The sequence below is a fragment of the Sceloporus undulatus genome, chromosome 4 (assembly GCF_019175285.1).
Source record: "Sceloporus undulatus isolate JIND9_A2432 ecotype Alabama chromosome 4, SceUnd_v1.1, whole genome shotgun sequence".
Taxonomy (NCBI): domain Eukaryota; kingdom Metazoa; phylum Chordata; class Lepidosauria; order Squamata; family Phrynosomatidae; genus Sceloporus; species Sceloporus undulatus.
Genome location: NC_056525.1, coordinates 46557831 through 46846188, shown reverse-complemented (window position 1 = coordinate 46846188; position 288358 = coordinate 46557831). Strand labels below are relative to the sequence as shown.

General features: G+C 41.2%; 4 protein-coding genes across 4 annotated transcripts in view; 1 reads left to right on the top strand and 3 right to left on the bottom strand.

The window, feature by feature from the left end:
* Positions 1–386, bottom strand: part of PHLDA3 (pleckstrin homology like domain family A member 3) — a 6266-nt gene extending 5880 nt beyond the window's left edge. The window contains exon 1 of the mRNA XM_042464280.1: positions 1–386. This exon is cut by the window's left edge and continues 71 nt beyond it. Coding sequence (XP_042320214.1) covers positions 1–386 — 386 coding nt within the window.
* Positions 387–20745: 20359 nt separating this feature from the next.
* On the bottom strand, positions 20746–58614 carry CSRP1 (cysteine and glycine rich protein 1). The gene is made up of 6 exons (XM_042465392.1): positions 58445–58614; positions 34293–34405; positions 26980–27148; positions 26309–26438; positions 25366–25459; positions 20746–22518 (listed from the first exon to the last, which is right to left on the bottom strand). Exons 2-6 carry the CDS (start codon positions 34402–34404, stop codon positions 22442–22444), a joined length of 582 nt encoding a protein of 193 aa, XP_042321326.1. The 5' UTR covers position 34405; positions 58445–58614; the 3' UTR covers positions 20746–22441.
* Positions 58615–70789: 12175 nt separating this feature from the next.
* On the top strand, positions 70790–255701 carry PPP1R12B (protein phosphatase 1 regulatory subunit 12B). The gene is given in 28 exon segments (XM_042461553.1): positions 70790–71236; positions 110525–110663; positions 116715–116749; positions 116751–116774; positions 116776–116823; positions 121991–122003; positions 128812–128971; positions 131829–131973; positions 142265–142339; positions 145723–145799; positions 146684–146826; positions 151237–151349; positions 156483–156683; positions 157336–157418; positions 160975–161100; positions 164372–164554; positions 165300–165484; positions 175863–175954; positions 177383–177580; positions 184823–184997; positions 185572–185684; positions 186626–186667; positions 231607–231623; positions 233095–233242; positions 234788–234892; positions 235153–235206; positions 237801–237851; positions 249507–255701. Coding segments are annotated over 28 exon segments (3120 nt in total). The 5' UTR covers positions 70790–70948; the 3' UTR covers positions 249594–255701.
* Positions 255702–266993: 11292 nt separating this feature from the next.
* SYT2 (synaptotagmin 2) overlaps positions 266994–288358 on the bottom strand; it is a 23023-nt gene continuing 1658 nt past the window's right edge. The window contains exons 2-8 of the mRNA XM_042461405.1: positions 287597–287757; positions 280233–280361; positions 276982–277149; positions 275259–275426; positions 273829–273946; positions 272089–272222; positions 266994–269826 (exon numbers count right to left, since the gene is read on the bottom strand). Of these exons, the coding sequence (XP_042317339.1) occupies positions 269620–269826; positions 272089–272222; positions 273829–273946; positions 275259–275426; positions 276982–277149; positions 280233–280361; positions 287597–287757 (1085 nt within the window). The 3' untranslated portion in view covers positions 266994–269619. The remainder of the gene's footprint in view (positions 269827–272088; positions 272223–273828; positions 273947–275258; positions 275427–276981; positions 277150–280232; positions 280362–287596; positions 287758–288358) is intronic.

Below are 288358 nucleotides of genomic sequence, written 5' to 3'. Positions count from 1 at the left end.
TGGAGCGCCTGCTGGTTCTGGAAGCGGGCCAGGGCCAGGGCGATCTCGGCGTTCCAGGGGGGCTGCTCCTCTCGGGGGCATCGGAAGTCGATCTCCTGGCCCTCGCGGGTGACCAGGGTGAAGTAGACGTGGCGCCGCCTGCCCTCCACGCACTCCACGCCCCGCAGGCGCCCGAAGGACAGCTCCTTGTAGCCCCCGAGGCTCCAGCAGCAGCAGCAGCAGCAGGAGGAGGAGGAGTCCCCCGGACGGCGCCCGGGAGCCAAGAGGCGCAGCCCCCGCTCGCTCAGCAGGCACCGCTTGCGCTTCCAGCGCTGCAGCAGGCCCCCGCTCCGCTTCTCCAGCAGACCCTCGCGCAGCACCCGCTCCCCAGGCCCCCCGCACGCCATGCTCCCCGCCGCCTCTGCCCCGACACGCCCGCCTCGCCTGGCCTCGCCCCGGCGGCCATGCCCGCCTCCCAGGAGAGGATGGCAGAACTCCAGCCACTGCCCCGAAACGTCAGTCCGTGCTCCTCCTGGGCCATCCGCGAAGGAGGACGACGAGCCTGGGCCCGCCTTGACCAGATGTCAGAACCACAAAAGGGGGCAAGGCACCACCAAATGGAGGACCTTTCAGGACAAATGGAGGACATGGCCAAAAAACAGCTCCAAACACTTCATAGAAATATACATTCATGCTCAAAATGGCCCCCCCCCCCCCCCAAAAAAATTAGTTATTTTGAATGCCGCCACGAGCTCCTCAGTCTCCACTTATTTTGAGGACCTAAACTCGGGTGGGTTTGCAGCCCTCCAAATGTCGGACTGTAGTTCCCAGCATTCCCCACCACTGGCTGTGTTAACTAGATCTGCTGGAGTTGGAGCCCTCGGAGCAATGCATCATTTCTATCCTGGTCTAACTGTACATGGCTGATGTTATGGCTAGCAGCCGCAGAAGATTGTTACTGTGATCAAAGAAAAGGAGGCTGAGGAAGAGGTGCATAGTCCTTTCCCCAGAGGCAGCACACAGGCCAAGCAGGAGGGCACTCCGCTCACTCTTGCTACCGGAGCATTTTTTTCCTCTTACAATCAGTTTTCATCCTCCTGTTTTCCATCCTGGAGAGGACCTGCATCTTTTCTCTCTTAGGAGAAAACTGCTTTATTTGGGGGGGGGGGGAGAGGGGTCTGGAAAGGAAAATGACATTCCTCTTCTCTCCTCCCTTCCCAGTATTTCTTTTGCTTGCAGTTTGCAGCCACTTTTTCCCATTGTGGTTTTGGTGGAAGAGTTTGTATGTATACCCCTCACCTGACACACACACACACACACACTTGCAATTTAGGATGATAGGCTTGAGGCAATATTATGTTTGTACTTAATTCTACCTCTGCAAAGCACATGACTTTTAGTAATGGGAATGAAACAAAGAAGTGTGTCTTCTGATAGCTTATTAGTAAAATCTTAATAAACTGTGAAGTCAAAGGCTTTCATGGCCGGCATCCATAGTTTTTTGTGGGTTTGTGGGTTTGGGTGCATCCTGACATGGTAGTTGTTGGCATGGTCCAGGACTTCACTGTTTTCAAACAGTATTTTATGCCCAGGATGGTTTGTGGCATGCTCTGCTGATGATGATTTTTCTGGCTGTCCCAGTCTGCAGTGTCTCTCGTGTTCCTTGATTCTTGTTTGCACACTGCGTTTGGTGGTCCCTATGTAGACTAGTAGACCCAGAGAAGACAAGCAGCCCACCCAAAGGGAAGGTATTTTTTACCATCATCAAAGGAGTCACAGACAAATAGGCAAAGTGGTGAGAAGCACAACCTTCAAATGGTTTACAAACCGACGAAGAAAATCCAGCAAATGCTTCGCTCAGCCAAGGACCAGAGAGACCCTCTCACAGCCGCAGGAGTTAACTGCATACCATGCAGCTGTGGACAAGTCTACATAGGGACCACCAAACGCGTGTGCAAACAAGAATCAAGGAACACGAGAGACACTGCAGACTGGGTCAGCCAGAAAAATCAACCGTAGCAGAACATGCCACAAAGCATCCTGGGCATAAAATACAGTTTAAAAACACTGAAGTTCTGGACCATGCCAACCACTACCATGTCAGGATGCACAGGGAAGCCATTGAAATCCACAAACGCCTGGACAATTTCATCAGGAAAGAGGAAACCCTTAAAGTAAGCAAGGTTTGGCTACCAGTCATGAAAAATAGCAAGAGGAAGACTCAAGAAATGCAAATGAGAAATCTCCCAGGGTCAGGGGTTTCCCAGCAGACAATGAGCACTAATCAAGCAGACACTCATCCTCCTTTGCAGACCCTCCCACCCTGAGGGCTGCCATTAGCAACAGAACAATACACTTGCAAATCACTCCTGCCTTCCCAGGTCACACAGTGTGTGTGTGTGTGTATGTATATATACACACACACACACACACACACACTCAACTCCTTTCCTGGCAAGCATTCTCTGAAGATGCCAGCCACCGATGCCGGCAAAACATCAGGAAGAAACTTCTGGAACATGGCCACATAGGCTGAAAAACCCACAAAAACCTCTTAGTAAACTGTTGCTTCTAAATACAGATGTGGCGTGCAAAATACCTTTGGAGCATTCTGCAATATATACTTTTCTAAGAGAGAGGTGGAAACCAGGATACAAATTTAGGAAGCATGGGTTAATACTTTCTCAGAAATTCATGAATATTGGATAGAGTAAGGAAGATGAATACTTAAGCCCAAGGATGGTCATTTTGGATGCAACACTGAATTGGCCCATAATAATGAAAATTATTGCTCTTCCCCAAATCAGACGGTCCATCTAATCCCTCCAGGTGCCAGGAGCTTAAAATGAAATGGCTCCTACCTTCTGGGTACTACCATAAATCTGCCTTACAGAATGCCAACCTGGGTGAACCAACCCAGACTTCCAATGAGATAAAACACTCTATCTACTCTTCAACTGGAAAGCTGGCCATTCCAGATTACCCAGTGAGAAAATTTATGTTCAGACTTAAATGTCATGTGATTTAAGTCTCATGTATTAAAAAAATATAATTTGCCCCCCCCCCCCCCCCCAGTGTTTAAAATAGTAAATACATATTTTCTCTGGGGCAAAGTTGTCAAGGAAAGAAAACAACAGCAGTCCAACATTTAAATAGAATCATAGAATTATAGAGTTGGAAGAGACCGCAAGGGTCATCCAGTCCAACTCCCTGCCATGCAGGAACTCTCAATCAAAGCATCCCCAGGAGATGGCCATCCAGCCTCTGTTTAAAGACCTCTTAGGAAGGAGACTCCAGTACACTCCGAGGGAGTTTGCTGAGCCATTGCTGAACACCCTTTGGGTTTGACCAGTCAACCAGTTATAAATCCAAATGTAACAGTTGCCTTGTCTAGCCCACATTTTGCAAGCTTGTTTACAAGAATGTCATGGGAAACCTTAGTTTAAAATTATAGATTGTGACAAATAAGAATATTAAAAGGAAATAGAAAATGGGTTCATTGTGTTCCTAATACTAGCTGAAAGCTATGAAGAAAGTTCCACTGAACTTAGTAAAATTATGTCTGTGTAAACATATCAGAACCGCTCTGCATTCAGTCCATAGCATTGCCAGTGGCAGCTAATGCCCTTCATACCTGTGCAGTGAATATATGATGGATTTTTGTTTGAAGTTTAAAGTGGCTCTTGAGGTGTCAAACTGTATCCCTGTAATAGATTCAGCACCTTAGACAGTTCCTTTAACATTTGGAGAAAAACTGGAGCAGATTCACTCTCCCACTGAAAAAGAAGACACCAACTGCCAGTAAGCTATGCTGTTCCTGAATTACATCTCCATATATGTGTATTTCATATAAACAGCATATTGCAATTCCTCTGATTGCTGAATTGCTTGACTTACCAGTTTTGTTTGCAGTTCAATTGGTAAAGCTTTGTCAGGCGCACAGGTCTAGGAAGAAAGCTAGTTTAAGTGAGAGGTATTCCTTGTGCATACAAATGAATCTTTCTAGTACTGTAATGTTCCTTTTTAGAAAATCTTTTTCTATGTCATGAAATGAGGAAAGTGTTTGGAAAACTGCTTAAGCATGGAGAAAACCCAAACCTCTATGATGGGGAGGACAGGTACAGATATGCCAAATTATGGGGATGAAGCAAGGAATAATTGAGGGCATTAACATTGTAGTAAAGACAGGGACACCATCAAGTGCTGAGGTAATGGAATTCCAGTATTACTCTGCAGTTTTGACGAAATCCTAAATGCATGGCACTCAGTGGGGCTTCATACTGTGAATTAATTTTGGGGCGGTGTAGAGGGAAAACAAATTGTGCTAAGCGAACCAGGGATTTTAAATAATGATTTATAAACTATTTTCAGGTATCTGAGATATGTGGCTCTCCAGATGTTAGTGGATTGCAACTCCCATCAGTCATAGCTAACATAGCCAATGGCGAGGAACCAGCTTGGTTTTTAAAAAAAATATTTCTATTTTTACATGTAACCAAACATCCCCACAATAGTCACAATCAATATCATCAAAGGACATTAACTAAAAACTAAAAACCATACATACATACTAAATTCATCTTCTTATCACATGCATTACACTATCTTCATAACACTACACCATAAATGTAGTGTCAGATCTTTAACACTCGATCTACATTCCTTTTGTTTTCTTCATCTCTTTATAACCTTACACTTTATCATCATTTAATCCAAAAAACAATAATTATTATTTTTATCATGCTACATTTGTCAGGAAACCTATTGCAATTCCCCATTTTCCTTTTAAGACATCTATTGCCAATTCCCATTCTTAATAAAACATTTTTGAATAAATTAGTTTTCTTTAACTGTGTTATCTTGTTTCTATTGCTTCATATAATTTAAAATTTTTCTCTTTTCTTGGGATATCTTTTTGCTTTGATTTTGGAGCAAAGGCAATTCTAGCTATATAATAAAACAGTACTTTGCTAAACTTCCCCTCTAATTTTTCTTCATAAATGCCCAATAGATAACATTCTGGCATTTTTGTATCTTAATACCCAAAATATTATTTATTATATCATTTATTCTCTTCAAGTACATTTATTTAGGAAGTGACATGTCCAGCAACAGTTGCAAAAGGTTCCTAGAGCTTCTCTATGCTTCCAACACTTATTGTCTATATGTGTGTGTGTGTGTGTGTGTATTAAAAATATCTGGACTTAGGTACTATATTTTATAGTAGTTTTCTCTTAGATGTTGAGAAACTGTATATTTGATTCCTTTGGTTCATGTTCTTTCCCATTGCAGTAGCTGTATTGGATGTCCTATATTCTTGGCCCAGTTAATAATCATGGAGTCTTTAATCACCTCTTCTTCTATCTCTATTTTCAGAAAGATTTTATTTTAAAATTATATATTAAAAAAATTTGATTCCTTATACAGTATCTTTTTGAATTTTGTTCTTATCCTTGAAGCCCTTAATTTTTTCATCCATTTTAAATCTTTCATAGATTTGCCTATACAGGTACCATTGCCTCTTTATCCCTTCTCTGTCTAGTTCTTCTTGGGGATTAATTATAAATTTCCCCTCGTGATTCTTCAAGATAACCTCATATGTAAGCCAGTTCTGTTCTGTTAAATCTTCCTGTGAAAAGAGTCTTGTGGAAAGATCCAAAGGGGTTTCCTTCCTATATTTCTTCCAGGTTCTCAGCAATGTCTTCCTAACACTATGATTATTAATTAATTTATTTTATCCTTTTTGCATCCTAGATAGGCATGCCGAGCATAACTAGGATTCTCTTCTTCTAATACTCTTCTATCTTCTAATTCTACCTGTTACTTTATCCATGTGACGCACCATGTATCAAAATAAAGTTTCAATTTTGGCACTCCCAAACCTCCCCTTTTTCTTCCATCTTGCAGTGTCTTTAGCCTTACTTCAGTTTCTTTCCCTTCCATATACATTTATGCCAAGCTTTAAAGAGGCTTCTGGTGTAATTATAGAGATCATTGGGACAAAAACAAGATTCTAGGTAACACTGACATCTTAATAGCTGAAATGCTGCCAAAGAGTGAAAGTTTTTTTCTATTCCAATTTTCCAAATCCTAATTTGACTACAATTTCTTATGATTATTTTCATAAAGTTTTGATGTTTTCTTTGTAATTGTCACTCCTAAATTTTTAAATTCATTTTCTATTTTAATTCCAGCTTTCTTGTAAAGTTCTTGTTCTTTTTTCTTCACTAGATTTTTTTTTAGTAATTATTGCCAATTTCTCCTTGTTTATTTTTCATTCTGATACTTCTCCAAATTAATTCAGTAATTTAATCAGCATTTCCAAATTATCTGTTGGGTTTGCCAAGATGAACAAATCAACCACATGTAAATTTATACTGGGATTTGTTGAATTTCATCCCTTGAATATAATGGGCCCTCGATATCCACAGATTCAACCATCTATGGCTTGAAAATATCCAAACAAAATATAATTCAGTAATTATATGGATTTCGGTAATTACAATCTGTCCTGGAACCAAACCTCAGAGGATCCCAAGGACCCACTGTAAGTTTGTCTTCTTTTATATTTTTAACCAACATTTCCATGATCAGTAATGGTGACAGTGATAGCCTTGTCTGGTTCCTTTTGGATATGAATGGCTTTTGTTTTTTCTCCATTAAGAATAATATGTGTTTTCTGATTACTGTCAGTTTTTCTTATCCAGTTAACAAAGTTTTGACCAGCATTTAATTTCTTAAGAATTTCAAACAGCATCTGCCATTTTACATTATTAAAAGCTTTTTCTAACTCTATAAATATTAGACCCTAGTACATGCCGCGCACATACTTTTGGCCCATGCGGAATGGGCCAAAGGTAAAAGTAAAAGTATTCCCCATTGACAAGGTTGTCAAGTCATGTCTGACCATGGGGAGCGGTGCTCATCCCTATTACTAAGGAGTTTATCAAACGGGACGGGAGGCTCTCAATTTCGAAAGAGAAGATAGCAAGGTCATTTCGAAAATTCACGCAATTACATGATTAATAAATAATAAAATAATAATAATAAAATCTTTATTTATATCCCACCCTTCCAAAAAGATCAGGGCGGCTTACAAAATGCAACAAGTGCAAACAGATACAGGTTTAAAAACATATAACATCAACAATACATAGTCTAAAAACAATAAAAAGCCCCATTAGCCCATCCTCATGGCCACGGAAGAGGAGGGAGGCCCACAGGATATTTAGTCGGGGAATGCCTGCTTGAATAGGAAGGTTTTGAGGTCCTTCCTAAATTGGGCCAGGGTGATGGATGAGCGGAGCTCCGTGGGCAGCGTATTCCAAAGGGCTGGGGCAGCTGTGGAAAAGGCCCTTCTAGAAGTAGAAGCTAACCTAGCCCCAGGCACCTTCAGCATGCCCAGATGTTCTGAGGGTGCGAGGCGGATTGTACGGGGAGAGGCGGTCCTTTAGGAATCCTGGGCCCAAGCCATTTAGGGCTTTATAGGTAATAACCAACACCTTATATTGAGCTCGGAAGCGAATGGGCAGCCAGTGGAGATCTTTAAGCACAGGTGTTATGTGGCTGGTCCTGGGTACGCCAGTGACCAGCCGGGCTGCCATATTCTGTACCATTTGAAGCTTCCGAGTTTGGTATAAGGGTTGCCCCATGTAGAGTACATTGCAGAAGTCCAATCTCGAAGTTACCAGAGCATGTACAACAGTTTCTAGGTCCCTCCGGTCCAGGTATGGGCGCAGCTGGCGGATCAGCCGAAGCTGGTAACAAGTGCTCTTGACCGTCGCATTCACCTGAGCAGTCAGGTGGAGTGACGAGTCAAGAAGCACCCCCAGACTGCGCACGGAGTCCTTCACAGGGAGCGTGACCCCGTTCAGGACAGGTGGAACCACCGCCATTCCTGGACCGGGGGAACCTATCACTAGTACCTCCGTTTTCTCTGGATTTAGTTTGAGTCGGTTTTCCCTCATCCAGCCCATTACTGACTCCAGACAGGCCACGAGAGGAGAGACGCCATCCCCAGTCACTGCATCAGTCGGAGACATAGAGAAAATGATTTGGGTGTCATCAGCGTACTGATAACCCCGCGCCCCATGTCTCCGGATGATCTCTCCCAGCGGTTTCATGTAAATGTTAAATAGCATGGGAGACAGATTACTTATCACACCTTAAATTCGCTGTAATGGCCTCCCCAAAATCGACCCAGATTCTGTGCAAAGTAAGCCATCACATCAGTGGGTTCTTAATTGCGAACTGGCACCCTTGCAAATGCTCAGTGAGACTCCAGATGACTGGAGCATAGCACGTTTAGGCGAGTGAGAGAGAGGAACCAAGGAACCCCACAATTTACAAAAGACTTTAGGGGGGGCAGGAAGAATGGTTGAAAGAACATGGTCTATTCACATTAAAATGAACATACATTCACTCTTGTCACGTTAAAACGTGAATATAATGGTTATCCAATAGTTCCGGGTCCATGCCTCTTAATTAGCAGGCAACAGCTCCCCCTCAGCAATGCTGAAGGACAAGCGGAAACAAAATTGAAGCAGAATTGCAGCGTGGCTTCATGGGAACCCCTCCCTTCCGGATTTTGGGGGAGGGGGGAACCAGAACCGAAGGAGACATGTACATCACACCAAACAACAGTGCATTGAGTGCGAAGTTGCCTAAGAACAGGATTTGTGACTTCTAGTTCACTAAATTTACTTAATTGTGGATTGACACGTGATTGTGTTCAGAGTGCGTTCAGACTGCCAGCGATTGCGTGTGGTAACCTTTCACACAATAACGTGAATATGCATGATTCCGTTCAGGAAAACACTGGATTATACTTCCAATTTCAGTCGTGTGATACTGTCCTAAGTCAAAGAGTCAGTGTTGTTAAGAGACTACTCTATGATCATGTGGCCAGCATGACTGCACAGTTTACCTTCCCTCCAGAGTGGTACCTATTTATCTACTTGCATTTGCAAGCTTTCTAACTGCTAGGTTGGCAGAAGCTAGGACCAATGATGGAAACTCACCCCATCATGCGGCAGCTGGGCCTCGAACTTCCAACCTGCCAGTCTTGCAATCAACAGAGTCTGTGTCTTAACCATTTGAGCCACCGCAACCCACGTATCATACCTTTGGTATAATACCTGTATGAACCCAATCAAAAGGTCACAAAATGTGTGCATGCTTCTGAAATCATCATATCTCTTTATTAGGCAAGATTTTACAAAAGGAAAATCTGTAGTATGGAATAGGAAAGGAACAGCCTCAGTCCTGAGCTAGTGAGGTTGAGTGCTGGACTTGGACTTCAGGAGAGCAGGGTACAAATCCCCACTTGGTCATGAAAATCAGCTGGATGCGCTTGGTAAAGTCATGCTTTCTTAGGCAATAGCAAATGTCATTTGAATAAATCTTACCAAGAAATCCCTATGATAAGGTCAGAGAAAATCAAAATTGATTTGAGGACACATAACAACAAGTCTCAGTCTTGGATTGGAAGAGGGAAGGGAATGCTGTAGACATTCAAATGTGGCTCAAATAGTGATATGATAATTTTAGGGTTCACGTGGAGTAGTTCCTAGGAATGACAGGAGCAAAAAAGCCAGAAAGGTTTGGTTATCTTAAAAATACTAAGAACCAACTGAATGGAGACCATGCAGACAGTATGAGGTTTATCACACGGGGCTTTTTGCAGCTCAGATCCAGGGTGACTCCTGGTTCAGCTATGCAAATCCATGTAGTAACGTGAATGTTTCATCACACCTGGTTGCCCTTCCGAATCGAGGGGGAATCAAATCCAAGGCAAGTCACATGATGCGGATTCACGCAAAGCAGAGTGAGTGCAAATTGTATTACCACACCGGTGCATACCATAAAGATTCAGAGATTTGAATTGGGACCCTTGCACATGGTCAGTGGGGGTCTGAACGCTATCCTCCTTCTCTGCCCCCTCCTTAGCTGTCATCCTTCATCAGGCTGAAGGAGCAGTCAGGGGATGATGGGATAGATCGCAGGGGGTCACTGGAGCCAGGATCAGGCTGAAGGAGCAGTCAAGGGGTGATGGGATAGGTCGCAAGGGGTCACTGGAGCCAGGATCAGGCTCAAGAAGCAGGCAGGGGATGATGGGATAGGTCACAGGGGGTCACTGGAGCCAGGATCGGACTGAAGGAGCAGTCGGGGTGGTGGGATAGGTCGCAGGGGGTCACTGGGGCCAGGATCGGGCTGAAGGAGCAGGTAGGGAATGATGGGATAGGTTGCAGGGGGTCACTGGGGCCAGGATCAGGCTGAAGGAGCAGGCAGGGGATGATGGGATAGGTCTCAGGAGGTTATTGGGACCAGGATTGGGCTGAAGGAGCAGCCAGGGGATGATGGGATAGGTCACAGGGTGGCAGAGAGGACAAGATGGGGATGCAGGAGCAGTCAGGGGATGATGGGATAGGTTGCAGGGGTTCACTGGGGCCAGGATCGGACTGAAATAGCAGTCAGGGAATGATGGGATAGGTCACAGGGTGGCAGAGAGGACAAGATAGGGATGCAGGAGCAGTCAGGGGATGATGGGATAGGTCGCAGGGGTTCACTGGAGCCAGGATCGGGCTCAAGGAGCAGGCAGGGGATGATGGGATAGGTCACAGGGGGTCACTGGAGTCAGGATTGGACTGAAGGAGCAGTCGGGGGATGATGGGATAGGTCGCAGGGAGGCACGGAGGCCAGGATTAGGCTCAAGGAGCAGGCAGGGGATGATGGGATAGATCACATGGGGTCACTGGGGCCAGGATTGGGCTGAGGGAGCAGCTAGTGGATGATAGGATAGGTTGTAGGGGGTTACTGGGGCCAGGATCGGACTGAAGAAGCAGCCAGGGGATGATGGGATAGGTTGCAGGGGTTAGTGGGGCCAGGATCAGACTAAAGAAGCAGGTAGGGGATGATGGGATAGGTCTCAGGGTGGCAGAGAGGACAAGATGGGGATGCAGGAGCAGTCAGGGGATGATGGGATGGGTGGCAGAGAGGACGAGATGGGGTGAAGGAGGAGGAGGAGGATGAAGGAGCGGGACGCAGGGGGCCAAGGGGGGGCGACATCGGAGTGATCTTCCACACCAGACAATTTGAAGTGAAATCGAAGTGAGCTTGAAAGCGATTTCTGTGAATTCACTTTTTTTCCAATTTCACCAAAATGAGGGGTCACTTTGGAAACACTGCAGAAGTGCCACGGAAGGAGTGCCCCCAGAAAGAAATCTCGTCTGATAACACATTCACGTTATGATGTTAATCCGCATCGTTGGACCCGCAGTCACCTTGGATCTGAGCTGCAAAATCTCCAAAAAGGTCCGTGTGATAAATACCTATGACTTCTCCTCACTCCCCCCCACACACACCTTTTCTAACATCTTGCCTAATTAAGGGTTATGGAAACTTCAAAGCGTTGCTACAGATTTTTATGTCCTTTTAGCTGGATCAATAAAGGTACAACATAAATGTGGATCTGTAAATTATTTTTAATGGATAGCATGGATTGTCAAGGTAGAATTTCTCCTTTTGCTTCCACCATTAATTCATTTCTGATTGTGCTGCTGAGGAAATCATTTGTTTTTCAAGAAGGAACTTTGGCTCTTTAACTTAAGGAAGATCTGGAGGCAGGCCACAGCTACAGAACCTGGAAAACAGGCAAATCTTGCAAATGCCTCTAAGAAGAACCAACTGAGACTCCTGGGGAAATTTAGCTGGAGAAACAGTGAGTCAGAGTATGTATGCTTTCTATAATAAAAGGGCGTTAATGTTATGGTTGTCATATTATTGCTAATCTAGAAACTGGCTGAGTATTTTAAAGAAAGAAAGACAAGATTAAATTTTAGAATATAAAATAGATGCAAATTGTTATTCCTGCACTCTGAAGTTATTATAGAGCTCCAGCAATTTACCTTGGCTCCACCTGTGCAGCTGGGGTAAAAACTGGATGGTCAATTAGTTCTGGTTGCTTTAATTGTGGGATTGCTTTAATGCCAACAATTATTACTGTGTTGTTTCTTCAGTCTGGAGAGAATTTCATTTGTGTCTGCTGTACATAGGGTTATACTGTCTTGGAAGATTCAGTTTTACAGTTGAGTCATACTTGTGGATTCAGCCCTGAACTTGGATGCACAGGTTACCAGTGCCAGGAGTGTTTTTGCACAGCTGAGGCTAGTGTGCCAACTGTACCTATTTGTAGTGGTGTCTAATCTGGCGAGGCTGATGCCTGTTGCATGTTGCTTGGGATATTGTAACTAGTGTGTTGTAGTGGTTTGAGTGTTGGGCTATGACTCTGGAGACCATGAAGCTCACTGGGTGAGTTTAGGCAAGTTACAAGCTGTCAGTCTCAGGGGAAGGCAATGGCAAAACTTATCTGAACAAAACTTGTCAAGCGAGCCCCATGACAGGTTCCCCTTAGAGTCGCCTTAAGTTGGAAATGACTTAAAGGCACACAACAACAAAATTTGCACTACATGGCAATTCAAATATATTTTGAAACTTAAGCTGGTCCTGAATGTAGTGCTGGTTCTGACTTCTGGTTATAAAACCCTTTGTCCAGGATGAAGGATTATATTAGCCCATAGGAGCCTGGCCAGCCTTTGAGGGTTTCAGGGAAGTCTCTTTTCTAGGTTCCCACCACTTTCAGGGAACATATGCTGGTTGGAAACGTATTTGAATGGCATCTTAGTAATTGCTTCTGGACTCTGGAGCACCCTGCTAAATGAGTTTCACTTATCTTTATATCGGAAACTATCTTATTATTCAAACAAACTATTAGCAATTGTGCCAGGTTGCTATAGCAGAAGAGGCTTTTGACTGGCTGAATACAATTTCCTTCTTTATGGATGTTTTAAAATTGCATATTTGATGTTGTTAGCTACTTTGAGTCATTTTGGGGGGGAGAAAAGTGGGGTGCAGATCTCATGAGCATACAAATATACATTCACACTTGCAGGACAATTAGTTGCCCAAGAACAAAGAACTCTGCTGTGAATAGCATTTGAGGCGTGCTGTGAAGACCCAATTTTCCTTCATCTTTTCAGATCCCAAAGTAGAAAAACATGGATTGTGAAAGACCCCTTCCTGAGTCTGTAGGGAGCAACTGCTAATCAAAGTAATTAACAGTTGACCAGACAGAGAAAGAAGTGATTTGGAATAAAGCAGTTTTATATCTTAAAATAGGTAGGACAGCTTCAGAAGGAGTTGAAACCCACCATAGCTGAAACATGGGAACAGAATATATGCAAATAACAGTAAAATAGGAACCGGAGGGAAGAGCAAATGGGCTCAAAGTAAAGACTGTGAGAAGAACTGTGTAAGCAGGTCAACTAAAGGAAGACTACAGAAAGCCACAATGCTTAAACCTTATAAATGATGTGTGATAGAAGTACAGAGTTGGGAAAATGTTGTTGCCATGAGAGACATGAATAAGCAAGGGAGATTTGGAAGCTGAAGGGATCTAAGAGAGCTTAACATGTACAAAATCAAGCCCCTAGAATAATTTTGTAAGAGTTGCATTGTGGTGTAAATCCCAGTAAATGCATCTTCTTCAGTCATTTCAGGACCTAAGTGGGAAAAGCTCTTCATTCTTTTATGCATTGTTGAAAATGTTCAGGTTTTCTTGCTGATTCTCAATCTGGAAACAGCAATATTTAAGAGGCCAATACAGTGATCGCGAACCTTTTAGAGACTGAGTGCCCAAACTCAGTGGCAGTCCTGCACCAGGTGCCAACCAGTGCTGGGAGAGGCTTCCTGGGAGGGCAGGACTTCTGGAGGTGGGACTTCTAGACAAAAAAAATGTAAAGAAATAATGGAGGACCTGACCAAATAAAAGCTCAAAACAAAAACAAAACAAAGCCACTCATATAAATTTTAAAACCATCCATCCCAGCCTTGCTCAAAATGGAGGACCTCTTGGATCCCTCCTGGGTAAGACAGATCCTGAAAAAGATGAGGACCAAGTCTGGTCACCCTGAGCTACAAACACCCACATACCCACAACCCTTTCCAGGATGGAAAGTTGCCTGGTTCACCAGGCAGTTCTCCTCCGTGCACATGCTCCGCTCTCCTTCTCTCTCGCTCCTTCTGGCCTCTGTAGCATGCCCTCAGAGAGGGCTTTGTGTGCCCTCTCTGGCACATGTGCTTTTAGATTTGCTGCCATGGGCCAACACATCTGTCCTACAAGTACAAACTGTTTAGAACAGACTTGCTCATCACACAGAAGAGGTAAATCCAGATTGAAGTCAGTGCAAATTAAGCCAGGTGTCCCATTCTAGACCTGAGTCTTCCAAAAAAAAAATCTGCCTAAATGTAGTACCTTACATTTCTCTCTTGTTGAAATTCATTTTGTTAGTTTTGACCTAACTCTCTAATCCTAATCATTTTGAATTCTGATCCTGTTCCCCCATGATTGATTAGCTACCCCTCCTAATCAATTCATATTGAATTATAGTTGGCCACATAGAACCTGAAAGAGGTACACTGGCATCACTGAAAAATGATGCCTAAAGACAGAAATAGCCCTGGCATCCACCCCTTTCTCCTTATAGGCCATACCCAAAAAGCACTGCAATTTACGGCCATAGTTATATTTAGAGGCAGGCTGAAAATAGGTCAGAGATCAATTTAAGAGGAAAAGCTAGAATGGAACTGGGAGTCATTCAGCCTTCCAGATGTTGTTGGGGTCCAGTTCCCAGCATTCATCTCTGTAGCCTATGCTGCTGAGAGCTGCAAACCAGCAGGTCTGAAGGGCAACATGATTCCCATCTCTAGAAAGAAACAGGAAATGTGGCATGAGAGATACAGTACAGAGAAAAATTGCTAGCAAATAAAAAACAAAGTAGCTATAACAAAGTTTTTAAAACTATAAAAAATGGTTTTAAAAAGTGTGATACCTGCATTAGGATCATGAGATGTTATAAAATGACCACTTATGTGCCACTTTCTTAACTTTTTAATAGTCGCAAAAATTGCTTAAGTCTGATAGAAATATCAGGGGACTTTACAGAAGACTTTGAGCACTAGCTCAAAACAAGCTATCTATGATGAGACACTCATATACAATTTGGCATGGTTAAACTTAGTATCCTTCTAAAATCTTTCTAATATGCATTTTACCTAGCTACCTCCTTGTCCAAAAGGAATGGACCACAGGCATGCCTAGGAATGATAGCGCAGAGCCACCTTGTGAGAATAATGTGGAATTGTCCAAAACTAATTTTAAAAAGAACTTTGAGGACATAGGAGCTGTACAAACAGCCCTGAAGGGGCGGCCTCCAGCTGCCCCTTCTTTAGCTGGATCAGGGCTGTGGCAACCTCATGCTTCGGCCCTGATCCAGCCATTCAAGGGCGCAAAAAGGAGCCGCAAAAAGCTCGAAAGGGCACCATAGCTATGGCGGTGTGGCTATATTGTGCTCCTTCAGCGCACCATGATGCCACACACCGTCTAGAGTGGCATGTGCCATCAGGGCACCCAGGGGGCAGAGTTGGGCTTGCGTCAGTCATCAGGACACTACACCCCAACTCTGCCCCCAGGCCGGCCTTTCACGCTGGTTTGGACACGTCCATAGTGTATTTTTCTATATTAGCAATATTAGTTCAAGACAGAAGCTTCTGAGCTTAATCACCACTTGCATCCTCTCTCACACCTTCATTGTGATTTCTAAATAGTTTTATCAAGTATAATTTTAGTTCAAAGAGACCTAAGGTAGCTCACAATTGCAAGTCAACAACACAATAACATTGAGAACCGAAAAGCGAGTTAAAGAATCAGAGCAAATTAATTCAGCATGGTAATAAACGCTTTATTCCTATCTGTGTATTTGGCCTCTGGATTTCATTAACTTCTGTCTGTTGAATGGACTCATTGTCACACAGCTCAGGATATGCAGGGTTTGCATTACTCATTAGTTAGAGCAGTAGTTCTCAACCTTCCTAATGCCATGACCCTTAATACAGTTTCTCATGTTGTGGTGACCCCCAACCATACAATTATTTTCATTGCTGCATGCAAATATATGTTTTCTAATGGTCTTAGGCGACTCCTGTGAAAGGGTTGTTCGACCCCCAAAGGGGTCCCAACCCACAGGTTGGGAACTACTGAGTTAGAGTGATAGTGCTGCAAATAATTGGGCAGCAAATAATGAAGGATGGCAGTGTTGGAGGACAGAGTTGTGTGTCCCGTGCCCCATAAGCCTCCTTCCCTAAAGTTGAAGATAAGAACAGAACTCAAAAGGACTTTAATAAACTACAAAATTTAGAGTGAAACTAAGAGGATAAAATTCAACAGAGACAAATGCAAACTTCTACATTTAGGCCACAAAAACTAAACACACAGTTATTGGATGCGGGATTTTTGGCTAAGCTTACCAGAAGTATATATAAAAAGGGATTATTATTTATCATCATATGGCCCAGCAGTGTGATACTGCAGCAAAGAAGGAAAATATTTAGCCTACATTAGCAGAACCATAGTTTTCAAGTCAAGGGAAATAATACTATATGCTGTGCTTGTCAGGCTTCATCTGGAGTACTGCATTCAGTTCTACATGCCTCATTTTAAGAAGTATATAGACAAGTTGGAACAGGTTCAGAAAAGGGCAAGAAGAATGATAAGAGATATGGAGAACAAAACTGATGAGGAAAGGTTGAGGAAAGGTTGAGGGAGTTGAACATGTTTAGTCTAGTGAAGAGAAGACCAAGGAGTGACATGTTTGTATAAATACCTCACAAGCAGGAGGGTGCAGATTTCTTTTCTTCTGCCCCAGAGGGTAGGGCCAGGTCTAGTGGTTTCAAGTTACAGAAAGGTAGATTTTGATTGAACATTAAAAGAAACTTCTTGATGGTAAGTGGTTCAGCATTGAACCATTTGCCTGGTGGTGTATCTTTCTTTACATGTCTTCAGAAAAGAAGCTGGGCAGTTACCTGCTAAGAAGGCTTTCCTGAGAAGACCCTTCCAACTCTGTAATTCTTTGATTCTGGAAAGGTTCAGATGCCAAACTGGTGAGCTTGTACATGTGGGGTGTGTGTGAGGGGGGGGGGACTTACTCTTTGCCTCAGGCAGCAGTGTCTTGAGCTGACCAAATTCTCTTCTCAGACTTCTGGGATTCCATGAATTCCTTTTCTTTCTGTGCCTTTCCATTTCATTGGATTTTCAGACCATTTATCCCTACAATTTGCAGAAGAAAAAAAGATCCTTCCATGGATGTTTAAGACTAAAAGTGTAGAATCTTCACTTCTAAGAAGACTGGTTTTATGTCTTCTTAGACATAAGAAGTTAATGTTGGATATTATGAACTGTTCAACAGCCAAACATTATATCAGAAGGTAATGGAGCTCTTCATTTGAAGTCTTTAAAACAGAGTGTGAATGACCATTTGTAAAGGTTGTTTAACTGTAGGTTCCTCACTGGTAGTAGTTGAATGAGATGATGTTGAGCTCCTTTGCAATTTCACAGTTCTGTAGCATTTAGAAGCTTTATACAGTGCAGTAAAATATAGGATTGCTCAGAAGCAAGCCACATTGATGTCATTGAGACTTAACACAATGTTAATGTATGTAGGGGATTGCAATTTCAGTCTCATTGTTGGTAAGAAAGCCCATTCAGAATTAAGCTTCAAGACGGATCCATTTCATGCAATTCAGATGTCAGGACCATATGTGCAAAAGCCTAATTGCAACAGCTGTCTCTTCTCTGAGAATTAAAAATAAGTGCTGTGGGCATGCACTTCAGCCAGAAAATGTGTCTGGGAGAGTGAGGGGAGGCAGGACTTTGCTAATGAGGCAGAACGTCACCAATATGGGATAGGTGTAAAAAGAACAGGATGACAAAACAGAAAAAGAAATAACATGAGGTCACTTATATTTAAATTGTTCCCTTTATCACACAAAGGAAAAGATAGTGCTGGTACTACATCATGTGAATTGAAAATTTATATGCCAGAAGATCAGTATACGATCAGGCACAGATACTGTAACTTTTGCCTCCTTCGGATTCCTCCTGTCTCTCCATTACAAATTATCTGATGTCATTAGTGAGTATGGCACATCATGTGAATTGAAAATTTATATGCCAGAAGATCAGTATACGATCAGGCACAGATACTGTAACTTTTGCCTCCTTTGGATTCCTCCTGTCTCTCCATTACAAATTATCTGACGTCATTAGTGAGTATGGCAACAAAGATTGGTTTCCAGTTAGCCCCTTATATTGAACAAATCTGGCCTAGAGAAGTAATCAAAAGACTGTTGCAAGTAAGCAGAATTTGGACACCCAAACAATGACTTGCCAATATAGGCTTGGGTGTAATATTTGAGACCGCCCATGAATTGAGACCAGGGATATAATAGAAGGTGGGGCCCATTGGGCCCAACCTGCCAATAGGGGGCAGACCTAAGCTATTTAAGCCGCCTTGCCCCTTCATTGGCCTCTTTTGCAAGATTACATCCCGCCCTCAGGGCAGTATGGAAATGTTCAGTCGCTTCGGGGCCAGGTAGAAATTTTCTCCCCTTTTCCCGGGGTTTTTTGTCTACCTCATACTGTTTCTAGGGATGGATAATTGGCTTAGGACAGGATGTTAAATAGGTTTCCCCAGGCCTAAATGGGGATGGGGGAACAATCGGTGTACACCCAGGCACCCCATTGAGGTGAAAGGTCTGGATCGGGGCAGCCTTTACATGGCAAGGGTCATGGAGGCTGCTCGTGAAACAGCCTTTGGGGAAGTTATGGGGGTTTTGCCCTCTCTTACAAACTCGTGGGGGTTTGGGAGAGCCTGCCTCATGTCTACCTCCCTATGACTGGCTGAGGATACAATCCAAGGATTCGGTTGCCCTCAGAGTCTGGTGTTTTCACCCTATGGAAGGCTGAAGAGGTAGTCTAGGTAAAGACACCTGGCTCCAGCTGAACCCACATCAGGATTTCACCCTCAGTTAAAGTCTCAAAAGTTTACAGTTATCAGTTTGGGTTTAAGTAAGTTTTAGGTCTAATAAAGGCCCTTTTATTTACATCCAATTTATGTGTCTGGTCTCTTTATTTCATGGTGGGCGATCAATGACTAAACACAACTTGAAGCAATCTTTGGGAATCTTTCTTTTGTAGACTACTTATCTTCAACCTGCCCCCCCCCCCCAAAAAAAAACCCCGGTTGTAATCCAATGAATAAGTTTACCAAGTTCTGTTTGAAGTACCTATCATTCTTCATAACACACTGGTGGTTTGCTATTTCTGCCAGCATAAGGTCAGGAGAATTAAGGCTGATATAAATTTTCTTCCCCCAAATGGAAATAACAAATCTGACACACTTCATAGCTTTATATTGCTAAATACTAGGAGTCCCAATAAGCCTGCAGTGAACTGTTAGATTCGTAATGTTCAGAACACTACCAGCAGAGGTCAGCAGATATTTTGCATACTCAGATAGTAGATAGAACAAGATCAAGAGTATGATCTTGTAATGATTGTTTATCTGCACAGAGGTTTCTCTCATTCCCACTTCAGCACTCCAACATGAAATCAGGACATTTCATGCAGTGAAGTAATCCCTCCCCAAAAACTTGGTTGTGAGAAACCCTTGCCACCATGGAAACTGAATAAATGGAAGGTATGGACAGGGCTGACGGAGAGCTGGTGTGTAGTAGTGGTTTGAGTATTGGACTGTGAGTCTGGAAACCAGGGTTTGATCCATAGCTTGGCCATGAAACCTACTTATGTTTCTGACTTATCATGACCCTAAGGCAACTCTTATCATAGGGTTTTTTTGGCAATATTTGTTCAGAGGTTTGCCACTGCTTTCCCCTAAGGCTGAGAGCATGTGACTTGCTCAAGGTCACTACCTCAATATTTTCAGGTTTGAGAGCAGTTTTTAAAAGCCCATTGCTTACCAAAGGAAAGCGTGGAAATACACGTTTAGAAGAAAGTAGCATGAGGGAGAAGGTATAGACTGTTATGTCACTGTGTTCTGAATGTAAACAACCAGATATAGTTTTGGACAGCTAGAAGATTCTCTGTTCTTGGTGGAGCTGTATGTGGGGAGACTGGATCACAAGCTACAAGAATGCCAGCTCCATGAGAATAAGCTCACCTTATGCAAATATGTATCAGAAAGCTAAAGAAAGCTGGAAATGCCCCCTTTTAGTTTCCAACTGGTATAGGCAGAGAAACTGAATCACCATTGACCTACAGCATTCACAGCTGTAAGGTTTCTCTTCTTGGCAGATGTCAAATATTCAGTGAAATGATGTTTAAACTCCCTCAATGGCACAATCAGATTTTATTAGATTTTCCAGGTAGAATTCGCTCCATAAACTCAGATGTATAGAATACATAATTTCCTGCAGGTTAAACTGGGGAGATTAAAGATCTCTCTGATCCTGCACTACTCTTGCCTTGGGATCCTGAGCAGGGATGGGCAATTTGCAAACCACAGTTGTTTTTTCAGCAGCCCTCTGCAAATGATCAGTTCAGACCTCTGGCAAGAGCTATCTGGTGCTGTTCCAGAACAATCTGTTGAGTAAGAAGGGGGAGAAGGTTGGAGAGAAAAACAGAAGGCAGATGGCATAATGAGAGGGGAAAGGCTTTGGCCTGGGTACTTTGGTCTCAAGACCTATTGGCCAGTGACTTCAACCCTGCTTATTGCTGGAAAGCATCTACTGACAGATTGCCTCCAAGGGAATTCTGTTCTCACCCCAAAAGATTTCCCAACTTTCTTCTAGAGAGTACAAATACACAGGTTTACAACTGGTACTTTTAGATTATTACCAAATCAGACACATGTATTCCTTTGGACTGCTTTATTAATGCATAGAAAATTTCTATGAACACAGCTCTTCTATGTAATAAAACTGTAAAAATGTTACTACTACACTTTCTCACATGCTCATTAACAGGTTTGTATAGAGCAAGAAAATTTAATGTAATTTCATTCTAATCACCTACAAACAAGACTAAAACATTGCTCAGGCTGTATCCTAAAGGAAGGGTTGTGGACATTTAGCTATATTGGTGTAAGATTGATCCTATTAAACTGGTAAATATAAACTCTAATTTCCCAGTTAAAATGCTCAAAACCCACTGAAAACTCATAATTGGAACTCTTAGCTTCACAAAAGCAAGTAAGAGTGTCAACTTTATTTTCTGTGTTTGGATGTCTATGAAACTTACCACTTCAGTGGTTTAAGAGAAGGATTCAAATCCAGTTTACAAATGGTACACTGGCTTCTTTACATAAATACAGAATCATCTGGCCCTCCCTATGTTGTTAAGATGCAGTTCCTATCATTCATTACTATTAGCTATCTTGTTAAGGGCTCCTAGCACTTAACAGTCTAACAACACATGGATGGCCATATTTTACCGCTCCTCCATTAAGAACCTGCTTGAAGTGCTCTAAATATGGTGGATCCTGTTTGAATGCTTGGTTTGGAAAAAGGTTTGGCTCTCTCTGGTAGAAATAGGACTTCTCTGGAATTTCTTATACTGTATTAAAACATCTAAGGGGGAGAAAGACTAAGAAGCTAAAAGAATCTCATCCAATTCTTTCTTTATTCAATAGGGAACTGATACTGAGTGGGTTGACAAGAAGCTGTAGCAGCACGCTGGACTTTCAGACCTTCTGCTTTCACTCGCCTCTGTTGCTGTACATACCAAAATTAATGAAAGATGGAGTCAAGGAAAATTGTTGCATCTTTTAGGAACGATAGAAGTGCTGACCAGTAACACTGGATCACCCAGCTATGTATCAACCTCTGAAAGCTTATATGTATACAATGCAATTATATGTAAATATATGAAAAGATGCCTGAATCAGTGGTCAGTGCTGAATATATTAAAGTACGAGCAATTCTACTGATAATGAAAAATCTGTTTGAATTTAGGTGAACTAAGACATTGGTCCATAATCCCTTTTAAAAACTAGGAATGTGATTTATTTACACACTGTACATGCATACAGATTCCTTCTCCTTCCTCTTTACAGCCTGTATGTCTCAGTAGATTCCATCTCTTTGTACTTGTAATCAATTCACAATCACTTTGCTATTTTGTACACCATTTGTTGGTAAGATTTTATATCACAATGTATGACCTATTTTCATAAAAATAACTTAGCAGATTCAGGGTAGAAGTGCTGGAGAAAATAGTGTTTCAGTGTATACAGAGATGAGTATGGTCTCTGCTGTAGTTTCAATTATGGCTGAAAGCATGTGTGTATTAATAGAGGCCATTATGTTAATGTGAGCCTTGGCATGTTATCCATAGCAAATACATGGGATTTTTAGTGTCTTTATGGACCTCTAGAATAGGGCCATGGTTGGCTGCCCAGCTAGCAAGCGATACACCAGCAAGCATCAGATTTGTTACTGTATTATTAATACTTTTACAAGAATTGGTGAAGTGGTCTTTTTCTTTATGAGGATCAGCTGGATGAGCTCAAAATTGGCACTGAATGTTGGAAAGGAGACCTCAAAGAATGCTTCACTGGGAATGGACCAGTGCTCCAGCTCCTTGCCCAAAGCCAAAGCCCTTGGGTCCAAAGTTCTTGGCGTAGCAGCCTGCAGCAAAAGATAGGAAAAGAAAAACCATTAGCAATTACTGTAACTCAAGGAAGAAAAGTTATCTACAGTTTTGATCTAGAAGAGAATCAAAAACAGTAAAGCAAATTGTACAGGCTCAGACAGAGCTTCTGAAAGTTATTTTTGGACTACAAATCCCATAATCCCTAGGTATCATGGCTGCTGGTCATGCTGGCTAAAGGGTTCTAGGATCTGTAATCCATAAAAGAACTTTTCCAAACTGTGGTATCAGATAGTAATAATGTTACATCAAGGTCAGGCTTCTTGTTTCAGGTCACATGCTGAGTCAAAGGCAATTCCCCTACCCCAATATTTTCTTTTTCCAAAATTGAGCAATAGAGGCTGCAATCTGCATCATTTAGCTTTGTGAGAGAATGATTTAGTTGAAAATGCACCAGAGGCAAAATGATAAAAAGCTTCTTCCCACTCCTACTGCCCTGTTCTCTGTGTCTGCATTTTGTAACAACAAATAACAACAAAGATCATTGTCGGGGGGGGGAGGGGAACTACATGGAGCAGAGCTTCAAGTGTGATTTTGCTGTCAGCATGTCTGGTGAAAAGCAGATATGAAAACAGTTTACAAGCAGACAATTATCATTAGAAATAATCTGTATTTAGGCAACAAACTGAAGCAATTGAAGAAGGGTGGGGAGGAATCTAGGTTCTCTACTTGCAGCTGTACAGAATTCTTAAATTAATGTTCATCAAATAATGAAAACATATTTTGCAATAATCTTTCAGATCTTATTTTTCAGGCTACAGCTCCTATTTTCATATCTCATATCTGGAGATAGCATGTTTGTGAGAGATCGAAGTTCTTTCAGGTACCCTAGATCAGATTCCCAGGAGAAAAGGAATGTTTTCCCCAAGGCATGTGGACATCCAGGTAAACAAAACCAGCACATCTAAATAGTTCCTTTTTCCCCCTAAGTAGTCAGCATTTCCTCTGGAAACATGTGACAAAAGACCTCTTTGCACCTAAAGCATTAAGCCATTCTCTCTGCCTACCCCTGCTGTTTCCCAAGCCAAACTTCCCCATCCATCTATCTTGGGACTATCCCAATCCAATCACTGTTTTTGTCACACTAAAATTAAAACCATCAACCAGTCCAGAATATCTCATTGTTGATTTCTGGGAAAACACATTCAGTCTTTGTTATTTGATCAGACCATTGCTTGCTGTTAGTTTCAAGGTATGAATATGGTTTCAAAATCTAACCTGTGTGCACACAGCTGCCACACACACACCCTCTTTGTGTATGTTCTGTGTTGTCCTCAGACCTCCCAGCCTGAGCCACTCCAGCTTTCCATGGTTTTCTCATTGGACAGGCAATTATAACCTCACTGCAAACCTCTGAAAACTCAGCTATCTCCTTTCCATATTTCCATTTTGGTTAGCTCTGTATGTTGTATCTGAATTGCTAACTTGTGTATCTGATTGCATTCTACATTTTTTCTAAACAAAACCTTCTTAATTCACCTAAGACTTGGAGTCTTCCTCTGTTAGTACTGGTACAAATAGGTGCAAACTGTGCAAAGGTTACCAAGTAATGGTCACCCAAGTATATGCTAATTTATGCAACATTTGAAGTAATGCTGACTGTGGGGTCCGCCTAGTCCCCCCACCTGTTTGGTTAACACTCTGCAACTTGAAACATGTGCCCATAACCTATCAATTATAGCTAAACCAATGAAAGCAGTACAATCAGAACTTTGATCCTTATGGAAAAATGGAAATATTTCTGGCATTTCTGGCCATTGGTGATCATTTTATAAGTCTTAACAGAACTTATAAGTTACCTTTAGGACTACAACTCACAGAATCTCCAACCAGCATGGCTACTGGCCATGCCCACTGTGAGATTCTTGGAGTTGTAGTACAAAAAGTAATATTTTCAAACTGCAATTGCATGTTTTAAGCCATTTGTTCAAAACCATTTGGAGAAAGATACAACACTATGTTAAGAACCATGTGGTGCAGTGATTTGAATGTTGGACTACAACTCTGGAGATCAGAGTTCAAATCCCTGCTTGACCATGGAAACCCACTGGGTAACCTTGGGCAAATCATACTCTCAGCCTCAGAGAAAGGCAAAGGTGACCCCCCTCTGAACAAAAATGGCCAAGAAAACCCTGTGATAGGTTCACCTCAGGGTCATCATAAGTCAGAAATGACTTGAAGGCATACCCCTCCCCACCAACAACACACTGTGTACCATATTTTATGGTGTATAAGATGACTTTTTAACCCTTTTAAATCATGTCAAAAGTTGGGGGTCGTCTTATATGCCGGGTTAAGCCTGGCCACAATGGCCGCAAGAGAGCCCAGCAGCCCAGTGTGTTTGCTGCTGGCTTCCTCCCACTTCCAGGCCTCCATAGGCCCCTTGAAGCCAGTGCACACACAGCCAGTTGCCGCCATCCCAGGCCTTCAGAGGCCCCTGAAGCCAGTGCATGCATGGCCGGCTGCTGCCTTCCCAGGCCTCCAGAGGCCCCTCAAGCTGGCACATGTGGGCACCAGGCCCCCTTAACTCAGCCTATAGTAGGCTTTGCAGACCTCGGCATGTAGGTGCTAGCCCCTCCCAACGGGTTGAAGTTTAAAAGGTTTTTTAAAAATTTTTATGTGGTATATGTTGGAAGAGGGGTAATCTTATATGGTGAGTATATACCAAACTCTATATTTTAACTGGAAAAGTTGGGGAGTCGTCTTATACGCCCAGTCGTCTTATACACAGGAAAATATAGTATTTAACTGACAAAGCAACTGAAACCATCATACGCCACTAACCGCCCAGCATAAATGAGACATTCTCAAATAGCTCTTCTTACCTTTACAGTAGATTTCACCATCCTTATCTGCCAAAGTAGTGGACTCTAGGCCTTTGCCACACTTTGCACATCGGAAACAGGATTTGTGCCATGACTGAGGACAACACAGGAGACAGATTATGAGAACCCAGCAAAAAGGGACACAAGGGTCTCTGACATGACATTATTCTCAGGTACATAGTTTTATTAGGACAGAATTCTCAATGGCAATACATAAAACCAGCAGCACAATACATAAAACCAGCAGTTCCCAAAACTAATCTGTATAGTACTGTAATAATCCAAATAGGAGTATTCCCCTCTCAGAAAAGAAGAGTTTAATAAGTGAGTCTGCACATATTCACTGAACTGAGAAAATTTCCTCTTAGTGTAGAAAAAAAAATCTATGGATAAATTACAATGGCATGTGCCAATCACAAATGGTTACTTTCAGGTTTTGGCATTTTAATGTTCACTTACACTGAGCTGAAAATTAAGTAGCTCTTTCAATATTGTTGGGCCACAGCTTCCAACATAAACACCCAGGGATAGCATTTTTAGTACTCATATTAAATGAATTAGCCCTTCTCTATGAAAGATTGTGTCACACTGCTTATTCATATGGGTATTCTGCTAATCTGACATAAGGCAAGGTGTTAAAGCTTTTTTAAAGTACCAGTTGTGGCACAACCATAACTTCCAGGTAACACAACTAGCATAAACTATAATGTATGACAACTGTGTACTTAGAATCATAGAATCATAGAGTTGGAAGAGACCGCAAGGGCCATCCAGTCCAACTCCCTGCCATGCAGGAACTCTCAATCAAAGCATCTCGACAGTTATTTACACAAATTTGCAACTGTCTCCAGTCACATCTATGGTTTTTACTTTACTTCCAAATCAACATATGACCAAAACTCCAAACTCTAGTTATTGCTCTCTGCCAACAACAGGTTCTTACCTTTCCAGCTCCAACCACCTTCTCAGCAGCATACACAGCCTGCCCACAGCGGGGACAACCATCAGCACCTCCCACCTTCTGCGCCATCTTGGAAGCATTGGGGTTATTGGTGGGCTGATGGGGCTGAGGCCTGTGGAGTTCAGAAAAGAAAAAAGTCACTCAGTTGTAGGGTATTACTCCCAGGATCATCCAGTGGCCAGGGTAAGTGGCTGCTGGTGGTAGGGTTCTGGGAATTATAGTCCAAAAATATATTTTCCAAGCACGAATGCAGTGGAAAATTAGAAAACCAACGCAGGTTGTGGTGATGGAAGGAATGGAGGAGAAAAAAGTTGCCCCATCAGTATTTTAGGGACAGATAAGTTTGATGAAGTATCTGTACACACTCCTGAGAATAACTCCAGAAGAGATACAAACTAGCAATTTCCTGTTAAAATAGCATAGCCCTTCCACCTAAATATAAATCAAAGACTATGTGTACTAGTGTTCATTAAAATATTTTAGAATTACAGAGGATTCCAAACTCTGCTGCTTTGGCAGGCTGTGAAATCACAGAGATGTGTGTATGATGGTGCTAAGGGAAAAGCACCTAAACACACAGGAGATACAATTCTTGACTGCTACAAACAGCATATTTTCATTTGCTTTCTAGAGACACATTGAATCAAACTCACCCTTCATGTTTGATCCCCAGTCCTTCTCCTTTGTCCATACTCAAAGTCCCAGCTCCCTGTCCAAAGCCATAGCCTTTGGGTCCATACTTTTTCCCATAGCATGATTTGCAGTAGATCTCTTCTCCATGCACTGCCACTGTGGTGCTGTCCAAGTTCTTTTTACAAACCACTGCAAAAATTGGAGGTTGGGGGGAGGAAACCACAAATCAGAAACTTACGTATTTGACCTGGTTTCTAGAACTGGTAACTTGAGAAGTTTTTCGGGGAAGTAATTCAATGTAATATATAGTTTAAGATGAAACTAGATATGATGTGGAACAGCTGTAGCTAAGTGATGTCTGCCCTCTAGATGTTTTGGACTACATAATCCCTAGTCATTGGTATGCTGGCTGGACTTTATGGGACTTGTCTCAGGTGGCTGACTGTCATCTTCTTTGGGTTGTTTCTACGACAATAACAACAAAAAAAGCTCTGCAAAGTGGCTTTGAGGCTACAGTTCTTGGGAGGAAAATCATTTCTTCTCCCATACCATTTTCATAAATATCTTACCCCACAGGGTTAATGGAAGCCTGTTCACGGTGGGAGATTTGATTAGGGAAATAACAAAGGAAGAAAACAGTGCCACAACTCAGTCTTCAAAAAAGAACCATGGAGGTGAGGTGGGGTGTTAACTTATTAAAGAAAAATAATTCTATGGAAGAAACCTATCATGGTTCTTCTGTGCCATATCTAGTTAAAATAACTAGTCTTGATGCTCTCTTCTCTCCTCATACATTGTATTATATAGATCAGTAGTGAAGAATTCTTATTAATTTATTAATTATTAACTTTCTCCCAAAATGGGAGCCAAAATGGCTTACAGCATAAGTTAAAACAAAATACAAATAAAGCAATTTTATTTAATTTATTTAATTTTATTTAATTTGGCCTCTGAGGGAGAGAGAAGGCTGGCCCAGTTCCATCAGGGCTAGCCTGAAGAAGAAGAGCCCTCCCTCCGGTCCATCTGCCTTGGTCCAGGCCTCAGAGGGAAAGAAGAATGCTGGACCTGATTCCTTCCCCCCCTCACCATTCCCTTCTCCTTTTGTGTCATGTCTTTTAGATTGTAAGCCTGTGGGCAGGGAACTGTCTGTTATCCCCTCAATTGTAAACCGCTCGGATTCCCAGTGATTGGGCGGTATATAAATAAAACCTATTATTATTATTATTATTATTATTATTATTAATTTGTAGTACAAGTGTAGAAAAGAGAAAAGAATGAAAAATAAGCAGTTCTATTAAAAACACAAAAAATGTTACAACAGTTTAAAAAGCATTTAAAATATAACAACGGAGATTAAAAAACAACCCATAGGTCTAACAACCTAGTAACAACCAAAACCTTGCCTAAATAAACAGCACTTTGCCTTCTGGCAGAGATAGAGCAAGGAGGGAGCTAAACTAGATTCCAGTGGGAGAAAGTTCCATGGTCTGGGAGCAGCCACTGAGAAGGCTAATCCTCATGTCCACACTAAACATGCCTGTGATGGGGGTAGGGCCAAGAGAAAGGCCTCTTATAAAAATCTTAAAACTCAGGTAGGTTCTTAAGGGAGATACAATCTGTCAGATAGTCTGGACCTTAGTTGTACAGAGCTTTATAGGTGAGAGCTAGGACTGTGAACTGTGCCCAGAAGCAGACTGGTAGCCAGTCAAGATTTTGCAACATGGGATGTATATATGCTAACTGCAACTAGCCTAGTCTAGATGCACCATTTTTCAGCCATACAGTTTCAAATGCAGCCCTATGGAGAGTGTGTTACTATAATTGAATCAGAATGTAATCAAAGCCTCTGTCTCTGTGGACATTGCTGGGAATGGGCACAGGTGGTACACTACTTTTAACTGTGTAAATGCACTCCTGGCAACTGATAAATCTTGCCCATCCAGGCTCAGGGTTGAGGCCAGGAGTGTATGCAAGCCAAGAACCTGGGATTTCAGGAGTGTAACCTCATCCAACATAGAATAAATCTCTATTCCCTGATTTGCATCTCTTGTCTGGATTAAACTTCAATTTGTCCACCTTAATCCAGTCCATTACTGACCAGAGACACTAATTTAGTACAGCTCCTTTGAAATTTGATGGGAAGGACAGATAGAGTTCAGTGTCATCCTCATATTGGTGACACCAAATACCAAAACTCCGGACAATCTCTCCCAGTGGTTTCATGCACATATTGAATAGCATGAGGAACAAAACTGAGTCCTGTGGGACACCACAGTTCAATGATGATGGTGTGAAACAGGAATCTCTCAGCACCAGAACATATTATTTTCTGTTTAAAAAAAAAACACTTTTTCCTGTGCAAAAATACCACAAGCAATTTTTTCACAGAATAAATCTTGCAATGGAAATAGACTGAGAACTGAACAATTTTCAAAGATTTTCTCACATTGGGAAGGAAATTGCTAAAATTATTTGTTGCTTCCTTCAAGGACAATAGTGAAGAATTACATCCCTACTCATTACAGCCAGAACCTTGCCTTACTGACTTTTGCTGTTCTTCTCTCTATACCCATTCTGCCCGTTTCCCTCTGGCTGCTTTTATAAGGCAAGGAGGGCATGGTTCTAACATGCATATGGTGACTCTCCCCTCTTCTGTACACATAGTCAAGCTGTACAAACTGAAATGTGTCCAATAACAAATGACAAGTAAGAGCCAACATTACATCTATACAACCTGCATAAACTACAGAATCTAAGTGGGAGATGAAGTGTGAGTTTTTGCCTGCAAAATGTTGCACATGGCTCTCCAACTACCATGCCAATGGCTGTGCTGGCTAAGGCTCATTAGAGCTTCAGTCCAACAACACACTCACATGTTCCTCACTTTACACAAGGAAAGGAAGGCCAACATGCTCCCCCCCACCCCAGTTTAGACAATGAAATGAAGGATTTCAGCAAGACTATGGGTGACGCCTGGGTATGTCACACACTCTCAGCCTCAGAGGATAGCAATAGCAAACATCCTCTGAATAAACTTGCCAAGAAAACCCTGTGATAGGTTCACCTTAGGGTTGCTATCAGTTGGAAATGACTTGAAGGCATACAACAACAACAACAATCAGACTACAACAAAAACAAGTTTCATAGAGGAATATGTAAAGGAAAGTCCATATTGATCCATTTGCCTATCAGGTACAATACTCTGTACTACATAAAAATTCAGTGTCTTTACAACCTGAGTCAGGCTTCAGATTATCTAATTTGCTTCCAGACTTCCATGCATAAAACCATGTTGCAGTATAAGAAGTAAAGGAGAGGAGGAAGTGAAATATCTCCATAATTAAGATAATGCACTTGATCACCATCAGACATGAACTTTAGAGGAGATTTAGGGTCCACTTGAAATCTGGAGACTTGTGAAGGAAAAATAGCAATTCCTGTCAAATCATCTAAAAAAGTTGTTTTTGGTTGGCGAAACCCTGAATTATCTGGTCACTGGCACCATCACTATCATATTCTTCCATATACACAGTAACTAGAATATCATTCACCCCAGTGTCAGTTATTAACCCTTGCTTTGGATTCATTATTCAAAGAACTGCAGAAGCTGAGGAAGAAAGAAAGATGGCAAGAAGGATGGAGGAAGGTAAAGTGCTGAGACTAATTACAGTACTTAACTAGCCAAGAGGAGCAGCCTAGTAATAAACTGCTTCCACTTTCAAAGGAATTAGATCTTTATGTCCAACAGTATTCTTAAGGGAGAAACCTTGTTGTCACTGCCAACAACAATCAGCTTGCCTAAAATAAATGGTCTTACTCACAAAGAATGCAGAAACAAAACCAAACATTCCCCAAAGAATGCCACAGTAGCATCAGTAGCTGCAGCTTCTATACCTCACTACTAAATATGGCACTCCAGAACTGGATTCTCCATTCTCATTACCAAATATGGTGCTTTTCTTTCCCAACTGGCTTTGGATGAGAGAAGTTACAGGAGAAAGAGGAGGAGGAGCAAGCACCAGATGTGCAACCATGAAAGGAGGATTGTTAGGAAACTCCTTCCTAGCAAAAATAGCTCAGGCTTATGTAACTGGCTTGGAATGGAGTCCTGTGCTTGCCTGGCACAGATGTCCTACAAATCAATATAATTTTAGGCATAACTGTTTCAGTGTCTTAATTGGACTATTAGGCAAGCACACAACTATCTTCATCTGTTATTATCAGAAATACTTTATTTTGTTTTTACATATGCCAAAACAAAGGAAAGGCATTAACATGTAAAACAAGAAAATATACCTTGCTGGTCCCAAAATAATACTGAATGCTAAAAATGAGATTCAGGTTCTGACCTCTTTGTAGAAAAATAAATTGCTTTAACATCCTCTGCCACTGATTAGGACAGGAAGGCAACACAGGGCCTCAATTGCAGGAAACAGAAGCATAAATAAGTAGTGAGTTTGAGTTACATTAATACAAACAGCAGATTTGCCCTGAAATGTGTGGACACCCTAAACAGCTGCACTCAGCAAAACAAAACAAAATTCTCACACCAAATCTTGACCTTTTGAACTTTTCTGAGCTCATAGATATGGAATCTCCATATCAAAACATTAGAGCTAAAGCTTGATCTCAAAATAATGGATTAGCATTTTAATAAGGAATTTAGTAATGGTGTTTCAAAGACTTGCACAAACAGCTAGATGAATCATTTATTTTTGACGAAGAGGGCAAGGCTAAAATGATAGGAAGACACAAGGACACTTAGAAAAATAAAATATAAAATGCTGATTTGCAGCCATTTGATGCTTGCTATTATTTATTTCATTATTTTATCTTACAGTGCCATGCATTTTAACTAGAAAAATATTGTAAAAAATTACATAATTAAATGACATGAAAGTCCTACACTTCACACTGGTAGTGTGGGTTTGTAATACTGCTCATTATTTGTGGACTGGCAGCTTTCCTGTGTAGTCTTTGGCTCCCTCTGTCATATATAGTGTAATCTTTTATTCTGCTGCTTTCTGAGCCTGAAAACACTGCTCTTAGGGGCAGAAGATATTTCCATGGTATAAGGGACTTTAAAAATACATATTTCAATGTTTGTACCTTATTGTAGTTAATTTATCATGCTTGGTTGTTCAGGTATGTCTCTATCCACACTGGCTCACTTTAATGTAAGAATAAAACCCCTATCCTCAGATTATACAGTAGCCCTACAGGTACCCCCCCCCAAAAAAAAACTTCCATCAATCCTTTCCTGTTTAGCCAATGACCATGGGATTTGAACCCCAGAAAACAGCTATATCAGTGGTTCCCAAATGGTGGTGGTGGAGGGACCCACAGGGTGTGCGTGACAGTTGCTCAATGGAGATGGGCGACTTGGAGGCTTTGGTCCCTCTTCCTCCTCCTCTTCCCAATACTTTTTATGTGTAAAATATAAATGAATATACATGAATGTGCAAATGAAAGTACCCACACTAAATTAGTTTTATTCATATACTATGTCAAGGGTGTGTGTGTGTGTGGGGGGGGGGGGTTGGGATGTCCACATGTAGATGTAAAGAGGGTCCCAAGGGTAAAAAGTTTGAGTACTACTGATTTAGATCATAGTTGCTCATGTCTGTTATAAAGCAGGAACACACAGATAACAACAGCTAAGGTTGTCCTGGTCATGTTCTCTTTGTTCCTTAGGTACTGATTGAGTAGTTAATGTGAACACAAGTACTATAGTTGAGTACAAATTAAAAGCTTGGAATGCACTAAGATGGCAATATAACTTACTTTCAGTTTTATGTCTGCACTAAAACCCATGAAGCAACAAAACAGCTGATGCTTTGATGTAGATTTTCCATTAACGAAAGAAGTTCCTTCAGTGCTTTGAGAAATTGGCAGACCACCACAAGCCATCAGGTTTTTTTCTTCTCATTAACTTTGGTTTTAGCTTATTTAAAACAAAAGGAAGCTTAATATATATGCGTACTTGTGGTACTTCTGCCTTGAGAATTGCATGTATAGGCACTACAGAATATAAGACACAAGAGATCAACAGAACTGTATTGTATAAACAAAGCGACTATACCTGTATACTACTGCTGTTTGAAAGAACAATTGTGATACAGGTATGTGTGCTAGCTAAGCATATTATAAAAGCACATGATGCTAGCAGAAAGTCTGACAATTAAAGGAGATCTGGGAATGTATGAATCTATTAGAACCCTGAAGTTATGCTACACATTTGTTATGACATAGTCTTTTATAGACTAGATGCCACTTCATCACACAGATGAATATTATTATAAATTGTAGATAGATAACCAATTTGCACACAAAATCTATGCATCAACATTGTTGTAACTACCTTCATTTAACTTTAACACAATTGTTGTTGGTTTTATTTATTTTCTATATGAAAATATTTATTTTCCTCCTATAGCAAAAGATTTCCAGATGGTATACAATAAAATCACTTTCATAGAATCATAGAATCACAGAATCGTAGAATTGGAAGAGACCACAAGGGCCATCCAGTCCAACCCCCAACTTCAAAATAACAGAAAGTTATTTAAAATGTGAAAAACAATGAGCAGTTTAAAATCATGTACATGAACACAAGGGATAAAATCATTAGATCCCAAAAGCTTTATTTTGGGCATTGGAATTAAGCTGGCAATAATCAAGCCTGCAAGGACATTCATGGTGCCATGGGGTATTCCATAGCAATGGTGCCACAACAGAGAAGGGCTTCTTTGGTTGTACTTTAATTTCTCTCTTTCATCACATCCTCAACCTCCACAATGTGAAATTTAGGAAAGACTTTGTGCATATTATAGCAAAATAAATGTGTTGGTTTTAAGGTGGCAAAAGATTCTGCTGTTTTTTCCTCTGGCAATAGACACAAATGTTATGCATATTTAAAGGCTACGAAAATGAGTTGTTATCTATACAAGATACAAATTAAATTTATTAGTGTGGATAGCATCATTGATTAAGAGCTCAGAAATCATACAACCTATGACTTCTAGAATCTTGATATTTCAAGGATTTTGGAAGGTAGACTATAACTTTGGATATATATCTTTCTTTCAAAAGAGCTGTAAAATCTCAGATAATTCCAAAATCTTTCAAGGACACTGTGCCCAGCAAAAACTTCTACAAGTCTTTTCTCAGAGTCTCTTTTTGTCGCTTTTATCAAATGACTTTGCAGGAAGGCAGGAGCTAAGCCAAATTTTATCTTGTTCTCCACAATAGCACCTGCAGAAATATCAGGTTTTATTTACCAAGCTGGCAAGAGTGAGTTAACCAAGGATTATTTGCATGCTGCTATACTCACTGCACAAGAAGCATGATTTGTGGAAACTGTTGCCTTCACACTGCACCTCCTCAGCAAAGTACACCGTTTTCTGGCATACACCACATTTCTTTCCTCCGCCCCAATTTGGCATCCTGTAAGGAAGATAAATGGAACAAATGTAATTGCCAAAAGACAAACTAAGACTAGATGGGGGAAAGAAATTACGCTGAATTTATGTACCAATTGCAATACATACATAAAGTACTTGTTAAAAGGCCATTAGTCATCTTACAATAGTTTGGGGAAACATAAAACTTTTCATGTCTTTATTGATTAAATGCAAACTTGTATGTTAAAGGTTTGGTATTTTGAGACTAACAGTTTACACTTAAGTTGTGAAAATACCATTGGCCCTCATTCCTTCTATATTGTTTTGTTTTCTTGTGCCTCTTTATTCCTGTACTGTTCTGTGTACATTTGCAGCACACACATGCCAAAATCAGCACAGGAATATGAAGAGGATATAATGACATCTCACAACTTATTTCATTAGAAATGTCTTAGTGAAATGCCTAAGTAAAGTATTGTTTTGTTGCCTGGATTCTGGGGAGAGGACACACTAAAAAGGCATTTGGCATGGGTTTGTCACTAGGTTGGCTAACTCTTTGAACTTAAATTACTCTCACTCATTTTGTGTCATTTAACATTTCAGGAATGCAACCTGCCATGACTGAAGCCAAGAAAAAGGCCAGTTATTCTACAGAAATCTTATTCACATAAAATGCTTGGCATACGTTGGACCAAAATGATTCCCAGATTATGGTTAACAATAATCTCATCTAGTCACAATGAATCAGAGGTACACAACCAGTGAATTGTATCTGGCCCTCATTCCCACACCCACTATTAGTCCCAGGATCCAGACTGAGGTCACAGAGGATGATCTGTTTAGCTGCTAACAGGAAAAACACATGCTTATCTATAGCCAAGGGCTGTTCTTTGTATCTATGAAAGTTGTTTGACTAAGGCTTGCATCTGAATAAGCATACATAAAATTAAGCTGTGAAATGTGGTCCCCAAACTTGTTGTACTAGGGCTCACTTTTGAACAGACATGCTAGAATTTGCAGTATAGATGCATATTTCTTAAGCCTTTCGAATAGATGGTAGAAAACTCAAAGCACAAGTCCTTTCAGTGCTAGTGATCATCGATGGATGATGGAATGCATAGCTCCTCTCTACTGACATATACCTAAGGAAGCAAGGTGGACAATCCATAGACCCCAAGTAGTACCACTTGTTCCTCTGAAAGGGATGGAGGGAAGGAGGGAGTGATGGTGGAAGGAAAGAGAGGGCCCGTACAGACAGGCCAAAATAAAGCTGCTTCGGGTCACTTTGGATGTATGCTATTTAAATGATGCATGCATCCTAAGTGTCCAAAAGCCACGCTCCAGTCCTTAGGACTGGAGTGTGGCTCTGACACGGCTTTTGACACAGCTTCCAGACTCTTAGGACGCATGCATCATTTAAACATTATACCTCCAAAGTGACCCAAAGCAGCTTTATTTTGGCATGTCTGTATGGGGCCAGAATTCATAAACTGGGCCTCTATCTAGAATCCCAGCTCACTCATTTTAAGCAAGAAAGCATAAACCATAATGTTAGTACATTTTTGGCAAAACAAAAGAGACCATCTCTCTGCTTTTTCCATCACTTGGAAAATAAAATAGCTTGTTCTGAACTTCTTATTTTTGCTAACAAAGGGGCTTGACAGACCACCCTGAAAGGGTAGGCTGGAAGCACCCGTTTTTGCCCCTGAGGGATGCCGCAGTAGCCAAACCGTACGGCATCCCGCCACACAAAAAAGAGGGTTCCCGTGGTGTATGCCATGAGTGCGCCATTGGTGCACTGTCATGCATCGATGACACAAGTGCAGTGCTGCGGCATGCGGATGTGCCACCACGCTTGCACCATCATGGTGGCGCCCATTTGGATGGGAGGCTGCCATGATGGCTGCGCCGCTGCATGCTAGGGCTCGGGAGCATGCGGATACTCCACACTTCCAAGCCCCAATTTTGGCCCCAGGCCACCACAAAATTGCAGACTCTACCAGGCCAAAGCAAATGAGTGAAATATATATTCACTTTTTAGGCTTCCTTTAATGTAAGATCTTCAGAAACAGACACAACATTGTAATCTTCCTGAGTCATATCCTGTAATTTCTAGTCAAAAGATTGATAGAAGCAAATACACAATCTAAGGGCCCGAACAGATAGGCCAAAAATAAAGCTGCTTTGGATCACTTTGGAGGTATGCTATTTAAATGATGCATGCATCCTAAGAGGCCAAAAGCTGCACCATGGCTTTAGCACGGCTTCCGGCCTCTTAGGACTCATGCATCATTTAAATAGTATACCTCCAAAGTGACCTGAAGTAGTGTAAAGTCGAAGGCTTTCAAGGCCGGCATCCATAGTTTTTTGTGGGTTTTTCGGGCTATGTGGCCATGTTCCAGAAAAGTTTCTGGCTGTATTCCTGAACCATCTGAACAACATCCACTCCAGGCAGCAGTTTTGCAGTCAGAGGGATCCTCTCATTAAATAAATATTTACTTCTGTTATCTGTTTCAACATAGTCTTTTGCCCATGACATCCTGCAAACCAACCTTCTGTGTTCTCCAGCCCTCCCTCTCAGCCAGCTCATTCCAGCTTGAGGAATGCTTAGATTGCCTTAAAAGGAGATGTGGCTCAGACTTTTCATTTCCTTCTGCTAGAAAAGGAGCCCAGTAAGCTGTGCAGGAAAGAGACCAGCCTGGACTTTCATAAAAGGGAATGTTGCTAAATGACAACTTATTTCAGAAGTACAACAGCTGTGACTATGAACATATAAAGAATCAACCCAACTGCTGCAGGTAGCAAAGACAGGACCCTTGGTGGCCAGGTCAGCAAAGAAGGGAAGAGATCATTTCAGCAGGTGCAGTTTCTGTCATGAAAACCTGCACCTCCAATATATCCTGTTTGGGACTCAGTAGGGGTTTCTTGTTGAATAATAATGTCCATCATTTCCCACAGTGCCTTGCAGAAGTATTCACACACACACCTTTGACACTGCTGCATTTTGTTATGTTACAAATTAGAATGGAAATGGATTTAACTGTCATTGTTACCACCTGATATACACCTGATAGAAACAAAATACAGTTGCCCCATTGGCATGTACATATTCAAGCCCCATTAGCTTGAATAGGGGGTGCGTTCCTGTGAGTGGTTGCAGGCTAGGGACATAGATTTCAAGTCCGTGGAAATGGAGGGGTGACTGTACTCAGCATTGTGAAGATATAAAATAATTGTATTACTGTGGCACAGATGTTATGTAAACAAAAACAAATTGGTTGTATATGTAGTCATCCTATTTGCTGTAATATGCCTAAACAAGCTCTGATGCAACCCACTGACTTCAGAAGTCACATAAATAGTTGAACCACGTCTACCTGGGTGCAACTGCAGTGCCACATGATTTCTAGATTTGTAGCATGTCCACCAAAACTCTGTTACCAGGAAATGAGGACATTAATCAGAGAAGCATCCACCTGCAACTCTTGTGGGATGTTTCTCTTCTTGCCTACAGAAGTGGAGAACTTCACATGCACCAAGTGCAAGTTGGTAGCACTCTTGGAGGAGAAAGTGCAGCAGCTGGAGTCCAGAGTAGCTACGCTTCAACATATTAGGGAACAAGAGGATTTCCTGGACACAATAGAACTAAACATCTTGGATGAGTACCACGCAGAGGAAGATGCTAGGGTGGAAGAGATCACTTGCCAAACAGAGGAGGCAGACAGCTGGAGGAATGTCACAAAGAGAAGTAAGTCAAGAAGGAATTGTTCGGGGAGCTTGCAGCTAGAGAATCGATTCGAAGCGCTTTCTCTTATCAAGGAGGATGAAGAAGAGCAGCATGGACAGACTTCAGGGAGAGAGCAGGGGAGCCTGAGAGTCCCACCCGAGGGAACAGTCGCTGCTAAGCCTCGGAGGAGGCGTGTGGTCGTAGTGGGGGACTCCTTGCTGAGGGGTACAGAAGCAGTGATTTGTAGGCCTGACAAGATGTCTCGAGAGGTGTGTTGTCTTCCAGGTGCAAAGATCCGTGATGTGACAGAGAGGCTGACAAGACTGGTCAAGCCTACTGACAAATACCCCTTCCTTTTGGTCCACATGGGAACTAATGATACTGCAAGACACAGCATTCAGAACATCAAAAGGGATTACGAGGTGCTTGGTAGGAAGCTGAAAGGAATGGATGTACAGGTTGTCATCTCGTCTCTTCTGCCAGTTGAAGGGCATGGTCCTGGAAGGGAGAGGAAAATAGCAGATGTGAACAACTGGCTTCGCAGATGGTGCCGCCGAGAAGGATTTGGATTCTTCAATCATGGGCTGCGGTTCCATGAGGAGGGACTTCTTGCAACAGACAGGTTGCATCTCACGCCAGTTGGAAGAAATGTTTTTGCCAACAGTCTCAAGAACTTGATCAGGAGAGCTTTAAACTGAGTTCCGAGGGGAAGGGAGACAATATTAAGGAAGGCGAAAGGGATGGCGAAAATAGTCAAACTGACATAGAGGAAACAAGGCAAACAGTGCAAGGACCCAACAGTGGGAGGCAAAAAAACTTGCACAGGCAGCAAGTAAAAGGGAACCATGGTCTGCGATGTCTCTACACTAATGCACAGAGCATGGGAAATAAACAAGATGAACTCGAACTCCTACTACAACAAAGCAAATATGATATAATAGGCATCACTGAAACCTGGTGGGATGAGTCTCATGATTGGAATGTGGAAATAGAGGGGTATAACCTTATTAAGAGAAATAGGCCAAATAAGAAAGGAGGAGGAATAGCACTATATGTCAGAGATATTTACACCAGTGAAGAGATCCTGGACATCAATCATGGAAGCCAGGTGGAGAGCATCTGGATAAGAATCAAAGGGGAGGGAAACAACAAGGATGTTACGGTGGGAGTCTACTACAGACTCCCAAGTCAGACTGAGGAATTGGATGATATCTTTCTAGAACAGATGACCACACAGTCAGAAAAGAGAGATGTAGTAGTGATGGGCGACTTCAACTATCCTGATATTTGCTGGAAGTCAAACTCAGCAAAATCCTCAAGGCCTAGCAAATTCCTCACTTGCCTGGAAGACAATTTCATGGTCCAAAAGGTGGAAGAGGCAACAAGGGGGTCAACTATTTTAGATCTGATCCTAACCAACAAGGATGACTTGGTTAATGGGGTGCAAGTGGTGGGATCCTTAGGTGGAAGTGACCATGTTCTCCTGGAGTTTGTAATACAGTGGAAAGGAGAAGCCAGGCATAGTCAGACACGTATCCTAGACTTTAGGAGAGCGGATTTCAGTAAACTTAGAGGAATATTGAGGGCGATTCCATGGTCAAAAATACTAAAAGATAAAGGAGTTCAGGACGGATGGGAGTTTCTCAAAAGAGAGATACTGAAGGCACAATTTCAAACAGTTCCAGTGAGAAAGAAAAACGGGAGGTGTCTCAAGAAACCAGGATGGATGACTAAGGAACTTTCAACCGAGTTAAGTTTGAAACGGAACATGTATAAGAAATGGAAAAAGGGGGAAATCACAAAAAAGGAATTCAAAGAAATAGCAGACATGTGTAGGGGTAAAGTCAGAAAAGCTAAAGCACAGAATGAACTCAGGCTTGATAGAGAGGTTAAGAACAATAAAAAGGGCTTTTTTGGATATGTCCGCAGCAAAAGGAAGAAGAAGGAAACGGCAGGGCCACTGCGTGGAGAAGATGGCAGAATGCTAACAGAAGACAGAGAAAAGGCAGAATTACTCAACACCTTCTTTGCCTCAGTCTTCTCAGAAAAGGCAAAGGGTGCTCAACCTGAGGATAATGGAGCAGAGGACAGAATAGGGGAATTTCAGCACAGAATAAGTAAAGAGATAGTAGAGGAACACCTTATTAATCTAAATGAATTTAAGTCTCCGGGACCAGATGAACTCCATCCAAGGGTATTAAAAGAACTGGCAAATGTAATATCGGAGCCATTGGCAATAATCTTTGAAAACTCCTGCAAAACAGGAGAGATCCCAGCAGACTGGCGGAGGGCAAACGTTGTCCCCATCTTCAAAAAGGGGAAAAAAGAGGATCCCAACAATTATTGTCCAGTTAGTCTGACATCAATACTAGGAAAGATTCTGGAGCAGATCATGAAACAGAGAGTCTGTGAACATCTAGAAGGCAATGCCATAATCACAAAAAGTCAACATGGGTTTCAGAGAAACAAGTCATGCCAGACAAACCTAATCTCTTTCTTTGATAAAATTACCAGCTTGGTAGATGAAGGGAATGCTGTGGATATAGTATATCTTGATTTCAGTAAGGCCTTTGACAAGGTTTCCCATGACATACTTGCAAACAAGCTTGTAAAATGTGGGCTAGACAAAGGAACTGTTACATGGATCTGTAATTGGTTGACCGGCTGAACCCAAAGGGTGCTCAACAATGGCTCCTTTTCATCCTGGAGAGAAGTGACCAGTGGGGTCCCACAGGGCTCTGTCCTGGGCCCAGTGCTATTCAACATCTTTATCAATGATCTGGATGACAGAATTGGGAGCATATTTATCAAATTTGCAGATGACACCAAATTAGGGGGAATAGCTAATACCCCAGAGGACAGGATCAAGATTCAAAATGACCTGAATAGACTAGAAAGCTGGGCCAAAGCTAACAAAATGAAATTCAACACGGAGAAATGTAAGGTATTGCACTTAGGGCGGAAAAATAAAATGCACAGATATAGGATGGGTGACACCTGGCTGAATGAAACTACGTGTCCAAGTAGACCACAAGTTGAACATGAGTGAACAGTGTGATGCGGCAGCTAAAAAGGCCAATGCTATTTTAGGCTACATCAATAGAAGTATAGTGTCTAGATCAAGAGAAGTAATAGTCCAACTGTATTCTGCTCTGGTCAGGCCCCACCTCGAATATTGTGTCCAGTTCTGGGCGCCACAATTCAGAAAAGACATTGAGAAACTGGAGCGTGTCCAAAGGAGGGCGACAAAAATGGTGAAGGGTCTGGAAACCATGCCCTATGAGGAAGGACTTAGGGAGCTGGGGATGTTTAGCCTGGAGAAAAGAAGGTTAAGAGGTGATATGATAGCCCTGTTTAAATATTTGAAAGGATGTCATATTGAAGAGGGAGCAAGCTTGTTTTCTGCTGCTCCAGAGAACAGGACCCGGAACAATGGATGCAAGCTACAGGAAAAGAGATTCCACCTGAACATTAGGAGGAACTTCCTGACAGTAAGGGCTGTTCGACAGTGGAATGCACTTCCTCGGAAGGTGATAGAGTCTCCTTCCTTGGAGGTCTTTAAACAAAGGCTATCTGTCGGGGATGCTTTGATTGAGAGTTCCTGCATGGCAGGGGATTGGACTGGATGGCCCTTGTGGTCTCTTCCAACTCTACGATTCTATGATTCTATGAAGAAGTCAACGATAGCTCTAAAGTAGCTGGAGAGCTCTGCAGCTGAAATGGGAAAAACTATCCATGGAACAACTATCACCTGAATATTTCACAAGCTAGGATTAATGGAAGAATATGAGAGGAAAGGTATTGCTGAAACAAACCTATCAAATGCCATCTGGGTTTTGCAAAAAGCCATGTGGGAAACACAACAAATGTGTGGACAAAGATCTGATGAGACCAAAACCTTTTGGTCTTTCTGTAAAACTCCATGTAGTGCAAACAGCCTTCATTGCCCTGAGGGTTCCATATCCACAGTGAAACATGATGGTGGCAGCATCATGTTGTGGGGATGCTTTTCCAATGCAGGAAGAGGGTTGAGGGAAAGATGGATGGAGCCAGACTATAAGGGACCTGAGGCTGGAGCAGAGGTTCACCTTCTGGATTGCCATCTGTCAGGGGTGCCTTGATTGTGAACTCCTGCATGGCAAAGGGTTGTACATGATGACTCTTAAGGTCTCCTCCAACTCATTAAGTCTATGATTCTGATTCCATCAGAATAATGACCCTAAATACACAAGAAAAGCAACATTGAGTCATCTAAAAACAAAGAACTGGATTGTCTTGCCATGGCTCAGTCAAAGCTCAGTCTGATTGAGAATCTGTGGCAATAAAATGTGGAAAAGGGAAAGGGGCGTGGGTGGATACTTCTTCAAAGCATTCAGTTCTGCATGTTTACTTGCTTGCTTGTGTATGTGCTTGGAGAAAGTGCCTGTGCTGTGATAGACTGTGACAGAGCTTCTGACACAAAAATCAAGAAAGTCTGCTTCATGTATTCACCATCACTAACCATGGAGAGATGATAAACCAAAGAATGTGCATGTCTGTGATGGGCAAGCACAAAACAGCACACTACAAGTTGAGGCAAAGTTCAGAAGCTTACTTATCCCAGCTTAAACTGGAACAGCTCATCATACAGTTGACCCAGGGCCAACTACTTTCTCTGTCTATTCAACAAATAATTAGGGAAATCACAAAAAGGCAGTACTGTAGAACTTACTTTGAATTTAAAGCAAACACTGCCACCTGCCTACCAGGCAGTTTCCATCACTGTCAGTTCACTGTGTAATATTTTGGGATGTTTAAATTTAGTTCAAACTCTTGACCTGTCACTGAAGAGGCTTGACCACATACTAAATCCAGCATGATGTCAACAAAAATTTTGTTTATATCTAGAAAGATAGACACAATTTAATATTATTATTAAATATGATGATAAAAATAATATGTGGAGGTCAAACACCACTATTTTAGTGGGAAGCCCCATATCTGCAAGATGGAAGCCTGGTGGATGCTACACTAGCATAATAATAGTGGTTGTGTTTTCCAGAAATTGCATAAACGTGGTCCCAAGTGCAGTTAAGCAAACAATAATCATAGCACTCTCTCTCACTCACTCACCTTTGAGTGGATGAATGGGGAGCTAATCAACCATACCCTTGTACAATGGGTAAGCATAGGGCCTTGGCAACTGTTGAACAATTGGCTATTCTGCTGTGGAATCCAGTGTAAACATGGTGGCTTGTATTCATACTATGTTAACAGTGAAGGATCTTATCCTTAGATATCTTGTCTAGCCCCTTGAACCTGGGCAGGATATCTAATCAAATAGCTTTACAGTATTTGTATCTGGCTAACCTCATTTCCTGATCTTCATGGTGTTTTGATTTTATTTGCAGCTATTTTATTAGTAGGTAAAACTCAATCTTTGGGATACAGTGGCTTAGTGGTTAAGATGACAGTTCTGATGATCATAAGGTCAGAAGTATGGCAGTTCAAGGCCCAAGTGCTGCGTGACGGAGTGAGCACCCATTACTAGTCCCAGTTTCTGCCAACCTAGCAATTTGAAAGCATGTAAAAGTGCAAGTAGATAAATAGGTACCACTTCAGTGGAAAGGTAAAAGCATTCTGTGCAGTCATGCTGACCAAATAACTACTGGAGTTGTCTTCGGACAACGTTGGCTCCTCAGCTTAGTAACAGAGATGAGCACCACTCTCTACAGTCGGTTATGTAGACATTCATGTCAAAGGGAAACCTTTACCTTCAGAAGTCAAAGTCCTCATTAGTACTGAATCAGATTTCCTTCATAGGGAAAAGAGGTCAAATTAATCATAAAGCTCCATGTCAGTGGATGTTAAGAATTTTTTATCATGGAACGTGTTGAGAATCATATGAACATTATGGACTATCTATCCAGAAAAATGTACTTAAACCAATTTTGAAACCAACAGGGAGGAAACTGAAGGAAAAAACATAATTTGACTTCTGTTTCATGGTCTCCCTATACCACACATTAAGAATCTTTGTTCTATATGCTTGCAAGTTACTAATCAGAATAATTTTTTAAAAAAATAGGCACATTAAGCTGTTCCATACATTTGGGCCATAATTCTCTCTTCTGAGTGACAACTGCTTTCTAGGATCTCATACAATGGTCTCATACCACTCACATGTCACTTTCAAAAGGAACATAATTACCTCCTTGTTACACCCCAAAATAACGCATTACAGGTGATTTGGTTATTTGTAACACCTTACTGGAAAGCACAGATTGACCGTTACTAGCCAAAATAGTAACTGATAATTCTATGAGTGGCTGACAAAAGTTGTAGTCCAATACATCCACAGCACACCAGTTTGGGGAAGACTGGGTTAATAAATGATCATGATTTGGATCCAGACTTAGTAATGCTTAGAAGAGACCCATTAAAATTAATGATGCAACTTAGTCATGACTGAGAGCCTCGACAGACTGGCATCAAAGGCCAGCATCAGGGCAGAGTGGGGGCATTGGGATCCACACAATGTATGCCTCGACTCTGCCCCCATGCCAGCATGATGCCACATGCCCCACCACATGGTGGGTGGCATCATGGCGCTCCTCTGACACTGCGTCCAGATGATGCAGTGCCAAAGGAGCACCAAAAAGCACAGCACCAGAAGCTATGGCACCCTTTCCACAGTGCAAAATGGAGTTGCTTTTTTCTCTACGCAGTCAGGAGAGTGTTTCTTTTTCTCTTGAACCAAGCAGAAAGAATCCTGGATGATTGATTGCTGTTAAACAAACAGAGTCCTTCCCCCACCCGGGCTGTCTGCCGCTGTCTGGGGAGTCAAGGGTGAAACCAAACGCTGAAGCAAAAAGCTTCAATCAGAGTTCCTCTTGCTGTGTGCACACAAACACACACTGAAGGAGCCTCCAAGTTTTACCCTCAACATATCCACGGGTCATGGCAAAATCCGTAATTTTGGCCCCAAAACTTGCCCTCGACTTATACATGCTGAAAGCATGCAACAACTATAGGTTATGGGTAGGGTTGCCATATCCCGCTGGGGGGGGACTTTCCCAGTTTGGGGCGGGTCCGCACGGTCCCGCCCCCGGTTTGCCCCGCCCCCTGGGAGTCCCCCCCCTCGACGATGCCAGGGCAGGAAGGAGCCTCGCCTCAGCGAGGCTCGTTCCCTGCTTGGCCTCGTCCGCTGGCGACGGAGGCGGCCCGACAGGGGAAAAGGGCTTCACCTCAGCGAGGCCCTTTCCCCCTGCCTTGCCGCCTCCTCCACCGGCCAGGGAGGCGGCCTGATGCGGGAAAAGGGTCTCACCTCAGCGAGGCCCCTTTTCCCTGCCTTGCCGCCTCCTCCGCCGGCCAGGGAGGTGGCCAGGCTTGGGAAAGAGCCTTTCCTCTTCTTTCTCCTCCTCCTATTCTTCTGCCTCCTCTCCTCCTCCTCTTCTTCCTCCTCCTCTTCTTCTTACTCTCCTCCTCCTCCTCCCCTTCTTCTTCATCTTCTTCTTCTTACTCTCCTCCTCCTCCTCCCCTTCTTCTTCATCTTGTTCCTCCTCCTCCTCTTCTTCTCCACCTCTTCTTCTCCACTTCATCCTTCCCCTCTTCCTCCCCTTTTTCTTCCTCTATACTTCTCTTCTTCCTCCTCCTCCTTTTCCCCTCTTCCTCCTCTTCTGGTTTTTGGCCAGAAAGGTAAGCACATTTCTGCCATCTGTCTAGGAATAATGCCTAATGTCCTCCATTTTGATCATGCCTAAGAAACATGCATTTATATGAATTTTTTTTTAGAAATATCAAATTTTTTTGCGTGTCCTCCATTTTAAAAAAAATGTGTCCTACATTTGAACATTTTGTCCTACATTTGTCCCGGTTTGGAGGTCCTGACTTATGGCAACCCTAGTTATGGGTCACCCAATCAAGGTCCCATTCAGGCTGACATGGATGGATTTTTCACCTATTTTAGTGCAGCTGTAAAGAAAACATGCAGAATTTATTAATAACAGTATAGACTAGCAAATGATGTGTATATGTTCTGAATTACTGAGAACAAATATAATGGTGTTCTCTTAAATATGACATGCATACATATTCTCTAATACATCCAGATCTTTCCTTAGTTTATTAACTATTCTGCAGATCAACAAGTCCTCTACCAGATGACTGCTGCTGAGCAGTATCCATGACCAATCTGTATCTCTTTTGGTTCTAGTAAAGGCCACAGAAGAAATACAGAAATTCTACATAAACAATGAGGAAATTGAAATAGTAAAAGATTTCCATAACTAGGATCAAACACTGATGAGAATGGAGACTGCAGTCAGGAAATCAGAAGAAGACTAGGAATGAAAAGAAACTTGACAAGATCCTAAAATGTAAATATGTACAAATGAACAGTAAAGTAAGACTTGTTCAAGCCATTGTATTCTCCATCATCATGTATAGATGCAAACGCTGGACAATGAAAAAAGTGGATAGGAAGAGTATCAACGCATTTGAGATGTACTGAAAAAGAGTGCTGGGGATATTGTGAACAGCCAAAAACACAAACAAATGCGCCTTTGAACAGATCAAGTCTGAATTCTCCTTGGAAGCCAAAATGATCAAATTGAGACTGCTGTACTTTGGCCACATCACGAGAAGGTATGACTCATTAGAAAAGATAATAGTGCTAGGAAAGGTTGAGGGAAGTAGAAAGAGAGGAAGGCCTTCCACCATATGGATAGATTCAATCAGAGTGGTCATGGGACAAATTTGCAGGAACTATGCAAAACAGTGGGGGGTAGGCGGTCTTGGAGATGTCTCATCCAGAGGGTCACCATGAGTCTGGGTCAACTCAAGAGCAGCTAACAACAACAACAAACTAATTATTTCAGGCAGAGAAAGGAGGCAGGCAGGAGGCAGGCAAGCAAGCAGTGAATTACAAAACCACTATGATATATTGGGGCCCCTAGTTTTGGAATGCTGTTAATGGTTCTAGTGAAGCATTAATGGTTCTGCAGCCTTATATCTGGCAAATCAGGATGACACAGTGATTCACTTAAGCCAAAATCCTTTTGAGTTCCAGCTAGCTGCTGAAACTACTTTCTCTCAAATTGAAGAACTTTGTCTACTTTAAAATTACTGTATGTAAATATTTCCAGTTACATAGTTATTCATTATAATAATAATAATAATTTGTTTTATTTATATACCGCTATTCCAAAGATCATAGCGGTGAACAGCAAGTAAACTAATTAGCAAGTAAGCTAATTTGCCCCCAACAGTCTGGGTACTCATTTTAGCGACCTCGGAAGGATGCAAGCCTGAGTCGAGCTTGGGCCCTTTTGCTGGTCTTGAACTCGCAACCTTGTGGTTTCGAGTGAATGGCTGCAGTACAGGCATTTACCCACTGCACCACCAGGGCTCCATTATTCATTATGTTAGTATCAGTTTCATGTTCATCTTTCTGAAAACTGGTAGCCACAGAACAGGGAAACACAGAACAAGGATAACTAGGGATGCCATATCCCGGCGGCCCCCGGGACAAACCCGCTTTTGGGGGGCCCTGCCTACCCCAGCCCGGTTCCCCCCCAATTGGGGCCTTTGTCCCGGGCCCAGCCTCCGGAACGGGTGCGCTCATGCGGCCATTACCACGGCCGCTAACGCGGCTGGCCGGCCACCCACCTCCTCCTCCATGGCTGCACGGCGCCGCCCTCCACCTCCACCGCTCCTCCTCCACCTCCCCCCAGCGCAGCTGCTGCGCAGCTCGCAGCACTTGCCTGGGCCATGGCCGGCAGCAGCGCACGCTCGCCCCTTTTGCGCGCTCGTGCGCAGGGCTTAAGGGGCTGTGCTCGCCTCCTAAGCCTTCTGGCCAATGGCAGACGAGCAGGGGCTGGCCTAGATTCCAGCCCCAGTCTGCCATTGGCCAGTGTCAGGAGCCTTGGAGGAGGAGGCGGAGGCAAAGGAGGAGGAAGAGGAGGCAAAGGAGGCGGAGGCGGCGGCAAAGGAGTAAGAGGAGGAGGAGGAGGAGGCAAAGGAGGAGGATAGGCCTCTGGGCCAGGGGCAGGGAAAAGTTTTTCTTTTATTTTTAAATATATACAACCCAGCCTTGGTTTTTTATTTTATTTTATTTTTGTTATTAAATAACAAAGTGTCCTCCATTTTGACCATGTCTAAGAAACATGCATTTATATTAACGTTTTTTTAAAAATCATTATTTTTTGGCGTGTCCTCCATTTAAAAAAATGTGTCCTACATTTGTCCCTGTTTGGAGCTCCTGACTTATGGCAACCCTAAGGGTAACTGAATCTATCAAGATGCACAGTGAGCAGTGGTTAAACTTACAGCAAACTGTTAATTGGAAAGAGTATTTGCAACAGATGGGCCACCCAGGCATATGTTTTTGCCATATGGACCAGAGAAGGGATTTTCCTGGGAAGGTTGGTAGAATGTGAAAGAAGACCAGAAAATAATTTCCCCAAGTGCTTATGGCAGCAATTCTTTTAAATACCTTGTCAGCTACAACCCAGCAGTCACCTCATTCTTTATATGACTTGAGTCTGGGCAAAATAGAAGAGATATGTGGCAATCATTTTGAAAGAGCAACATTTGGGGCTTATCTGCAAAACAGATTATCTCATTCCATTTGCATGTTTTGTTTGAATCTCCCAATATCTCCTACTTTTTGTGACAAAAAACCTTCAAAAAGGGGATTACAATACAAATAAAATTTGTGTCAATTGTGCCTATTCCTTGAAACTACAGATTTGGCCTCGGTGGTACATGCCTTGGTTACATCCCATTTTGAACTACCATAACACACTGTACTTGGGGCTGCCTTTAAAGTTCAGAAACCATAACTGGTCCAAAGAGCTGCAGCCAGATTGTAGATCTTAGGGCGCAGGCTAGCTCACATAGCCTGGACCTGAGCCATATAGGGTTTTATAGGTCATAACCAGCATTTTGAATTGTGTCCAGAAACCAACTGGCAGCCAGTGGAACTGTTTCAACAGGGGTATTGTGTGGGCTCTGTAACCTGCCCCTGTTAACAAGCTTGTAAAACAGAATGTTTTTAAAGGACCAGCTTGGGGGTGTTGTATCGTTTTAAGTGTTTTAAACAATTTTATCTTTTTTTAATTTTTAATTTTTATTCTTTGAATAAGCAATCTATTTTAATATTGTAACAATTTAATTCTGTTTTAATGTATCACTTTTCTATGTTTTTAATTGCATTATTCTTTTAATGTTGTGAGTCGCTGTGTGTTCCAATTCGGATTAATATACATAACTCAGGAGGGACAACTAGCTGTGGATGGGAGGAAATTCTCTCTCTCTCTCTCTCTCTCTCTCTCTCTCTCTCTCACACACACACACACACACACACACACAGAGTGTCAGTTAGACAGGCACAGACACTGCACTAATGAAAAATAAAGGTAAAACACAACTTCTGGTCACTTCCAGTTTTGTTTTTTGTCCAATTTTGGTTTGTCGTTGTTATTCCTCTTAATGGAGCTGTTGGGACTTTGGTGGTGGATTTGGGGGAGTGTGAAAAAGAGATTGGGGCTGCATCCAGTCCTTGGGCTGAACTTTCCTCATGCCTGGTACAATTTATACACAATGAATAGTCAGTTGAAAAGCCAAGGTAACAACTCATAATTAAAAACAAAGCAATCAATTATATAAAATGTTTTCCAAAACAGTGTCTTCACAGAAAGCTTACAAACAAGAACAGAGCTTAGCAAATACATGGAGTCAACACTGAGAAGGCCATCTCTGGTTCCTATCAACTGGAGCTATGAGATCTAGTTAATTTGTAATTGAAATCAGTCTAGTAATCTACACTGTAGCTTTTACATTACATTCTGTCAAACATATGCAGGCTCCTCATCATGAGTTGTTGTGTACACACAAGCAAAATCTTGCTAGTCTCAGGATCCTCAGGAAGGGCTTTCACTCAGACTGTGGCCACCACAGGTCCAGCTGGTGAGGACATGGGAGACAGCCTTCTCAGTGGCAGCTCCCAGCCAGAGGAATTTGCTGGCATCGAAGGCCAGGCTGAACCTCTCTCTGGTGGGATACAGACCACCCAAAAAGGGTTTGCTGCGCGAGGGAGCTGGACAAACCGCGCAGCTCACTCGCGCAGCAAAAAGAACCAGCAAAAAGCGGGCTCTTTCTGCAGCGCGGTTGTGACACCGCAAGGTGCCAATGGCACACTTGCGGCATCACAAGGGTGCCGAGACGTGCGGACGCTAAGCATCCATCACTTCAAAATGGCGGCACCCGTATGTCTGAAAGCGCCACCCCTTGCACGTCACGACGATGCCAGCAAATTCCTCTGGCTGATTAACTTCAAATCTTAGGATTCCAAAGGGAGTCAAAGAAGAATGATAGTACTATAATCAAGTAGTGTGAATGGGTCCTGGGTCAACTGAAAAAGCTGGTCTTGTCTTGTTGGGGCCTGAAATTTGTGTCTTGTTCCTTCTCAAATGTTGAGATGCTACAAGTCAAATGATTACTTTTGATAGCAGTGATGAGGTCAAGAATTTCAGTCATGAAAATTGGAGTGTGGTCTGTTAACCCTGCTCTTCTAAAACTGTAGTTATAATCTGAATTGAATGTAGCTGACATTACTTCTTTTTAAAATATGAGGAATATTATTCTAGCTTGGCCCTAAATGTAAACAATAGCATTACAAGGTCAGCTCTCATCCATGTGGTCCAGGATGGGGAAAAGGATGCAGTGGTAGAAGTTTTTTGCATCATGTGATGGTTCATTATACCAGGCAATGGAGCTGAACCAAGACACATTTCCCTTCCTCCCTTGAAATCTAAAGTAGGGAAACTTGTTCTTCTCCATTCAGTCTAATGTTGTTGTTGTGGGCTTTCAAGTAATTTCTGACTTATGGCGTCCCCAAGGGTCAAACCTATCAAGTGTAGCCCTTGCCTTCCTCTGAGGTTGAGAGAGTATATACCACCATTAAATTACATGCATTTAAACATTAATTGTTTGATGTGGGCCTTGAGTGCACTAAAGACCTAGGGGCTAAACAAACTGCCCCTTTGGAGTGTCCTGCTGCCACCCCTTTCACCGCTGGATCGGGGCCACGGCAACTAATGCCACGGCCCTGATGTGGCCTTTCCCCAATGCTAAAAGGAATGGCAAAATGCTGCTCCTTTTTTGTGCCAGGGAAAAGGCGCCTTTGCTGCCACAACAGTACTTTTCGGCGCTCATTTTGGTGCTATGGTGGGGTACAGACCACCAAAAAGAGGCGCCTCCTTGGTGCCTCTCTCTGCTGCACAGGAGCGCTGCAACAAACAAATTGCACGGCACTGCTACACAGCAAAGAAGGAGCTCCCAAAAGCGGGTCCTTTTTGCAGTGCCGCAAAGCGCCAAAGACGGTGTGGTTACGTCACAGCTGCACAGTGCTGTTTGGAGGCAGCGCAGGTGCGAGGTAATCATTATGTGCGCCATATGTATGGCGCTGCGCAACTGCATCGCATGCATGACGTGCTAGGGTTGCGGGGCATGTGCACGCACCACCCCAAGGCAACCCTAGCACGTCATGGACGCACCGCAAAGGGCCCATCTGGACAGGGCCCAAGTCATTTGGATGCAGCGCCAAAGGAGCACCATGACGCTGCCACTATGCGGTCGGTAGGAGAGTGTGACAGTGGCTTCAGGGGATGCCACGCCCCCATTCTGCCCTAAGGCCAGCGTTTAACGCCGGTCTGTACAGCCTCTTAAAGCGCAACTAAAACCATCTTCAACTTGGCAGTGACAGGACTAGTTAAACTAGCAACATAAACACAGAAGGGAAAAACTCATGAGATTATTATTGATTAAGAGTTGAAGAGGGTGGCACATTACATAGCACTACAGAAAAACAGAGAGCCAGTGTGGTGCAGTGGTTCAAGTGTTGGACTCAATGGGAGACTAGGGTTTGAAAGCCATGGAAACCTATTGGGTGATGTTGGGCAAGTCACACTGTCTCAGCCTCAGAGAAAGGCAAACCCATTCTCAACAAATCATGCCCCCCCCTACAAAAGCCCAGTAGTAGGGTCTCCATAAGTCAGAAATGATTGTAAGACACACAAAAACAACAACATTCCAGTCTACAATAAAGTTAGGTCATTGGGTTTAACCCAGTTTACCCCATTAATGTTAATGAGATTCAGGATGGGTGGTCCAAAACACCCTGCAGAAATAATCTAGGTTGAGACCACTTTAACTGCCCTGGCTCAATGCTAGGGAATCCTGGGAATTGTAGTTTATTGTGGCACCAGAGGTCCCTGACAGAGGAGGCTAAATGTCTCACAAACCTACAGTTCCCAGGAATCCCTTGCATTGAGCCAGAGCAGTTCAAGTGGCCTCAAACTGGATTATTTCTGTAGTGCACTTTGGACGCTTGGAAGCAAGCTGAAAATGAAGACTAAATCATTTATCTCAAGGAAAGGAGAAACCCCAGGGTTTCACAACTGCATCTCTTAAAGAAGTGCTCAACCTCCTTTAAATGTAAATTACAACAAAAGAGACAACTATGATGCAACAAGGCTAAGTCACAGACGTGACCTGGGGTGAAAAAGGAAAGGGAAATGCCCTCAAAGCATATTTATTGGCAGTGCTGTAGTAGAACCCAAGCACACAGGACTGAAGTACTGGGCAGTTGTTAATTAGCAGAAAGAATGAAGTCATTTCTCATTCCATCACCACCCTCCTTTCAGGTTTGGCAATTCCCTTCTAAAGTTAGCTGCACAATCCTCACAGTTGAAGGTGGGGAAGAAGATAGATTTTTTCCAGTAATGATTCATCACTGTGAGCTATTCTTTTGGTAAGGTAAAGTAAAATTTTGGGTGGGTGTGGCTTGGCTCTGAACTAATAATTCAGACCCATAAATTTAACAAATTACCCGTTCTTGGTAGGGATGAAAGGTGACAGAATTGGTTTGCTGACTATGAGATACAGGGCCCTTTAGCATTATGTGTTTTGTGCCTCAAGTCTGGAAACCTATGTCCTATCAGGAGTGACTTAGGGAGCTGGAGAAAAGAAGGTTAAGAGGTGATATGATAGCCCTGTTAAAATATTTGAATTGGTGTCATATTGAGAAGGGAGCAAGCTTGTTTTCTCTGCTCCAGAGAATAGGACCTGGAGCAAAGGACTGAAACTACAGGAAAAGCGATTCCACCTAAACATTAGAAGTAAGGGTGCCATTTTGGCAGTTGCACCATGATGATGCACCTGCGGCACAGTGCCCAAATGATGCAGCACCAAAGGGACGTCATCATGGTGTGCCTATGATGCCCCTTTTCACAGCTTCTTTTTGCTCCCTTCAGGGACTGGCTCAGTGCCACTGCATGTGATTGTCATGGCAAAAAGGTGCAGCTGCATGCCATCCATCTCTATAGCCCCTAATTTTCTAAGAGTAAGAGCTGTTCAACAATGGAACACACTTCCTTGGAGTGTGGTGGAGTCTCCTTCTTTGGAAGTTTTTAAACAGAAGCTGGATGGTCATCTGTCGGGAGCGTTTTCATTGTGTATTCCTGTATGGCAGGGGGTTGGTGTAGATGGCACTTGGGGTCTCTTCCAACTCTATGATTCTAAGTCCTTCTGTCTTATGGCAATCTTAAGACAAACCTATCACAGGGTTTTCTTGGTATGTTTCTTCAGAGGAGGTTTGCCACTGCCATCCTCTGAGGTGATGGCTCACCCTTTAGCTGCCATGAAAAAATGTAGTTTTTAGCTTAGGGTAGAGTATTTAGGGTATTTAGAAGTCTTTGCCATATACTTATAGTGCCTTCCTACTCAGTAGGTGCTCCTTTCAGCCAGTGCCTCACCTCAGTTTTGCCAGTGTGCTTGCCTGTCAAACACTGCTCATGCCCAGGTGTGGGACAGCTCTGTTGGGAGCCTTCAGGACTGAGCTGATGCACCCAACCAAGAGGACTCCATCTTTGGATGCCTAGCCCTGGCAGATTCCTGTTGTGGCTGAGAACAGCCCTTGATGTTACTGACACTTTTGGGCCATATGTGGAAGTGGAGTGAGCAAGGCTAATGTGGACTGCTAGGATCTTCCAGTTTCAGAGGTAGCTGCCTGAAAGCCATATTTCAGACTTGAACCCAGATCCCACACTTGTTGTTGTGTGTCTTCAAGTCATTTCTGACTTATGGCAACCCTGTTATGGAGCTTTCTTGGCAAGTTTCTTCAGATGTCATTGCCAATCTCTGAGGCTGAGAAAGTGTAACTTGCCAAAGGTCACCCAGTGGGTTTCCATGGTTGAGCCAGGATTTGAACCCTGGTCTCCAGAGTCATAGTCCAGGGCTCAAATCACTACACCACACTGGTACTTATGCTAGGTACACACAAGTGTAATAAGCCAGCATGGATGACGACCCTATGTGAATTAAACACCAGAAGAGCAAATCAAGATATCTCATGTAAAAGCATGTAAATTATCATCAATTATTTCACTTTAACTGCCATGGCAACATTCTTTGATTCTTGGGATTTGAAGTTAAGGAAGGGATATTTAGAATTCTCAGCCAGAGAGCCCTAGTGTTTCACCAAGCTACAAATGCCAGGAATCCATAAGTTGTTGCCATGGCAGTTAAAGTGAAATCATATTACTATCACTGTACTGTGAAAAGGCCATAGTGTTTTTCTCTAGTATGAGAAAAAGACCCTCCTAGAATATCCAATTTGAAGATATGTCGTGTATCTTTTCACATACTCTGGTCTTTTCAACCAAGTTCAAACATGGTAGCCATTGCACTGTTTTTTAAAAAATTATCCTTGGACACTCTCATGACAAGCCCTGGCACTTCAAAATTTTTCAGTACTCATTAGGACATAGCTTGAGCAGCTCTAAGGAAGTAAAATGGAAGGTAATTAGGATCTTGTATCACACCTCTTTAGAGTGGTGAAGGAGGAGGAGAAGAGGTAGTAGTAGTTGTACTAGTAGGCGTATGAATAATCTGTATTGACAATGTGTGCCTGGTACATTCTAATATTCTGATAATATTCCGCATAAGAGCATTGAAACATACTGTTTCCCATTTTTACTGTGGTCCTCTTCACATTTCACTAATTAGTGGCATGTCACTAATATTCTTATGCTGTAGAGAAACTGATTCCAAAAGAATAAAAGGAGTAGCTCAGTGGCCAAATTAAACTAAGTTTTCATGGATTTATGATTGGGTCTGGATCACCATTCCATACCGCCCAAGCAAAATTGTCCACAGGCAAAGAATTAAATCACTTAATGGACAAGGAAATTGCTTTAAGCAAATTCAGCATTTTTTATCATTTTTTATTTTTACAGTGATTATGTCAAGATTGCAGAGCTTATAGTCAGTTGCAGTCAGAAAGGTTCCAAGCTTGGTCTTCTACGGAAGGAATCGAGACACCAGTGTAATCATTAGACCATTGAGTAATAGCATACTTTACTATAAACGGATATTCTTTAGTACTAAGAACCAGTCAAAAACTTAAGTATGCAGCTATTCAATCAGACAAAGCAAAATGAACCAGAGAAAACAAGTAATGCCACACCAAATTCTGTTGACTACTAGTATTTTTCCACAACACGCTTAAATCCTAACCAATCTCTCATTTCTCAGGACAGTTAGGAGAACTTCCAACACAAGGTTTGGCAATTCACGCAAAAGCACTTCTCTACATTAAAGAAATAATTCTTAAATACAGTCTGCTTTTCTGGGTAGTATTAACAACCAGGAACTCATTATCTCATAGTTCCTGTGCTGAAATGTTAGTTCTGATGATGGCTGATAAAATCAAGTAGAAAAATCAAGTAAAAATAGGAAACAAGATTTGCAGACCTACACAGAATATAGTTTATGCTGGTATCCTTCCTTTGCTACCATGAATTTAATCCCCTCCCCATACACATACAAATGAAGAAAGGACAAAGAAACGTGCACAAATTCTCCTCCCCACTCCCACACTACAATTTAAAAATACAATTCAGCTCCATTAAAATCTAAAGGAATTTCATGGGACACTTCATTGGAAGATGGGCACCACCCATACTGCAAACAAGCCTTGCAGTCAGAGAATTTATTCACATTCTTACATCAAATGCCATCTCTGCCAGCTGGGCCACTTTTTTTTTCTTGCAGAGAAGCCAAGTGCTTAACAAGTACCCAGCTTTGTTCAATGCTTTGAAAGTTTGGCTCCAACTAGGTCTAAAGGTTCTAAGGAAGAATTTAAATTCAGGATGCAAATGCCATTGAATAAATCTGACAGCTGGTAATTATCACTGTAGAAATAATAACCTTAGGGCTCTTATCAACACACAGAAGAAGAGCATCATCTGTTATGCAAACCAGAGACTTAGTCTAAGCAACTATCCTAGAGCAAAACTCTTAATGCCAACAAGATTTTATCAGATTGTTTCCATCTATATGGAAAATCAGAGCAGCCAGTGTGCCATGCCAGTTGTTTAGTTATGTGACTATATTGCGGTAACCTTAAGTGGACTACTGTACTATATTCAGTTATGGCTATTGTGCTTCCAAATAGCCTTAAGTTACAGGAGGATATATTTTGGCTGATGTATTAGAATTACATTAAATTAATGAAAATAATTTAATTTATATTAATAAACATTATATTCTTGCCTCAAGAAGAAGAGCTCTCCCTCCATCCCAACTGTCATCATCAGACCTGGGAGGGAGTGAAAAAGACAGGCCCCATTTCCACCAGGCCTAACTGTGAATTACTGTAACTCACATCGCTCTCTTTTATTTTATTGTATTTTATTGTATTTTATTGTATTCTCTATATTTTTATTGTTGTAACCTGCCTGGATTCCTTGTGATTGGGCGGGCTATAAATAAATCATTAATATTATATTATTATTATTATTATTATTATTATTATTATTATTAGAAGGGCCTTGTAAGACTAGTTTGACAATGGAATTAATTACCTGGAGTGGGAGTTGTCTTTTGTTGGAAAGAGTGACAGTACTATGGACAGTAAAAACTGGTTTTTGTTATTATTATTTAAAAAAATGAGTTCTCAGAATCTCCCAGCCAGCATGACTAGTGACTAAGCTGATTGGGGGATTCTGGGAGTTATAGTAAAACAGTAATTTTTGCAAGCCCTGGCTGGATTTTTTTAAGGTGAGTCTAGACAGCCACCTGTTGTGGATTGCTGACTTTCCACCACTGAAAAGAAGATGGGTTTAGAAAACCCTCTACAGCTGTGCAGTTCTTGTGTGTATCAAAGTTTATGAACAGGAAGGAAGCAAGGCCCACAAAGTATATCAGCCAAAATGAAACACACCCATATCCTTTTGGCTGTTCCTTATCACAGTGACGTTCTTGAATTAACCAGAGGTGTGCAGTGCAAAGCAAATATATTGGCTACAGTTGCACTCACACCTTTAAGATTTGTGGCAAAATCAGATTTCTGGGTGAAGAATCCCACATTATAACTTGGAAAAGTTACTTTTTGGACTGCACAGGGCTGTCCTCCTGACTTCATATTGACCTGAAATATTTGCCAATGCCCCGTTTCCAATGACACAAATTAGCAGAATCACACTTAAAATCCAAGCATGCAGGCCCACTGCACTCAACGGTTATTGCTGACTTCCATGCCTAAGAGCCCAACTTGGAAACTTTACTTTTGGGGACGACTCAGGTCCAGAGGATTCTGGGAATTCTGGTCCCCCTCTGTAATTTTTTCAAGTTCCAGAGTGCAAAGCTTTAAAAAGTTGGAGCATGTACAGAGTTTGGAACAGTCACGCAGAAAAGTGAGCTGCCTCCTCCATTAAAATAACCAATAAATAGATAACCTATCCAGATGCAGCCGTGTTGGCCATGTTTTGCTTTGTTGCTGTTGCTGTGTGCCATCAAATCATTCCTGACTTAGGATGACCCTAAGGCAACCTTATCAGGGGTTTTCTTGGCATGTTTCTTCAGAAGGGGGCTGCCAGGGCCCACGATGATCTTGAAGATCCTAAAGTCCCTCTCATGGAATTTGCCTGGCAAGTTTCTTCAGAGGGGGTTTGCCATTGCCATCCTCTGAGGCTGAGAGTGTGACTGAATGTGCTCCACTCTCTGGAGCTGAGAGAGTGTGACTCACACAGTGGGTTTGACGGCTGAGCAGGGACTTGTACCTTCTTCTCCAGAGTTACATCAGGTAGAGCCTGAAGAAGAAGATGAAGCCAGTGGAGCCTCGAAAGCTTGCAAGCTGTATTTTGTGCCTTTGGCTTTGGCCCCATGAAGGTATCCCTTGCTGGGTTTTATAGAGAGAGATGGGAGCGGCAATATGAGGGAGAGGGAGCAAAGTGGGTGCCTCTCAAGCGGCAGGAGGGCGTTGGCCCCCTCCATTAACAGCACTTGAGGCGGGAAAGGCGAGGTCCTTACCTGGCTAATGCTGCTGCTTTGGTCCCCTCTGGAGTCAGGCTCTTCTTCCCGCGCCTTGCTCTCTGCTCCCCACTGCAGCTGGCCTGGCCCAAGGCTGGAACGGGGGCTTGTTTTGTGCTCTGCTGCTCAGGGGAAGGAAGGCGTGTCGCCCAGCAGCAGCAAAGAGCCTGGCCCCGCCGCCAGGGAGGGCTGGCCTCCTCCCTTCCCTCACAAGAAACAATAACGCAGAAGGGCTGATGTCATGGTTCCTCCTGAGAAAAACAGCCAGCAGCAGCCAGGCTGGCAAAACAGGGGCCCTTGCCTAGGATGGAGCTTCTTTACAACTCTTACAGAAGCTGCTCTGGGCGACTAGAGAGCCAAGAGCAAGGAAAGGGATGATGGGTCTCCCTTAACCTTCTCCTTTTCCAGGGCATGCCCTCCATTTCAGCCCTTCTGTCCAGGAGGAATTCCAAAATGGCCTCCATTTTGAGCAGGAAGACTAAGAAGCAGGGGTTCACATTTATGTGAGGGTTTTCTAGGGTCATGGTCCACATTTTTCTGGAATGCCCTACGTTTTGCCGTGCCTTCTCCTCCTTTGCGGTTATGAGACCTGGTCACCCTGCCTCACTGCAAAGGAGGACAAGGCACCACAGAATGTTAGACATTCAGGAAACATGTTGTTGTGTGGCTTCAAATCATTTCTGATTTATGGCAACCATAAGGGGTATTGGCCAGTTTCTTCAGAGGGGGGTTGCCACTGCCATTCTCTGAGGCTGAGAGAGCGTGACTCACTCAAGATCATCCAGTGCATTTCACGGCTGAGTTGGGAATCAAGCCCTGGTCTCCAAAGTCAATAGTACAACACTCAAATCACTACACCATATGGGCTCAGGATCTTCTTTAGAATCCCAGGATCATAGAATCAAAGAGTTAGAAGAGACCACAAGGGCCATCCAGTTCAATCCCCTGCCATGCAGGAACTCTCAATCAAAGCATCCCCGACAGATAGCCTCTGTTTAAAAACCTCCAAAGAAGGAGATTCCACCACCCTCCAAGGGAGTGTGTTCCACTGTCAAAGAGCACTTACTGTTACAAAGTTCCAAATATTTTGGTGGAATCCCTTTTCCATTGAATCCATTACTCCAGGACATATTCCCTGGAGCAACAGAAAACAAGCTTGCTCCATCCTCAATGACACCCCTTCAAATATTTAAACAGAGCTATCATATCACCTCATAACCTTCTCTTCTCCAGGCTAAACATCCCCAGTTCCCTAAGTTGTTCCTCATAGGGCATAGTTTCCTGATCCTTCACCATTTTAGTCTCCCTCCTTTGGACATGCTTCAGTTTCTCAACATCCTTTATGAATTGTGGTGCCCAGAATGGACACAGTATTCCAGGTGGGGCTTGACCAAAGCAGAATGGAATGACACTATTACTTCCTTTGATCTGGACACTATTTCTATTGATGCAGCCTAGAATCGCATTGGCCTTATTAGCTGGCACATCACACCCAACAAAAGCTGCTCTGGGGGACTAGAGAGCCAAGAGCAGAGAAGGCAATGATGGGCCTTAGAGTCTCTCTTAACATGTTGTTAACTGCCTTCCAGTTGACCACGACTCAGGAGTATCACTGGGAGTTGGTGCAGACTGCACCAGGAGATACCCTAAGGGTGAATGAAACCATTGCTAGCCAGAAAACCTTAGCACTCTTCTCCAGCACCACAGCTCAAATTTCTTTTTGTTGGCTTTCTTCACTGTCCAGTTCTCACATCCATACATGGTGATAGGGAGTACAGAAGCTTGGATGATTCTGACTTTAGTGCTCAATTGTGTATCTTTGCACTTTAGGATCTTGCCTAGTGCTTTCATGGTTGGCCTTCCCAATTCCAGTGGGAATTTCTTATTTCTTGACTGCAGTCTCTGTTCTGATCAATGTTTTAACATACCCACCATCATTTTACAGATGAGAATTGGGACATGTCTATTCCAACAGTACCAGTGTGTAGTTAGGGAAAGTTATTATTGAGGATTGGCACACCAGCTAGGAAAGGCTGCAGCAGTTTGCTTTTGCTTGAACCTACAGGGAAGGGCAGGATTCTGCCCCAACTCTCCCCCCCACGTCACGGTAATTGAGTGTGTGTGTGTGCATGTGCCTTCAATTCAATTTATGGCAATCCAATGAATTTCACAGTATTTTATTAGGTAAGGAATACTCAAGTGTGTTTTTGCCAGTTCCTCCTGTTGAAATATAGCCTACAGCACCTGGTATTCAGAGCTGATAGTCTCCCATCTAAGTACTAGCAATGGAAGTATCTCTCTGGCTTTACTTCGCGAAAGAAGATTCAGGAAGGACTCATCCCACGCTTTCTAGAAGCGCGTTGATGACTAAAAAGGCCGATCCGAGATAAACAAGTCCAGTTGCAGAAAGCACAGCAGAATTTCTCCTTGGGTGATGTTTCCAAGTTGTGGTTCTTTCTGCATTGTGGTTTCTCTTCAAGACTCGTTCGGCATGAGTTTTCGAAAAAGGCTGCAGCATCGTAGATAGTGCGTCTCCATGCCTCCCGATGCAGTGGAAGTAAGCTGAAGACAAAGGGGAAAAGTGAGTGGAAGAGTTAGAAACTGGGACATTTTAAAAGCAGATGAGCAATTAGAATGACAAAGGATTAATTTGGACTGAGGCCAAATTAGGGGGCAGAGTTGAGCCATTCCACTCCCCAGGGTGTCCTGATGCCGTGCGCTGCTCCAAATGGCACGTGGTGTCATGGCACATCTCTGGTATTGCATCCAGATGACACTGCGAAGAAGGAGCACCATATAGCTGTGTCGCTATGGCTATGGTGGCCTTTCGAGACCACAAAAAGGAGCCGCTTTTTGCATCTCCTTTTTGCGCCCTTGAAAGGCTGGGTTGGGGCCGTGGTGTAAGGTTCCTTGGCCCCAATCCGGCTGAAGAAGGAGCGGTTGGAGCCGCCCCTTCAGGGCTGTTTGTACAGCTCCTGCCTCTCCAAAATGGGATAGTTGGATGGTATACTTTAATGAAGCTGTCTGATGTTTTTAAATGGGAAGAAGTCCAGACACCTCATATATGTCTTTCGGACCTAACTCTCATAGCTGAAGGAACTTCCCCAAAGTCTTGGGTCCCCCCCCCCCATAACAGACACAGAATAATGGGGCCAGTGGTCCTCTGCAGAGATGACTTTGGTTCAGGAGCCCCAGGTTCCTCTCAGGGCAGCAGAAAGGCCTTAAATTGCAGCAGGGTTAGCCTAAAACATTGTAATGGCAATGAAGCAATATATATTATCCTCCAAAGAGTGGGGACGTATCACTATAGTGTCCATAATGCCAAATTACCTTCTATTAAATTCTGTTGTCTTTATTTGCAGTCAAATCCTCAGATTAAAATATACATTTGATAGAAAAGAATACACTACACAATAAAATATCTAAATATGAAAATAGCTTAACATAAGTTATGCATTGCATATAGTTAACATTGTTCTGCCACTGATGATCTTGTAAGAATTGTCAAATTTTAAACTTAGCTACCTGCTCTGTAAACATCTTGTTGGAATCTTTGAGCAAAATAGTTAAAATAGACTAAGGGGGGTGGCCTGGGAAAAGCTAAATCACTTGGACTATGTCTTTTCTAGTCCCTTGACAGCAATCACAATGTAAGAATAAATTTATCATGGATTCAACATCACTATCGCTATAGGGGAAGCACAAGTTGTTCAACAGGATTTTATTGTATCTCATCATCATCATCTAACTGTACCTTTGGACATAGCAGCCCTTGAAATCTGTAAGAAAAAAACATAACCCTTGGATCTAAGTCTATTGTTCCTATCAATTTGAGTAGCCCCATTGAATCAATGGTAATGTGGTAAATCAACACATGCAGCTTACTGCATACTCCAGTTTGAACTAACAGTAGGATTTCCAGACAATGGTGCCTTCCAGGAACCATTTGCAAATTCAATTTCTTTCAGAACATTCTTTGTCAGAGTACTGGTACCACAACAAACTATAATTCCCAGAATTCCATAGCATTGAGCCATGGCAGTTACTGTGTTGTCAAACAGGATTATTTCTGCAGTGTGGATGCAGCCAGAGTCAAGGAAAGAAAGGCTAGTTTTGGACTCCATCTATATACTTGCATTTTTAGGCAAGACTTGTAGTATTGTCATTAATTACATTATATTTTGTGCAAGCCCCTGACTAAAGTGACACTTTTGGTGGTAACAAAATATGGTCAGTTTCTGAAATAAACATCTGTAAAATACAGATCTTCTTGTTCTCTCTGTGTGCCTGGCAATGTGTATATTTCTCATATGAAGGATGGGCTGCCTGGGAAATTGGCCAAAAGGTTCAACATCTAAAGCTGCAATTCTATATACTTGGGAATAAGCCACACTGCACTCAGTGGGATTTACTTCTAAATAAACATATACAGTATAAGATTGCTAAGAAGTGTATTATTCTGCCACTTATGAACTGGTGATGTTTATTTATCTCTCAGATTTTCTTCATGTTTTATAAACAGAGGCAAGATTATATGTTTTAATTAGCAATGCAACTGATGAGTTACCTCTTTGTTCATTGTTATGAATTTTAATGTGGTTTATCATATTTACCACTGGTGTTTATTTTGTTATCAGACTTGAGTAAAACAAAAGAGAAGCAAAACAAGAATATAAAATTAGGAAATACATCTCAAATCTCAAGTGCTATTTAGCTGATGAAAATGTCATGAAACCCTTTTTTCTTCTTCTTTCTTTTTGGCTGAGATTAATTTTGCTAAGATTTGAAGACAGGAGAATCCACTGTAGGACAGTTGCTGTTGTCTTTCTAACTTTGGGCAAGTCTCAAAACAGCCTCTGCCTCCTTGTGTTTAAACTATGTTATTACAACGAGGAAAGGGTATTTAAGTATTATGTGTAATCCCATAATCATGAAGCAGTTTATCAAGATTTACACCAGTAAACTTTATGGATGAATGTTGTTGCGAGGAATAGTTATAAGAGGCTCTGCTCACAGAGAGATAAAATGAATCTGGCAGGTCTATTTTTGAAATATATTTTACTTTGAATATTTAGAATATCAGTTCCTTTAAATCAGAGCCACTGCTAACTGAGTATATATTTTGTAAAAATTAATCACCTGAAGCCTTGATACGAAGGAAATAATATCAATATAATATAATTTAAATTAAAAAGTAGGATGTCTACATGATAGATAACAAAATATTAAAGATCTGTAGGCAATGGGATTTTGTTGCACCTTTGAGATTAACTGAAAGAAAGAAGCTGGTAGTATGAGCATTCATAGACTTGAGCCTACTTCCTCAATAAGCTCAAGTCTATGAATGCTCATTCTACCAGCTTCTTTCTTTCAGTTAATCTCAAAGGTGCAACAAAATCCTATTGCCTACAGATCTTTAATATTTTGTTGACTTGAGCCTACTTCCTCAATAAGCTCAAGTCTATGAAAGCTCATGCTACCAGCCCCTTTCTTTCAGTTAATCTCAAAGGTGATACTAGATCTTTGTATACTGATTTTCTAGAATAACATGGCTAGGTCTTTAAAATGTTAAAATGTGCCGTCTACCATTTAGTTCTTAGCCTGAAGCCACTATGCCAAAAGAAAGAAGATAATTTCTTATCTGGATAGTTAAGCTCCTGTTATAGAAGTATAATAGGTACTTAAATGTTTTGCAGTGCCCATATATGTCTTAGAGATATAAGATGTGTGATTTACTTACATTTAATATAAAGTCAATATAGAATCTATGGGTCTAGACAATGAGAAGTCCTCCCGAAGAAAACTAGTGTGTATCTGTGTCCTTTTGTCCATTTTAATAAACTAGCTAAAAAGATCACTAAGCTGCCTGCTCATTCTCCCATGTTAAAATATCCTGAGATTCCAAGACTTGTGCTTAAGTGGAGCATTGGTGCTAAAATTATGTTTTTGGCTATATCATTGTTCATGTGTTGGAAGCCCATGTAACCAGAGGTTGATGAGAGGGATCTCTAAAGTGATATAAATTAGCTGGAAAATGGTCAAGAACCATATAAATAGAAAGCATTGGAAAATCACTTCTGCTTTAAGAACTGTATTTGTGGACCAAACATTTAGACTAGACTGGAAAAGAAAAGGCCATTTACAACTTGGAGAGTCACTTATTAGAAAGCAAGACCAAATGGAAACTGTGTTCTGTCATTGTGAGTCATGTAGATGGATGGCCTGCATTGTCCCATAAGACAAAAGTTCTACTAAGACTCATACTAAGCAAACAGCAGTTGGTAGCAAGTAGTGAGTTGCAGTGAGATTGAGTCAGGTGGCTGGATAGGTGATGCTTAACACATGGCAAAACAGAGGGAGATCAGCAGAACCAGGGACAGCACCAGTTTTTACACAAAGGGGAATGCTGAAGTGAGTGGTCTCCTGCCTCTATGACCTGAAATGAGACAATGCAGAAAAAGGTTTCAATTCATTACTAGAAAGAGATGAACTTCTCACCTGTATACACCCCATTCCTCAACAAGATATGTGAATTCTTTTCCAAAGAACTTTGAATTTGATTGGCCTGGAGCCTGTGAGAATTGTAGGCATTCTTATGATTTGAGGTTGCTGTCCAAGGTTTATTTCTTGAGGACTCAGGGAATCCAGACCAAAGGCTTGTGGCATTTCAAGGCATGAATCATACATAGCCCGTTACACTTTCTTATTCAACATTCACATGATGCACGCCTAGTTCAATCCATCTAGCATTCCTTTTTTAATCAGCATTATTTTCACCCCAGACTCACTCAGTAAATCTAAACTTCTGTGGTCTGATGCTGTTCTTCTCTGTACACATGGATTCACTTCTGGCATAAAGATGCTGTTTCTGGTGTTGTTTTATTAAGTGCAGACATGTGGGCGAGTCCTTGTTCATTAATTATTTCTTAACTCCTACATCTCTCTTTTCTCACGAACCTTCCTACCTTTTATTGGATCAATTTCTGGTCTCTAACAAGAACCAGGTTGATTGATCCAATCAAAGAAGCCACAACTGTTTTTACAAGACCTAAGCAGGGCAATTGATGACTGAGATTCCCGGGGGGTCTCACATACTTGGGGGGGGCATAAATTGAAGCTGACATGACAGCAAATAACATCAGTAAACAGAAATAATCAACCATGAGATTGGGGCACTGAAAAGAGCATTCTTTTATATTGCTTGGTACAACTAGTATTCTTTCATACTGGTTGGTATTTCTTAGTTTTAAGTGCCTGCCACCATAGTATAGTGTATAGTAGTATAGCAGTGAGTGATAAATTACAGCTCAGCTACACCAACTCAAGTTTTTATATTGTGTTTCAAGTCTATGCTTAAGGGAAAGATCAAGATTGGGGCTGATGGCAGCTATAGTTAAAAAAGGTCTAGCTTTCCAAAGTTGTTTTTTGGACTGCAACATTTGAGATTCTCAGATCAGCATGGATTGCATGGCCGTGTTTCAGATTAAAAAATAGAAAAGGCCTTCCTGGTTGCCCAGTGTTCAGGAATGATGGCACTTGTAGTGAAAAAGATCTAGCCTAGTAAAGTTGTTGTACAGAAAGTATAAAGCAAAACATGTATTCTTGTAGTCAAATATTTATGTTGGTGATCAGAACCAGACTCCCCACTTTGAAACAACTATGCCTACATTGGTTTGCTCTTTAAAGGTGCAACAGCTGTCCCCATACTAGGAAAGAAGCATTAGTAGAACGTGGGTTTAAAGATTATCACCTCTCATGGCCTCAGGAGTTTACTGCATACCATGCAGCTGTGGACAAGTCTACATAGGGATGAACAAATGCAGTGTTCAAACACAAATCAAGGAACACGAGAGACACTGTGGACTGGGTCAGCCAGAAAAATCAGCAGTAGCAGAACACATTATAAACCATCCTGGGCATAAAATGCTATTTGAAAGCACTGAAATTCTGGACCATGCCAACAACTATCAGGTCCGAATGCACAGGGAAGCCATGGAGATCCACAAACACCTAGATAACTTCAACAGGAAAGACGAAACCCTTGAAGTAAACAAAAGTTTGGCTACAGTCTTGATGAACATCAACATCAAGACCCAGCAAATGCAAATGAAAACCACCCAGAGTCAAGGGGGGGGGGTTCCCAGCAGACAGTGGGTCATTAATTAAATAGACACCCTGAGGCCTTGCCATTCAACAACAGACCAACACAGAGATTAACATGTTAAATTACTTCCTCTCAACCAAGGTCCACACAGTATATATACCCCACTCGCTTACATTCTAGCATTCTCTGAAGATGCCAGCCACAGATGCTGGCAAAAGTCAGGAATAAACTCTGCCAGAACACAGCCACATAGCCTGAAAAACCCACAAAAAGCTATGGATGCCAGCTGTGAAAGCCTTTGACTTCACAGCTTTGGGCGAGATGTGAACAAGACAGGGTGAAAGAAGAGGGAAGAGGTTCATTCTGGTTAAAAAAAAAAGTGTGTCAATCAACCGTTGGACCAACGGTATAAAGACTTTTTGGGGTTTATCACAAAACAAGGGGCAACATTTTAAGAACATGGACCATAAGTATACTGGGGAGGGAGCATGGAGTGAAACAGATTAAAATGACATGAAGCAGCATGAGAAAAAAATATTTCAGAGCATTGCACAATGCAACCCTTTAAAAACAACAATCTAGTTCCATGAGTAAAAGCATGATGTGACAAAACAAGCAAAATGTTATGTATTGGTGAGGAACCATCTCTCTCCTCTGTCCTCAATCTGTGGTTTCTATCCTTCCTCACATTGTAGCATTTGCTAAGGAGCAGCATACACTCGGTAATGACTTAAGTATATTTTTGAATTTTATTGAAATAGTTTTGCTTTGATGTTTTAGTTACAATTCTGCCTTATCTTGGATTTTATTGGTTGTCTCTTTCAGCCTGATTAGTAAGGTTTCAGCATTTTCCTGCCCTGTTTTTTCTTAGCTACCCATTGTTCATTTTATGTCTGTTTTTCTTTGGGTCTTTGCTCTTAGCTTTTTGTTTGCTCTCGTCTCACTTTCTTTAGCTACCTTGACTCTTGCCCTATCCTTTGTGATCTCCTGCCAGGCAATAGTATACTGCCTTTCTAGATCTTGGCCTCTGTATGAGTTTCCCCCACATACGCTCACTTTTCATCAGCCCTTTCTCTATTCAGCTCTTCTTCTTTGTCAACTTTTTGTTCAGGCATTTTCAGGGCCCTTTGTTTCACTGCACCTCGACTCTCTTTCTAACTTTCCATTCCTCAGCAAACTCACATCATTCATCCCATCCCAAGACCTTTTAAAAATATCCAAGTCATAAAGGGTGAAAGGTGGAAAATGCAAAAAGAAAGAGAGTAATGGAAAAGAAAGGAGAAGGAAGATAGAAGGAAGGAGAAAGGAGGTGATAGTAGTGGTAGTAGAAAGTAAGAGGACAGGGATTTAACTTTTAGAGAAGGTAAGGCGAAAAGGGAAGATGACGGAGGAGTTTATCAAATGGGAGGAATTTCTCTTAAATTCGAATGAAAAGAAAGTGGGGCCAGAACGCATTCACTTAAAGTGGCTAGTTTAGTGCAATTACGTGAATACACATTGCATTCGAATTGGCTCCCCATTGCCCAAAAATAGCATGCCATTGCCTGAATTTGCATGTGGCAGTCTATCACGCAATAACGGGAAACCACATGATTGTGTTTGGACTGATTTCCCATTGCCCGAATCTGTGTGTAGTGGGTTATCACGCAATAACGTTAAACCCCATGATTGCGTTCAGATTGCCATCGGATTATACTTCCAATTCTCCTTGTCTGATAAACTCTGGAAGATGGATGAAGATAGAAGATGGACAAGGAAGAAGAATGTGTTGTATGTTTAAAATGAAATGTTATTGTTTGTATGATTGTGTAATATGATAAATAAATAAAATATAAATTTAAAAATATCCCAGTCAAATTGAGTATTTTCCCTTACTTTCTACTTCACAGAAAATGTTGGTAAACATTTCATGACATTAAAATCAGTTTAACTGACCGGCAGGATCAGGCAGGCATTAAATTGGGAAACAAATGCCTCTGATTGAAAGTTGCATTGCCCACAAGATGGGGCTAATGAGCAGGAAGAGAGAACATTGAAGCCATTCCAGAAGCACCAGGGTTTGGAACGTTACTTTAAACGAGTAATTACAGTTACAGTGATCATCCCAAGGCCCATAAAAATAGCCACTTGGCATTATAAGTGTGATTTTAAAAATGTAGATTTACTTTCTCATTTCTTTTCTCTAATTTATTTAATTTACATTTGCTGAATTGCTTTTACACTTTTTATCTCTTGTTTTAACTGTATATTGTGAACTGCCTTGGGGGAGGATAGGTTAGATATAAATACTATATATGCATAAATAAATGGCTTGAAAAGCTACAATTACACTACAAAATAAATTCATGCTCAAAATGGAGGACATTTTGGAATTCCTCCTGGACAGAAGGTTGGAATGGAGGACATGTCCTGGAAAAAAAGGAGGACCAAGTCTGGTCACCCTGAGGTTTTTCAGAGAGGGGTCATCCTCTGAGGCTGAGGGAGTGTGACTCGCCCAGAGTCACCCAATATATTTAAATGGATGAGCCAGGATTCAAGCCCTGCTCTCTCCAGAGTCCTAAAGCTCAAACCACTGCACCAAGCTGTCTCTCTTTGTAATAAGTTTTCACTAATAGCCACAGCACCTTCCCCTTAATACAGTGGTTCTCAACCGTTGGTTCTCTAGATTTTTTGAAACATCAACTCCCAGATTTCCTGAACAACGAACATACTGACTGGGATTTCTGGGAATTGAATCATAGAATCACAGAGTTGGAAGAGACCGCAAGGACCATCCAGTCCAATCCCATTCTGCCATGCAGGAACTGTCAATCAAAGCATTCCTGACAGATGGCCATCCAGCCTCTGCTTAAAGACCTCCAAGGAAGGAGACTCCACTACACTCCGAGGAAGGAGTGTGTTCCACTGTTCAACAGCCCTTACTGTCAGGAAGTTCCTCCTAATGTTCAGGTGGAATCTCTTTTCCTGCAGTTTGCATCCATTGCTCCGGGTCCTTTTCTCTGGAGCAGCAGAAAACAAGCTTGCTCCCTCCTTAATATGACATCCCTTCAAATATTTAAACAGGGCTATCATATCACCTCTTAACCTTCTCTTATCCAGGCTAAACATCCCCAGCTCCCTGAGTCGTTCCTCATAGGGCAAGGTTTCCAGACCTTTCACCATTTTAGTCGCCCTCCTTTGGACATGCTTCAGTTTCTCAATGTCCTTTTTAAATTGTGGCGCCCAGAACTGGACACAATATTCCAGGTGGGGCTTGACCAAAGCAGAATAGAGTGGCACTATTACTTCCTTTGATCTAGACACTTTCCTTTTATTGATGCAGCCTAAAATAGCATTGGCCTTTTTAGCTGCCGCATCGCACTGTTGACTCATGTTCAACATATCATCTACTTGGACTCCCAGATCCCTTTCACACATAAAATTCTCGTTCAGCCAGGTGTCACCCATCCTATATCTGTGCATTTTATTTTTCCGCCCTAAGTGCAATACCTTACATTTCTCTGTGTTGAATTTCATTTTGTTAGCTTTGGCCCAGCTTTCTAGTCTATTCAGGTCATTTTGAATGTTGATCCTGTCCTCTGGGGTATTAGCTATTCCCCCTAATTTGGTGTCATCTGCAAATTTGATAAGTATGCTCCCAATTCTGTCATTGATAAAGATCTTGAATAGCACTGGGCCCAGGACAGAGCCCTGTGGGACCCCACTGGTCACTTCTCTCCAGGATGAAAAGGAGCCATTGTTGAGCACCCTTTGGGTTCGGCCGGTCAACTAATTACAGATCCATGTAACAGTTCCTTTGTCTAGCCCACATTTTACCAGCTTGTTTGCAAGTCCAAATCACCTGGAGAGGCCCAAAGGTTGAGAACCACTGCCTTAATAGTAACGCCTCCTTTTTCTTCCTTTCTGAGCTAAAAATAATAAGCCGCTCAGCCGCTTCAGAAGCGTCAGCCACAAAAAAAACCCTTCCCTCAGCCTCTTAGAACTATATGTCCCAGGGTTCTCTGCGTCGGCGCTGTAGTAGTAGCAGAGCGAGAAAGAACAAGCTACTCAGGAGGCTCAAAGCACCATGGGAAATGGAGTTCCAAGAAGAGCCCCGCCGCTCATCCTAGTTTTGTCTTCTTGGAACTCCATTTCCCAGGATGTTTTGAGCTTCCGTCTGCGCAGGCGCGCAAGCCCCTCCCGAGCGAGAAAGGGCCAATTTCTCCTCATGATTTAGAACTCCATTTCCCAAGGTGCTTTGCGCCCCCAATAACTGAGGAGTGGGGCGGGGAAAGCGTTAAAGATGGCGTCGGGGCCGCGTCGCTCTCCTCAGGGAGGCAGAGGGAGAGTGTGAGAGAGAAGGAAGCAAAGACGGTGCAGTTTGGGCCTCTATTTCTGTCGCTGCCGCCGCCGCCGCCGCCATGTCGGAGCCGGGGCACTTAGGGGTGAAGCGTGCGGAATCGGCTCGGCTGCGTCGAGCGGAGCAGCTGAAGCGCTGGAAGGGTTCCTTGACGGAGCTGGAGCCGGTGACTCCCGCCCGGAGCCGGTACCGGGGAGGAGGAGGCGGCGGGGCCCGAGTCCGCTTCGAGGACGGAGCCGTCTTCCTGGCCGCCTGCGCCAGCGGAGACACCGACGAGGTGAAGAGGCTCCTGGCCCGCGGGGCTCGCCTCAACACGGCCAACGTGGACGGGCTGACAGCGCTGCACCAGGTACTAGAGAGCCCCCTTCACTGCGTCTACATGGGAGGAATAACCCGGATTGAGAGCGCTTTCGCGGCCCTGGGCATGGCCATTGGTTGTGGAACCAGAGCTCTATATGAACCTACATCAATATCTATATAGAAATATGTAAATTTATGATTTTGTGTGTGTGTATGTATGTGTATATATGACTATAAATATATACTTGATATATATTTAATTATATACCATAAATATATAAATCTATATATAAATATGTAAATCTCTGACTCTGTGTGTGTGTGTGTGTGTGACTATAAATATATGTTTAATATATATTTAATTGTATATCATAAATATGTAAATCTATCTATATATAAATATGTAAATCTATGACTGTAAATATATGTATATGGTATATATGGGCCTAAATATATATTTAGTTTCATTATAGCCATCTATGATACATTCACAGTCTATATTTACGTAAACTCAGGCTAACCAGACTTGTCCTCCTGTTTTCCAGGATGTCTCTTCCATTCCAGTCTTCTGTCCATGAGGAATTCCAGCCATATATGTAGAGAGAGAGATAGAGAGATTTATGTATTTGGTTTTATATATACAGTAGTTGGAATTCCTCCTGGACAGAATGGAGGACATGTCCTGGGGAAAAAAAGGAGGACCAACTCTGGTTACCCTGAGCTTTTTCAGAAGGGAGGAGTCGTCCTCTGAGGCTGAGAGAGTGTGACTCGCTCAGAGTCACCCAGTGTGTTGACATGGCCGAGCCAAGATTCGAACCCTGGTCTCCCGATTCCCAGAGCTCAGGCACTAGGCCCTTATCCACGGATTCAAGCATCCATGGTTTGAAAATACTGTACTCCAAAAAAGTGTACATTCTGAATGGGCAAACCTTCATATTTCATTTTATGTAAGGGACACCATTTGACTATGCCATTGTTTTTAATGGCACTCAGGCAGCCACAGAATTTGTTGTTCACAGGGGTCCTGGAACCAAACGCCAGCAGATAAAAGGGCCCACTCTGTGTGTGTGTGTGTGTGTGTGTGTGTATCACTACACACACACACACATATAGTTATGGTTACTATGTCCAGGGACCCCTCCTTCCAGGGAAGCAAAATAGGGTTGCTGAGGGTTGGGGCCTAATGGTAAATGTCTAGAGAACAAGGCATCTGTGGACCAAGTCTGAGATGGGGTGAGGTTAAGTGTCAGCCGTGGCAAATTCCCCTTCAGTCTCTGCTTTTTTCGCTCTTCCACTTCTTCGACCCTTCATTCCTTTTCTCTGTCCCGCTTGGATCACTCCATTCACAGGTAGAGAAAGAGAGAGAGTGTCACACTATGACTCTCTTGCGCTTGCCTTTGGGCAGTGACACTGACTCTCTGTTGTTGTTATTGTTCTGTGCCTCCAAGCTGTTTCTGACTTTTTGCAACCCTAAGGTGAGCCTATCTCGGGGTTTTCTTTGCAAGATTTGTTCACAGGAGGTTTGCCATTGCCTTCTTCCCCTGAGGCTGAGAGAGTGTGACTTGCCCAATCTCTCCCATTGGGTTTCATGGCTGAGGTGGGAATCTAATCCTGGTCTCCAGAGTCTCGGTCCCAATGCTCAAACCACTAAGCCACTTTCTGACTCTCTATAAATAGCATGTTTTACAGGGTTGCACCAAGAACCCATGATTTGATTCATAGTCTGCAGGTTCTCTCTAATTTCCTTATTTCTCCTTGTGTGCCTTCAGGTGATTTCTGACTTGCAGTGACCCTAAGGTGAATCTGTCATGGGGTTTTCTTGACAAGTTTTGTTCAGAGGGGGGTGTCATTGACTTCCTTTGGGGCTGAGAAAGTGTGACTTGCCCAAGGTTACCGGGGGGTGGATTCACCAGGAAGCCCCGGTGGGGCAGTGGTTAAATGCCTGTACTACAGCCACCAGTTTGTGAGTTCGATCCTGAGGGCTCCAAGGTCGACTCAGCCTTCCATCTTTTCATAGCTTGGTAAAATGAGAATCCAGCTTGTTGGAGCAATTAGCTTACATGTTGTAAACTGCTTAGAGGCTGTTTAGTTCAGTATGAAGTGGTATAGAAATGTAAATGCTATTGCTATTTCATGGCCAAGTGGGTATTTGGACCCTGGTCTTCAGGGTCCTAGTCCAACACCCAAACCACTACACCACACTAGCTTTTCTGCTTTGCCAATTGCTGCCTCTCTATGAAGAGCTTCTCATCTCCCCCTTACCCTTGAGAAGTAACCTAGGTGAACTGACAACATGATTATACAGATATATTCACTACACTGTAGGGCTGAGAACAAATGGTGGCCTGTGCTGTGTATCCATGACTGGATGCATGGTAATAGTAATGGAAAAGATACTGGGCATGAAACTAGAACTCAGAATCAGCTAATTTTATTTTCTACTTTGATTGAGCTGAGTCTTAAAGTCCTGTCATGGTACACATTGGTCATTGTTGTGTGGCCACATTAAATTAATTGCCTTTCTTTACGGTGTATTGCTATCAGCTTCTTGTATGCTATCAGTACCATGTCTTTCCCATGTATTCCTTTAAGTAAGTGTTTTCCTATGCAGAAAGCAGTTTCTTCCCGTACCTCCCACACTGTAGCACAAATTATCACACTATGGCAGGATACAGACTTTGGGACAGCCTGCACCCACCCCTTTCCCCGATGGATTGGGGCCTCAGCGGCCACAGCGGCAGCCCCGGAGGCCCCAATCTGCCGCTTTTCCAGGCCTCAGGGAAGCGACAAGACACAGCTTCCTTGCGGCCTGGAAAGGGGTGTCCTTGGGGCTTCATGCCCCAAGGACACTCCAACAGCGGCGGGGAGAGAGAGAAAGGGGCCGCTCAGCGTGGTTGTTTAAAGGCCACACTAGCGATATGCACGGCAAAAGGAGCTCCGTTTCGGAGCTCCTTTCAGCACTGCTAAAAGGGTGCCACAAGCGCCCTGTAGCAGCGCCAGCACATAACGGCCACGCCACACCGTTTGGATGTGGCACAGCTGTCATGTCAAAATGGCGGCGTCCATCTGTACAGGGCGCCACCATTTTGACGTCCTGAGTATGTGCTTGGGTTAGGGAACGTCTGTAAAGGACGCTTCCAGGCAACCCCAGCACGTACTCGGTACGTGCTAAAAGGCCCATCTGGACAAGGCCAAAGCTTATGTTTTTGCTACTCAACACTACCAAATAACATTTTTATCTTTTGTACCATAAATTCAAAAGGTGGAGCATGCAATAGATTCCACAGAAGTACAGTCGGCCCTCCTTATCCATGGATTTTTTTGTGTACGGATTTAAGCATCCATGGCTTGAAAATATTCAAAAAAGTATAAATTCCAAATAGCAAACCTTGATTTTGCCACTTTATATACAGGACACAATTTTACTATGCCATTGTATTTACTGGGACTTGAGCATCCACAGATTTTGGTATCCACGGGGAGTCCTGGAACCAAACCCCAGTGGATAACAAGGGCCCACTGTATATTCATTTAGTATGCATTTGTACTCTGAAAAGATGGAATATATGGGTAAGGCACACTTGACTTTGCTTTAGTCAATCAGGACAAGGTCAAACTAGTTTGGTAAGAGTCTTTTGAAGTTTCATGTTTACAGTTTATTGGTGAATTGCACAAGGATTTTGACTGAAACTAAGCTAGCTTGATCTGTCTGGTCCTACAGCAGGAGCCACACTCCTAATGGAATAGATTCCAGTAGAGAAAAATGTCTGTTACAGCTATTTATAGAGGGAGTTCCCTTGTTTTTTGTACGTGACTCTTTGAAAATGGGGGGGGGGACGGGGGACACCATTGTGTAAGCTGCTACTACAAAATAAAATGACTCCTAGAAAAGTTGTATTTGGAAATAGTTTCAGCTAAAAATATTGTTTAGCTTCTGACATTGATATTTTTGGCCATTCTGATTGAATGTTCTTGGTTCATTTATGAGTCCTTTGCAATTTTGGTAATGTCAACATTATATTTTGTCTGATGCCTTAATTTATTTATTGGATTTATTTTAATGTATCCTGTGTAAAAGCTGCTGTGATACTTTTGACTTTGAAAACCTTTTCTCTTGGCAGCCGTTGTAGAGACCACAAGGTGCCAGGGTCTAAGATAAGCAACACAGAATTCTATTAATAGAATTCCTAATGTGCAGCAAGCACCAAAAGTATCATCAAGAGGCTGCTCCTAAAATGACAAAAGCATCAACATTCAGTCCTCTGTTGGTTCATATGCTGTGATATTCTTTATATTGCAACAGACAAACTTTGTCTTATTGGGAGACAACTAGTGACACATGTATGAATCTCTTCTCACTTAAACTAAATTATGCTATAACCATGTTTATGTGTTTTGTATTGGACTTAGCAGAATTTGTTGCCTTGTTTCTTTACCAAATCAGCATTTCTCTGAAATGGTAAGAGAAGTTTTGAACATTGGGAGGAAAACAAAAACAGAGCTGAGTTATATTTGTTGTTGTGTTCCTTCAAGTCATTCTGACTTATGGTGACCCTAAGGTGAACCTAGCATGGGACTTTCTGGGACTGAGAGTGTGTTACTCAGCCAGTGAGTTTCCATGACCAAGCGGGGATTAGGACCATGATTTCCAGAGTCCTAGTCAAACACCAATACTACTATATCACACTGGTTCTGATACTTTATTAAACTACTAAAATATTATTAATAGAATGAAATTTCAAGTCATCCAGGGCTCTTCATTAAGATGGGCATGGGGCAGAAGCAAAATAGTCCAAAAATGGACCTGGCTAGATACTGAAGCCACATGATCTGCATTCAGGCTAAAGTCTCAAGATGGAGTCTGCAAACATGTAGACTCAGTTTAGTAGGATGGGATTAAGTTTCATTTAGAGTATGTGGAATGGTTGACTTCTTCCAGTTCTGTAGATGAAAGGCTGCCAGTAATTGTGCTGGTTTTTTAAACACATGGCTCTTGTGCTAGATGGGAGAATAAGAAATCCCATGTCAGAACAATGGATGATTAAATTTAGGTGGCACATTAGGCAAAAACAGTAATTCAAAATAAAATTATAAGCACAGTTTTCTGTCCACATTGGCTGGGGTTGGGACACAGGACCCTGTGAAAGTGGAATAACCACAAATTAAAAAAAATCACTTCTTTTTTACCTGAGAGACCACTTCTCTAGGGCCCTTATGACTTGACGGGTTTCGCAACTCCATTCCGAAGCCACTCAGGGTCCAACCATGCAAATTCATGTTATAACGTGATAGATTATCACACGTGATTGCTTTCTATGGGGAGTCATTCCGAGGCAGACCCAAAATCAATCCAAAGTGATTCCTGATGTAGGTGAATTCAGTGACTTAGCGGATTCACAAATCTTTTTCCAAGATCAGTTCGAATCCGATCCGAATTGTTCTTGGTGTGGAATGCAACTTTGCTTCTGTTCTGGTACACCCCCCCCCCCAACCTCCAAAGTAGCAAATTTCCCATGATGCGTCGATGCACAGCTGCAATTTTGCCCCATTTCCTTCCAGTATGTTGATGGGGTAAGGCGGAGAGCTTTTTTTGGGGGGGGAGGTTATGTTCATATTAAGCGTTTTAACGTTGTAACGTTATGATGTGAACAGGGAAGGACCATGCTTTTTAACTCGCCCCCTCGACCAGTCTCAAGGGGTTTTTTTCCATCTCCTGTTATTATACACACACACACACACACACACACACACACACAGGCGAGGACACAGGACACATTCGGAAGAGGCAAGGGAGGCATGTAGAGAAGCCTGACACAGGACACATTCGGAGGAAGCAGGGGGCATGTAGGGAAGGCTGATATGGAGGACACATTCAGATGTTGAGAAGGGGATAGGATGACTGACACAGAGGACACGTTTGGATGTGGCTGTATGTATAATTGAGAGCACACATGGTAGGAGTTGCGGGATTAAATAGAGTAAAAAATAGAATAAAATAGAAGGCTAACATTCACATGAATGAGGAAGTGGCCCCCTTCACCCCGGAAGTGCAAAGGTTCTCGATGCGTTCAGAGCCCCACTGGGCATGCGCAAGGGTGCCAATTCGACTTGGTGAATCTGGTATGTACTGGTGTGATAAATTATTTTGCACTCGCTCTGCTTTGCCTCAGGAATGACCACAATTTTGCTCTTCACATGTGATAATCACGTTAATTGCCTGGATTCTAATTGACTCTGCTTCCCCTTCCCTTTGGAATGGCTTTGGATTGGAGTTCTGATTTTCACGTGTGATAAGGGCCTAGGAATCTCTAGATCCTCCAGCACAACTCCATGTTTAACATCTGCCAAAAGTTAACCATATAATCAAGCTGGAGGACCTACAAATACCTAGAGAAGTGTTTTCTCTAGTAATCTCTAGATCCTCCAGTGCAACTCTATCATCAATTTCTAGCAGAATCTCTCTGGAGGACATAGGGATTAATAGAGAAAACATATTAGTCAAATCCACAAATAATCAAAACTGCAAAAGTCAAAGCTGCAAATGTGGAGAGCCAACTCTATTATCTAGTGGTTAGAGGAAGCTGGAAATACTGAGAGTAGTGCAGTTGCCTTTTGGATTGAGGTAAACTTCCTTCAGTATGAGATCCTGCCTTATGTAACTGTAGCATTTCTGAATGCAAAAAAGGGAGAGAGAGCTGTGTCCAGGGTCCAAGAAATGTATTATTCACCCATGTATCTTGGATCCAAAACATACTGCAGAAATAATCCATCTTGAGATTGCTTTAAGTTCCCGAGCTCAATGCTAGGGAATTCTGAGAACTGTAGTTTTGTGAGACATTTAATCTTTCCTGTCAGATTGCTCTGGTGCCACAATAAACTACAATTTCCAGGATCCCCTAGCACTCAGCCAGGACAGTTAAAGCAGTCTCAAGATGGATTATTTCTACAGTGTGTTTTGGATCTTACTTTTCATGAAGGTAATCCTTTTTCTGAAACTATTTATTATCTCTGTTCCCATTTAAACACATGGCTTATTTGAATGCAGTGTAATTCTAGAAACTTAGCATCATAGAATTGTAGAGTTGGAAGAGACCACAAGGGCCATCCAGTCCAACCCCATGCCATGCAGGAACTCTCAATCAAAGCATCCCCGACAAATGGGCATCCAGCCTTTGTTTAAAGACCTTCAAGGAAAGAGATCCCACCACGATCTGAGGGAGTGTGTTCCACTGTCGAACGGCCCTTACTGTCAGGAAGTTCCTCCTAATGTTGAGGTGGAATCTCTGTTCCTGGAGCTTGCATCCATTGTTCTGTGTTCTAGTCTCTAGGGAGGGACCTGCAGGGAAAGTGCCTAATTTTTTGCTCTCTGCCACACCAAATTTGATAGAGGGTGTGATATCTAAGAAGGCATGTGTGCCACTGGAACACTTCCTTATATCAGAGAGCTCTAGATGGTAACTGACAACCTTCAGTAATGCCTGTGGGCTGCAGAGAAAGTATTCCACCCAGCGAGGGAAAGGGACTGGCATGATGACAACCATCTTCTCAGCTTGTCTTTGCAGTATGATCCTGCTGAGGTAGGCGTAAAGCCTGTGCAATCTTGAGCACAGCGGAAATAATTCCATTCCATTTCAAGTAAGAAATCTTTGGGCTCTCTATTACTCTCTACTCAGCCTAATAGCATGTAACATATTGTACTCCCTGGGCCTAGAGATGTAATGCGTGACTTTGTTTTTGATCCCTCTCTGAAGGTCAAAATCAGTCAGAGGCATCATTTGAAAGTACTTTACCACCAAGATCTTACTCATCTTTTTTCTCTGACTCTCACACTTGTAACAAAGACCTTCACTCTACCTGCGCTGCTGTTAGCTTTTCTCTGTTCCTTGCTTTTATACTTGTCAGTGCCACATCTCACATGCTATGGCTTTGAATTAGAGTTGTCCATGTCCTCTTCTGTTTGGCATTAATTTTGCATTCCTATGTGTTTTGGAAGTTAAGGTATCTGTCTGTTGTGTCTTCCACAAATAGTGGATAAGTGTCCAAACTTTTATGCTGCAGTCACATGGATAGTTATGCAGTGTTGCTTCTGAACACTTTCTAAAGCAAGTGGATACTTTTTAATAAGTTTTTAAAGGAGCTAATGATGTGAATGAAGTGCTAGTTTTAAACTTGAAACCCAGTTATTGCTCTAATATTTAAAGGACCTTTTGTCTCCACAGATTTTCAACAGGGTCCTCTACTATCAAAACTGAGCAGTATGGTTACGAGGGAAAGGACCTAGTCGACAGTGATACCCAAACTGTGAAATACTGTGCCAGAATCATTCTGAGTATGATGAGGGGTGTATTCAGTTCATATGGAGGCACCAGTTGGGGAAAAATTGGTGTAGATGTTTGCAACTCATTGATCAATACTTAAACTCTGGAATGAATGTGTATTATTTGTGAATATGCCATATACTGCAGGTAGACTATTCAAAGGCTAATGCATGTAGTAATATATATATATATATATATATATATATATATATATATATATATATACTGGACAATGCACATGTCACAATGTGTAGTCATGCTGGGGGGTGGAGTAAAAATTGCTAGTGTGAAAATATGAGCTAGGAAATATTTAGCATCCCATATACGTCACTGTCACTTATTTCTGAGATTACAAAATGAGAAACTAAATTAAGTCAGAAGTGTAGTCCTGGACCTGCACAGAACACACCATTGTAGTGGAGGTGTGACATTTGATGGCATCTAGGGATGGAGATCTGAGCCCTTTGTGTTAGGTGTAACATGCTTGGGATGCTGTGTGTGGGAGGAGGAGTTAAAGGTGATAAAAGAGTCACCTGCCCCTTCACGTACCACTTTCCATGCCTGGCTTCATAGCCCACTGTCCTACCCACAGAACAGTGTGAGCTTGGCTGGTTGCTTTGGGGCCAGGTAGGAATTTTCTTTCCTTTACTTAGTTTTTGTTGTTGTTGTTGTTTGCCTATCCTACACTGTATCTGGAGGACTATGGCCGGAATTGGTAAATAGGCTTCCACTTGGCAATTGGGGGGGGGGATTATAAGAATTTCAGTGTACATGTTGGCACCCTTTTGATATAGGTATAGGATAGAGCTCAGGAACTGCCTCTTTAGGATCTTGTGGTTTGGGGGGTGGTGGTGAAGGATTCTGTCTTTGAGGCATACTTGGAGGTTTTGCTCTCACTTGTAAAGTCCTACAGCTTGGGTGGGAGACCCTAGCTTTGCCTTCTAGTAAAGGCTGGCCGGGGAGCAACCCAGTTATTGGATTACCTCTGGGGTCAAGTCTTTTGCCTGAGGGTGTCAAGGGTTGACCCCTGGCCTTAGCTGAACCCATATCAGATTGCTCCACTCTCTTGCTTCTTCCAGGATTATCACAATGTAAATATATTCTAGGGCAATAAAGTGCCCCCTGTTTAACCTAACTCTTTGTTTTAGACTCATTATTCTATGGTAAGTTTATACTTTTTTGATTGGCAGGTGAAGTTAGTGAAGTTTACCATCTGAGGCAGGCTATCCAGCTGGACTGTTAAATTGTAATTATTCTTCAGGTAAAAATCCTGGACTCACAGGATTGTAATTCTATTGAATTTAAAAGGATTCATCATTGAAGTAAACATACTAATGCTATTAACAGAAGTCATAATAGTGACAATATTAAGACTTACAAGATAGAAATGATGTTTCTTTTTCTTGTGCGGGTGGAATTTCTGTAAGCTGAAATTCTGTAATTGTGCATGGCACAATGGTGTGGTTAAAATGGGTGCATCTTTTTGTAGTCTGATATAAATAAAACAGTACTTTTAATATGAAAAATACTGCTATTTAAATAGTTTCTATAGCTATTCCTCCTACTCTTATAATAAAATTTAAAAGACCACACCCAATACCACTTTCATATATGTGTTTTTAATGGAAATGGCTTTGATTCTCGTGAAGTTTTCAAAATGTGTAGACAACAGCTGTCTTCTGCCTTTCTGGAATTCTAGGGAAGACAAGGGGCTATTCCCATCAGTTATGCCAAATGATAAGGAACTTTCAGTCTTGATAGACCGGCATTTTTGACTGGCATCGGGGCAGAGTGGGGGTGTGGTGTCGGCATGTGTCATGCCCTGGCACCACTCTCATGCTGGTGTTACGGGCAGTGTCACAGCACTCCTCTGGAGCTACATCCAGATGACGAAGCATCGAAATGCCACAGCGCTGGCAACTATTGTGCCCTTTCTGCAGTGCAAAAAGGAGCCACTTTTTATGGCTCCTTTTTGCACCATGGAAAGGCCAGATTGGGGCCATGGCATGTAGTTGCCGTGGCCCTGATCCGGTGTTGAAAGGGGCAGGTGTAGGCTGCCTTTTAGGGGTGGTCTGTTCAGCCCCATTAACTTGAATATAAGCACATGGCAGCCATTGTTTCCCCCTCCTTTTTCCCCTTGCGCATAGGTGAGGGATGCGAGTCTCAAAACCGCGAGAACGGAGGGAGGACTGTACTTCTTCTTGCTCAAATCAGCTATTCATCCTCAAAAACCTAAGGTGTATTTTTTTAAAAAAAAAAAAAACAGAAGTCCTTTGATTACTCTGATAAGACTTAATCTTTTGGGTTTTTAGGCAACTGTTGCCAAAAGAAATTGGTACCTGTGGTTTAAAAACAATATATTTGCATTTATAAGTGGCCATTTCAACCAAGCCCATTGCTAGTTTGAATAAAAGTATGTAGGCTGTTCCTAAACTGATGTGATTGCCCTATTTAGTGGCAAAATGTGATACCTTTGGGACTGGCTTCTCCCATCATAAAGCATCTAAATTGCAGCCACTAGTTTTAATTATTAAGATTGCCTTATATATTGTCCAAGTGATTCATTTATGGGTAACGACCACCTTTTGTTTTCTAGCATTCATCATTAGAATTTGTGAAATCTTTTGCATTAAGAAAGCTCATTTGCTTTGCTGCTAGTCTTCTGTGTGTCATTCTCCTTTCTGGCCCAGTCTAAACTTGGCTCTGGGTGCTGTGAACTACTGAATTGATATGACACAACAACTGCTTACCATCCATTTTGGGACCATATGAAAAACATACTTCTATTTATAAAATGTTCGCTTTGATCATACACACAGCTACTGTTGTTTCTGCAGTGGCTTTTAACTTTGGTTTGATAAACAAAGATCTCAGAAATGACAAACTGAATAATTTCAAAGTCACTCTCTGTTGTCTCAAAAACAAAGCTAAGGATACTTTCCCATGTCAGATAAGACTAATAGATCCTTTTTATATGTCTGACCCTGTCCCAGCTTGCAACCTTTTAACCTATCTGACCACTCCTGAGAGTGATCTCTTTGTCAGGCACAAATGTGGACAGTAACTTTTCTGTTCTTATTATGCCGGCATAGTGCAAATTTTATTTTCTAGTTCTTACCAGTTTAATTTTATACGGAGGCAGAAGTGGACAAAACTTAACTTGGCTGCCAGCCATTATTTTTGGTTGCAGATAACCTCCCTAGGGTCTGTACTGGAATCAGTCTCTCAAATAGTGTTGGGCTTTGGGGTATTTCCAAAGGAGTGCATGCCTCTCTTGTTACCTCCTCTGCAATACATTTCCTGAAACATTTGGCACATAACTCTAGTTCCCATTCTCTAGTCTAACTGAGCCTCAGGATGTGTAGCTGAAGTAATAACCTGTTGTGTCCTGTTTCTCCATTGTTATCACATGCCCACATCCACACATGTTATATTCATGTGTGTACAATGAATACATGCTTCTTCAAAGTGTTTAACTAAAAGTAATGCAGGTTGTTTGTTGGTTTATTTACTGCATTCTCCCAAAATGGGATCTGAAGCAGTGTTTTCCTTGTTTCATCTATTAGCCAAACTATCATCAATTTATAAACTACTTCTCAAGTCAAAAGTTCCCCACCTTTCCCCTTGTTTCTCTGGCTTATTCCCATAGCCTTGGGATATGTTAGATTAAGGATCCAAGCCAAGGAGAGACAAACTAAAGTAGCTCACCAGGAGTTCTATTAGATGAAGCAGAAGGTGTGAGTGAGGGATGATTGCTGCAGTCCAACAGCATCCAGAGGGTTACACATTGCCCATTGTTTTATAATCTATTCACAATCAATATCTTGCTGAGAGTGCCCTCCCTACATTTGCTGATATGTGTATGTAAAGACACATGGATACATTCATACCAAATACAAAAATAAATAGGATATTTTGTAGAGGAGTGGCCTGGTAGATTGTGACACTGATAATGCACTCCATTAGATCACATTGAGGAAACAGGGATAAGAACAGGAAGAAAGGTTAAATTAAAAAATTATGCTTTATTCTACTACCAATGTTTATGGAGAAAAATAATTAATTAGTAGAACTATTCCCCAAAGCAGTAGACTCTTCCCTTAGGGTGACTAAAATAAGTGACAGAGCAAAAGAAACAAAGAAAATGGAGGTAGGGAGTTATGGTTTTGCAAGTATGGGTTAGGCTGCTTGAAAAATGTCAAGATGTTATTTAGAGGCCTAAGTGCAGTGAAAGAACTCAAGTTTGAATGACATCAGGTTGGCCCCAATGTATGACAGAAGGGGTAGGTTACAAGTGATACTAAGGAGAGGAGTAATTGAATGGGGTTTCAAAGAGTAAGGCAGAGTGCTCTACTTTTTGGTTGATTGTAATCAGTTTGTAATTCACTCTAGGTTTTCTAAATGGAAAATGCTAATACCCTCATTCTGGATGGAAAAAGAGTCCACAGTGTGCACAACAGTCTTTTATCCCAAGGAGACCGGTGCTTATATAGGAGATGAAGGACTGACAGCAAGCTAAGATGTTGTTGGGAAGCCTTGAGCTGTGCCCAGTGTGGAATTCAGTTGCAAAAATAGAATTTGGAATGAAATGCAGTGAAAAACCTTTCCTTAAACTATGACTAACCTGAAGAAAATAGTGAAACAGCATCAAGCAAGCAATTCTTCACTGTCACACCACTTAATCTTAGTACACAGCATGAGTTTCTGTGGTCTCTCAAGACTCAAACATCTGTAACATTGGAACTATAGTTAGGTGATCAGGATTGGATCCAGGATCTGCTTACTACTTATGGTTTGGTTTTTGCTCAGAAGAATCTCACCTCATCCCCACATCACAATTCATTTCATTCCATAAGGCCCCCTGATCCACTGTACCTCATTTTCAGGTTGCTGGAGGGGTCATTATGTGAATGACTGGTGGGGAACCTCTAGCTCACATGTAAATCTGGATCCAAATATCAGCATGGAATAGAGTTCCTTTCAGTCTCCCAGGCAGTTGGCTGAATTTCCATGAAGTGTCTTAAAAAAGAATGTATTCAAAGGGGTATTATAGGGTACAGACAATGAACACAAAAGAGACAGTTTGGGTGTGTTCAAGTTGGGGCTAAAAGAAGAAGCCATGGCATGACTTCCATTAGACTCCTAGCTTTTGAAATTGAATTTGGGCTGGCTAATTAATAAAAGCCATTCTTCTAACGGACAAGACAATAGAAGTTACCAGAATAAAATAAACTATGTGGTATATGTTGTGCTAATTGTATTTTATAGATCTAGACATGAGGATGCTTCAGGATTGGACTATGTTTCCCACCAAAGCTTTGGATTGACTAATTGATTAGGGTGTGACCTATAAGTCAGGAAGGAATTAGCATTCATGTGGAGTTTCTATTGTTTGCATAGTTGCATGAGGGCATCACCTATTAATTTCATCACATTAGAGGACACACTGATTGTTCACTTGAAATACACCAAATCCAACTAACTTGCATTCTGACATCAAGATCCTTTTACCATTAGATGTTGAGTCCATTGCACGTTCCGTTCTTCCAGAATGGTGAATTACATATACAAGGCAAGGAGCTAGCTTAATATCAAAACAGCTCTATGTAATACAGTCTGAGCTGCTTAGAAAGGGTGCTATACTTTGAAGATAAGTCCTTGGGCCTTGCTTGCTGGAGAATGCTGGAGTTCTAGTTCAAAGAAGTAACTTTTCTGAAGCTCTTGTTATTGATCTAATATAATTTCCTTAACTAAATTATGTAATATAGGCCTGTTACAGACTGCCAAAATAAAGCTGCTTTGGGTCTCTTTGGAGGTATGCTATTTAAATGATGCATGGGTCCTAAGAGTCCGGAGGTCGCGCCAAAGCCACACTCCATTCCTAAGTACTGGAGCGCAGCTTTGGTGCAGCTTCCGGATTCTTAGGGTGCATGCATCATTTAAACAGCATACCTCCAAAGAGACCCGAAGCAGCTTTATTTTGGCAGTCCGGAACAGGCCATAATATCTTGAATTCTGAACCTTATGGTTTCAAAAGGATTCATAGAATCATAGAGTTGGAAGAGACCACAAGGGCCATCCAGTCCAACCCCCTGCCATGCAGGAAATCACAATCAAAGCATCCCCGACAGATGGCCATCCAGCCTTTACTTGAAGACCTCCAAGGAAGGAGACTCCACTACACTCTGAGGAAGTGTGTTCCACTGTCGAACAGCCCTTACTGTCAGGAAGTTCCTCCTGATGTTGAGGTGGAATCTTTTTTCCTGTAGTTTGCATCCATTGCTCCAGGTCCTAGACTCTGGAGCAGCAGAAAACAAGCTTGCTCCCTCCTCAATATGACATCCCTTTAAATATTTGAACAGGGCTATCATATTACCTCTTAACCTTCTCTTATCCAGGCTAAACATCCCCAGCTCCCTGAGTCGTTCCTCATAGGGCATGGTTTCCAGACCTTTCACCATTTTAGTTGCCCTCCTTTGGACACACACCAGTTTCTCAATGTCCTTTGTGAATTGTGGTGCCCAGAACTGGACAATTCCAGGTGGGGCCTGACCAAGCAGAACAGAGTGGCAACTATGACTTCCCTGATCAGACCAGGGGTAGGGCAACCTTTTTGAGCCGGGGGCCGGGTTGTGTCCCTCAGGCGACTGGGGGGCCGAACCAGGGGGTGGAGCTTCAGCAACTTTCTGGGGGCGGGGCCACGTGTGGGGGTGAGCGTCCACCCTCCGGGCGGGGCCATGTGCCAGGGGCGGAGCTTCCACCCTCTGGGGGCCAGGCCTCCCCATCTTTGCTGGCCCCTGACGGGGCCCCAGGCCCCGTCAGAGACCAGCAAAAAAGCTGGTGGGGGCTGCCAGCGCTGGAGGGCCCCCTGGAGGCCCAGCGACGGCACGGGCCTCACGATGCCCCGCCGCCGTCGGAGCCTCCTGGAGGGCCCCAGGGATGCAAAGGGCCCCCCAGAGGCCTCCTGCCGCCCTCGGAGCCCTCGGAGGCCCCAGGGACGGCAAAGGGCCCCCCGAGGCCCCCCTACCACCCCTCGAGCACCCTCCTGGAGGGCCCCAGGGGCGGCAAGCAGGCCCCCAGAGAGGCCCCCTGCCGCCCTCGAGCGCTCTTGTTGGCCCCACCAGGGGCGCAGCGGGTCCCCCAAAGGCTCCTGCCCCCTCGGAGCCCTCCTTGGAGGGCCCAGGGACGGCAGCTGGCCCACCCAGAGGCTCCTGCCACCTCGGGTACCTCCTGCAGGGCCCCAGGCATGGCAAAAGGGCCCGCCGGAGGCCCCCTGCCGCCCCTCAGAGCCCTCCCGGTGGGGCCCCAGGGATGGCAGCGGGCCCCCCAGAGGCCTCCTGCCGCCCTCGGAGCCCTCCTGGAGGGCCCAGGGGCGGCATCAGGCCCCAGGAGGCCCCTGCCGCCCTCAAGCGCTTCTGGTGGGCCCCAGGGACAGCAGCGGGCCCCCCAGAGGCCTCCGCCCGCCTCGGAGCCCTCCTGGAGGGCCCCAGGGATGGCAAAGGCCCCCAGGAGGCCCCTGCCGCCTCGTAGCCCTCCTAGAGGGCCCCAGGGGCGCAAAGGGCCCCTCATAGCCGCCCTGCCGCCCTCGGAGCCCTCCTGGGGGGCCAGGGATGGCAAAGGCCCCCAGGAGGCCCCCTGGCCGCCCTCGGGCCCTCCTAGAGGGCCCAGGGTGGCAAAGGGCCCCCAGAGGCCCCTGCCGCCCCAGAGTGCTCCTGGTGGGCCCCAGGGTGGAAGCGGGCCCCCCAAGGCCTCCTGCTGCCTCGGAGCCTCCTGGAGGGCCCCAGGGCGGCAGCGGGTCCCCAGGAGGCCCCCTGCCGCCTTGAGCGCTCCTGGAGGGCCCAGGGGCGGCAGCGGGCCCCCAGAGGCCCCCTGCCGCCCTCGGAGCCCTCCTGGACGGCCCAGGGACGGCAGGGGGCCTCCTAAAGGCCCCCGCCGCTGCCGCCGCAGCTGCCCATTGCGGCTTTTTCGCCGCTCTGCGCCGCCATTTTGGGCGGCAAAGGCGGCGAAGTCTCGCGCGACCTTCCTGAGGTCGCGCGAGATTTCGCCTCCATTTTGGGCGAAAAAATGGCGGCACCTATATGCCCCAGAGCCGCTATGGGCGCCGCATTTTTTGCCCAAAATGGCGGCGCCCAGAGCGCGAAGAGCGTTACGGGCGCGCGGCGGTGGCAGCGGCAACAGCACCTGGGGCCAGGCGGCAGGCCTCCACGGGCCGCATCCGGCCCGGGGGGGCCGGAGGTTGCCGACCCCTGATCTAGACACGTATACTTTATTGATGCAGCCTAAATTGCATTGGCCTTGTTACTGCCGCATCGCACTGTTGACTCAGGTTCAACTATGGTCTACTTGGACTCCTAGTACCCCTTTCCACATAGTTTCATTCAGCCAGGTGTCCTCCATCCTATCTGTGCTTTTCATTTTTCTGCCCTAAGTCAGTACCTTACATTTCTCCCTGTTGAATTTCATTTTGTTAGCATGGCCAGTTTTTTCTAGTCTGTTCAGGTCATTTTGATTCTTGATCCTCCTCTGAGGTATAGCTATTCCCCCTATTTGGTATCATCTGCAATTTTGATAATATGCTCCCAATTCTGTCTCCAGATCATTGATAAAGATGTTTAATAGCACTGGGCCCAGGACGAGCCCTGTGGGACCCACTGGTCACTTCTCTCCAGGATGAAAAAGAGCCATTGTTGAGCACTCTTTGGCTTCGTCCGGTCAACCAATTACAAATCCATGTAACAGTTGCCTTGTCTAGCCCACATTTTACAAGCTTGTTTGCAAGAATATCATGGGAACTTTGGTCAAAGGCCTTACTGAAATCAGATAGATACTAATCCACAGCATTCTTTCATCTAACAAGTTGGTAATTTTTCAAAAACGAGATCAGGTTTGTCTGGCATGACTTCTTTCTCTGAAACCCGTGTTGACTTTTGTGATTATGGCATTGCTTTCTAGATGTTCACAGAGTCTTTGTTTAATTATCTGCTGTAGACTTTCCTGGATACGAGTCAGACTAACTGGACGATAATTTGTTGGGATCCTCTCTTTCCCTTTTTGAAGATGGGACAACGTTTGCCTTCCTCCAGTCGGCTGGCACTCTCCTGTTCTCCAGGACTCTCAAATTGATTTAGATCCATAGTGTACTGGTTCTCACTGGTGTTTGCTCATTGAACAGTCCACTGAAAGGGAGGTCATTTTTGCTGATTTTTTTCTTTTCCCTTAAAAAGCTTCTTTGGAGGCTTGGTGACCCTCCAGAAATAGCAAGTGCATAGTATTCAGGGCTGGGAAGGAAGCAATGCATGAAACAACCCTGCCTCATTCCTGTTTCATCCCACTGACTCGTGCAGAATCTCCAGACCTCCAAATCATGAAGATATGCATTTTCCCTCTAGCATTTCTTCTTACTCAGTAAACTTTTTTTAACTCCCCAAATCTATGAGGCTTGTATTAAAAATATTGCTTGCATGCCACTATTTGTTAGCAAGTCCAAATGAATGTAATTTCATTAATTTATAGCCTAAACTTAAACCTTAGTCTTCTCTATAACAGGTGCAACGAGTAGGCATGAGTCAGCAGAGAACAGTACAATAACCAATATGGACTCCTCAAGTCAATCGTAAATGTCAGCTTTAAAGTTCAAATGGTCTCGTTACTCTCCTCCGGCCTATATACTTAAAAAGCAATGAGGGTTGGAGCCTCAGGAATGACACACATCAAAAAACAAACGCATAGCAAAGAACAGATGGCAAGGACCAAGAATGGTAACTGGCTTACCTTTGCACAGTAAACAAGATCACTAAATGAAAAACTAAAGGCCTGGTTTGTGCTGAATAGCATGATGAAAAGAGGAGTAGTTAGAAGTAATTTCTTAGTGCAACTTATTTAATTAAACATCCTTCTTAGTGATGATAGTAGTCAGGATCCTCTTAACAAATGAACAAAACGCTAACGGATGATGTCCACAGCTTTTGCTGATTCCAGGCAAATCTGTAAATCTTCAGGTTAGAATTTTTTTTTAAAGGAAAATATGGATGGGAAAGTGACCATACCTTGTTGTTTTTTTTTTGTTTGTTTTTGTAATGGGCCCAGAAAAACACAAACAGTTCAGACTGTAATTGTTGTTCCCACACTTATATTCCTATGTCTATCAGATGTGTCTGATAGTAACACAATGGAACTTGGTTCTGAGTAAATGTGCACAGTGCTTGTAAGATACTAACCAGTGCTGCATTATGATTGACAGAGGTGTCTATTCTCATCTATTTCAAGCCTCTCAGCAAATGAAAGGAACTTACAAGTCATATTTTCTAATAGACTGGCTTCAGTCTTGAAGAGTCTATTGTTCAACTGACTTAGTATGCAAAAGTTCATAATTGAAGTCTTACAACTTTTAGGTAACAATCTGTATGAAGTCATCTCTCTTTAAGAAGGTAAACATATTTCTCTATCTAACAACCTTCCATGGGAGGCTAGGCTGGCCCCCTCCCTGCTCGCTTTTTAGCGGCAAGCCAAGGCATTTTTAATGCGAAGTCAAAGGCTTTCATGGCCAGCATCCATAGATTTTTGTGGGTTTTTCGGGCTATGTGGCCATGTTCTATAAGAGTTTCTTCCTGACGTTTCTCCAGCATCTGTGGCTGGCATCTTCAGAGAATGCTAACCTGGAAGAGAGTGGGTATATATATATATGTGTGTATACACACACACACACACACACTGTGTGACCCTGGGTGAGGAGGAGTGATTCCCATGTTAATCTGTGTATTGTTCTGTTATTGATGGCTTCCTCAGGGTAGGAGGATATGTAAAAGAGGATTAGTGTCTGCTAACTGGTGATCATTGTTTGCTGGGAAAGCCTCTGACCCTGAGTGGTTTCTCATTTGCATTTGCTGAATCCTGGTTTTGGTGTCCTTCAGGACTGGTAGCCAAACTTTATTTACTTTGAGGGTTTCTTCTTTCCTGTTGAAGTTGTCCAAGTGTTTGTGGATTTCAATGGCTTCCCTATGCATTCTGACCTGATAGTTGTTGGCATGGTCCAGAATTTCAGTGTTTTCAAACAGTATTTTGTGCCCAGGGTGGTTTGTAATGTGTTCTGCTACTGCTGATTTTTCTGGATGACCTAGTCTGTAGTGTCTCTCGTGTTCCTTGATTCGTGTTTGGACACTGCGTTTGGTGGTCCCTATGTAGACTTGTCTGCAGCTGCATGGTATGCGGTAAACTCCTGTGGCTGTGAGAGGGTCATGATTAAACATTTTAAAAACTATAGATATAATAATTTGTATGCAGGGGTTCCCTGAGACCTGAAGGGTTATGGAGTGGTTGCTTGAAATAATTTTTCAAGGGTGAAAAGGTTGAGAAAGGCTGCTCTAAGGTGTTCATATCTTAAGAAAGGTTAATGATTGCTAATTTCTGAAGTAGCAGAACACTGGAAATACTGCACTTCCTGTAGAGGTGGAATGTGTGAAGAAAAATAAGGACATGTGTTTGGTTATAGTGAAGGTTGGCTAGCTTCTGTAGAAGAACAACGTTTGAAGAAGCATGTTTATTTTTTTAATTTTTTAAAAAAATGTCCTTCAATATAAATGTTATCAGGCAGCCCATGCTATGAAGCCAGTAAAAGGTGGGGTGACTGGTTGAGGCAGAAAACAATAAAATGCTAAATAAGAAAGCCAGATGATTGACTGGTGGGTTTTTCACTGGTTTCTCGTAACTTTACAAGTTTGCTTCCCAACCCTACATGATGATCATCTAGAACAGCGGTTCTCAATCTTCCTAATGCTGCGACCCTTTCCTGCTGCTGTGTTACAGCTTGTTCTTTCCACCTGAGTTTTCAACTGAACAATTATTCCATGTGTTATGGTTATTTGTTAAAGCAGCTCATAGTGTTTAAAAATTCTGGTTTAGGCTAACATTTTATCTTGAAAGCATGTATCTGGAAATAAAACAAATTGTGTTCTGCTGATTTCTTGCACCGCAAGTGGTCAGCAACTGCAGAGGCCATTGTCAGTTGAGGAGAATGTTATTCAGCAGTTGTATTGGCTTGGCTCAGCAACAGGGCTAGAAGATTAAAGGATACAGTAGCGGCAAATAGTATAAATGATTCCACAGTACACATTTGGGGAAAATATGTAATGAGGAGCTCACTGCTGGAATAAGGCACTTGTATAAGCTGCTGGTAAGATGCTAGATCAGTGAGGGTATCATTTTCTGTCTTTGCAGTCAGTGTGAAATATGAAGCCTGCATCCAGCTGTTAGATGCAACTGCAGTAGATACATTGAACCAACATTTATATAAATTCCATTAATTTATTGGGACTAACAGGTGGATTTAGGTCTTAATTTTGTGTGGGCAGGTGAAATTACTGTTAGAATGACACCAGCTGAAGCGACTATGTATAATATTTCTCCTTGACTTTTGCCACTAGTAAGGCTAGACTCCTGTTTGGTGCCACCAAAGCATTATGCTCCACCAGTGTAAATGTCTGGGATTGAGGCAAGTTTGGAGGGGGGCAGACTGTTCCTGAGAATCCAGTGAAGACTATTCTAGTCATTGTGCCAACAAAGGACTGCTTGCTTATAAAGATTTTGCATAGAGATGTGAAGACTTGGAGGGAAACAAAATGGAAAGATTTGGTGAAATCCCCCTCCCCACTTTCCTATTTTTTTAGGGGAGAGGAAGGAGATTGGATTTTTAAAAAATAATTGGATAATGATTTTTTTTTTTAAAAAAGTTTAAGACAAGATGAACATCTATCTGTGGCCTCAAAATAGAATAGAGTAAGCAGATGAGGCCTCCCTTTGCCATCTACATCATCAGAGGGAGAGTGAGACCTGCCAGCTCTATCAGGCCTGGCATGAACTAAGAAGAAGAGCCCTCCCTCCAGTCCATCTACCTTGGTCCTTGCCTCAGAGGGAAAGAAGAACTGCTGGACCTGATCCCCTTTTCCACTACCATTCCCTTCTCCTTTTGTGTCGTATCTTTTTAGATTGTAAGCTTGAGGTCAGGGAACCGTCTAATTAAAAATAATAATTGTAAGCCGCTCTGATAGCCTTTAGGGCTGAAGGGCGGGGTATAAGTACTCTAATAAATAAAAATAAAAAAATAAAATTATTTCTAAGAACTGTGTAATAGGAAAACACTTTCATAAGACTGCCTACAATATCTAGTCATTAAGTTCTTGTTATTTCATTTTCCCAGGGTTGTTTGTTTGTTTGTTTGTTTTTTGGTGGGTGTGGTGCTTTTATGTCTTCATGACATTATGGAGGACAAGAAACAAAATAATTCTCCTTGTTTTACTAATGTTGATGGTTTCTTCTCTTTTTAAAATTGTTTTTGTCTATACCTCATAAACTCAAAAAACCAAAGAAATTCTTTACAGTTCAGAATGCTAGCTCCATTTATAACAATTTTTTAAAAAAGAATTAAAAAGTATGCTAAATTTGTAATTATTGCCTGAATAAACAGATAATTTAGGTGGTTTAGGCCTATATATTGTGCTGAATTTTCTATCTTACTTTCTTGTGCTATTTTGTGGGCTTTTTTGTGGTCTGTTTTTCACTGGTTTTAACCTTTTTTGATAGTTTAATCACTTTTTCTGTGTTTTGTGAATTAAAAACTGTGTAAGCTGCCTTGAGTCCCAAACAGGGAAAGAGTCAACATATAAGTAAATATCACCATCATCCTCCATTATTATCATCGTCATCTATAGTTTTAATTGATAATTAATATTATCACTTGATCATTTTATGCCAAACCAAATTATAATTCTTTTTAAGTAATGTTCAATCTATAAAGAAGGTTAATACCCCCCCTCCACATTTGTCCCCCCCTCCCCCATGTCATTTTCCCTGAGGAAACATCAGTTTTCTTAACATGGCTTCAGAATTAGATATCTCTAGATGTGGATATCTCCGTATGCATGCTCAGAAAAAGTGCAGCAGCTGTTACAATTAAGAAATGTAACAGCATAATGCCACAAGAAGATTTTAGCCATAGATTAAATAGAGGATATTTATGATTCCGTTCATTATTGATGTTATTGCTAAACAGCATAAGCAGTATTGCTTTATATATCTGATCAGGCATTCAGGGTTTGAAGACATTAAAGTTTTTCTTAGGGAAAATTGTTCATTTTGCTGGGGATCTAGATATTTTCTGAAGGGGTTTCTCTTTTTTTAGGTGGGACGTACAGTAGTTAGCATTGCTATCATATGGTAATGCAGGAAGATTTCATATGGTAATGTAGGAAGATTCGCCCATGAAAACGGAATGCTTCTCCATTTCTTACAGTACTCCTGGCTTTGTGTGATTGCGATATTACTGAAAAATATATTAGTTGTAGGGCACAGAAAGGCGTTGCATCCTTAAGATGTCCATGTTATCTTTCAAATATGTGGTGATCTAGTATTCATCTGTCTCATATAAATAAATCTCAAAACCTGTTTCTGAGCTCTATTGAACTATAATGCAATTTTTAAGTTATCGAGATCTCAGCACAGGGGATAGGAGCTGGTTTTCAGTTCTAAGTGGCTCTCAGAGAATACTGTTAAAAAATCTACAAGTATTGTATACACAGTTGAGAAGATGGAAGAATTTGGAGCCAAGTCCCAGCAACTGGGACAAATGCAACAACACTGCTTAGGTGCCTTCCTTCATTTTTGATCATAAATTTAATGAGGCAAATTCTTGAGTAGCTGGCATAAAAATGGCTATAATTGAGAAAGCAAAATTATATCTTGGAATTCTGACACATCAAAGTGTATTTCAAAAGCTGCCAAGTCTGACCAGATGTGAGGATGCTGTCTTTCATTTTTGCAGATTGTGTACTTTGGGTGAAGTTTGAATTTACCAAAGGAAACATTTAGAGTGGGGAAAATTCCCACTGTATTGAACAAGTTGTCTACTATGTACTGATAAAGCTGAAAATAATCAGGTTTGAGCCTAAGGTAAATGTTCCGTTGGGAATACTGCCATAAAATTATGGAATGATTTTACTTTTCCCCATAGTGCTTTAATCCAAGGTCATAAAACCTGATAGATCTATAATCCATCTTTCTGTCTGAGGGTGGGCATATATGTGATTACTTTTATAAGGTGGGAATAAACTTAAATTTGATGGATGTAATAAATAACCTGCTATTCTCAAAGGGAAGTAATAAAGAGTGACTAATGAGAAGTCTGTTGGAAGAATGTGTGCAAGATTGTTGAGACTTAGCCACTGACCATGCTGGTGTTCAGCAGTGATGTCTGGGAAATGTTTAGGGCAGGCTTGTCTCCTGAAGAAAAGTCAGAGATGCATAACTGATAGAATTAATGACAACCATTATCTTCTTTATTGCTATGTAGAGGTGTACGTGAATGCTTTCTGGCAGTGTCACTTTTGATGCATGTCCTGAGTGATGAGCTGTGATCATGGGGCCTGGAGGCAAGGGCATACCTTTCAGTGCTGACAATTACTAGTGGTGACAGTTGCACTGCTATTTTTGGGAGTTTTATTTTCTTGTTCTTTGAACTCATGTATCTGCTTCCAAACAGTTAACCCTGTCAGTGTTCTGCTGTCAGAGCACTTAATAATAATAATAATAAATTTTATTTTTACCCTGCCTTTCCAAAAAAATGATCAAGGCAGCTTACAAGAGTTAAAAGCAATTACAATACAAAGTAAAACAATTACAATATAAAAGTTAAAACATTACTACATAAAATGGGGACAGGATTCAGGAAAAATACACATGTCAAGGGTAAGAACAATCAAATCACAATGGTCCGGGGTCAGAAGAAGGAAAACAAGGGGCAGAGAAAAAACAATTAACTAAAGTGGGAAGGCCAACCGAAATAAGTATGTTTTTAAATTCTTTTTAAAAGAATCTAATGAGGCGGTGGAGCAGAGCTCTACGGGGAGCTTATTCCAAGAGAATGGGGCAACGATGACAAAAGCCCTCTGTGAGGTCCTCACAAGATGTGATCTAGGAACCTCCAACAAGTTAGTCCCAGATGTTCTAAGTGTGCGGGGCGGATTATATGGGGAGAGGCGGTCCTCCAAGTACCTTGGGCCCAAGCCATTTAGGGCTTTATAGGTCAAAACCAACACCTTGTATTGAGCTCGGAAGCGAATAGGCAGCCAATGTAGATCTTTTAAAATAGGTGTTATATGGTCCGACCTGGAAATACCAGCGACCAATCTAGCTGCCATGTTCTGTACCATTTGCAGCTTCCGGGTTTGGTACAAGGGTTGCCCCATGTAGAGCGCATTGCAGAAATCCAATCGAGAGGTTACCAAAGCATGTACAACAGTTTCAAGGTCCCTACGGTCCAGTAGGGACGCAGCTGACGTACAGCCGACGCTGATAACAAGCCTCCTGACCGTCGCATCCACCTGAAGAAGTCAGTTGAGTGACGAATCAAGGACACTCCCAAGCTGCGCACCGAGTCCCAAGGAGCATGACCCCGTTCAGGACCGGATGACAGATCTCCCACACACACGGAACCGGGAACCTATCACCAGTACTTCCGTTTTCCCTGGATCACACTGAGTTTGTTCTCCCTCATCCAGCCCATTACCGACGCCAAGCAGCATCTAGAGAGAATGCCTCCTTAGTTACTGCATCATCGAGACACAAAAGAGCGTACTGATAACACCGGCCCTTGTCTCCGGATGATCTCTCCCAGCGGTTTTCATGTAAATGTTGAATAGCATAGGGGACAAAATTGCTCCCTGAGGGACACCAGATGTAAGGCCTCGTATCGGAGCGACAGTCCCCCAGCTCCACCATCGGAATCTGCCCGAGAGGTAGGAACGGAACCACTGCAAACAGTGCCCCCTATACCCAACTCTCCCAGGCGTTCCAGAAGGATACCATGGTTAATGGTATCGAAAGCCGCTGAGATGTCCAAAAGCACTAACAGGGACACCGTTCCCCTGTCCATGCCCAGACGGAGATCATCAACTAAGGCGACCATGGCAGTCTCAACTCCATAGCCCGCCTGGAAGCCGGTTTTAAAATGGTCCAGCAAATCGGGGTCATCCAAGATCAATTGAAGCTGGAAAGCGACTGCTCCCTCGATCACCTTCCCCAAAAAAGGCAGCAGCGAGATGGGCTGATAATTATTATGGAGAGCAGGGGTCTAAGGAGGGCTTCTTTAGCAGGGGTTTAACCACTGCTAATTTCAATTGGATGGAAACAGGCCCTCTCTTAGAGATGTATTGATAAGAGATGCAAGAGTGTAACACTGCATCTCCCCCCTGAGCTGCCAGCCATGAGGGACAGGGATCAAGGGAGCAAGTCTTCTTCCTAACATTCGAAGGATCTCGTCCACTTCCTCGGTACTAACAAACTCAAATTGATCCAGTATTAACAGGGGCCACGGACGCTTTGGACACCTCTCCTACAGGATCTGCATGAATACTGGCGTCGAGTCAGCCCTTATCCGAGAGATTTTATCCGCAAAGAAGTTGTTTAAAATCGTCACAGCAGCTTTAGATGGTTCCAAGATAGGGCTCAGGGAGGGGGGAGCTGAGTTAGCTCCCTCACAACCCTGCACAGCTCGGCTGGACGCGACTGCGGACGCAATACGTGCAGCATAGAATGAGTTCTTCGCTGCACCTATGCCACTCCATAAGCCTTCAATGAGAGCGAAGGAGTGCCTGTCGGATAAGCACTGATGTCTTCGCCAGTTACGCTCTAGTCATTGCGCAGCCCGCTTCCTTCCCTGAGATCTTCCATATACCAGGGTGTTTATTGGAGCAGGCCAGAAAGGACGCTGGGAGGCGATCCTGTGTATAGCCCTAGAAAATTAGTATCCCAGATGTTAGTTAGGGCATCAACGGAGTCGCCGTCAGTGCCAGTCGTATACCCTCTAGGGTTTCTTGGAACCTTATGGGTTCCATCAGCCTTCGAGGGTGGACCACCTAATAGGTCCGCCACCCCCGGGGGGGGGTTTAAAGGTAGAAGCCTTGATTCGAGCTCTCAACCAAGAAGATCCGTCCATGACAAGGGAAAGACATTAGAAATCTCTACCCAGGAGCCTCCATGTCCGTACTGAATAGCACATCGGAAGTATTACCAGCACAATGCGTTGGCCCTGAGACCAATTGGGACAGGCCCATGGCTGTCATGGTAGTCATGAACTCCCGAGCCGCACCTGTTGGACAATCACTGGCCTCAAAAGGATGTTGAGGTCCCCCAGGACAAGAAGCCTAGGGGACCCAACACAGTTCCGAGACCAGTTGTTCACTCGGCCAGGGAGTCTGTTAGCGCACCGGGGTGGCCGGTAGACCAACAGAATCCCCAGACTGTCTTTGGCCTTCAGGACAGGTAAATACACTCGATGTAATCTGTTTTCCGGACTGGGATCCTGGTTAAGGAAAGGGGGTTTTTATGGACCAAGCGACACCCCCACCCCCCCGCCCACCTAACCTGATCGGCCCTTAACTGAGAATCCGCTGGAAGGGCCTGGGCCCACACTGCCTCACTCCAGGCCCAAGCCAGGTCTCAGTAATGCACAGCCAGGTCGCAGTTTGTTATCCTGAATAAGATCGTATATGGTGTGGGTCTTATTTTTTATGGACCTGGCGTTGCACAGGAGCAAGACAGGGTTGTGGTACGACTGGGCTGACCTTCAGGCCTCTTTGGTTAGGAGAGTGGAAGGAAGGAGAGATTGGTATCACGCATCATCTCGCCTTCCATTTTGAACAAATTCCACTTTCCTACCGCCATACCTCCCCCGCACCAACAACCTCAATCTGGGCTCCCATTGCACATGCGTCCACCCCACAGCTGCCTCCCACATCCCATATCCACCCCCAGACCCAATAATAACCAGAAAACCCCGCAACAAAAGAAAATCAAGAAGATGTCTTTCCTAAAGAATATAAAACTAATCCAATTACCCCAGATACAAAACCTCTACTCAAGCCAAATAACAATTCGGCGAGTTGATAGAAACCTGTTCCTCCTATGGAAGGAACGCCAGTACTTCGCCCGAGAAGGGGAAAAAAAAAACCTTGGGCACAAGTGCGTTTGCCGCACAGCTGGTCCTGGGCTGGCGCCTCGGTCGGGGGGCCGGCGGGCCGGCTTTTGAAGAGGGAGCCGCTCCCACCGGCTCACTCCTCCCTCCCTCAAACGCCGCGAGGGGGCAGAGTCGTGTGTGGGGGCGCGCACAGCTGGTCCTGGGCTGGCGTCCTCGGTCGGGGGGCCGCGGGCCGGCTTTGAAGAGGGAGCCACTCCCACCGCTCATCCTCCCCCCTCAAACGCCGCCGGGCGACAAGAGTCTCTTTGCGTGGGGGCGCGCACAGCTGGTCCTGGGCTGGCGTCCTCGGTGGGGGGCCGGCGGGCCGGCTTTTAAAGAGGGAGACGCTCCCACCGGCACTCCTCCCCCCCTCAAACGCTTTGCGTGGGGGCATTTATGTGATGAGTGTCTGTTCATTTGCCAGTCATATTGAAAACAAAACAAAACAAAGCCACTTCTTTCTTGACTGAAACAGAGTTAAATATTGACTTGCAGTGATTTGGGAGCTATTCCAGGTGGCATGGAGATATGTGTGTGAATATAGAATGCATCGATGACTCCAACTTTGTAGTTTTCCTTATGCCATCATCCTATCTCTTGATACTTCAAATAAGATGGTCCATGTGACAACTTGCTCAAACATTGTGAGATTTGCACACCTTTGTAGTGAATAACCACGGAAACAGCTTCCACAATGTTTTTTGTGTTAGTCCTGTCAGCAAACGGACCACAACTAGTTTTTGAAAGTTACTAATGAAATCCAATTTACAAAAGTATTCATTTAAAGATGTGATGTGATCAGAGCAATGGATGTGGGTCAGGGGCCGGCAACCCCCCGCCGCGGGCCGATCTGGCCCGCCGAGGCCTTGGGACCAGCCCCAGCCTGGTCCTGCTGCCAATTGGCGCTGGCGCGGGGCAATCGGCGGCAGGACCTCTCATGCGGAGCCTTTGGCCTCTCGCGTGACGGGCCTTTGGCCCCGCGCCCGTGAGCGGCCCTTCCGCGGGCCTGTAGGAGCCCTGCTGTGGTCGCCAAGCCCTCCAGGAGGACTCGAGGGGTCGCAGCGGGCCTGTAGGAGCACCACTGCGGTCGCTGGAGCCTCCAGAAGGGCTCCAGGAGGGCTCAAGGGGCCACAGCGGGCCTGTAGGAGACCCGCTGCGGTCGCCGGAGCCCTCCAGGAGGGCTCCAGGGGCCGCAGCAGGCCTGTAGGAGCACTGCATCGGATCGCCGAGCCCTCCAGAAGGGCTTCAGAAGGCTCCAGGGGCCGAAGCGGGCCTGTAGGAGCTCCTCCGGAGAGAGAGGCCTGGGGCTGCAAGGGCCATGGAGGAGCCCAGGAGGCGGCAGGCCGCTTCCACAGGCTCCTTCTCGCCCATGCAGCCCCAGGCCTCCCTCCGGAGAGGGAGGCCTGGGGCTACAAGGGCCGTGGAGGAGCCCAGGAGCGGCCTGCCCACGCCCTTCCTTCAGCCAAAGAAAGGCCCCTTGGAGCCCTTTCGGCCGAAGGAAGAGCCGAAGGGAAGGGCGGGGATGGGTGCCCAAGCCCTTCCCTTGGGCCTCCCTCCCCTTCGGCCAAAGAGAAGAGCCGAAGGGAAGCCTGGGACAGGTGCCCAAGCCCTTCCTTCGGCCGAAGGAAGAGTCGAAGGTCAGGGCCTGGGAGGGTGGAAGCTGCACCGGCCACGCCGCCCCCAGAGGATGGAACGCCACCCCCTCTGCTTCGGTCCCCCAGTTGTCTGAGGGACAGCAACCCGCCCCGGCTCAAAAGGTTGCCTACCCCTGATGTGGATAGTATGCATCTGAAGTAAGTAAGGCAAACTAGATCTATGAGATTTTGATGCTTATTATGATAGCATTCCACAAAAGTGCAAGCTTTTGAGTTCTTCGCATCTTCACAGGCTAGATTGTACAAACATTAGTGGTGAGAGTGCAGGCAAATGTAAATATTTGGCCAGAAGTTTTAGCCACAAGTCATGTTTTACCCACCTTTGTTGTTGTTGTGTGCTCCAAGTCATTTCTTACTTATGATGACCCTAAAGCAAACCTCTCATGAATTTTCTTGGCAAGAAAAGAAGAAAAGAGGGGATTTGCCATCATCTGTGGTTGAGGGGTGTACTTGCCCAAGGTCACCCATTCAATTTCTGTGGCCAATGGGGATTCGAACCATGGCCTCCAGAGTCCTAGTCCAGTGTTCAAACCACTATACCACACTGGCCATCAAATCCCCCAGGGGGGCTTTTCCAATTTTTAAAAATTATAGGCTTCACTGACGTATGGGCAGACTTTCTCACATCTCTGCCTTATATTAGAAAAAAGCTCAAGACAAATGTGTGTATCAATAAAACTATGTATTGTGGATGTACTGAAGAGTAAGTGTGGATGTGTTTTGGATAGCTCATTGGGTCTTTTTGTACCTCCCCTTCTGTTTTTGGAGTAGTACAGACACCAGTTTGCATAATGATCACTGCTTAGACTATTTCCCTGCCACCCCCCCCCCCATCACTTTGAGTGTCTCATAATGGCAATGAGATATTGACACAAGTTTAATATGCCACAAATTATGAGGCTGAGCACCATAGAATTTGTTTGGAAACATAACACTTTTCCTATCTTAAAGCTAACTTATTGTTCCAACATCGTAAAACTAATACATTGCTCAAAGAATATTGGAGTTGAAAGTATGCTTGCATTTATAGACATAAAAAATAAAATGTAACATTTAAAAATTAGCAGATTTTCCGTTCAGTGTTTTTTAAACTGGTTTGGGAATTAGTGTTTCCTAAAATAAAAGTAAGAAGATAAAAGAAACAGATTTGTCTGATGCTTCCACCAGTTGCTGAAAAGGCAAGCCATTTTTAAAGATTAAATAATATAATTTAGGATAAAAAGTTAGGATGAAAAACTCTGTTTATATTATGCAAGCTGATTCATTTGACAATGAGTTCTGCTTTTATCTTTACATCTTTTATCTTCAGTGAATCAGTACTCTTTTAAGTATCTACTTGTGTGTCACAAGTAAAGTAAGGTGGTAAAATATGGAGGCCCATAAGGAACCAGCCAAAATGTGGATAAAGAATAACTGACTTATACTAAAAAAAATCCAGAAACACTTGGACAATTTCAGCAGGAAAGAGGAAACCCTGAAAGTAAACAAGATTTGGCTTCCAGTCCTGAAAAACAGCAAGCTGAAGATGCAGCAAATGCAAATGAGAAATGGGTCAGGGGCTTCCCAGCAGACAGTGAGCAATAATCAAGGACACATTAATCCTCCTTTGCATATTCTCCCACCCTGAGCCCTGCCATTAGCAACAAAACAATATACATGCAAATCACTCCTCCTTTCCCAGGGTGACACAGTATATATATACCCAACCCTTTTCCAGGCAAGCATTCTCTGAAGATGTCAGCCACAGATGCTGGTGAAACGTCAGGAAGAAAACTCTTCTAGAACATGGCCACATAGCCTGTAAACCCCACAAAAAACTATGGATGCCGGCCATGAAAGCCTTCGACTCCACATTAAAGAATTCTTTGTCTGCAACTCAATGATTAGAATAGTCTTGATTAGCCTTACATAACATATTTTATTCCACGTAGAAAAAAGTGGTCAATTTATTTTTCAAATTATCCAAGATTGCTGGACAAATGCTCAGTGGATATGTATGTACATATCTAATGTGTATATTGAAAGTAATTCAACAGGAATCTGATATTTCACTTTAGTTTCAGTTCATCTGCACATCAGTGTTAATTTGTATTGGACCTGACTTTGATGCATTTTCAAACATTTAGTAAATATTCAGTCTCTGGTTTAGTTCTGCTCGACTACCAGTAAAATATTGGTTAAACAATGTGCTGTGTCGTATGAGAATTTTTGTATGTAAATGAAGGTCTAATAATGTATCACTCCCTGAAAAGCTCAGATACCACCATTAAAAAACAAATCCTTTTAGAGCAGTGGTTCTCAGCCTTCATCTTCCGGGCTGAGAGGGAGTGATCTGGCAGGCCCAGCTCCATCAGGGCTAGCCTGAAGAAAGAGGTTACTCCCTCCTTAACTGTCATTTTCTGGCCTCCTATTCCCCTCCAGCTATGATCTGACTGTGTGTGGGAGAGGCTTGCGTACCCTAATGAAGTTGTGAGCTATGCTGGCGGTGGTATAATACTCACCAGCAGGGCCTCCCATGCCAGACAGGTCACAACTGAAGGGTCTGACCAAGAGCGCCAAAGGGCAGGATGGGCTATCTAGTCTTATGGCAACCATCCTAGGAGATGGAAAACTAATCCCAAACCCGAGCAGATGGTGCTCATCTAACCCTGTAAGGTCAACCATCTAAGAGAAGGAAACTAATCAAACCTATGACCCGAGGACCTTGCTGCCACTGTCCATGCTTGTCAAGGCCTTGGCAGTCGAACCTCTGGTTTAAAGGGTGAGGCCAATTCTGTGCACGCTGTGCTCCACCAGAAAAATCCATTGCACAGGCTCGAAGGGTATGTACAACGTCATCCACACGCTTGTAGAAAGCACGACGAGTCCTTCCTGAGTCTTCATTCTTGAAGTAAAGCCAAGAAGAAGAATCTCAGCCTTCAACCCTTCAGGTTCAACCCTCCATGCTGACTGGGGCTTCTAGTAGCTGGAGTCAGAAACATCTTGGAGTGGTACTGGTTAAGAATGTGTGGTTTAGATCATAGAAAGATTACTGTTCTGCCTAGCATTTAACTCCACTCTATAAATCCTTCACTACCAGTGAAAATCAAGCTACTATACTGTAGATTCATTGCAGGAACAGGTGTGGATTTATGATGTTTGTCTTCCCTCCAGTTTCCATTCCTTAGGATTCAAATGAGATATTGACTTGTAATGACCAATGCAGTAAGGAATTTGGCCTTTTATTTTTTGGATGTCGTAACTTTTCTTAGAACCAAATTAATCCAGCAATTTGTGGGAATCCTGCAGCCCCTTTGGCTGATGAGTGATTATAATATAGTATAAAAAATATAGTTCCATTTGTTTTGTGATATGAGTTAGAGTAGTTTGGGTATATATGTTGAAACGTGGCCATGGAAATAATGTCCATAGGCAAACCAAGTGTTGTGTAATGAATTATAAACAGTTATACAAGCGTTGAGATTCCACCTCAATATTAAGAGGAACTTCCTGACAGTAAGGGCTGTTCAACAGTGGAACACACTCCCTCGGAGTGTGGTGCAGTCTCCTTCTTTGGAGGATTTTAAACAGAGGCTGCATGACCATCTGTTGGGTATGCTTTGATTGAGAGTTCCTGCATGGCAGAGGGTTGGACTGGATGGCCCTTGTGGTCCCTTCCAACTCTGTGATTTTTATGATAATTTCCAACAATGTATCTGAAGAAGTGTCACATCATACAAAACAGGAAAGCTGATCTAGGCTGTATCATGCATGTGACACATTTGGACACGTGACCTGTTGTAGGGAGATGAATTGAGGACACATGTTTCTGAGATGTTTGTATGGTAAAGCATGGAAATGTATGCAAGTCTCCATTAGAGAGCTCTTCAGAAGGGAAGACTTGTTTTGCAGTGTGTAATTTCAGCTGTTGAAGTGTATTTTGCAAATATGCAAGCTTTACACAGCCTGACAGCCAGTGTGGTGTAGTAGTTTGAGTGTTTGACTATGATTCTGGAGACCAGAGTTCAAATCCCCACTCACCCATGAAAACCCACGAGCTGGGGCAAGGAACACTCTCTCTGCTTCGGAGGGAGGCAAAGGCAACTCCCTCCAGAAAAATTCATGCCAACAAAACCCCATGATAGGTTTGCCTTAGGGTTAGTGTAGTCAGAAATGACTTGAAGTCACACATTATCATCACCACCAACAACAAACAACATAAGAAAATGAAAGTGTAAACAGATAAAGTTATGAAACAGGAAGAGAACTTTTCAGTGATCTTACAGAAATGGCGATACGAAGATTTATGAACATCTCACTTTTAGTTCACTTCTTTTGTACAGCAACATTCTGTTTTTCTGGGTACAGATACATTTGGATATGTAGCTGTAGACATTGGGAGTACATTATAATTCAGTTGTTTCAGCAGAAATGTCATGAATCACACTATATGATGATATCTAATAAGTGCATTGTATTGGTTTCAAATGTAATAATATTTACAGTAAACCTACAGAAACCATGTAACATGGATAATTTACCTAAATTACACACACACAGCTGCTCAGGCCAAAAGAAGAAAACCACTTTGCCCCCCACAAAAGCCTTTTAGGGGATATGGGGGCATATTTTGTTCCTTCCTGGGCTGTGTCCCCAGAGGATATTTTGAGGCAAAACCATTTTTGGGGAACTTTTTTGCAGAATTTTATTTTGACCCCTATGGGGGCCAGGGGGCTCCAAACATGGTGGAAATGCCTTTCATACCCCCTAGAGATATTTATTTTAGCTTTATGGAGCACACATTTTCTTTAAAAAATACCTTTGACCTCTTGAGGCTTCTGGTGGCCACAAAAATAACCTTGCAGACCACACTTTGTCACCCTGTCCTGGGAAAATCTGTGGGAATTTTATTAGAGTTGGTTGGTTGGTTGTTTTTGAGTGCTTGATGTCTCAAAACAAGCCTTAGGAGTCTCCATGTGGCTTTCAGGTCACATTTTGCTCAACTTATCCATTCTGAAGCAAACATTAATTTGTTGAAGATGAAACCTCTCTTGTAAATCAAATATAAGAGTATTGAGCTACATAATTTGTCCTACCTTTGTTTTCACTGGCATTCTTTGAAGATAGGAATATATTGACTTTCCCAGCTGTTACTAAATACTAAGCAACAAATCTGTAGCTATTGAATTGTTTGCAGACTCTCAGAAATCCAAACAGTATAAAACTCTCTAGAACAATATGGGCTAAAACAGGGTTTGTTTGTTTGTTTTTTAGTGTAGTAATTGATAAAATTTTGAAGACAAATGACTTAAATGCAATTGAAGTAATAAAAATCAGTTACCTTAAGAAATTTAAATGTGGTTTGCATCCAAACAATATGCAAGGGGAGCAAAATGGTTCCATCTGATCTCTGCAGTTTCTCCCTTCCACTGCTGTCCCATAGCCTATGCCAGTGATGGCGAACCTATGGCACGCGTGCCAGAGGTGGCACTCAGAGCCCTCTCTATGGACACATGTGCTGTCGCCCCAGCATAGAGTTTGCCAGAGTTTGTTACTAGAAAGCCAGAGGGACATGGCACTTTGCAATAAATAAGTAGGTTTTGGGTTGCACTTTGGGAAATCGGACTCTAAAAGGTTCACCATCACTGGCCTATGCGCTGTTCAGGAGGGTCCCTAGACCCTGTGTGTGTGGAAGGAACATTTGCAGGATTTTGTACCAGTAATGAGGGGATAGAAACCATTGTTAGGATGAAACCTGTTATCTTTTATTCATTCTTTTAAAAGGCCTGACATTTTAGTTACAATATACATTTTAAAAATAATCTGTTTAAGATTGAAACCTGAATCAATAGAAATGGGGACTCCAGTCAGGAAATCAGAAGAAGATTAAGAATGGGTGGGTGGCTATGAAAGAACTAGAAAAAGATTCTAAAATGCAAAGATATACAACTGAGCACAAAAGTTAGAATCATACAAGCCATTGTATTCCCTATTACCATGTATGGATGTGAGAGCTGGATAGTTAAAAAACAAGATAGGAAGAATATTCATTAATTTGAGATGTGGTGCTGAAGAAGAGTTCTGAGGATTCCATGGACAGTCAAAAGGACAAACAAATGGGTCCTAGAGCAGATCAACCCGGAAACCTCCCTGGAAGCCAAGATGACCAAACTGAGGCTGTTGTACTTTGGACACATCATGAGAAGGAAGCAATCATTGGAAAAGACAATAATGCTGGGAAAGGTGGAGGGAAGTAAGAAGAGAGGAAGGCCACATGCTAGATGGATGGACTCTATTAAGGAAGTCACGGGTATGGGGTTGGAGTAATCAAACAGAGCAGTGGAGGACAGAGGGTCTTGGAGATGTCTCATCCATAGGGTTACCATGAGTCGAGATCGGCTTGAGGGCAGTTAACAACAACAACAACAACAATTGAACATGAATAGTTTTTTGTGGGTTTTTCGGGCTATGTGACCATGTCCTAGCAGAGTTTCTTTCTGACGTTTCGCCAGCATCTGTGGCTGGCATCTTCAGAGAATGCTTTGGCTGGAAAAATTGGGTGTATATATACCAGGGGTAGGCAACCTTTTTGAGCCGGGGGCCGGGTTGCTGTCCCTCAGACAACTGGGGAGCCGGAGGAAAAAAATAAATAATTAAATTTTAAAAAAAAAATTAAATAAATAAATAAACCGGGACAAATGTAGGACAAAATTTTCAAATGGAGGACACTTTTTAAAAATGGAGAACACACGAAAAAATGTGTTGATTTTTTAAAAAATGTTAATATAAATGCATGTTTCTGAGGCTTCTATAGATAATTGCCCCCTCGCGCAAGAGGCCAAAGGCCCCGGCGGCAGGACCGGGCTGGGGCCAGTCCCAAGGCCTCGCTGGGCCGGATTCGGCCTGCGGGCCATAGGTTGCCTACCCCTGATATATACCATGTGAGCCTGGGAATGCAGGAGTGATTTGCATGTGTATTGTTCTGTGTTGATGGCTGGCCTCAGCCTGGGAGGCTAATGCGAACGAGGATTAATGTCTGCTAATTGGTGATCAATTATCTGCTGGGAAAGTCCCTGACTCTGAATGGTTTCCCATTTGCATTTGCTGAGTCCTTATTTTGCTATTCTTCAGGACTGGTAGCCAAATTTTGTTCACTTTAAGCGTTTCTTCTTTCCAGTTAAAATTATCCCAAAAAACCCACAAAAAACTATGGATGCCAGCCATGAAAGCCTTCAACTATAAATTGAACACAAAATTTATTGCAAGCGTGATTTGTTCACATTCTCATACTAGTGAATCATGGTCAAATACCCTCTGGATTGCTTAGGGCTACTTTTCTAAAATGCAAATAATCATGAGGAAAAACATGACTCCTGATATTTTTGTGGAATATGAGCTTTTTACTTAATAAGTCTTCACATGCTGCTAGAATCCAGGAGGTGGGATCTAACAACTCAGCATGTTCCTATACTGATTGGCATATACAATGCAAAGCTGTTGTGCTTTAATTGTCAGGATGATCTTTTTATTTTTATTTTATTCCCGCTACCTGATCTCTGTAGTATGTACACTTTGAGAATTAAAAATATTGGATCTGCTAGCTACCGGTAGTTGGTCTTTTGATGACAAGCCCTTTATTATGGAATGTTCAAGATATTTACAGTCCAGTCTTGTGCATGCATACTCCTAAGAAAATCCCACAAAGAGATGTGCTTGTTTTGTTATGAGTAAGCATGCATTCTTTTGTGGGATTTACTTTCTAATATACATTCAGCTATAGCATCTGGGCCTGTGATTTTGCTTAATACCCTTGCATATGTAAAGAGTATGAAACAGAAATTTACTTCTTCACAGATTTAGTGTGCATGTTCAGTTCACCTTTATTATAGCCATAGACCTGTACAATTAATGTGTACATGTGTGGTATTTTGAAAGTTTTTGGATTATGTCTTAAATTGAATAAACATTCTACTTAGTGAAAACCACCCTGTTGTAATTGTTTTATCAATTGGCTTTATTCAGAATATACTGTATATGAATTTGAAAATACATGAATTATATTTTAAATCAAGTCTACCCAGATTTAGATATGTATTAGAAAACTTTGGGGAATTGAAAAAATTAATTAAGATACAGGTTGTGTTCCCTTATCTTAAATGCTTGGACCAGAATGTTTTGAATTTTGAAGTTTTTCAAATTTTGGAATATTTGCATATACACAATGAATATCTTGGAGATGGGACCCAAATGTAAACGTGAAATTTGTTTATGTTTTATATACATGTTATACACATAGCCTGAAAGTAATTTTATGCCTAATATTTTTAATAATTGTGTTCATAAAGCAAAGTTTGTCATTATCTCATCTACCCATGTGAACAATTTTGGGTTTTGGAATATTTCAGATTTTGGAATTCCAGATAAGGGATACTCAGTCAATATTTATATAACTAAACAGAGACTGTCCTTCTTTGTACAGATCATGAGAAGACATGACTCACTAGAAAATACAATAATGCTTGATAAGGCAAAAAGCAGTAGGAAAAGCGGAAGACTGCATTACAGATACAGTAGATTCAGTCAACGTCTGTGAGACCTGAGCAGGGCTCTTGATGATAGGGTAGTTTTGAGGTTTCTCATAGGGTCGCAATAATTTGAAGTGAACTTGATGGCAATAACAACCTAGATTATAGGCTGAAGCTACTAACTAAACATGAATATAAGTGTGTGATAAACAGTAAACAGTTTGATTACATCTAAACAGTAAACAGTTTGATCTGAAGATAACAAGCCAATCTACTACGGTCGGCCCTCTGTATCCACAGATTCTTTATCCTCAACTTGAAAATACTTTAAATAGATATAGAAATTCCATAAAACAAGCCTTGATTTTGCTATTTTATGTAAGGGACACCATTTTACTGTGCCATTATGTTCAAAGGGACCTCGGTATCCATGGATTTTGGTATCCACAAGGAGGTCCTGGAACCAACACTAGTGCAGGGTTTCCCAACCTTTTTGACTTGCAGAGCCCTAAGGGTTCCACAGAGCACAGGTTGGGAACCGCTGCCCTAGTGGATACCAAGGGCCCATTATAGTGCTATAAACATTTAATATAATATATCTTACAAAAATAAGTCACAGACTGTATCTGTGCTGCAGAAATAATTCAGTTTGATATCACTAACTGTCATGGCTCAATGCTATAGAATTCTGGGAACTATGGTTTTGTGAGATATCTAGCCTTCTCTGTCAGAGCTCTGGTGCCCCAACAAACTACAGTTCCCAGAATTCCATAGCACAGAATCATGGCAGTTAAAATGGTGTCAAATTGGATTATTTCTGCAGTTCGGATGCAGCCACTGCAATGTAAGCTGACCTTCTTCCATACTCTTGGGTATATGTGTGTGCGCACCTTGAAGTCACCTGCCTACTTACAGCAACCCCATGAATTTCATAGCGTTTTGTTAGGTAGCTTCCCACCGTTTTTAGAGAGCTAGGTAAGGAGTAAAAAAGGGCTAGCAGCTCTGATTTTTCATATTCACTTTTAATTTCCCACTGATTGTATGTGCAATCGTTAGCAGTGAGTTTTCCTTTAGGACAATTCTGCTCTCAGACCAAATACATCAAACAGAAATGACTTATCACAAAGTTGTCTAGAATAGTGTCAGTATTCATTTTTGTAGACAAAATTTCTCGTAATAAAAAAGTTGGTACATACTCAGTTTCCGAAGTATTCATGTGCCCAAGGCAAATGAAATTTGTTTCATCTATTATAACCAAAGTTATCAGGGTAGCAAGCCTAGTTAAGGTAGGGAAACTACTAAATATAAGTTAGGGTTTATTTTCAGTCAGTTAAATAAGAAGATTTGTTTTTAGAAAATAGGTAAAGATGAATCACTTTGTAAATTCTCCATTCAAAGCCCAACTTCTTTTGTGATTTCATATGCAAGGGTAAATATCCAGTGTGTAACTGTACTGATTTGTGTTTGAGTCAAAATTTCCCAGGATTTCATGCTTGGAATTCACTGTTTTGATTCTCACCATATGTCATTCCATTGAGTGTCCTGACACATTCTCTTTCATTGAACCTTTCCTGGAACAGCACGTTCCAAACCTTGTCTTGTGCTGTGGAATTTGATGCTATTCCTAAAATGAATACCGAAAGATCACTTTACAATCTGTTCAGTCCCCAGTTCATGAGAGGGGGAGGTAAAATCTTATGTAGATGTCAAAGGGAGTTGAAAGACAGGCAGACTCAATATGAGAGTGAAGCTCCTGGTATCATTTACAGCTGTTAAAATTGAAAATGATGGTAGTTTGCTAATTTTAACATCCTTGTCTCTCTCTCTTCCTTCCCCACTTCCCTTCTTTCTTCTAAGGCCTGTATAGATGAGAACCTGGACATGGTAAAGTTTCTGGTAGAATATGGAGCCAATGTAAATCAGCAGGATAACGAGGGCTGGACCCCACTTCATGCGGTTGCATCTTGTGGCTATCTGAACATAGCAGAGTGAGTGAGTTTCAGTATGACCTGGATATTGGAAATAATACAAGCACATATAGATAAATATATACATTTAATTATTTGTGTATATATAACTGTTGATTGATTAGATTCATATATGGTCTGCCTTTCTGCCTGTCTTTCTCCCAGAAATGAGATGAAAGGTAGCCTATTTGACTTTTACTCATTTCAGAGGGTATTATTGGGAAATTGCTCATATAAAATTATGCACCCAGTTAAGTGATTGCAGAAAATGCAGCCATGGTGACTGAGTATGTATATTTTCTTTCGTGTAGAGAAAACTGAGAAAGCATGATGTAGATAGTCTTAAGTAATGAAATAGATTTCACTCATCTTTGCCTACCCAAGTACTCAGTGTAGTCTCAATCCAGACTGGAAAACTGGTGAGACGGAGTTTATGTAGCCCATAAAATTCTTGCCTGGAAACCTCTTCATTTTGAGGCTAAGCTATGGAGATGGTTTGTGGATGTTGCTTGCTACCACCTCGCTTGCTGTCCAGCTGTTTACTGACAAAGGCGGGTTACAGATGGCCCTCTAGGGGCCGTTTTCCCGCCGCCGCCATTCGCTGCGGAGGGAAGCCCCAGCAGCCAGACCGCGAGGCTTCCCTCCACAGCAAAAAAAGAGCGCCTAAACGGCGCTCCTTTTCAAAACACGGAAGTGGCGCCGCGAGGGGCGGAGTGCGCCCTCGCGGCGTCACTTCCGCCGCGACACGTCGACACACAGCGTCCAAGACGTCAAAATGGCAGCGCCCATGTGGATGGGCGCCACCATTTACGACGCACTCCGCGCGTGTTGGGGCCAGGGCGGGTTAGGAAGAGGCAACTCTTCCTAACCTTAGGATACCCCTTTGTCACCCTGGCACGCACGGAGTGCGTCGGAAGTGGCGGTGTGTAACCCGCCTGAGTTGGCTGAAGTAGCCTCAAATATGGCATTGAAAAACTCTAGGACAGTTCTTTACCATGTATACTGAAGCTACTTTTAGTGAGTTGAACTTGATGACCTTCAGATTGAAGATGACCGGACATGTGCTAGAACTGCTAATTGTGTCCATTGTATAGTAGTGCAATATCTACCTGGTAGCCCTTTGCCAGGGAGTGTTGTGCCTTATTTACCTTGAACCTAGAACCTCAGTGACTCACTAGGTCCAGTTTGCTAGAACTTTGAGTAGATTATTGTTGCAGTAGAATCTGAGGGACAGAAGCATCAGAGGAACTGTCAGACCCAGTTTTGTCAAACTGATTTCAGCTATTGTGGCTGGAGAATGAGGACAGGTTGCTTGCAGCCTTGTGATTGCTCTTTGCTCATTTGGCTCATTCGGATCAAATGAGTGGGGAATGTTGGGTCCATCTAGGTTTGTGGCAAAACACCATTGTATAAAATATCCTGTCATTTTATGTGAGCAAACGGTGGTATGCCTGCTTTGAGGTTTTAGAGAACTGCCAACGAGTTGTGAAAAGCCCCCTTATGGGCAAAGTGCTTGACAGAGTTGTTGAATTTCAGCTGCAGGTTCCCCTAGATTATCCCTTACTGGTTTTGGGATTGACCTGGCCTTTGTTATCCTGGTGTGTTATCTTTATGGAGGGTGAAATAGGAAGAATACTATCTTGCTGGGTGCCTTTGATACTACTGACTTTGGACCATCTCTGAGGAGATTGGAGGCTTTTATGATGATGGCTTTTCTCTTTATTTTATTACATTTTCCGGTGTATAAGACAACTGGGCGTATAAGATGACTCCCAACTTTTAAAAGAAAATTATAGGCTTTAGCCTATACTCACCGTATAAGGCTACCCCTCCTAAGCGCCGGCGCGGGGCTGCCGGCTTCCCAGGCCTCCAGAGGCCTGAGAGGCCAGCGGCCCCAGAGCGCATGTGCCGGCTTCTGAGGGGCCTCCAAAGGGGCTGATATTTTGGATGTTGTAGTTAGCACAGAATACAGTGGTGTATATGCTTAGTATAATATTTTACTATGCACTTATTGGAGCAATGCTGAAGGAATCACATTAGTGGTCTATTTCTTATCAAACTGAGTTTAAGGTTCTGTTGTGGACTTGTAAGGCCCTGTAAGACTTGTAATTGGACTATCTGAAGGAATGCATTCCATGTAGACCAGCATGGTGTGAACAATGTACTACAAACACTGGAGACCAGGGTTCAAATCCTTTCTCAGTTATGGAAAACCACTGTATGACCTTGGCCAACTTACACTCTCCGCTTCAGAGAAAGGCAAAGGGAAATTCCCTCTGAACAAATCTTGCAAAGAAAACCCCCATGATTTATTCACCTTAGGGTTGCTGTAAGCTGGAAATTACTTGAAGGCACACCATTCAACGAAATTGTTGAAGGTGGCCCTTCAAGTTATGTCATATTTAGCAGAGATACCTTTTGTGGTGACTGAGGCCTTCTCCATGATGGTGTCAGATTGTAGGAGGATCTTCCCGTAGAGATACATAGTGCACCTGTGGTATAGGTTCTCTTCCAATTATTGAAAACATACCTATTCATGCAAGCATTCTTGGACACTAATTTTAGTGAACCTTGGAGTCCTTTTTGCATGCTTTATTGTTGATTTTACTGTGTTGGTTTTGCTTTGTTAAAGTGCTTTGTTATTCTTTATATTGAAAACTAAAACGAAAGTTTCTTTGCAGTGTGCAATTAATGACTAAGACCCTCTGAGTTACTAATCTGAAACAAAGATGAATAAACTTACTATGTTATTTGTAATGTTAAAGGAATGTTGAGTTCTATATTTTGTGGCCTGTCCATTTTTTAATTTTGATGTATACCCTCTGCACTTGCCTGAAGTTGTTACTCCAGAGTAGTATAGTGAACCTCGTATGGCTCAGTACTACATTTTAGATTTGACACTGAAATGATACTTAACAATGCACAGACAAATCCAGAACAGGTAATTGTCACCATAAAGATCTGAGGATCATTATGGTGGGGTAGTTTCCTGATGCAAGAATGTTTTTTCATCAGCGTTTACTTTTTGAAATAATAGTACCAGGTACCTATTACTACTTGAATGTGCCTCTGGAAGAAAGCTTTTAGGAATAAATGGCATGGAAATCATTTAGGAAGAACTCTGTGCTCTTGAATATGGAGCCATGATCTCTTTAACTGGATATATGAAAACTCTCCATAGGCCGCTGGGAACATTCTATGATAATCTGTCAGTATTTCAATGCAGTACAGTAGGCCCTTGGTAACTGTGGACTTGCCATCCACAGATTCAAGCATTCATGGACAGCAAGCTCATGTTGTCCCCAATGGTGGTATGTGTACATGGCCATGCCTCCATTGGGGACAGCCCCTACTGTCCCCAGCGGTGGTGTGTGCATGTGGCCGCATGCACACAGCACAATTGGAGGCATTGGGAGCTGTCCCTAGTGGTTTCATGGTCACGAGCACCTGCCACCATTGAGGTCCCGTTGTTCCTAATGGTGGCACGGCTGTGTGCATACGCTATCATTGGAGACAGCAGAACCCGAGCATTTCTGAGGAATTTTTATATTATGGGGGGTGATATCACCTGGGAGGTTTGTTCCACTGACTCATTATTCAATTATGGAGGCTCCTCCCTCCATAACTGTCATCCTTCGGCCTGGGAGGGAGGGAAAATAGGCTGGGCCCAAACTCCATCAGGGGCCAGGCGACTGAGAAAAGAGGCTCCTCCCCGTACTAACTGTCATCCTTCGGCTCTGGGAAGGGGGACGGGAATAGGCTGGCCCACACTCCATTCAGGGCCCGGCTGAAGAAGAAGCTCTCCCTCCATGAACTGTCATCCTTTCGGCCTGGGAGGGAGTGAGACTAGGCTGGCCCAACTCCATCAGGGCCAGGCTGAAGAAAGAAAGAGGTCCTCCTTCCTCCATAACTGTCATCCTTTGGCGGCTGGCCTGGGGAGGGAGGGAATAGGCTGTGGCCAACTCCATCAGGGCCAGGCTGAAGAAAGGGCTCCTCCCTCCATAACTGTCATCCTTCGGCCTGGGGAGGGAGGGAATAGGCTGGCCCAAATCCATCAGGGCCAGGCTGAGAAGAAAGAGGCTCCTCCCTTCCCTAACTGTCACTCCCTTCTTCGGCCTGGGAGGGAGTGAATAGGCGGCCCAACTCCATCAGGGCCACGCTGAAGAAGAGGCTCCTCCTCCATAACTGTCATCCTTTGGCCTGGGAGGGAGTGATAGGCTGGCCCAGTTCATCGGGCTAGCCTGAAGATAGAGGGATCGTCCCTCCATAAACTGTCTCCTAGGCCTGAGAGGCTGAATAGGCTGGCGCTCCAAGGGTAGCCTGAAGGAAGAGGCCTCCTCCGGTCCATTGCTCTTTGGTCCAGGCCTCAGAGGGAGAAGAAGATGGACCTGATCCCCTCCCCTCACCATTCCCTTCTCCTTTTGGTCGTGTCTTTAGACTGTGGAGCCTGGGGGCAGAGAACCGTCCTTTATCCCCTCTGTTGAAACCGCTCGGATTCCCAGGATTGGGCGGTATATAAAATAAATCCTATTATTATTATAGAGCATACAGTTGAATTTGTTTTTGTTGCTGTGCGCCTTCAAATCACTGAGAGCTTGACTATATTGAAAGTTTTTCTTGCTGTGGTGTTCTGATCAGATATCAGTGGTGAACATCCATATAAAGGGAGAAATGAGCACTACTAAGCATACTGACAAACAGGATTTTAAAGTCTTTGTGTTGTTATGTGCCTTCAAGTCGTTTCCAACATATGGCAACACTAAGGCAACTTTATCATGGGGGATTTTTGGCAATATTTGTTCAGAAGGCTTTGCCTTTGCTGAGGCTGAGAGAATGTGAATTTGCCTAAAAGTAACCAGTGGATTTCCATGGCTGAGGCAGGATTTGAACCCTGGTCTCCAGAGGACATTTTGTACTCTCAAACCTATACCATGCTGTTGTCTGATAAAAATTCATAAAAACATTGTCTAAAATTTCAAGTCGTCATAACAATGCTATCTTAAATTCACTGTTATCCCAGGCAGCGTAGGCCCATTGAATCAGTGGAACTTGCATAAATGTTGTATATCAAATCTCCATGATTTGATAGATGTATTCTAGTTAGGACTTAAAACTGGTACTAGGCCCAAGTCTTGTTTTCTGTCGTGGCTTTGCTCTCCTCAATGTCCTTTTAAGGGCAAAATAAAGCTTCTAGTCAAAGATTACTTAATTTCTGATTTTTAAGTCAGGCATGAGGAATGCAAATTTTAGATTTCTGGTAATTTCCTTGGAAATTGACTGGTTGAAATCCCACATGTATTTACCTGGAGGTTTGTTCCACGAACTCATAGGGCATTACATCTGAGTTTGTTTTTGTTGTTGTGTGTCCTTCAAGTCATTTCTGACTTTTGGCAAACCCTCAAGCCTATCATGAGGTTTGGCAGATTTACGAGAGGGATGTGCCATTGTGTTCCCTGAGACTGATAGCAAATTACTTTTCAAGGTCACCCAGTGGGTTTCATGGTCGAGCAGCGAATAATCCCTAGTCTTCAGAGTTGTGTCCAACACTTCAACCACTATGCCACATTGACTCTACATCTGAGTAGACGTATTCATCTGAGTGGACAGGCACAAACAGTATAAACAGTTATAATGTTCTGTAATAATCTCCATTACGTTGGCCCTTCATATTTGTGGCTTTGGGTTTTGGGATTTGATAATATGTTCTCTCTAGGAATTGCTATATCTCCAGCCTGACTCTGCTGGAAGTTGATCTATGTTGTGTTGTGGCCTTCAACAATAAAAGCAGACTTAATACCGGGTTTTCATGGCCAGACTGGTTCAGTGGGACGTTTGCCTTGCCTTCCTTTCAGGGTGTGATTTTTGAAAAAGTGTATGGCTTGCCCAAGGTCACCCAGCAGGTTCCATTGATTGAGGGGAATTGAACCCGGTTTCTTCAGAGTCATAATCCACGTGCTCAAATCCACTTACACCACTCTGGTTCTTTGCTACTTAGTATCAGACTTTAATTACCAAAGCTAGGATATTGCATTTCTTTGCTTGAAATAAATGAGTGTTTTACTTGGCTCTTATTCATATAGGTTACTTGATAAGTCATGGGGCCAATGTAGCTGTCTGTGAACAGTGAAGGTGAAGTCCCATTCTGACCTTGCAGAGGGAGCAGCCCATGAAGATTTGCTCTTGGAGCAAGTAAAAGAAACAAGGTGGAGGGCCAAATGCATAGATATGTAACTGTTGCTTTTGTTTAGATTTCTAAGAAAAAAAAAAACCATATGCTTTTCTTACAAAAGCAGAAGTTGGAAGATAAATTCTGTCACAAAAATATCGATTGAGTTTCCTTATCCAAAAAACTTAGAAACACCACAAGTTTTTTGATTTTTTTAGTTTTTCAAGGGGATGTTGGAATATTTGCATATATTATATGCAATATCTTCGAGATGGAAACCCAAAAAAATATAAACATGAAATTTATTTATGTTTTCATATACGCATTATACACATCGCCTGGAAGACAAGTTTATACACAATATTTTAAATAAATTTGTGCATGAACAAAGTTTACAACATTATTAAACAATCAGAAAGCAAAGGTTTGTCACTATCTCAGCCCACCCTTGTGGACAATTTTGGGCATATTTCGGAATTCCTGATAAGGACATTGTGCTAAGGAACAGTGATGCAATGCCTTAAAATACAGTTACTGATGTATAAAGTGTAGAAATTTCTTCTAACAAATTTTAATTTTGACTATATACAAAAAGGAAGTTTAACATTTTTGAAAACATGAAAACGGCCATTCTCCTGTTTGTATATCTGTACTCTCTCTCTGAGGTATAATCCAAAATGCTTTTGCTTTTTTGTTTGTCTGTGCTAAATGCCACAAATATTATTTGAGACTCTGTCACTTAACTTTATTCTCGTTGGCAGCTGCCAACAGGCTTCATTAATAGAACCACCTTTTAAAAAAGTCACGTTTTGTGGGGGCAGTGGATGTAGAATTATTTGTATGGAGGGCTTTTATATATGAAAGAAGCCTAGAAATACTTTCTTTCAAGTGTTTACACAGTTTAATGTGTCAGCATTGCCCTCACCCTCTCTTTTGTCCTCTGGTTTATTTTGGCACTGATGTTGTGACTGATACAGCCTCAGAGTTTTATACGACTTCTGCATATCTTGTGAGGGGAGAAGCTAAATTACTGCACACTGTAGGGACTGATGTGTTCCTTTGCTTTTTCTTTACAGCTACATGCCTAATCTTGTACAAGTGGCTCGGTCTCTGCCACGTCCGGGGAATTTTCTTCATTTCTTTTTGACACTTTGGGATCAGTCATTTATAAATCGCAAGTGGAAGTGCCTGAACGCCGCCGAGCATGAGAGCTGCTATAGACTGTGCAGCCCTTCTGAATGGTTACTCTGTTCCTGGAAATTAAACCCAATCGAGGCTTGTCTACATATTACTGCAAAGCTTAATTGTTGGTGTTATATGGCATCTTGTATAACTGGAGGGTAATCCCATGGTTAATGCAGAATGCATGTAGCTTCCACTAACAGTGAGTAGATTCTGTGATATACAATACTGTCTTTACAGTATTTTGCAACATTGGTTTGTATATTTAAGATGATTCAGAACAACATGTTCAAATATATGTAAGCTGAGATTTGTTTAGCTTGTTTTTAAAAACAAACTTTTCCCATGGAAAACATTTTCAAAGCATTTCTATAAAATGAATCAGATTAGTGGACAGTCTGTGGTTAATTCTTGCAGAAGCAATAAAATTGCTAGTTCTATTTCCTTTCCCACTCAGTTACCTTAATCCAGGGTCGGGCAAACCTACGACCCGTGGGCGGTCTGTGGCCTGGGAGGCCGTGGACTCGGCCCCAACTGCCTGCGTTGCCGCCGCCGCCGCCCGCCCACCACACCAGCCTGCGGTCGTGGCTTTTGTTGTGGCTCTGGACACCGCCATTTTTTCGTCCTCAAAAATGGAGGCGAAGTCTCACGCGACCTTCTTTTTGAGGTAACGCAGACCGCGCCATTTTCGGAGCGAAACAAAAAATTGCGGCGCCCAGAGGCGAAGTCCTGGCGGGACCACGAAAAGGTCGCGCGAGACCTTTGGCCTCCGGAGGCCGCTGCAGCCGCTGGCGAGCCTCCGAATAGGGCCTTCAGACGGCAGGACAGCGGGGCATCGGCAGGCCCGGGGTCGTCGCTCGTGCGCCGGCGGGCAGCGCTGCCAGAGCCAGGAAGACCCTCGCAGAGAGGTCTCCTTGGCCCTCGGCCGGCTCTCTCGCGGCGGGATGGCTTCCAGAGCCAAGGAGCCCCTCTGAGAGCGGTCTCCTTGACCCTGTTGCTGGGCTCTCTCCGTCCGGCGAGAGTGCTTCCAGAGGCCAAGGTCCCCTCTGCAGAGAGGTCTCCTTGGCCCTGGCCGCTTATCTGCCGGCGGGAGGGCCCAGCCGAGCCAAGGAGCCCTTGCAGAGAGGTCTCTTGGCCCTGGCCGTTCTCTCCACGGAGTGTGTTTCGGGTGCCTTTTAATGTGGCCAAGTCTCCCTTGCTTTGACAATGCTCGTGTGGTGATGGTGGATGATGATGAGTGAGCTTGCAGAGCCATGCAACTACTGTTTCTGAAGCTGAGAAAGTGTCACCTTCCAAGGTGTTGGGTGCTTTTTAATGCTAACAAGTTCCCTTCCTTTGACAATGAAATGTGGGGGATTGGTGATGATGATGAGTTGGCTTGAGAGCCATGCAAACTACTGTTTCTGAAGCTAGGAAAGTTGTCATCTTCCAGAGTGTGTTGTTTGGGTGCGTTTAATGCTAAAAAGCTCCCTTGCTTTGACAAAGATAATGTGGTGTATGGTGCGATGATTGAGTGGCTGAGAGCCATTGCAACTACGTTTCGAAGCTGCTAGAAATGTCCACCTTCCAAGCTGTTTGGTTTTGCTTTAATGCTCCAAGTCTCCCTGTTTGACAATGATTAGGTGATGATGGTGATGATTGCGAGTGGGCTTGAGAGCCAGGCACTACTGTTCTTGAAGCTGAGAAAAGTGTCACTTCCAAAGGTGTTTGGGTGCTTTTAATACGGCACTACACAAGTCTTCCATTGCTTTGACAATGATAGTGTGGATGCATGGTTGATGATGATGCGTGGTCTCTTGCGTAGCCATGCAACTACTGTTTCTGAAGCTGAGAAAGTGCCACATTCAAAGTGTGTTTGGCCTTGCCTTTTCACTTGCAACAAGTCTCCCTGCTTTGACTAATGATAGTGTGATGATGGTTGATGTGATGAGTGGGCTGAGAGGCAGGAAACTACTGTTTTGTGAACGAAGAGAGAGTGTCAAATTCAAAAGGTGAAATGAAAAAATGGTGTTGTGTGTTGTTTGGAATGCAGGCTTGGGGGTGTTTGTCCAGAAATCGGGACCCGAGGAGGAGAGGGCGGCACACGCTCTTCCTTCCTGCGGGGGGTCTGTCGGTGAGGCCTCCAACCATGGAGGGTGGCTCACCCATCGTCGGGTGGGAAGCTCCACCCACAGCATGCAGCCAGTGCCCCCGGAGGGCTGGCAAGCTCCACCTCCTTTGTCGGCCCCCCAAACTTATATGAGGGACACCACCGGCGCCCCGGCTCCAAAGGTTGGCCTACCCCTGTTCTAGGGAGATGACTCGCTGGGTTTGATTTCCTTAAGTAAAGTGGTAAGGTGTTTCAGAAGGAGCAGCTCCATTTTGTACCAGCAACGTGTAGCACCTTTTAAACATATCTAAATAACACTTCCATTCCTCTTTGAAAAAGAAACCTGATCAGGAGAAGATGTCTTTAAGGGCTAATTATTAGAAACCTACATAAAAGATCATCATTGGGTAATCCCCTGTTCAGGAATTCGGTTTTATTTTTCAGTCTTCACTACACAGATGATATGGGCGAGGCTTCACTGTCCATTGTATATTCTTGGCTGACAGGCTGGGCAATCTACTACCTCACTCACTGGTTATTCCCTGCATGCCAGCGTTTCAAAGGCAAGGAGTATTTTTTGACATTGGACCCAATGGGGGACTCCTTCTATCTTCACTTTTTTTTTTCTGCCTTGGCATCCAGAATGTATTCTCTTCACTCACACACATTCACAGACATGCAAAGAGATCTTGTAGCATGTTTGAGACTAACTGTGTGAAAGATGTTGTAGCATAAGCTTTCATAGACCTGGTCCACTTCCCCAGGTGCACATTCACAGATTTAGAGTAGACTACTATGGTGGGAGTAAAAAAAAAGACAACAGAGGAGGGGAATGAGAAAAATCTGAAGAAAGAAGCGACCCATACAGGAATCAGTGACTAAGTCCCTCAGTAGGTCAGCAGATCAGGGGTCGAGACAGTAAGCCAGTCTCATTCAGATGACAGCTGCCCAGTGAGTCTCAGAAATTCCTAGTAACAAAATATTAAAAAGAACTTTTATTTCTACAAGTGAAAGTGACTCTGAGGGGCTTTTGATGTTGACATTGTCAAATCAAATGAGGCAGAAAGGAGTAATCTCTGGACAAGACAGTAAGTCAGTTTAAAAAGTAAAGAAACATAAATTGAAAGTAAGAAACTGGAATTAGTATGGGGTTTGGAGCCAGTTTCTCAAGGGGAGATGACAGAGAGAACTCACTGAATTGCTTTGGGCTGCCATGTTGGATTTGTAAGTTCCAGCCTGGTGGGGTGGAGCTGAGAGGTGTATGGCCAATAAGCAAATACAGCAGACAAAACAAGCAGTTGTGCAGCCACAGGAGGTAATTGACATCTTGGAGAGAGAGAACAAGCCTCAGCTGTATAGAAAAGAGGAAACACAGTATCCAAGCAGCTAGAATATGCAGCTTTCACTCAGAAAGTTTTAAGAAGCAATGTTAATTAATGTACAGGGGGTGGAGATCTCCAGACTGCTATTTTACAGGATATGATCAAAGATACAGTAAACAAAGAAATCAATTTCTTATTTAAAAATCAAAATGAAGTGTAAACACATGATTTAAGAAGTACTTCAGGCAGTAATGTTATGTGTTAAATGAATGCAAATTTAATGAAATGGTTTAATCAGATAAATTTGATGAATTTATTTCAAGGAAATGAGTTGTTAAAAATGAATTGGCCAGTTAATGAATTATAAAATTTAATAAATACAAAAGTGGATCATTTCTAAATATTAATGAATTTAATGGAAAATGACAGCAAGGAATCAGAGAAAGTAGTTCCAGCACATTATGGGCACCTGAAAGGGAAATTCATGACAAACAGGGAGAGGAATAGTGGTAGGGCAAGAGTAGAGAGTTGTGAGTAACAAACTAGAGAGAAGAAAAGCAGAAGGAAATCTGGATGTTTGGATATAGGGGTATTCAGATTCAGAAACAGAGTTGGGAGAAGATATTGGAGAGAAGGAATTAGAACAGAGTGCAGCAAGGAGCTCTGATAGTGATGATTTTTCTGGAAATGAGGGAGGAAAAGAAAATGTTTCCAACAGATTATTTGTGGTTAGTTATTTCAAGAGTAAAAATGGTCTTAGAGTTTAGCCTTATATCAAAATGTAGAGACATTGTAAAATAAAGAAGGAAACAAAGAACTCAGGTTGACTTCAGTTTTAAAGAAGCCTTCCTCAAAAGAGAAAGAAATTCCATTATCATATATATTTAAGGAACTGTTGGATTTAGAGTGGGAAGCACCACGTTGTTCAAAAAGATTATTAGGTTACAGCCAAAGGATATAGCTATATAAAAAGGGTTGATGAAGCTCTTTAAAAGACACATGAAGCTGCAGAGCTGGCTGTTAGTGTCCACTGTAACACCTGTATTTGCCAGGGCTGTGATTCTATGGGTCATGGATGTATTTGACACCAAGGTTGTTAGTGTATGAGTATAAACTATATATGGTTTATACAAAATCCTACAGAAGGATTCAGAAGATTTTACAGTATATAGTGGTTGTTGGACATAACACAGTTGCATAATGCATAATTCCAGCTATTACAGTAGCTCAAAGATCCTTATGATTGCACTACTGGGAAGCAATTCCTACACCTGCTAATCTATTTTATATGCCATTCAGAGGAGAGTTTCTGATTTGTATTGAAGCTCTGGTAAAACTATTAGCAGTGGCCAAGTATAAGAAACGTGTAATGACCATGGCTCAAAAGAAAAACAACAGCATAAAGACTTTTTTTCCTGAAATACCAATTCTTCTTTCCTTTCTACTTTGCTTTTTTTTCAAGGTATGTGTAGACAAATAAATTTCAGGAATGGGAGATTCCGGTGGAATGGGTCTAGAAATCAGTATATAGTATAAGGATATCGACAAACAAAAGTGGAGGAGATCACTCCATCAGGGATGGTCACCAAAAAATATTGACAGCAAGGAGGTTCTGGTGTGGGAAGGGTTGCTGCTTTTTGGATGGTTATGAGCAGCAAGTACATTAGATGAGTGGGCAAACCAAGTAGTCATTCAGGTTTACAACATTTATGTTTTCAAGAAAACCAAAAAGCAGCCATCTTCCATCACCAGTAGCAAGTAATAAATTAAAACAAGATAAAGTCTGCAGGAAAATCAAACACCTTTTGCACATTTGGGCCATAAAGAAGATTCCAGAATGGCAGAAATTCAAAAGTGCTTATTTAATGTTGTTTATGGTGCCAAAATCCAATGAATCTCACAGGCCTGTTTTATATCTAAAATAAAAGATACCAGAAGTCAAAATGGAGACACTTCATGGAATCAAGGTCAGTTTACAAGAGAAAGGTTGACTAATTTCAGTAGGTTTGGAAGAAACGTATTTTCACATTCTGATGCATCCAATATGCAGGAGGTATTTGAAGTTCCATTATTGGTAATGAACACTGTCAGTTCAGGACATTCCTGTCTGATCTGGCCTGGGCTCCTAGAGTTTTCACAAAAGTGTTAATTCCATTGATTGCACATCTGGAATAAAAAGGAATTCAACTTTATCCTTAATTGAATGATATTTTACTGAAAGTGGAGAGTAGAGACCAGATGAAAAAGAATGTAGAAAAAAATGGACATTTTACAAAAACACATATTTTTAATAAATTTCAGAAAGAGTCACTTGGAGCCAGTGATGATCCTAATTCATTTAGGAGCAGAGGTAACCACAGTTAGAGGTTGTATTTATCACTCTCAAGCATGAAAAGCAAAGCTAAAACAAGAAGTCAGGAAGCTATTGTTATTAAACACAGATGATCTATTTTATCTAGTCAAAATTTTAGTTCTCCTAGTTTTGACAATTCAGCTTGTTCTTTGGGCAAGATTTCACACCAGGAATCTGCAACAATTACTGATTTCACATCAGTTAGCTATAAGTTAGAAAAGACATTATAGAATAAGTCTTCCACAAGATTTGAAACATAAGATGGTAGATTCAGGACAAGCACTTGTACAGAGGAGTGCCATTCACAGAACAAAGTGGTTATGATAATGGGCATAATGCTCTCAGCTCACTGCAGGGTTAATTTGTTACAAGGAGAATAGTCAAAGAAAGAGCAGAGTCACCACATAAATTGCTTGGAAGTAGGGTTGCCATAAGTTAGGACCTCCAAACCGGGACAAATGTAGGACAACATTTTCAAATGTAGGACACAGTTTTAATAAATGGAGGACACGTGAAAAAAATTGATGATTTTTTAAAAATGTTAATATAAATGCATGTTTCTTAGGCATGATCAAAATGGAGGACATTTTGAAATTTGACAGAAGAGGACATGTCCTGGAAAAGGAGGAGGATGTCTGGTCACCTTGTCTCTGGTCCAAAATACACTGCCAAAATAAAACATAGCTGGACTGAAATGCCCAGAGTTCCTCACCAAAGCTGCATCTACACTGAGGAAATAATCCAGTTCGAGAGTGACTTAACTGTCCTGGGTTAGTGCTGGGGAATGCTGGGAATTGTAGTACACTGTGGCCCCAGAGCTATCTCTGACAGGGAGTCCCATAACTCTCCAAATGTAGTTGAACTGCAGTGCCCAGAATGCCTCACCAGGTGCATCCACACTGAGGAAATGGTCCAGTTTGAGACTGCTCAGTGCTGGGGAATCCTGGGAATTGCAGTCTATTGTGGTCTCAGAGCCATCTCTGACAGAGAAGTCTCAATGTCTCCCAAACACTAGCATTCCCAGGATTCCGTAGCATTGAGTTAAAGCAGTCTCAAAGTGGGTTATTACTCCTGCAGTGTGTGTGTGAGAGAGAAAGGCTAGGGACTGGATTCATTAATTAACTCACAAAAGGAGGATATCTGTGTCCAAAACACACTGCTTTGACTGCCAGGGCTCAGTGCTATGGAATCCTGGGAATTGTAGTTTATTGTGGCACCACAGCTCTCTGACAGAGAAGGGCAAATGCCTCACAGACACCAGAATTCCAGAGCATTGAGCCCTGGCAGTCAAAGTCAAATTAAAAATACACAGGGGCAAAATAAATATTGAAAATGGCCACGCACCTCCTCCTCTTCTTCATCATCATCCTCGCCTCGGTGCCGAAGGAAATGGCCCTCTGCTGCCTTGGGGACCAAACAAAAGAGGAGCTCCTCTTCCTGAGTCTGGCAACCTCCTGTTGCCAACAAGCCTCGAAGATAATTCCCCAAACGTTTGGCCAAAACTCACCAAATCCCCCCCATCTCACCAAATATTCAGTCAAAATCCCTGAAAAGTCCCTGTAATGTTAAGATGGCAATAAAACGTAGCCCTAATTGAATAAAAATAATTGGAACTTATTTCAACTCTCAAAATTACCATTAAAACCAACCACCAAAATCACACCAAAGGCTCTGAAAAGTACCCATTTTGGTATGAAAGTCACCAGATTGGCAACAGGCCGGGAGTCAAGGAGGAAACCGTGCAGGGACACCCCCTAGTGGTGAAAAACCGGGAATGTCCCGCTGCCAGGAGGGTTATGGCATCCCTACTTGGAAGTGAAAGCAGTGACATTTGCACTGCTGGGGTTCCCAAGGATAATACAGAGACAGGATCTACTGATTCACACAGACAGCATGACTTTAAATTCATATATCAAAAACCAAGGGAGTTGTGATCAATACTGTTAATCAAAGAGTTCAACAAATTTTCCAATGGGCAGAGAAATCAGCAAAGTCACTAAGAGTGGTGTATTTGAAAGCTTCGCTGAACATATAGGCAGACTGTTTAAGCAGGCACAAAATCTATCTGAGAGCAGTGGGGTCACTGGGGTTGGTGTCACCCGGTGCGGCAACTCATGGTTTCACCCCCTCCCCTATTGACTTCCTCCCATATTACCCCATACAGAATCCTTAGTAATACCTTTTTGCACTAATGTTACTTGTAAATCACAATTAAAATTATACATTCAAATTACAATATCATAAACACAACCTAAATGTATTAGCATATACATAGTGAAGAGTTGGTTAAAATATGATGTTTTTAAAGAAAACTTTTAAATAATATTTTTTTTAAAAATTAAAAATAAAATTAAAATTTTGAAATTTGAAATTTGAAATTTTAGTTTTAAAAAATTCTAGGACCTCTCCTATCACCTCCCACTGAGCTTCATCCACTCCCACCATCTCTTAAAGCATTTTAAAGGGGAGCAGATGAATGCCACAGGCTGTTTCTGCCAAAAGGTAGGTCTTTGAGGAGCAATGGTGTCACCCCCCCCCCTTTAGGGTGTCACCCGGTGTGGTCCACACCCCACTAACGACACCACTATCAGAGGATGGACTTTGAATCAGGAGGTGTTTTTCCAGATGCATAAAGTACTCCAGTGCAATTTGCAGCTTGCCACAACTGCATTACACTTCAAATAAACAAACCAAACTGGATGATTGCTTAGACACCTTGTCTCATTCTGTTTTGGCTTTGTTCCCACATACTTTCTTGGAAGAGCTGTTCATAAGACATTTTTTTCTAGAGCTGGAGAAAGCTAAGGTTTGTAACCTAGTCATACATACTCTTTGAAAGGTACAGAGGGTTTGCTAACTACTTTTTGTTATGGATGTCCTGTAATTCATAAACTCCTGTGTTTTTTTTAAAAAAGTAGCATACACATTACTTTACATTTTATATTTTTTTACTTCAAACATTCTTCTTTATTATATTTGGGCTTATTGTCTAAAGGCATGCTGTAAGTGTAAGAAAGCCTGTGTTTATGTACCGTATTTTCCGGTGTATAAGACAACTGGGCGTATAAGACGACCTCCCAACTTTTCCAGTTAAAATATAGAGTTTGGGATATACTCACCGTATAAGACTACCCCTCTTCCAACACACACCAAATAAAAATTAAAAAACCTCAGATTTGATTTCAATATGGTAATTTTACTTCAAATGCGTATGACATGCAGGTATGTAGCAGGAAAACATGTTGTATACAAAGCCTGCTTAGATTGGTCAGCTCTCCTTGCCTGCCCAGCCCTCCCTGTCTCCAAGACTATCAGACCAGTAGCACAAACACAGCTCTTTTTTCCATACCCCGGGTGTCCCGGATGCCTGCAGCTTGCTCCGCCCTTCACTTACACCTTCTCCATGACGTGCCCCCTGACCTCATCAATGGGATTGCGTTAAGTCACTTCTTTCCACAAATCCTGGTGAGAGGATTTTCTTCTACTGTACTTGTACAGTGCCGCTCTTGCTGCTTTCATACGGTCGCTGCATATGGCGGGGATGCGGCCACGGCCGTTTTTGAGTTCCCCCCAACATATGCAGTGACCACAGATTCTCCAGTCCGGCTCGGAAGTTTCAGCACCCGCCCTATAATACAACACCCAGCATATAAAATGACCCCCGACTTTTGAGAAGATTTTCCTGAGTTAAAAAGTAGTCTTATATGCCAGAAAATACAGTACTCTGTCTTTAAGAACAAAGCTTGTTCAGGGAGAATCAGCTGTTTCTGCTGTAGGCAGTTCTGCATCTTCAACCTTTTAGTATCTTTGTGAATGTCAGAAATATACATAAAGATAACATATACTTGTTATCTTGACTGTATATTATATTGTAACATGTTTAAAATGTATATTCCCTTTGAATTGGAAACCGCTTTGATCTCCCAGGAAAAGCGGTATAGAAATAAATAAATAAAAATAAATAAAAAAAATACTTGGATAGATAACATATACTTGGACTTGCAATTATCTTGGCACAGATTCCCTCACTAAAGGCTCCTGAATAAACTTAGGAGGCAGGGAAACTGATTTTTTGGTTAGTAATAGGCTGCACAAAGAAATTTGTTGATTGGAGGCTTCTTGCCTTCATGCTTTGAAAGCTTTCTGGAAACATCTCAGCTAGAAATATCTCACTTGCCACTGTGGATGTAGATAGACTGTAGTTTGACTGGCAAGGTTGTTATGGTTTTGTGCATGTTAAAAAACAATGCTAATTTTCTGGTTAAGGAAACTTTTGAGTTCTGGTGTACTGGGAGTTCTACCAGATATATTTCACTTGAAGTTACTGCCATTGATTTAATTTATTACAGATATTCCTTGTGAATGTGTGCTATCAGCATTGAAGAGTAATGCTGTTCTTCCCCTGCTCTCATCTTTAATTTTTGTAATCAAAGTAATCAGCCAGATAAAGTTGCAGTCCTGTGTTGTGTACCTTCAGGTTGTTGTTTTGTGCCTTCAAGTTTCTTCTGACTTATGGTGACCATAAGAGGAATCTATCAAGGGGTTTTCTTCACAAGATTTGTTCAGAGGGGGTTCACGTTTGTCTTCCTCTGAGGCTGAGGATATGGCTCGCCCAATGCCACTCAGTGGGTTTCCATGTCTTGGTAGAGGTTCTGACCCTGATCTCCAGAGTCATAGTCCAGCTCTCAGAATACTACATCACTTTGGCTCTATGCATGTGTACATGGGAGCGATTCAGCTGGACAGCTGTTTTGGTGTGAACAGGGGCAGACTGCTTATGTAGCCTTATCTGTCAAGAATATAACTACGTTGACAATACTGTATATAGTTTAACATATATCACTATTTAGTGTAATTGAATGACATTATAAATTCATAATGTCTCTGGGGGAAAGACTGTATTTTCAAAACACAAGATTTGTTTGGTTTTTTAAAGGTCATCTGGATGCTAATCACTGAGGCTTCTTTTTTGTTCACATGAAATGATCTTCATTTTTGTTTTCTGTATCTTTTTTGTCCTGTCCTGCCTTGAAGTTGTTGGGTTTTTTCTTTTCTTTTTCTCCAGGGGTGGATCTTGATCAGACCAGAAAAGCAGAAGAGCAACAAATGCTGCAAGATGCACGGCAATGGCTAAACAGAGGGAAAATTGAAGATAGAAGACAGCTCCGAACTGGTGCTACTGCTCTCCATGTAGCTGCAGCTAAGGGCTACTATGAGGTCATGAGGTATTGATTCCTTTTTGTTGTTTTCTTGGGCCTCTCCCTTTTCTTATAATTGGTGCTGTACTAATTGAGTTCCTACAGAATTTTGGTTGGGACTTTCAAGAAGTGCTGTTCAGGCTTTGTAATGACACTTTATTTCTCTCTTTTAATGCCATCAGGTAAGGCTATAGTGCCCTTTGAGCAAGGTAGCCTTGATGACCCCCCCTCCTTTCTGGAAGAAGCAGTCTACACATATTGAAAGTTCACATTATGCTTTAATTTCTCTAAGGAAAGTACAGTGGTACCTCGGGATACGAATTACCCAGGTTACGAATTTTTCGGGATACGAATAAATCCCATAGGGATTTATTGTTTCGGGTTACGAAGGTTTTTTCGGGTTACGAAAAAACCCTGGCGCTGTTTAAATGGAGCCGCGGCAGAGCCGCGGCTTTTTTTCCCATTAGCGCCTATGGCAATTCGGGTTACGAAGGTTTTTCGGGTTACGAAATTAGCCGCGGAACGAATTAATTTCGTAACCCGAGGCACCACTGTAGAGCTAAGGAGTGTGTGTGTTTGGGCAGAAGGTGCTGCTCTAGCCTGCTAACTAAATTCCAGCAAAGCTCACTGAGCTTAAGAAGGATCCCAAATTTGAAAGTTCCTTTTTGCTGCTGCTTCTTCCCCTTTGCAGGTCCTCTAATTACTTGTTCCAGGCATTCAGTCTGTCCCAAAATGGTGCCATTCTGAGCCACAGAAGTGATGCCCTGATCCCAAACCTTGCAATAATTTCCCAACCACCACTACTACTAGCAAAAGACATGGCTAAGAGAGTGAGTTCATGTGAGCAGGCAAAGAGTGGGAGATATCACTACACAAAGTGATCAGCAAGGCTCTGCAGGGGTTTTAAGTCACACTGAAAAAAACTTCCATGCAACTCTCATGGTCCTATATACTGCTAGTTCCCCTTGTTTGTCTTGTGACCAGTACTTTCACTGAAGGCCCCTGCTGCCCCCAATTTCCCTCACTGCCATCCCCCATATCTTTCCACTGCTCCCAGGCAGTGGAGTACCACCCACTTTGGGAATCACTGCTGTAAGTTTTATTGTTGTTAATTGTATCACCAATACTTCTGTTTTAGCAAGCATATTAATGTATTTTAGGTTTGAATGGTATCTTGAGGCCTTTATGGTTCCAGCAGGCTTCCAGTGTAAATGAAACTGAAAGATCCCAGTATCTTTTGAATCTAGAGTATTGTGTATCATATTTAGATATTTTTTTATTAAGAGATTATATGCTAATATATGAAGTTATGATGTTAAAGCAAATCTCATTGTAGTTTCACATCTGTGCACTGCCCTTTTGCCAGTAAACTCAAGACAACATACAGTACTTTTTTCTTTCCCATTTTATACCCATAATGATCCTGTGAGGTAAGTTCGACTAAAAGTAGAGACTGGCCCAGGGATAACCAGTAAGTTTCATGACTGAGTGGGTACTTTGCCATGGAATTCCCAGGTCCCAATTCAGCAATTTAACCACTATACAGTGCTTCCTCGCCTTACGCGGGGGATCCGTTCCGGATCCCTCCGCATAAGGCAAATTCCGCCTATGCTCGGGCGCGCTCGGGGCGCAAGAGGCGCACGCTCCCATTCAATTGAATGGGACGTGCCGCCCCTCCTGCCCCACGCGCGCGCCGCGGCTTAAACACATATCCTCAAGGCCGCGTATGGCACGGGCTCACTGTACTACAGTGGATTTCCATTGAAAAAAATAGGTCGGATCCAGAAGAACTTGGTTAAACTTTGGTTCCATTAAAATTATCAGGACATCCACAACTTCACTTGGTTCCCATTGATAGCAATATGATTTATATTCAGTTTACAGTTGATTTTTACTGCAGTCCTGTATACTGAATTCATACTCAGAGGGACTTTCCAATGTGTAAATCTGTATAGCATTGGAACTTCAGTCTTAAGCTGAAAGCAAGAAGCAACGTTATTCATGGAAAACAACAAAACTGCTTTCTAATTTTAGCTAATTTTTGAGCAATTTTTGTCCTTTATTTTCCTATTTTGAAATTTATCCCAAGCATTTACTGAGGTTTAATTTTTTCTCCAAAATGAGGAATGGGGAGGTAAATGAACAGTGTACTTTCTCCATAAGTGCAGTAACATGTAAGTGGAGATGCTGTAGGACTGACAGTCCCTGGTTAAATCACAGTAGGGAAGCAGCCTTAATTGCCATTTAGAGCATAACTCAGTGTTTGCCCATGTAGTCCTCTTGTCCTGTCTCTAAAAGTGTTATAGAAGGATTAGGACACCTCCCTCTAATTCAAATGTATAGAACATGTTGAAGAAAAAAGAAGTGCCATCCTAGTACAATGAAGAGAGGTGGGTGAAGTGAGGAGGAATGAAAAAAATTAAACAGCATCAGTTAATATTGCAGTTTTTATGTCCAGTGAGAGGAACTTTGGGGCAAAACAAGTAAAGTTCTCAGGTTTAGTTCCCAACATTTCTAGGCAAAGGAATCTAGAGCATAACGCTAAACCTTACATTCTGTAGTGTTGGTTTAATCGATTATTTGCTGAGAGGTTAATGCCACAGCTTCTGCTTTTTCTTCATAGATGTCCTTCTGTCTAATGGTTTGTTAGACTATAATCTGTGCTTTCTGACTCAGATATCTCCAGTGCTTTGCTTTACAAGGATCCAGTCACTATTCCCACTTGTATGATGTAGATTTTTCAAACTTTTGTCTTAAATCTGACACCTTTTCACTTCCATGAGCTGGGTATGTTTTTTCTTTCTTTCACAAAGTGGCTGCTTATGGTGTCTGTTAGCTTACAACATTGAATTGCTGCCATTTTTCACTCACTTGTTTTCCTCAGGCTCTTGATCCAAGCTGGGTTTGATGTGAATGTCCAGGATAATGATGGCTGGACACCACTCCATGCTGCTGCACATTGGGGAGTAAAAGAAGCTTGCTCTATCCTGGCTGAAGCACTCTGTGACATGGACGTCAGGAACAAGCTGGTTAGTGGGCCTTAGATTAACAACATGGTATCAGAAACACACACACAAACAAGGAACTCTCCCAATTCTTTGATGGACAGCTTCCATTTAGAAATTCTGACTATGTTTCTTGTCAAGCCAAAGTGCTATATAATTGCATATATCTGATTCTTGCCAACAGCTCAGCTTTATTCAGTAGCCAGGAAGGCTTCATTATGCTTTTTTTTTTTACTTACTTTAACAGCAGAGCAGTTGAAATGTTTTTGAAACAAGTGTTGTTGAAAATGGGAGTTTGCATTATTAAGTCTACTTCTGTTTTCACTATAAAAGACGACTCAAGGCCAAAAATGTAAGCGAGAACACTGTTTACCCCTACACTTTCTAACAAAAAAGTTTCTTGGTCTACTAACAGAACTTGAAGGTATGAAAGTGGTCTAGTCACAGATGAAAATTATAATAGTGTATACTTTGAGCTGGTCTTAGTAAATCATAGACCTTGTTATTTCTTTTATATTTTCTTATTACAGTGGGCCCTTGGAATCCACTGTGGTTTTGTTTCAGGACTCCCCTGTGGATACCAAAATCTGGATGCTCAAGTCCCATTAAATACTGTGGCTTAGTACTGTAAAATGGTGTCTTTATATAAAATGGAAAAATCAAGGTTTGCTTTTTGGAATTTATATATTTTTAAAATATTTTCAAGCTGTGGATGGTTGAATGTGGATAAAACATCCATGGATATGGAGGGCCAACTGTGTGTATAAGGAGTGCCTTTTTCTTTTTAAAAAGGTATTTTATAAGGAGCACTTAGTCATCTGAGTTTTGGGTAAAACAGTGAAGTTTAGATTGCAGCATGTTGCACTGAACTTGCTCTTTAATTTGCAGATGTTATTTTGACTTGTGGCCTGTTAATTAAAAATTAATTAATTGAAGTGCTGGTCTCTAGGTTTATTTTCCAGTTATGAGAGGTTTTGCTTGGGAAATAGATAGTCCACAACTACAAATAGACTAATTTTGGCTGGTCATGTATGCTTGGGGAAACTGGAGACTTCATTGGCTTAATTATGTCCTCTTACAGTAAAGCAAAGAGTAGTACAGCCTTCTTCTCAGAGGTTCACTACCCAATTTATATCTTTCCATTTTTAGGAGCACTTCTGGATGAGAATTCCAGATTCTGTGGAAGACAGAGCATTTTTTCTAGCATATGCTTGAGATAATTTTTTTTGGATATGTACCACACTGACGTCTGACTTGGGGGGTCACATGGAGGCTTTGTATTGACTTGACTGACTATGTCTTCATGTAATAATTGGTAGACATAATTTTCTTCTCGTGGTCTCTGCGAATCATACAGATGGGTTGTACTGCGCCTGCGCAGTGCTGTTCAGAAACTTCTAGAATCACTGGGCAAAGTAAACTTTGCAACATATAAAAACTTTTTGCCGGTAGCTCTGCCCATCCCTTTTAAAGCCCCTGGTTTTCCGCTCTTTCCCCAGTTCCTTTTTTCTGCCGCGTTAGCTGCTTTGGGAACCCACCAACAAACCCTGTATGCGTCCCCTGAAAACTAAGCGGGACCGAGGGTCCGAGCTTGACGCCGTCGTCCCCCAAGAGGACAAGGCTAAGCATAAGGACTCGAGCTCGAAGAGGGTCTCGGTACAGGAGGCAAGCTCCCGAGAGCAAGGCCCCCAAGAGGAGACACTGACCCGCCGAACCTGCAGAAGGCTCTCCCCACTTTCAGTCACAAGTCGAAGCCTTCGGTTTCGACGAGGTTTCTGAACACGGCCAAAATAGAGCCCATTCCAAGTCCTCTGTCAGCTCCCATAAGGAGGATTGTCGGGACACTTCAGACTCTCTTCTGCCTCCCAAAGAGCAGGCCTCTCCTTTGGCCCCTGCCACAGTCAAGTTGGCGCCGTCCGCCCTGGGTTCCCCTAAGACGGCTTCGGTACCGGCCTCGGTTCCAGCCTCTTCAGTGCCAGCTACACTGCAGTTCATGCACTAGGACGACAATGTCAATTCTACCACTCGGCCTCCTCGTTGTCCCTTCCCGACGCCTCTTTCAGATTATCTTCCACTCAGCCCAGGTGCATCACCGGGAGAATTCGGACCCGTTCTATGACAGCGAGATGGACAGGTATTTCGTTGCTGTCATCAAGGACATTGCCTTTAATCGGATGTCATCAAGTCGGGGGTTCCTCCAATGCCTGCCACCGCCTCCAAACCAGGGCGGCCCTGGGGGTCACCAGGACACAAGCCAGCAGGCAGGGTGCCTGTTGGGATTCCCAAGCCATTTCCTCCTGTCTTGACTGCAAATGGAAGCCGGTTAGCTCCTTCTGTAGAGCATGAGACTCTTTATCTCAGGGCCGTGGATCCGAGTCCCACGTAGGGCTGATATGTTAACCTCGCCGCCCTCCGGTTCAGGCGACCGCCGTTACCAACTCCGATTCCGAGTCAGATGACTTGTATGGCTCCCATGGCATCTATGCTTCGGATGAGGCTTCTGCTCCTCAGTCTCCCCGGGAGCTCCATCTCTCCAAGTGCGTCATCTTGATGGCCAATGCCTTGGACTCACAGCTGTCCGATGTGGAGGAAGAGGTCAAGGACCCTGTTGAGAAGAGGACTCTCCCTCTATTCCCTTCCTACTGTCTCTGGATAACAGTGCAATGCGCCCGTGGGGCGCTCCTGCTTCCTTGACTGGGTCCTCTAAGAGCTGAGATCAGGGATGAGGCCCGCTCCACCGGGGGATGCCCCATCACTTCAGCCCACAATGCCTGGCTTCAGTGGCCCTTCAGAGGCATGCCTGACTCCGCGCATCGGACCCGAATCCAAACACTTAGGCAGCCATTGAGGATATGGCGCTACATTTAGCGAATAAAGGCGATGTGAAGGAATCCCAGTATGTCCTCTTCCTTCCAAACCCCATCCAAGAAGCGCCTACGGCACTGTCAGAACCAAGGGCAGAGATCTTTCCAACAAGACCACTCTTACAGCGGCAAGACACCCAGAGGCAGTGCTGCTTTTCACAGTCTTCCTCTTCTTCTGGCCGTCGCCAGTCCCCTGCGCGGTACCGGAAAGATCACCGACAGGATACCTACCAGGGCAAGAAGAGATCCTGTAGGCTTCTTGTGTGCTTCATCCTTCCTCCCTCCACCCTCCTGGATAGACTTAGGCCCTCCTATAACACCTGGGCCTCTGTCACCTCCGACTCGTGGGGTCTACACATAGTCTGCTGGGGTTGCTCTCGAATTCCAAGAGCTCTCACCAACGGAAGCTGTTGTTTACACCACCCCCTCAGACACCTTCTCGACAAAGTACGCGTTCTGTTATCTCACAGCGCTATCTCGCCTATTGATTCTGATGAGGCCCCTGTATGTTCTTCCCCAGATGCTTTGCGGTACCAGATTTAAAGGTGGAATTCCCTCAATGCCTTCTTGCTGTACCATCGGTTCCGTATGGTAACCCTTGTTTCCATCCTCCCCTTGCCACATCAGGGACTTGGGTCCTCGACCATCGACTTTAAGGTCGCTTATTTTTTCATGTGGGGATCCGAGAGAATCACCGGAGATCCCTTGCCCTTGCCATCAGTTCCGACATGTACCACTACAATGTCCTTTTCTTCGGCCTCTCCACAGCTCCAAGGGTTTTTCACAAATCAGACTCATAGGCACCATCCTCGCTTCCAAAGATTGCGGCGCCTATCTCCCTCCGGACCATTTCCTGTCTCTGTGCCTACGTCAGGTCCTGCCTGGCACACAGATGGGTAAGGGCGCCAGTTGTTCAAGTGTCCCTGGGACATATGGTTTCCACAACGTTCATCATACCGTGGGCGAGGCTTCGGTTCCTACCGCCCCAGTCATGGTTCCTGTCGGTGTTGGTCGCCATGGAGGACCAGCCTTCCATGTGGCTCACTATTCCAATGCCAGTCGCCCGCTCCCTTCAGGGGGACTTGACTCCCGCAACGTCTATGTCGGCATGCCTTTTTTGCCGCCTCAGCCCCAACTAACCCTATCATGGGCGTTTCCCTGGAGGGTTGGGGTGCCCACATGCCTGGGGCAGTAGTCAAGGACAAGTGGTCCCCAGACGAACGGTCTCCCTACACCAACACTCTCGAGATGCTTCTTATCAATGAGGCCTTGTGAGCGTTCAAATCCAGCCTCTGCAACGAGGTAGCCCAACTGTTGACAGTCAGTACTACTGTGTACTACCTGAACAAACAAGGTGGCACCAGATCCCGAACCTTACTGGACTCTCCGGATCTGGGACTAGTACATTCCAAGACATATTCTCCCCCAAGCGATCCACCTGCCAGGGGAGGAGAACGAGTTGGCAGACCAGCTCACTATGTCTCCTACTGTCTGCCACGAGCGGAGGCTCCATTCCGAGATGGTCAGCAATCTCTTCATTCAGTGGGGAGCTCTCTGAATCGACCTCCTAGCGACTACTCGCAACAGCCACTGTCCCCAGTTCTGCTCCTGGGCGCGCAGCGAGAACTCCCTCGGAGACGGGTTCGGCTTCGCCAGGTCAGGAGAGATGTTCCATGCCTTCCCTCCATTCCCATTGATCACCAGGGTGGTGTCCGAGAGGACAGCGGACCGCCCGAATGCCATCCTGATCATTCCTGTGGTGGCCGAGACAGCCGTGGTTACCATTCCTGCTCCACCTCTCCAGGAGAGACCTACTCTGCCTTGGGTCCCGTCCCAACCCCCTAATTATCCGGAGCGTCTGGGTTTGACACCCGGACCTCGGGACCTTGCCGTTGGTAGCTTGAGGCTCCTTCCCTAGCTACCCTCCTCGGTATGGACGGTGATTTGGCTGCCCGGTAACCGGCTACCCGAAAGTCCTACTCTTCCAAATGGAAGAATTTTCTATCTTTCCTCTCAGAGAGAGAAGTCCTGTGTTTCCAAACGGAAGGATTCTCTCATTGTTCTTCTTGGAGAGAGGACTATCTCCAGTCCTGGTGACAACTCCATTGTTGCTGGAGTTCTTGATGGCGCTTTGGATGTGGACATGTGCCTCATTTCCATTAAGTGCTACCTTTTTGCCATTTGTTCTCATTTCAGTTTGATGGTAAATCTTCTTTCAGGGACCCTCTTAAGAGTTTCCTGAAAGGTTGTGACATGGTTTCTTCCGGTCTCGGTACCGCCCCCGGCTTGGAGCCTAGACACTGTGTCATCTGCCTTGCAATCCAAGCCCTTCAGACCCGTGGCTGCAGCAGACTTGAGACTCTTGACTTGGAAGACTACTTCCTTGTGGCCATCACTTTTGCCTGCCGTGCGGGCAACTCTGTGCCTTACGGAGGGACCATTCCTTCCTTAGGTTCCATAAGGATAAGGTTGTCCTCCATACCGACATGACTTTTCTGCCGAAGGTAGTGTCTGTCCTTCACATGTGCCAAGACACTGTCCTACCTATCATGGCCTCGAATCTGACTTCTGAGGTCGAACGCAGTTTGCACACCTTGGACATTTGGAGGGCTTTAGCCTTCACTTGGACGGAACTGCGGTTTTGAGTCGTTCTGAGAGACTTTTCCAATGCTACTCGGAACCGAAAAAAGGGCTACCTGTGACTGTACAGAGGTTTCTAAGTGGGTGGCTGGTACCATCCATCTCTGCTATGAACTGTTGTGCAGACCTCTTTGGTCCCATGCCACTAAGGCGGTGGCGGCATTGGCTGCACGCTTGAGTGGGATCCCCTTGGAAGATGTTTGTAGAGCTGCTGTTTGGTCCCAGCCCTTGACTTTCTTCAAGTGCCATAGGCTGACACCAGAGCCTAACGGGATGCAGCCTTTGGAAGGGCAGTGTTTGTTTCAGGTAACACTGATTGCACTGCTCTCCATGTGTTCCTCTGAAATATGTTCATTTCATTTGGTTCACATGTTCTGAGAAATATGTTTCGGCCGAAATTGGCTTGTTACGACATTTCTATGGTTCACATTACTGATGTTTTTACATTGGTCTTGCTTGACCTGATGTGTTCATATGTGCCTTCGTTTGCACAGGTTAAGTGTTATTTGAGGTACCAAATATGACTGACTCAGCTCTTGGGTTCAATATATTTATTGTGAAAAATAACACACTGTTTGAACCTTGCTTGGGTTTCACAACACTCCTTCTGCCGCTGACCTAAGCTTGTCAGTCTCAACCCACTTGTATGATTCGCAGAGACCACGAAGAAGAAGGACAGGTTGCATACCTGTAACAGTGTTTCTTCGAGTGGTCATCTGCGAATACATACAAATCCTGCCCATCCTCCCCTCAGTGTCCTGCTCTTCAGTGGCTCATTCTCATGTTGCTTACACGGCGTCAGTTGCGGAACTGGGGAAAGAGTGGGAAGCCAGGGGCTTTATAAGGGATGGGCGGAGCTACCGCCAAAAAGTTTCTATATGTTGCAAAGTTTACTTTGCCCAGTGATTCTAGAAGTTTCCGAAGAGCATTGTGCAGGCGCAGTACAACCCATTTGCATGTTTTTGCAGATGACCACTCGAAGAAATACTGTTACAGGTATGCAACCTGTCCATATCGCTGTGATTCTTTTGGATCTTTCTGTAATATTTGATAGAAATTCTGTGTTTGTGAAAATTCTGATCATAGATGGAAGACTAGAAGTTCACAAAGGAATTCCTTTCCCCAGTCCCTTTTTTCTCTTGAATACACATTTCTCCTGCCTAGTCCCCAGTGACCTTAACTGCCATTGAAGTTTTTTCTGCATCATTTCCACTCATGATCACAAGATAACAAGGGTTTTAAAGTTGGTTTTTCAAGCTCTAATTAAGAGGGATCAGGTTTTCAGTGTATTGTACAGATGTAGTCTTTGAAAACTATGCATGTGCTTGGATGCAGTGATATGTTGGATGAACACCAGTAAACCTGAGAGTGAATCCTGACAAGATTGTTGTTGAATAGGTGCTTCATAGAGCCAAGACTTGGATAGAAAGTTCTCGATGGGATAGCATTCTTTCTGAAGGAACAGATGCATAATTAGGTAGTACACCTTGATTCTAACATAACTATGGCCCGTTCCGCACGGGCACCCTAGTACGTGCTCGGCACATACTAGGGTTAGAAAGGGGTGTCCTTTCTGGATGCCCATAACCCTAGTATGCGCCGAGCGCATACAAAATGGCGACACCCATTCTACATGGGCGCCGCCATCTTGATGTAGCAGACGCTTAGCGTCCGCACGTCTCGGAGCGCTAATGACACCGTAAGTGTGCCATTGGCGCCTTGTGGCATCATTAGCGTGCCGCAAAAAAGCTGCTCGGAGGAGTTGCGCAGTTTGGCCACTGAGGCTCTTCCGCGCAGCAAATGAGGGCGCTTTGCAGACCGCCCACAATGGCACAGATGGACTTATTGGCAAGGAGTGATTATGCCCACCTGTGGCTGTTCCTAGATTGAGATAGCATAGCATGGTAATCCATGGTTCAATAATTTCTCAGTTGGAGTGTCATGTTGAGCTGGCTTGAAAGCAGTCCTGATATTGCAATTTATGTAGCTAACATTCTGTCTGACACAGTAAGGTGAGAGTGTGTCACTCAAATTTTAAGAAGTTTGCTCTTGTTCCTAGTGTGCCACCAGAGACACATTTTGTGGTTATGATACTGGTTTACAAAACCCAGAATTGCTATGTTCCAAATACCTAAAATGACACTTCTGATGATAAATCCCATGTTGCATGTTAATCTCTGCAGGATTGGCCCAGGTGCCATCAACAAGCTAAGGCCACAGGGTGGCAGTGGTATCAGAAGGACACTCTCTGTGATTGCTCCCAGTTTACTGGCATTCTCTTACAAATAAGATTCAGGTGCCCGCCACCCAAAACCCGTGACCTGTTAATGTTATCTTAAAATATTTCTGTTTTACTAGACCTTTTATAATTAATCTTTTAGGATAATATTTTTGTAGTTGCTTCTGCTACAAATCTTTTTAATTATAAATATGTGGAGTTTTAATTTAATTTTATGACAGGTGTATAATTTCTTTTGGTATGAGTTTCCTTGGGTGTCCATTAGGAGGAAAAGCAAAATATAAAACAAATTACAAACGAACAAATTGTGTTGAAGTCTGTGGAAACAGGAAAAAAGAAATTAGCAGAAAAAGGGGGAAGGATTGAGTTTTATCATCTCAATCTGTCGTAGTGAACATTTTTGTTACTACTGCTTTAACAAATATTTGTAAAAGAACTTAAATGGCTAAATAGTCTTTATGTTTGAAGGGTATTATTATTATTATTATTATTATTATTAACCTTTATTTATAAAGTGCTGTAAATTTACACAGCGCTGTACATACAATCTTTTTAATTGGATGGTTCCCTGCCCTCAGGCTTACAGTCTAAAAAGACACGACAAAGGGAGTGGTGGAAGGGGCCTCTCTAGTAGGATAATATATATAAAATGCATAGCAATACAGGAAATGATTCAATAAAACAGACAACAAAAGAACATCAAATAGCTAGTGACAATTATGCAATGCCTGGGAACGCTGCCCTGAACAGGATGGTCTTCATCTCTGTTTTGAAGCTGGTTAAAGAAGTGATGGCTCTTGCTCATGGGGGAAGAAGGTTCCAGGAGTGAGGGGTAGTGAGTGAAAAGGGGCGAATCAGAGGAAATCCTGGGTTGGGACAGCAGACTTTGACTACCAGAACGGAGGGCCCTAGTGGGAAGGTGAGGAGAAATAAGGTCTGATAAGTAAGGAGGGGCCAGCCCATGGAGGGCTTTAAACGTTGACAGCAGGAGCTTATACTGAATGCGGAAAGGGAGGGGGAGCCAGTGAAGGGATGCCAACAGAGGAGAGATATGGTCAGAGCGGTGGGCGGATGTGATAATGTGTGCAGCTGAATGCTGGACAGAAATTAAAGGACAGAGGTGAGAAAGAGGAAGCCCAGCCAGGAGGACGTTACAGTAATCAAGTTGTGAGACCACTAGGGCATGGACCAGGATCTTGGCAGTAGAGGCGGAGAGATAAGGTCGGATTTTGGCAATATTGTATAAAAAGAATCTACAAACCTTGGCTGTGGTCTGGATCTGAGGGATACACGACAGAGAAAAATCAAAGATAAAACCAAGACTGCGGGCTTGCTGGACTGGTTGAATAGAAATGTTGTCCACAGAGACAGAAAAGGAGTGTTGAAGGGTGGGCTTAGGAGGAAAGACAAGAAGCTCCATCTTGGACATGTTGAGCTTCAAACGCCGATGGCGCATCCACTGCAAGACAGCTGTGAGGCAAGACGAGACTTGCTGTTCAAGCCTTGGAGAAAGTTCAGGGGTGCAAAGATACAACTGGGTGTCATCGGCGTACAGATGGTAGGAAAAACCAAAAGAGCTAATGAGTTTACCTAAGGACAGTGTGTAGAGAGAAAACAGAAGGGGACCCAGAACAGAGCCCTGGGGAACTCCAACAGATAAGGGGACAGGAGATGAAGTCTGACCACCTGCAACCACTGCAAAAGATCTGTCTGACAAATAAGATCTAAACCAGTCGAGAACAGAGTCTGAGAACCCAAGGTCAGAGAGTATGTCAACTAAGAGACAGTGATCAATGGTGTCAAAGGCTGCAGACAAATCAAGAAGGATGAGAACAGAGTAAAGGCCATTAGCCTTGGCCTGTAAAAGGTCATTGGAGATCTTAGTGAGAGCTGTCTCTCTAGAATGCCTTGGGCGGAAACCAGACTGAAAAGGATCAAGAATAGAGTTGGCTTCAAGGAACTCAAGACAGCGAGAATAAACAACCCGTTCCAAAACTTTAGAAAGAAAGGGAAGAAGAGAAATCGGACGATAGCTAGACAGAGAGGAGGGGTCAAGAGAAGGTTTTTTCAGAATTGGGGAAATGAGAAGTCCGACGGGAAGAAGCCTGTTGAGAGAGAGAGAGATTGAAGATATGGAGAAGCAAGGGCAGAAAAGAGGGAGCTATGGAAATTAGAAGACGAGTAGGAATTGGATCAAGAGAACAAGTTGCAGGTTTGCGAGGGTGAAAGAAGATTATGAGCAGAAGACGAATCGGGAGGGACTATCTCAAAACGAATACAAATTCATCATTTTATTTCCACCAGTAGTAAGTTGATCTAACGACAATTATCAGTCTGTAAACACACATACACCACACACACACACACACACACACACTGCTCAATTGAGAACTAAACATTTTCCAAAGAAGACTAATCAGGTCACGAAGTTACCTTTGAGGTTTTTCCAAACACTAGAAAGGGAAAGATTAACTTTGAAATTATATTTCATAAACTTAAAGGATATATCTTTCATAATGTGAAATGCTCTCATTTGAACTTCTTCTGTTTTTTTCTTTGGTCATGCCATCAGGGTCAGACACCATTTGATGTTGCTGATGAAGGATTGGTTGAACACTTAGAGATGCTGCAGAAAAAACAAAATATGGTGAGTTGCAAGACATTCCTTTTAACTAGTTGAGATCTGGGGACTTGTCTGACAAGATTGTTCTGTTAGAGGAATGAAACCAAGTGGCAGTGTTCTTATGGTTACTGATAAGATGTTAACTATCTCACATATACAAGTACTAACATAGTACAAATAATACAGAAATTGTTATGGTCTTGTACAGGTTGAGTCTGAAAAGATTGGGATCAGAGGTATTTTTGATTTTGGAATATGTGGGATTTTGGAATACTTGCAGATACATAACCAGAACCTCACTATCGCTTTCTGGCAGGGTGGGGGGGCAGTCCTGCATGCGAAGTTCCTCTGTAGTGAATGAGTGAGTGAATGTGTGGGGAGGGGGAGACAGGCTGAACTTAAGCCCTTCTGTCTCAAGCTCTCGGTCAAGGCTCAGAGGGAAAGTGCTGCTTTGTAGGAGTCACTTCATGCCTAATACATCCTATTAGAAAAGGAGGAAGAGGAGGCAAAGACAGAGGCAGCTGGGACTTGGTAGTACAACTGCTGCCACTGCCTCCCCTCCCCTGGAGCAGCTACTCCTAAGTGCATACCCAGCCCAGATGTCATGGCACTCATAAGCTACTGCTTGTAGGAGATAGGTGTCTCCTTCTCCAGATACTCATTCATTTTCCTCTTAGATAGCCAGATGTGGTAGAGGCAGAGGTAGCAGTGGCTGTGGGGCACTCCCCAGAGTTGCTCGCTTATCCTGCAGAGGCAATGGTGCTGCACTGGGACTGCTGTTTTCTGCCCTCTCTTCCTGCAAGCACATCTGGCCACCTGGCGATTGAAGGATGAGTGAGGAGCTCAGGAGAGATGGGGGGTTAAGGATGCTGATGTTTAAAAAAGTTGGCAGATTTTGGAATATTTCAAATTTTAGAATTATGGATAAGAAAGACTCAACCTGTACTACCAATAAAGAGAGAAAACTTAGTACTTGTATATGTGAGATAGTTAACATCTTATCAGCAACCATAAGAACACTGCCACTCTGTTCCATTCATGGAAGGAAAGCTGGGATCTAAGCCATTCAGCTGAGCTGTCTGAAGTCTGAGATGAAACTCCAATTCCTGCTCGAGTTTACTGAAATGTTGCTAAATTAATGTTTCAAAAATGAGAAGTTTTAGAGGTGAGCTAAGGTAGTTTCTCTAGCAGGGGTAGGCATACTGTTCAACAAAGGATAGTGTGTACTTAAGGCAGGATTCAAAGATGTAGCCGTGTTAGTCTATGGAATTAGTATGCAGAGAGATCTTGTAGCACGAAGGCTTTCATGGCCGGCCTCCATAGTTTTTTGTGGGGTTTTCGGGCTATGTGGCCATGTTCCAGAAAAGTTTCTTCCTGATGTTTCACCAGCATCTGTGGCTGGCATCTTCAGAGAATGCTTTGCCTGGAAAAATTGGGTGTATATATACTGTGTGAGCCTGGGAATGCAGCAGTGATTTGCATGTGTATTGTTCTGTGCTGATGGTTGGCCTCAGGCAAAGCATTTCCAGGCAAAGATGCCAGCCACAAATGCTGGCGAAACATCAGGAAGAAACTTTTCTGGAACATGGCCACATAGCCCGAAAACCCCACAAAAAACTATCTTGTAGCACCTTTGAGAATGACAGCCGGAACAGACTGGCAGCTTCAGCTGGCTTCAAGCCAGCTTGGGGACATGACGTTTACATTGCCATGCCCCCAAGTTACCTGGAAGTCACGCCAGTGATTACATGCCAGGCAGCTTGGGGATATGGCGTTTAGACCAGCTGGAAGCTAACTGAAGCTGTGGTGGGGTGGCTTCAATCCTCCCCAAATAGGAGCGTCTCTTTGCTGTTCCTATTTGGGCTGAATTCTGGCCAGATTGGGGCTGCGGTGTGCGGTTGCCACGGCCCCAATTCAGCTTTGTCGGGGCGGTTTAAAGCCGCCCCTTTGGGGCAGTCTATTTCACCCCTAACAGAAAGAAAGGACAGTATGAGCTTTTGTAGACTTAAATCTACTTCCTCAGATGCATTGTAAAGCTCCCCATAATCACTAAAGCTGATATTTAGAGCTGCTACATAATGCTAAAACATTACATTCTTATGGGGAAAAGAATGACATAGGATTTAGTATGGACTACCTGTAAGGATTTCTGACACTTTTTCTGATGAGCAAAAAAGTGACCAACTGCTGATTTACAGCTCAGTTTGTACTGTTTTTGATACTGAGAAAATGTGCCTGGCAAGATCCTTGCTGCCTTGGCTCATGCTTGCTGTCACCAACATATCCATCAGGCCTTTGGAAGTTATGACCTTTCCTGGATAACCCTTGGGAAAACCTTGATTCAGACTTGGTTTGATGAGTTTGATGTAAGTGACAGGTCTAGTCTAGAGTAGTAGTGTCTCTGGCCTGGCCAGGTGTCCATATCCATGGCTTCTTTTTTATATACAAGGTTAAATGCAAATAATAAAATATAATCAAAATCAAGATCAGCGTGGTTATAAGATATAATCTAAATCATGATTCAACCAGTTCTGATCAGAAGATGTTGTTGCCAAATTTCCCTAATGAAATCCCTTAGGTCAGATTGACATTCTGAAGTAGTCTCAGGCTCTGAAATATTCTTTTTTTTCCTTCCCAAGTGTCCTGAAGATCTCTAGTCCAGATCTGTGGAAGCAGTTAGTCCTGTTTTGAATAATGTGTTGTTATTTTAAAACCTTGAATATTGATTATTGTTTAGTTGCCTGCATTCAGCATTAACAAGTTTTTCAAAAAGTCTGAAAAGTTGGTGCATATGTCTGAAGTAAACAGGGCCCTCAGGATCAGTATACTTCTTTAAAACTTGTTTGGAACTTGTTTGCAGTTTGCACTTACACTCTTTGCTCTTTCCTGTCAATCTTGGTGAGAGAATTTCACAGTGTTATGGTGCATCATGCCAAATTCTGAGTAATGCTGTTTCTGTATCAGTGGCAGTGGGGTGCTGTATTTGTTTCTAGAAAATCTATTTTATCTACCCTATTCAAAGTCCAGAGAGCTCTCTAGGTATGGCTAAGTGCTTTCATATGGCAATGAGACCTTGGGCTTTCCCCCCCGGAACATATTTGTTTTGGAATTCTCAAATTTCAAAAACAGCTTGTCATAAGCTGCTAGGGTTCATATGCACTCTCGATGTGCTTCCTCCTGCCCGTCTTTTAAAGTGAAAAAGGTAAGTAGATGTCTACGATGCATGGTTCTCTTGTATGTAGTATTATTTTATAAACTTTTGGTCATATTTTTTGCCATTATCTTAACTGAGAGCTAAGCAGTTAAACATGGTGCAGTTTTGCCATTTCTGTTAACTAGATGATAAAAATGTTTACAAGAACAGTTGCTAGCTCTTCAAAATGGTTTTCTAATTATGTTTTTGACAGCTGCGAAATGAAGAGACAAGAAACAAGCTAATTGAAGCTAATATGAATGGGAAACTCCAAAGTGGACTCTTCAAAAAGTAAGACTCTCAGTCCCAGAGTAGATGGTATGGATGTCTTGTAGGATGTGGTGTGACTCACTGATGCAAACTATTTGGAAACAGAAGTTACCTTTAGCTTGTAAAGGTCAGGTGAGTGACTAGCATGATATGAAACTGTCTGAACAGTTGTCCAGTATTTTCTTTTGCAAATCCTATTCTGTTGAAGAGTATGTATTTTCCTCTCAAAACTAGGAGCTGTTTGCAGTCTGGTGTAGTCATTTTCACCACTCCACTGACATGCTTCCAAGGAAAATGGCTGGAATTAACAAACTAAAAATCCACACTGTTCTCCAAATAACTAGACCTGTGATGGCGAACCTTTTCAGGGCTGAGTGCCTCAGCTAAAAGTTTTTCCAGCACCGGGTGTTACCTGGTGCCCGAGGTGGGACATCATCCCTCCAAGAGTGGGACTTCTGGAGCGGGACTTCTCCCCATATGGCTTTCCTGGCCTCCAGCTGCCTCCTGAAAGGCAGCTGGGGGCCGGGAAAGGTCTGGGAGGAGCAGGAACAGGTGTGTGCCTGTTCTTCTTTCTTCTTATGTGCCTTTCCAGAGAGACAGTTTGGAGCTGGGAAAGGTCTGGGAAGAGGAGGAACAGGTGCACGTGCCTGTTCCACCTTCTCTCTGCCGGCTGCCGGGCCAAATGGTGTCACGTGCCATAGGTTGACCATCACAGAGCTAGACCTTCTTTTTTATAGTTAGAACGGTCTCATGCTGAATCCAGGCGAGTGCATTGTAATATTAAAGGTAAAATTGCTAATATTGCTCTTCAGAAAATATACTTGGGACAGTTTGTCTAATTTTTATATTTCAAGCCTCTCAAGTAGAGTATTTAACCAGTACCTTTTTCAACATTTGTACCACAGCAAAGAGAAGATTCTTTATGAGTCAGACACTTTGAAATCTTTGAGAAGAGAAGAGGAAAACAAAGAGTCCAGTAGTTCCAGCTCTGAGGATGAAGAAGCTGAGGAAGATGATGCATCAGAGTCAGATACTGAGAAAGAAACAGGTAATATACAGAACTTAGATTCTTGCCTTGTAAAATAGTGAAGGGCCTGGAAATTTTATGACTACAGAAATACTTGGAAGAAAATTGTAAAGTATAAGACAGTTTATATGGGCACTGAACTTTGCTAGTCAAGAATGCAAGTGGGACTGCCAATGAAATGTTTTAGTGTTTAGTGCTTTGATTCAGGTTACTGCAGTCTATTTTCACTGAGCATGCGCTCTCTACTTCAGGCTTGTTTTAGAAACTCTTGCAGAACAGCTGTTTTCCAAAAACTTTTCATGCTTCTACAAACTGTGGAGTTTTGGTTTGGTGGTACTTCCACTTTTTGAATGGCTGCTGCCACTTTAACTCTATAAGTGATATATCTTGGACACTTGAAAAATATTGTACTGATTAATTTCTGACATCATGACAGTCCTCCAGATGTTTTTGACTTCATCTCCCAAAATCCCACTGAGCATGGCTCATGGTCTGAGAATTCTGAGAGTTGAAATCCTAAACATCTCTTAAGATCAGATTCTGAGAATCATTGATTTAGCTCATTCCTTTATGGACATGTAAAGTCTTTTGTGCAGTCATACATTTTAATCATCTAAAAAATTAGTCCACTATACACATCTCAGATTTTGTAAATCCTGAAAAAATGCCATTGTAGCAATGGCCATAAATAAGAATACACCAGATTCTAAAAACTAATGTATTCACAGTATATATTCCTGCAGTATGAAATTAGACCAGTACTTGATACTAAAATTACTCACCAAAGCAAATATAATAGTGTTATCTTGCTTACAATAATTAATCAAAGAATTTCAGTCTGTGGGAAAATCTTTTCATAGACCAGCCTCTAAACCCTAGAAAAAATAGATATAATAATAATAATAATAATAATAATAATAATTTAATGGATTTTTTATATACCGCCCATCACTGGGAATCCGGCGGTTTACAACAGAGGGATAATAGGACGTTCCCTGCCCTCAGGCTTACAATCTAAAAGACATGACACAAAAGGAAGGAATGGTGGGGGGGGGGGATCAGGTCCAGCATTTCTTCTCTCCCTCTGAGCCTGGACCATATGTTTATTCAAGCTAGAGAAATCTGTCTTATTTCCTAATTAAGCCTTAAAACCATCCCTTTCCCCCCCCAAACTTCCCACTTACTGTATTTCATGCTGCAGTATACAGTGGGCCCTTTGTATACCCTGGGGTTTGGTTCCAGGAGCCTCCATGGATACCAAAATCCATGGATGCTCAAGTCCCATTATATAGAATGGACAGTAAAATGGTAAAATCAAGGTTTTCTGTTTGGAATTTGTATATTTTTTGAATATTTTCCAACTGTGGGTGCTTGACTCAGTGGATAAAAAATCCGCAGATATGGAGGGCCAATTGTATAGCTAGTCTGCAGTTCAGTAGTGGTATGTCGCTTAGTCCAGAAATGTAACACTATTTATGCATACCTGCAAGAACCTCCAACAATTTTTTTTTACTGAAAACTGCATTTTCTGTTCTGTCTCCTCACTAAGTATTTTTAATAGAATTAAAGAGGATGGCAAGAATAGCCAGTTTGAGGGATGGAGTCTTTCAGTATGTTTGCACATGCATAAGCCATTCAAAGCAGTAGTGGCCAGAATTAGTTGTTTTTTTGGCCACAGGCTTAGAATATATGTTATAAGATATCGGCATTCTGTCTACTGTTTGCTATAAAAAAAGCATTCCACTGGCTGCCAGTCAGTTTCCAGGCAAGGTACAAAGTGTTGGTTATTACCTTTAAAGTCCTACATGGTTTGGGTCCAAGTTACCTACAGGATCGCCTCCTCCCATATAATCTTCCCCATATGCTCAGGTCCTCTGGTAGACATTTACTCCAAACATCCAGGACTAGCTTGTCAACTGTCAGCCAGTGGGCTTTTTCTTCAGCCTCCTTTAGACTGTGGAATGACCTGCTGGAAGAGATTTGAAAGCTGAATATGTTGTCTGAGCTTAAAAAGCATTAAAGACCAGTCTCTTCCAGCAGGCTTATCCAGATGATTTTTAAACTGTGAATTTTAAATGTTGAATTTTAGATGTGCATTATTTTAATATGTGTATATATTATTTGTCCTTTTAAATTGATGTGTGTTTTAAGTGAAGTATTTTAAGAGATGTTTGTAAATTGTTGCTGTTTCCTGCCTTGATCCATGGGGAGAGGCAGGTAAGAAATAAATATTATTTTTATTAGGCCTAAAAAAATCCAAAAGTAAAAATAACAAATAAAAAAATTGCCAAAATACGATACTGAGACATGAAGTGCACAAATGCTGTAAGCAGACTGAGTGTGGGTAATGAAATGGCACTGTATTGTGTAACTGAGAAGTGCCTTATTAGTGAAGCACTCCAAAGCGAAGCACCTTAAAGCAAGGTGCATCTGTATTATCTTAGCACTTAGCCTCTAGTACCTGGTATTTAAAAGCCTGATCCAGATGCTCTTCAACATGAAGTCCAGTCAAAACTGGTTTAAAAGATAAATCATACTTTATTCCAGAATTTAAAATGATACTTGCAAAGTGAAGATGAGATTCTCTTGACGTGGTCATAACAGCTGTTACCAAAATCATTCATGGCCTAAGTTTTGTAGGGATCGCCTTGGTCGATGATCTCTGTCTGTCATTGACAGGGGAAGTGCGGCCCTGTTGGTGCTCTTGGACGTCTCAGTGGCCTTCGATACCATAGACCATGGTATCCTTCTGAAATGCCTGAGAGAGTTGGGAATCGCTGGATCTGCTTTGCAGTGGCTACGTTCCTACCTCTCAGGCAGATTCCAGATGGTGATGCTGGGGGACAGCTGTTCCTCTACGAGAGAGGTGACATCTGGCGTCCCTCAGGGCGCCATTCTGTCCCCCATGCTGTTTAACATTTACATGAAGCCGCTGGGTGAGATCATCTGGAGACATGGGGCAGGGTGTTATCAGTATGCTGATGACACCCAAATTTATTTCTCTATGTCTCGGGCTGTTTCAGTGACCAAGGAGGGCATCTCCCCCCTGAATGACTGCCTGAAGTCGGTAATGGATTGGATGAGGGAGAATAGACTTAAGCTGAATCCAAATAAAACGGAGGTACTCGTGATAGGTAACCCCAATCCGGATGTGGAGATAAGTTCGCCAGTTCTAGATGGGGTTACACTTCCCCTGAAAGAATGCGTGCTCCTGGATTTGTCGCTTCAACTGTCTTCTCAGATTGATGCGACAGCCAGGAGTGCCTGTTATCAGCTTCGGCTGATACGCCAGTTGCGCCCCTACCTGGAGCAGTGGGACCTAGAAACGGTCGTACTTGCTCTAGTAACCTCTCGCCTTGATTTCTGCAATGCGCTCTACATGGGGCAATCTTTGTGCCACATCCAGAAGCTCCAATTGATACAAAACATGGCAGCCAGACTGGTCGCCGGAAAATCCAAGTTCGACCATATTACACCTATTTTAAAATCACTACATTGGCTGCCTATTCGCTTCCGGGCACAGTACAAGGTGTTGGTTATCACCTATAAAGCCCTACATGGCCTGGGTCCAGTCTACTTGAAGGAACGCCTCCTCCCATACAATCCTTCCCGTACACTCCGATCCTCTGGGAAAAATCTCTTACAATCTAGAAAGACAAGACTGGCGGTGACCTCCCGGAGGTCCTTTTCTGTCACCGCTCCAAAAACTTGGAATGACCTGCCGGAAGAGATTCACCAATTATCTTTGCTCAAGGCTTTCAAAAAGGCGACAAAAACCTTTCTCTTCCGGCAGGCCTTCCCCGATTGATAATGTCCAGAACCAATTGAATCCCCCTCCTTTTATTATTTTTATTATTTGAGTTTTTTTTTTAATTTTGATGTATTGTTATGTACTTTTTAACCATGTTTTACTGTTTCATTTTATAGTTGGGAGGGAGGGTTGGGTCAGGGGTTTGTGGGGCTTGTTCTTTTTATTGTTGTATATTGTATTTTCTTTGTTGTTACCTGCCTCGATCCTCAATCGGAAGTGGCGGGATATAAATAAATAAATAAATAAATAAATATTATTATTATTATTATTATTATTATTAAAGTTGGGTTAAGAGCTCTATTTTTTTCCAGTGAGTTAATTCAGTAACCAGCAGAACTTATCTTACTCAGTTCTTACCAAAATACTGTTAGGAAATATAGTGCTACTGAGTAGATCCCACACAGATTTTCTAGGATGATGTTTTTTTCCCCACACTGTGGAAGGTGACTTGTACTGTATAATATAAATTTCTTTCATGTTTATGCCTACTAGGCATACTTTTTGATTTTAATGCATCAAAGAAATCGGAGCTTAAATGTCAGGAGCACTTTGCCATAAATCAAAAATTGTAGTAAAATATTCACATTTTTTTATCTTTCTTTTTCTTGCTTATTTTCTAGAAAGAAAGGACGAGTCTGTTGCTAACCATTCCAATCCTCAGTCCAGAATGCTCATCACAGAAACAGTACCACCACCTGAGCATAACTCTTTTACTATGGCTCCTGCCAGAAAAGTAAGTAGAGAATGACGCAGATCCGTCCTTTGAGAATTTGAAGAAAGCTGTGGGACCTGAGTTTTCAAGTTGTGGGCTGGGCTGTTGATGACCTGAGCTCATTGAGGTCTCTCATTCGGTTCACCTTAAACCAAAGCTGACTTGACAGCAAAACAACAGCAAATGGACTCCATCACCAGAAAAAGACACACAAGCATATACATGAAGGGTTTTGCATACAAGTTATTTTACTTCTGTGCAAATTAATTTCTCTTACATAGGCAAGTCTGTAATGAGAAAAAATAACATGAAGATTTGAAAAAACTAAAATTTTACCTTTAATTTCAGTGTGACAGAAGTAATTTAAAGTAACAGGAAGGAAATACAAGCAATTATTTTTGCACTCACTTCACAGACTTCCTGAAGCCCAAGGAATAATTTCTGGTTTTAATTAACAGATTTGAGATTATAATCCCATGAAAACAGACTATATATGAGTAAATTTTATTAAATTCCGTGGATCTTCCATATAAACACAGAAAGGATTGGGCTAACTATCAATACATACTGAGCAGATTTTTAAAATTCAGTGGATGTCAGGAACTTCTTTTTGACCAGAAAGTTGCCATTCCTTAACCAACAATCTTTGAAGAAGGAGGCAAGCATGAAATTTCTGAGTCAAAGCTAGTTAGAGTATTTGATTCTGTTTGTTTAGGCATGAATAGACATGGTGGCTTACTGTTGTCCTAAAGGTATACTAATTAATAACAAAAAGCCAGAAAGATTTTGTACTAAGTAGACACTATGCTTATTTAAGATTTTTATACAAATATTATACTATACTTAATGTGTTTCATGAACGTTTAGCCAAACTGTTTATATTTATATGGGTATTCATGTGTATGTACAGGCACATACCTTTCATTCTCTGCCAGCTGATGATAGCAGTCCATAGTTGCACAAGACCTTCAGTTTTTAACAGTTAATCATTTAAATAATTTAAGTTGTGATATTAATTTAATAATATCATATCACACAGTGGGTTAGAATGAAACATCATGATGGACTAGATTGGAAATGAGGAAGTACAGTCTCTAGACTCCATTTTGTAGCCCTTGAATCCTCTTTGTCAGTCCTGCAAAGCCTTCAATCCTCAGTTAAAAAGATAAAAATCAGCATGGTGTTTGGGTGTGGTTTTCCTCTAAATCATGCAGAAAGTTCCCCAAATATTTTAAATCATGTGCGATACCCCTACAGTCCTCAAACACAACTCACCCTATACCTCCGTTTTCATTGTAGTCCTTTTCTAAATGGTCACCAACATGATTTAATGGTGTTCCGTGAAAGAAAGGAAGTACAGTGCACCCTTGCTTTACGCGGGGGATCCGTTCCGGACTCACCCGCATAAAGCAAATTCTGTGTATGTTCGAGCCCCATTCAAATTCCCCATGCTCAAGCCCCATTTAAAGGGGTGGCGCGCCCCTATGGGACACGCCACCCCTTCCTCGCAGTGCGGCTTTCAGCATATGCTGAAAGCCACATAAAGTGCGCCCGCATATGACGCGGGCGTGCTGTATGTATGTATAAATAAGGATATGAGGTGTTACATTGTTACAAAATATTCATCTGTCACTTTTCTTTCAAGGCATTTGTGTCCAGAAATGATTTGAGAACTGTTTCTCCTTGCAATGAATCAGCAGCATTATGCCTTTTAGGATGAAAAATGTTGGTTTTGATCTTAATATAAATGAAGATTTCTCCTTTATTGTATAGACTGGGCCAGTTTTTATTACCCATCCCCTTGTCTCCCAACTGTATTCTAAGAAATGAAGAGCACACTTGAGTTATGGTTATGATGGTTGAGAGGCACATTGTAAGAACACATCCTTTTTTTCCTTCGTAAGAATCCTGAATTTTGCTCTGTTTTGAATTTTGAAATTTAAGAGAGAGGTTTGATTTCTGACTGGTCTTTGTCTTCTGTTTATCAGAAAAGATGATAGACGAGCTGACCTGCAAGGCTGTGTCAAAGAGTATTTATATTCCTCTGCATGTTGTAACTGCAATGCACTTGGCACTGCAGTAGGTACTACAAAAGATATCCCAAGTTATGTAATCTTCCCTAGACTTGTTGGGGCCATGAATACTAAGATACTACACAATGATGGGATTGAGCTTGTAAATATTTAGTACTCAGCTTCTTCTTGCTAAGTGAAGTGAAAAATGTCTTTGGAAAGAACTTCTAATTTAACTCCCTTCTGTCTTAAAACATTATGTTACTGATTATCAATGTATCATGCCTTTGGAGGCATACTTTTAAATAACATGGTCAGTGCTATGTGATTGATTTGAAATTATATCTTTGAGACGTTTGGGTGAATGTAATTCTGATACTATCAACATTTTCTTGATTTATTTCAGTCAGCCCCTTACATTTTTTGGAAATAGCTGTTTTGCTGGAGGGGTAAAAAAAGAGGGATTATTGACAGACTTGGGGCAGTTTTCAACAGTTATAGGTAGCAACAGGTTCCTCTAGGGTCCAAATAATACAGAAAAACACATCCACATGCTATGTGTCCTTCCAGGACCTTCATCGTAGTCCCAAACCTCCCCATTCTTGCTAAAAAAAATGCCAAATAGAACCCTTAGTTTTAAATGGTAAATCAAGCTCCAAGGTGGGATTTACTATTTAAATACTGTTTCCCCCCGTTTGTTTTAACCCCCAAATAGCCCCTTTAAGCCCTACTCCTTCAAAATTTTTCTTGGCCTGAAACAGATGTTTGTGAGCAGGAGAAGATTAGAATCATGCCACCTGAGCCTCCCCCCCAGCGGGGCCCCCCCCCCCCCCGAGTTTTGGAGGGTTGGAAGGGGAAGTTTTCCCTGCCAAGATTCAGAGAAGGTAAAAATATCCAGTGGATCCTCAGAAATTGCTTATCCCTACTGTAATGTGGGGGTATTCATCAGGAAAATGAAAAAGAAAGAAAGAAAAGAAAGGTAATTAGGAAAAACCAAGATTCTAGAAATCTTTTAAATATATTTTTTATTTTGACTTACAAATGTAATACATTATTAACTGAGTTTTAACCAGACTTTTGAATGATGGTTGTTTGGTAGTGGTGGAAACTGGATAGAAGGGGACTTAACTAGGGGGTGTCAAGGGGATCCTTCAGTCAAAGTACTGATACACATGAAAGACAAACGGAGCCAGTGAGGAAGGCATGTCTCTGAGTGGGGAGAGCACGTCTCTGCGGAAGGAAGAGGAGGAATATCTGGGGTCAATTCTTTGAAAGAATCCTTCACCTCTCTTGGATTGAAAGTCTTTACTCACCACAGGGAAAAGTAGGAAGCCAGCTGTGCCTTCTCTGCCTCTGTGAAGAAGGATCGAGAGTCCTTCCTTGCCAGGGAGATGCTTCTCGCTTTGGACCTGGTCACCTTGGGAGCAGCCACTGAGCAGCAGTCAAGAAGTCTGTTGCCTGCAGTAGCCTTCGCTACAAGGCTGGCACAGGTGAAAGGCTTCTTGGTTGCAGCTTAGGCAGCTCTTCAGTTGCTGCTCCTTGTCGTGTCCCTTGAAAGTTTGGCTTCTGAGGATGAAGCCAATCCATCGAGCAGCTTCCCCCCCCCCCAAGTTTGGACACTGCAGATGAAACTGACTTATCTTAGCTGAGCCCTCTTCCACCTCAGTCTGACAGCTACTTGAGTAATCAATAGGAGGAGGATGTAGAAGAGATAACACCTCAAGAATGGAAAAGGTGTCTAGAGTAGACTCCCCACAGGTGAAGTGAGAGGCTTCATGGATGCAACAGGGAAACAGCCTCCTGAAATATGGATTGCAAGGAGGGTGGGGCTGAGTCAGCATGCTTTATAAAGTGTGGGCTTTTCCCCTCACAGTTATTGGAAACAACTATATTTCTTTCTGAAGCCTGCATTTACGATGAAACTTGACCCTGGATTGTTCCTTGATTTTGCTTTCTGTGAATAGTGCATATAGGATTTATGGCTCTTGACCTTTGGACTGATTGACATTGGATTCTGCTTGCTCCTTTGGCTTCTGAAATCCTGCCACCCTGCCTACTAATGCTGCATGAGGACAGCATACTCCCAAGTTGACCAGATGCAAAAGGGGCAGTGAAGAGCAGCAGCCAAAAAGCCTCTTCCCCCATGCCAGCCTTTGCCACAAGAGCTCCCAAAGTGAGCGGGAGTAAGCAACCAGTCAAATAGCTACTGAGAAGCTTCTCGCCTGCACCAGCCTTTGCCTCTTGGCCACTATGAGCAAGAGGTTTCTGGTCATTGCTCACTCAGCTGCTTGTCAGCTGCTCCCAGGGTAACCATGTGCAAAGGGAGCAGCAACTGAACAGTTGATCAAGCAGCTGGCATGGGTGAGAGGCTTCTTGGTCATTGCTTCCTTGGCACCTGGCCATCTTGGGAGCAGCAAATGAGCCAGCTGGTCAGCCAGCCTTCCAAGCAAGCGGTTTGAGCAAGCCTGGGCCACTGACACTGCTGTATGTGCACATGAGGCAATGGATGCAGAGGCGGTGGTGAGCTGAGCACAATTGAGGTAGATGCCACAGATTGGCTGGCTGCTGCAAAAACAGTAGACCTGATATCAAGAAATAGGCATTGGGGAGCATTAGGGTTGTCACCCAAGACGAAAAGGGCAGTAGCTTGAAAAGGTTTGGGGATAAGTGTTTGAGACAAAAAATATGTTCAGTGCTTGGGCTGAATTTATACAAGTGATCACAGCATCACATCAGAACCAATTTTATGTTTATAAATTTTAAAAGGAGTATTCATACAAATAAGCATCTAATAGGAAATACAGAATAACTAGAAGGATAGAGTAATGCGCATTTTCACTTTAAGTAACTGATCGCAATAGCAAGTACATTTCTATACTGCTTATCAGTGCGCTTAAGCACTCCTTAAGCAGTTTACAATGTGTAAGCTAATTGTCCCCAACAAACTGGGTTTTCATTTTAGCGACCTCGGAAGGATGTACATTTTAACACTGTTATCTGTTATGTAGTCTGAATTTTTTTTAATGTTGTATACTTGTAATGATTTTAAACTATAGGTTATTGGAGTGGCAAAACCATTAGGGAGTTTAGTTTTTGTGCGATACCCCTAACTCTTCCTCATCACCTTCTTTCCCTTTTGCAGTTTACACCATTACTCAGCAAGTCTGAAGAGCAAAAGGATGAATCTCCTTCATCATGGAGACTAAGCCTGCGAAAAACTAGTAGCCAAAACACACTTAGTGAAAGCAGTATTCCTTGTGACACATTGAAGGAGAAGGGCAGCTCAATCTATCGCTCCTCATCAACCCCTAGGATTTCTGCACTATTAGACAACAAAGAGAAGGTGTGGAGTGATCTTTGTCTTAGCTAGAAATGTGTGGCTTAGAGGCTTGTGCAGTGCTAATTAATGTGTCCTCTTTTTTAAAAGCAAGGTTTTTGTTTTTTGTATTTGGTTAATTAATCCCAATGTCTATACTATATCTTGACCTCAAAATGACAACATAAGAGACTGAATCATGCCAAGATTCAATCCTGCTTCTGACAGTGGCCAGCCAAAGGCTTTTGAGATGCTCATGTGAGCTGTGGTGGCAATAGTTTTCCTTGTTGTCAGGGCACTAGTATATGAATACACTGTCCCTGAAAAAGGAAGCTTTTCCATCTGTCATCCCTGATAATATATCATGGCCTTAGAATCAGCCTTTAGATACCTGTTATCTGAAACAATTGTTCATCAGTATTCCATACTGTAGTCACGATCACAATAGTTAAAGCTGGAGGGAAGTGACAAAGTATTATGATTTGTATGAAGAAAAGTAAAATTTCAATCATGGTGAATAAAAACAAAATTGCCTGTGATAAACATCATAGAACAAAAGCACTAGAGAAGAACTTTTCTTAGTTCAGGAACTAGATGTCTTATGGGGTTACCAGAATTTTTGACTGAAAATGTCACCATCAGTAATATCTTCATTTTGATTTTTCCTTTATTTCAGCAGGACCAGGACAACAAAGTTTATTTTGCTTCAATAGCTCCTCGAAGATTAAACAGTACTGGTGACATAGAAGAAAAGGAGAACCGGTAAGACTTTGCATGTGTGACACAACTTTTAGGGATGAATATTCATGATTTGAATCTTCTCAAGAGTTTCTCACTGTCAGGGATGATGGGAGTTGTAGCTCTTCACCTCTGGCTTGAACTCACCACCTGGTTGTGCACCAGTTTTGGCCAGTGGTTATAGCTTAGCAAGAGTTACAGAGAATAGGCTGAAGACCCCGACAAACTCTCCAAGCCTTCTCACTCTTGCTTCCACAGAAGTCTTCACCCTTCTTCAGGATCCAGCTGGTTCTTGTAGCTTCACCCAAGACACCAGACAACTCAGTAGTCTTATATAAAAGATCTACTTTATTCTACTATATACAGCTCCAAAACTATCCAACACAACAATACTCTACTCCTCACTATCCACTACTACTACCCACTCTACAACCCACAAAATACATTGGGATGCATAGTCATTATTATAGTCAATGCATGGTACCACCCACTGTTGTCTGTTTCCACCCAGTAGGCGTGTACACCATTCTCATTGGTTCTCTTGATTCATCCTACAATTAATGATTTCATCATCTCAGCCTTGACCACTTAACAATTGTCAGGTGTGTCCAATTATCCACTTTACATTTCTTGTCCTTGGCATTCAGGACTTGTTAATTGTATTACCATTTACACCTGTGTGGTTCTCAATTGGCTTCTGCTGAGTCACCCTGACTCTCACATACATGTTTTATTTCATTTACTGTATATCCCATGTTGCTTTTTCCTTTTTCCTTCTTGTTTGCCTTCAGTTCATTTCCAATTTATGTGTTGCATATTTTGTACTCCGGCCTTGTCATTTTTTCTTTGTCTTCAAATAGTTTTCAGTTTATGATGATCGTAAGGCCAACCTGCCATGGTGTTTTCTTGTCATGTTTTTTCAAAGGGCGCCATTGCTTTCATCTGAGGCTGACAGAGTATGATTTCCCCAAGGTCATCCAGTGAGTTTCCATGGCCAAGTAGGGGTTTGAATCCTAGTCCAGGACTCCAAACAGCTATACCACACTAGCTCTATCAAAAATAAAGTACAGCTGGACCTCCCACATTTGTGAGGTTTAGGTGCAACCCTCAACTAAAGTGGAAAAACCATGAATATAAATTCATATAAACCATAAATATAAATACAAATCATTAATGCTTTTTTTTTACCTGCAATTTTATTTTATACCAGAGGTTGACCATAGAATTGCCCTGGAGAACCTAACAATTCTTAGAAATGTTCTCTGTAGGAATCTCTTATGTCCTCCATGGTGATTTCTCCTTAGCAATCTAACCTGCAGTAGAAATTGACCATACAGCCATGCTGGAAGACCTAGAGATTCTTAGAGAGAACATATTAATTTAATCTGTGAATCATCAGATCTGCAATAGGAAAACCAGCAAATGTTTGGGCCTGACTGTATGTACTTTCAAATTGCTTGTTAAGTTATGATAATGCCATTAATTTCATAGAGTTTTCTTAGGTAACTCAGAAACTCAGATGTAGTTTCCTATTGCTTTCTTCGAACTATAAGCTATAACTCCTGGTATTCCTGCTCAGTCTACTTTCCAAGGACTAACCAGGCCTGATCCTGCTTAGCTTCCAAGATCAGACAGCATCTGATGCCTTCTGGGTATTTAGGCTGTTTGACCTGGAGCATTATATATCATGTGGACTGGAAGAAAATAAAGTGGACTGGAAGAAAATAAATTCATTTGAAATGTGGTGCTGGAGAAGATTGCTGAGGATGCCATGGGCAGCCAAGAAGTCAAACAAATGAGTGCTAGAACAGATCAAACCAGAAATCTCTCTGGCAGCCAAGATGACTAAATTGAGGCTATTGTATTTTGAACATATCATGAGAAGGCATGACTCATTGGAAAAATATGATAATGCTTGGAAAGGTGGAGGGAAGCAGAAAGAGAGGAAGGCTGCATGCTAGTTGGATGGACTCTATAAAGGAGGCCGTGGGTATAAATTTACAGGAAATGAGCAGATCAGTGGAGGACAGAGAATCTTGGAGATGTCCCATCTACAGGGTTGCCATGGGTCGAAATTGACTCTAGGGTGGATAACTACAACAAAAATTATATTTTCAATGTTTTTTTGAAATTGATTTAACCTTAAACTTTCCCATAGAAAGCATGTATTGCCCTTTAAGTAGTGCTGTGCTGACTGTGAGCCTGCACCATACACAAGCTCATTATAGACAGCTTTCAGTTTACGCTGAAGCTGCCCAGCAATAAAAACAATAGTGCACAGCTCTGGTGTGCACACAGCCGTGCAGTGAGCCCAAACCCCATTCTATCCAATGGAATTGAGCATACACGCTTTTTGCTTTATGCAGGGGGTCTGGAACGGATCCCCCGCGTAAAGCACGAGCAGACTGTAGTAGCTTGTTGACGAGCATCTTGATACTTGACATGTCGTAGGGCCACTGAGGCAGTTCAGAACTCCTTTTTAGTCTGAATTCTGGTTCACGACAGACTAATCTGTTGTACATGCTCTGGTAACCTCTCGATTAGATTTCTGTAATGCGCTTTACATGGAGCAACCCTTGTACCAAACCTGGAAGCTTCAATTAGTGCAGAATATGGCTGCTCGGCTGGTTACTGGATGTTCCAGGGCCAGCCATATAACACCAGTCCTAAAAGATCTCCATTGGCTGCCTATTCGCTTCCGGGCCGAATACAAGGTGTTGGTTATCACCTATAAAGCCCTAAATGGCTTGGGTCCAGGGTACTTGGAGGATCGCCTCTCCCCATACAATCCACCCCGCACTCTCAGGTCGGGTGAAAGACATCTTTTAAGAGTTCCAGACGCTCGATATGTATCAGCTCAGAGGGCTTTCTCTATTTCAGCCCCTCAGCTCTGGAACTCCCTCCCCAATGAGCTCCATACTTCCACCTCTCTTGATGCTTTCAAGAAGAACTTGAAGACTTTTTTGTTCCGCCAGGCTTTCCCCCCGTGAACCTTGTGGTCATTCTCTTCCGCTTGACAATGTTTTTGTGTACAGTGGTACCCCGGGATACGAATGCGCCGCCTTACGAAATTTCCGGGTTACGAAAAAAATCCATTTAAAAAAACTGTTCCGGGTTACGAAGGTTTTTTCGGGTTACGAAAAATTTTTTGGTGCTTTTCGGCGCTATTTCACACGAAATCGTGACTTTTCCCCATTAGCGCCTATGGGTTTTTCGGCTTGCGAAGTATTTCAGGTTACGAAAGCGGCGGCGGAACGAATTAATTTCGTAACCCGGGGTACCACTGTATTCCATTCTACACAGCCACTTGTATAGGGTGTTGTTAGTTTTTACTGTTCTTAATTGTTAACTTTGTATTATTGTCATGCTGATGTTTTAATTGTCTTACTCTTTGATGTACACTGCTGTGATCGCTGGAATAGCGGTATAGAAATAAAATTTTATTATTATATTATTATAATCTATATTTTATTAATCTGTGTAACTATTATTGATTGTAGTTTATCAATATATAGAAAACTTCTCTAAACAGATTTCCATTTATGGTCTCATTCCCTCTGCCCTGAACTTGCCTTTTTAGAGAATCTGCTGCTAACTTGGTACGAAGTGGTCCTTATAGCCGGCAACAATGGAGAGAGGAGCCAAGGGGAAAGGAATCTCCTGCAACTAATGCACCTTCCACCTATGTATCTACATACATGAAAAGGTGAGTCAAAGCTCTTGGAGAAGAAGAATAGAAGGCAATGCCTAAAACCTACACAAAGGATAAGACTCCCATTAGGAAGCAATTTTTACTTGTCATTAATTTTCTACAGGAAGAAAAAGAAAAGAAAAAGAAAGAAAGAAAGAAAGGCACCCTGGGGCATAATTAGATGCATCGAAAGTGAGCTATAGTCCATGAAAGCTTATGGTGAAATAAACTGTTAGCAGTCTGTTCCAAAAGACTCCTTTTAAAATATATATATATATATATTTGAAATAGATTAAACTGATTATCTGAGAATTTCCTACATGGAGAAATGATATTCATGTAAGAAAAGCATCTTTTCTAAACCAGCAGAAATTATGGATCCTTAAGGCATGTTTTTCAAGCTAGGTTATCAAAAAATTTTTGTGTGTTTAATGGCCAAAGATGAAGAGAGGAAATACACAAAATACTGTTGTATATAAACATTATCATTTATTTGAACCAAACAATACCAAAGTGTTTGCAAATACAAATAAACAAAACAGACTAGTTATTTAAATCAACAAATCATTGTTGACCAGACTTTTTTTTTATAATCTAGCTAATTGTGTTTGAGTACAGGGCTCCCCCGGGTTACGAAAATAATTCGTTCCGCCGCCGCTTTCGTAACCCGAAAGGCTTCGTAAGCCGAAAAACCCATAGGCGCTAATGGGGAAAAGCCGCGATTTGGTGTGAAATAGCGCCGAAAAGCACCAAATTTTTTTTCGTAACCCGAAAAAACATTCGTAACCCGGAACAGTTTTTTTAAATACATTTTTTTCGTAACCCGGAAATTTCGTAACGCGGCGCATTCGTATCCCGGGGTACCAGTGTACTAGCATAGAGAAGAATGTTTCAAATAACGGGTAAAAAGAATAATTGATAAGTCTGTCAAATGCATTTCGATCTTATGGTGGTTTTTAGTGGTTTAGATGTAAAATGTACATTAGAATAGACAATTCATGCATTTGCATTAATCTCAAATCATAGTTTTGAAAGGGGAAAAATTAGAGTTCACATATCCATGCTTATAATTTATTGTTGTTTGCCTTCAAGTACAGTAGTTTCAACCTATGGCAAACCTAAGGCAAACCTATCATAGGGTTTTCTGCCAGGTTTCTTTAGAGGGGAGGTTGCCGTTACCGTTACCATCCTCTGAGGCTGAGAGAGTGTGACTTGCCCAAGGTCACCCAATGGGTTTCCATGGCTGAGCCAGGATTTGAACCCTGGTCTCCCAGTATCCTAGTTCAATGCTCAAACCACTATGTCACACTGGCCCATGCTTATAATACGTTTAAATTTTTGGTTAGAATTTTCAAACATTTCAGTATTGTTTATAACACTTCAGTATTGTTTATAAATGTTTTACTACTTCTGTTTATTATTTTTCTGACATTAATTTTGTTTCCAATAAGATTGTTTCACTGTCTTGGTGTTAGTTACCCATACCAATTCCACGGGAGCAGCCATTTGGATGGTCTTGTGAATAGAAGTAGCTGCTGCTGTTTCTAATTGCATACAGTGCTTTATATGGCTCTTTCAGCAATTAGATTTCATGACTCAGATTATGTGTAGTTTGCCCAAATCATGAGATGTAGTAAGCAGTGTGGCTGCTCCCAGATCTTGTGAAAACAACATAGTAATGTTTCGGTGAAATATAAAATTGTACTTGCATCCCAAAAGCACTGGGACTTGAGACTGTTTTTTACCAGCTGCATTTCAGTTACGTTAAGTCATATCCCTTGATTTTGAATTGAACCATTGGAATGTCTAAAGTATTGATTGGATTAATAAATAAAATTTTGCTTGACTTTTCAGCAAAAGGAGCAATTTTGAACCTAAAATAGCCTCTTTGCAGGTATCCTGTTTTGGAAATTCTATAGAAATTCATCTATGACCATTGATAATAATTGGCATGTGAAATCTAGCTAATATTATGCCCCTAGTATAATCAACATGTTTGTTGTCCATATGCATTGTTAATCTAATAAACTGATTCCAATATTCCAGTGACAGTCTCATCCTTCATATAATACTCCCAAAACATGGCCATAACATTTGTTATCACCGTGGGTCATGCCTTAATTTAATGGAATGTGCTGGTATATACGATCTTCAGGTAGTTCCTAGTTGTATTATCTTAGCAATTCTAACACTTGTTAAAACCAGTTGACATATCAGTCTATTCATACCTCTCCATAGGATAAACATCCTTTAATCAGTTAAATAGTGTTTTTCATTTTCCTCAGAAAGCTTGCCAAAGTTATATTTAAACATTTATCATAAGCACATAGAGACTTGTTGCATAGGTTGGCTCTTCATGAGGAGACATTTATGACAGCTTTTGGGAAGTGTTCCTTTGTTCCTTTGAATGCATTGCCTTACTCCAGATTCCTGGATTGTTTCAGACTTGGTTTACAGTTAATCAGAGGACTTCGTCTAAATGAATAACTTGCCTATGGGTCACACTTTGATTTTATCCTTGAGCCTGCTTTCAGAATCCTACATTCCTTATTATTTTTAAGTAAAATGGCGACAAAACAAAGATGTATAGGTTTTTTAGTATAATTTATTGGCTATGGGAACAGCCGTTTAGACATTTACATCAGTTACCAAATATAATTATGTAAACATAGTACAATATGAAAAAGCAGTAAATGCTAGTATAGATCTTCAGCTTGACAATAATGTCAAGTATTCCTTGTATTTTGCTAGTTGGTGAGTTTTATCATCCATCAACACTTTTGAAGGATGATGCATATCTGTTTTTAAAATGAATTTTAATTGAAGTTAGTTAAATTCTTTTGCCTGTGCCTGCACACTTTCATACAGGCTTTTTTTTTTTTTGTCTTTCTTCTTTCAAGGGCTGCTTTTAACTATTTCTCCGTTTGAATATTTCTGACCATTTCTTCTTGTCCTGGACTCTTTCATTCTGTTCTTTTACCTGGGAGCAAGTTGCTCTAAATACAGCATATTCAGCTCATGTTTTCATTTTCCTGCTTCTTCTCTTACTATTTCTCTTACTTCTACCTCTTCAGATTTGATTTAATATCTTTTTGATTTGATTTAGCATGGGAAATTACAACAGTACATGAGTCCAAACTGGATTCCTTAACAAGACTCATTTCTAGTTTCCACTGCTTTCATTTTTCTAGTAAACATTTTCTTAGCAATTAAATAAGACCTTCTGTTGGTCTACAGCAATATTTTAGTTCTTCTCTGAAGAAAGCGATTTTCTGCTGTTTTACAGTTCTTCATTTGGTAGAAGTAGTGACCTCACCAGTCCCTACATTTCAGCCAATCGTAATGCATCTTCTGCTACCTCACCCACTATCCTTGATTCATCTACCTCATTGGGCACAGAGTGGCAGCTTGCCTCTTGCCCCACATCTGTCAGTTCTAACACTACAGCATCAGCCCGCCAGTATACCAGGTAAGGGTTCATATGCAGATTCCACTGAAGAGGGTTTAGTTGTGGTGTCAAAGCAGTGATTCTCTTTGAAATGACATTTGTTTCAGAAACTTCTTTCCAATGGGTTCTGCTGGTAGTTGATAAAATATTCACTCTAAAGAATAGCTGTCTCATTTATGAATGCTCTATCGTGTTGGTTTTTAAAAACTAGAGCGCTCAACCATGTATCTTTTAAGTAGTTTCTTGAGCATTATGGAGAGAAATGTAGAACACACAGACCAATAAAGACTGATTCTTTATGCTCTTAATCTGTATTACAGAAATATTTTGACCCTTCATGCTTTTTCATAATCTCCCTTACATCATGCCATTAACTTTCAGAATAGCCACCTGTTTCATAGAGGCAGTATTTTACTTTTTTGGCTGATCCCACTGAGATTCTAACCTAGTGGTGGGAAACATGTGGCCCTCCAGCTGTTTCAGGACTCCTATAATCCCTGATGATTGGACATTCAGGGTGGAACTGATGGGAACTGGAGGTTCCAGGAGGACATCTGGTTGGCTAGAGGTTGCTCACATCTGCACTAAGCCATCTTCATCACAGAGATACCTTCACTGAGAACAAGCTGTACTTTCACACTTTAAATGATAAAGGTTTCGGAATCAACTTATTTTGTTTCCCATTCCCCCCCCCCCCCCCCAACATACACACGCACTTGAAAAGCACTTTAAAATTGTGTCTGAGACACTGTTTTCTATTTTTCAGAACGCCTTACAGGCAACAAACAGACTCTACTGTAGAGAAGAGCACAGAGAGCGTCTCTTCTAGCATTCCTTTAAGTGTCATAACAAATCTCACTGTACCGAGTAGTGCCAATGGTGTTACAACTGCCAATTTTAACTCACTGACTGGAACAGAGTCCTCTGCTGGTGATGCCAGGGATCGAAGAAGGTTAGTAAGCTTTTTGGTGATACTGTTATGAGCTGTGCCTGTAACCCAGTCCACTAATTCACACAGCCCCTGACAATCTTTCAATTTGCATTACCAATGGCTAAGAAACTTTCTTCAATTTAGTCTTTCATGCACATTCCTATAAAGTGATCAGATTGTTCAGTATAACCAGAGTACTGTGTGGGCTGAGCTATGTTGCAAACACCTTTGAATATAAAAAAAGTACCTCTGCTGAACTTCACAATATTCATATAAACTACTTGAGATGGTGCATTCATGCATTAAATTTTTTCTGCCTTTGGCATTTACTTCAAATATATTGCTGCTGAAGTCTCCCAGTGACTGTTTTTGATTTGGATTCACTTTGTGACTATTTGTTCATATAAGATTCACACTTAAGAGGTTTCTCCCCTTACTTATACGTATTTCATGCAAAAACATGATGAAAATATAGGAGCATGTTTATGATTCACCTATTCCTTTTTGGCTTTCAAAGCATATCATTTCATGAATATTAGCATTTTCATTTGAATAACAAAGCATTAGATTTTTTTCTCAGTTAAGCTGTGTAGAATGTTTTAAGAATGCCATGATTCACAGGTATTTCACTGAAAGAGGTTGTTGAAATTTTCTGCAGTTTTACACTGATCCGATTCTACTGAAGCATGTTACTTTTGTCATGGGGCTTTTAGAATTTTAAAGTTGCTTTTATGGATAACAAGTTGTTTGTTATATACCTGGTGCACTGTTCTGTGGGAATTGGAGGGAATTGCAGTTGACTTCAGAATTACAAATCAATGTTTTATTTTTGGATTCACTGGTGACTTAGCTCTATTCCTGCCATCTCATTTTTAAATGAGTAATATTTCTTTATATTTAAATTGTGATCAGTTGGGATTTTAAACTGGATTCTGAGAAATGTACATCACCTAGTTGGAAGACTACTGAGTGGAAGCCAGGTAGCTTCAAACGGAAGATGGTAGGCATTTGCCAGATATCACAGTGTGGGCTTTCAGCATTTAATGGCAGCTGTTACAATAGTGCATTCATCTAATTCACTGCTCCCAAAGCTGCAGGTTTCTCTTAGCAACAACAACATAAACTCTCAGCGTAATATTAGATCATTAAGATGCCTCCATAACAGGCAGCCTCAGCTTGCCTATTTGAAGCTACTGGATTAAAACTGAAATGCATTGCTGGGTTTGGGAAGAGAGAGCTGTTTGGAATGTCTTTCGCTTCAGAAGGATGCTGGTTTGCAAACTTAATATCAGTAACAGATTGATTCATTACTGAGTCAATTCCCTGCATGTAGTATGCCTTAAATACAAGAATCCAAAGCCCCATCTGTGCACAACCTCCTATTCCGGCCTGATTGACACTGTTCAACAGTATGTGGGAGCTGCTTCCATGTGATCCAATACTATACTGCTACACTAACAAGCAGGTGGAGAAATCCCATGACCATGCATGTTATTTCATTCAGTCAAGCTGGTTTATTCTTACAGACATTACCAAAGCAGTGTAGAACTGAACAAAAGTGAACTGGCACCTAAGAGTTGTGATAATATGTGAAGTGAGACTAAGAATAAACTCAAGTTCTATCATGAATAAAATCTAAAATTAAAAGTCTAAATTCAACTAATAGCCTATCTGCTATAGAAGACTACATATATTTAAATGGAACTCACCATCATGCTTCACTCTTGTTTACAACATCAGCCATAGAAGCCTGGCAGTTAACAGCATGTTCACTTGTTTACTGATGTATATTGTTTTGCCTTAAATTACCTTGCTGTATTTTATCAGTGTCATACTGAATCTGCTAACATCTTGTTTGTGCTCTCTTAGCAGTTTGGATATGCATATTTCTAGCCCATGCACAAAGACTTTCTTGACTTTGCCATTGTTTGTTCAATATACATACTAAACACAATAACTGAAATAATAGGTTACAAATCTACTCTGAAAATGTCTCTGATTTAACAAAATGCAGAAATGATTGTGTAGGCAAATTTTCTATGTAAAATCAACTATTGTGAATCAAAAGTTGAGATTAACAAATCTGACTGTGACTTCTGTGTGTTGTGTTCTGTAAAAATGTGTAGTACTGTGGTTCTGGGATATTTATAATATACCAAGTCCCTGGCCTATATGGATCACTGGCCGGTTACAGACCGGCAGTTTAGTGCGTGTTCGCCACGCACTAGGGTTACGAAAGGGCAGTGCTTCCGCACCTGCCCTATAAGACGACACCTGGTGTATAAGACGACACCTGACTTTTGAGATTATTTTTCTGGGTTAAAAAGTAGTCTAATGCGCCAGAAAATACTGTAGTTATGGTTTATTAAAACAGGAACACAAGAAATAAGTATTTGTTTTCTAGGCAGTGCATATTTACGGCAACCAGTTCAAGTATACAGTGTTTCACTGTGAATATTGTGCTTAATCTTTGAAAGCTGCTTCTGAAATATCTGTTTAGTGGCGCTCTATGCTCTCAGCACTACCTACTGTTGGAAGATTGTTTCTGCATTGTGTATTACATGGAGGCTGCAAATGCATTTGTTATATATTGTGCATAAATCCCGGTAATATTAGAATCATAGTTGTAAGATTAAACATATGTCCTTCTGGGTAGATTTAGTCTTTTACTTTTCTTTTTGTAAAAAGAGATGGTTTGTTCCACTTGTGGTGGACAAATAATGAAACCGTGGTCTTCTCTCATGCAAAGTGCATTTACGAGCCCAGAAAAATAAGAAGTATCCAGAAATGGGTGGCATGAAGGAGGAACATGGCATAGAACAAGAGGGGGCAGGAGGTATATACTGTATGGGGAAATTGTGGAAGTGGCAAAAGATTGGTAGCATGTTTGTATAGGATGAATTAAAGGAGAGAAATAGATGGGTAACAGAGTGGGTTTGCTTTAGTTTAAGAAGAGGAAGAAATTCTCTTCCAATTTTCTCTTCCAGTTTATGCAGAGTTTTGTGGAGGAATGTGTATAATGAAATTTGCTAACCAAACAGTTGTACTGTGCCTCTCTTTTTAAAAAGGTATGGGGTGGAGAAAGGATGAATTCTCTGCTTTTCTGGAGAGCTGCATTTCCCCCCTTTCATTCATGAAGACATTATTATTATTATTATTATTATTATTATTATTATTATTATTATTATACTTTATTTATATAGCACTGTAGATTTAAATCCAGTTTGTCCAATTGGATAGGCAAAGAGTAGCATCTGTGGGCAGTGATTCTTAACTGAAGTTAAAATGTTGTCCTAGGTACAGTACAAAATTCTTACTGACTTTATAGCTTATCTGGACTTTGCTAGGAGTTCTTCAGTAAGTATTTTATAGAGTTTATACTTCTCTGACTTACTCTGTTAAACAGGCTACTTTAACCAAGGTTTGTCATGACTTAAGCTTCTTAGCAGTAGAGGATATTTTCTCAATAGAAAAGAATGAAAGGTAGCATGAAATCAGATTCATACTAGATTGACATATTGCCACATATGGGATATACGCTGTAGAGTTACTTTATCTAGTAAGTTTATTTTGGTATATTGTACTGTTCAAAATCATTTGTATTGTCTGGGCCTAGCCAGGAATCTGCTTTTGGTTCCCTAATTTTGATACAAGCATTTGTGAGTCTCTCCATGTTGTTTCTTTAACTTACCTTGCTTACCCTCTTCCTTAGTGCCTGCCTGACACAGCCCAGTTTTTCCTCACTTCATTTAATTTTTGCACTATGCTTTCCAGATTATGGTTCAATTCATGTTTATTTGAAGTAGAAATTACAACAAAGGAAAATAACTTTCTGAAAGCATTAAACAAATGTTATATTTGACACATTGGGTTTTCAGAAAAAAACTTAAAAGTGGGTGTAGGCAACATGTGGCCCTCCACATCTTATCAGATTGTAGCCCCAGGTCAACCCTACTCAGCATAGACAGTGCTGGTGAGTGATAGGAGTTGCAGTCCAGTCACAACATAGAATTGGAAGAGACAGCAAGGACCATTCAGTCCAACTCCCTGCTATTTAAGAATACACAATGAAAACACTTCCAACAGATGTCCATCCAGCCTCTGTTTAAAAACCTCTGAAGAAGACTCCACTATGCTCCGAGAGAGCGCGTTCAACTGTCAAACAGCTCTTACTGTCATGAAGGTCTTCCTAATGTTGAGATGGAATATCTTTTCCAGTAGTTTCAATCCATTGCTCCGGGTCCTATTCTCTGGAGCAGCAGAAAACAGACATCAGGAGGACCATTCCATCTCACTTTAAAAATGTTATACACTCGTCCCTCCATCTTTACAGCTTTGACATTTGCAGATTTGATTATTCACAGATTTTATTAATATGTTCTCTTGAGGAATATCTAGGTCATCCAGTGCATCTGTATGGTCAACTTTAACCAAAAGTCTCACTGAACGACCTAGAGATGCCTAGAGAGAACACCCCACTAGGCATATGCAGCTCCTCCAGCGCAGCTCTATGGTCAATGTCTAGCAGATGACCACAGAATTATACTGGAGGACCTAAAGATTCCTGGAGAGATGCTCTCTCAGGTAAAAGGATAGTGTTTTTGTTATTTGTGGTTTTCCCATATTCACAGGGGTCCTGTGCCCCTAACCCCAGCGAATGTGGAGGGACGAGTGTGCTTTAACTAAGCACTAATGCATGGGTGGTTTTTTTTCTTTCCTCCTACAATATTTTCCATTTGTATAGGATCTTTCAGATTGTAAGCCTGATTGCTGGGTCTGTCTTAATATTATTGATTTTTGTAAACCACCTTGACAAGGTTTTTTTGGCTGCAGAGTAGGGTAAAAACATATGACAAATAATAAACCAAGCCTTCTTAAAATAGCGTGTGTACTTCCTTGTGTATCTCAAATGTGCTGATGTTGTTACTGATGGTAGAATAGATTGCATAGTTCAGTTCCTGGGCTTCTATGGGATGCTGATGGTGTAGAAGATAAAATGTTTCTTGTTACAGTTAGGAGGTAGTGTAATAGTTGTTAAGCTTTACAAACAGTAAAACTGAAAATTTTAGATCTCTTTATAATAATGTTTGTACTGATTTACCACTATTGCTTGTCCTGTCTCTGATCAAAAAGGATTTTAGAGTGCAGCATCTCCTTTGCCCAGATTCCTGCATGAATAGAGTATTTAAAGTATTGTCTGTATAGGACAAGGGGTCACTTTCTCCTCTATGTTACATACTTAGTGTGCTGTTAGGAAAGGACAGCAAAGGCCTTCACACACTTAAAGAAGCACGCAGTCATCCAATACCTGCTGCTGAAAGCACTTATCAGCCATGCCTTTGTAGTTAATCTCTTTGCGATAAAGTTGTCCTTGTATAAAAAGAGCTTCTAGTGCTTGTGCGATGATGTAAAAGGGGCAGGAATTCTGCCTGCTGCTTGATTTTCCATGTTCGGAAGAGGAAAGGTTGCTGTCACTTTATCAGACACAGGCTGCATTTTTATGTGCAAGAGGTCAGGGTGCAGACTTTTGTGTTACTGATGAAAGCCATTCTTCCTGTGAAGTAATTGGGCAGGTACAGTATGTGTGTGTGCAAGGGTTTCAGCTCCTGGACAGAAATGCAGGAGACGTTCAAGGTGGGCTCTTTCCCTGGTGCAGAGTGCAACATTTTTTTTTCTGAGTGAAAAAAAAATCTGTGAAGGTGGATTGGCAGTCTTTTTGACTTCATAAAGACTTCTAGGCTTTCGTTGTGATGATAGCTAAGGGAAATGCCCTAGAAAATGACTTTGTCTTGGGAATGTCTTAGGAGTACATGATGGCTGACACATTAGGTAAAACTGCCTGTCTTACTGTCTGCATTTTATTTAGTTCTTGTCTCATAAAATGTTAACTAATGTGCTTGCTGATTTTGGTTTTAAGTTGATACATGAACATCTTTAAGTGTACCCTTAGCATTCTGTTCTTTGTGTAGATTTTCATTGCTGATTAATAGATGATTTTGTTAAATGTTTTTAGGCTCATTGGTTGTTGATGGATTGTGCTGTGAAGGGAATAGTCTGAATGGAGTTTTGTTCTGTTTTTTAGCATTCAGTTTAGTGAAACAAAACAAATTTAGAGACTAAATGTCTGTAATATATAACAGCATTCTATAACTGAATTGGAAAATTCACAAGTGTAATAATTTATAAGAATGTGGGCCCTTCAAGATGTTTTAATTCCACAGGGTGGCAGCAGACAACTTGCTGTTTTGTTTTAAATGTTCATGGATGGAGATTTAAAAATTCTTTACACCTGTTTTTAAAAGTTTATAATACTCTGTATCCCTTGTTTGACTTGGATCTAGTAGTAAGAGTGTTGTGCTTGTGAGTGTCCTGCAGGCATCTGTTTGGGCACTGTGAGAACAGATTGCTGGAATAGATGTATGTTTCAACAAGGTTGTTCTTACGTTCATATTCGATCATTTGTGAAATGCTTCAGGCCTGAAATTTTAAAATATAATTGTGCATAGTAATAAACTGAATTTTATATAATTTCAGGATGAAATTGTTTTACCCCTGTTTCAGACTTTATCAGTACTGACTTGTTTGAACTGGAAAGCAAATTCTTAGGACGGAAAGAAGGTTTTGAGTTTCTGACCCAGACTGTTCAGGCAGGTGAGACCTTCTGTGGTGATTCTAGCTTATTAGATATGGTAGAAATAATAGTTGGTATGACTATCCTTGCTGACTAGGGTGAGGGAGCCTTAATGAAAAAAGTGGAGCACAGCTGAGACAGAAAGACTATTTTCAGTGCTTATTTAGATTCCTTCTGATTCAGATAAATCTTGAGTCCAAATAACTGCTTGATCTAATTCCTCTACATAACAAATGTGAATAATTTTACAAAATGTTTATGTGCAGTCATGCTGTTTATTCACCTCAGTATCTAAAATAACACAGTCCAATAAAATGGCTATGCTGGTGGGCAAAACATGCTTGGTTATTTGGAAAATGAAATCAACACAGCTAAAAAACATCAGTCTGGAGAGGTTTCTTATTTATGTAGTGGTTAACTATACTTGTAAATCAGATTAGATTCAGAGTTGATTTGTTTGTTGTACTTTTCCTATTACTTTCCTTGTGATTGTAAGGTCCATATACTTTTGGATCAAAAATATATTCAAGGTGAAACAAAATTACATTTCCAAATTGTCGGATGTACAGTATTCTTAAGAGCGAGATACATGAGCTGTTAAAACAACTGCTTCAAGGAGGTTATAGCACACTTGAGCTAGTCGCTTGATCTCTTTCATTCTTCTTTGTGTTTGCAGTGTATTAAAACTTTGAATGTTGTTGGATAATGTTGTTTGAAGTTCCTTCTATAAATGCTTATAAAAATCTGACATTTCAGGTGCTTCATTTTGCTTTTCACATGTATGAACATTATCAGTGAAACTTTGTATTCAGTTATTTAATCCTTATTTATACTGTACTGAAACACAAATAGTTGAGAGTATTATATATATGGTTAAACTGGTTAATCCAAAGAGAAGGACCTGGTGTATACATGTATAGCCAGAAGGATATTTTTCACCACTTGGATGTAGCTTACTACAGCTATAAAATTGCATCTTTCCAATGTATAAATCGCCCTTACTCCAATTAGTATTGTAGCTAGATGTGTGCATTTATCCATTCTGCCTTCCACTGGGTGGTCCTTTTGATTGTTGATGCAGCAAGGGATAGTAGTGAAGAAGACAGCAGAATCAACTATGCAGCTGAGTTGCATATAAATGCATGGTCCCTATGGTAGAGAAAAACCAATCCTTATTGCTTTTTTGCTCCTTTTGTTTTTGTTTTTAAGAATCATATTTCAGTTAGGCAACTTCTGGCAAGGGATGAGTTGCACCTCACAGCAGTTGACAGAAACATTTTTGCTAAGAGTCTGAAAGATCTGATCAGGAAGGCTTTAAACTGAGTTATGAATGGGAGGGAGACAGTATTCTTGAGGTCAGGAGTTCAACAAATGCTGGAGATAATAGCCCAAATGTTATACAGAAAACAAGGCAAATAGCAAAAGAACCCATCCATGGGAGGAAACAACTTTAAAATGGGGGAATGGTCCATGGTCTTAGATGTCTCTATACTGATGCACAGATCCTAGGAAATAAACAGGATGAACTTGAACTCTTAGCACAGTAGAGTAAGTATGATATAATAGACATCACTGAAACCTGTTGGGATGAGTCTCATGATTAAAATGTATGTGTACACCTGTGTATGCCAGTGTCCTGTAGTGGTTTGAGCATTGGACTATGACTCTGGAGAGAAGGATTTGAGTTCCCGCTTGGCCATGAAAACCCACTGATTGTTCTTGGGCAAGTCACAGTCTTTCAGCCTTAGAGGAAGGAAATGCCAAACCCCCTCTGAAGAAACTTTCCAAGAAAATTCAGTGAGCCATGTCGGAAATGACTTGAAAGCAAACCACATACACACACACACACACACACACACACACACACCTACCTGAGAACAGACCGATGACCATCCTGGATAGACCTTGGGGTCTCTTCCAACTCTGTGATCTTTAAGAAAACATAATACGGCAGTGAGAAATATTTATATCTATATGTGTTTGCAAATTCTCTCCCTAGTAAACAAGAATGAGTGGAACCAATTTTGCAGATAGAATTACAACTAGATTGCACAAAGGCATCAACTGGCAACCTCAATAACAGTCTCTCTCTGACAATTGCTGTGAGGAGGGTTTTTCTATTGTATCAGAGACCATGTGAAAAGATCTTTCAACTGAAATCAGATGGAATTTTTTTTCTGCCAATTGATCCTGCCACTAATTGAAGATTTATTATTTGTGAGGGTAGTTTCCTGATCACTAACATTTTCAGTTAATCCTGGAAATTGTAATGATTTTAATTATCTTAATTATAACTGGAATTCATTTTGTATACTCTGCTCACAGAACTGTCTTTACCTGGTAGCAAAGAAAAGCAGACAAACTGATCAGGAGGGGACAGCTGTTAACTCCAAGCAGCCTATTTGTCTGATGCCTGCCTTTTGGTGGAATCCTTAGAGCCAGATTGGAGAATAACTACCGTAGTCTTATTACAGAGGCAACTGTCTAAGCCAGACTTCTGAGAGTACTGAGGCTTCAAGACTGCCTTATCCATGTCATCCCCTCAACAAGCATTGCAGAAATAGGCTACTCCAAGCCAGCGGCCTTTCCTTCTTGGTCATGACAACTTTGTTTCTTTGCTTCAATTCTGCATCTATGATCTTTTCCCTTTTGCAGTCACTGTGCTGCAGTCACCTATGTCAACATATTTATACTGGTGTAATTTCCTAACAAGTTCTTGCTCAAAATATTTTACTGTTTAATCAGAGTTTTATTATTTTAAGAATTGGGTTTTTATTATATTATCTTGTTTTATAATATAGTGAATCTCTTTTGGATTTTTTTGAAACTGAAAAGCAATGGAAAAAAATATCTTAAGTAAATAAATAGTATGCTTTGTTAGGTGTCTTATTGATCTTAGTCTAACCACAATTATTTGAGATTATTTGAAATTTCCCCAGTTACTTGCATTTTAATACACTTTGAATTTTTTTTTAAAAAAAATTCAGTTATCAATGAAATATATTAATTCTCTTTGTTTTCTTGATGTAAGACAAAAATATATAATTGTTCAAGACCAATGTTATAAAATAGTCATTTTAAAATTACATAGTATTACATAGTCATAACATAAGACCTACCGTATATACTTAACTATAAATTGACCTCTTATATAAATTGAAGTCAACTTTTGGGGCCAAAATTGATATGATCTATGGATAATTCAAGGTCAGACTTCAGGAGGTAGCCTGGCTGGGGAAAGGCTGCAGGACGATCGGTCATCCTTCTCAGCCTCTCCTGAGCTGGGCTTTCCCTCAGAGAGGGAGCCCAGCTGGGGAGAGGTTGCAGGGCCATCGATTGCCCTTCCCAGCCTCTCCCGAGCTGGGCTTTCTTCCAGGGAGAGATTGCAGGGCGATCAGTCACCCTTCTCAGCCTCTCCACATCTGAGCTGTCCCTTGCAGAGGCAGCCCGGCTGGGGAGAGGCTCGGGTCAAGTACCGTATTGACCCGTGTATATGTTGAACCAGGTTTTGGCTCTTTTTTAACCTAAATTTCTCAACTTATACACGAGTATATACGATACTTATATTTTATTTCTGTACATGATCATGGAAAGCCAGGGGAAAACACTCCAGCCTTGCTTTCTCCACTTCTCACTTCCTAATTTTTTTTAAAAAAGATGCAAGTTTCTCATCACTTGCTGCCTATTTGAAAAGGCATACATTCATATTTACCTGATTTTAAAACAAGTTTTTATCTCTCCCCACCCCCCCCCCCCCCCCCCCCCTTGGTCCTACCTGACTCCAGTTAGACACGAAGAAGCAGAATCCCTAAGAAAGGCACGATCCAGACAAGCTCGCCAGACTCGCAGGTCTACACAGGTGAAGAAAATAGTTCTCTATTGTTGTCGTCATCATCATCGCCATCATCATCATCTTCCACCTCCTACCTTTCTCCCTAGATACTGATTTAAAATTTACATTATACAAAAGTTAAAAATATAATTAAACTACAGTGGGCCCTTCCCTCATGCAGGGGACCCGTTCCAGATCCCCTCATGTAAAGGAAATCCCCCGTAAGGTTGAGCCCCATTGAAAATAATGGGGCTCGTTCCCGTGGCATGGAGCACACGCCCCATTATTTCCTCTAGCATGCTTGCTCTGTACTTCTGGGTCGGTTTTCAGCGTATGCTGAAAGCCGCATATATCGCTCCTGCATATGATGCGGGTGCACTGTATTAATAAAATAAAAACCAATTAAAAACAAACCATTTTAAAAACAACAGCAAATAAAACAATGTGGCAGATGTGGTGCTTTCCCTTAGCAGTCAATCCTCAGAGGCCTACTGAAACAAAAAGTTCTTTACCTGCCTGCCTAAAAAGGGATAACAAGGAAAATGCCAGTCTACTTTCTCTAGAAAAGGAGTCCCAAAGCTTGGAAGTAGTCACCTGATATACTGTAAGGGTAGTGGAACAGCGACAACAATCTACCCAGAAGACACAGGCATCCTCATATAGGTGATGAGGTGTTGAAATGATGGAACATAGTATTTAATTTAAACAAATTAGAAAACTCAGGACTTAGAATGAAGAAATTTTTATTCAGCCTTGATCACTAAAGACACATTTTGAATGGAAGTTATATTACTTGCAGAAAATGTCAAGATTCAGTCAGTATGAATCTCCAAAGACAGAAATTGCTTAACTATGAGAATTAGTATTTTGGTTTTTAAGAGCTGATGATAACAGATCAGTTCTTTTTTCATAGATGAATGCACAGTGGCCATTGGCTTGGTGCAAGTAAGATTTAATTTGATTTGGCAATAAATGTGTTTCCTTGGGAAGCAAACATTCACATGGATGTTACATGGTAATGTTACTGTGCTGTGGAATGAAAACCTGTATTTAAAATCATCTGTGTAATGACATAATCAAATAGTGATTATTGTGACTTCATATTTATTATTTCTTTCTCATTTGAAAACGTGCCTTGTTTAAACCATACAAGCTGAAGAATATATTAAAATAATAATTGCTAACTTTGAGTTTATTTTTAATTTACCGTTGGGCCTCACCGTAGTGACTCATTCTTGAAGGGATACCCTAATTTGTATTGGGGCACAGTTTCAATATGGGGAATATTACATTAGCCATGTTTTTCTGTGGGTTTTTTGGGGTATGTGGCCATGTTCTAGAAAATTTTCTTCCTGATGTTTTGCCAGCATCTGTGGCTGGCATCTTCAGTGAATGCTTTGCCTGGAAAAAGTTACAGTGCATGTATAATACATATAGCATCCTCCTGTTTACCAGGGTGTGACACTTACAGATCTTCAGGAGGCAGAGAAAACCTTCAGCCAATCTCGGGCAGATCGACAAACTCAGGAACAGCTAAGTGAAAAGTTAGAAAAGACTGAAGCAACAGAGGAAAAGGGTGAGAGACAAGAAGACACTGCAGCAAGTGAACCCAGGGAGACACGCTCACGATGGAGTAGAAACTTAGATGAAGAGGTATGTAAAAGCAGCCATTAGTTATGGCTTGAAATGAACAATAAATTTTCTTTGAAGATATTAAAATAGTATTAGATCCATTTAGCAAATATAACGTATTTTTCAGATACTGCTTTGCTTTCTCCTTCACTTTTTAAATTTTTGCCTAAAAGTGTGCAGCCATAAAAACATGTAATACAAAACAAACCCTAATGGAAGGTTATTTTTTCTTCAAAATGAATGTAAGGTTCTCACCCAGCTTAACTATTCTGAATGTAATTAGTCAAATGAAACCTTTATAGTGTTCCCATTTTATTTTACTTGAAGCACATATCTGCATATAGAACTTGACATGTGACTTTGAAAACATTATTTGCCCATGATGTAAGGAATGGTAATTATAATCTAAAAATATTTTTAAAAATATGTGCTGCATCATACTAAAGGTGTCCCTAGTCTGACATCCTGTACTTCCATTTCCCAGACAGATGACAATAGGAAGCTTAGAAGGTAGAGCATGAGTACAATATAGGTTGAGTATCCCATAAAATGTGAAGTCAAAGGCTTTGATGGCTGGCATCCATATTTAATTTTGTTGTGGGTTTTTCGGGCTATGTGATGGCAGATGTCAGCCACAGATGCTGGCGAAACGTCAGGAATAAACTCTTCTAGAACATGGCCGCACAGCCCAAAAAACCCACACACACAAAAAAAATCCCTTAAAAAGCAAAAAGCCAAGGTGTCCCTATCTCAGCTAATTTGATTAAACTAAAACAGATTAAACAATAAAGGTAAAAAGGTAAAGGTTTCCCCTTTGACAAGGTTTTCAACTCGTGTCTGACTGTAGGGGATGGTGCCCATGTCCATTACTAAGTCGAACAGTCAGGATTGTTGAAGGCTACTCTGTAGTCATGTGTCCAGCATCACTGCATGGAATGCTGTCATATTAAACTATTACTTTAACTCACTACTGTATATTAAAATAACATAATGAGTTAAAAACAGATTTTAAAAATTTAAAAGTTTTAAAAATAAATAAATAACAGTATTTGGGTTGAATTAATGTTTTAATGTTTTAATTTGGTGCCTAAATGATAAGAGTGTTGATGTCAGTTAGACCTCCAGGGTGAGAGTATTCCACAATTAGGTTTCATGGCTGAAAAGGCCCTCTACCATGTCCCAACACATAACTGATGGCATACAGAAGAGCCCACCCCCAGCAGATATTAATCCTCAGGCAGGCACATACGGGGAGAGGTACTCTCTCAAGTATAGAGGTTCCAAGCTAGTTAGGGTCTTAAATGTCATCAGAAGCACCTTGAATTCTGACTGGAATCTTATTGGTGACCCGTGCAGTTATTTTCAGACTGGCAATACATGCTGTCTATATGATACTCCATTCAACAGTCAAGCTTGTGCATTTTGCAGTAGTTGCCAATTTCAAGTCTTCAAGGGCATCTACATGTAGAGCACATCACAGTACTTCACTTGAGAAGTTATCAGTACATGGACTACTGGGGGTATGTTATCTCTGTTCAGGAAAGGCTGTAGCTAGCACACCTGGCACCAAGCTACAGAATCAACTTGGGCCTCCAGTGACAAGGATGGATCCAGAGCACTCCCAAGCTACATACCTACTGCTTGATCCCCTGATCCAGGCCTCAGAGGTAGAGAAGAACTGTTGGCCCTCATCCCCTTCCCCTTCTCCTTTTGTGTCGTGTCTTTTTAGATTGTAAGCCTTAGGGCAGGGAACCGTCCAGTTAAAAAGATTGTATGTACAGCGCTGTGTAAATTTATTATTATTATTATTATTATTATTATTAACCTTTATTTATAAAGCGCTGTAAGTTTACACAGCGCTGTACATAAATTTTTTAGTCAGATGGTTCCCTGCCCTCAGGCTTACAATCTAAGAAGACACGACACAAAAGGAGAGGGGAATGGTGGTGGGGAATAGGATCAGGTCCAGCAGATCTTCTCCACCTCCGAGGCCTGGACCAAGGCAGATGGACTGGAGGAAGGGCTTGGCTTATTGATGGATAGTTAGAAGGAGGCTTCCTGGGTCAGAGAGGGGCTCACCTCTGGGAATGCTTCTCTAAACAATATAGTCTTTAATTCAGTTTTGAAACTGGGTAGAGAAGTGATGAGGTGTGCATGTGGGGGAAGAAGGTTCCAGGAGTAAGGGGCAGCAAGCGAGAAGGGACGAATTCGGGAGGGGGCAGTGGTAGTCCTACACTGTGACAGGAGACCCTGACTACCAGAGCGGAGGGTGCGAGTAGGAATGTAAAGAGAAAGAAGGTCAGATAAGTAAGGAGGGGCCAAACCATGGAGGGCTTTGAAAGTCAGTAACAAAAGCTTGTACCGGATGCGAAAGGGGAAGGGGAGCCAATGAAGGGAGGATAAAAGAGGAGAAACATGGTCAAAGCGGCGAGCGGATGTGACAATACGGGCAGCTGAATACTGAACAGATATTAAAGGATGGAGGTGTGAAAGAGGAAGCCCTGTTAGAAGGAGGTTACAATAATCTAGTCGCGAAACCACTAGGGCATGGACTAGAGTCTTGGCAGTAGAGATTGAGAGGAATGGACGGATCTTGGCAATGTTGTGGAGAAAGAATCTACAGGTCTTGGCGGTTGCCTGGATCTGGGGAATAAATGACAGAGAAGAGTCAAAAATGAAGCCAAGACTGCGGGCTTGATGAACCGGTTGAATAGAAGTGTCGTCGACAGAAACAGAAAAGGAATAATGAAGGGTGGGTTTAGGTGGAAAGACGAGAAGCTCAGTCTTAGACATGTTGAGCTTCAAACGCCGAAGCCGCATCCACTGAGAGATGGCAGTCAGACAAGAAGAAACTTGCTGTTCAAGCCCCGTCGAAAGGTCAGGGGTGGAGAGATACAGCTGAGTGTCGTCGGCATACAAATGATAGGAGAAACCAAAAGAACTGATGAGTTTACCTAGAGACAGTGTGTATAGAGAGAACAGAAGGGGACCCAAGACAGAGCCCTGGGGAACTCCAACAGGTAGCGGAACAGAGGATGAAGTCTGACCACCCGTGACCACTGCAAAAGATCTATCTGACAAGTAAGATTTAAACCAGTCGAGAGCAGAGTCGGCGAATCCAAGGTCAGAAAGTAAATCAACCAGGAGACAGTGATCAACAGTGTCAAAGGCTGCAGATAAATCGAGAAGAATGAGAATAGAGTAGAGGCCATTTGCCTTGGCCCGCAAGAGATCATTTGAGATCTTGGTGAGGGCTGTCTCTGTAGAGTGCCGTGGGCGGAAGCCAGATTGGAAAGGGTCTAGGATGGAGTTGGCTTCAAGAAACTTAATACAGCGAGAATAAACGACCCGTTCTAGGACCTTAGAAAGAAAAGGAAGAAGAGAAATTGGACGATAGCTAGACAAAGAAGAGGGGTCGAGAGAGGGTTTCTTCAGAATTGGGGAAACGAGAGCATGTTTGAAGTCAGAAGGGAAGGAACCCAAAGAGAGAGAGAGATTAAAGATATAGAGGAGTGAGGGCAGAAGAGAAGGGGCTATAGAGATTAGGAGACGAGAGGGAATAGGATCAAGAGAACAGGTAGTAGGTTTGGAAGAATTTAGCAGCTTAGAGAGTTCATCCAGAGAAACAGGGGGAAACACAGAGAGTTTATCAGTAGAAGGTACCAGGAGGTTAGTGTTAGGGGGGCAAGTCGGAAGGAATTATTTCAGATCGAATAGTAGTGACTTTTGTGATGAAGTAGTTGGCGAAGTCAGTGGGGGAAAAAGATGAGAAGACAGGGGGAGAGGAAGGTTTGAGTAGTGTATTGAAGCAGGAGAACAAACGCTGCGGACGCCTCTCATTAGCGCAGATCAGTGATTTAAAATAGTTCTGTTTTGCCATAGACAGAGCGCGTGAAAAAGATAAAAGGATGAATTTATAATGAATGAAATCGGCCGGTTCCCTAGACTTTTTCCAAAGACGTTCAGCCGCTTGAGAGCAGGACCGGAGGTACCTGATAGTGGGAGTGAGCCAGGGCTGAGGCCTAGTCATGGGGGAAGACACACGTACAGATACAGGAGCAAAGCTGTCAAGAGTTGAAGAAAGAGTGGAATTAAATAAAGACATTGCTGAATCAGCAGAGTCCCCAAGATCAAGAGAAGAGAGAGATGAATTCAAAGTCTGACTGAGATGGTCAGAGTTAACAGACTGAAGGTCGCGGAAATGGCGCTGGACAGTACGACGAGGAGATGGGATATAAGTAAGAGTAAAAGAAATTAAATGATGGTCAGACAATGGAAAATCAGATGCCAGGTAGTCGGAAATGACACACTTAGCAGCAAGAATTAGGTCGAGACAGTGACCAGAGGAATGGGTTGAGGAGTTAGAATGAGGCTGAAGACCAAAAGAAGCAAACAGGGATCTAAGGCGAGATGAAGAAGGATTGTTGGGATTGTCAAGGTGAATATTAAAGTCACCTAGGATTAGAGAAGGGACTGTATCAGACAGAAAAAACGTCAGCCAAGATTCAAAGTCAGATAGGAATTGGGTAGCAGAACCAGGAGGGCGATAGATGACAGCAACCCGGAGCTGTAAAGGAAAAAAGAGTCGAATACAGTGAGACTCGAATGAAGAGAAACAATAGCTGGGGGGGAAAGAGAGAACTTGAAACTGGCAGGAATTGGACAATAGTATACCGACTCCTCCTCCTCGACCCTCAGGGCGGCTTGTGTGAGTGAATGAGAGACCGCCAAAAGAAAGGGCAGCGGAGGTAGCAGTATCATGGGCCGGGAGCCAGGTTTCAGTAAGAGCGAGAAGGTTAAATGATCTAGAGAGAAAAAGATCATGGAACAGCATTCCGCTGTTCGGAGCCAACAGAGCGACAGTTCCAGAGTGAACAGAGGAATGGAACTGGAGATAGGAAGAGGTCGAATAGGGATCAAGTTCGGAGAGATGCGTGGAGCCATGGGAGGAAAGGATTTAGTAAGCGATAATCAAAAGAAGAAAATATAAAAGAAGAAAGACAGAAAAGAAGAAAAGAAGAAAAATAATAATAATAATAATAATAATAATAATAATAATAATAATAATAATAATAATGCTTCAAGGGGAGTGCACCCCATCCAAACCTGTTTGCCCAATCCTGGACCCAATAACCACAAGTCCACAGAGATTCTGTCTTCAGCTTCAGTTTATTGGCCACCATCCAGCTCATTACACACATACATTGCCTCAGCTGACTCTAGTGACAAGGAGAAATGGAGCTGAATGTCATCAGCATACTGATGGGACCCCACTCCAAACCCCCTTATGACTTTCCCCAGTGGTTTCATTTAGATTTTGAACAGCATGGGTTTAAGATGGAACCGTATGGCACATCAGAGCTTAATCACCATGGGGCTGAGCAGAAATCCCCCAATGCTACACTCTGGGACCAGCCTTCCAGGTAGAAGGGGAACCACTGTAAAACAGTTCCTCGTACTCCCATCCCACAGAGCCAGTCCAGTAAGATACCCTGTTCAATGGTATCAGAAGCTGGGGAAATATAGGACAGTAGTTTTCATATACCTCTGGGTTCAGGGAAATCCTCTTCAGGAGATGGTGCTTCCTTCAAGGTAACATGTGACATAGTGAGGCATTTACCACTGGACCCACCTGGTATATCCACCCCTGTTAGATTTTGGGCCTGAACAGACAGACCAAAATAAAGTGGGTATAACAAAGTCTTTGCTGATTTCTGATTGCATTCACTCCGAGAGCTACACCACCTGAAGTCTAGCTGTGTTCCAGCCTGCGCCATTGCCCACAGATCTTCTGTAAACCAAGGTGAATTATGGACTCCACAACACTGGATTGGGTGCTTAGGAGCTATTGTATCGATCCTTGCCATCTCTCCATTCCATAGTGAAACCAAGACCTTAATAGAATCACCACCCCTGTTGATGCAAAAATCCCTCAGAAGATTCAGAAATCCTTCACATTCCATGCCTCTCTGGGCATGGATCATCTTAATAAGTTCCACAACCCTGCATGGAGAATCTGCTACCATCAGACCAAACTTGATAAGGAAATGATCTGACCATAACAATGGGGTTGTTGAAATCCTACCTAAAATCAGATCATCCTCCATCCACCTGATGGCAAAAACCAGATCAAGACAGGCTCTTGAATGTCTTTTATGGTGGAATTTGTATTTTTTACAATAGAAATGCGCTGGCCAATATTTTCACTAAACTGTCTACCACAACCTCAAAATTCTTTTTATAGCCAATCTCCAAAGTTTTGCCAGTCCCCATTCAGCATATAATTGTTTGCCTCCGTGTGTATTGTAGATTTTCATCTCTCCACAACTTCAAGGTTTACTATCATACTATTTCTCTGACTATAGAGGAGGTGTTTTGTTTTTTTTGGGGGGGGGGGGGGGGGTTCCTCAAGGTAATTTCACTCCTGAAATCTTCTTCCCCCACGAGCACGGGCCATCACTTCTTTAACCAGTTTCAAAACTGAGTTGAAGATGATATTGTTCAGTGAAGCGTTCCCAGGCATTGTGTGACTGTTTATCTGATTGTTTTCTGATATTTTATTTTATTTGATCTCTGATGTTCTCAGTCTGTTGCCTCCTTATTTTATCTAATTCTATCTTGTATTACTATCTATTGTTTTATTTTGTAGAATGTAGAATGGCAGGTTTAATTTTTATCAATTTTATTGTCTGTATGTACAGCACTGTGTAAATCTACAGCACTATGTAAATAAAGTATAATAATAATAATAATTATTATTATTATTATTATTATTATTATTATTATTATTATTTATATGGAGATGTCCATATATTCTAGATTTTTAAATGGTACACATTGTATTCAGGCTGGAAGCTTAGTTACTTTTAGGCACAACTTACATAGGGTTCTGCAATCTAAATACATGTAGAACTTTCAAGACTGGGATTATATGGCATTTGACCATGAGAGCCTATTCTGGCTGCTGTCATGGCATATGGCTCAAAATATATTGTTTCCATAACTTGCTAGATATAAATAATATTCTCTTGCTAGTTCTTATCATATGTGTGTATATACCCATCTAACTTACTCCAAAGAGCAGAATTCCTTGAAACTGACAAACACTACAAAAGTGTATCCTTCTAAAATAGTAAATCATAAAATGCAAAACAAAATTTTACGAACTAAGGCTGAGATAACTTCAAGTCACTTGTCAACTTATTGCCACCCAATGAATTTCATTCTTACTAACCTATTTTTCTTCCCATGCTTGTCTTGTAGTTTATTGGTCGTCGATTGAGGTGTTCAGCACAAGACAAACCCACAACTCCCACCTCTCCTTCATTAGCTCCTTATCTTTATTCAAGCTCTCACCTACCTGGAACAAGTAGATCTTCTGACTTGGTGAATCCAGAAGACTTCCAAAGCACATCTGGTGACGATATGGAGAAAAATGGTATTTACTGTTCTAAATCAACTTTATTGTACTAATCTTTTGAGCCAATATTTGTTTTGAGTTGGTTAATAATCGACTCTCTAGATGCTGTTCAACAGTAGCTCGAAACATCCTCCACCATTGGTTATGCTGGGTAGGGCTGACAGGAGTCCAGTAATTGCGGGGGTGGGGGATAGGTTTCCTATTCCTAGAGTATACTTGAGTAGTAGCTTGAATAATTCACCTGGGGAATACATGCCTTAATGGTTTTGTTGCAGTCTTTTGGGGACATTGAACCTTGAATCTCCACAGCATGGATTAGTAAAGAAGTAAAAGAACATCTTTAGGAATCTGAGTAAATTCTGGAAGGCTCGTGGCAATCAGATAAATTTTTCTTTCAGTAATAACTCACATCACAGTAAATTAAATCTGCTATTTAAAGGATCCACTGGTTTAATCATTTGAATTTAAAGGATGAAATATATGTTGTTAGGCATTCAAAGTAAAACAAATCTACACATTTTTTGAAAATGATTCAGTGATTTTGATAACCTACTTTGGCTGTTTTTACCTAAAGTTGTGTTTATTTGGGCAGAATATGAAGATTTGGATTTGGACAACAGAACTTCAAACAAACAAACAGTTAGAGAAAGGAGACGACCAAAAGAAAGGCGAAGAGGCACTGGAATATCTTTTCTCACAAAGGATGTAAGTAATGCAATTTTTTTGGAGATTCAGGAAGATGTAAAAGATTAAATCTTTTTCTCTACAAATAGAATAGTGGGAGGTGGTATGTCATCATCCTGAAATAGAGATGCACAATGTGCAGCTTTCCAGGTACTGCACATACCTCTTTGAGGACATTTGGAAACTGCACCTTATACTCATGACACCTCCCTTCCAAATTAAGTTTTTAAATTTTAAAAAAATTATCTGTGCAATTTTGGGCAATTTCACCACAGATCTCCCTCATGATCTATTTTAGGCTGTGGTGTGGTGGGTTTTCTTTTTGTTTTGTTTTTTAATAAACCAGAAGTGACTAATCCAATTGCAGTTTTTTTAAAAAAAGTCCTCCAGACCTACAGTAGTGGTGTGAAAAACTAGAAACCTGGTATCTGAATGCACACTGTGGAATGGGTTTCAGTTATGAATTTTCATCTAAACTAGTTTGCTTGAATGAGGAAAAGAACTGAAGTAGATAAAAGGAGAGTTTTCAAAAAAGCTTTTTATGCTCCTGATCATCCAGATGTTGAACTGGAAGATTAAGAATGTAACATGTAAAATAACTTTAACAGTAATATTCTTTGGAGATATTACTTTTGTAAAACTATTCTCTTCTTAAGAAACACACCAGTGTTTTATAGTCCACTGATAGTGTTGAAAGTCTCCCCCACCCCCCATTCTGTGTGACTGAATCATATATTTGTATGGCGATGTATAGTCATCCACACAAATAGTTTCAAGGATTAGAGTATTATCAGTGTGCTAAACTATTTTTCATTTTCTGTCTTATGATTTCTATAAAAGTAGTCAATACTGATCTTGATTTATCTCTTTAAGCAATTTCTCCAGTTATCTTAAATTTCCCTACTCAGTATTATGGAAAGTCATTATATTTTAAATATTGATGATATATTTTAATTTCCTAGGATGAGGAAATGGATGGCACTGAAGAAGTAAAAGAGGACAGGGTAAGCACAGCACCCAAACGTTATACATTCAGTTATTATTTCACGTGAACCTTCTCAACTCACTATGGTTTGAATGTCACTCCAAGTGCTCTTTGGAACATTTCTTTTTCTTGTACATGAATTATATGAACCACATGCACATATTGTTGTGGGCCTCTACTATTTCCATTAAAAATGGCAATATACTTACAATCTGGTAGCTTTCTTTACTGTGTTTCAGACTATAGCAGCCCAGATTTGGTATATAGGGCCCATACAGACAGGCCAAAATAAAGCTGCTCAGGTCACTTTGGAAGTATGCTGTTTAAATGACACATGCATCTTAAGAGGCCAGATGCTGTGGCAAAGCAGAGTTCCAGTCCTTAGTACTGGAGCGTGGCTTTGGCACGGCTTCTGGCCTCATAAGATGCATGTGTCATTTAAACAGCATACTTGCAAAGTGACCCGAAGCAGCTTTATTTTGGCCTGTCTGTACAGGCCCATAGAGTGTTTTAGCACTATGCTGTGTAAAACAGCAAGAGAAAATATGTCTTGGTTGCTATACCCACACACTTGGGTCACAGTTATTATTTTCAAGCCATGTGTAAGCTTGTGTTGCTGCCCAAATCACTGGTGGTATGGTGACTCTTGAATGGCAACTTAAGGTTCCAAATTGATTTCTTCATTTCCATTAGCTTGCGTGATTGTTAGGCTTGTGTAGGCATTTGTCTTTCTTGTTAAAAATCTTAAAACTGTGAAAGTTCCTAGCATTTATATATTTGTTTTTTCACCTAATATCAAGTATTTATTCTACCTTTTTTAAGAGCATGAAAATAACAGTAAGTAATTCACACACTAACACACAATACAGGTTGTACTTCAGTTTAAACCAGGAATATGTTTTTTTAAAATGTTTTTTTTTGTTTGTTTTTTTTTTTTTTTTTTACTTGTGATGAAGTCAAATCATCCCTTTTTAAGAGCCCCAAGCCTCACCAAACATTTATGGCTGTATCTGCACTGCAGAAATAATCTGGTTTGACACGACTTTAATGGCCATGACTCAATGCTATGGAATTCTGGGAATGGTAGTTTTGTGAGATATTTAGCTTTCTCTGTCAATTCCAGAATTCTGTCACATTGATCCATGGCAGTAAAAGTGGTGTCAAACCAGATTATTTCTGCAGTGCAGATGCAGCCTATATCACAGAGTGCTTCTGTCACTCTCTTTGTCTGCTGATGTTTGGCATCATTTTTGTCCTCACTGCCTTTGCCCTCACCTGACTGTGGCCACTAGTCTGATTTTGTTCATGAGCATCCATGATGGCACTGTTTCAAACCTAGCATCACGATGTCATTGACAAAAGTCATACATTCACGACAATCAAGTAGGGTTAACTATTAATTTAATATATATTAAACATATTAGCAAAATGAAACTAAAGACTGAAGGCACAGAAGACATTGTAGTGAACAATTTCAAAGCAGTACAAGTGTATTCATAGCAAATGTTTAAAAAGGGACAACACTGTTGAACATTCACAAAAATAAATATGATATTGGGCAGGTAGTTTTTGACTTGCCAAATATGACACATATTTTATTCTTTATTGCTTCTCATGCATATGTCCAAGTGCTAGCACTTGCCCATAAGCCATCAGCTCCTGGTCGCTGGAGACATTTGTGGGGGGGGGGGAATGTAGCCAATGGGCACAGGTAAATCAATTATCCCCAGCATACTGGTAAAAGAAAATGCCAGTCTCTGACATCAGATAACAAGAAATGCTGCTTTAGGATATGACAGAATGGCAAGGTCATAAAGCAGGATTGTCACTAGGGGGAGCAAGATCTGCATCTGTCAAAGTCTACAGAGGCAGGCAAATATTTCTATATGAGACCTATCTATAAAAGAAATGTGTATTCTTAATCAATGGGAGTGGGGGGGGATGTTTCTTTTGAAACAGATTGAAATAAATTTGCCAATGTCTTCTGATGTTTGTTATATCCTTCAGATAAATTTGTCAAAATTACAGGACTAAAGTAAAGAAGCAAAATTTGGTGATCTTGCTTAGATGAATTTGTTTGGGGTCTCTTTTTAGGTGGAGATGGATAGATAAGTAGACAGACAGACAGACAAGCTATAGTAATTAAGCCTGCTGTTGATCTTTTGTTGACTTTGAAATAGATGTACTGTCAGAAGTATGCTGGCTTCACAGAAAGCTAAGATGCTGATGATGATGATGATTTTTATTTATAACCCGCTTTTCCAAAAATAGATCAAAGCGGGGTACAGCAAGGAAAAAAATATAACACAATATGCAACATAAAAACATACAGTATAAAAACATCATAAAAATAACCCAATACTTTAAAACACTATAAAATCTACAACAAACGTTAAAACCAAAGAAGGCAAACTAGCTAGATAGTACCATTGCATATCAGGGGAGAACAGCATGTAATCAGGGCACATGGGGGAAAGCTTGTCAGAAGAGAAAAGTCTTTAATTCTTTCCTAAAAAGATCAAGGGATGTGACGGAGTGGAGCTCGTCGGGAAGGGAGTTCCAGAGCTGCGGGGCCGAGATGGAAAACTCCCTTTGTGCAGAAGAAGTATATTTCAACTTAGGAACCCTCAACAAATGCTTCCTGACCGATCTGAGAGTTTGGGGCGGATTATATGGGGAGAGGCGGTCCTCCAAGTACCCTGGGCCCAAGCCATTTAGGGCTTTATAGGTAATAACCAACACCTTGTATTGCGCCCGGAAGCGAATGGGCAGCCAATGTAGATCTTGCAAGATAGGTGTTATATGGCTAGTCCTGGAGCATCCAGTGACCAACCTAGCTGCCATATTCTGTACTAATTGAAGCTTCCAGGTTTGGTACAAGGGTTGCCCCATGTAGAGCGCATTACAGAAATCCAGCCGAGAGGTTACCAGGGCATGTACCACCATTTCAAGGTCCCCCCAGCCCAGGTAGGGGCGCAGCTGGCGTATCAGCCGAAGCTGATAACAGGTGCTCCTGACTGTCGCAACCACCTGAGATGTAAGGTGGAGCGACGAATCCAGAAGCACCCCCAGACTGCAAACTGAGTCCTTCAGGGGAAGCGTGACCCCATTCAGGACAGGTGGACAAATTTCCATCCCCGGGGCCGGGGAACCTATCACGAGCACTTTTGTTTTCTCTGGATTCAGACTGAGTCTGTTTTCCCTCATCCAGCCCATTACCGACTCCAGACAGGCATTTAGAGGAGAGATGCCATCTCTGGTCACTGCATCAGTCGGAGACACAGAGAAACATATTTGGGTGTCATCAGCATACTGATAACACCGCGCCCCATGTCTCCAGATGATCTCTCCCAGCGGTTTCATGTAAATGTTAAATAACATGGGGGACATAATAGCTCTTTGAGGGACACCAGATGTAAGCGCCCTCTTGTCGGAGCAAATGTCCCCCAGCTGCACCATCTGGAATCTACCCGAGAGGTAGGAACGGAACCACTGGAGCGCTGTGCCTCCGATACCTAACTCCCTCAGGCGTTCCAGAAGGAAACCATGGTCAATGGTATCGAAAGCCACTGAGATGTCCAAAAGCACTAACAGGGACACGCTACCCCTGTCCATGCCCAGACAGAGATCATCGACCAGGGCGACCATGGCAGTCTCAACTCTGCCCGGAAGCCGGTTTGAAATGGGTCTAGAAAATCTGTTTCATCCAAGATCACTTGAAGCTGGAAGGCAACCGCCCTCTCGATCACCTTCCCCAAAGAAGGCATCAGCGAAACAGGCCGATAATTATTACGAATCAGGGGGTCTAGGGAGTGCTTTTTTAACAGTGGTTTTATAACGGGCAATTTTAAACGGTATGGAAACCACCCTTCCCCAAAAGATGAATTAACTATGCAACGTAACATAGTAGCATAACTCCTCCTTTCCCCAATTTTGAGGATGCAAAATGAAAGTGCTTCTAGAGGGATAATAAAAAAAATTGCCTTTGCTATGATTTTCACTTCACAAATCATGTAGTCATGGTTGGCTGGAAACATGGGATCCTTTACAAAGACTATTTATAATGTAGGTAGAGCTTCCCGCCCTTATTCTGATTTGGCTTCATGGCATTAACATGTAGACATGTAGTAAGCTGATTGTATGGCATCATACTATCTTTATGTGTTGTCATATGCTTACTATGTTGTATCTTGTAGTTGAATTTGCCATTCATTGTATTGTGTGTACTACATTCTGTTCTGAGTTTCCTTTAATCTCTTTTAATATATAAATTGATAACTACATCAATAGTATTTGTTAAGGATGTTAATTTTAAGAAATTCAGCTATGGTTCTCATGGATGGATAAGTAAAATGAAAAAAAATGTAGTATGTCTGACATCTAAAAGAAGAGCTAGAAATCCATATAAACCAAAATGCATTTAGAAACCATATAGCTGGAATTAAATTGCACTGTATATATGAAAAAGAATGTTGACCATTCACTCTTCAGCTTGTTTGAAATCATAGCCTTAAAGATCTTAATGTTATTTTAGTTCTTTTTGTGAACCTGGTGAAATGGCAGTGCTAACAGGTCAGCTTTTAAAGATCAGGTGCCAACTTTTGCAATACTGCACTTCCTTTGTGTCAAAAAATACTGTATCTTTTGTTCCCACGGCACATTTAGTACCCTGTAGAAGCTCTCTTGGTAGCCAAGCAGCCATACTGTTTCTCCTGCATCTATCATGATATCTAACTATTGCTCTATTTTATTATAAGAAACTTGATTGCTGTCCAAGAGTCTTGTTAGGTTTAGGTCTGTCTCTTAAGATTTTTTTTAATTTCTAGAATCTTGGCTACCTAATATGGTGAGGTATGTCCCAGTTAGACACTTGCATTATACTCCAACGCATTGGAGCTTATTCAGTAGTAGCATTTAGGTGAGCTTCTAACAGGCTATTATTGAATAAAGACTATTTACAATTTAAACAGTAACATGTTATGCTCTTAACTATTTCTACAAATAGCATTGCTTCTGATTCATGTTTCCTTTTTTGGGAATCCAAAGAGCTTTGCCTTGAAGTACATTTTCCATTTTCTGTTTTTGTTTTGTTTCCTAGCACAAATGCAGTGTAACACTGGGAAAGCTTTCATCCTGGCTTATGCCCAAGCAAAGTGGGAGGGAAGAGAATTTTCAGATAATCATGATAATATAAGGCCCTTAATGTTGAATAAATGTGAGGATTTGCCTTTTAAATGCTGGCTGTATAATCAAAGAGTACTAAAAAGTAGATTGCAGATCTGTTTCCCTGTAGTCTACATGGTCAGCAGGAAATCATACTGCTAAGAAGCCAGGGTTTAAATGGCAGAAAAACTGCTGAAGTTCTTAATTTATTTTGGTTCTAAACTGAGAGTTATTTGTGGGCGTAGTGAGTTTTTGTCTCATTATCAGTAGAGATTTAGTACAGATTTTTAAACATATTTTACATATTTCACATCCATATTTTGTCCAAGGTTAAATTCTGTGCATTTAAATCAGTCAGACTCAACTTGCCATGACTAAATTAAGTTTCTCATATTCTACTCTAAGCTGCAAATAAAGAATTACCTAAGGCCCGTTCCGCACAGGCAGAAAGTACGTGTGCGGCACGTATTAGGGTTAGAAAGGACCATCCTTTCCAGACGCCCCTAACCCTAGTATGTGCCGAGCGCGTACAAAATGGTGGCGCCCGTTCTACATGGGCGCCGCCATTTTGACGTAGCGGACGCTTAGCGTCCACACGTCTCGGCACCATTATGATGCCGCAAGTGCGCCATTGGTGCCTTGCGGCATCATAAGAGGCGCCGCAAGAAGAAGCTGCATTTTGCAGCTTCTTTTTGTTGCGCGGAGTAGTCGTGCGGTTTGGCCGCTGGGGCTCCTCCGCGCAGCAAATGACAGTGCCGGCACACCACCCTCTTTGGGCGGTCTGTAAAGCGCCTAAAGAACTGGTGCAATAGTCAGTTCAGAAACTTCTGAGAAATAAATCACTGGGAATAGATGACATGCCAATAAAGTTGTTGCAAGATATAGAGATTAAATCCATCAAAATTCTAACAAAAATCTGCCAAGAAATGTGGAAAACAAAACAATAGCCCTCCTGCTCTGTATACAGTCTCATCCTTAAGAAAGGAGACATCAGAGTAATCATCTGACCATTGAATTAATCTTCCAAAAGACCAAAGTAATGTTGAAGGTTTAACATGAAAGACTTTTATTGGGTATGGGGAATTTATTCTTAAATTCTTTGGGATTTTTAAGAATAATTTTAGACCATCAGTAAGCATGTGGAGACCCCTTTTTTGTTGTTGCTCTGGCGCTGCTGCTCTTTAAGTAGACCGTGTGGTGTTGCTCTTTAAGGAAAGAAGGACAAGACTTTCAAACCTTGGCGGGTTACAGACCGCCAAAAAGCGGCAGCCTGCACCCGCCCCTTTCCCAGCCAGATCGGGGCCTCAGCGGCCAGAGCAGCAGCTGCTGAGGCCTCGATCCGCCGCTTTCCAGGCTGCGGAGAAGCGGCAAAAGGCCCCTTCCCCGCAGCCTGGAAAGGGGTGTCCTTGTGGCTTCAAGCCCCAAGGACACTCCGTGGCGGCGGGGAGGAGGAGAAAGGGGCCGCTTGGCCCCTTTCTCCTCTGTGTCACTTGGCGCAGCCGTCTGAAGGCTGCGCCCAGCAACGCAAACGGCAAAAGGAGCTCCGTTTCAGAGCTCCTTTTGCGGCCGGGGAAGGGACGCACTATTCGCCCTGGTGCAGTGTGACGACGTCACGTCCGCGCCGCCCCATATAGAGGCGGCATGGTCGTGACGTCGTAATGGCAGCGGCCGTGTGGAACAGCTGCCGCCATTTTGTGCGTGCTCCGCGCATGCTAGGCTTAGGGGCGTCCGGAAAGGACACCCCTTTGTAACCCTAGCATGCGCGGAGCACACACTTTTAGGCCCATTTGTAACGGGCCTTAGGACCTTTCAATTCCACCTAAAAGAAGCTGCTCTGTTTCACCACCTGTGGGGGGAAAGCAAGTAAGAAAAGAGTTGAAAACCAGAGAGTTCTTGATCAAACTATAAGGAAAAGGTATTTGTTTTAAAATGTCAGAAATTGAGAGGACAAGCAAGGGAAGGAAGTACTATGTTTGGTTTTTTTTAATTGTTAAAGTAGGTGTTTGGGCATTTGTGTTATGTTTTGTCTATTTATTTTCTGTTTCTGTAATGTTTTGTTTTGTTTTGTTCTGTGGTTTTTTGTGGGTTTTTTCCCCTAAAAGTGATAAAAACTAAATTAAAACAAAATAAGCATGTGGAGACCAGTCTCCTTTTTCTGCTGACCCATAATATGTGTTTTTCAGTATCTATTCTTGCTTCATGGAATCAAATACCAACTCTTCATGTTAGGTTCAGAAAAGGGAAGGAGACTAGAAGCCACATTGCAAACATATATTGACTTATGGAACACACCAAAGAATTACAGAAGAAAAACAGTCTGTCCTTTATAGATTTTAGCAAAACTTTGGATTGTATAGATAGCAAAAAAATTTTCCTCTAAAATAAATAGTTGTGTCACTCTTGATTGTGCTTAGCCTATCCTCTGGCCATTGTCAGAACAGAATTGTTTACTTTTGGGAATGGGGTCAGGCTAGACTGCATTTTATCATCCTTTCTGTTTAATTTATATGCACAGTGTATCATATGATAAAAGAGAATAGGTTTGGAGGAAAAAGGTGTGAAAATTGGGGAAAGGCAACAATTTAAGATATGCAGATGACATCATTTTACTAGCAGAAAATAGAAATGACTTGGAATGACTCCTTATCAAAATTAAGAAAAAGCAGGGTTATACTTAAATATTAAGAAAGAAAAATGATTGTCGTTTAATTATATAATTTAAAAGTAGATGGTGAAGAAATAGTTAAAGATTGCTATGGCTGTGTCATAAACCAAAACTGAAACTATAGTCAAGAAATCAGAAGGATTTGGAAGAGCAGGTATGAAGGAAGTATGTAAAATCTTCAAGTTTAAAGATACATAATTAAATACCAAAGTAATGTTTTGATTAAATATCATAGTAAATGCCAAATAGCAAAATAGCATGCTATGGTATTTCTGATTTCAGTGTGCATTTGTAAAAGCTGGACAGTGAAGAAAGCTGAGAGGAATAAAACCAACTCATTTGAAATCTGATGCAAATAAATGGATTTGAGAGCAGATCAAGCTTAAACTTTTGTTAGAAGCCAAAATGACTGTTGTATTTAGACAGATAATGAGACAGGATAACTGATTTTAAAAAGATGGATTGGTTTAATAAAGGAAGCCACAACCCTGAGTTTGCAAGACCTGAGCAAACTGGGGCTGAGGATGATTGAAGTTCTTGAAGGTTTCCCATTGATCAGGTCTTCATTAGTTGAAGTGATTCTACAGCAAATAACCACAAAAAGTGTGTGGAGGGGGAGGGATTAGAAGAGAGAGGAAAAGAGTAAGACCAAATAGTTCAAGGGAATATAATGGAGTGGAAATTAGAATCACTTAATTACAGAACAAAAGGCTAAAAGAGAGGTCAGCATACCAGGTGGCATAGATAGACAAAGGAAATGAGTAAGAAGACTGGGAACAGAGCAAAAGCGAAGTAATAAAGAGAGTTTGGATTATAATGCGTAAATGAGAGTTGTGAATTCATTCAGTGCAAGAGAGTGGATAGAAGAAGAGAATGCTGGTGGGACAGATGGGAAGCAAAGAGAAATGTAGCCATTGGTTTTATTCCATACAGTCAGCTGTTGTGAATTAATCTCTTCTGATCAGTGATAGCCAAGCACTATACCATGAACTGAACTTAAATCTTCTTATTGTATAGATATAAAGCCAACTTGTCAAACTGTTTTACTGTTTCAACAACAAATAAGTAGTTTCCTATTTGCCATGAACCTTCCGTTGTTATGTAGAAGAGGGGACTTCAGCACTTGTAACTTGCATGACAAGCTGCACCCACTGAAATGCAAGAGTTCTATTCTCTTTTGCCTAACAGTACTCTTGAAATATATTTTAAAATGAGTTGTTCCAAGTATGACTTGAGGCTGCCAGAAGGAAATATGTCATTGTGACAGCACCAAGAAGTGAAAAGAGGAGAGATCTGAACCCAGAAATAGCAGTAGGAGCTTATTAAAGTCCATGGCAAAAGAGGCTAGAAAGGGGTTAACTAGGATAGAGATCAAGGGTGGAGTGGGCAGCTGCTGAATATAAAGAGGCAATTACTGGCTCCAAGGATGGAGGAGAAAGATTTATGAAGAATTTGGAGGAAAAAGGGGAGAAAAAGAATATGTCTAAGAGCTTCAGATTAGGTAGATTGGAGAAGGCATCCATGGGTCGATTGGAGAAGGTACCAATTCTGCTTTGTAGCCAAGAGTAAAAGATGGAAACATGGGGAAAGGACTCTGGGACTGTCAAAAAGCTAAGGAAATCATGCTGCGGTAACTTACATTGTATAATTAACCTTGACCTACTAACAGTGTTCCTTTTTGTTTAGCCAAAGTACAGAGTCTGATGCCAAGAAGTCCCTGGTTAAAATCTTAGCTAAGAACTAGTTCACTTTAGACAAACTAACCACGACCACCCCCCAAAAAACCTGTAGTAGGCCAGTATTATTACTGCTATATCTTGTAGATTTATGGTAAGTTTTAGAAAGACAGTCTGTGCAGAGAACGTAACAGAACTGCTGTGTTGTTGGAATAGAATGCCCTGAATTTTTTCTGTTCCAGTAGAACTGAATAGATGACTTCCATATGGGGAGATGTGCTACTGAGATGGTCTGATTTGAGCTAAAAACTATGGGTCTATCATGTCTATACTTTAGGACTTCTGTGATATTATAAGGTTACATACTCCTTTATAGACCCAATGATTTGCCATAGCTGTACAAGTATACCTTAGTTAACAAAGTAGATGTGTTCCTAGGGATTACTTCTTTAACAGAAACTTCGGTGCCACAGTCAGAGAAAACATGAAAAAATAGGGATAGGTTCCTGTACAACAACAGCAACAACAAAAGAGCAGTTCAATATGTTTCAACAAACGTTTTATCCAAATCTAATAATATGCACATGTGAAATGAAACAAACATGTCAAATAAGCCTTGCATAAGTGAACAAAAACTTTATCAGTCTTGTAGCGATCATTTGAAAGCTTCTTCCAAAATACATCTAGGGACATTTCCCCCCCACCAGCCTCTACCTTTCTTATGATTTAAGTGGGCCAACCTATAAATATTCTCTGTTTTTTTAACATACTGGGGGAGATGGTAAGATACGTTTATCTGTTCTTCCTCTTTTGCTAATTCCATACATGCTCAATAAGGAATTCTGGAGTAAGCTATTGTTCACTTTCCTTTTTCTAGGCAGGCACACCCAGGTACAGTAGAACTGACTAGAGTAAAATCCCATTTTAAACTTTATTGCATTTTTACTACAGCCCTGCTACTGCAAAGCTGTATTTTTCTAACCCTCTTTCACCATGTTCCCAATGATGCTGCTGCTAAAAACCTTCCTGAAGATGAGGGGGAAAGGGTGTTAGGCAGGCATAAAAGGACTTTGAAAAAGAAGCTTCTTTGTCAGAGGCTTTGTTAACTGAGTTATGCTTGTGTTTTCCTAGAGAGTAATACAGCCAAACCCGTATGAAATTTAAAAGTTTATTTGCTTACTACGACAAAAACAAGTTTATTTAAGATCTAGATCATCATCCCCCTTACAGTAAATATTTTTCTGCTCTCTCAATGACTTCAGATATGTTTATCACAGATGCTCATTATGAGAGAAAGAGTTAGACAGTCTGTTCATGTTGAAAACTATTTTTAATAAATCCATACTAATTGGACATTCATACTAATAGCTGCCTTGAATTTGCTTTGGGAAGAGGGCAGGATATAGATAAAGGAATGGAATGGACAAAGTTATTTGTAAATATGTACTCTAATTGCACAAAGTTATTAGTATTTCAGTATTAGGTTAGTTCTGCATTAAGCCTTCCCTTTTACGTTACACAATTATAGGATGATGATTCCACTTTAACAGACATTGTTCCATCCTATGAAACTCTGGAATCTGAAGTTTACAGAGTGGTGTTTAGAATTCTCTGCCAGAGAGCTCTAGGACCTAAACAAACTACAAACCTAGATATTGGATTCATACTACCCTGCAACCAGTTCTACCCAGCTCTTTGGGAGGGATTGTGGTGGTGATTAGGTCATAGGGCTGTACTATCACATATATATTGAACGGGTCTGAGTACAGTTAGCTTAAATATCTCGAGACACATTACTTAGTCCAAACAATGATTTGCAAGGGAAGGTCACTCCAAATTGCTGGGTGTTGTAGCTGGCTTCCATGGGTATACCAAAGGCGGAATTAATGTGCTTAGTTTGATCGACCTTGGCTACAATAATGAAATGTGGATTTGTTCTTATTTCTCCCTTTTAGAGTCCTCTCCTTTAGATCAGTAAATTGCAGCACAATCTTGTTCATATTTACTCAGAAGTGAGAGCCAGCATGGCATAGTGGTTTGAGTCTTGGACTATGACTCTGGAGACCAGGATTCGATTCCCAGCTCAGCCATGAAACCTACTGGGTGACTTTGGGCAAGTCATGCACTCACAGCCTCAAGAGAAGGCAGTGGCAAACCTCCTCTGAACAGATCTCTTCAAGAAAACCCCATGACTTCCGACTTTTGGCGCCCCACTTTAGGGGCGCCAAAAGTCGGAAATTACTTGAAGGCACACAACAACAAAAGTCCAACTGCATTTAATCTGTAGTAAAGACCTCATAGCATAATAACCTTAGTGATTTAAATAATTTATGTGATTTTAAATTAGGTTTGTTTTCTGCCATGATAACATGTGTTGTGGATAAGTGTTTTTTTCTCTCAGAAAGCAGAAAGTGTATATGTTTCTTTCTAGGTGACTGTCCCAGCTTCATGTGTGCCAAGAAATTACAGTGTAGGAAAGTATTTTATAGGTGTATTCCAGTTCTTGTTTAGTTTGAAGTAATAGTTATTGAAAAATTTAATCTCAGTTGTTTCACTTGATATTCACTTGAGGTCTTTTGTGGCTATTTTTATTGTTGTTATCGTTGTTAGAATCATAGAATCAGAAGAGACCACAAGGGCCATCCACTGCAATCCCCTGCCATGCAGGAAATCACATCAAAGTATCCCCGACAGGTGGCCAGCCAGTCTCTGTTTAAAGACTTCCATGGAAGGAGACTCCACCACTCTTAGAGGGAGTGTGTTCCACTGTCAAACAGCCCTTACTGTCAGGAAGTTCCTCCTAATGTTTAGGTGTGTGCCTTCAGATTGTTTCTGATTTATGGTGACCCAAAGTCAACCCTATCACAGAGTTTTCTTGGAAAGATTTGTTCAGAGGAGGTGTGCCATTCCCTCCCCCTGAGGCTGAGAGAGTATGACTTTCAGATTTCCCCAATTTTTTGTATATAGCAGAGTTTGGGTAATGTGAATAACCTCTAGAGCAGTGCTACTCCAAGTAGTGATTTCTGGACCGGTGTCAGTCCCTGGAGAGTTTCCAGAAAAGAAAGAAACAGTTGCAACCAATGGCACAAATATAGTGTCTCTCTGGCACAGTAGGGGGAAATTGCCAGTCCCCCATATCAGATAGTCTGAGAAAGCACTGCTCTAGAGTACATACTTGGCTTTAAGCCTAGGAATTTGGGGATTGTATCCACTTTTCTAGTTTAAAAAAAAAGCAAAAAAAGTGGTCACTGTTTTTAGTGCATGTACATTCTGTTCCTCTTCAGTTCATATTTAAATGAATTTGGCTGTTTCTAAAAGTTGCTGTCTTTTTAGTGTGATTAAACTCCTGCAAAAGCTAAGTTTAAGACTTGTGGGGGAATGACTGAAAGTATGTTGTTTTTTGGATTACCATTCCCCCCCCCCTCTTTTTTTTTTCCCCTGCCACCTTCATGCGAGTGATGTGGGTACACTGAGTGAGAGGTATGGTATGAAAATGTATATAAAATTAGTTTGCTTTATAGTAACACCATATAATCTATTTTATGCAACAAGGGCAACATATATTTCCTTTAATTTAATGATGCACTGTATGGCAATGAGGCAAGATCTCTGAACTGACAGTTGAATTCCTATGTTCCTTTTTGCAAATAGCTGAGAATCTCCTGCTTGGTCATGGATTAGCACTGGGTACATTGCAGGCAAAAGGCTTTGCTTGTCTTCCTTTTATGGGAAATTACTGCAGTGTTTTCACATCATGTTTATCACAGCTTAGTGCCAACCCCCTCCCAAGCTTTTTAACAGTGCTTACTGTTCATTTAAAGTCTTTCCATTGTACCTACACATTATTTTCAAGGGCTTTATTCCTGTAATCATCCAGAATTCTACTTCTGATGCTTAACACCGAGCAATAGATTATTTAGAGTGGCCTCAAACAAAAGGTTGCATGTGGGATGTTCAGAATGCTGCCCATACTTCATTCCCAAAGGTCAGCATTTCATGGCCGCACAACCATACCCTTTTCTCTTTAGACTTGTTTTTGCAGGCAAAGGGAGTTCTACCTTTTTACCTAAAGAGTTTTCCAATCCTCCAGTTACTTTGAGGTTTCCCTTGCCTGATGAGTCAGACATGTGTGTATGGCTGGTGAATCTTTCTCTCTCTCACCCCTCTCCCCCCCCCCTTTTTTTTTTTGACTCCTTTAAGAATTCATATTTGCCCTTGAGTTTTAGAAACAGAGGAAGCTATTTCTCCAAGTGAAAACCCAAATAAGTTTCCTTTCTTTCCCGTGGACTAACAGAAGAGGGGGAAACCAGTCTTCTGTAATTCTACTTGGGTTCTGTCCTGGCCGCAGAGGAAGAAGCTTTTGTTTTTGTGCAGGTAACAGAAAAAAGAAATTGTCCAACAAGAAAAGACAGTGAAATCTTCCTCCTTTCAACCAACTGCCTAATCTAGTGGTTCTCAAACTATGGGGTGGGACCGGGGGGGGGGGGGGGGAAGCGCCAGACTTGGAGGCCCTGATCCACCCCAGTCCACTTCCCAATTTTTATTTGTTCTGGAGGGGAAGAAAAAGGTACAAGGAGTGTATGTGTGAGTGAAAGAAAAAATAAAAGTGCACGAATGTCTTAAAGGGGGGGGGGAGGGATAAAGTGTTTTTAATTGTTATATTTTATATTTTACTGTTGTCAACCGCCCGGATTGGTTTGCCATAGGGCGGTATACGGTATATAAATTATTATTATTATTATTATTATTATTATGATTATGATTATGATTATGAATATGTACATATCTGTAAGCATTGGTGTGAGTGTGCTGTGTGTGATACAATAGGTGTAAAATTGACACATGTGCAAAGTATTGAATTTATTTAAATAAAACTCTTCTATTTTGAACAATGTTATTTCCTTATAAAATGTTAAAACATGAACATATATGAATGTGCTAATGAAAATATGCACATTAAACAAACAAAATATTTTTATTCATATACTATGTTGAATGGGGGAGAGGGGTGATTCACAGTTCAAAGGTCATTGTGTCCTAACAGAAAGGTAATCCAAGGAGATAGATAAGGCGGGGGGAGCCTCTGAAGCAGCATGTAAAATATAACCCAAAGTATAGCATAATGAAGACAGAACTTGGATATAGTTTTTAAAAAGGTTCTGCCTTGTAAATTATAGGTGCAGAACACACTGCCTGCAAAAGGCGTGCTGGAGCCGCCACTCATTGCTGCACAGCATTACCGCAGCAACCAAATGTTGCGCTGTTGCTACGCAGCAAAAAAGGGAGCACGCGGAAGCAGCTCCAGTTTGCTGTGATGTAACCGACGTGTGGGCGCCCCCCCCCCCCACACACATACTAAGCTTAGGGACCGTGTGGTTGCCACATGGTCTCTAACCCTAAAATCAGCACCAGCACAGCGCAAACGGCCGTTCTGTACCACACCATAGAAGAGTTAAAAGAATCACTGGACATTGAAAGAGGTATTGTAGACTTCATGCAGTAGACAGAAGATGATATGTGGGAAACTTCATTTTTATTTTTAGAATAACAATTTTTAAAAAGAAGAATGGGAAGAAAGTAGTGGGCAAGAGTGAGCTACCCCTTCTACCAGAAATAGTTAAAATGACTTCTTATATGAGAAAACTATCAAGATAGGTGGAATAACTGCAAGACTTAAAGATACACTGTGGCATATAATGGAGAGCTGGCATGGTGTATGGTCTGAGCATTAGACATTGTCTTTGGAGACTAGCATTGGAATCCCTGCTCAGCTATGGAGACCCACTGGGGGACCTTGGGCAAGTCACATTCTCTCAGCTTCAGAAGAATGCAAAAGCACCCCCCATCTGAAGAAATCTTGCCAAAAAAAAAAAAAAAAAAAAAAAACTATGATAGATTGCCTTAGGGTCACCATAAGTCAGAAACAATGTGAAGACATGCAATAACAGCAACACAGTTGAATACATTATAATGCAGACTTGTTAAATGCAGACCTGTAAATACAGCTACCTTCACCTTCCCCAACTTGCACCACTCAAATATGTTTTTCCTACCATTTGGTCTCCACCCAGTGTGGCCATTGACTGTCACAACCATAATCTGAAGTCCATTCCAAGCAAGACTGAGTTGTTGGTAGATGGTTCTTCTTAACATATGTGTTGTGTTCAGCCTCTTGTAGATGGATTTCACTTCTGAATATGGTTCAGTGGTTCAAAAGATAGAAGATCAATTGAATTTGCTTCTTTCACTTGAGTCTCAGCTGACTTTAGTAACTTCATCAGCTACCTTCTGCCATTTTTTGCTGGTGTCCCATCTTCCCCCTGTATGGACAGAGATAACCTACTTTTAGTGGTCTGTGTTCTGTTAACACAGAGGTGGTATAACTGCAGTGCACTATGCACATGTCTGCCTTTGGAAACAATTCAGAAAATTCATCTGTATTAGGATAGAGCAGCCAGATTTACCATTAACACCAGAAGATCTGATTCACATTTGTGAGGGAATGCTGAAAAGTTCTCAAGAATGGACTGACCTAGAACCATGAAACCTACAGGCTGTTCCACATATTCACCCCGAAGTTCGATATACTTGACACATTGTTTCCCAAGTTTCTTCCCCATAAAATTTCTCATGTCTGATCACTGAAATACTGCTATGCTGCTGTTATTACCTCTGAATCATTCAAAAATTTCTTCCCTTTCAAATCCCTTTTAAGGTTTGGAAATAGGAAGTAGTCAGATAGAGCAATATTTGATGAGTAGAGTGGATAGTCTGTATGCTCACAAACCCCAGGTTCTTCAAAACATCCATCACCATCTTTGTGAGCAGATGTGTTGACCAGCAAAAGAGAATACAATTCTTCAGTATCCAACACTGTTTTTCCTTCAGTGTCTCCTTTAATCAGCACAGCATGTTAGAGTAGTATTCTGCATTAACGGCTTGGCCTTTCTGAAGATAGTTATTAATATACCTTTGTTATTAAAAAGAAAATGTGCCTATGACCTTTCTTGCTGACATTTGAGTCTTGAATTTCTTCAGCCATGGAGAATCCACTGCAAGAACTGTTGTCTGGTCTCCAGATCATAATTATGTAACCATGTTTCATCACCAGTGATGAGTTGTTCAAAAAATTATCTTTGGATTGCTCAAAATGCTGCAAAAGCAATTTGGAGGTGTCCACTTGGTTTCATTTCTGGTCAGCATTCAAACATTTCAGCACCTACTTGGCTGAAAGCTTCTATATAGCGAACAGCTCATAAATTATAAAACCAATGCATCCCCAGGATATTTCCAGTGTCTCAGCAATTGTTTTGACTGAGATTCACTGATCTCCCAAAATCAGGTCATGAACATGCTCAACAATTTCAGGGGTTTACATTTTTGAAGGCCTTCCAGACCTTGCTGCATCTCCAGTCTCAAAATCTCCACACTGAAAGTTGGTACACCACTTCTTCATAGTTGAGAATAATGGGCACTTGTCACTCAACGTTTTCATCATACACATGTGAATTTCCTTTGGAGTTTTTTTCTGCAGGAACAGGAACTCCATGATGGCCTAGAGTTTAGCATTAGAAAATTCCTCACTTGATGTGAATGATTTGGGGGGGGGGATCAGAAATTAGAGCTATCATTCTGCAGATTGGCATTTTACAATGCAAAAGGACACTCTTTTAATCTCCATTTACAAAATTATGCTTAGATTTTAAGAAGTGGGTCAGACCAAGAACTCACTCTGGCTCAACTGAACTGACTTGCAGATATATCTCCAGGTTCAGTTCAAAATGCTGATTTTAACCAGAAAGCCTTATACTGGAATCATGTGAATCTCAGTACTTGATAGAAAGACAATCATCTGAGCTCTATTTTAGGCTACCTTCTCTGAGAAACTCAGAATAGTGGCAAGGAAGAGGGGCTTTTCACCTGACCCCTATATTATGATCTTTGTGGTACAATGTTAAAAAAATTTTTCTGCTTCTAAGAATTTCATGGAATATGATTGGCCAAGTCCTATATATCAGCCTATGGGCAACTGATTATCATTGCAATATGTTTTGCAGCAAAATAGTGTTTTATGTTGTTTATAGTGTTCTCTGTTTTTTAACAGAGAAGCAGGATATAAATCAAATTTTATTATATTATTAATTTTTATATATTTTAACTGTGAGATACCTAGCATCTTTTTTAGAAAACTGAAGGGGCAAAGTTTAGGATTATAGTAGCTGAATTGATATATAGCCAGTGAAATTTCAGTTTAAAAAAAGGTTCTAGTAATTTTTACAGTGGTGGGATGGTTTACCAAAGATTGAAAAATTTTAGATTGATGGACAACTGTATTAGTCACTTTTGCCTCTAAAATATTAACTGTTAGCATGCTTGGTCTTCAGTTAACAAGTGCAGTAGCCTAAAATTGAACACTGAATTCAGGGAAGACTCTGACCTAAACTGTATCACTCATTAATATACTTGTTTTAAAATACAAAGCTCTTTTCGCCTACCCCACCCCAGCTCCTTCTAGCATAGGCAAGCCATTACTGATTATGAATCACTTCATTGTTCTTCATATATTGACATAATGTTGGGAGAAAGAAGTTTGTGTGTTTATGTGTGTGTGGGAGGGAGGGAGGGAGGGAGGGCAGGCGAGCAGGAAAGATATTTAGAGATCATTAACTCCACCTTGATGTTAAACTAGACTACCTTCAAGTTCTTTGCTGTTCCAATACCACTTTTGTTAACACAGTATAAAGTAGACTACTTTATTGCTTAGGAACAAGCCCATCATCTAGGAAGAAAGCAGAAATACTAGAGATTTGTTCACATTATTTTGTTCAGAAATATGGAACAACTGTGTGAATTGGTCCTCTGAAGTGAGCCACTAAACAGTAAAAGCTTAGCAGATATGCACAAGTTGGTTAAAGTGTATCCACATAGATTTCATTTCAGAGCTAAAATCGCTTCTAAAGAAAGTAGAATTTAACAAACCTAATTTTCCTTCTTGTATTTTTAGCTGACTTGCTATTCGGCAGAAATTATGAATATATATAATAGTAGTTGCTCTTCTAGTCAGTTTCGTTAAACTATGTCTTATCCACTATTTAATTCACTTTATTCAAACCTCTTTTGACTTTAGCTTAATAAAATGTTTTTGCTTTAAAAAATCACACAACCTAATTGTGTGATTTGAAACTTATTGGGTTGGATCCAGATTTAGTCAAAGTTAAACTCATTGAAATCAATAAGATTGCAATGAATTTGGACCCATGTTCTAATTGTTGGCCAACATCCCTCTTGTATATTTTTCCAGAAAACACCTGTATGAATATAATGCACAGTAATTGCAATGTCAACTTCCTAGGTTTAGTCTTTCTCACATGTGTTTGACCCGGAGATACTTCTGCGGTTATGAGAACTAAATCCATTGTCTGCTGTAATTTTGTTTTAACTTGTAAAGACTTACTTTATTTTTATTTATTTATCTTTTTGCACATCATTTCAATCCTGTTAGATGTACAAAGTAGGGTACTTCAAAGTGCTTTCATTTGAAATAGGTATACTACATATAACTGATAGAAAGGTTTGACACCAAAAATTAATTGAGCAGATTATACAAAAGTGAATTAGTACAACTTGTATTATGAAAGCTTTGAAGATGTTTGATTCCAAATGGTACTTCAGGTTCACATTGGCGTTCAGCATGTGAGCCAATGGTGAAAGGATTAAAAAAATTTAGCCTTTACTCCAGGCCATATGTACTTGTTTAACAATGTGTTTCATTTTAATAAGCTTTAGTTACTTCTAGTTCTAATTTTAAGGGACTTTTAACTTTCCATTCCATCAGTTTGAATTCTGTTAATGTTGATCTAAAATGTGAAAAAGCATTTTAAAAGGAGTAGCAGTTTTACAACCACATAAAAATGCTAGAAAAATGAGTGGTTGGATCTTAGACCTTGCAAGAGTATTGAATTCTGCTCTGTCCTCCACCTTGAAACCTTCTGGGCTTTTGAATTGTCAGCTTGCTCTCTCCTACAAGTAGCAGTCCAAATCCCAAGTTGAAAGTGAATCTATGCTTTTGGCCTCCTTCCAGCATTCCTCACTGAGCAAGTAAGGATTTGGAATGTCAGAAAATAGCAAGAGGGGAGGGAAGATAGAAGTGTGTGAAGGCGTTCCTAACTTGGAGGACGGAACAAAACACAGCTTCATCTGGACTTCCCCTTTCTCAAGCAGCATTTGTTCCTTATTTGTACTTTCTCACTAAGGATGCAGCTCTGCTCCAGCAATGAAGATCAGTCTCAGCAAGGTTGTGGATTAAAAATGCTTTTTGTTACAAACTTTCCAACTTGGACAAACTAGTAAACTTTAGTAGGCTTTGTCATCTTTGTCAATGGATCTCTTGTCTTCTTCGGTTTTGTGGAAATACCGTGTTTGCTTTATGAATATACTGAATAACAGAAAACCTTCTGGAGGATTTTGAGAGTAGTTTCAGTTTTGAAGGTGGGACATGCTAGCATTCTGTCCTGCAACAGCAGCTCCTAAATCTGTTTTGTTCTGGTTAAAGTATTTTGGAGTAGAATCCACTGTGACCTTTGTTTTTTCAGTCATCATCCAGGTGCCTAGAATCGTATAACTTTGAACAGCAGTTAAAGTACTGTAAATTGTCAAACTAGTTTCTTCTTACTTTAGAAGGCACCACCCAGCTGCACATAGTGAGACAGAAGTGAAGAGCTGGATCTGTTCTTACCAAGAGGTGACCTGTTGTCTTGCACTATCCTGAATGGACCATGTCGTCCTTGTATACCAGGAGTAAGGAGTTTACTCGAAACAGAAAGTCTCAGTCTGATTCTCCCCCATCATCTCCTTCCCCGATTGCAAAGACACTCAGAGTAAGCAGCCTTTTAATTTCTGTGTTATATTGCAACTTACATAGGGCTGATTATTGTTGCAGATTACATGTGCCTTTTCCCACTTTAGTTGTAGTGTACAGCTCATTTCTCATCTGAATGCGTCTGCATAAAATAAAGTCCTGTTTTGTAGAAGGAAATATCAGCAGTATGGAAATGCAAACTCTTCAAATCTTGGCTGTAGTTACTGTTTGATGGCTTATAGGCAAAATCACTTGAATGTGTTTTCCTATTCCTTCATAATGATCAGGAACACATTTGCGGGATACTTTTACTACAGAATAGGTTTGAAATGGAAATAAAGCAAAATCTGAACAGCTTGTTAAGCTGCTCTGTATGTTTCATATGCTGTGTACTTAAATATTATAGTGTTTGGAAGTTTGACATGTGTCTTGGCTGTGAAGCACCAATAGAATGTTAGGACTTTTTGTGCTCTAAAGATCTAAAAAATAGCTACTTTGTGAAAGATACTGATGATGTTGATTTGTCCATTGTTGTATCTCATATTATTTCTCCAAATGTCAAAAGAGTTCCAGTTTGTAAGTATGTGTTACAAAGCACCTTAGAATGCAGAGTCTTCAGGCATTTCCTGAAGTACTCCTATTTATGCTCCCAGTTCTCCAAAAGGAGCTATGAGTTGATGTAAACATTTTTTTTCTTCAGTTGTAGATTACTTAAAGCAGTGTTCTCAGAATGTGTAATATGGGGGACTGGCAATTACTATTTTTTCAATGTGACAGGGACTGGCACTAAATTTGTTCCCATTAGGTACAATTGTTTCTTTCTTTCCTGGAAATTTGCCAGGTACCAGCAGCCAATGGCTCAAGGACCAGTACTGGTCCAGGAACCACTACTTTGAGTAGCACTGACTTAAGAGAATCTATGAGAGAAGCTATAGGACACAGGTATAGCAGACTGAAGCAGCCATGATGAATGCATTCTGATCCCTTTGTTAAAGATTTCGCCCATATTTGGCAGATATGCACTCAGCAAAGACAGAACTAATTTAAGTTACCGCTTTTCACCAATTAATGATGAACACTAGTGAATTTCCCCAGCACATATATTTCTCACTTAAATTTGTTTAAAGCAAAATAGTTCTAGTTCAGCTGCAGTATTGTCTTCTGAAAAATAATTTTGATCTGCTGTCCAGAAAATCAAACATTGCCTGTGGTCCCTGAAGCAGTCTTTTTTTTTGGGGGGGGGGGTAGGTTTTAGAATATTTTGAATCTTCCTCTCCACCCACAGAGATCTGCTGCTAGAGCTCTCCTTGTGGCAGTGGAAAGAAACCTTTTTTGGCAGTATTGCATGATGGAGAGGGCACAGATATTGGGGGTAGAGCCAAGCCTCCTTAGTTGTACCAGGATATCCCCTTGAAGGGAGAAAAACAGTCCAGTTTTGGAGCCAGTTGGAAGGAAATTTTTTACAAAAAATGCTTAAAAGTAAAAAGTGGAAAGAGGAGAAAGCTGCTCCTGCCCGCTTCTTTTTATAAGGCTGCACTGTGTAGGACATGGTAGCTTTCTCTCCTCTGGAATCTTCTTCCCCTCTTCCACATGTTAGGATTGGTCTACCTGCATAAAATTACATAACAAAAACCTGTTAGCAGTTATCTTAATGATCATAAGTTAAGAAACAATTGTACTACAGTGGTACCCCGGGATACGAATGTGCCGCCTTACGAAATTTCCGGGTTACGAAAAAAATCCATTGAAAAAAACTGTTCCGGGTTACGAAAAATTTTTTGGTGCTTTTTGGCGCTTTTTCGCACGAAATCGCGGCTTTCGCTATTAGCGCCTATGGCTTTTTCGGCTTACGAAGATTTTCGGGTTACGAACGCGGCGGCGGAACGAATTAAATTCGTAACCCGGGGTACCACTGTACTTTCAGATCAAGGAAACTAGTGTGACCATGTATGGAAATTTAGTAACAGTTGTGCAATGCATTACAGGGTAACTAATGTAGCACACATTTTCTTGTCTTACTGTTTGGTGTATAGTTAAATCATTTTGAAGAAAAGTACAGTTTATTATAAAACATTTTCTTTCATCAGGAGTTGTGAATGTTGTTTTACACAAATCTTAGTTAAGAATTTAGCTCTTGAAAAAATGTTGGATTCATGGCAGATAACTTTAAAAGAGACTTCAGTTCTCCCATTCAGCAATCCCAGAGATATTGAGAAAGTTCTTACTTTATGAAACACTAAATTACACCCAATCAGCTGCACTTTCAGTGCAGTTGATTGCTAAATGAAGCAATTATCTTCAGCTGTCAATTAGGTTCCATTGTTAAGCAATTAACTCAGTCCCTGACACTCTGGAGTGCTCTTGTTATTGAAGTGGTAAACAAGTTACTCATGCTCCCTTCAGTTCTACATATTTTACCCTACTTAGTTCTGTTGCTTTCTGTTTCTACCCTATGGCAACACAAATATAAGACAATACAAATTTTCATGTGTGTTCTTTTCCCATGCATACAAGACCATTGTAGATAAGAGGTATGCTTGGCTAAATAAGTAAACCAATTTCATAACCACAAAATAAGCCTGTGATTAAAAAAAATCAGTTACATCTATTCTAAAGTTGGTTCAGCTTTAGTACATTTCCCAGTTTTCAATATAGTTTTCCACACAACAAACCATTTCCCTGACAAGTCAGCTTTAGTATAACTTGTGCCTCAGGGTTAAAAGAAACCTGAGATTGTGGATAGATTTTTCTTATGCTTTGACTGCCATATTTGGAGTTGAGTAGGAAATTTCTTCCAGATCAGATTGGCTAATCACTTTAATTTGGAGTTTTTTCCTGTAAAGCCTGTGATTGATATGAGTGTTCTTTAACTGATTATTCTGCTAGCATTTCTTTGTTGTGCCCCTAATCATTGTGATTTTATAGAGTTGGATGGATAGGTTTTTCTTCTTCTTTGTAGCAGCACACCATGCTAGGATCCATTCAGTTCTTCATACCCCTGACTCCATGAATAAAAGAATAGATAAATATTAAATGATGATTCTTGAAGTTCTGAGGTGGAAAGAAATAATCAAGTGTTAGAAAATAATAGAAAAAAAATGTGTGTGTGGGCACCCATAAGACAGTATACAGGTTATAGGGATTGGGTTAGAGGGAAAAGCCAGATTCTGTAGCTACAAGAAATACAGTTTTCTGAACCTTTGTTGCATCTTAATACATCAGTTGAATGTCACTAAGAGTATCATCAGGTTTATGAACTCTCTAATAAAAAGTGAGATATGACCTTTTACAGGCCAAGGCTAATGGCCTTTACTCTGTTCTCATCCTTCTCGATTTGTCTGCAGCCTTTGACACCGTTGATCACTGTCTCCTAATTGACATACTCTCTGACCTTGGGTTCTCAGACTCTGTTCTTGACTGGTTTAGATCTTATTTGTCTGGCAGATCTTTTGCAGTAGTTGCAGGTGGTCAGACTTCTTCTCCTCTTCCCTTATCTGTAGGAGTTCCCCAGGGCTCCTACAGAGCCCCCTTCTGTTTTCTCTCTACACACTGTCCTTAGGAAAACTCATTAGCTCTTTTGGTTTTTCCTACCACCTGTATGCCGATGACACCCAGTTGTATCTTTCCACCCCTGACCTTTCTCCAAGGCTTGAACAGCAAGTCTCATCTTGTCTCACAGCTTCTCGCAGTGGATGCGCCATTGGTGTTTGAAGCTCAACATGTCCAAGACAGAGCTTCTTGTCTTTCTGCCTAAGTCTACCCTTCAACACTCCTTTTCTGTCTCTGTGTACAACACTTCTATTCAACCAGTCCAGCAAGCCCACAGTCTTGGTTTTATCTTTGATTCCTCTGTCGTGTATCCCTCAGATCCAGACCACAGCCAAGGCTTGTAGATTCTTTTTATACAATATTGCCAAAATCCGACCTTATCTCTCCGCCTCTACTGCCAAGATCCTGGTCCATGCCCTAGTGGTCTCACAACTTGATTACTGTAACGTCCTCCTGTCTGGGCTTCCTCTTTCTCACCTCTGTCCTTTAATCTCTGTCCAGCATTCAGCTGCATGCATTATCACTACTGCCCAGCGCTCTGACCATATCTCTCTTGTCTTGGCATCCCTTCACTGGCTCCCCCTCCCTTTCCGTATTCAGTATAAGCTACTGCTGTCGATATTTAAAGCCCTCCATGGTCTGGCCCCTCCTTACTTATCAGACCTTATTTCTCCTCACCTTCCCTCTCGGGCCCTCCATTCTGGTAGTCAAGGTCTGCTCTCCCAGCCCAGGATTTCCTCTGCCCCATCCCGGATTCGCCCCTTTTCACTTGCTGCCCCTCACTCCTGGAACCTTCTTCCCCCACAAGCAAGAGCCATCACTTCTTTAACCAGCTTCAAAACGGAGTTGAAAACCATCCAGTTCAGAGAAGCCTTCCAAGGCTTTGCATAATTGTCACTTACTATTTGATGTTCTTTTGGTGCCTGTTTATCGAACCATTTCCTATATTGCTATGTACTGTATATGTATTATCCTACTTGAGAGTATGTATTTTCCCTGGAAGAAGATTAACCATCCATTATGAAGCCAAGCCCTCCCTCCAGTCCATCTGCCTTGGTCCAGGCCTCGGAGGTAGAGAGGAACTGCTGGACCTCATCCCCCTTTCCCTCCACCATTCCCTTCTCCTTTTGTGTCATGTCTTTTTAGATTGTAAGCCCGAGGGCAGGGAACCATCTAATTAAAAAGATTGTATGTACAGCGCTGTGTAAATTTACAGCGCTTCATCAATAAAGGTTAATAATGTTAATATAGGGCCCGTACAGACAGGCCAAAATAAAGCTCCTTTGGGTCACTTTGGAGGTATGCTGTTTAAATGACACATGCATCTTAAGAGGCCAGAAGCTGTGCCAAAACTGCACTCCGGTCCTTAGGACTGGAACATGGCTTTGGCATGGCTTCTGGCCTCTTAGGACCGCATTCATCATTTAAACAACACACCTCCAAAGTGACCCAAAGCAGCTTTATTTTGGCCTGTCTGTATGGGCTCATAATGTCTCCAAAACACTAAAGAAAGGTTGTAGTAGTATTTATTATCACATGATGTATTTATTTTGCTTCTCCACCATATGTTTATTCTTTTTTCAGACTAAGCACATGCCACTATATGTGCACTTTTGGTAATTGACTTTTTAATATTTTTGCTGATGCCTAGACAAGACAGTCTGGAGCACTGTGTTCAGTTGTGGCCACCTCATTTTAAGAAGTGAGTTGGAGTGAGTTCAGGAAAGGACAATAAGGATAAGAAATATGGAAAACAAAATGTATGAGGAGAGGTTGAAGGAGCTGGGCATGTATGTTCAGCTTGGTGAAGAGAAGGTTGAGGGGTGACATGATTTCACTCGTTAAATGCCTCAAGGGCTGTCTCAAAAGAAGAAGGGGCTAGTTTGTTCTCTGCTTCTTCAGAGGGTAGATTAGGTCTAATGGTTTTAAGTTACTTCTAATGTTCAATTTAAAATCACTTTAAATTGAACATTAGAAGTAACTTCTTGACAATGAGAGTAGTTCAGCATGGAACAAATTGGCTAGATAGAGACATGATGGAATCTTCTTTTCTGGATGTCCCCTTTTCTGGGGATTCTCTAGCTGGAGCTTCTGCATTGAGCAAAGGGTTGGACTTGATGACCCAGAGGGTCCCTTCCACTGCTATGATTCTGTGATTAAAATTCCCACAAGTGCATGGTGCTACACTATAGTTCCAAGAGTACAGATATAAGGGATGTTGACTTGCCCTAGGAATAACGTTAAAGTAATATTTTTTTAAAAAAAAAACCTCTCAAGTATGGCTTATACATTAAGGATGATAGAGGATTAGGGCTTCATAAATGAATATAATGGGACAGAAACTAGAAAAGAAAGGAGCAATTTCATGAAGGCTTAAGACAAATAAAGAGACTCAAATGGCAATAGCTATAGCATGCTAATATTTTCAATTATGAGTACATGGCTTGGGTCCAGTTTACTTGAGGGAATGCCTCCTCCCATATAATCCTTCCCACACACTCAGGCCCTCTGGGAAGAACCTAGTGCCAAAGAAAACCAGACTGGTAGCGACTTCCCAGAGGACATTTTCAGCTGCTTCTCCAAAAATTTTGAATGACCTGCCAGAGGAGATCCACCATATTACATCTCTTGACGCCCTCAAAAAGGCAATAAAAATGGATCTCTTCCACAGGCCTTCCCAGACTGACCTCCTAACAGAATAGATATACTCACCCCTCCAAACTAGTTCTCCCGCCCCAATACTTCTACTCTGACTTAATTTGTATTTAATTGTTATAGTGGATTTATGTTTTTATTGTTTTAATTTTATATGTGATAGAGGAAGGATTGGAGAGTTGGGGGATTAAGGGAATGTTTTTGTCATTTACTTGTGTAATTTGCACTTGGTTTGCTGTTACCCGCCTCAATCCTCAAAAAGAGAGTGGTAGGATAACAAATACATATTTTATTATTATTTATTATTATAAGTAGCCAGAAAAAGGAACAAGAAACATTTAAATTAAAACCTTTCTCTACTACTAGCTATAATTTTACTACAGTTTTACTACTAACTATAATCTACTGTATACTTACAGTTGTTTAATAACTAAAATTGAAATACTGACTGTTGGCTCCTTACTTGAGAATTTTACTTTTTTACAATTCTTATTTTCCACATATACCATGCTCCAAATTAGTAGTATATTCTCCTGTCATTAAAACTCCATGTTTCTTTCTTGCCACCTGTAACACTTGGAATTATCTCCCAGTATGCCTGTGTGATGGTTCTTCTCTTAATTATATCAGATCCTGCCTTTAACACTCATCTTTTCCATGACACCTTTAATTCAGTCCCCTAGTTATCATGCCATACTGAAGGACTGTTCAAAAAGTTGATATGAATATATTGGTAGATGTCTGGGCAATTTGCAGTATCTTGGCAAGGATTTGTGACTCATTTCTTACACAACAGCAGCAATAAAATCCTCTCCACTCTTAAAGTACAATTACAACACAAGTTCAAGATCAGGTTTCCCGTCTACCTGCTGGTTGTTAATAACATCTTTCCTGGTGAAGAAATGTGAAGATCTCAAAAACTTGTATGCAACTTTGTGTGTCCTTCAAGTTGGCCTAATAAAGGTATTAATTTTTAATGGATTGGAATGTATATTGAGCATTTCCAGTCTATGGGCCATTGTTTTGTTTTCCATATTTGTTGGCAGGTTTTAGTTAGAACTAGAGTGTTTTCTGTCTCTGTAGCATGAAGCAGTTCTATTGGTATGTCATCCATTCCTGATAAGTTACTCCTCCTTAATGCTCTGGGTGAGGTTTTCAGTGCATTTTCCAAAATTAGAGGTTCGTCTTCATATGGCTCATCTACAAATGATTTTTTCATCCTTTCATCTCTTTTATGTACAGTCAGCCCTCCTTATCCACGGATTTTTTATCCACAGATTCAAGCATCCATCGCCTGAAAATATTCAAAAAAAGTATAGATTCCAAATAGCAAACCTTGATTTTCTATTTTATATAATAGAGACAATTTGCATAGAATCATAGAGTTGGAAGAGACCACAAGGGACATCCAGTCCAACCTGCTGCCATGCAGGAACTCTCAATCAAAGCATCCGCTTCAATCCAAAGGGAGAAGCGGGAGATATAAATAAAAAATTATCATCATCATCATCATCATCATCATCATTATTATTATTATTATTATTATCCCTGACAGATACCCATCAAGCCTCTGTTTAAAGACCTCCAGGGAAGGAGACTCCACTACACTCCAAGGGAGTGTGTTCCACTGTCGAACAGCCCTTACTATTAGGAAGTTCCTCCTAATGTTGAGGTTAAATCTCTTATCCTGTAGCTTGCATCCATTGCTCTGGGTCCTGTTCCCTGAAGCAGCAGAAAACAAGCTTGCTCCCTCCTCAATGTGACATCCCTTCAAATATTTAAACAGGGCTATCATATCACCTCTTAACCTTCTCTTCTCCAGGATAAACATCCCAAGCTCCCTAAGTCGTTCCTCATAGGGCATGGTTTCCAGGCCCTTCACCATTTAGTCACCCTCCTTTGGACACGCCACAGTTTCTCAACATCCTGTTTTAATTGTGGTGCCCAGAACTAGACACAATATCCCAGGGGAGCTTGACCACTATTGGCACTATTACTTCTCTTGATCTAGACACTATATTTTTACTGATGCAACCTAAAATTGCATTGGCCTTTTTAGCTGTCGCATCACACTGTTGACTCATGTTCAACTTGTGGTCTACTTGGACTCCCAGATCCTTTTCACATGTAGTCTCGTTCAGCCAGGTGTCACCCATCCTATATCTGTGCATTTCATTTTTTCTGCCCTAATTGCAGTACCTTACATTTCTCCATGTTGAAATTCATTTTGTAAGCTTTGGCCTAGCTTTCTAGTGTACTCAGGTCAATACCCTCAATACCCTCTGGGGTATTTGCTACTCCTCCTAATTTGGTGTCATCTGCAAATTTGATAAGTACAGTGCGCCCGTGTACATAGTGCTGAGGCTGGCCATCAGCACAGAACAATACACATGCAAATCACTCCTGCATTCCCAGGCTCACACAGTATATATACACCCAACTTTTTCCAGGTGAAGCATTCTCTGAAGATGCCAGCCACAGATGCTGGCAAAATGTCAGGAAGAAACTTTTCTGGAACATGGCCACATAGCCTGAAAAACCCACAAAAAACTAAGTGGATGATCATTGTTGGGATCCTCTTTTTCCCCCTTTTTGAAGATGGGGACATTTGCCCTCCTCCAGTCTGCTGGGACTACTGGAGTTCTGAAAGATTATTGTCAATAGCTCCGATATTACATTTACCAGTTCTTTTAATACTTTTGGATGTAGTTCATCAGGTCTTGGAGTCTTATATTCCTTTATATTAACCAGATATTCCTGTACTATTTTTTACTTATTTTCTGCTGAATTTCCCCTATTCTGTCCTCTGCTCCATTTTCCTCAGATTGAGCACTCTTTGCCTTTTCTGAGAACACTGAGGCAAATAAGGTGTTGAGTAATTCTGCCTTTTCTCTGCCCTCTGTTATTATTTTGCCATTTTCTCCATGCAGTGGCCCTACCATTTCCTTCTTCTTCCTTTGCTGCGGACATATCCAAAAAAGCCCTTTTTATTATTCTTAACCTCTCTAGCAAACCTGAGATCATTCTGCGCTTTAGCTTTTCTGACTTTACCCCTACACATGCTAGTTATTTGTTTGAATTCCCCTTTGGTGATTTCCCCATTTTTCCATTTCTTATACATGTTCCATTTAAAAGTTAGCTCAGCTGAAAGTTCCTTAGGCGTGGTACAGAGCACCAAAAAGAGGTGCAGCGCCGCAGCAACTAAATTGTGCAATGCTGCTACGCAGCTAGAAAGGAGCACCCGGAAGCGGCTCCTTTTTGCATTACAGTTGTGATGCCACAAACCACCAGAGATGGTGCGATGGCGTCACAGCTGTGCAGTGCTGTTTGGATGCTGCGCTGCTGCAACGTCATAGCTGTGTGCGCCGTGTAGATAGTGCTGCGCAGTTGTGACGTCCTTGTCATGTGCTAGGGTTGCAGGGTGTGTGCACGCGACGCCCCAAGGCAACCCTAGCACATCACCAAAGTCTGTCCAAGGCCTTAGTCATCCATCCTGGTTTCTTGAGACACCTCCCAATTTTTTCCTCACTGTAACTGTTTTAAATTGTGCCTTCAGTATCTCCCTTTTGAGAAACTCCTTTCCATCCTGAGCTCCCTTCTCTTTTAGTATACCTAAAATATTTTATTATGCCATTGTATTTAATGGGATTTGAGCATTCATGGATTTCGTTATCCACCGGGGGGGGGGGGGCTGGAACCAAACCCCCAGCGGATAACAGTTCTTCCATATATTGTTTCCACTGACATTTTATTTTATTTTGGTCATGTATTGTCTTTCCCTGCTGATCGTAGATTTCCCTTTGATTTCTTGGATCTTGTGGAAGAGGTCTTTTGCTCTTTCTTTATTGTTGTCAACTTCTATTTCTTTGCATTGATTATTGAAGTAGTTCTCTTTATCCCTACATACTAGTCACTGAACAGTTGCATTCAGGGTTCTGGTTCTATTTTTGTTGCTTTTGCTTTTCATCTGTCCTTTACTGTATGAAGTGTTTTGTCTGTCATCCATTGAGGCTTCTCTTTTTGGCAACAGATAGTGTCTTTCTGCATTCCTCCTTGACAATGTCCCTGGCTTCAGTCCATAGCTCATCTGGTTTCTGGTCAGTTAAGCTTAGCCATACAAATCTATTTTTCACATAATCTTTAAATTTTACAGGGATGTTCTTCAGGTTGTATTTCAGAGGATAGCTAGTTTAGTGTTCTTCCTTAGTTTTATTCTAATTTTGATATTAATAGTTCATGGTCCATGCCACAATCTGCCCCTGGACTCATTTTTTACATTGAAAATGGAGCATCTCCATCTTCTGCTTCCAATTATGTGATCTGATTTCTATATTTGTCATCTGGTCATGTCCATGTATACCAGTGGTTTCCAAAGTTTGATCCTCCAGATGTTTTGGACTTCAGCTCCCAGAGTTCCTGACTGTTGGCCAAGCTGGCTAGGGCTTCTGGAAGATAAAGTCCAAAAAACCCAGGCAACCAAAGTTTGAGAATCACTGATGTATACAGTCATCTGTTTGGTTGCTCGAAGAATGCGTTTGTGATGAACAGACTGTTCACCTTGTAGAAATCTGTAAGTCACTCACCTGCTTCATTTCTTGTGTCTAGGCTAAATTTTTCCACAAACATCAACCCTACTTTGCTTTCTAGTTTTGTGTGCCCGTCACTTGTGATTAACAAGAAGTCTTGTTTTGGTCTGTGATCAATTTCTTTCTGGGCTTCAGTATAGAAACTTTCAATTTATTGTTTATCTACCTTTGATATGCATACTTGGTTTGTGGTTATATATTTGGATTTTCCCTGAAGTCTTATTGACATGATTTGGTCAGGCTTTGCATTATATCCTTTTATTGCTTTTGCTGTATCTCTCCTCACTATAAATGCTAACCTGTTTCGTCTTAGATTTTCATTTCCTGAGTAAAATACTATAACCTGACTCCAAATGTCTTATTCCTGTCAATCTTAGCATGCCCACCTCAACTATTGCAATGTTTATGCATTCCACTTCCCATTTTACAATGTCTAGCTTCCCCTCATTCATGCTTCTTAAATTCCATGTTCCTATACTTTGTATTGTGCATCTTCAGATTTTCCTTTAGCATCTCAGCATGTCCATAGTTTGATTTCTTTTGGTTTGCATCTAATTGTGTTGTTAGCCACAGGTCTACTTATAATCACCCTCTGCTCTGCTTTGTTATCTCATTGTATGCATCCTGTGATTAACTCTTGTTTTATAGAGTTTGTTTCAATGCATCTTTCATTGTGAAAGATTTTCAAGAGGGGGCTCACTCTTGCCTCCCACTACACAGTACTAAGAAGCATTAGCTATGGTGCTACAGCTATTGTCTCTGAAAAGTCTTCTGCCGGCATCACCCATCACTTCTGCTACTGCCTATTAGCTATTTGGCACTTTTACCCTAGAACATCCATCAAATGTTGTGTTGGATTCAAAAAGAAATAGGCATTACCAGATCACACATACACACACCATTTGAAATCCCTGATGTGTTTTGCCATACTAAAAGAATTAGGCATTAGCAGAACATTTTCTTCCTCTGAAGCCCACCATCTTCCCTGAAGTCATGCATCTTGTTAATCACTTAACCCAGAAGTCTAGTGCTCAGTCTCTGGAAAGATTCTTGGGCTCTTTCTGTAGCCACTGTTTCCTCTTGCTGCCTCCTCCAGAATCCCTCCTCCACCTTGACCAGCTGTGTCTTGCTCTCCCCTTCAGCAGCAAAAAGTTTCTTTTTCTGCTGCTGCTTCCTTCACAGCCACCTCTGTTGTTATCACTGTCATTGTTGCCACCCTGGTGGAGTTCATCCCCCGGCACCATCATCTTTCCAGCATGATCATCTCCTTCCTCACCCCCTGGTAGGATTTGGGTACTGGCAATATTAAACAGTATGAAAAAAATTATAATTGAAATATCTGATAGGATAAGTATGTTGCAGTCTGATTTCAAAAGGTATGAATGTTGGCACCAGACAAACTTACCTAGGGAGAGTATTTAATAAAAGTCCCTTTTCCTGAAAAGCCCCATTTTCCCATTGTCATCTGCCTGGAAAATTATTCACAAAACATAGTTTTGAATGGGGAAAATTTAAGGATCAATTTGTGTCATTTACAATATGACAGACGTAAGAGTACAAGCAGTTATAGAAAAGGGAGGAAGGGAAGTGGAGGAAAAAAGGAATGTGGCAACACCTTTAAGACTTCCAGTAACTGGTTTTTTATTTTAGCACAAGCTTTTTTGCATTTAAACCCACTTCTTCAGAAGCAATATTAAAGCCTCAGGTTATAAAGCAAATTTATACAGTTGTGAGATATAATGTAATAAGATCTAGAAAGATGTAAATCATCTCCCTTGCCTTATATTTTCAAAGAATTGGATGAAGTGTTATAATCCTCTGATTATATTATAATCATAAACTCAGCAGAAGTCAAACAAGTCTAATAGTCCCAGTGCACTGGGTACAAGAACCATATTCCTGTTTAATATATATTTAGGAGGACAAGAAAACTCTTTCAGAGTAAACTGTATGATTAGGATTCAGGCTGTTTGCTCTGCCAGTTAATTATGAGATCAGCAGCAAGTCAGACTGGATCATGGAATGTTAACTTCAACTGCTTCTGTTAGTCAGCACTAAGATGTCCAACTGGCTGGTAATTTCCTCCCAGCAAAGGTACTATTTTAGAGTATTTTAAAACACTGATGCTTGATGGTTAGCACATGATGCACATGACCTTTTTCTAGTTTCTTTTCAGAAGATGCCATCCCCCATGAATAATCCTTTATTAAAAATATTTATTTTTTTTAATTTTATTTATTACAAATAAAGTACACATACATAACATGTAACATATAACATAAACTAATAACATTCATCTCTATCGTCCCCTTCCCTCCCCCCCCCCCCTCCCCCAAACTTAAAATACTTTCCATACTCCTTCTCTTCATACATTCCCTAGACTAGACAACACAAAACTGACTTCCTTGGTCTGAACCCTTGCCGTTTATTTTATTGACTCTAGTTGTCTATCTTTTTGTTAGTAGTAACTGATTTTGTTTTGACTTCACCTATAACACTTTTGACTTTCCTGATCTTAATTCATTCTCCTTGTTTATATTACTTTCTTAAACGTTTCATTTTCTTTTAAGCTGATTTACCTACGTAAGTACCTTGTTAGATTTTATCTTGTATGTTAGGCCATTTTCCCCTTATGTACCTATACAGTTTTTCCCAGACCTTTCTATCCTGCTTCCTTTTTTCTTTAGCTTCTGCATTTATGGCTAAATTATATCTTAATCCTTCTGAGATTATATCTATTTCCATCATTTCTAACAATTTGAGAATCCATTCTTCCAACATAATGTCTTTCTTTTTTCCCCCCAGTATTTTGCGTACGTTAATCTGGCAGCTGTTAACGTGTAGAAAATTATTTTGCCGAATCTTCTTTCTATCTCATCCTCCAACATATTTAATAACAAAATTTCGGGTTTGTGCTTTAACTCTATATCCAATATTTCTTTAATTCCTTTAACTATCATTTCCCAAAAGTTTTCTGCATATACACAATTCCACCATAAATGATAAAACATACCTTTCTCCCTTTGACATTTCCAACAATAGATTTGACCATTACCATAGATTCTACACAGTTTTTCCGGAGATAAATGCCATCTATACATAATTTTAACAAAATTTTCCTTTTATATACTGACTTACAGTATATTTCATTCTTTGTCCCCACGATATTTCCAATTGTCTTAATTCCAATGATTTTTTACAGTCTTTCGCCCATTTGATCATGTTTTCTTTAACTAGATCTCCTTCCATCTGGTAATCCAATAATGTCTTATAGAATCTTGATAGAGCAGCTGGTTTCCCTTTCAACATTATTTCTTCTAGTTTCGAGAGACTTTCTGTAATTTTCATTGTACTTTTATCCACTCTAAATCTAGCTTCCATTTGATAATATAAAAACCAATTACACTTAAAGCCCTCATCTTTAATCTGTTCTAAAGGTTTCATTGCAGATCCATTTCCCGTTTTTATTAATACATCTTTATACCTCAACCAATTTTTTTTTTTTTTTTGGTACATCAGTATTAAACAATGCTTCATGGGGGGATATTAAAAATATTTAGAGGGACAGAGGGGTAAGTTTCTGTACATTACCCCTACATCATCCATTCTGAATAGCTTCTGCTATGTGATTCAACATGACCATGCCTTCACTCCACAATAGTAGGTTTCTCCTGGAATTTGGTCTGTCGACACAGTTTTAGTCACATATCACACCATTGGACTTTTCCTTGTAGGTTTCTTTCTTAAATCAGTTTAAGAGAACAACTGTAGCCATCTAAAACTCTAAAAGAACCTGACATAAGCCAGGTGTGGAATTTCAGAGACATCAAAGTATAAAAGTTCTATACTGAGTTAAAGAATAACTATTATTTTTAGTATAATTATGCACTTGTTATCATTTGTTAAAAAAAACTCGATAAAGGGAAGACAGATACTGGCCAAACAGGCACTGAGCACATAGGGAAACTTGGTACCATGAACTGATACCCTTCCTCCACTTCATACATCTTGTTTCACACTGAATCCAAGTTGAAGAATGCCTCCCAAGTGTCAACTTTAATCTGGGTGTAGTGTGTGCTGCAGTTTCCAGCCGCCAAGACTGCCTGGCAGAAAGCCCAGTTCTCATGGTGTGCATAGCTTTATGATCCAAAAGTTTTTTCTTGTAATGTTATTTTTAAAAAGACCAGAATTCTGTTGGTACACTATACATGTGTAACTACAATAGCTTAGCCAATAGTGGCAAGAGGAAAAGGGCTGTGAGCACAGTGGCCACGAAGAAAGTAAGACAAGGGAGACATGGGCTGCTTGAACATGGCAGTTCAATATGCTTTCCCTTGCCATCACTACAGAATTTGACATTTCCTGGTCTGAAGCATGGCAGAGGGTGGCAAGTGGACTTATGGTTCCAGATGAATGAACACAAGAGACATTGTGTGTGTATGTGCCTTCAAGTAGGCTATCATCTTAAGGTGACCACATGAATTTCATAGGGTTTTCCTAGACAAGGAATACTCAAAGGTGGTTTTGCCAGTTCCTTTCCCTGAAATATAACCTACAGAACCTGGGATTCATTGGCAGACTCTCATCCAAGTACCGTATTTTCCGGCCTATAAGACGACTTTTTAGCCCAGAAAAATGTTCCCCAAAGTCGGGGGTAGTCTTGTACTCCGGAAAGCCCCTGGGTCCTAAAGAGAGCCCTCGGCAGGGAAGGCTTCTCTCAAAGGCAAAGGAGCATCCTCCTCCGTTCCTTCCCTCCTTTGCCTTCCCTCCCTCCCTCCCTCCTTCCCTTTTCCTTCCTTTTCTTCTCTTCCTTCCTTCCTTCCTCCCTCCTTTCCCTTCCTGTCCTCGGAAGGCAGAAGGTCTGTCTCTACCTTCCCTCCAGCCTGAGAGCCAGGCTGGCTACAGAGCAACCAATCCTTTGGAGTCACACACTCACAGTTTTCAGCCAATCAGAGAGAGGGCTGGAGAGTGGTCGCCACCCCACCCTCAGAAAAGGGTCTCTCTCTCTCTCTCTCCCTCTCTCTCTCTTAGCCCCTGAGTCCCTCTGAGAGCCAGGCTACAGAGCAACCAATCCTGTTTGGATGGAGTCACACTAACAGCCAATCAGAGAGAGGACAGTGGTTGCCCCCCCCTGCCCTCACAAACTACAATTCCCAGGATTCCCTGGTTTTTCAAGGGAATTGCCTCCACACTTCCAGATCCCAGCCCCAGAGAATGAGTCTACAGCATAATCAGTGTTGCCAATTTAAGTCCACTTCTGCAGGTGCATTTGGATTTAATAATGATAACAATAATGGTGATGATGATGATAGAGAGATAGATCTTGTAGCACCTTTGAGTCTCACTGAAAGAAAAGTTGGCAGCATGAGCTTTCCTAGACTTAAGCGTACTTCCTCAGATGCATGGGAATTGTAGTTCATTGTGGCACCAGAGCTCTCACAAAACTACAATTCCCAGGGTTCCCTAGTACTGAGCCAGGGCAGTTAAAGCAGTCTCAAACTGGATTATTTCTGCAGTATGGATTGGACCTTGAGCATTTTTAATAACCAAGGTCCAAAACACACTGCAGAAATAATCCAGTTTGTGACCACTTTAACTCTCCTGGCTCAGTGCTAGGGAATCCTGGGAATTGTAGTTTGTTGTGGCACCAGAGCTCTTTCTGAGAACGCTCAATGTCTCACAAAACTACACTTCCCAGGGTTCCCTAGCACTGAGCCAGGGCAGTTATTTCTGAAGTGTGTCTTGGATCCAACTAAGGCTGCATCTTCACTCCAGAGACAATCCAGTTTCATACCGTTTTAACTGCCATGGCCCAGTGCTATGAAATCCTGGGAATTGTAGTTTGTTGTCACACCAAAGTTTGCTGAGAAGGCTAAATATCTCAGAAAACTAGAATTCCCAGGATTCCATAGCACTGAGCCAGGGCAGTTAAAGCAGTCTCAAACTGGATTATTTCTGAAGTGTGTCTTGGACCCAACTCAGGCTGCATCTTCACTCCAGAGACAATCCAGTTTTGTACTGTTTTAACTGCCATGGCCCAGTGCTATGAAATCCTGGGAACTAATTTGTTGTCACACCAGAGTTTTCTGGGAGAGAAATTAAATGTCTCACAAAACTAGAATTCCCAGGATTCCCTGGCACTGAGCCAGGGCAGTTAAAGGGGTGTCAAACTGGATTATTTCTGCAGTGCAGTTGCAGCCTAACACATTTCTATTTGGCACAAAGCTTCCTGGGCTTTGATTCCAATAGGAGCCACTTGAACTGCCACGGCTCCATCCATACAGAATCCCTGGGATTTGTAGTTTGGATCAGTGCCCCTCCATGCATTCTTTGGGCAGAGAAGGCAAAAGACCTTATAAAACTACAGATTCTAGGATTCCAATAGGATGGAACAGCAGCTCTTAAAATGATGTCAAACTGCATTAATTCTAAAGTGTAGATGCACCAAGAGGAAGGGCGGGAGGAGTTGTCGAGGCGGGTGAAATAATGTTGTGTATGCTGTTATTTCAAACGTGGAACAGACTCCTTCCTCAGAGTGTAGTGGAGTCTCCCTCCTCTTCCCCTCCTTTTCTTCTTTCTCCTTCTCCTTTTTTCTCCTCCCCCTCTTTCTCCTCTGCCGCTGCTGCTACTGTTATTGTGTGCCTTCAGCTCCTTTCTGACTTATCGTGGAAGAGAGGGGTGGTCTTATACGGTGAGTATATCCCAAACACTCTATTTTAAGTTGTAAAGTTGGGGGTCGTCTTATACGCCCAGTCGTCTTATATGCCGGAATATACGGTACTTACTGGGGCTTTAGGGTAATTAGGCCCTTCTGAGCAAAGTTACCCAGCTAAAAGTCTGCATTACTAAAATAAAGTAACCATGCCTTCACTGGCTGCTGATTAGTTTCCGGGCAAGGTACAAGGTGTTGGTGATTACCTTTAAAGCCCTACATGGCTTGGGTCCAGAATACTTAAGGGAACGCCCTCTTCTGTACTGTCCGTCCCACACTCTAAGGTCCTCAGGGAAGAATCTACTTCATCCAAAAAAAATCTAGACTAACTTCACTTACCCAGAGGGCCTTCTCCACCGCTGCTTCGAAGCTATGGTGTGACCTGCCAGAGGAGATCTGCCACATTTCTACTCTTACAGCCTTTAAGAAGGCTCTTAAGATGGATCTGTTCTGGCAGGCCTTCCCTACTTAGTTCCTCTCCCCATTTACTGTGACTTACGTCGCTCTGTCCACCAATTTTTCTCTTAAATTTAATGAGAAGTATTAAATTAAAATTAATTAAAATAAAATTCTTGCCTCAAGAAGAAGAACCCTCCCTCTGTACCTACTGTCATCATCAAACCTGAGAGGGAGTGAAAAAGACAGGACCAATTCCATCAGGTCTACCTGTGAATTCTGTAACTCACATCGCTCTCTTTTATTTTATTGTATTTTATTTATTTTTTGTATTTTATTTTATTGTATTCTCTGTATTTTTATTGCTGTAACCTGCCTGGATTCCTTGTGATTGGGCGGGCTATAAATAAATAAATTATTATTATTATTATTATTATTATTATTATTATTATTATTATGCCCATCAAATCTGAATCTTTTCCCAAGCATTTTCATCCTTATATAATATGAGTATACTTGAATTGTGTAGGTGAAAACAGGGTGAAGTCCATAAACCCCATCGCCTGCTACACATTTCTAAAAAGGCATTCCATTTTCTCAGCTAGAGGGTGCTTGCTTTGCATTTCTTCTTAAAACTTAAGTTGGATAATTTTCACATTTATTGCTAGATAGAATTTTTGACTAACAACATTTTTACTTCAACATTAAAGTAGTCAAGATCTTTATGGAATTGTAAATGTGATCCATCTTTATGCTATATGCAGAATTGCTTATCTTTATATTTTCATGATAATAAAGTGTAGCTGTATGGGAGGAAGCTGGGAAAACTGAGGCAAAAGCCGGAAATAATAAAGTCTAACAGTACTACAGAGCTTCTGATTTATTTGGGGATTGGAAACATCTGTTGATCAGATGTAGGCACTGGCTGACATTACAGAACTTCTTTCTGATTAAAAATGTTTTGTTTTTTTTCCCTTGTGAATTACTTTTTTCCTTTTTTATTGTGCATACTATAAAGCATCATTCATAACAACTGATCCAGCAAAACCCAGGATTTTTCTGATAAGCTCGTTGATTCATAGCTTGTTAAAATCATGCTTTGTGTTAGACTTACTGGAGTTATTCAAAGCTGGCTGTTACCTTGGTTCTTAATCACATGAATAAGATTGGAGACAAATAGTAAAAAATGAATTGATTGACCTAAGCTCTTCATCATTTGGGTTTCTTAGTCCTTATAAGGTCAACCAGCATTTAACAGTAGGCATAACTTAAAATCTCTGGTGGGGCTCCCAGTAGTCATTCTCAGGATGGCCATCATTATAGTTTGACTAACATTTTCTCATTGGATTTAAAAGAAAAAAGAATAGATGTGAGCTAGACATGTATTCTGTTGTATACTTTACCAGTAACATCTCAGCATAAACTGCAGCCCCTTCCACAGCAGGGGCAGTAGGCTTTCACAAAGATTTAATGGTAAGTTATGCCATCTGCTTCTTAACATGGAAATGTCATAAAAATAACTTCTTGTCCATTCATGCACATTTAAACTCTGCCTTCTGCCCTTGAGTAACTAAAATATGTCACTTGTAAATCAATTCGAAGTAGAATGGCATTCTTCCTGCCTAAGACAAGACAATTAATGGTCTGATTGCTGTTTATAATTGCACAGGTGTGTGTGTGTGTGTATGTGTGTATATATTTAGAACCTTATATATATATATCCCTGCCTTCCCTGTCATTTTTTTTATCCCATCTTTATTCCCTTTGCATCTAAGGAAATGGGCTCACATCTGTGAAAGCTTGTGCTACCAGCTTTTTTCTTTCAGCTCGGATGAGGATTTAGCCTTACAGACAGTTTTGTGTTTGTTTTAGAGCTTCAGCGGCACTAGAAACTTTAATGTCTATACAATTATTTGATCAGCAGTTGGCTACAATTAGATAGTCATCGGGAACGAAACAGGGTGGTGTGTTTTTTTTTTATTGATGGCGGTTTGTGAACATTCTGACCACCCTCCAAGCAGCTTTTGTTCCAAAACTGTCCCTCTCTGAAAGTGTAGTAAATGTCTATCAATATTGGGAACAATATTTGGTGCATTGTTGTTTGCAGTGCATAGCAGTGCAAAATAGATTCTGCTGTTCTAAGTTTTTTTTCCCCTCAACCTATTGGAAGGGATTATATATGCTTGTGAAGATTTGTTTGTTTGTGTTCGCGCGCGCACACGCATATTAGAATAATTTGAACCTCTTCCCTTTGCCTTTCCTTCCTTTTGGGGTCAAGTGTTGGATGCAGAAGAAAGCAACTGAAGCCAATTAAGTTAGTCTTTGGCAGTTTCGTGTTCTCTCTCCACTTTTAAGAACTGCATTGTTGTAAAAGCTTTCTTTTAGGAACATGTTTTTAATTACATTCATGTCATCTGCAGAAGCTTTTGATTTTTAAAATAGGATGTTTAATGTTCCCTAATCCTATACATATCTTCAATCAAAACTGTATGTTTTTCCTGGCTTTTCTGTTGTTCAAGTTCTTCCAATACCTAGCCCAGTTCCTCTTTATTAAAAACAGAAAGTGGGGGACAGTATATGTATAGCAACTTGGTTTCATTTGCTGCTTTCTTTTGTTTTCACTATCTGCTGCCACAGGCTCACAGTTGGGTCAGCCAAGTTCAGTTTGGTGAAATTCTCTCTGGGGCTCTTTTTGATATACTGTGTGCTGAAAGGGCCGCTGCTAATCAAACTGCTTCTTCTGTTTTCGTCTTGCCCCTGTTCTGTGCAAGGAGACAAAATATTAACATGCAGTCATCACCCTGCAGGGTTCAGTGAAAGTTTACTCAGTGGTCCCCCATTGAAAGATCTAGGAGAAACATTAGAAACTCACTCCCCCTGTCCAACTCCTGGTACAGATCATCCAATAAGGCATCCAAGGCTGTTTCTGTCCCATAACTAGACCTGAACTTAGATTGGAATGGATTCAATCCAAAATTGTCTTCAGTACTAGAAGATTTAATAAGTATGTACTTGTATTGACAATAATTTTGCTGCCTATTCAACTGTCTTTTTAGCTAATTGTATATTTCAATCCATTGATTATTCATTTGAAACCATAGTTTTAATTGATTTCCTAATTTTAACTGGCAGTATGACTTTAGTCATAGGACTATCACTTAGAAGATTTAAATCACTGGACTTCACGGCAACTAATAGTAGGAGAGTGAATGATGCAAATCTATGGCAATACAGATTCATTGTTCTGATGATAATTTTGCATAACAGCCACTACTGTTTAAATACAATCTGGGCCTTGTAGAAGAAATGTGATCTAATTTCTATTTTTTAAAATATGAATACTTATCTTTAATTTCTATTCAGACTGTATTCAGATACCATTTTTATGTCAATGATGTGAGAATGAGATCGTAATACAAGTTGTTTCTTTATAGTGATAGTCACATCAGTTGCTGGTATTTGTTAAATATAACTTTCTTCAAGGAGCCGGAAAAGGAGTTCTGTTCTTCCCTTTCTTTAGAAGTAGAAAATATTAGCCAATCATTTCCTCCCCTCTCCCTTCTTTCCTCCAAGAATACTTTTAGCCAATTGTTCTAGATTTATGATGGAAACTGATTTAGAACCTTAATTAAAATGTGGTCATTATAAACAGCTGCTACATGTCAAGGGCTGGCTTTTCTTTCTAAATCAATTCATAACACAGCTGCTCACAGAAAGTTCACTCTTGTCCCGACCTTGGTTTTAATAAACTTAATAATACAGTGTTGGTTTATGTGGGATACAAACAGGCCAACATATCCAAAGTTTCCAAGTACAGGGAAAAGGTGAAGCTTTTCAAGAAGAAACATCTGAAATTACTTCCTATAACTTGTTAATTTTTTATTCACTTTGATCATTTGATAATGCATCAGTTAAAAATAATGCTGCTTCAGGGGAACCTACTTCTAAGAATGGGTGGCTAGAATTACACTATTTGGTTTAAGGGTTTAATTGCATTCTGTTTACTAGGACTGTATTTCTTCCGGTATGTATTTTCTTGCCTCCAACATGTCTAAACTAGTAGAATGTTTGACCATCTAATATTCACAGTGTTCTTTGAACGTTGCAAATTTAGACATAATTTTTTCTTTAAGAATTTTGTTATAAGGCTCTGTTTTGTCTTACACATATCCTAAGAAATTGCAGTTTATACTTTTGTTTTCCAAGAACATACTTTTGTATTTGTGAATTTACAGTAGTTTTATTTGACAGGTTGGGGATCAAAGGACTATCAAAAAGCAGAAATATTTGAAATGCAGAACCCATATATGTGTATATTATATTACTGTACAAGCACAAATACAAATATCTCTATGGTGCTGTATTATAAGGCCACGACAACACCATGAATGGCTTCTACTGTGTACTGTATACAGTACACAGACTGAATGAAAAGATGATGCTGAGTTTAAAAAAAGCAGTGCATGATCTCAAAAGCATTATGCAAAGCACCATCTTTTTGCTGACTCTGTGTACTGTATACTGTAGAGGTTGTTTGTGGTGTCATTGTGTGCTTATAAAGAGTACTGTACAAGTACTCATACTTAGATTTGTGCTTGTATTTGCCAAAAGAGCAGACTGTGTGTTGCATAAATAGGTTCTGCTAATAATTTAATAGCATCGAAAGAGCACATGGTCGAAAAAGATCTGTCAAACAGCAGGAGTCACCTGTATATTTAAATGTATGTTGTGCTTGACTGAAACATGTCTGCCCTTTATATGCAGTTTTGTCTTAAATGTTGACAGTTTTCTCTTAAAAGAAAAACATGTCTGTTTTTCATGCATTCATATTACATTTTCACCCGTGTACCTCTTAAGACCTCTTTGAGGATGTTTCCTGTTTGAAGGGTTTCTCATTATGGTAGAACATCAATATTTTGATAATTAGGTAATCTTTAAATTAAGCAGATTATCTCCATAAAGCTGATGTAGCATGAAAAGCTATTATTGAAATAGATTAGCTGAGGAGTATGCAAAGTAATGGAATGAATTCTAACATAAGCTTGTATGAATATTTATATGATTTTTATCAAGGAAGATGGAGATACCATATATGCTTAACTATAATTTGACCTTATTTATAAAAATTCCAACAGGCATAACTGTTTGTGTTCCCACTAAAGGCTGAATGGATGAGAGAGTGGGGGGAGGGTGTTAATGCTTTCAGGACAGATTACACTTTTGCCTTTCACCAAGGGATGGTTCCCTTTTTATAAGAGTTAAGGTACAGTATTACATTGACCCATGGATAAGTCTGCTCAGGTTTTTTGGCTCAATTTTTTGACTAAAATTTCTAGACTTATACATGAGTATATACAGTAAATGATTCTTTGGACCACATGATATATATTAAGGGCCAGGGATTTTCTACTGCAGCAAGGAATTCTATGATTCAAAATATGTTAGAGCTATTCATACAAGAACATCAGCGTTTAAGGATTTGGGAAGCAATTTGTTAATGAAAACATAATTTTTAAAAGTGTTAGTAAAACTATGTTTTACTTGTAAACTGAATAATTTATGATGAGCCTAAAAGCCAGTGTGATCTTGATGCTAAAATGTTGATCCTATATCAAATACAAATTGATTTTAGAAAACACTCAGGGGTAGCTGTGTTGGCCATTTAACAAATATAAACAAAAATCCATCAGTGATATCTTTATTAGCGTGCCAAAATGCACAATATACTTGTTGTAAGCTTTCGAAGCTCCATAGGCATCTTCTTCAGGCAAGATGTTACAATCCAAACAGTGCATTTAAGACCCTCCCCCCCCAACATTTGAGAAGATTTTCCAGGGTTAAAAAGTTGTCTTATACGCCAGAAAATACGGTAAATAAATAATAAGTACATTAAAAAGGAATTAAATTACTACAATATTAAAACAGATAGTAATTAAAAGAATAAAACATATTTCAAAAAGATAAAACTATAAATAAGAGGGGGGGATTGTAACAAATTTTTAAAAATGTCCAACATCCCAGCCTGTCCTTATAGCAATTCCTTAAACGCCTGTATTAACAGGTAGGTCTTCACCTGCTGGCGGAAGGCCATCAAGGAGGGAGCCGTTCTGATCTCCCTGGGCAGGGAGTTCCAGAGTCTAGGGGCAGCCACCGAGAAGGCCCTCTCTCGCTTCCCACCAATCGTGTTTGTGATGGTGTTGGGACGGATAGAAGAGCTTCTCCAGAGGATCTCAGAGTCCAGGCCGGTTCATACTAGGAGAAACGGATTTTTGTTTGCAAGATATTTTAAGATTTTTTTTAAAAAAAGGTTTATTTAGCTTTATTGTAATTTTGCAGAAATGTTACATTGATATATCAATTAAGAGTAGTAATAAAGTATCTGAGCAACAAAAAGAAGGGTAACAAATAGGAAAGATGAGCAGATAAAAGAATATTAAACCATAGTAGCTGGGGTATTAGTTCTAGGTACATTCAGGCATTTTGAAATGATCAAAATGGATTTTTTCCAGTATTTAATTTGTACAGCTGGTGGACAATGGGGGATTGTTTCTTTACAAGCAAATAACATGCTGGATTAAGTGTGCAATAATTTGCCATAAACTTTAGTCAGACCTGGATGACTATTACTTTGCAATTGAAATGTGAACATTATTCATTTTTGTTCCTAATCCTGTCTTCTTTTGTTTCTCTTTTTATAGCATGAAAGACTTTCCAGGTAAGATCTACAGAATGCATGTGTTTGTTTTTTGAAGCATAACCCCCCACCCGCCACCACCCCCCAAAAAATCTTCTCAGCATTTTGAACAATTGTCCCCTTAACTGTATATGGAATTGGATCCAAGATTTCTAATTACCTCTTTCAAAACTGGCAGTGATTTAACAGACTTCTTCTTTAATCTGAACTACTTACACATTCCTGGAATCATATTTGTATTGACAGTGATTGTCAAAAGAAGCTAAATATTGGAAGGAGGGATTGGTTTGATCACTCGAGTCAGGCTGAGCAAAACAAGGGAGATTATCACACTAGGGCTAATTCCACAACAATTGTGTTATTGGAAAATAATAAAAGCATAGCTCTGTAGTGATCAATATTTTTAAACAGTCACACGATCATGCAATACTGATGATATAAAAAAAAGAGAAACGCAATTGTGCTCTGCCTACATCCATTTGTGTATCATTAGTATGTCATTATTGAACGTTTAACACATAGAATCATAGAGTTGGAAGAGACCACAAGGTCATCCAGTCCAACCCCTGCCATTCAGGAACTCACAATCAAAGCATCCCCGACAGATGGCCATCTAGCCTCTGTTTAAAGACCTCCAAAGAAGGAGACTCCATCACACTACAAGGAAATGTGTTCCACTGTTGAACAGCTCTCAGGAAGTTCCTCCTAATGTTAAGGTAGAATCTCTTATCATGTATCTTATATCCATTGTTCTGTTTTCTAGTCTCGGGAGCAGCAGAAACAAGGTTGCTCCCTCCTCAATGTGACACCCCTTCAAATACCATATCACCTCTTAACTGTCTCTTTCAAGGCTAAACATACCCAGCTCCCTAAGTCATGCATTGTTTTGGTATGACAGCATATGTCTGAAAATTATGGTTCCATCCTGAACACATCAAAATAAAATTTATATATTTTACAACATTATTTTTATCTAATGTCCTGCACCTCGAAATAAGACAAAAATCCACTCCAAAAACTATGCTATCAATGAGAATGAATTGCCTGTACCGAAATACAGTCTGGGAAAAGGTTCCAGATTCCTCCACAATAGCGCAAATGGAACATTATTGCCTTCCACACCTTTGCAATAGGCAATTGAAGCACAATCAGCCAACTATTCATGGGGTTTCCCTGTTAATAAGAAGTTATGGATGCATTCCAAGTTATTGATGGGAGAAGTACTGGATGAACGCAGCATTGTGTGAAAATCTTTGCACGATCGCTCAGTCATGAGGGGAGCATTCTGTTTTTCTCCCATTTCTTAACCCCATGTGATAATCTCTATAAATGATTTTCTCATACTTCCCTGTCTACAGGCATAAAAAGGGGCATTTCTTCCATAGGCTTTCTTTGCTTCTTTCTCTGAAATTCAAATTTACCCAAATGACATACCTGAAATTTATAAATGGCCTATAATTCAGTGACTGTTTTATATTATGTTTGATTCCAGGTTGGATGCAGCAAGTTCAAGCACTGGCACCAGTGATACTTATGGTGATCGATCCTCAGGTCGCAGCAGTGCCTACACCAGAAGAGAGAATCGTTTGGCTGCCCTCAGTAGCAGAGCAGAAGAGGATAGTAGCAAAGATTATAAAAAAGTGGGTAATTGAAATTGAATGCTTCCCTCTCATGCTCTGTTCTCTCAGTAATGTAATAAACAACCATCTCAGGTATAGTTGGTGACTATTAGAGAAGAAGAAAATTATCAGAATTTAAGTATACACAGGATGCCAAAATAGTATGGGAACTATATGTGTAAACTGAGTGAGGAGGACTGAAATCATTCAGTGTAAATTGAATTTGATAATTTGTGTCCCTTCATTTTATATCCTCCATGGTTTTTCCTGAATAACCTTGGGCAAGTCACCTGCTTTAACTCAATCCATGTCTATAGAATGGGAAGACTGGCACTATATAAAATCTGAAAGTTAGGAAATGAAAAAAAATCACTGTGTTGTCTTTTGGTACAATTGCATGAGATTTAAGCATCTGTCACACTTAAGCACACATAACATGCTTAAATGTCAGATCTAAAGACCTTAATAATTGCTCAGAGTCCTGTCTGTCACTTCAGATTAGGATTCAACACACTAGTAGTCTAGCAGTTTTTACATTTTCACAGAACCTTTTCATCATGTATGTGTCTGTCTGGAACCTTGGTTTGTGGCCAAAGTTCTGGAGTGAGCTATAGGTCAAGTTGAGTAAAACATAGATCTGAATCTCTGGTATATATCCATGTTATTTGCAGTAGGTCAACAGTTTTACTTCAGATTGTTTTATAGGAGTAACAGTAAAAATATTCTCTTCCAATCCTAAATTACAATGCTGAAATAAAGACAGTTTAGGATGAACGGAAGTGGATTTTTCTATGGAACAGCCATAAACTCTGGACTGGCATGCAGAATTAATTCTAAGTGTATCGGAATCTTGTAGTTCTAGTGAAAAATACTATTTCACATGTATTTGTTTGTTTACTTATTTTACATCCCTCCTTTCACCTATATGGGATTTTCACAAATGAAAGGGTATGCCCAAGAGTTATCTAGCATTCCTATAAGGCTGTGCAAATGTAAGGCTGTGCAAAAGTCAGTAGTTGTTATGGTGGGAGACTATACATCTGGGTAGCGCTTTTTCTAAATGATGGGGAGCAATGTACAGTAATCTTTAATTGGATTGCAAGGGGCCTACACTGTTTAACATTTTAGAAACCTGGTTTTCAAAATCAGAAGTTTTATTCACTTCCGCCACCAATTTGACAGTCCTTGCAGCTTGCAGAAGCTCACATGGGAGAAGATTGGCCCCTTGTTCCTTCCCCACAGTTGCCCACCCCCTTTTTTAGATAAACCCATGCCATTATTACTGATTTTTATGGAGAATAAAGCTTCAAAGGAGCCTCCCATTATTCCCTGAAACAGAGTTTAAAAAGTGGGAGTGTAAGTATGGATTTTGTTTTTTAACCTCTTCTAAAATAAGGTTATCTAGCAATATTAATTGCTACTTAAAACAACTGCAGTAAAGTCTGTTAATTTGAGGGGCTGACAATAGTGATTAGAGTAGCTATTATCCTCCATTATATAAGGGTTAATGTTTCAGTAGGTGAAGCCTTATTTGATACTGACAACTTTTTTTTTATCCCCATTCAGCTTTATGAGAGTGCCCTGTCTGAAAATCAAAAATTGAAATCAAAACTGCAAGATGCCCAGGTGGAACTCTCCGATATCAAAACAAAGATAGAGAAGGTAGCCCAGGTAAAGAAACCCTGAAAATAAGGGTTGGAATGAAACTGTAACTAGGAATGATAAAATGTTAATGGTTCCACTTGGAGGTGGGGTGGAGTAATGATATGTGAGAAAGACCGCCATTGCTTCTCAGACAAATAAGAATAAAAATGGAAGCATTTGGAGAAGTGCCATTATTTCTTAATAAATATTTAATTCTCCTTGCGAATAACTTCTTTGTAATGTCCCCTGTGTTCCAAAACTATTTTTAATATTTTTTCTTTCAATAGCAGAAGCAGGAAAAGACCTCTGACCGTTCAAGTTTGCTTGAAATGGAAAAGAGGGTATGTGTTCTGCTTTCCATTGTCTACTTTCTTGTAATTTAGCATGACTTTAGAAGGAATAGAACTTTTGGAAGAAAAATATGACTGTAAAAACTCTAGTCCTAAAAACCCAGGTACTGTATATCAATGCTTGTATAATACCTGCCTTCTGATCCAGTTGGCTCTTCAGACTTGTTCATCAGCATTTTTTTTGCTCATTATGAAACAGTTCCTTTCAGCGATTTAATATGTTATAAGATTCTTTGTTATGATAAATGATAACTATTGTGTCCCAGAAAGTACTGTAGCAGTATGGTGGTTGATGCTGTACAAATATAGAGAAGTCTTAGGCTATATCTACATTGCAAGTATGATGCAGTTTGACACTACTTTAACTGCCATGGCTCACGAATATGGAATTCTGTGATTGTAGTTTTGTGAGATACTTAGCCTTCTCACAAAAGAGAGCTCTGGTGTCACAACAGAGTACACATGACAGGATTCCATAGGATGGATCCATACCAGTTAAAGTGGTATGAAATTGCATTATTACCGACTGCTTTTTTAGTTTGAAAACATGTGAGGTAAAATATATTATCTTTTATAAATGATTCAGAATACACTGTGGCACAACAAACTCATTGTATTCAAATTATTTTATTTGAAACAATTTCTTTTGAAGATGACTGGCAAAATATATTCTAGCATAGTTTAGATATAAAAACAAGCTTAGCGTGCAAGTATGATATGCTTGTTGTATGAACCCTCTTTGCCAGGTAACAAATTTCTGCCTCTTCTAAGGCTGGGATATGCAGGGGTGTGTACTATGGGCCACATGTGGCCAAGGTTATTTTTGAGACTTAAAAATGCTCTCCTCCAAATTGTTCAATTCTATTCATTCATTTATTTATTTATTTTACTAAAAGTATCTCAGTGTTTACCATCTAGACAGTTGAAAGTTTATTTCCTGGTTTTAGAAAAGGGTTCTCCTGAGCCTTAAACAAGCCAGGGAGGCAAAAACAATTATTACCTACTACTGCTACTACTACCACCAACTCTACTATATCATTTCTGTTCCTAGAATTTGTCCAGTATTCTCTTGTTCACCCCACTGTAGTAGTAGTGCTGCTGCTGCTGCTGCTATTATTATTATTATTATTATTATTACAGTATTATTATTAGGCTTATTCTTATTGATGTAACCCTCCAACTGCAAATCCCCAAAGAACCCCAAACCCTGAAAACAGAAACACATGTGTGGAAGTAGACATCTGGCCAATTCCATGTGTAACAACCGAGACCTACTTTCCAAAATTCTCCATTCCTTTGGTTAATGTTGGACATCTAAGAAGCAAGGAAGGGAGCTGATCAGTAGGAAGTTATATGTACTGTATTTTCCGACATATAAGACTACTTTTTAACCCAGGAAAATCTTCTCAAAAGTCGAGGGTCGTCTTACACTCCGGGGTCGTCTTTTAGGGTGGGTGCTGAAACTTCCGAGCTGGACTGGAGAATCTGCGGTCACCACATATTGTGGGGGGAGCTCAAAAACGGCTGTGGCCACATCCCCATCGTATGCGGCGACCTCAGGCTGTGGCCACATCCCTGCCGTATGTGGAGCAAGCCTCAGGCATCCAGGACACCCGGGGTATGGAAAAAAGAGACGTGTTTGAGCTACCACTCTGATAGTCTTGGAGACAGGGAGGGCTGGGCAGACAGGGAGAGCTGACTAATCCAAGCAGGCTTTGTATACAACAGGTTTTCCTGCTAAGTACCTGCATGTCATAAGCATTTGAATTAAAATTACCCTATTGAAATAAAATCTGATATATTTGTTTTAATTTGCAGTGGTGGCGCAGTGGTTAAATGCCTGTATTGCAGCCATTCACTCGAAACCACAAGGTTGCGAGTTCAAGACCAGCAAAAGGGCCCAAGCTCGACTCAGGCTTGCATCCTTCCGAGGTCGCTAAAATGAGTACCCAGACTGTTGGGGGCAAATTAGCTTACTTGCTAATTAGCTTACTTGCTGTTCACCGCTATGATCTTTGGAATAGCGGTATATAAATAAAACAAATTATTAATTATTATTATTATTATTATTATTTGGTGTGCGTTGGAAGAGGGGTAGTCTTATACGGCGAGTATATCCCAAACTCTATATTTTAACTGGAAAAGTTGGGGCTCATCTTATACACCGGAAAATACGGTACTTTTATACATATGAAAAAGCTCTACATATGCACTTTATAAAAAAGAAGGTTTGTACAGTCAGATCTTAGTACCCCCTCCCCCATGGATACTAAAAAATGGTATCTCAAGTCCCATTGTCCCTAATGGCAATGGCACATGCGCAAGTGCACTAGCATGACTATATCATGCACTGCCATTGGGGATGATGGGGCTTGTTGTCCATGGATGCTTAAATCCTTCGATAGCAAGCCCCCGGATAATGAAGCCCCATTGTAGTTCTTTCTTCTAAGTATACTGCTATGTCTTTTGAAAAAATTTGGGTCTCTTAATGCTGATGTATTTTTCTTCCTTAAACTGTCTATGATTAGTGTCCCTCCCCATATTGCACAAAAGATTTTTCACTGTAACTGTTCTTACGTGAACAGGAGAAACGAGCCCTTGAGCGGAAGCTGTCTGAAATGGAAGAGGAGATGAAGGTAGAAAAACTTCCTCCCTTATTTTTTTCTGTATAGTAATGCTTTTTAGAGTGGCATGTTGGGAACAATGTTAGTCATACAACCGTATTTTAATATAGTACACAAACACACACACCCTGTTGAGTGCCCTTATGTTTCCCATGCTACAAGCATTTTCTAAAACTTTCCTGAGGACTTCTGTTTTGCAACATTTATTATGAAGCCATTTTTACCTGTGCTATTCTTAAGCTTGTCTTCTAGAAGCCTCAGGGAAGCTTGCTATTCAATATGAGGCTGATGAATTAATATGCAAAAAAGTGTGTCTGAAGTTTTACCTGTAAGGATCTTCCCATTTCCCAGTGAAACATACTTCAGTTCTACACTGCAATTCTTTTTTTTCTTTTTTTTTGGGGGGGGGGTTGTGTATGTCATGGGTGGTGGATAGTTTCCAGAGGCTTGGGAGCCACAGGTCTTCTGGTTTCTTCAAAGATTCCACCTGTCCCTCTTACCTCTTCAGTTTTTGTGTGTGTAAAATAGTGTAATGCCCCATAATTTTGGGCTGAGGGACAATACTGGACCTCAGGAAGACATTCTTACCCATCCTTGCTGTATACAGTGTCTTGAGTGGGCTCTATTGAGTATACCCCATGGGTAGGAAGCCCTTACTCCCACCTGGTGGTGTCCTTTATTATGAAACTTGGGCGGTGGAGTGGGGTAGGATCAATGGAGTGGGGTAGGGTCAATTAAAGTGGAAGCATACGGTCATCATGGAATAGCTACTCCAAAAAGGACAGCATGCTTTAGTATTTCATCAGCTTCTACCCCATCATTTATTTTGCTAGTCTTTACTGATGTGCCCCTTGTAGTGAGTGGGGAAGACATCCAACATTTGGAAGAAAAAAAAGAGTCCAAGAGCCCTTTAAAGAATTTCAGATTTTTTATTCTGAGTGTGAACTTTATTTAAAGTTCCATTTGGATTTAAGTTTTTTTCTTCAAAAGAAAATTTCAGTAGCAGAAACTACAATCCAGTTCTACTGGAGGGCTGTGTCTTATGAACTAGTGAGGCATCTTATGAAAATGTAATTAGTAATCTGTGAGCTGCTAAAGAATTGGAAAATGGAAGTGCACAAGATCAAACATCAGTGTCATCTTATTGTAAGATGTCAAATCAAAATTGGGAAAATGCAGAATACAGCCACAGAAGAGAGCTAGAATACTGCTTCATTGTGAAGAATGTTGTAACAAACAAAATTACTTTAGAAAATGTACTTACAGTATATCAGAATGTAAAAGGAAAAATGTAGCTCAAATATTTTTAAATATAGTAATTATAAACATTTAACTCCATATTAGTGGTTACTGAAGTATTTAGTTGTTAATATTTTCCTAATTTAAATAGTGTTTTAAAATAAATTCAAGTATATAATTCTGTTAAGCGTGTATGTGTATGCATGTGTGAGAGGGAGAGAGAATACAGGTCATCTTCAGCATGTCTACCTCTTTTGAATGGTATCGATTTCATGCATTGTATGCCTTCATCTGTACACAGCTTCTTAATATGGCCAATGTCACCTTGAGCTAACCAAGCAAATATGCATGAACTACTTCAATCTCTCCTATACTGTTGTTACAATTTGGCTTACACCTTCTCCAGAAATTTCCTTTTGAATGTATGTTATTGTGGGACTGTACAACAATTTTATTTTTATTTTACTTTATTTTTTATTTTTCTGACAGCATTGAATTTGTAAGAAGATGTAGAAAGCTGAATTTGACAGGTGCTGCTAGGCTTTCATGACTGGTTGGTCATGATGCTTCTGGCTTAACAGACACAAATATCTCAGCTGTATGAGCTTAGTCAGCACTTAGAAACTTTTTAAAGTATAGACAGGTGGATTATTATCAGTTGTTTTCAGCGACAAAACCAATGATGAAGCATTCAGTATGCTCTCTCAATCTGCTGACCCTTTTCATTTTTATGGAATATAATTACTGTGAGCCTCTGAACAACAAAATTAATGCAGCATGGGCTAGGCTCATCAGAAGGTTATAAGGATCTCTTTACAATAAAGGCATACATGAGAGCATTGGGGAGAAAGAACAAGGTTATCAATCTGTTGTATGTGCCTTACAAAACGTTTACAAATAAAAACTAAATGTTGCTATCCTGTGTTACATACATCATGTCCTTTTACTGGATTTGCTTGTCAGTCTCATATGTTTAATATCAAATGCTTTTTTTAAAAAAATTCACAAAAAAATTCATTAAAAAATTCATTGTGGTTCTATTCACCTTCAGGCCCAGAGGCAAAGAACCCTGATGTGGTTCCATTGAATTCATATTGTCTTTCCATCAAATGGTTATCACAAGGACATTTTATCTTTTATTTTGGGCCAGAGTGTTTAGTTGCTTAGTGGTGGAATTTTTAATTCTGTAGTTTAATATCTCTAGAGGGAGATGGGGAGAATGTGCTGGGGAGAATGCTCTAACTATAGGAGATGTATCCAGTTTTATTCTCCTCTTCCCATCCTTCTGCCCTAGCTAAACTTTGTCTTGAATACATAGGTGGGAAAACTTTCTCTTGAAAGTTTAATCTCAGTTATATCTTATGCATTATGTTCTGTTAATTTCTTTTGAAAGTCTTAGAATGGAATGTGGAATGCCTTGCCGGAGGAGATCTGTCAAATTTCCAGTCTAGACAGCTTTAAAAAAGCTGTTAAGATGGATCTTTTCCGGCAGGCCTTCCCCAAGTAGAACAATTGGCTAATGATTTCTTCTCACCTTTATTATTATTGTTGTTATTATGCTTTATTTTAAAGCGCTGTAGATTTATACAGCGCTGTACATACAAACAATAAGTATCATTCTACTATTTCCCAGTAGATTGTTGTTATTATCAGTATTTTAACAATTGATTTTAAATTGTAATGTGTTTAATCCTTTTTTAAAGGGGGTTAGATATAGTATTGTAAAGACTGTATGTAGCGTATATTGACTGCTTTTTAATCATGTAAGCCGCTTTGATTGGTCCTTTGGCATAAAAGTGGGATATAAATACAGGTTTTATTATTTTTTTATTATTTTAAGAGGATACTTCTTCAGGGGCAGATTGAGTGACTCAGATATATTGCCTGTGTTCCAGTTTATAGTTGATCTTTATTAAAGGATAAATATATTAAATGTTTCTTGGTTTTGCAAATAGTCTGCTTTGAAAAATATTTCCAGAATAAAGTAATTTCTCCAAAGGGAAGTTAAATTCTATATAGTCGCTCCTCCTAATTCGTGAATCTGGGATCCGCAACCTTGAAAATCCATGGAGGAGCAACCTCCACTATTTTCAGTGGTGTGTCCCCCTGCCACATGTGCACAGTCATGCACCCCATTCAAGCCTATGGGGCTTGAATATGCATGAGCCTCCATTTTCATGGGAGCGGGGTCCGGAATGGATCCCCCGCGAAAACAGAGGGTGAACTGTAATTGCTATACAAACACTTTTGAAACACTGATTCTCTATGCTTTACTTTTGCAGTTGATTTACAGGATTTTATTCCTATTTTGTAACAATGACTCAGACCAATACCCAGAAGGGCCCTGATACACTTTAAAGTCCTAAATTATTTTAATGTCTAAGCTACCTTGAATTACAGTTTTGAGGGAAAGACAGGGTATAAATAAAGGTGACGATGACGACGACGATGATGATGATGATGATAGGTTTGCATAACTTGATAATCAGTTTCCAGATGTACTGCCATACACGAAGTATGAGTTTATATTTAGAGGAAAGTTTTAAAGATTAAACATAGGTAGCGTACATTGCTTGAACCTGATGAGTGTGATAAAAGGAGAAGCATAAAGTGCAGTATAAGTACTCATACAGGTTGCATGGGTAAAGTATGTTTTATGTTTTAAATTCCACATTGTTTAATTGTATTTTAAGGGGGGTGGGTTGAGGCTTTGGATTGTATATTTTAACCTTGTAAGTTGCCCTGGTTGCATTTTTTAGAGAGGGCGGGATATAAATAAATTTTATTATTATTAATAATGTTCCTTTGTTGTGTAAGAATTCAGAGCATCGCTGATGTATGCAAACTAATTTCCCTTTCTACTCCAAATATTCCTGTATGTCAAGTACAGGATAATGGAGCTAATGGCAAGCTTTTATTCAACAGCAAACTGCTTTTACTTTACAAACGCATCTGGATCATGATATGGGTCACATGAAGAGATCCATAAAGACACTAAGCTGCTCTATCAGCACTGTTCAGACTAGCATTACATTTGATAGTACTTGCAGTAGAACTGCTTATAGGATTGCCCTGATGTGGTTTGCAAAAGTTTAACACATCCCACAACAGAATAATAATTTCTTATCTTACGTTTTATCGTTACATTTGAAATTCAGGCAGGTTCAAGCATTAAGAGAACAAATGCCTATTGTGGTTTCTTTTTAGTCTTTCCAGTACCTCAGTGTGTTTTCTGGCTTCTTCTGTGCTTTCACAGCTTCCCATCTTTCATTGCTGCTCTTTTTTTTATTTCTTGCTTGTCAACTGAATTCACGTTTCTGTCCTGTTTTATATTCTCTGTTTTGTCTTTGTCTATCTCCTCCATGTCTCACTTTGCAGAACCTTCACCAGCTCAAACAGATTCACACTTTGAGGCAGATGAATGAGCAGCTGCTGGCCGAAAACAGGGCTTTGACCAGGGTTGTAGCCAGGCTCTCGCAGTCCACTGAGCCCCCAGAGTCAGAAGAGCTATAGCATCTCCCCCTCCAGTTGATCTCACTTCTCCTTCCACTCTTCCAGGCAGGTCTTTGCTCTTATTGTCTGTCCAAGCCTATCCGCAACTCTTTCCATATTCTTCCTAACTCTGTCAGATAAAAAGTGTGACACTCAAATAGCCGTATGCAAGTGGCTTCCTACTAGAACAGTATTGGTTATAAACTTTACGTTTCTAATCCCTATAAGGTACAGTCTTCATCTTGGAGGTACAGTTCTTGATTTACACAGTCACTTCTTTTCAGGTATGCATTTTGCCTATATAGGTTCTGCATTGCACTTTAATTTCTGGAATAATAATGATTTTATTCAGGCTTTGCCTTTCAAAAGGCATTGTTGGATAAGGATAAGGACAAATCAAAGAGAGAAAACAAAATGAAAGAATCCATCTGTCTGTTTGTTATAAAGTATGTTAGAACAATGCCATTCTGAAGGAGAATATTATAAGATTTTTTTAAAATACTACCCAAATATATATAAGAGACCAAGATTGGAACACATGAATTATTGTTAAAGGTGGGTAGCTATTAAATTATTTTATGGCAGGATAATAGTATCTGAAATGAGCTATAAGGAATACAGTCCCAAATATAATTTTGTCACTGAATGCAGGGTTGGACATAGATTAATATTGTATCTGTGTCAACTTCTAAATGTTTACTTAGTTGATGGGAATATATTGGGAGACAATAAGTGTGTGTGTGTTGTGTGCCTTCATGTTTCCAACTTACAGCGACCCTAAGGTGAACCTATCATGGCCTTTTCTTCACACATTTTTTTCAGAGGCTTCCCTTGAGGCTTGGAGCATGTGACTTGCCCAAGTGGGTTTCATGACAAAGCAGGGAATCGAACCCTGATCTCCAGAGTCATAGTCCAAATCTCAAACAACTATGCCACAATCCAAATGATCTTTTATCAGGTGCAGTAGCTTAAATGTTTTCATAAATAAATAGACATGTACACAGGCATGCATACACATGTAAAGGTAAAGGTAGTCCTGTGACATGAATGTCTAGTTTTAACCGACTGTAGGGGGCTGTGCTCATCTCCATTACTAAGCCAGGATTGTCCAAAGACAAATCCAGTGGTCATGTAGCCAGCATTACTGCACTCAATGCTGTTACCTTCCCACCAAAGTGGTACCTATTTATCTACTTCCATGTGCATGCTTTTGAACTGCTAGGTTGGCAGAAGCTGGGGCTCGCTCACCCAATCATGCACCACTCGGGTTTCAAACTGCCAATCTGCCCATCTTCCCATCGTCAGAATTGGCTTAACCACTAAGCCAGCACATCCCTCATACACTGAATATATTGATGCAAATTTGTATGTAAATTAATAGGTTACCAGAAAAGTTCTTATTCAAATACTGCAAAAGCTTAAAATACTACATTTTTGTTCTGCTATAATATAATGATGTTTCTTAATCATCAGCACCTGTATCAGAGACAGCAGCTAATAATGCCAGTCAAGATCCACATGAGCTTCTATTCCTCAGGTCTTAACTATGGCAGGGTACAGACCTCCCAAAAAGGGCAGCCTGCCGGTGCCTGGTTTTCCACCAGAGGGAAGCCTCAGCCGCCAAACAGCAAGGCTTCCTGCCAGCAGAAAAAGAACCCGCAAAAATGGGTTCTGTCTATGCCGCAATGGCAGTGTAACGAGTGTGCCACAATATGCCACTGGTACACTTGTTACACAAGTGCTGCACGGCGCCATGCGGATGCTGCATGGCGCTTGCGTAACAATTGCAGCACTTCGTCTGTACAGGGTGCCGCCATTTTGATGCCCTTGTCATCTAGAAGGAGCATCTAGAAGCACTGCCCCGTGGCACCCCTCACTTGTGACGAGGGCGTCCTTTTTGGCCCATCTGGACTCAGCCTAAGCAAATTTATAGAAACATTAAGAAAGTAACAGTTTTCATAGATGAAAGTACGAAGTCTCAACTCAGGAAGAATATGTAAAATGGGGGAAAGAAATGAAAAAAATTATTTTGACCAAATACTAACTATACGTCATAACAAATTTAAAGTATAAGAAGCTCACTGTTTAAGATTCTCAAAAAGCTGTTTGTTTTCTTTCTTCATAGTTAACCTGTGGCACATCATCAGTAATATTCAGCATAGACAATAGTATGGTTGTTTTGTTTTGGCTTTCTTTTAAATAAAATAATAGACCACTTCATGGAGGACATGAATACAAGTATTTTGTAATAGTTGAAGGTGTTTTTACAGTTATAATAATTTAGTAGCTTTTTTTACTAATGCTTTCCTAAGGGTTATTAAGTTGTAAAAGCCCTTTGCTTCATGTGCTTGATCCCTTTCAGGTTGGCATGTTAGCCATAGTATGTAGCGTATATAATATAATATAAAAGTTGTATATAATTCAAGGCTCTAGAATAGTCAGTTTTTCCTAAAGTTGTTATTCACTAAAGCAACCACCTTGAAGCTGTATTTGCTTTGATGCCCTTCTTATTTGGCTGAGAAAACACTAAGTAACAGATGTTAAACAAATCACTTTAACAGCATGATAATATCACTTAGATTCATTGTCTATCTTACTAAATTTACCAGGTATTCATATTTGGTATATAGTAGTGAAATGTGTTCTGCTTGATATTCACCAGAACACTGCTAAGGAAGACGGCTGTTGTCATCCCATTTCACTTTTTCTGTTTAGCATGAATTCATTTAAAAGAAAATGGTATAGTGAATACTGAAATAAACACTGGGGAAAACAAGATGTAGCTAAATTGCTACCATATTACAAATTAAGCAATTTTGTTCTTTCTTGATGGTGCTCAAAATGAAGGGAAGTAACTCTTTGGTTTTTCCCATTTGTGTAAACAAATAATCTTCCTCTCCATGAGAATATGTGGGGCATTGTGCAGGGTTTGTTTGTTCGGGTTTTTTTAATAAGAATTATTCATATTTTGCATTTATATTGGGAAAAATTCCTGATGGGTATGTGTAATGCACACAACTAAGTTTCATTGATGACAGCACCCTGGGCCTATTTAACCCACCGCTGCCACCAATTTAGGTGACGTCCACCCACAAGTCTCTCTTCTGATGAACACCACCACTGTGCCTACTGTTTGGGTAGCATAGTTTGATTGTAAAACACTGGCCACTTATTTCTTAAATAATAACAAAAGTTTATTGTAAGGCAAGAAAATAAACTTTAACTTGGTTTCAAAGTTGTTATTGTTGACTGGTTACTTTAGTCTTGGTTATTTAGTTACAAGTTGATATTTGACTCTTAATATTATCTCAGCCACAAAGGCACTATTATCTTTCTGAATATAAACTGACCAAACTCCTATTTCAGAATCCGGCTTGTACCTAACACCGTCCCACTTTGGACTTATCAGACCCTTCCGTGGTCTATCAACAACTAGAATCTGTTCCCTCAGGAACTCCTGGAACACACACCCTCTCTCAGGCTTAACTGTTCCCCTCCAAATGTCAGAATCCTCACCCTCAGAATTCTCAACCCTAACTGCACCAACCAACTGTCACACAGAATCTTCCAATTCTTCAGCCAGCACCAGATTGGCTGAGCTCTAGCTGCCTTCTCATTGGTCAGCTTGAGGTTCTATTCACCACAGTATGATGTACAAAATATACTTTCATGTACAATAACCCCTTTGCAGAAAAATCACATGTATTTTTGTGCAAATGGATTCACCCAAATGAAGTCCTAAACTGCAAATAAAAATAAGAGTGGTGTCCCAAATATTAGGATGCTCTTTTTCAAAAGAATGTAAATATTTGTATTTTGTCACATCCCTATGGGACGTAACCAGGATTTTAGGAAGGGGGGGTCCAGACTAAGTGCCACCATTATAATGGGGCTTGGGCGTGGCGGCACAGCAGCATGCACCATTCATTTTTCTAATGGAAGGGGGGTCCAGACCCCAAGAACCCCCCCCCTTGGCTACATCCCTGCCTATACATTTCAGGAGCTGTTTTAGTTTGACTAGTTATTAATAGTGTCTGGACCTATTGGTCCATTGTACTTACATGAAGAAACTTAATCTTACATATCATTACATATTACAAGCCCTCCCTTCTTGCCAACTGTCATCTTCTGTCCTGGAGGGAGTGGAAGGACAGGCCCAACGCCATCAGGCCTGAAGAAGAAGAGCCCTCCCTCCTTGCCAACTGTCATCTTCTGTCCTGGAGGGAGTGAAAGGACAGGCCCAACGCCATCGGGCCTGAAGAATAAGAGCCCTCTCTCCTTGTCAACTGTCATCTTCTGGCCTGGAAGGGAGTGAAAGGACAGGCCCTACGCCATCGGATCTGAAGAAAAAGGCCCTCCCTATTTGCTAACTGTCATCTTTTGGCCTGAAAGGGAGTGAAAGGACAGGCCCAACGCCATCGGGGCCTGAAGAAGAAGGCCCTTCCTCCTTGCCAGCTATCACCTTCTGGCCTGGAGGGAGTGAAAGGACAGGCCCATTGCCATTGGACCTGAAGAAGAAGAGCCCTCCCTCCTTGCCAACTGTCATCTCCTGGCCTGGAGGTAGTGAAAGGACGGGCCCAACGCCATCGGGCCCAGCCTCGGTTAAGAAGAAGAGTCCTCCCTCCAGTCTCTCTGCCTTAGTCCAGGCCTCAGAGGGAGAGAAGAACTCCTGGTCTTGATTCCCTTCACCACCACAATTCCCTTCTCCTTTTCTGTTGTGTCTTTTTAGATTGTAAGCCTGAGGGCAGGGAACCGTCTAATTAAAATAATAATTGTAAGCCGCTCTGAGAGCCTTTACAGAAGAAGAAGGAGGAGGAGGAGGAGGAGGGCAGGGTATAAATACTGTAAATAAATAAAAAATAATTACATAAATGCATATTCTATATTTCTTTAATAATCTCATCATGTCCTATTTAAAACAGAAATAATGGTTGTGTTGTTTTCAATGTTAATTGAAGTTTTTGATTTTATTGTTTTTGCTAAAAAAAAATAAGTTGTGCAAACCTCTCCTACGACTCTCATGGAAAAAAGCGGGGGGGGGGGGGGGATATTACAGGTTTTTTCCTTTTTGAAAAAATGAAGTTCCAAAATGCAATGTATTTCACTACAGATGACTAGGGGGACCTTGATTTGTAAAGACAATACAGTCGGCTCTTCTTATACACGGATTTTTATACAAGGATTCACGCATTCACGGTTTGAAAATGTTCCAAAAAAAGTATAAATTTCAAATATCAAACCTTGATTTTCCATTTTTTATAAGATACACCATTTTGCTATGTTATTATATTTAATGGGACTTGAGTATACACAGATTTTGTTATACACTGAGGATCTTTTAACCAAACCCCAGCGTATAACAAGGCTCCACTGTATGTGTCAAAGATAAGAAAATTTATGAGTATTTTTTACATCACCTATTTTCACTGGCAATAGGTTCCAAATATGTTTATGCTACGGTTCTGGATACATAGCAATTTGCAAGGTTTTCCCCACAATTCACATGTAAATAAAATATGTACTACTTGAAGTAACCTTTGAAGCTTCATCTCATCTCCTCCTCCTAAGTTCTACTGGACATATTTTCAGTAAATATCCCTCATCACACCCAACAGCCCCTGGTAATTTCTCTCAACAGAGATCAACCTGTAGAAATACTTGAGAGGTTGGTACAACAGAAAGAATGCTGAAAGGTCTTGAAAGCAGGCTGCCATCATTAATCGTAAGCTACATACTGCCCTGTTAGTAAAGTCACATGAATTCCAATACTAACCATGGCCCAGAATTGATTGTTCTAGGGTGTTTCTGCTCATAATCATGTGGCATTTCTAAGTATTCAGAAACAACACTTCATACCCTGTAGTTTCTATGGATATAGGAAGTTTTAAAAAAACAGTTTACTTTATGACTGAGTTTTTAACAAGGTTAACAGAATTCTCTTTCACATGTAAAAAGGCATTGCTCAACACATTATGAATAGGGCACCTGCATTTAATATGAAGAACTATTGACAGGTGATTACTAAATACCACTTTTACTCCAAAAAAGTCAATTTTTTGAAATCTCACTAAATGAGAGCATATATGCATGATTTCTTGGAGCATTTTAAAGACAGATTTACATAAATATCATGTTCTTTAGCAAAAGGTCTCCCCATTGATGCTACTTGAATATGTTGGAAAGGACATGAATAGATGCACGTAATAGGTATTAAAAATTCCACTTGATCAAGGTCATGATTTTATTTATTTTTAGTTTCTAATTTTAATTTTACATATTGAAAAGAGGGCATGTAAAGCTATGCAGTTTTCTGGAACTGTGCAACTTTACTTGAAAGTTAAATGTGAAAGATCTGTCTTACTAATGGGAATTATGTGTGTGTTCAAAGGCATAATATAAGAGAGTAAGGACATTCTCTAAACTGAATGAAAGTATGACAATAGGAGTAGCATCATCAAGAACAATAGACCTTTCCAGCTGTGCTAGATTTCAATCCTTCTTCATTTACTTGAATCTCATAGTATTTACAGGTACATTTCTTTGACCTCTGCATGTTGAGAAATATGATCTGTTACCTACCATAACAACTTGAATGGCTACTGCTCTGTATACTCAAGGATTGAATGTTCGGCCCTTTTGTATTGTAGATATGTAATACGATTGGGTTAAATATACTTATACCACATATCTGTGCAAATTGATCTTGTAACACCTTTGAGACCAACTCAAAGGTACTACAATATCCCTTTGCACACTGATTTAGCAGACTAACATACATGTTCATGTTAACCTAAGTTGCCTGCTTTTCAGAGAAACTCATTTTGTATAACTAAATAGCATTGTGCTGTTGTGTGGGTGGCTATATGTTTTCCCCCAAGGTATTTGCAAACTGTCAGTACTGAAATGTTTTGATGCTTTTTCTTTGTCTTTGAACAGATTTTGACAGAGCTGAAGTCAGACAATCAGCGGCTGAAAGATGAAAATGGAGCACTCATCCGGGTCATCAGTAAACTCTCCAAGTAGTATATGGGCATAAAGATGACATTTCTGTGCACAAGCTTCCACCTCCTTCTGATTTTCCAGTTGAAAGAACTGCTGGCATTTCAGATATGGATCAGCTGGCCACACATACTACTACTTGCACTTGGCTGGGCATTCCCATATTGCACAGTGCTTATCCTCTCCTTACCCCCAAGACTTGGCATAGCCCACACACATTTCATTATTTTTGGAATGTTAATGTTATTCATTCAGTGGGACAAATGCTGGTATGGCACTGTCTTAGCTGCCCAAACAATCTACTGTAAGCCTCATGTCCATCCACAATAATCCAATGTAAAGAAGCAACTACTGTAATAAGTAATAAAGAAGTGACTTGTGATATTGGCCCAATATGTCTTAAGATACTGCCTTGGAGTAAGAATAAGGAGTGGAACTGAGAACTGTTACTGAGGATTTGTCAACGTCTCTTCTGGAATTTGGGAATCTGCAATCTGAAAGCCACAAGAACTTATTTCTCTGGGAGTCTGACAGTGGTTATTCAGCTTTGGAGATGAATGTTTTCCACATGTCTCAATAGCTGACATTAATTTAATATAATATTTTAAGTCTAATTCAACAGGGAGGGCCTATAAATGGTTCTTCCTTTGGTTTTGCTTCACCTTTATGGTCCTGCTCAACTTGTTTCCTGCTGTTGCCTTCCATGGTTGCCTTCTCTTGTACTATTTAATAATAGTGTGGTCTTATAACCTCTGTATTCTGTGGCTAACACTTTGTCCTCTCCATTCTTCAAGACTTTCAGTGGGAAAAGAGCAAACCAGAAAACATTACTTATTTGGTTTCCAGTTGTAAGAAGTACTCTTGCACAAGATGCCAGTGTATCTTTTAAAGTAGCAAAATCCTCATTTTTATGTGAAGCAATCATGTTGCATGAAAAGCTCTGCAAAATACTTGAGCAAAGGAAATTATAATTATGATAATTTTCGGTGGGTGCAAAAGCAACTGAAGATATAAGCATTCTCCATTTTTAAAGAAGCAGAAGGTTGATGGATGGAGGTGCCCATCCCTTGTGGAAAATGACTCAATTTGTATGCAGTTCTTGTCAAAAAATACTGCATAATGTTTGAGATTTTTAATACAACTATCATTTTCACAGATGTAAAACATGAATGAGTCTGCATCTAATGATGACATTTACAGCAAGGATCTACATTGTTTAGAAACCTTTTGTGTGTACTGGAAATAAATTAATTCACTTTTACAGATTCTCAGAATATAACTGCTTCAGCACTCTATTATTCTGACTACTATGAAGAACTACATTTCATTTTCAGAATCTATTTTAAAAAGTTCCTGCCATGTGATCCTTTGCCAGAGGACTTGTTCTCTGTTTTTAATTGTGTCTTCTTCTCTTTTAAAGCATGATACCACTTTTATGAAGCTATAGCTCTGGCCTAGATTTAGGCAGTTCTCACCATTGATTAGAAAGGAACCTTTGGGATCTGAGTATAGTCACTCATTAACAGGTAATTAGTGGCAATACAAGCTTTTCTCTCAGTGTTTCTCAACACCTGATCATCCTTTTTTAGGTTTTCCATATTTGTATGTTACTCTCACTACCACTGGCTGAGAAAAATGGCATGGAATATTTTAAGATGGAGAGATCAGCATCTGTGAACTGGCCAGTTAAGCTGCTTTTCTACAAAGAATCCAGATTTTAATATGAACAACTTTGAGGTTGGAATCTCTGATTAGAAAAAGCAGACCCTGCGTTTTAGACAAGCACTTGATTTTTGTTTGTTTGATCTGGCATTCTGTCATATTTAAAACAATATCAGGAAGGATCAAATAATTTTCTGTTACAAATTCACATACTTACTGATACTATGTTTGGTATTCTCTTATTGCACAATTTGTTTCAGACCTTTATATTGCTGGGATTGGTGATGATGTAGTTTTCTTGCTCTGTATGCACAGTCTTCAACTCCTGCTGACCAGAGAAGGCCTTGATGCATGTGCTGATCTTTTTGCAAGTGATACCTTCCAGCTCTAGGATTTGGTAGCTTGCCAATCTGACTGCTTTGCATGAGAGAGGAATTCTCAGTGTATCCTGTTCAGACACTAACATGAAAGATCACTTAACAGCATAGAAGAAAAAGGCATACGGTGCTTATAATCCATTCTACAGTGATTCTTGTATTCCATTATTAACACCACGTATTGATATAATAAATAACTCTCAAAGCTATAGTGTACACAACCTTAAATCAAAAACTGTGATAAGACAGCAGGAAAGATGATGCCATATGAAGTCAAGACATACAGTTGGAATATCATGTGTAAATTTGATTTTTCCCTGGGTTGAAAATTCTGTGAATAATTCCTGTTGGCAAGCCAAAACACTCCTGTAGCAGTGCTACCAAAATGGTGAATCAGATTATTTTATGAGGATTACTGTGACAAATGCTGATAGTCATATGTTATGCAGCTTGATGTTCTGGGCCTCGTATTGATATTATTGTCATCATTTTTAACACTTAGCTTTGGCTTCTTCAGTAGAATGGCAACGCTCCAAATCAGTCATTAGAGGACCCATCTTTATTTCCACAGTGAAGTAAATTATGTTTTTGCCCATGTACACAATCCCTTTGTTTCCTGCTTTTGTATGAGGCATTATTAAACCAAGAAATATCTAATCATAGTTTACAGTTTCACTTGGTTAGAAAATTGGTTATCCGTTTTGGAACTAGAGAAGATCTTAAATCATGCTATGACATTTGCTGTAGATGCTGGATTGTTCTGAAGCTAGTTCAAACAAAACAGAACACTATGGCTTCCTGGGCTAATCATAGTTTAAGCAAAGGGGTTGTGGATGTAGGCAAAGGCCCATTCATATCTTAGTCAGTGGTTTTAATACAATGAAATAAACATTATAGAAGAATTCAGGACAGAGTATTCATGTGCTAATTTCATGTTTGCTTTTATTAAAAATCAGAAAATATTACAACTACTGAATAATGTTTCCTTCCTGATGTATTATATTGTTATAGTTTAATGTTCTTATGGATTTTATATGATGATATAATCATGCAGTCTGCTGGAACATTCTCTGCATAAACTGCATATTATGTGAGAAAGTCGTTAAATATGAGAGCATTCAGCCTTGTGGATACTGGAGGTTTTTCTTTAAAATAGGAAGTGGACCTTTTTCCTTACTACTGTCTTAATTTCACATATAATGTACATTGTAAGATATGTCTGCATGTCTGAGGTCTTAAAGACCTCTGCCACATCTGTGCAGATGCTTTGATTTAAAAGACATAGCTTCAAGTAAGGTAGAATCAGGACTTGAGTTTTATTGTTTATAAACTGGAAAGCTGAAGTTTTAATGGGATCATTGTTGGTCAAAGCAAGTTTCAGATGAAACTAGAGGTTCAGAAAAGGGGCTGAGTTGAGGGAAGCAAATGCATACAGGAAGAAGTCTTCAGAGCTGATAATCTGTTTAATGGGCTTTGTTGTTGAGTGCCTTCAAGTCATTTCTAATTTATGGTGTCCCTAGAATAACCATTAAGGCTCCCCCCCGCCCCGCAAGATTTGTTCAGAGGGGGTTTGCCTGTTTGCCTTCCTCTAAGGTTGAGACAGTGTCACTTGCCCAAAGTCACCCAGTAGGTGTCCATGGCCAAGTGGGGTTTGAACCCTGGTCTCCATGGTCATAGTCCAACTCTCAAACCACTATACCGCACCAGGTCTTACATTACTAAATTTTAGTAATATAGATGAGGCACTGTTAAATGAAAGAACTCTTAAGAATGATTGGAAAACCATTTCAAATTGGGGAAACGGAGAAAGAATGTACTTTTCTTCAGCTTTTCTGTAGTTGAAGTTGGATAGTATGAGCATCTGCTTTCTGTATTCATGTTGATTTACAGTTAACAGCAAATTTATGGATGGGTCAGAAAGTTGTTGAGACCTGTTTCAGCCAGACAGGGAGCCACTTTTCCAGCAATACAGGATTTAGGAGAAGATTTCAATCTTAAAAATAAGCTAATTTTTAATTAGTTAATTGTCCCCAGTCCACATAATCTGAATTTGATTACTGGAAGCAAGTCTATAGAAATTGAAAACATAGATATGGAGCTACCACGTAGTCTTTGTTCTTTCATAGGCTGTGGATTCAATCCAGTTTTGGGTTTTCGTTCATAGTAAAACCTCTCTTATTCTCACATATTAGCATATAAGTGTAGCCATTATGTTATTTGTCTAGTGTTCTAGATGTGTACTGAGCCAGGAACAATGATTTCCTGGCTCAGTACTCATCTAGAACACTGATTAGTATTCCAGCCTCATCAGGGCTTTGTTGCCCATTTTATCAAATCTCCTTTTAGTGGTTCCCATTCAGCAAAGTACTATATTCTAAGAAATCTCTCCACCATTCATATGAGTATCTGCTCACCTTGGCTTTAGGCAATATCTTTCCTCCCACCCATGTCCCCCAGTGACCATAACCATTGTTAAAACGGAACTTGTGACCCCATCATCCCATTGCATTTCTGTTCCTATTCACACACATAGCCTGCTCATTCTTAAGTATAAATGTATTTCCATAGGCACTTCATTCCATGCATGTGATGAAGTAGGTTCAGTCTACAAAAGCTTATGCTACCAACCTCTCTGTCTCAAAGGTCTACAGTATCCTTTTGCATACCATTTCAGACTAATACAGCAGTGCCTTTGAATCATATTGTATATGCAGCCACTGGCTTTGTTTCAATAGACAGGAGACTAACATTTGCTTTGAATTAGGGAAGGCCAAATTTGTTCTTGAGTGAACTAATAGAATAGTAAAAATCAAGGTAAAATAAATGGTCTAGCATTCTTTAATACATGAATGTATATGATAGATAGGTCATATAATAGATTCAAATATATCCCTTTGCCCTCGTACATGTTATATTAGTCAGGGCCTCAACTTTTCTGAAAATGGATTTGATCCAAACTTAGTCATGAAGCTCCATAACCACTACACTACCACTCCAGAAATTGTTCTTTGTAAGCAAGATATCAGTATATTTTAGGAGAACTTCCACAGTTCAAATACAGGTTCATAAGCAGGTTTATCTGAGCACTTTTTTCTCCAGTGGTTTGGCTGTTTATTATATCTGAAAGGGATCTTGTTTTGGTAGGACGTCTTGCAAATAAATCAGAAGATATTGAAAATGTTTGTTATTTGCACTCACATTGCTGCAGCTTTTTACACTCTTTGTAGTTTTGATGCAGTCTGATTTTTACCATGCTTTTTTGGCTTTCCACACTCCACCTGATCCACTGCTGTATTTGCTCGCCTGACGCTCTGGGCAACATCTGAATTTGAACCCTAGTGTTCTAAATGCATGTTTCCCGCAAGAGGCATTTCTAGTTTAGTTTCAAGTTTGCAAAATCCCCACGGTATTTTCCTTGAATGATTTGTGTTTGAATTCACATTCATCTTCATGTTTGAAATCTGTGTGTGGTTCTGCTAGAGTCAGCATGTTCCAAGAAGGATTTTTTACTAAGATAACTCCTTAAAAGCTTACAGGTGAAAACTCATTTCCCAGGAGTTTCCTTTCTTCTCTGATGTTCTCTCTTTTCTGGGCCAAGTTGGACCCATGGTGAATGCAATTTTCAATGTGTTGTCACTATACCACTGAAGAAAAAGCAAGGCCGAAACCATTGTCATAAGATCTGTTGTGCTTCTCCCTACCTGATTTTAATTGATGCTGTTGTGGAATCTAGTAACTAGCCCTCTCTGCAAATGTTAACGCCTGGAAAAGAGAGAGAGGTTTTCAGCTGTTGGCTTGCTAACTTCCATTTGCAAGTGCTCTGTACTTACCTGTTTTAAGGAGAGTTTTACAGATCTTTGTAAATACACTACTTGGAGAAAAGATAGCCTATGAGTGATGGAAAAGAATGTATTTTTATGCAACTTTTTGAGTGGCCTTTCAAACTCTGAAATGAATGATTTTTGTTTTCCTGATTGTTATATAGTATTCTAAGTATTATATGTATGAAAGTTTGAGAATAATATTCACATCTATGATGCTTGTAAACACGAACAGTATTTATAAATGAATAAAGTATGTGCTTTAACACTGAGTCTGTCTTAAATAGTGAATCTTTCTCTCTCTCTCTCTCTCTCTCTCTCTCTCTCTCTTTCTTTTCTAAGAGGAGGATGTTTGCAGAGTGACTATATGGTCACAGTGTTTGATTTTCATCTCTCACTATAGAATAGATGCAAGATCCAGGGCTGAAACCACATTCAGGAGAGCAGTGTTGTTTTCCTGCCTAGCATGACATTCCCACTATGGTCAGTAGCTTGCTAGTCTCCCATTTGTGTAAGTCATGGAGACCATGAATAAGGAGCACAAATTGCTTATCTGTAACTAGTTCTTCAAATGGTTATCTGTGAGCTGACCCACATCCTCCCCTCATCTTGTCAGGGAGTGGGAGGGGCTACTGCCAAAATGCTTATATAATAGCTCTAGCAGTTTCTGAATGATGCACTGTGCGGGTACAGTTAACCCATTTGTGTGAGTTCACAGATGACCTCTCAAAGAACTACAGTTAAGGTAAGCAACCATATGCCTGCTATTCAGAATATAGCGTAATACAGTGCGCCCTCGCCTTACGCAGGGATCCATTGCAGACCCACCCACCCCATGAAAAGCAAATCCTGCATATGCTCAAGGGCTTGCTGTCTGCCTGACCTCAAGCCCACATATGGTGCGAGCGTGCTGTATAAGGATTTGTAAATTATGTGGACATCTCCACGGGGGAGATGTGAAAAATGATAATCACTTTGCCCGCCATCTTATGAAGTGATACATGCATTTGTCTAAAACTGACATTGCAGACAAAATGGATATTGGCATTTCTGCCTCTATTTCTGAGATTTCTATACAAAACTGTCTAGGCTCCAGCCGACCAATCTCAAGTGAACATGGGATCTCTGTTGTCCTCCCTCTGGATTTCCCTCTTGAATAGCTAGTGTTCCTTCGAAGAATGATGACAGAGAGTATACTGTACTGATAGCTATTCTGAATTTCCTCGGAGAGTGGATTTTTGGAGCAGGAGGTATTTTCAGTAGGATGATGGCTAGGAAACAGAGGCACAAGGAATACCCTACTTGGGCGGGTTACAGACCGCCCTAAGGGACATCTTTAGGACGTCCCATTTTGAAAAAGGGGCGTCTCTTCCAGACGCCCCTTACCCTGTTACGGACAGAGTCCATAACAAATGGCAGCGGCCGTTCCACACGGCCGCCACCATTTTGACGTAACGGGCGCTCTGCGTCCACACTTCGCAGCCCGGAAGTGACGCCGCAAGTGCGCGCTTTGGCACTTGCGCCGTCTCTTCCAGGTTGCTGGAAGGAGCGCGATTTTCGCGCTCCTTTGCAGTGTGGAGGAGTCACACGGTTTGGCTGCTGCGAATCCTCCGCACTGCAACCGGCAGCGGCCCAAGACTGCCCCTTTTGGGTGCTCTGTAACGGGCCTTGGTGTCTTAGGCTGCAGTGTACAGTGGTACCCCGGGATACGAAATCACCGCCTTACGAAATTTCCGGGTTACGAAAAAAATCCATTAGAAAAAACTGTTTCGGGTTACGTTTTTTTTTTCGGGTTACGAAAAAAATTTTGGTGCTTTTCGGCGCTTTTTCACACGGAATCGCGGCTTCCAGCGCTAGCGCCTATGGCAATTTCGGCTTGCGAAAGATTTCGGGTTACGAAGGGCTCCGCGGAACGGATTACTTTCGTAACCCGGGGTACCACTGTATATAAAAACTTAATGCTTCAGTAATGTCCAGCTGAATGCTTCCTTGATGTTATCCTGGAAGAAACAAAATTCAAATCAAATGTGCCAAAACTCCAGGGACATCCCAGGTCTTAAGTTTGGATAGTTGATAAATTGCAACTCTTAAATTAATAAAGGAGAGCCAGAGTGGTGCAGTGGTTTAGGTGATGGACTATGAATCGGAAATCAGGGTTCAAATCCTCACTTGGCCATGAAAATTGGGATTACCTTGGGCAAGTCACACTCTCTCAGCCTCAGAGGGAAGGCAATGGTAAACCCTCTCTGAACAAATCTTCCTAGGAAAAGCCTGTAATAGGGTTGCCATAATCAAAAACAGTTTGATATTGTATTCAGCCTGACTTGTAAAACAAGGAAAAGAATGGCATCTTTATGCATTTTCCCAGACCATGGAGTGGCTTAGTCTCTGTATACAATGGTATTGTAGCCCAGGACCTTAGGAGAGATGACTAATGGCCCAAAAACGTCCAGAGAGAGAGGAAGACGGAGTGTCTCTTTTTGTTTTGGTTTGGTTTGGTTTTTTTAAACCAAGTGCCTCCTAAGCCAAATGTAGTCATACTTGCCATGTGAGGCCCAGAGTAACACACTTGGGAAAATAAAAAGAGTGATTGGCACATATGGCTTCACATGACCTTTGCTGACCAGTGTGCTGCCACCACAGAAAAGTCTTTGAAGGGAAAGAAAATGAAATCCTTGTCTTACTGCTGCAGTCTGGTGGGCAGAAACAGGGAGAGGGGGTTACTCAAAAGAACAGAGTAGCCACAGTGACCACATTATTTCCTCCTTCCATTTTGTCTCCTCTCCCCACTTTAACTGTTGAGGCTTGAGTTGTGATTCTCCAGAGTAGACAATAAAGATCTGCTGTATCATTGCTGCAGGCTCCTACTGAGATATACTACTTTTTTTCTAAGCTACAACATTGCTGCTTGTGGTCCTGGACTCTGACCACTAAACAAGCATCTCTGACTCTATCCAGATTTCTGACCATCCCAAGGTATAATCTGGAAGCCAAGCTTGTCCACCCATGTTGGTCCAGCACATTACAGAAACAGATAGCATTTAAATACTTCAGCATTGTTAACCCTAAAAATATGGGATGGTACCATTGGGATGAACTGGGAAACCTGGGTCAAAAACTGTCCATGATTTCTTCTTGGCTACCTTTTACTTACTTACCTACATAGCCACCAGCCTTCTTTCAATGTTGCAGAATTGTTTGTGAGTACGGCCTGGGTATGTTACAAGTTTCCAACACTTCCAGTGCATTTGATTTAATAAGGTGTGTTTGGCTTGCATTCGTCTTCATGCTTTGCTGACCTCATTCTAGCAGAGAGAAATTCCATACACTGAACAGCTGTTATGTGTATTAAACCTCGAGCCTAGATTGGATTTTGAATGCCTGATAAATAGCTTCTCCAAATATTAAAGAACACCCTGTGTTATTCACATAGGATGGGGCTAATAATCACTTTTTAAAAACATTAAAATACAATAAATCAAAAATATACATTATGGTATTTTGATTATACCATTAATAAAGTAAGCAGGCTGAGACACAATAGGACTGAAGCCAGCATGGAGGGTGGGGTGGACAAAGAGATTCAAAGTACCCCTACATCTGGTTTTTATCTAGCAGCTTTCTGCATTCATGCAAGCGTGATACAAAGAAAAAAATCCCTAATCCAACACTGTGCTCTCCATATTTAGTGTATGTTGATGTATTTGTACTCTCAAGGAGCCCTGTTGTCTACTTAAATTTTCAAAAGTGACATAGTCTTGTGACTCTCATGTGGTGTGTTTGCAGACATACTAAATCATGGCATTTAAAGTCTAGTCCTAATGCTAGCAATTTATAATCATAGAGGCCTTCAGACTACTCAAATTCAAATTTCTTTAGCTCAGTGCTCCTTACAATATCCATGTTAGGAAAGCTCACACTCTTTGTCAGTGTATTACAGATGGACACACAATGGCTGCAATTCTGCATGGTTCAGCACTGAAGCATTTACTACTCCCTAGACCCACTGAAGACCGCCCCCCAATGGCCATTTGTGCCTGGAGTGTGGGGAGAGAGGTGTTCACAAAGGTGTGTAGCTATGTACCCACAGCCAGATGCAAAGTAAATACAATTGCAAATAATTGCAAAATTGAGACCCACCAAGGACTTCCAGAGGTCTCAGCAACTCATGCAGTCATTTCATGTTTAGCTGGAGGAACACAGCCAGCTGCTTCTGCAATTTCTCCTGCCCTTTTCCAGGTACAAATGTCTGTCTTGGAGGATGGAGAGGCTTCAGTGGTTCTATGCTAGGCCCAGGAGGTGGCTTTGGTCATTGTGGAAATAGGAAGGAGGTGAGATAGGAATACCAGCCTCCATAGAGAACAAAAATAGACATGTACAGGAATAGGTTTAACTGAGCATAGAGTTGCACCCAGGATTTCAGCTCACTCCTTGACATTACAGTGCACCTGCTCCCAATAGCAAAAGTGCTTGTCATTATCAGCTTTAGCAGCAGTAGAATGGCTGCATTAGTTTTAATATAAATCAACAAAGCACTTTAGAAGTGCCTTAGTACAGCTGCAGGTACAGCCTCTATACTCTAAAGCAGTGGTTCCCAACCTGTGGGTCGGGACCCCTTTGGGGGTCGAATGACCCTTTCATGGGGGTTGCCTAAGACCATTGGAAAACACCTATTTAATTACTGTTATGAAGTAGCAATGAAAATAATTTCATGGGTTTGGGTCACCACAATATGAGAAACTGTATTAAGGGGTCGCGGCATTAGGAAGGTTAGGAACCACTGCTCTAAAGCAAAAGATCTAGAGAGCTCCTTCCTGGAAGTTTGCTAGAAATTGGTGTAAGTAGCATTCTGTGGCCCTAGAAACAACGTTTTTACAGTATGGATATGATTTGTTGCTATCATTTGTAGTCACTTTAGCTGACTCTTGTTAATAGTATTCAAAGGCAAAGCAGTGTTACTATTTTGCAGCATAAAAACATATAAAGGAATCCTGTAGCATTTTGGGGACTGAGAAAAATTTCTGGCATAGACTCCAGTCCACATCAGGTGCCTCATGGATCCCAGTGGGCTCCAGTCCACTTCATCAGATGCAACTGATGAAGTGGGCTGGAGTTTATAAAAGCTTATGCTTCTCCTCAACCTCAAAGATGCTAGGATTCCTTTATGTCTTTTCTTTTCAACTTTGTGCAAAAAGTGGCAATGGTAAAGCATTTTTAAATGCCGTCTAGTTCAAAAACTTATGATGAGATATGGAAAAGACACAGGGAATTAAACCTCTTTTAGGATGCTGTCTTCTGTCTTTCTTGGGTGACTAGCAGCAAAGAGGGACTTGAAACAAAAAGTAACTAGACAGAGGCTGGATGGCCATCTGTTGGGGTGTCGGATGCCCCTTGTCTTTTCTTCCAACTGTACAGTTCTATGATTCTATGATCTTTAGCTTTAGTAGATATGCAGATCTAACCCAATACATTTTTTCTTACTCCAATGCATTAAGTTGTATCACCCAAAATATCTTCTTTGGGGTAACTATTACACTTGTCAGTCCATGACAGCATTTCTAGGATGCTGGGGGGGGGGGGGGGGGGGCAAAGTGTGCCCTATGATTTCAAGAGATGTATAGGGAAGACATTGCAATAAATGTCCTTGTGTGAGGTGCTGCACCTTCCTAAATTCCTTTGTCTGTTTAACTAGTAAGAGGGTCCTACCTTCCTTGGCATCTATATTTCCCCACCCAGTTTCTTCTAAATTCAAAAAGCGATTAATTATGTATAGCAAGGAAGTCACACTACCATGAAAGAGGAACACAAAGAACTAGTTCTTTCTGCTAGTTTCTTTAATAACGAAACACATATCATTACAAAATAACAATTTAACAATAAAGACAGAAACAGAGTCCACATGAGGGCAGAGAAGGGGGCATTAAAAGCAGCTTCCTGCAGGGCGAGATGGGGCAGAGGTCTGTACTGCAGAGCTTGGGCTGCACCAGAAAGGGGGGAAATGAAATAGATCCAAGATGACAATCAACTCAGATTGTATTGTAAGTTTGTGGATGACAGAGAGAGGCATGGCTGGAATGGGAGGCCAAGGGGGCAGAGGTCTCTCCCTGCCATGAATATCAAACATGCGAAGCCTTTTTGTTTTTACCTAGTTCAAGGTGGGCATCATGTGACTCTAGATGTTATTGGATTGCAGTTCACCACAGCTGTAGCTAGCATTGTTAATGGCAAAAGAATGGGTTTCCACATATAGTATGTATAGTTCCACAAAAACTGGGCTGAAACTAACAGAATGAAAATCAACAGAGACAAATGAAAAATTCTCAATTTAAGCTACAAAAACCAAATTCTTAGGTACAGGATGGGGGATACTTGGCTTAGCAGTAGTACACATGAAAAGGGCCTTGGAGTTATTGTTGCTGATAAGTTGAATATGACCCAGCAGTGTGATGCTGCAACAGGGAAGAAAAATATTATTTTAGCCCCCATTAAAAGAATCATAGGTTCCAAGTTAAGGGAAATAATTGTCCCACTATATTATCCACTAGTCAGGCCTCATCTGGAGTACTGCATTCAGTTCTCGACATATCAATTGAAGAAGAATATAAACAATGAAGCAGATTCACAGAAGGGCAACAAGGATAATAAAAAGTATGGAGAACAAAACATATGAGAAAAAGTGAGGGAGTTAGACATGATCAGCCTGATAAAGACTGAGGGGGTAACATGATTGCACTTTTTAACTATCTAAAGAGCTGTCACAGAGAGGAGAGGGTACATTTGTTCTCGGCTGCCCAAGAGGGTAGGACCAGGTCTAATGATTTTAATGACTTTACATTTTTAATGATTTTCAACTGACCATTGGTAGGAACTTCTTGATTGGATTCCCAGTGATTTGGTGGCATATAAATAAATCCTATTATTATTATTATTATTATTATTATTATTAGAGTGGTTTGACAATGGAACCAAATGCCAAAAAAGGTGGTAAAGTCACTTTCTCAGGACATCTTCCCCTGCTGGAGATGCTCTAGCTGGAGTTCCTGCATTGGGTAGGAGATTGGATTCAATGGCCTATGGGGGCTGTTCCCATTTTATGACCATCAGAAGGATTGCATGATTCCCACCCCTGATCTAGCTTGTATGTTTCACAATAGCTGGGTATGGAAAACTGTCTGTCATTTAATTTCTCAAACTGCTATGTTAAGTACTCCAGGGTACTATGAAAAATATCACATGATAGTCAGCTTCCCAGAGTGAATTGCTGCCACCATATAAGCCCAGGACAGAGGGTGAGAGAATGAGCCAAAGTAGACATCAACACTAGTGGGCCCTGCCAGAGCCCTTTGGTCCTCTGAGCATGCTGGGTGCTGAGTACAGGCTAAGCAAAGGCTTCAGAAGAATGCATTCATAGCTAGATACGAGAGGAGTCTCCCTGAAGGCTCTCCCTTCAGAGGTCAAGCCAAAGTAAGGCCTCAGATTTATGCCAGCTCTCCGTTATCCACATTTGTCATCAGAAATAACATAAGACACGGATGGAAAGACAGGTACAGACAACAGAGGTGGGAAGACATTAGCAAGGGAGAGCAAAGAGACTGAGAATCACCTGTCAGCCAATCCCCATTTCAGGATCCTGGCAGCCTGTGATCTAATATGGCTTCTAAATTTACATCAACAGTGAAATGCTTCAACACAACACAGAACATTGAAGCTGCGATGTTGCTGCTACCTGGATGTGGTAAAAATTCAAGTTACAGCTTTGTAAATATATGTTACAAGACACTGATGAAATTCATTGCCATATTGGTGTTATGTTTCCCCACCCTACCCCTGCGTTCAGTGATTTTTATCAATGAATTAGGCATGCTTTGTTGCTTTTTTATTAAAAAATTATTACTTTTTTATTGAAAATAAGCTTACATTGTTACGACCATTCTCACTCTCGGAGTTTTTTTTCCAGTCCCTCCCCCCTACCCGATTTCATTAGATAAAATAAATTCATCCACACGACATTTAAAAAATAAGTCTGTAGCATGACTGTAGTCTAGAAAATGGGCAATGGTGACACGCATGGTGAACGGGTTCTGCTTTTTGCATGCTGCTACTTACATACTGGCTAGTCATCATGCATTGTTTACAAGAGGATTTTAATTATGTTAATAGATCTCTATATCATTTTATATATAAGTACACACAAATGATGGGAATTAGATGAGGCTCAGATGGCTTGAATCAGTTCACCTTTTCCTTCCATTTATTAAAAAAACACTAAACCATTATATTGTGTATTAAAGCTATCAGCTTCTCCATTTTAAACAATAGAAGTTGGAAACACCATTATTTAAATTATTTTATATTCTGACTTGGTTTTACATAATAATGCCTCTATATCATTGATTTTAGAGAGGACACCCTGGATTGTCAGAAGCTGGAACAGAAACAGAGTCAGGTTTCTGTGCTGCTGCTGCTGCTGCTGCTTTGCCAATGATCTATTAAAAGTTCAAGATCCTCAAATATATTCTGATCCAGTAAGAGTAATCCATGCAGATAAGCAGACTTCCACCCATTACTGATATAAAGATTCTCATCTGCACTGTACTACAGTGCCCACTTGATCCCTATTTAACTGGATGGGTAACTTTTTTAATATTAATTGGAATGTGTACCCATATCTAGAAATAACAACTGTTACATATAATTGGTGACCCATGACTACTGCTGGTGGACCAGGGTCATTACTTTCAGGTTTTACTTCTATCTTACTCTCACTAGTTTCTGTAGATCTCACCTTCCAGCCAAATGTAATTTAAGAACATGAGCAGAAACACCAACTCAAGGTAAATGCAATTACAGGTGATTGCAGATTATGAATTTGTTAATACAGCAAGTTGGGCTGCTGCTTGGCTTCTGGGTAGACATGTATAGATTTACAGATTACTGTGGATTAAGGAAAGATTAGCCTAATTTGACTGACTGTCAATATGAATTACCAGTACAAAGCAGAAAGTAAAGTTTGTGAACTTCTGAAGGGTGTGATCTCATCACACTGTTAATGTATGAACAAATTGATTCTGACATGCACATGGTTATGTCAGAATGAACATGTTAGTTATTAAAATGTGCACTCCTGAAAGGTGACAGAATCTGTGGCATAACCTGTGAAATTAACATCAGCCCTATAATGCACCATAACAATTCTGTTTTTATTTTTTAAAATAATACTAATTTGTCTGTCAGCCTGTATCCAAATTACAGACCAGAATTCACTTAGGCAGTTATGGATGTGTAACCTAGATATACACAGGGATCACAAAAGTACCCCAATCTCTATTTACTGGGGTCTGTTCCACTTGGGAAGCAGAAGACTGTTTCAACCATCCTCACATGCAAGTGATCTCCAGTGTGAAGGGAAATTGTGACAGTGGTCTTGCTTTTGTCTGTCACAATAGAGATCGCTCATGGGAGGGGATGGGAACATTAGTCAGCTGCTTCCTATGCAACAGAAGAACAGATCCCCCTTCAGCACAGTGGGTGTTGCCCAATAGGTGGGGACTGGGGGGTAATTACAGTGGTTACTACAGTGGTTACTCATCTTTAACTGTGCAAGTGAATTTTGGCTACAGATACCCTCAAAGACTATGAAGTATAAACATACACACTCACACAGATATAAATGCATACATACCCACACATTCCATTCTTTAGGCCAATGAGACACTTTAGGTTTACTTTAGTGTTGAAGGGCTTATGACTCCACCATGCTTTCAACCAGCAAAGCATAATATATGAGTAGGGCTGCCAGCTCAAATAAAGGCTAGGGCTCCCTTCCTTTTAGTGGTTGTGTAGAAGAGAGAATTACAGCAGGTGTTGCTTGCATGAAAAACAAAACCTGCTGAAATCCCCTGTTCTTTGCAACTATTAAAAAGCCCTGTTCCTTATTTCACATGACAACCCTAAATATGCCAACACAGCTTTGCTCTATGCAGGAAGAAACTCCTATGATTCTTCCCTCTGTCATTTTCTGCCATTGTAGCTGTACTTTTTTGATGGCATATGGTTGTTGATGGGGCCAGGTTTAGCTTTAAGAACCATAATTTAGAGATTCAGAACTCCACAAGGACACCTTTCTATGATTATTTCTTAATGCCTTATATCCTCACCAGTGGCAGCATTAAAAGCTAAGAGAGGCACAATAAAAGGAGTTTGGGAGGATTAATATACCCTTAAGTGCTTTTAAATAATAATAATAATAAAAATAAACCATACCACACAATCTTTCTTTACAGAAGTGTTGGTGATCAATTTTATTCCCTTTTTCCCTAAGCATAGCCACTCCACTGAAGGGCTGACAGAATAAGAAACCCAGGTTTCTAGATTTGCAGTTATTCTTAATGAATCCTGCATCCCACAAATGGTGCTATCACACCACCTATAGGCACGACTTTATTCTGATTGCTTAGATGTAAGTAACCAGCAGATCTTGGAAAATTTATTTTCATAGACTACAATTTCCAGCATTCTTCAGTTGTAGTTCAAAAAAAGCAAGCTGCTGTTCACAAAAGCCTTTCTAAACTCTGTTAGTCATGCTGAAAGCCTTCAAGAGCTCTCCCCTTCTTTTCAAACATATGAAGATACTTCAGAATCTGGAAAACAAAAAATATTTAACAGCTGGCAATTACTCCCTAGTTTTACAATTATTTAGAATAGGAAGAGAAAGAAGCCAAAGTGAATGGAGGCTAATTACATTATTAGCACAAAGCAGAAAATTTCACAGCTAGGACCAACTTGCCTAACTCTCAATGAACTATCCTCAGTTCAGTTCTACTTCCAACAGGCCATTTTGTGACTAAAATAGCTTGTTTCTGACGCTTAGGTTCTGGGCTGTCGCATCATTAATTACAGCAGCAGTCTGCAGGCGGACATGCACAGGATACAATGCCAATCCATACCAATAAATAAATAAATAAAAGACAGTATAGAAAAGGGAGAAGGGCTATAGTCTGCTGATATGCAAATATTCTACTGAACAGGAATTTAAATTTTATTATTATTATTATTGTGTGAAGAGGCAATCAAACATGAGGGCCTTCATCTGCAGTCAGGGTACAGCCCTGACACTGGGTTATCACCTTAGTGAGAACTATTCTTGGGTTTCTCATTAGTAACACTATCTATCTAAGAAAAGAGCAACTCTCTGAACACGTATCGTATATACTTGGCTATAAGTTGACCTCATATATAAACTAAGGGCAGGTTTTTGGGCCAAAATTATGGATTTTGATATGACCCATGGATAAGTCAAGGGTAAAATATAAGGCCACATAAAAAAGGATCTAAAGGATGAAGCAAAGGAAAACAATGCCAAAGAACTTACACTATTCTAACAAGCATAACTGTGCTCACAATAAAGGATGGGTGGATGAGAGAATAGGGGTGAGTCAGTGCTTCCAGGACAGATTATACTCTTGCCTTTCACCAGGGGATGGTTCCTTTTTGAAAATAAGAGTTAAAGTACAGTACTAGCATTGACCCATGGGTAAGTCAACTCTGATTTTTGGGGTCAATTTTTTGACTAAAATTTTTAGACTTATACATGAGTATATACAGTAATCATTCTCCATAGGATCGCAACATGCAAGGCCTAAGACCATGTTATTTTGTGCGTTAATCATGTTGTTCCTTCTAGGCCAGCACAAAGTCCATGCAGACAATATCCTTGAAGGCACAAAATCTTTCTCTTTATAGCCAAAATAACAGGGTGCTATAGTTGCTGAAGACCAACCCATCTCCCTACCTTCCTCTTCCCCACCCCCCTCTCTCTCAGTATACTTGGATTCTCTCTTTCCCTCTGTTTATATGCTTATCTCTACTCCTATACGCATAAAACCAAAGGTCACAATCTCACTGTGTAGCCATAATATAAAGTTTGTGAGGGTAAACAAGGCCTACTTGATTCAGAAGAATCTATGGCAAAGAACAAGATTCTTTATGAACATTTCCTTAGCCACAGAAGCATTTTCTTCACACAGCACCATTATTATAGAATCTTGCACCCCGAAATCTGTAACTTGAGTTGGGTCTGAGCATTATTCACCTATCATCATAGACAGAATAGCTGTCTGACTCTTTCTTTTTCTTGACCCTTGCACAATTTTCAGTTCAAGTCCTGCTAGATGCAATGACCACAAAACTTTGCGGACATCCCATAAAATTGCTTCTTTTTCTCCTGACTCCACTGTCAGTCTTCTGTAAGAAACCCCCCCCAGATTGTCAGCCATAATTCCAAAAATTAATCAGCACTAATTACTGTACAGCATCAGAAATGAATACTGGATATGGAAGTTAACCCTGTGTTCCATTCTACCATAGTGGTTAAGCAGAACAAAACATCACCTGATATTAAAGCATCACCTGGAATCATCCCTTTAGATAATGAATTTGAAGCAATGCAGAACAGAAGATCCATCAGGAACACAAAGGTTCAAGGAAGATGCTAGTGTCTGTACCTATCCCCCACTTGCCTCAATTGCCTCCTTTCATCAAAATCTGGACAAGGAGCCAAGATGTTCAAGGCATTGATATCTGGGGCTATATATGAAATAGAGAGGCCTTTCAGCAATCAGTGCAAACACTAGGTAGCAAAGATAATATGGCTTATCCCTCCAAGATCAGCAAAGAGACCATAAATGTTTTGGCAGCCAGACAATGCTATACAGCACAGGAGACACTGTTGCCTTTGATACATCTTTGGTCATTTGGTTGGAATGGATTCACTCTCCCTCTAACCTCCTGCACTATGTTCTTGCTCAGTTCACTGTGACACTGGGATGGAAGGAGAAAGTCCCCAGCTAAAAGCATTAGTTCTTGGAGTTCTCTCCTCACTGAGAATTAGATCCATAATGTCAGATCAATATAGCATTCTGTGGGTACATGATACTATCATTGCCAAATCTGCCTGTCCTTTCTTTTCATTCTTCCTCTCCAGCAGGTCTGATCTTAAGAATATTAGAGACATAAGCCATCATCTGAGTTCCCCTCACACACCTTCACTTCCAAATTCAATTTTAAAAAAGAGTACACCTTCATACTAAATATCTCTAGGTTTCAGACTGTTGTGTCCCCGAAAAACAAAAATGGCAGTGCAAAGCATGATAGAAGATGTATGCAGATCAACCCAGGGCTGGCTGTTTCCTCCACCCCAAGCTGGCAAGCAGTGTGAAGGTTCTTGCCACAGTTTTTTTTAAATTACCCATCCACTTCAGCACTATTAATCTAACTAACCTGAAAGGGTGAGTCTTCCAGTTTTCACATGAATGGTTAGTGTGCCAGGCCTGGCTATTTCCATAAATATCCCATGATGCTGTTCTTAAAAAAAAGTGTTCTGCCCTGCATTTGGGCAGGTGAGTTGGTGCTTATGGGTATAGTTATTTGGGTACAAAGGATTGATAGTCTTCTATAACTATTCTGTTCTTCAAATTAAGAACAGAAAACTACTAGGACACCGAATACCTACTGCATCACCTAGATGTTATAGGGCAATTATCATTAAACAACAGGCAATGCCTGGAACCACACTCCTCCCATTATAAAGATTTAGTTCACCAACTATCTGCAGAACCAGAGATGTTTCAGTGCCAGAGCTGCTTCTTGTCCTCTCTGTTGAGACTCTAATGGCCAAAGCCAAAAAAAGCCTTGAAGGGTGATGATTCCTTTCATATATTTCAAGTGTACCACTTCATGTACCATGCTATTTTCCAAAGCAAACACAGTGTATCTGGTCAACTCATATTATCAGGCTCTGGTATCATCCTAGCACAATATTCAAAAGTCCGAGTTAAGGAAGAAAATTCCAAAGTGAATAAATGCAAAGCTACGTTGTGCTGCTATTCATGGCAATCTCAGGAAAACCCAAGAAAAAAAGCTTGCTTTGCGCTTGAAGAGAACAAGACAGAGAGATGATGAACATGCAGCAGACAAACTACTCTGAAGAATGCAAAAGGAGCAACTGTGTCTTTAAAACTTTTCAACCAGGATGTTCTTGAGTTCACCCGGAATCTCTCTACAGCCACCAAAGAAAGGGTATTGCAGATCAGAGAACGGAACAGAACAGAAACCAAACATTGCCTAACTGAGGTATTGATAGCTCTGGATCGCTTTGAATGTTCAGTAGCTGATGCTGGGGTATGGAGCTGCCTATTTATTTTTCCCGAGAGCTGCGTCCACCTCTTCTTCAGGCTTCAGGGAATGCCACTGGGCAATGGGGCGGCGTGGGTTGGCCAACATATCAGACCAATGCCTTAGCTCTGTGCCAGTGGCGTTGTTCCCGACAAATACTTTGCCAATGGCTTCATTCTTTCCCAGCTTGTCATAATCCAGCACAGTAATCACAACTTGCACTTTCTGAAGGAGAAGAAAGAAGAGAGAAATTATTACTCAGGAATGTACTGCAATGTTATTTTAATTAATACAGTTTAAACTATGGTATTATATTAATTGAGAAAAGGCAAGGTATAAATAAAAATGATTGTTCTTGTTGCTGTTGTTGTCATTATTATTGAGTTGATCTTAATTTTTATATATTAATCTCCTCAGAGCAGCTGATTCCTCACTAAGCAAATGCCTGTTATTAAAAAAGGACAATGCTCTCTCTCTCTCTCTGCATGCATTCACAACTCAGGTCTTAATGACAATGGCATCATTTGGGGATGAATGGGCAAAGAACAATAGGCTTATGAAAGGGAAATATTCAAGACTATTTCACCAGGGATGTAATGTGCTCAAAAACAGAGTTAAAAAAAAAAAAGGATTGTGGGCATTATGTGAAATGATGCAAATAGAACTATATAAAGGGCCCCATATAAATAGGCCAAAATAAAGCTGCTTTGGGTCACTTTGGAGGTATGCTGTTTAAATGCTGCATGCGTCCTCAGAGGCCGGAAGCCATGCCAAAGCCACAATCCAGTCCTAAGGACTGGAGCGCAGCTTTGGCACAGCTTCTGGACTTTTAGGGTTCATGCATCATTTAAACAGCATACCTCCAAAGTGACCTGAAGCAGCTTTATTTTGGCCTGTTTATATGGGGCCGTAGGCCTATTTATATACCAGTTGTTTAAAAGAGAGATTTATGTCTGAATATAAAGTGAAGTGAGATAGATTCAGGTTGCATAGTTTAAATCAATTAAGTGACCAGAAAATCATTTTTAAGACCTAATTAATTGTGAAATTGATATGTCAACATAGCCATATATTGTCTTCAATACAACTACTGATAAACACTTTCATATAAGACAACTAAATTCAAAGACAGGTTTAGAAGTTTTTAGTGCTCCAGCTCCCATCAACTGTACCCAGCTTTGCCAGTGGTCACAGACCAAAGGAGTAGACTTCTAAAATATCTGGAGGGCCACAAATCCTCCACCTCCACTGCAAGTTGATGTTTCTGCCACAAAAACATGCATCACCTAACAATCAAAATGTATGCTTCTTGCTTCAAAACTATTATTTGTACCCATATCTAATATTTAAATTTAGGTATCATGATTTGCATAATAATGATTACCTAGTAGATGTTTAGAGTGGCTGTGTGGTCTAATGGTTTGATTGTTGCACTAGGACTCTGGGAGACATAGGATTCAGCCATGGAAACCCATTGAGTGATCTTGGGCAAGTCAGCTTCAGAAAAAAGCAATGGAAAACCCACATCTTTGCTGAGAAAACCCTGTGATGGGTTTGCCTTAGCGTCACTAAAAGTCAGAAATTACTTAAAACTACACAAGAACAAAGATAGATATATAGCAGAATTCAGAAAGCATAGAGGTCACTTAATGCTGTCGACAGGCTGGACAGCCAAGACTTTCCAAAACAATCCTGCATTAGCCTGCATGTATGACAGCATATGGTTGCATGTTCTCAAAAAGAGAATGACACATTGGTATATACATGCATAGTGTTTTTTTTTTTATTTTCTTTGAAATATCTAATCACACAATCTCATATCTGTAGCATGAAGTAACCAAAGAGCCCAGGAAATGTCTTACCAATGGTTTCTGCTGGCCCCAAGGTTCTCTGGATACTTCAACATGTATACTAGCTACTGATTTTGCATAATCTACTTGGTGATTGTTAATAAGAATGGATTCTATTCTATGGATAAACACACATGTGGACCTTATCATTTGGATAAGGCCCACACAGCAAGAACTGGGAGCAAATTCCTTCCTTTATGAAATCCCTAGAATTTTTTTTTTTTTTAAAAAAAGGTTGACCTTCATCCAATCAGCTTTCCCACCCCTCAGACCAGCCGAGCAATTAGACATAAAGAAATAAAAACATCCTGCTGACACCAATGGATTTTTAAAATTCTTGTAGTGCAGGGTAGCATGAGGGTTTACAACCCTTTCCTCAGTTGTGGCCACCATGAAACATAGTTACAAAGGAAGCTTAACTATTGAACAGAAAGATGGAGAGATGGTGTGAAAAGAGGGCAATGTGGGTAATATCGGAAGCTAAAATGAGAATGAAAGAAAAATATTTTGATCATGGAAGATCCCGGGCTACAATCAAATGATAGAGAACCTTATCACCCCACAGATGAGCAATGTGACCTGAGACACCTTTGCATCTCCCTCCCTCTAAAGTTCCCCAAGTGAGAAGCATGTGAACCTGTATCTGCTCAAAGGGAATCTCAAAGCTGAAGGATTCATTGAAATAAGGATTCAGCGTCTTCTTCTTAACGGTGGTCTTCTTTTTCTTGAGCCTCTTCCCATTCTGCAGCAGATGAATCTTCACATAGGGATCTGAGTAGGAAGACCAAACAGGTTAGACTTTGTGGGCAAACAGATAGAAACACAGGCTCAAAAATAGGAGTACAGGAAAGAAAAACATCAAGGGAAAAGAGCCACTTAGCTACTAAAGGACATGTGCCATATTGATGCTGCACCTCTAGTGAAGAAAACATTGTCTTCCTTCCTTTGGATATGCCTTTAACTGGACCCACAATAAGCAGTAGTAAATAGCCAACTTGGAGCCAAATTGGTGTCACACAGGGAAGAAATGCTCAAAGCATTAGTAATTCTATTCTCAGGACCATCTCAGTGTTCTTTCTATTGTTTCTCTCCTAGAAGTTTAACAGATTCTTAGTCACTCTCCTTCTGCCAAGGGTAAACAGTAGAACAAGCATTCCACAGTGATGATGATGATGATGATGATGATGATGATGATGATGATAATAATAATAATAATAATAATAATAATAGGATTTATTTATATGCCGCCCAATCACTGAGAATCCGGACGGCTTACAACAGAGGGGATAATAGACAGTTCCCTGCCCTCAGGCTTACAATCTAAAAAGACATGACACAAAAGGAGAAAAGAATGGTGGGGGGAGGGGATCAGGTCCAGCATTCTTCTCTCCCTCTGAGGCCTGGACCAAGGCAGATGGACTAGAGGGAGGGCTCTTTTTCTTAATCCAGGCCAGGCCTGATGGCATTGGGCCTGTCCTTTCACTCCCTCCCAGGCCAGAAGATGACAGTTGGAAGGAGGGAGGGGAAGGCTCTTCCTTTTCCACTGTATCACCACTGTCTCTGAATGGCATGGACTACCAGAACTACTACACAGAAGCTACAGGCCCATGGGCCATACATCCTTGGGACACCTTAATAAGTCCTAAGAGGGTTCAGATACAAACTGCTGGGCCACACTTCACTGTGATAGAAAAAGCAAGGAGGGGCATTTGTAATGCAAATAGGCATGCTGACCACTGCAGGCTTTTCATTCATTTTCCATACCAAAAGGAAGTAAAGATCATTCCTTCAGCAGATGAAGTTTTACCAGGAAGCAACATATAGCGTTTTAATATACCTAATTGGGAGAAGAACCTTTGGGATCTGCCAGATTGCTATTGCCAATCTATCCTCTTTTCCTTCAGCCCCACATTTACTACTGGAGTGTCCTTGAATTCTAGTTGCAGCAAATGAAAATTTTAAAACAAAGAATTTATATTGGTGACTAAATGCTTTTCCATACTCATCAGTGGCAGCCTGTGGTTACCATATCAGCAAGGTGATGAATCAATTTAAAGTCTGAACTTTAAAGGCACTATCCAACCTGTGAGCTTATGTGTAGGGTGGGGTTCAGGACTCTTGATATTTCATTTAAAGGTTAGCAGATTTACCACATAAGCTTTGTGAGGGTAGAGTTAGCAGCCTGGTTAGGTCTTCTAAAGTTCAGCCTAAAATTCAGAGTGATTCAGCACATGATCATTTTGAGCAGCATAACTTAATTATAAAGCAAGAGCTATTACAACTGCTCTGTTTCCTGGTGTGCAAAAGGAGGTCTCGATAAACCTTTTGTAGAGACTCACAGTGACACCTGGTGGGTATAAAGTTGTTCTGCATCTACCTGAAAGTCCTCCAACATCCATCTTTTTCAAATTCTTGGCTTCCAGGATACAGACAGTAAGCTTTCCAGCAGTAGGCACATATCGTAATGAGATACAGATATCTCCCAATTTCTCTGGCTGTGGAGGGGAAAAGAGACAGCAATAGACTCAGGAATTCACCACAAATGTTTCAAATCTAACTCTGAAGACATGAATGACACAATGGTGCTATTCATATTGCCCTGTGAATTTTGAGCTGCTATAAATGGCTAGCACAGCCTCCTCCTCCAACCTGATATTGTATTGGTCTGCAACATTTAAGGTCTCCGTCTAGCTTGGTAATTGACCATTGACAATACTGGGTGGAGATATTGAGAGTTGCCATCTAGAAGGTACTGGGCTGGAAAAAGCATAGCAGTGAAGTGAATGCTGCTCTTCCTGCTTCCATTACCACTCTCACCTTCTCCTCTGCTGGGAAAGTAAAGTGTTCTGTGCTGGGTTAGTAGGCTGTAGGCTGTCTGAGCAGGATAGGAGTCCAGGGGAGGATACAAAGGATATGCCCACTTTCCAACTACCAATATGACACTTGGAGACATGGATATAAAGCAAAGACTTCTGACAGTGAAGTCTTTAATCACAGTACAAGGAGGTCTCCTTTTGTGTACCTTCAACTTAGGGCAGGAGACAGAGGAACAAAGTAAGTGAGGAAATGCTTGATAATGTAAACATGCATTTTCTGAAAGGTTTACAGGATATATTCAGCCACTGTTTAGCTGAAATTAGGGTTTAGGAATCTGCCCTCACCTCTCTCAACTTGGATCACTTATCAGAATTTTAAATCCAAAGAATCAACCTCCAAATAAAACACACATGGAACAAGGGTTTCAAAACAGACTAGGCATAAGAAACTGCAGGCACTTTTGGAGGTATAGTGCTATACATGCATGTAAGTATGTCTTACTGAAGTGTTTATCTCTTTTTGCATGGAACACAGGGAGTTATTGTCTAGGCTTTGATGCTCTGTCCAAAACCACCCCCAGCAGCTTCTCTAGCCATTTGTGCTTACTCCAAAATGTTCTCCTGGCAGCTGTCAAGCACTGGGAGAAGCTGATGCTGAATGATGTGGAGCAGAGGGAAGCAATTCAGACAATGAAGATATGGCTGCTCTAGGCTCTCATCTATAAGCACATCCTAATTTCTTTCCCCCTCAGATCCAAGACCGGATGCTTTTTCTTAATCATCTGAATTGCTCCCCACCCCTTCCATCTTCATTGGCAAGCATACCCTTGTGAACATTCACTTTTTGTAGCTCTGTAGATTTCATATTATTACTCACAATTTCACAGTAGAAATACAAAACAGACATCATCATCAACAACAAAACAAGGCAGAACCAAAGAGTATCAGAAGACAACAGATCCATTTCCTCTTCTTCATTTTGCCCCCTTACCTCCTCTTTTTCTGCACTCTCTAGGTCCCTCCATTCTTCAATGGGCTGCCCCAGGTCCACTGTGTTCATGGGCACCTTGACTTCCCCTATGATGTCATGCTTGGAGAAGCGATCAAAGTCATAGATGGCCATCACCAAGGTCTTCCCACCCAGCTCCTGATATGGGATCTGTAGCAGAGTAAAACAAGGGTTCAACAGTCACTCAAGTACATTGGAAAGGAGGTAGCAAAAAAGATGTTGGAATGGTCTCATGAGAGTTTACTGAAATTCTTTAGGATTAAGCTTTTTAAAACACACACACACACACACACTTTTTAAAAAAAGGATAATTCAATAAAGCATTCACTTTAATAAAAGCTGCCTCTTCTCTTTTATTAATATATTATTTTAATATGTTGCTCAAGATGTCTTGGACATTTCTGTAATAGAAAGATAAAATAAAATATTCAGAAAGAAAGAAAGAAAGAAAGAATTTAAAAATCAAATGCACATTTCAGATCAAACTAGTACTACAATATAATAAATTAAAGCCTCACGAACAAGCTTAAGAAAATTATACAGAGGTCAAGATTCTATTTGGTAGCTGGTGGAATATAAATATATGTCAATATCCTTCCTTCAAATTTCAAGCCACATAAAACAGCTTCACCACAAATGTTTCAATCTGTGCCAGGGCTGTGGGGAACTCCTGAGCACCAAGCAGCTGCAGTTGTGAATAAACTGGATGTTTATGAAGCAGCCTCAATTCCCTATTTCCTGGCCATGCAAGTATTCTGTGATGGTAACATGCTGGTTTGTGCAAGAGAGTCATTGTACAAAGATGTATATGGATACCTTTTTTTGAAATGATTTGAAAATTATGGACAAAAGTGTAAAACACCCAACTACTAAAGCTAATTGGTCTGACCCTTTGCATCAGTTTTCTGATGTAGTGTGTATTGTTGATAGTATTCTGTGAGCATAAAGTATGGTTGCCACAATATTAAAATTTGGCAACACAACACAGTGGGCTGGGTCTAGAGTTAGTCACATGACTATGGGCTAGTAAAAGCAGACTTCCATGCAGAAACAGACTTCCATGCCCATATCCTCCTAAAGAGGGCATCCTCCCCAACCAGTGAAAGACCCTTCAGTGCTGCAGATGACTTAATCAAAGAACTGATGTTTTTAGGAAACACACCAGTGTACCTATTTTCTAACTGCTAATATAGAATCCAAATATTGATTGTTTGATTGACTAAAACTCATAGCCTAACAGATTAAAAAAAACACATGCAAACCATGATCATACTATACAGGAGTGCCAATTAAGCATAGCTTTTCTAATGTACATCATGCTGTACTTCTTATTATTGAATTTTGTCAGCCATTTTAGTATATCTTCTTCAAATGTCTTGAATTTTTCTACTGGTTTTATTACACCTGTATATTCCAGCAATCGTGCTCATTCACTGGTAAGTTTCTACATCAACAGTAATTCTGAATGTTTAATACAGAGTAAGAGAGTTATTTTGAAAGCCCTTCCTAACCAGGTATATTCTGCCTACCTTTCACTTGTACCAGAAGTCATGAAATCTCTAGGTTTCTTCTTTTGGACTACAGTTCCATTTCTATTTGATTCTGGACACTGGTTGTTGAAGCATCCATATTTTTGAAGACAAACACAACTATGCCAATGTTTAGCTGAGTCTGTATGTAATCTATCTGCTGTACAGAGACTTACCTTGAAGACAAATGTCTCATTGTAGGTTGGATTGAGGGTCTTCTTTTGCACTTTGGTTTCATACTTTTTCTTCTTGTCTGGAAGTAGGAAAACCTTGACATAAGGGTCTGAAGTGCCACCCATATCCAGCGCTGGGAGCTCAGCTGCTTGGAGGATCCCTACAGTAAGCTGTCAGGAAAAAACAGGTATCAGGAATCAGATAAGCTATACAATGTCAGTGTTGATAAATGGCATGAGGAAATCTTGTTGTGCTGCTTGTTCTGCTTGCTTTCTGCTAGGTGCTCTAGAGAACCAGCATGATATAGTGGTTTGAATGTTGGATTAGGACTCTAAACAAAGCAGAAACAGAGCCAGACAGTAGCAGTTTTCTCAGTGCCTTACCACATGACATTATTATTATTATTATTATTATTATTATTATCATTATTATTTTTATCCCGCCCCTCTGCACAACGCAACCGGGGTGACTTACAACATTAAAATATACATTAGATATCCCCCAATCCCTCCCTCCTTAAAATGCAATTAAACAATTTACAGTATAAAACATAACTTAAAAATAAACAGTATACAAACAGTGACTGCAGCAAAAGAAGGATCCAACAAGTTAGGTTTTCTTTTGGTGGCTAGGCATCTATTCAAGAAAGGACTGCCAGAGGTGCTTCAGTTTTCTTTTCACAGGAGATGGTTTTAAAAGTGTGTCTTTCTCCTAGCTGGAAAAATCAATTTGATAAAAAGCGAGCTTTTACAACCATCTCCTGCGAGAGGAGAACTGAAGCACTACAATGTCATACAATAAGGCATAAAAAAGTAAGTACTGTTCAACTCCATTTTCACTTTCTTTTCTTGTGCAATAAGGTTGTCTGGCAAACAATGGTTCAAATCCCTGTTCAGTCATGCAAACCCACTGGGTGATCTCAACCAAGTCACACACTCTCAGTCTCAGATGAAGGCAATGACAAATCTCTGAATACATCTTGCCAAGAAAATACTGTGACTTGGATTTGCCATAATTTGGAGTTGACTTGAAGGTACATAAAAACAAGGCTTTCCTTCCATTTCTGCTATAGTCTAGTGTGTGTTCTTCCACACTTGTCTCTAAATGTATCATTAACTGTGGTTTAGTGCATAGGATGATGAGCAGAAGGTGGTGAGGCTCAGGTTCAAATCTTCACTGAGCCATAGATTTCATTAGCTTTGTGGGTCATTCACTGCCTCTTGGTCTAATTCACCTCACAAGACTGTTGTTAAGTACAAAAGGTGTGAAGTGGAGAGAGAATTGTATACACTATCTTTAAAAAGGGAGGGAGAATCAGTCTAGCAGCACCTTTGAGACTAACTAATTTATTTTAGAATGAAGTACATCTGAGCAAGTGATCTAAAATGAACACAAGGTCATTCTTTAAAAAATCAGTCTCAGTAATGCTACATTACTTTCCCTTTTACACTGAAAGAGACAAACACAGCTATTTGCAAGTTACTACACTGAGCTTCTTGGGGGAAAGCTGGATGTAAAATGTGATCATAACTCTGTATAGACAGTGGTTATATTCAGACAACATGCCAGCCTATGGCTTATGTTTAAAAATATATAGGCACACCTGCTATAATTGAATAGCTCCTTAAAGAGTAAGACTATTTGTCCATCTACCCAACAAGAGCCAGTGTAGTGTAGTGGTTTGAGCATTGGCCTACGACTCTGGAGACCAGGGTTCAATTCCTGCTCAGCCATGAAACCTACTGGTTGACCTATGGGTACGTCACACTCTCTCAGTCTCAGGGAAAGCCAATGGCAAATCTCCTCTGAACAAAACTTGCCAAGAAACTCCATGATAGGGTTGCCTCATGGATGCCATAAGTCGGAAATGACTTAAAGGCACCTCTCCCCCAGGAATAGGTAACTATGGGAGGCTAGGCTGCAACTCCTAAATAGCCCCAAACACTCCCTCAGAGGCATTTTTGACAGAGGTCATGTCCTGCTCACTTTCTGTTTTTGAAAAAGACTTCATCTGGCCCAATATTTGAGCCTCATATGTGCTGATTATTCTGACTTGAAACTGCTCTTCATGACCATAAGCAAAGGAAGATCTCTGATAAGGGATCACGGGTTACTTGGTTCTTTTAAGTAGAGATTCCAAGGATGATCAATGGACCATACATTTTTCAAGTTTGTATCTTACCAATGAATCATGACCATTCCCTAAGATGTATTTTTGTACCCTTTATACCTAATTGTGAAGACTGAGATGGTATACTGAAATGGTTTTGATGGGTGACAATGGACAGGGGGGCTATGATGTCAATATAACCATTGAAAGCTTGAGGCTTACATGTTATCATGGAACTATTGTCATTGTTTATTCACCTAGGCATGCCTTTAAACAGAATACACATTTAGTCTTTCTTTGATCTTTCACTGGCAAAAGAGAACTGAACATAACATGGAAACATCACAGAGAACTGGGGAGAATGAGCTATGGGGATTAGAGCTCAAAGGACAATGTTGTCAGAGAACACTCATCAAGGAATATGATTTTGTATTTCTGAGAATTTCTGTCTCTATAGCATGCCAGCTTCAGAGGCAGAGCAATGGCCAGAACCATGGTTTCTCAATTTGAAACTTACAAAAAAATTACAATTTACAAAGAATGTGGTAGACCAGCTTTCATATCCAGTTTGCTAACTGAGCAAGAGGCAATCAAAGAAAATATCTGAGGCCTCTTGTTGTACTCATTAGACTGTGCATGCTCTAGAGCTTGGAAATAATACTTTTTGGATTACAATTCCCAGAATCCTATGACTACCATAATCATGCTGGCTAAGAGATTGAGGGATTTATAGCCCCAAAGTAAATTTACCTAACTCTGCCTCTTGCCATAGAGCATCTACCATCAACAACCCAATTGGAAGGAGTCCAAGAGAGAGAAGGAAGGAAGTGGGGATAATACTAGGCAACTGCTCTGCCTGGCTTGGTTTCATACTGTTAACTGTATGGCTTTTTAATATATTAATTGAATTATCATGATTTCCTGATTTTCTTGCATTGATTTCCTGGGAGTGGTTGGAGAGCCTTATATTAATCCCAAATACCACAGGTTTCCTCTCTAAATGTTGACAGGAACATGTAACATCACTTCCTGTTACTATTTTGAAAGAAACGGCAAAGAAACATAGAGATATTTGGTCTTGCAGTCTGGGATTCCACCCCTTGTTGAGGATGACATTTCTTCTGAACTTCTTGTGCACATTACCTGGTTAGCTTGGAAATCATAATCTAGGGAAAACTGCAGCTTCCCCAGGTTCTCTGGCTCCTTCTCCTCTTCCTCTTCTCCTCCCTCTTCATCACCATCACCATCATCATCGTCATCATCCTGTTTGTTCTGGAAGACAAGGAGGACCACAAGATTATATAAAGTAATACCACTTTGAGCTCCTAGGTTCTCCTTACACACATTATCTCTCTTCAGAGCCTTACTTTATTGCAGGGGTGGAAAACATGTAAACTTCCATTCCAGATGTTGTTGGAGTGCAACTCCCACCAGCCCTAGCCAGCAGAGCAAATGGTGAAGAATGCTAGAAGATGCAGTTCAACAGCATCTGAAAGCCACACTTTCAAACAGACATGTCTTCCTTTAGAAAGCTTTATTTTGGGAGGGGCCAGAGGTAAAGTGGAAAGATGACTGGAGATCTTCACCAGTACTGACTCATAAGAGGGCTCTCTCAAAGAAAAAAGCATGGTGTGCGGCCACTTTGTCTCCTACATAAATGCTAATAAAGAATTATCTTCTATCAGTGGGATGGTGGACTTAGTGAAAGATATAGGTAGGACACACTATGGTAGTTAATGAATTAAAGAAAAAACTTCAGCGCATTTGGAAATACAAAGATGGGAATCAAAAAATGGGATTTGTAATGCAACTGGCAACTGTGACCATCACCATCTCATATATCTGTGCATATTCAGAGGCTGTAGGGTGGCAGCTACTGGTATTCACTGATAGAGTAGTGAGGAGTAAAAGAAATGGGGCCTTAGCTAACTTTAACATTTTCTTCTATATAAAGCATCTGAGAACATCTGAACATTCATACATGCACACACCCTCCCCCACAAGGTGCATACTTCTGGCTTTTCCTCAAGCTTTTAAAATTAAACATTACTGAACTTGGATGAAGAATCATCAGTTTGTATTTTCTAAATGGTTCCCTCTTTAGGGTTATCTGACAAATGCGTGCAAGGAGCTTTTTGGAGGGAGGGTTTATTGACCATACTTAGGCCTTGTCAACTTGACAAAGAGAGCCAGTCATTAATAAACTCATTTAATGTTTTTTATTAGATGTGAGGTTATCTGATAAGGATTTTATCCACTTAGGTAAGAACAAAACCAGATTTGGACTCAGCCACTTTCCCAGTTAGGTAGCTTTGCAGGAACAGTTGTGAAATTTAATTTCCCTTAAACCAGAATTCAAAGAAAAAATTGTTTACCTTTCACCAAGTTCAATATCAAGCTTAGATGTTGTAATTCAAACAAAGTCTAAGTATGGAAGCATTGTATTAGATAAACCCTCTTCCCCTTTCCCTTTTATGTCTAAAAGGGAAATGAGGTTTGCATTCGGACCTACCGTGAGTTGACATCCAGGTTAGTCAGAAAAGATGGAGACAGAACAACACAGAAGGAGAATGAAGAGAGTGCAGAAAAGGAAGAGGGCATTATAGAGGCAAAAACTACACAAATCGTCAACAACACCAAGTACTCCTGAGAAACTGCAGATTCCACACCTTCAAAGGTACACTATGCATGGGATAGGATGGTTCAGAAAGATGCTAATGGTAAGACATCCACTTTGAGGGCCAAATAACATGTTAGAATAAGCATTTTTTTTTTAAAAAAAAAAGCAATTGTGGAAGTTGGCCATTTCTGTTCTGAAGAGAAAGTAGCTGTATGGGGTCCTGGCAAAGATAATGCTGTCAATACACTGAGGCCCATAAAAACAGTACTGCTCCTCTGACTGCTATTTGACCATGCAGGTGTTATTTGTGGGAAATCTACACAGGGCCCCCAAATAGACTGGGAGTGGAAGCACAATATGGATTGAGGCTCACCATAAGTGCTTTCCCTTCAGAATAGACAAGGCCAGTCAAAGAATGCTTTTTAAAGAAGATATTTAACATAATGTGTACTTTGGCCCTGAGAAGAGACTATGTCTTGCCTGGCTTTTAATTTTATTTAGAGAATGGTGCAACCCGCTTCCACCCCAAAAGTTAGTTTGCCAAATTCTCTATGTATTGAAATTAGCATCTGCTCCTTTAATGATTAAACGTGTTTCCACAATGACAGAAGGTAATGACTAGACCTGTGTTTCTCTGGAAAAAAAAAGCACAGAAATACATAGAGGGAAAAAGGAGACTGACTGAGAGACTGAGAGAGAGTGGGGGGTAGAGCAAGGAAATGTGACTTTCAATAAAAGTTAGTAACTCAAGAACTGGACATTTGTGTCTGCTGTTAGAAAGGACCTTTTACAAAGAACAACAAAAACAAATAATGAAGTGCAACAAAAGGACACATAGCTGTTGTAATGATCTGCTGAGTGAATGTAATCTTCTGCTTCCAAGATCCACAGAGGATAAAACAGCTGCAGTGCTGCCTCCTGCCGCTGGCACTCTTCTGTTGGCTGTAGTGGCATTTCAATACAAGCCAGAGAGATCACAGACAGGGTTCTATTTCCACTGTATAGGCACAGCTGATGATGACCTCTGTCTATTTGCTCATGGTCTATCCCAACAGAAAACATTTAGGGAAATCATATGTCATACCCATTTCTTACATGGTAACAGTTGTGGCTGGAGACTCAGGTTGCATCTTCACTGCAGAATTAATTCAATTTAACACCACCTTGTCATGGCTCAATGCTATGGAATTCTGCGATTTGTATTTTTGTAAGGTATTTAGCCTTCTCTGTTAAAGCGCTTTGGTGCCACAACAAACTCCTAATGCCAGGATTCCACAGGATGGAGCCTTGACAGTTAAAGCAGTGTCAAACTGCATTAATTCTGCAGTGTGGCAGCAGTCTCGGTGTAGATTTTGTTATCAAATTCATTCCATGGCACAATGCCTTTTAGGTGATATCCTTACAATGCTTTTCCTATTTGTTGGGGAAGCGTGTCTCAGCGTATTTGTATGTCTCTATCAATCAGCTTATTAGGTATCTAGACACCCCACACCAGTATTTAATCTATATTTCCTGACTGAAAATCCTTGATATTGCAATTAATATTTACTCAGGCATTAGCTTGTGTTAATCAGTATGAATCGGAAAGTGATGGGAAGGCTGATTTAATAAAATCCAAGGGCGCTTTCCTACACAATAGTTTCCCTGAATGTTGACTACAGTTCCAAGCTGAAATATACATGTTATTTGTAATATATAAAGAACTATGTAAGGGTCAGCTCACAATACAAGCATTTGGTCAGCTGGGTAAAGATTAACCACTGGAAAGATTCACATTTTCCTTGACCTATCATCCTTCCTTTATCCCAGATTAGTTCATAAGTGGAAGGATATAATACTGATTTGTGAGCTTGACTTTATATGCAATTTATGCACCACTACTAGCAGTGTTGCAATGATTCATGGAATACAACCAACAATAGTCCAATTGCTAAACTAGGAATAACCATTCTTATTTGTCCTTCTCAAAAGGTGTATACTCAGGATGTACTTAGCCCAAAGAGTAGAAGAATAAGAGAAGACATCACTGATGCCTTCCAATATCAGAAAGGCTATGGGTAGAAATAAAAGAGAAGCAGACTGTGGCTAAAAATTAGGGCAAAAAAAATTGTAACGCTATGAGCTCTTTGTTAGAAGAACAGACCATCTTTTCACTAAAAAATATTTAAACAGAGGTTGTAGAAGGAATGTTTTTAGGAATGATACAACTGTATTCTCCATTGCAGAACCTACACTGAGCAGGAGGCTGGACTTACCTTGGAAACATTTTTTTTAAACAACAATTTTGAGGGCCCATTCACACTACTTAATTGTACTGCTATTATTCTACTGGTCCCTTCTTATGGAATTCTAGGAGTGGCAGTTTAGGGAGGGGTGTTTAGAATTTGTACTCTAGCATTTTACCAAGCTACATACCCTAGGATGGAACCATGGCAATTAAAGTGAAATCAAAGCACTATAACTGTTTAGCATGAATGCTTAAAGGACCAGGGACATATTAATTAAATTATTAATTATTAGTTCTTGGAAGTAACTTTAAGGATCATGAAGAAGCAAAAGTTTCGAGGTATGGGTATTAATAATGGCAAAATTTTACATAATGGCCCATTTAGAAGGGTCAGACATAGTTTTTCATGCTGGAAATATGTGCTTCAGCCTAAGAAATATATCATTGGATATTCTCATACTTGCCTACAAAATATAACCATGTTATACTTGTATGTTTTTTATACTTGCATGAGAAATACACTTGATGCACTTGCACTGAAATTTATTCCTACTGTTGGTGCTTATAACTATGTATTTCTGTTTTTTGTCATTTGTTTTATATTATAAAGCACCTATGGCATGGCACAGACCATGCAAAATCTCTGTGCTGGTGCCAATTTTAGAGTTAGGGACCACACGATAACCGCATGGTCCCGAACCTTAACACGGCACGGGGCCGTAACAATGGTGGCACCCTGTGTACACAGGCACCACCATTGGTACATAAGCATCACACAGCATCCACACGTCACTGCATGGCACTTATGTAACAAGTGTGCCAGTGGTGCACTCATTATGTTGCACCTTCAGTGCAAAACCCCCCAGTTTTTTCTGGGTTCTTTTTTCCTGCAGAGGGAAGCCGCACGGTTTGGCAGCTGCGGCTTTCCTCCGGAGGAAATTAGGCTGCCAGCAGGCCAGCCTTTTCGGGCGATCTGCGCCTATATGACTGGTTGAGAAGTCATCTCTGATATTAATAAACGATGCATCCATCCTCTGATAGATCCCTGGCTTCTGTCCATGGCGTTTATCAGACAGGGTTTCTGCAGTCCAAATCTGGGGCTCCTGCGGATTGGGCAATTCGAAATGACATGTTATCCAGAATGTATTTCCATACCTCGCTGATTTCAATGGGAGCCCCATCTGCGGGGCTTCCACGGGACTTCCGAACTGGCTCCTCATTTTGGCACGTTTTGGCCAGTTAGCTAAATAAGGGGATTGACGGGAACTGCATTGGGGCTCTCTACGATCTCACTGCGAGTTGGTCTGGTGTGGAATCTCAATTTGCTTGTTCTCCTGACCACCACTGTAAAGACCCCCGGGTTGTAAATCTCCCATGATGCCCTGCTGCAATTTGCCCCATTTGCTTCCACCGGGGCTGGGGAGCGATCATGGTTCCATCAGGGCTCTCTCTCTCCTTCCCACTCCTTCCCCACTGCAACTTCGGCAGAGGAGCCGACCAGCAAGCGTTTTCTCCCTGCCCCTCTCTCTCTCTCTCTCTCTCACACACACACACCAGCATTCGGCCACATCATATCTACATCTATGCTTTGTTTTCCTCACTATTTCACATACACACATACACACACATACACTCATACATACATACACACACACAACACACACACACACACACGGGGGGGGGGGGGGAGGTGCCTGATGGGAGCTCCATTCATGCCCTGCCTTTGGCCTGAACTGAACTGACCCCTTTCCTCCTGCTGACAGGTCACTGAGGCTGAGAGAGGGTGACCTGTCAGTTCCAACTAAAGTAGACCCATGGAATCAATTGGGAATAAAAGGGAAATGCAGCGCAGGCATATAACACTAATAATATAAAGGCTCTTAAGTTCCAGGAGGTGATGTTTGCAGCACTCATCGGGCATCGGAAGTCTGCTTCCCCCTCCTTTAGAGCCAGACGCCAGAATGCGCAGATTCTGTCATCAGATTAAAAATCTCTGGTGTGTGTGTGTTTGTGTTGTGGTCATTGGGTCAGTGCAGGTTATGATCTGCCCTTGGCCCCATGTTCAATCCCAAAATGCAAGCTAGTGCCATCTCTGTACCCTGTATCCCACTCCCTTGCCACCCCAGAATGCCTCATTCACAGGTAATAATAGTAATAATAATAATAATAATAATAATAATAATAATAATAATAATTCCTCACCTTGGAATGCCAGAAAAGGATGCATTTTTTTCCTTTCCCTAGGCTTCCCCCCAATTTCCTTAGAGACAATAGCAAAAACTGTATCAATTTGACAATATGCCAAATTGGACAGAGAAACATTTTTAACATTCGGATTGCAACATTCCTTCGGATTGCATTGCAGCAATTCATTCCAAAGGAAAAAACGTTTTTTGGCAGAGTACTCTTCTTGCAAAGGGCTCCTTTAAGCAAGGAAACCATCATGAAATGGAAGGGAAAGTGAACAAGCAGCTAACCACATTCTATCTAAATATAGATGTATACATTGCAAAAAATATGTACATTGACAGAGAAAAATAATTAAAAAACATTAAAAACCAAAGGGAAAGGTCCCTGCTGGAGACCAGAGCCTTGCTTTGCTGTGCTCCCCTGACCTGTCCTGAATTGACCCCGTCAGTCACCCCCTTTTTGCCTCCTGTCACCCTTTTGCCTCCTGTCAGATTTTCCTTTTTTGCATTCCTCCTTCGGCTCTTTCCTCTCCTCCTCCTCCTTCTCACTCTCGGATGAAGGGGGTGGGGATGCTCTGACCTCTAACCCTCCCTGGATTTGCCCCGATCATGATAAGAGAAGGCAACTGCTACAAAGGGAAGGAGAGAACTCCCAGAATTCCATAGCATTGAGCCAGGACAGTTAAACTGTAGTTAAACTGGATTATCTCCCCAGTGTGGATGCAACCTAAGAGAAGGCAACTGAATGACAGGAGGATGGGGCTCTGACATTGAATTTCGCTGCCAGGGAAGGGAAACTAGAAGGGAGAAAGAAAAAAGGGGGAGTTGTCATTCAGGTGAGGCTAACATTTGCATGAAAGTGGAGGCAGGCTCCCTTCCTGCCCCCGGAAGTGCAAAGGCTCAGGATGCCTTCAGGGCTCCACTGGGCATGCATCCCAATTCGAATCGTTGGAACCCCCATGTTATGCACCGGTGTGGAACTACAATTTGCATTCACTTCGCTTTGCCTGAATCTGCAACACGTGACTTCCTTCGATTCGATTCCCTGTCAGTTTGGAAGGGTAATGTAACAGCAACCAGGTATGAAAATACATTCTCGTTATCACGTCAATGCGAATGGTCCAATCTTCAGAAGCCCCTGCAGAAACCTCATCTGATAAATGCCCTAGAGTTACACTTGGTTGATGAGGGAGACCAGCTTGGTCAGTTAACTCTTCAACCTGACACTGACAAAATATAGATAGCAGGCTCTAGGGCATCATTTGTCACACCTCATTCAGACCCCACTGTTGGGCCCATTCTGAGGGAGGCCCTCATATCATTTCTAATGTAAAGAACTGGACTCTTTGCACATGCATTCCAGTAGACCTGATCTTCAGGACTTGAGCTATTCAGAAACACAAACAAATGCTCCTTGGGCTGTGCTGAGAACAGTCTCCCAACTGATCTTTTCAAAGAGGCATGTTTTCACCTGGCCTTTCATGTCTTTCATATTCATGGCATTTTTCATTCCCTTTTTGTCCTTCTTGTTTTTCTTTTTCTTGCAGCAGCATTTCTTGCAGATGCAAAAGCAGCAGGTAAGGATCAGCAACCCAGCTACTACAGCAATGGCAATCAAGGCCCATGGTGGCACTGTAAAAATGAAATATATATGTATATATATATATTAAAGGAATACAAAGCAAATCCAGGGCACTGACATCTCAGAGGTCTCAAAATAAGAAGGGCTTCATTATAATTTGTGTGAAAGGAATGTAGCTGTAGGACTCCCTGCAGATAGTACTGTTTGGGTTTTTTCTTTTTAAAGATTATTTCTACACTCCTCTTTAGCCTAACCACACATCCACTCCATCCCTGGAGCAGCTTACCTTAAAAACAATCCTAAAAGTAACCATTTGAAATGAAAGTTTAAAAACAAACACACAAAGACTAAAGATAGTCACAGTTCAATACAAGGTCTTATGTCTTCTGAACCTGGGGATAGTTTGCCATATGCTGAAAGCAAGAAGTATCTGAGGCGGGATACAGATTGCCCAAAAAGGATGGTCTCCCGCCGCCCTGGTTTGCCGCAGCTTCCCCGCAGAGCAGACCACAGAGCTTCCCCACAGAGCAAAAAGAACCCTTAAAAGCGGGTTCTTTTGCGGTGTGTTTGTGATGCCACAATGTGTCAATGGAGCACTTGCGGCATCACAAACGTGCCGGGATGTGAGGACACTAAGCATCTGTTGCATCA

What these genes read in the sequence shown, in the direction of transcription:
- CSRP1 (XM_042465392.1), bottom strand. Translation starts at nt 34,404, where the DNA reads ATGCCAAATTGGGGCGGAGGAAAGAAATGTGGTGTATGCCAGAAAACG. An exon ending in CAAATCATGCTTCTTGTGCA is followed by an intron (nt 27,149 to 34,292) that starts GTGAGTATAGCA and finishes CAATTTTTGCAG; the next exon opens with TGGTTTGTAAAAAGAACTTG. An exon ending in CTGGGGATCAAACATGAAGG is followed by an intron (nt 26,439 to 26,979) that starts GTGAGTTTGATT and finishes TGAACTCCACAG; the next exon opens with GCCTCAGCCCCATCAGCCCA.